The sequence below is a fragment of the Cyprinus carpio genome, chromosome B15, assembly GCF_018340385.1.
Source record: "Cyprinus carpio isolate SPL01 chromosome B15, ASM1834038v1, whole genome shotgun sequence".
Classification (NCBI taxonomy): domain Eukaryota; kingdom Metazoa; phylum Chordata; class Actinopteri; order Cypriniformes; family Cyprinidae; genus Cyprinus; species Cyprinus carpio.
Window position 1 is genome coordinate 12,867,244 of NC_056611.1, and position 288,358 is coordinate 13,155,601.

A 288,358-nucleotide genomic window follows, 5' to 3' on the forward strand; every position below is an offset into this window, starting at 1 on the left:
TTTAAAGCTTGATTAAACAAATGCTTAGTTCATAGCGAGGAGGACGTTTTAAGCTATGAAACTTGCAAGATGTTTTAATGATATAAAGATCTCTTATATGCGAAAAGATTAAGGCAAATTATGTTTCTCATGACATGACCCCTTTAAGCAGAGTGTCTTAATAGGCTACTTAATAGGTTACTTCCCAGACAGCAACATAGTGTTGGCCCAGATCAGGCCCACATCTGGCCCTCGTGAAATCCATGCAGGCCAGATGTGGGCCGGATCTGGGCCGAAACTGCTTGCTGTCTGGGTTAATATCTAACTAATATTAGGCCTATTGCAAAGAAAATACTACTGTTTTTCCATAGTGAAAATAGAATCTATCACTATTTGCACTTAGTGTAAATAGCATATGGCTAAGAAAATACTGTTTATTTCGTGTAAATAGAATCCATTACTGTTTGCACTTACAGTGCAATGGATTCTATTTACACTTAGTTAAAGTAACAGTACATTTAGTGCAAATAGCCGCTGCCAATATTAAGTCTATAAGCAATGCTGTCTACTTTGCATGCAAATGAGTATGGTGTTCTGGTATCGTCCATGTAGGTGAACAGAGTTAAGTGGCGCGCGCGTGAGCAGCTCTTTAATCCCACGCACCTGCTCCACATGCTTCATCCACTCCGTGTTTTCCATCAGTCTCAGCCGAGGCGCTATCCAGCAGTATGTGGACAAAACGATTTATCAGGGCACATTAACTGCAGAAAACAGTGTGGATGGCTCGAGATGCGGGATGCTCGTGGATCAGCGTGGATCAACGATGAGCGTCACATAGCAGCAGGACGTGAAATAGCGTTTATAACGAGCACTGCGCTTGCTGAGGATGAATCCGGCTGGAGATGATGCTGCGTCTGCGGAGTCTCGTAGCTGAAGTCGAGGGATCTCGCATACTTCTGCTCATCCAGGGCAAACACACACGTTAAGTCTGACTTCACTAAACATCTTCTGACATTATTTCTAGCAAAGGACAGCTGTGTTTGTTAGTGAAGACCTCTCGGATTTGACTGACAGATGTCTTATGATGAATGACTGCAGTTTAGGACCCTTTGCTGTGACTCTTTGAAGTAGTATGTAAATACATTTCCCATGAGGATTTTATTTATAAGAACATGTGAATACGGATGAAAGCGCACAGGAGGACTCTATGTTCAAGAGCAGGATGCATTTTACCAATCCAAAATGGTAAGTGGTCATTTTTTTTTAATAAACTAGGTTATATCAGCCAAATGACAAGCATCATAAAACGCAGTCTGGTTCAAGTTGTCAGTTACATTTGCTGTTGGTCAGTTGGTTATGTTAAGATTAATTGGTTAAGATGAATACAATATATGTCTGATTTTCAGAAGCCTGTTGTGTTTCAAAACCTATACTGAGCTGCCTACCTTGAAGATATTTCTGGGTGATACGAAAGGGTGCCTTACAAACACATAAATGGATTTTGCCAGATAAATATAGCAGAAATAGGCCTGATGTTAATTAAATGTGAAATTATGAATAGCTACAGGAACAAAAAGTTAAGTAGAGAATTATAAATAAAAAAAAACCCGTTATTTTAATGTAGGCTACGGTCAGTCGGTCATTGTCATCCTGAAATGGTTTATTTTGAGACAATGTAAAAAGCTTATTAGGTGCTACTTAGTAAATAAATACACGGGCAATGGAAAAGACTTTAGCTCAGTTATTTTGTTACTTGTAGCCTAGATTAAGATCCGCAAAGAAAATTAGCCCAAATATGTAGAAAACGAGTAATTTAGTAAGAATATTAAGGCTATTATATGCTAATAAAAAGGCTATTAAAATACGAATTTATATATCATTATTATGAATAAAGCCTATAAAGAGTAGTCATTCCGAAAATTCTTTATCTTAAAGTCTCTCTCATCGATCTTCTTGTGTCTTACCGGTTCGTGATTCTGTGTGAACCCCTGAGCATCTTTATCAAAAGTTTTGTTCACTGTAAAAGTAATACTCGAGTACTCCGAAGCCAATGTAACATAGTTATTAACCCTTACAAGTCGAAAGATAAAGCCTTGTTAATTATTTTATTTTGTACTTGTATGACCAGAGAGAGAGCGAGACGGCGGAGTGTTACAAGACACTCGAAAGTAGTCCCGGCATATATGATATGATATTTTGTGGTCTGTCTTACAGCGTTAATTTATATTTATTTCGTCGCTGAATGGTGCGATTGACCAATCAGAATGAAAATAATTAAATACCCTGTCGGGATAATAGCAAATTATATTATTTTGCGTTTCATTTACACATAAAAGCAAATCTTTTAACATCTTAGAAAGCATTTTTGTTAAAGTTGACCTTTTAAACTGGTAATAAAAATGGTATCCAGATGTTTGCAGTGTGAGTGTTTTGACATATAAAGCTGTCATACCTCATGGTAGACCTGGGTTTAAGTCCAGCCCAGGTCATGTTCTCTTCCTAGTCCCCTCCCCTGCTGACACACTGTCTTTATTACTGTGTCTATCGATAAAATAGACAGTTTATGGTTTCCATCTGTTCAGTGCACATCACACATTACATTTGCTTTATGTTTTTAAGATGCGATTCGCTGGATTCCGAACACCAAAATCTTTCATGGCCTTTGTGATGAGAAGATGGAAAATCTTACTGGTGCTGAATGTGTTTACGATGGCCGGCTTCATCACTTTTTGGGGCAAGTGCAATTTACGCACAACCAAAGCTGTTGGTCAACAGGCGGTGGCTGCTGATGTGAGAGGACAGACGCATCTGAATGGATCTGCTCAGGAGACCAGCATCACTCATGATGTGCTCTTAAAGAGACTGGGATCACTGGAAGATGTGGTGTACAGACAACTCAATGGTAACTTCTTTGTTATCATAAAAATACTGCATTATTCACAAAAATGCCCTTTTACAGAACATGTAGCAATGTGTCATTTGTGTCGAATAGGTTTGTCCAAGTCTCTTGGACTCATTGAAGGTTTTGGTGGCCGGGGTAGAGGAGGTCTACCAGCAACACTTACGCCAGAGGAAGAAAAGGAGGCCAAATACCTGAGGGAGAAATATGGCTACAATGCATTTCTGAGTGACAAAATCTCTCTGGATAGATCTATTCCAGATTATCGACCCAGCAAGTGAGTGTCACTGGCTTTTTTATTTTTACTTTGAAAAATAACTATACAAAAACATACAGTTTTTGCTCTTTGTGTAATATGGAATGAGTTAACTGATTAGCAAAGTTATGGCATAGTTTTGTATACTTTGTTATTTAATCACAAAAACCCACTGCAATAATTGATTAATTTTATTAATGCCTAGAACCATTTGCTTAAGAGTTTTTACTTTTACCAAGATTAAATAGGACAGGGAAGTGACATTTACTGTTTCTAAGTTCAATTAAGTGAGGTTCTGTATAAGCTTCATTTTTGAGACCCACAAGGCTCTGTAATTGTTACAGTGAAATTGTGCAAATAAGCAAAGCAAAAAGTGGCTTTCCTTTTGTTAGGAAGTGAAAGGTTTCACAGCCTTGTGTACCAAAGATTCAAAGTGTGGTTTGTTTCAAAGACAACAAGATCTTCTGTATCCATGTATGTGTTTTTATAGATGCAAAAAGGCCTTTTATTCCCGTGACCTGCCACAGATCTCCATCATTTTCATCTTTGTAAATGAGGCGTTGTCTGTCATCCTGCGTTCAGTCCATTCAGCTGTCAACCACACACCAGCTCATCTCCTAAAGGAAATCATCTTGGTGGATGACAACAGTGATGACGGTGAGAAACAAGACAATTCTGGCTCTAAATTACATGGTACTGTCATATTATTGGTTATTCTAATGGTTTTCTCAGGCGAACGATAAAATGATATGAAAAAAAGAAGTCCTCCTGGAAAGTTTGTATTTACCAGTTGGGAATTCATAAATGTGTGTTCAAAACATAAATGTCTGTCAGGTGTGTTCAAATCACTTTGGTTGGAGCAAGATGTTGATGCACAAAATTTAGCAAAAAATTATTATTATTCTTTTTTTTTTACTCTTTCTACAACGATGAATAATGAATGTGCATCAGGCGTGTTTTTATGTTATCTTCTAAAGGTGAAGCAAATAGTTATAAATTCTATTATAACTGTACAATACTATTGTGTTTTGTACATTCAGCTTAGCTAGTTAAATTGTAAGTGAAAAATAGTAATTTCATGCATTTCAACAAATTTCCTGTCACCTACAGATGTTGCATCAATTGCATCCGTCATGTTTTCTCACTGAAATGTCCCCAACTCCAAGAAAATCCTGAGTTTCCCACTCGTAATTATGACTTGGCTCATATGCATTACACTCATAAGTAAGATCTTTCTTAGAGAACTCGAATGTACCTTCTTTTCCCTTGTACCAATAAGAAACCTCTAAATACTCACCCAAAACCCCAAATAACCACATACCAAAACCACTCAGAACACCTCAGAAACCACAGAGCAAATAGAAAGTGCAAAAATCTAGTTTCATAAACCATTCTGACAGGGTTTAATCCATTGTGATGCATTTGAGCGTGAGTGTCAACACTGATAACCTGAAGTAGTTTGCCAAGCACTCTTTGCTCACGTTGCGCATGGCCATGCCTGTCTATTGTATCAAAGTGTGTGCTCAGGCCTTCCCAGAGAGACAGTTCAATTTTAATCACATTGTTGGCATGAGCCGGTGGCGGAGGGCCAACCGTCCATCAGCGCAGGGGGAAAAGCCTGCATTTGCTGAAATGAGGGGGCAGGCGAGCAGCACACCCATCTCTGTCCTCATAATGTCAGTGATTCACGGTTCGTCACTCGGAATGCAGATGACAGTGTTTAACATGGGGATCGGGAACACTTTCCAAGAACGTGTTTTCCAGGGGGATGGTGTGGATCCCCGTAGCACAGATCAAAGGCACGGAAGAGTTTTGGCATAGGAGACACGTTCCCTCTGGTCTGGTTTAAACACAGCGACGAGCACTCATGCACCATGAAACAAGATTTCTCCCTCTTTACCTTTTATGTGTGTGTGTGTGTGTGTGTGTTTATGCATGACAGTACAACTGAAAGGGCCACTGGAGGAGTATGTCAACAAGCGCTACCCGGGTCTTATCAAAATAGTGCGCAATCAGAAGAGAGAGGGCCTCATCCGTGCTCGCATCGAGGGTTGGAAAGTGGCCACTGGGGAGGTGACTGGCTTCTTTGATGCCCATGTTGAGTTCACGCCTGCATGGTGAGAATCTAGCACTTCCTACAATATGCTGCTGTTTTTTTAGATGGTCTCACTCAAACCTAGACTTCTCAGGCCTTGTTCACACCTGGTGTTAACATCCGTCTTGTGTGATCTATTCTAAACTGAGCTGCTCAGCCAAGACAGACATCTGTTTACAACCAGTAGTAACATATGTCTAAAATATGTCTCTTGTGACACTTTTGATTGGATTTCAAGTGGAGGGTCTCTAAATTTTCAGATTTCATGCATGATTAATGTCTATACCAGTGGTAACGTGTGTTTACAAAGGCAAAATAAGAAAGAGAAAGCATAGAAAATCAGTGTTTCTCTCAAATATACTAATTAATTTTATACAATACATATTGGAAAAGTATAAAACTTAAAAACTTAAAAAAAACCTACACTGCAAAAAGAGATTAAAATTAAAAATTACACATATTGTGCAGAATTTTGACACGTGGTGAGCGTGCTCAGTTTGTGTGTTAAGATGGATCACACATCTACTGTGTAATGTAATTTAACACACAATGTGTCATTTAAACACATTATGTGTATAACTCAAAATGATCAGAAACTGCTAATTAATGTGTTAATATGACAAAAATAATACTGAAACTGAAATAAAACAGACAGATGTAAAAAATTTTAGCAATTTAATTTGTCAAATGTTGTCAGGGTAGAGAACATGCACAGAGGCACAACAAAATGTTCTCAAAATGTTCATAAACTAAATTTAGAGGATTAAATGACACAGATGCCTTGTAATGCACTACAACTATAAGATACAATACAGTATACATTACAAAGTGTTACCAACATCAACTACACCTGGGATGATTGAAAATCATACGGTCAAGACTAGCAGAAATGTCAGATACAAGATAAAACTTTCCAAATCAGACAACAAATAAACATTTTAAGTTAGTCAGTGACAGTTAATTTTACAAATGTATAGTATGTTTGTAATGCACTAGCTATTAACCACAGTATTCATTGAAAAGTGTTGCCAACATCAATTACACTAAACAAGACCAGAGGATAACATTTCTCAAAAATAAGATCAACTTAATCTGATAAGAAAGTCAGATACTTTGATACATATAAATATAAACATTTTAGTTCAGACAAACATTCAGGCACATATTTTTAAATTGTTCTCAATGACAATCACTCTTATAATTATAACATTTTAAGTGTGTACTAATTGTGAAGTAATACTTCTTGTTACATCCACCATTTGTATTTGATGAAGAATACATTTGGGCCACAAAAGAGGCAACACAGTAAGTAGGCACGTCAAGTTTTAAAAGGAAGAGAATGTGGTGTTTCAATATCCCAGTCTTAGAAAGTGAAGACAGAACTAATCTGTGGTGGACAGAAGTTTCACACCTAGAATATGTTGTCCACAACACGTCAGGCCCTCATCCACTGTCAATCGTTGCAATGATGTACTGTCATGTTGCACTCTTCAAACTCTCAATGTAGATTGGCTGTGGTCTGGTCTTTGATGCGGTCTCAGAACTGCTGCAGAGGGATGCAATATGGCTCCAGGCTTAGATTTAAGGGAAAAAAAACAAACACATTTCAGGAGTTTAGAAAGCATCAAGACATCATTTAAAAGAATAACTGTCAATGTACAACATACCGGTACAAAGGGAGCATTGGGTAGCACTTTTCATCTGAAAATTAGTGAAAACAGATTAGAGATACAATAAATATTTAAGTGAAGGATTAAGAGCAGCCTAAGTAGGGTTGTTGTGATAACCACAATATTGCAATACCACAATACTGACAAGCCAGCTGCACAGGATGGCAAATAATTTTTTTAAGGCTAAGCCCTTCGCATTTTATACTAAATGCATGTGTTTTAAATGTTAGTTAATAAGAGTGAAGAGAGTGTTTTTTTTCTTTAAGACTTTGAACAGAACAGACTGGGCATATGTCTACGTAACTCCAGGTTCACAAGCTCTGTCTGTGATGCATATTTTTTTCAAGCCCATGTTAACGGATCAGAGCATTCACACTGCACGCGGAAAAAGATGCGAAAGATGTGAAAAGAAAAGATTAGAAGTAGAAAGGTGCGAAAATAATTAATATCTAGCACATGAGCATAGAGAGAGTTGTGAGTGCACAGGTTAAGTCAGGTTAAGTCATATATTAATGAATATTTGTTATAATAAATTATACACAAGAGATGTAAGTAAAGAGTTGACACATACACAGCATCTGCTTGGTTTTCCATCCCCTCTATAAGAGATGCAAAATCATTCCTTTCCATGGTAGCTTCAGCTTTCAATTTCTCAATCTTTATATATATATATATATATATATATATATATATATATATATATATATATATATATATATATATATATAAAAAAACAACAACCAAAAAAAAAAAAAACAATCTTTTTATTTATATTTTTATATATTTTTCATTGTCTCTTAAAATATTTTAAAGTTACATTTCACCCAAAAATGAAAATGATGATTTTGTCACTGTCCAAACCTGTATGAGTTTCTTTATTCTGCTAAGCATAAAATATATTTTTAAAGAATGTTGCTAATCAGACAGTTGACGGTAGCCTTTGACTTCCATAGTTGCAAAGAAAAAAAATACTATGGAAGTCAGTGGCTACTGTCTGATTAGCAACATTCTTTAGAATATCTTCTTTTGTGTTCAACAGAAGAAAAACTCATACAGGTTTGGAACAACATGAAGTGGAGTAAATGATAACAGAATTTTCATATATTTTTTTTTTATTTATATACTTACAATTCAGCCTTCTCCACCAAGTGACTGACACAAACTTTGACAAGCAGTCTACTGGACTTAAACATAAATGATCCTGTTTTCCTGTGTTCCTCAGGTAGCACTGCTGCTTTGCTTTGAAGTAGAGTGCATGGCCTCCCTGTTCATTTGGCACTGGAACATGCTACATACATGACATGATGGCCGTGAATTTGACCTTTTAAACGCTATTATGCACATAACAATCACATAAAGACAAAACAAAAAAAAGTGGATGGGGCCTCTCCAGCATTTCTGTCAACATCAGCAAATTCTTGAAAATAAGTTTCAGTGTTAGCGTTACTATTGAGGAGAAGAAACAACATTCACGGCGTGTCACCCGCATACACAAGCTCTGTGTGTGAACGCACCTGTTGCAGTTAGGCAAAGGCTCCACGTTAAATTGTTCACTTATAATCCTCTTTTAGGTGTTTATAAAATGATCTGGTGGACAACTTTTGTCATTTTTTCCTGTTTCATCGTCTCTCTGTTTTATGCGCTCTGCCTCGCTAACACTTTCCACTAACGTCATACTGCTCAGTGCATGTCACCACTTTCCAACTAATTAACAATGTATTTGGTAGTTAACTATTTCCATGACTGATTTTTGCAGCACTACGCATTTTTAAGAGTATCTTCTGTAACTTACATATAGAACTGAGTCCGACAGCATTGTGATTCCCCTCAAACCAGGCCAGCCAGAGTGAAAAGAGCGCGATCCGCCGCAGCTTAAAAACACAAGAGGCACGACGTGAATGGCCGACAAAAAATAGCCATTAATATTGTCATTTTAATAAATTGAGATGTATATATTCTATATTTATTTTATGAAAGATTTTTATTCATTTTAGAGCTTTTTGTGTGCTACCATATGAAATATATGTATTGTTTTTATTTCCATAAACACAAACAGCCCGCCCAGGAGACATTTATTGTGCCGATCTGTCCAAAGGATTTTTTTTTAAATTACACATTGTGTTAAAATCCTACACAACATATGTCAGAATGCTGTCAACACAACCATGTGTGTTGTTTTTTGACACATCTCTTTTTGCAGTGTAACCAGCCTAATATGGTTTACTTGTCTCAACTGGATTAAACTGGTTTTAGCTGGTTAAAGCTGGTCTCACATCCTACCAGGATGGTTTAGCTGAATTTCCTGCCTAGAAAAACTGGTGACCATCTGAAAGTGATTCAAACCCCTCTAAAAGAGTTTTGAGAACACCTAAGACTAGCATTGCAAGGAATGCTGTCACATGCGGTTTTGGCCCTGTTGACACCTGGTATATTAAGATACATTTTCAGTGATCTGGTCACAAGTGGTTAGCCAAGGTGCATTACTGTTTACACCTGTGTTGTTTGTAATTGTTCCTTATACCCTCATTCACTATTCCCTACATTAGTCCTCTAATATAGACCAGTTGAAGGAGTAAATGAAAACAAATGAGCAAATTCGTGCGCTAAGTGCACTGGAAGGGCTGCCACTTTTGCATAGTGTGCTTGCTGCTTAATAAACATTTGGACCTAAGCAAACTGGCAGCTCCAGTAGTAATGAAAATATTTATCTTGAACTCTTTCATGGAAACTAGCATGTATAAACCACATTGGACAAGCAGTTTGGAAAATGGATGAATGGATGATTCATTCGGCACAACCCTAACATTGCATTATGAGTATTCTGTAGCTGTTGAGTGTACATTGGTTATTATTGCGGTGCATTGTGGGATTGAATGTGTGAACTCGATAACATCCACTATGGTTTCAGACACCACTACAAATGCCTGCCCCCTTAAATAGTGCCTATTTAAGGGTATGAGGGCAATTTTAGACACAGCCCTGATCTTAACATGTGCTTTAAATGTGTCTTCTGTGACTACTTGAAGACTACATCGTGGTGTTCCTGGAGATCTGCCTAACTGCAGACTTCAGTTCCAGCTTTGCTCCGACACACCTGCCTGTATTTATCAAGTGCTCCTGAAGATCTTAACTGGCTGGTTCAGTTGTGTTGTGTTTGATCAGGTTTGGAGCTGAACTTTGAAGGATGGAAGATCTTCAGGAACAGGATTGGGCACCTCTGCTCTACATCATTTTCATGGATGCACCAAATGCGATACACAATTACAATTGAATTAAATGGAGCCATTATGCTGCTTACGAGTGAGTAGGAAACCAAGGGAATGGAAAGGGTACAAATGGTAATGCAATTGTGATCAATGTGTTTTGGCACAGCATAGCGAATGTGGAATAATTTTTTTTGGTGTGCTTTCTAAAAAGAATCCCAAGGCAAGTCTTCAAATGCATTTGTCCACATGAATGTCTACACTACGAAAGCAACCCTTTCATAGTGGACCTTGTTCACAGATGTATTTAGTGTTGTGTTCTCATGAGCAAACCAATCAGATATGAATACCATTTGTAAACAGAGTTTCAGTTCATGTTTCCTCTGTAGGTTCATCTAATTGGCTGATGTGAGGTGAGAAACCAGCCAACACATTCCCAAGCCAGGATTAGATTTAGCTCCACAGCAGAGTTGAAGAATTGTTATTAGCACTGTGCAATACAGCTTTGTTCATAATGATCTAACCTCTACATCCCCTTGTCAGGGCTGAACCAGTTCTGTCTAGAATCAAGGAAGACCACAAGAGGATCATACTGCCCTCCATAGATAACATTAAAGACGAGTCGTTTGAGCTGGAACGCTATGAGAACTCAGGCCATGGTTATAACTGGGAGCTCTGGTGTATGTATATCAGCCCTCCGAAACAGTGGTGGGATGAAGGAGACACTTCTGCACCTATCAGGTAGGAACCTACTGGACTTTCATCCATTCTGAACACAGTCCTGTGTTTCATATTTTTCATTTACTTTTGGAATAGTTCACCCAAAAATTAAAATTGTCATTAATTACTAACCTTCATGTCGTTCCAAACCCGTAAGACCTTTGTTCATCTTTCGGAACACAAATGAACATATTTTTGATGAAATCCAAGAGCTTTCTGACCCTGCAACGCAACTGACATGTTTAAGGCCCAGAAAGGTAGTAAGGACATTGTTAAAATAGATTATGAAGAAATTATTATAAGAAATATGTGACCCTGGACCACAAAACCAGTCTTAAGTCGCTGGGATATATTTTTAGCAATAGCCAAAAAAAACATTGTATGGGTCAAAATTATAGATTTTTCTTTTATGCCAAAAATCATTAGGATATTAAGTAATTAAGGATATTAGGATATTAAGTAATTAAGTAGTGTTCCATGAAGATATTTTGTAAATTTCCTACAGTAAATATATCAAAACGTAACTTTTGATAAGTAATATGCATTGTTAAGAACTTTATTTTCTCAATATTTAGATTTTTTTGCACCCTCAGATTCCAGATTTGCAAATAGTTGTATCTCGACCAAATATGCCCTATCCTAACCAATCATACATCAATGGAAAGCTTATTTATTCAGCTTTCAGATGATGTATAAATCTCAATTTTGAAAAATTGCCAATTAAGACTGGTTTTGTGGTCCAGGGTCACATATAAAAAACGATTAGACAAGTACAGCACACAAAGAGGGTGCAACCTCTTTATAGCAGGACTTGCTTGTCCAGCTGTGGAAATGTCACTTTATATATCTGCTCTGGTTGTCTTAAATCCTCTGAAACATACAAAAAGGTACAGAAGGAAAATTCACAGGAGTATTTTTAAGTGTTTCACTAACTAAACAGAAACTAAACAGAGTGCATTGAAAGGTTATGTGACTGTACAAAGTACATGAATATTTAATGATGTTGGCTTGTTTGGTTTGTGATTGGTTTTCTGTTGCTAAACAACTCACCATGATATTCTAGCACAGCATTGTGCACTGCCGTTAAGCACTGCACTATTTCATAACACATCGTTATGGAAAAAGTATGAAAGTAGCGGAATGCAAAGTGGTCTTAATATGGTGTAAACAGGGCTTATAAAATATAATATATTTTATTAGTTAAGATGCATTTTACACTGCCACTATTCTATATATATTAAATAATTTTCAATTATTTATACTTATTTTTTCAATATTGACATTCATTATTTCTTCATTAATTATTCATTATATTAGAGAAGAAACAGCATTGAAAATAAGTGTAAAATCTGTATTTTTAGGACGCCTGCAATGATAGGCTGCTCTTTTGTGGTAAACCGGGAATACTTTGGGGAGTTGGGCCTACTGGACGCAGGGATGGACGTGTATGGAGGCGAAAATATAGAGCTGGGAATCAGGGTTAGTATGCCACCCACATCCCTCTGCTAAAGTAGAGCATTAGCCTCCCTACGCTCAGTGCACAGAGCCTTCATTTGAAAAGAATTTTAGTTTTTTTTCTTCTAAAATTATGCCAGAACTGAAGTTTGATAGGTGTATGTGTATTTTTCAATCCCAGGTTTGGCTGTGTGGGGGAAGCATGGAAGTTCTGCCTTGTTCTAGAGTGGCCCATATTGCAAGAACAAAAAAGCCCTACCACAGTAACATCGCCTTTCACACTAGGCGCAATGCACTGAGGGTGGCAGAAGTATGGATGGACCAATACAAATCAAATGTCTATTTGGCATGGAACCTCCCAATGAAGGTAAGCTCCTGACATATTTGCAGGTTTATAATAAGAAAAAGTGTAATACTTCACTTTCTTTGTCCATACAGAACCATGGCATTGACTATGGAGACATATCCCAGAGATTAGCGCTCAGGAAAAGACTCCAGTGCAAAAACTTTGAGTGGTACCTCGACAATATCTATCCAGAGATGAGGAGATACAACAACACTCTCTTTTATGGAGAGGTGAGTACCACATTAGATGAATAAAGGTGCGGTTATCTTTGTTTGGAAAATTGGACGAAAGATTTCCCTACAAAGAGTTCACAATGGGTTACATTTTGTTACATGGGTTTGCCATGTTGACCAACAGAAAGCTGCTTGGTTAGAAAGGGACTCCTGTGTAAGCTGTGCTTTATACATCACTACAAACTGACAAGATAATGGACCTTTTTTGCCTACAAAATTTTTCTAATGTGACCGCACCTTAACACTTGGTCTCTGATTAACACACCCAAAATTATTTATTTACCCTCATGTCCTTTCAAACCTGTCTGACTTTTTTCCATGAAACAAAAAACTAATTTTGAAGAAGGTCCTCTGCGCACTTTTCCATATAATGAAAGTGAATAGGGACTAGGGGTGTCAAGCCCCCAAAAATGACAAAAATAACCATAAAAGTGTCACGCAAGTGGTCAGTATGACTCGTGTAATATTCTATGTCTTCTGAAACCAATAATATAATAGTGTGAGGAGTCAACCAAGTTTAAAATTATGATTTGGCTAAAATCATACCAATCATCTTACTGCAGCATTCAAGTTTTGTAGGCGTTTATTCAAAAGTATTGACGAGTCATGCAATGATTTCATATTAGTTACCATTGTGGCATTCTTCACAATGACTTATTTTGTAATTCACAGAAGAAACATCTACATTTATGCAATAAGCAGTCACTTTTATCCACTTTTATCCAAAGCAAAAACAATAGAGGAACAAAATCAATCTGTCAAGGAGCCAACAATATTCGTAATATACGAAGAAAGTGATGTAATGAGGGTGAATAAAAACGGTGACAGAATTTTCACTTTTGCGCGAACCATTACTTTAAGAAGGCACTGCATCGTTAATTATGTCTTAGTTTTACCAAAACAGATCTCATATTAAGAGAATAATCAACAAAAAGCAGGCCAAACTATCAGCTGCTTGCATCTTTTTAATGTGTTCTAGATACGCAATACCAATGTGACCCATCTGTGTGTGGACCAGGGCATAAAGGAAAACCACACAGCAACTCTGCACCCCTGCCATGGCTGGGGCCCTCAGGTAGAGCCCCAACTCCTCACAGCTATACATCTCCACAGACCTGACCTCCACTAAACCTCTACTCACTCTGCACACAGGAAATAGGTTACATCTAGAGAGAGTCTCTTCATGACATACTGTAGTTCTCCGCATTCTGTTTATCAGTGGCAACTAAGCAATGAAATGAAAAGATGGCGCGAAACAAGACAGAAATTCTATTTTATAGTTATAAAGTCAATCTGGAGACTGTAACTTCTAGATCTAGTCTCGACAAGTTTGCATATCTGCAGTGGAGCTTGACCCACCTAATAATTATAATAAATTAATAGTCATTATGGAACTGCCAAAAACTATCTGGCAAACATCATCAGCATAGGGTGCCAAAATGCCTCTAAATGACTCAGTGACCCAATTACCAAATCACTGAATGAAATAAATTCATATTATCCCCTCTGTGGTCTATTTTGTAGTTGGGTCGCTACACTAAGGAGGGTTATCTTTTTCTGGGTCCTCTGGGAAGCACTGGCGAAGATACGCGGTGTGTGGTGGACGATAAAATCAGCAGCTACCCACAGCTCCTGAATTGTGAGAAAGTCTCTAGCGTAAGCCAGAAAACGTGGCACTTTGCACAGGTGAATGGGTCATGTTTTATATAGAGCACTTTGTAAAAATTGTCCTTTTGCCTTTGATCACTAAAAGGAGTCTTTTTATTTTTGTTCCCTGAAAATGAAGCAATCATCAACCGAGCTACAGGACGCTGTCTTGAGATAGTGCAGGCTAATGTCTACTTCGGCTACGCTCTGATCCTGCGTTCCTGCACTGGTCAGAAGTGGAGCATCAAGAATTTGATGAAACAGGACTGAGGGCAGTGAGTCAGCAACCTTAGAAAGTTGGGAATCTCTATGGCCTTCATGGAACTTTAGAAATTGGATCCAGTTTTTAGGAACTCAAGGGGTGCTGATCATGTTTGCGTGTTTTGGGTTTTTGGTCTTACTACATTCCACATTACAAAAAATAAGACACTCGAAGCACCACTGCATACAGTAGGTTCCTCAGATTTCCACCTTCTGGAAAACCACTAGACATCCTGAGAACAGTTCTCTGAGAAACATTGGATTTCAGAAGTTCTTGCAAGAACTAAAGAAAATCAATCGTTCCTCCAGTAACTTTGCTGCAATGTAAGATTTTGAAGCACATAAACTGTTGAAGTTCCTTAGGTGTGCAGCATTTTCAAACCATAATTTCAACAGTGAGAGCAACCAAGTCTTGAGTGCAGAAACCAAAATGACAATTAAATGTTGTAGATGATCAACTGCTGCATTGCAAATACTCTGTACATCACTGTATGCATAATTTAAAGGATTACTTCACTTCCAGAATAAAAGATTCCTGATAATTTACTCACCCACTTTATGATCCAAGATGTTCATGTCTTTTGGAAAAAATTAATGTTTTTGAGTAAAAAAAATTCTCCATATAGTGGATTCCATTGGCCACCATCGAAGTCCACTATATGGAGGAAATCCTGGAATGTTTTCCTAAAAAAAACCTTAATCACAGTGGGTGAGTAAATTATCAGGAAATTTTTATTCTTGAAGTGAACTGGAAGTCTAATCTTAAATTATACACCTGCAGATTTACTTCACATCTAGGAGAACGTGTTTATGTGTTCATAACAGCTTTATTTAGACTTAATTTGTAGTAATGTTGAGTTGTGCTATCTGTATTTCTTCTTACATTCTCTTGTGTTAGGTTTTCACTGTCAGCGGCTATGGGTCCCATGTCTTCTGTTTAAATAAGCAGTCTGCTCTGGAAATATGTTATTTATTGCATTTTTTTTTTCTACAGTAGCCCCTCACGAGAATGACATTATGATACGTGCGCAGTTTAACAGTAACTATGGTAACTGAGCTCTATCTGCTGTTGAATGGATCCTGTAGTAGCCTAGTCATAATGTTACTTTGAACCACACTATAGCAACAAGGCCAGTATGTAGGCGATAGGAATATGGGAAAAATTATCGTCAGGGATTGTCGACCGAGTTACATAAGTACACGTTACATGAGTCATAAACTGTACATGTAACTACAGTTTCCTCAGATGTTGTTGCACCCATACCGTCTTCCATTTTGACTAGGACTGATTTGAATAAAATGGTGAACTGCTGCGTTGCAGTGCTCGGTGTCCTAAATCTGAAAAAGAATTTAAACGCCCTATATAAGAACCTCACTTGTTATTTTACCTGAGGAACTGTTGGCAGCAACAAAGCAGCGTATCTAAAGATCAAAGCAAGTAACGCTCCAAAAAAATTTATGGTTGTCATTTGGAGATTAGCGGCAAACACTACAATGTTCCTGTGACAGGAGGATGATGGGCTACCAAGAGGATGATCTGACGTGTCAAAAAGCACCAGCTGAGCTTTCTCACACAACAATCCTTCCTTCAGCAATGGTAAGGCTGTTCTAACTTAAAAGGACATCAACTGTGCATACTAATCGACCCTCTGAGCGCCTCCTACCACTGAGCCAAACCTCATGCTGTGATGCTTCAGGCTCTGTGTGACTGACATCTCCCAGTCATGTAAGCCACGCCACATGTTTGAGGGCTGTTAAATATTCAACCGCTGTTTATTATGCATTTACAACTCGAATTAGGGCAAGTATTCTTTTTCATCTTTCCATATTAAACAACTCTGGCAGCTGTATCGGCAGGTCTGCTGTATAGGCCTATCGGCTTATGGATTTTCTTTGTTGCAGAGGCTTTCTCATTTTATAGGAGGCTTGTTTCATTTTTATGGTAAGCTGTGAAGCAGTGAGTAATTGTAGCAGTTCATAGCTCTCGAATACACATAATGACTTTGTAGTTCATAGTACAAGAGTAAATAATTTAAATAGATGATACGCCCCCATAGTTCATCACCGTTGATATTGATCATCATGATTCATTACTGGCTCATTAACTTAGTGATTCACCCTCAGAGCTTAGAGGCATGGCTGATGTGTGACTGTGAATAAGTGTTGTATGGCTTCATATTTTGACTAAAACCCATTACTTAGCTACCATTTGTCTTTGTGCTCTGCATCTCAGTTCCAAAAGTGCTGGTTCAGTCTAACTGCACTGGGACTTTGTATTAAGGAAGGCACATTGGTGACATTTCATAGGCACAGGCAAAAAAAATTTGTCACATGGAGTCACTTTCAAATAAAGCAGATTTCTGTTGGTCAACACCACAATTTGGGTGACCAACACAAAACAAAATCTGCTAGGGGGACTTTTTGCCCTCATGCAAAACTCCCGAATACGTTAATACCAAGCAATGTCTGTCATGATCCCTGTCTGTGACGCTCGTCTGTTACAGTGCCACATTTACTGTTGTACTTGTTTATATTTACTTGTGCAAATCCAGTTATTCCGTATATATAGCCATTTTCTGGCATGGGAAATTATGAGGTATTTATGACTTTGTCTCATAATTTTTGAGAAAAGTCAGAATAGTCAGGTATAAACTTAGAATTCTGACTTGCAATTTTGAGTCTACATTGCACAATTCTGACTTTATTCCTCCACATTCTGAGTTTACATCTTGCAATTTTGGCAGTTTTCCACCAAAAAACTAAATAGAAATCTAACAATTCCAACCTTTTTATGCAATAGCGAGTTATTTCTAACAATCCCCTTTTTTCTCTCAAAAACTGTATATAAACTTAGAACTGTATGAAAAAATGTTGTTATTCAATTTTTTTTAAAAATGAGTCACTGAATTATTCCCTCACCCTTTCAAGTTGTTACAAAACACTACTCATTTAGGACCAAAACGCCGCTGCTCTGTGTTGATGGGGTTGATTCTGCTGTAGTCTTGTTTGGAACTATTTGGAAGTACAGAATAGACAACTGTAAAGTAACTGGCATTGATAGTGTCTAAAAGACTCAGAATGAACTTACCTGCATCCTTGTGACAGTGGAACAATGTCGATTTTGCTTGTGATTTTGCTACTGGGAAAATACTAAAGCAATTGTATGCTTTTTACCTTAAAATATCAGTTTAAAAATCATTCTGACTTCTAAGTCAAACATTTTGTTTTTCTTTCCCACATTTCCTTCCAAACGTCTGTTCTGGGAGTAATAATGAGCGAGTACGAAATCCGCGAACTGGGCGGATTGCTTTAAGGCAGCAACAAATGCACATGTACAGAGATCCGCTGTAATTATGACAGTGAATCCCACTCACTTAACTGTAGAGGGCTACAAAGTAGCAAAAATATACACAAACTACATACAGTTGCTTCAAGGCTGTCTGTTCAGTTCACGCACCCACAACAGAGAACAGTTTTTAAAGAATGATAAACAAGAGCAACAAATACGATATTAATCAATAATGGGCAGTGTGATGTGTCTTGAGGTAGGCCTATTTTTTTTTTTTCAGGAAACAGAAATGATGCCACAAATATTACAAAAATTCTTTATTGCATAAACTCTATGCATTTGTCCTGTACATATTTGAATATGTTTATTAAAATCATCTATGGGCAGCTTCCAAGAAGCTAGTGTCAACTACATAGCTAAATATTATGCATGCGAAGTGTACAGATATATCATTAAGTGAATAACTGTAAATATGTCTATTTACATTTTTTTTTTTTTTACAATTTAATGTAGCCAACTGTGCCACCACAACACCCGTGTTTGCCAAACCCTAAACTCTTCTTTTGAAATACAACCCACTTTAAAGGGTTAGTTCACCCAAAAATGTAAATTAGCCCTTGTTTTATTCACCCTCAAAGCATCCTATATGCATATGAATTTCTTCTTTCAGACGAATCCTGTCGGGATTATATAAAAATTTTTCCTTGCACTTCCAAGTGTTAGAATGGGAGTAGGGGAGTGTTTTTGTTCAACAGTCCAAAAAGTAGTCAAATAAAGTGCGCGCATCCATCATAAAAATCAGACTGGATTCATCCAGTTCGTCCAGAAGAAAGACAAATACACCCAGGATGCTTCGAGGGCGAGTAAAACATGGGCTAATTTTCATTTTTGGATCAACTAACCCTTTAAATGGCCTACAGAACCAATTTAATCTGGGATATTTTGTTCATGTCAAAGCAATTTTACAATATTGTCTTTAAGTAACGGCATAAACTGAAATAACTGACTGTGTATATTGGTATAACATTCCTTCATTCCTAAAATCACACCCAACCTTAATGTCTAATTTTTCTCATTCACCACACAATTGTGGAGGTCAAAATCATCTACACACATAGTATATATCATTTTATCAACCCATCCAGATCTTTAGTTGAATGCTACAAGCTAATGTTACATTCTAGATCAGACAAGGACAGTATGAGGACAAACACATTGAATGAAGTAATCACGTGCACCACCAGGTGTCGCTATTATACCAGAATGAACTATCCACTCGCTCCAACCACACATGGATCAACATTTGAGTGAGAAAAAGGGGTTGGACTAACATTCTACCTTTATAATTTCAGTGTATGCACCTTTATTTTCTAAAGTACACCTGTGCAGACAAATATGGCTTTAGTGAGGGGTCTTGGGGGAGAACGGAGAGCTGGCAGACGCGTATTGATTTCAGCTGCCCCCTCAGTAGCCCTGACACGATCTGTGCAGAATGTACTGTTTTAAACTATCATGCACGAACAGAAAACACACATGTAAAGCTCTATTTACAAAGTTCTGCTCATTCACATGCATTATAAAGTAGAAGCAGACCTCAGGAAACATGGTGGAGGACATATAGCCTACCAGTGCGTTTTCTACAGGTGTCCAGAGGAGACATTCATGAAACACAAAGAAGAAATGCATCAGGCACAGTTTCAGCCATTGCCCCTATGTGAAAGATACAATCATCTTCCAGTATCATTCTTTTCTGTTTTACAATCCCAATATTGAAGAATGGAAGCATACATCTGCTGAAACATCAACAATGCAGTGCTACGGTGGCTTTAATACAGACAGAGAATGAAATGCAATATGAACATGCACCGTACACATAACCATAAAGATGACTGTGGCTCATGATAAAGTGAAGGACATCTTCAATGCAGCTCAAAAAGGGAGGTAACAAAGTAACAAAGATTTTTCTTGCAGGTTGATGGGAGTAGAGCAGTGCAAAATAACCCAAGCTCATCCACTAACATGAATCTGAGAGCCATCATAAACCTTTCAGAAATGCTGAAATTGAACAGGTCTCAACAGGTATAACCCTTAAAAACACTGATAACTGGCCATTAAGTACCATTAAGACACATTAAGCGCTTTGAAGTACTGCAAAACCCAAGTAAAAACATCTTGTTCTTCACTCACTGGGCCCAGATGGAACCTGTAGACATTTTCAGATCTAATTTTGTCAGAAAAGATTTTAAATATGGTCAAAAGTGTTAAACTGACCTGAGACTATTACAGTCTTAATGGTGGCTGAAATCATAATCAAATAATCTAAAATCTTAGCAGTATATTGTCTTGTTTTAAGAGTGTTTAGATATTTCTGATGAAAAACAAGATAAATCTCAAGTAGATAGATCTTCTTTTAATCATTTTATCTGTATTTTTGTCATTTTCCGTTATCTAAAACTTAAAATAATTCAGAAGCAAAACTGCAATTTGTCATTTTAAAAGGTCATATAATTGTGTAAGAATTAAGTTTATAATATTTAATTAAATATATAATTACTGAATTCTTTAATTCCTAACATTTTATGTAATTTTGCTTGTTTGGAGAATGTTTTGATATTTCATTAGAAAATTAACAACAATATTGCATAAGAAAAATTACGACTAATTCGCCACAGGTTTCACTGTTTTGTTGTTGTTGTTGTTGTTGTTGTTTTTATGGGGTTTTTCAATTAATGAGTAAAATAAGGTCTGTGGTAACTGATAATTGATGAAACTTGGTGTTTTGTTGTACAACATGAACTGCACACACTGCAAACATTCTTTGTATGTAATTACTATGTAGTTTCTTTGTAGTTACAATGTAGTTACTTATTACAAACTTTTTTTTTTTTTAAAAGTAACTGCCTCAAAATCATGTTTTCATTATGGATGTGTATAATTTATGTTGTAGATCAAAATGTCCAAGTATCATCAATTTAAATTAACCACAGATCTTGTATTACTCATAAATTGAAAAAAAAAAAACATTATAAAACCCATAGAAAAATTTTGAGGGGAATCCATGGCGAATTAGTCTTCTGGGTTTTGATGTCACGACTGCTGGACTCTATATTGTAGATAATTTTACCCAAAGCAACCGAAAATGCATTCAAGATAGATTAATTTCCTGGGAATGAAACTGTTTCGCCATGCTATGCAAGTTTGAACAAAACAACTGTTGGAACAAACATGGAACTAGAACTCATGAATGACGCAGTTCTAATTTCGTGGAAATCTGCACAACTTTCCGTTGTGTTTCAACATTTTACGTGGGCGTGCTCATTACAAACCACTTCAGGAAAAGCATTAGACACAGGAAGATCGCACAATCGAATAGCAGAACACATTTGAAATGATGAAAACTATGAGTCAGGCTCATGGATTTTTGGAGCTGACGACTATGGATTTAATTATGGACTAAAACGAGCGCTCCTTCCCCGGCCTCCCACCATCCCCCGAGCCAGAAAAGCACTCTGGCAAGAGCAGACATAAATAGTCTCCGGAGTAGATGCTGTAACTCTCCAATTACTTTTGCCTTCCTACATCGACAGGAGGCCCGAACCCAGCAGAAGCTCATCAGCGAATCCCTGCTGAAATATCTGAAGCCACGGAGGAGACGGCGACGGTTTATGAACTCCTGCGTGTTATTGCATTAGGGAACAGAGGTGGCACGAAAAGCAGAAAGTCAGCCCTTTAAAGTCCCTGCCTGAGAGATGAGGCCCCGTGTAACATGCTGGCTTGGCTCGCCTCTACACTTCCTTTGTCGCTTGGTCCGCGTGGAAAAGTAATACAAATAATACAAATAAAAAAAAGAATAAAAAGCTCCTCTTTTCAGTAGTGAGGTGTTTGGTTTTGTTTCTTGAGTTTCGACAACTTCATCCACAGACATGCACATGCAGGCTCCGCCCCGCTCACAGTGGTGTCGCTACTCCATGCCGTTGCGTAGCATCTGATTGGCCGCGATGAGCATGACGCTGATGATGAAGGCCATGGCAAACGCACATATCAGGCTCTTGCGCACACACGTCTGCCGATTCTTCTTTTTGGGATGAACTGCAATGACACAAAAACAGCAATTTAGTCTGAGGAAAACAAGCCAGCGATTAGCATATATCGCATTAGTGTCTGAATGCGTAGGTGTCGATTTGCATTCTAGCCGACCGCCTTTCATCTGCCAATCTGACCCGTCTAAATAAAGCAGTGTTCTCACACAGCTGCGAGGTGGAGGTGTTTTGACCAGGGCTCGAGGTTCACCTGAGCACATGTGGCGGCTCGGCTCACGAGCGTCTGGGGTGACGAGAATAGAGCCAGTTATTAGGAGCTTCTGGGAACACACAGCGAGACAGATTGTGTGCCAGCCTCACCCCGTGATATCATTTTCCGCTCCAGTCTTTCTTCTGGCACAGAGCGCTAGTCAGCAAGTCCTGCCCCCTGCAGCCAATCCCTGGCCTGGTTACGGCAGAGAGGAAGCGTGATAATGAGCGAACGTAGCGACTCTTCTGCCTGAGTGTGTGTTGCTAAGGAGAACTTTCGTTTTTGCCCTACTCTCGCCTTTGCTAATGGCAGCAGATAAAAGTCAAGATAAAATGTCTCGCAGCGAGCTCAGCATGTTTTGAACTTCAAAAAGTCTCAACAGCAATGCAACCCTCTTGTGAAAAAAGTGTGTGTAATTGTATTGAAAGTGCACTTGTAGTTTACTTCAAAAGTATATTTGTTAAAAAAAACTGTTCTTGTAGATAATATAGAATATTATGAAATAAAAGGGCAATTAAGTGTACCTAAAGAGTGTACATTTTTATTTTTTATTTTATTTTTCTTGACACACTTAAATACTTTTAACATACATTTAATTCACATTTACATTTAGTTCATTTAGCAGATGCTTTTATCCAAAGCGACTTAAAAAAGAGGACAATAGAAGCAATCAAAACCAACAAAAGAGCAATAAAATGCCCAACACAGAACACGTAGCAAGATTATATATATATACTTAGTATACTTATAGTATATACTTAAGAACTTTTTAAAAAGTGCAATTTGTAGCAATGTAAATTAAATGTCCATTTTAAATCCTTCAAAAGTATATTTTTAATAAAAACTGTACTTGCAGATACTATTGAATATTATTAAATAAAAGGCCAATTAAGTGTACCTAAAGAGTGTACATTTTTATTTTCTATTCATTTTATTTCTTGGCACACTTAAGTACTTTTAACATACATTTTAAAACACTTTAGTACTTTTAAAAAGTGCAGTTTGTAGTAATGTAAATTAAATGTCCATTTTAAATCATTTTTTAAAATTATTAATTTAAAATTATTAAAAAGTACAATTATTTGATTATAACATATGATGATATTATTTTAACAGAAGTATATTGTTTGTTATTACATTTAAAGTTGATTGATTTTTAATGTACTAAACTGCAACTTCATCTTTACAAATGTAATTACAATGTAACTGTGCAAATAGATGACAAACTTTTAAAAGGAATTACAATAAAGTATATTTCAGTTTACAATAAATGCTTGTCAGTACATTTGTCATTACACTTTAACCATATTACAAAAACCATAAAAGTAATTATGAGATTACTTATAAAGATACTTAAGTCCTAATTAAGTGGGTCAAAAAGCTAATTACAAACTAATTACATTTAATATAAATTTAAACTAAGACACTTTCAATTTAAACTAATATATCTGTGTATTCTATGATTTTATTTAATTGCAATTATGGAATTTAGTGTTCGACAACATTACATTCAGTTCACACTTAATTTAAATCTTTTAAAGTGTATTAAGTACTTGTATGCTAAAGTATTTTTTCAAATTCAAAAACCCTCACTACAAGAAGTACACAAGCAAGACAGCATTTTATACTGCAGTAAAGCTGCAGTTTTTCCTTTTACTTTTTGCATTTTCTTTTCTGCTAGCATCACCAAATGAAATGCTAAATCCCCATCCCTATTCATCTCAATGGCAGTTGTTTGGCTAGTTTTAGTTTACGAGTTTTAGTTAGCTTTGCTTGTGTCTCTAGATTCATTAACATAGTCTCAGTGTGTGGTCTGTTGACGACACCTAAGCTTGGCCCAGGTGCCACCATGAATGATTCATAAAGACACAGAGGGCTCAACAGAAGGTGGATGAGAGTTGCTTTAGCGCTGTGGACATCTGTTACTGCTGGTAGGACAGAGACTAACGCCGTTGGCATAAGGGATGTGCTTGACCCCTGCAATGCTAACACTGTGCTAGCGTGGTCCATACATACTGAACATTCATGCACTGAAATCATTCACTAAGGGCACAAAGTAGCTTTCTAATGCGTATTGCTGCATGTGTACTGATTTAAAATTTAAATTGTGGTTGATATTATAAAGATTTATAGGGAATAATAATTGTATGGCAGAAACAATAGATTGCTAGTATTCTATTCTGAATTCAGTCATTGGCTTTTATTTATCATCTTGTAACAGGACTACTTAATAAGAACTTGTTTGCTGTTTTGCACTGTTTTCACTTATAAACAGTGCTTGGTCTGTGCATATCTCTCTCATGTTTCAGATGAAATTACTTTTTCACTGAAGAATATTTAAGCCAGAGGCAATGGTTTGAAGTTAAAAACGGCTTAATGCTGAATTTGTTTTTCACTTGACAAGACATTAAATGGTGGACTGGAGTGGTGTGGATTACTTGTGGATTATTGTGATGCTTTTATTAGATGTTTGGACTCTTATTCTAACGGCACCCATTCACCGCAGAGCATCCATTGGTGAGTAGTGATGTAATGCTAAATCTCTCCAAATCTGTTAAATTCAAGAAGCAAACAGAATATGTGACACTGGAACAAAAAACAGCCTTAAGTCGCACGGGTATATTTGTAAAAACAATAGCCAATAATGCATCGTATGGGTCAAAATTATACATTTTTATTTTATGCCAAAAATCATGAGGATACTAATTAAAGAATAAAGATCATGTTCCATGATGATATTTTGTACATTTCCTACAGTAAATATATAAAATCTTAATTTTTGATCAGTAATATGCATTGCTAAGTACTTCATTTGGACAACTTTAAGGCGATTTTCACTATATTTTGATTTTTTTGCACCCTCAGATTCCAGATATTCAAATAACTGCATCTCTGCCAAATATTGTCCTACCATAACAAACCAAACATCAATGGAAAGCTTATTTATACATCTATGCCTGTATTCGCAAAACATTTTATCTTACCACTAAGAGTTCTCCTAAATAGCAGTAAAAATTTTAGCTTTTTAAGATTTTTTTTTCTTAAAACCTATTTACAAAGCTGCTGAGACAAACTTTTACTAAGGAATAGACAGAAGTCTTAAGCTAATTGAAAGGGGCGGGGTTGACCATGTTGCTATGGATGATGTCAGCATGCTTACTAACTATGCAAGCAGTGATTGGCTGATAGTCTCTGTCAGAGATTTATTCATAGAAATATTGTAGAGTAGAGAAAATAAAAATGTTAATTGCCACATTCAAATAAAGATTTTAAAATGCAGGCTAAGTGTCGCTAATTAAACATGTAGGCTGTATATTCAGCTAATTGTCAGCCTTATATGCATTAGGGCTACCCTCGACTAAAGATTTTACTGGTCGACTAGAAGTCGTTCATTTTAAGCATTAATCGACTATTAGTCGCATTTTTATTAATAAACCATATAAATCATAATAATGAGCCTTTAATTGCTTACATAGCCTAATAAACGCTCAAGCGCATGCAAAAAAGGCTTGCCACAGCGGACCGGCAAATATAATAATTATGAATTTGTTAGGGAAAAACAGCAAGTACACTGCATTAACGTTTTAATTTATTGTAATGTTGTAATTTATTGTTACACTAGTGCTTCCTGTTTTCGGTTTAAGAGATGAAGTCTACGACAGTGACTCATCTCCGCAGCACCTGTATGCATGTTTCATATGGATTACATAATGTGAGAATATTTGTTTTCTGTTTTAATTGGTTCATTTAAAAGTTTCACTCTCTATAGTTATATTTTACATGTCTGTAATAAGGCAAGCATCCACAGAGTTTCGAAGTGACGCGCTCAAGTTCACAGAGACCGAGACGGCAGAAAGCCGTCATGTTTGCTTTAATTATTTTACAAAAGCGCAACATTCCGTTTCTATTCTGAGTGCACACGAATAAATGTCTTTACAGATACAAAAGATGCTTTACTCTTATCTGTATGACCAAAAATGATGAAGTATTTTAAGAGCAAATGATTGTAGCGGCGCCTCCATCTGTCCTGCAGTAACCCAAGCGTGCTACTGTTCAGCTTCCACACTCCGCACACATGCACACTTTTTTTCTAGGCTAACATTAGATTGAGCTGCCATGTAAAGTTGCTACTACATACATATTTCAGATGACAGGCCATATTTGAGGTCGATGAATGTTAGGTGAGCATATGGGTGCCCTGCCCAATGTACTATATTACCACATAGACCAGCCGTTAACGATTTGTCCGTCACGGACTGCGTGATTTCACCACTTCATGTGGATTTTTTTTTCTGCGACTAATCGACTAATAAAATTTTGGTAATATGCATATAAACAGCCTTTTAATTAGCAGAATAATCATGGCTGATAGTAAGACATGCAAACATAAAAGAAAATCAAACTGGATGCGAGAACAGCTATATATAAAGGATATAATCAAACATTTGGAGTTGGGTTAACCTCCAAACCAAACCAATTAGAAAATTTTTTTCTAAAATGTTTATATTCCGAGGTAGATTGCTGGCAACAGCCATTTTAGGATATTTCAGATTTGGTCTTAGTGATTTAGGAGTCCTCTTCACTACTCCTAACGTTTCACAGATTTAGGAGCTAATTTTATTGCTCAAACACTTTGTGAAATACTCTTATAGCAAAAATTTAGGAGTCCTAAATTTAGGACTGACACGCCCACTATTTATAAGATTTTCTCCTAAATCGGCAGGTTAGAAGCTACTTTTAGCCTTAAAATGTTTTGTGAATACGGGCCCTGACCCCTTATGACTGATTTTGTGGTCCAGGGTCACATATGTGTAAAAGCGCCCCCTACTGTATAAATACAGTTGTTAAAAGTACTATTAATTTATTAGGTTTAAAATCTTTTAAGTGGAAAAAAAAACTTCTATGGTACTCAACGTGTCAAATAGGCTGAATATAGTGTATTTGCATCATAATTTCAAGACTCAGTTTCATAAGATAGTTATGAGTTTGTTTCAGGAGATCTCATAATGTAGTGCAGCATATGCTACATTGAGCTGGTGACCCTGTAGATGGCGTGACAACACCCACTCGTGTATCTGGAGTTGAGCTGCCCACTCAAAAACCAAACTAGCATCTTTAATTCACTTTAATAACCAAATAAGCCTCTAAAAATCGCACCTGAGGTCAATAGACTGTGAATATCACATAGCCTAGTGTAAAAGAGCATTAACCCTCCTGTGTATTACAATGATGAATGTTGTGTTGAGATGAGCCTATAGAGGTGCAGTAACAGGAGTATTATCATGCATGAAACAACAACATCAACATCAGCTCATATTAGTTTGTTAAAACAAACAGACTGAAGAAGAGAAGCCTATGAACTCTAGAGAAGCACCTACACATCATTACAAACACTGCTTTTAAAGTTAGATGCCTACATTTGAGTTTGAAGGGTTGAGTTTGATCAGAATTACTTTTAGCTTTTAAACCAAAAGAGGAAAAACTGCTGAAATGAGTTACTTGTTTGCATGTTGTATCTCATGTGCTTTTCTATTTATTATACTTATTTTTCATGACATACAATTCTTATCTCTGTCATGTTTATTTGTTTACTCACGTTTGTCATAAATTATAAATATTGTAGAATACCTCACTTCATTTTAAATGCATTAAATTGCAAATTCATTATTACAAATGTAATTACAAATATATTTAAAATACATGAAATAACAGTTTCAATAAATATAATCCATAAATGCCTCTCATTACATTCAGTAGTGCACTTTAACCAATTAAGAAATTACATATAATGATTAAGTCCATATATTTCCACCAACAGTATTTCAGCGTTACAAAAATTTAATTCAGTTTCTGTTATGCATGATTAAGTTGGTTGTAAGTCATTTCAACTGAAATTATATTAAACCTACTTTAAAAAAAAATCAAGTTGAATTTCATATAAATCAAAAAACTGTTCAACTTATTTTGATGAGTTACAGGAATGTAAAAACATACGTTGCCATTGCTTACTTATAATATAATTTTTACAGTGTACTTATATTAGCCAAAAAAGCACTCCCTTATTGCATTTAATTAATTTTAAATTCTAATACATTTTAATTAAACTGCAATTAAGATGCAATTAAGTGTTCTGTAATAAGTTGGCTACTCTTTTTAAAAGTGTACTTTATTTTCACACGGGCCACCATCTGAATTTTTTACGAGAAAAAAACTCATGTCAAGTTGATTATCATAAATAATAACTAAAATCATAAATATTGTAGAAAACCTTGTTTGCTACTCCATTTATTTGAAATGATCTTTATATCATAATGCATTTTGTACTGACTTTCTTAAGGACTTAATGTATTAGAATTCATGTAGCGTGAATGGACAGTCAAGGTGATTATCTGCTAATTAATATTCATGAGCTTAGCCTTTCCTATACGGTGACATCACAACTAGCCCACTCTACGGGGCTATTTATACAACACCTTTTTAAACTAAAAATGGAAAACCGTTCACTTACACGAGAACTGCGTTTTGAATAGTGTTGATTCTGTATATGTACGTTTTCACAAACACCAAGGAAAAACTCCACTGACACACACACACAAACACACACAATGCAGCGATGTTTACACTCACCTCCCTCAAACTCTGTTTGACAGTTCCCCGAGTTCTCGTTCAAGCTCTCCTCCTCATTGATGATGATGTTCTCGATGTCCTTCATCGTCAGGTGGTCCCGGAAGGCATGAAAAAGGATGTGTTTCAGCTCCTCCAGTGTTATCCGCTGCATGTCAAACTACAAAGACAAATAACACAGGAGTATCTCGACCAAACTCAAACTCTTCAAAAAGCCCTTTATGTTTCTATCAAAGGATATTTCACCTCAATTTTTTACATTTAATGTTAATTATTTCAGCTTTATACCTTGCATTTGTTTGGCTTTCAAATCCCACATTAAAATGAATTTTGCAGTTAAGTGCTTAGATATGAAAACAGCACAGAAAAAAATCAATACAGTCTTTGTAATTGAGGAGAAAAAGTGCATTGATCAGTCTGAACACTTTCACATGGCATTTGATAAACGGACGTAACAATTAACTGCAAGAAATTCAAAGGACATCTGAGGAAAACTGTCATGGGGTCTGTAACTCATGATCAGTATAGAAAGTTGATTTTTATAACTCGTATCCAGAGGGCGTTTATGAGCTCCATCCCTTTAATTACCCAGGCAACATTAGCCCAGAGATCGATTTTTCAAGAGGATGTACATGAAACTGTGGCGCACTAGCTTAATGCCTTATTTGCAAAGCTGTCAGGTTAGAGAACAAACAGTCATTAGGAACCGCAATACAGTCGGCTACATATTAATACACCACTAAATCATTCAGCCTTCCCTTACAAAACAGTGCAGTAATGGTAATACTTTGGTAACTTTACTCATGTAATCATATACCATATATAGTCATCTAATTACCACAGCAGATGTCCAAAAACACATTATTATGATATTCCTAGTAAATGTTTTAAATAAGTAAAATGTATAGTTTAAATATAACTTCACTTTTCATTGAAACATTGATAAGCACAATGATAAAATACAGAATGGAAAGCTCTGACTTTGTGACAGGAAGCTCACAGTACACTTCTGTGGCTCTGGAGAAATACACTTGACAGGATGTGCTGCCATTGCAGCTCACGAGGAGAGACAGCAGGATATTGCAATAGCTGGCAAGCTAATAGATCTGACAAGCCATTAAGTATTACAGTCTCAGTATGCTCACCTCTACAGTAACTTGTCATTTTACTCCACTTTAGCAAGTCAGTAAGAATGAGAGCAAAACACTACTGCATGTATGATGCAGTAAACACTTCAGAACAGGCCTATGAATCATTTTATAGACTACTTATGTTTAAATAACTAGTGGAATGACAAAGTGCAGTAAATGGTAAAACTATTTGTGCTACAAATCAGTGTGTTTATGATTAAGATAACACATTAAAATAATATGATAACAAATACCAGTTTGCAATTATTAAGCTGCATAACAGACATGTTTTTGTACAGTTACAAAATGTTGTACATTTACATTAAGTCATTTAGCAGACACTTCCAGACGAGGACAATAGTAGAAATCAAACATGTAGGTTATATATTATGTAGTATGTAGAATAGAAAAATAATGGAGATCACTAGTGTTAGATGGTAAAATAAAATAAAGTATATATTATATTATAATATTTTATTATAAATAAATATATATTATAGGCTAGATAGCATATATCTAACAGTGCACTTCTGCAATATGCTGCATGATTTCTGAATACACATTCATGCCCAGAAACAAACAGTACAGGGTACAGTAAGTAATGTTTCATTTTTAAAACCAATAACAATGAACTTACAAAGTTTGGATTCCTGATCAAAAAATAGGGTAAATGATCTAATAGAAAGGGAAAGTCATCTAGGGACTCTCATGCAAACCAGCCCTTTAGCATCCAGACAGTAAAGTTTGGAAGCTTCCAGCCTTTCCAGAGAGAAAGAGTGGGCACTAGCTGCATTGATGTAACCTTCGGACAACCCACAGCCACAGAGACGGAGTCGCCCGAGGGCATCAGATCCATCTGTTTCCACTGGAGGCCACGAGAGTGGGCAGTAGAGCAGCTCATTAAGAGCCCTCGTGTTAGATAACAAATCCCATTTTCTTTTCTTTCAAACACTCTTTCTTTGCTGTAAGTATTTTTATATATATCAGTAATGGTGGCCGGAATGACCTTCAAGCTTGACTGTCTGTGCAGAAGACAGGGGTAATCTTTGTTGGGATGGGGTGTGTGTGTGTGTGTGTGTGTGACACCTGATGACTTAGAGGTCACCTAAGACCTTTGTTTTAAAGTAAGAAAAGACACATGCAGGTTAAGAGAACCATCCACATCTTGGCAATAGTATGAAAACCAGAGTTAGATAGAATAATAGATGGAATGGTTGAATGATACATGGATAGATAGAACAACAGATCGACAGAGAGATGGATGGATAAGGTGATGTTGTGTCCTGTGGTGGGACGGGTATTGGCCTGCATTGAGTTTTCCCTATATACCAGCGCAAGCGTATCGACAGCCTCTGTTCATCCCAAACATCAGGCCACTTAACAGCAATTAGTAACACATTAATGGAATCTCCCTGCTGCTGCGGGAAACTGACAGCTGCGGTCATTGATCCAGTGCTCTAGCACCACTACAACAACACATACTGCTGCCTCGCTATAAAGATGGACAAGATGAAGAGAATAGGAGTATCTGAACTGAGGAGAGAAAGGAAGTACATAGAGATAAAAGAGATGTGGATGAAAGAATCAGAATGTGTTTTAATGTTTGATACTGACATTAAAGTAAAAGTCATGCTCTTCAACTCTTTATCCAGCATGAAAATATATACAGAGTTTAGACAAAATAATGTGAACACTCATTATTATTGGTGTTAATATAATTTTTGTAGGCTACAGTGAAAAAACAAATTCCTTTTATGTTATCTATGCTCTCTAGATTGTATGGTATGCTCAAGTGGTATAAATAGAAACTGCCTATGTTAATCATTTTTATGATATATCGGTTGTTCTTGTTGCTTTTGTGCAATAGATGAATAACAATTTATACTTTTTTAGATATTTTATGTTTAGATATTTCTATTTTGCAGGAGTCCCGCAAATCATTTTATTCTCCCGTATCCTGCACACACACACGAGTCTCTATCCACCTGCACCCGCACTCGCCCATCAAGTGTTGTCCCGCGCCAAACTCTGTTGCATTGGGTCCCGAGGTAGTCTCGCAGGAGTGCAAGTCTCTACTCGGAAGATGCCTGTTATAATCGAGGCTCTGGACTCTGAGCATAACTTGTTATTGCACTTTGTTCATATAGTAGTACTTTTAAATAGAAGTGCGCAATACAATACTTTTAAATGAATTATTGTATTTATGTGCATAATGCGATTAATTGTGATATAAAAATTCTAATCGTTGCCCAGCACTAGTTTTTATAGACAACGTTAAACTGAAGCCGAAAAGATTAAATGTTGTATGAATCGATTCTTGTATTAAAGCCAAATGGTGATAAAACACCAACAATTCTTCTGTAATACTCTGTAGATCATACATTTGGACTCACTGTCCAGCACTGTGCCCTTGTCTGACAGCCGTTTCATTTCCACCCACTTCAGGGGAATGTCAGTAAAATAATATGACGCTCGCATTCTCAAGCCCAAGGGAGTTTTTGAGCACATAATAAAGAGCGGGATACTTTATGTCCAGCCTGTAACCTGGTTTTTATCCATCCCACTGAGACTGTCAACATTTCAGCTTTAGCACCACACACACTTGTCCATGAAAGTCACATGCCGGATGTCCTCTTTGAGACACAGTGACACAAGAAAAACTATGATTCATCATTCCTCAAATGAGTATCAGTGCATCTTCAGACTTTGTTTTGCATTTTCAACATTTTTGTCCTTGTAATGAAAGTCAGTGGGGTCCAAAACAACTTTGACTGTGGGAACAAAAAAAAAAAAACATTAAAAATAGATTCATTAATTGATTGATCAACAGAATCATTATCAGTAGAAAGTAATTCATACCATTCAGTAATTCATCGTAAACTTTTAATCCTTTCATTTTTTTCCTTTAAGTTAGCATTAAAAGACGCTTTTTTTTCAAAATGGCTCTTTTATTCAGTATATTCTATAAATGTCAGTACTTTAAGTGCATGAAAATAAACTGATGACTCTGCAAGATAGTTATCCATGAGGCATTGTACATGCATAATGTACCCAGGTATATTTATAGCAGAGAGCCACTTTAATCTGAGGGAACAAGTCTTGAAAGTAGCTATAGATACAAAAGGGTTATGATATGCCAAGAGAGATTAGATCATCCTTGTTGTTGAAACAACAGCTTGGCAAACAGTATAGATCTCTCAGCAGTCTGACCTTGTTAGAAGCGCGATCGCTTTGGTTATTTAGATTTCTATGAATCGAATCCCATTGATTATTAAAGCTAACAGACTTCATATGTTCAAAAGCATACAGTTTGTGCACCGGCAACACTTTGTGGACCGGTGGATGGGTTACTGGCCATGCCTCAGGCTGGTTGACAACAAATAATGTGACCCCATTGGATGTGTAAACTGTTCCGCCTACGGCAGCCATTAGTCAAGACCTCTCCCAGAATCCCTGCTTCAGCCTGAAGCTCCGGTTCTGCTGGAAATTGACTGGACAGATGGTTTGTGTCAATGGTGGAAAAGATGACAAAAACATCACATTTAAATTCTCCTGATGTATTAATCAAGGTTTTTAGGATATCCTCTAGTTCTCTAGAGTTCTCTCTTTTTACTGTCAGATATCTTAAGTCTTATGCTGCTGCCCATGAGTCCGTGCTGACCAGAATGCAAATGACCGTGACCTTTCTGTGGTATTATTGTCTGAAATGAGGAACAAAATGCAGGAGGCAGAAAATTTCTATAGCATACATACTAGCGGCTTCATAAAGGACCATAGACTGGAGTAACTGACTCATCATCTCCTCATTGAGTTTCTTTATGTCTGCTGTCAGTGGGACCATAATGAAGAGGAAAAGCTTTATGTCACAAAAGCAATACAAGCCAGTTATAAGGCATATCAAGGCTCTAAACCGCTGTTTCATTGTGCTGTGCAACTATTCAGAAGGTTATGAGCCGTAGAAGGCCTTTCAAAATGGAAACCTGCATAAAAGCAAAATCATAAATGAGATCTCTTTAACATCTCAATTGCTTCTCCTATAGAAATGAGATAAAGAGAAAGCAAATTGAGGATATTAAGTGTTCTGCTTTTCTAGCATTAAAAACGTGCTCAGATACACCAAAATACCTGGAATCAAAATATGAAATTTTTTTATCAAATATCTCCAAAACTGCTATCCACATTCATCTTATAGCATATTTATTATATTTGGTTCCCTAAAGATTTGTTCTATTAACTTATGTACTTCGGTTCAAAATGTGTGTATAATGTACTTTAAATACATGACAGTTTCTCCAGCATGCTAAAGATGACTGGTTATATTTATATTTCTGGTGTAACAAAATATATTTGTTAATAATTTCCCAAGCGTATTCTTGCCAAAAATGGTGATTGCATTAAAAATTCCATTATTTAATTATCTAACTCAATCATCCATTTTACTTTAATGTTATATAGAGTTTTAGCTTTAATTTCTAGCAACAATTTTTATTTATTTGTCTTATTAAATTATCTACTTTGCTAATATTGTTAGCTTTAATCATAAACAGAGGGTAAATATTGTCTAAAAGTTGTATTTTATTGTATTGGTCTACACTGGTATTTTTTAAAGCAAACATTTGAGATACATTTGATAATTAAAACAAAACAGAGCTTCATTACATTTTGTGAGCTATGAAACAGACAGAAATAATTATATATTTGCAATACATTCAAGTGAAAGCTTCTAAATAAATAAAAAATATAAAGTTTTCTTTAAAAATAAATAATTTGAAAACCTCACAATGAAAATTAAACTATATTATACTATTTTTCTGCAAAGTTGAAGGGGTCCCGGACAAGGGGATCATCATATAATGGATCCTTGTCCTTGTCGTCTTAAATAAACCAGACAGAGATGTCCACAAAGTGTCACAAACAAATACTGTAAGCAGATGAAAACAGTATGTAACTGTCACTTCTCTTGTTTTCCAACCAAATCATTTGGTGGAGAACTACAAACGGATTCAGGACTCAGAACGTCTTTCCAGCAGCAGAGAAGCATTTGTCAGAGCACCAACATCGTCCCATTTCATATCTGAAATTAAAATGAGCTCCACAGAAACGCCAGTGTCCCTTTGACACACTGCTTTAATATGCACACCCTCCTGCACGCAATAAAGAGCAAATAAATTGCACCAGTACAATACACAATTTATAGATAAACACTTGCCGGCTGTCCACCTCTTGTGTTCTGAACAGCATTTCAAAAAGAATGAACTATGTGATAAACAAAAGAAGGACCTGAATTAGGCTCGATTATTTCTTCTATGTTCTGACATGACATGAAAATTCATCAGCTGCACAACATTAAAATAATATTTCATCCACCAATTAAATTCTGATTTACTCCAAATCTGTGTGACTTTCTTTTTTCTTTTTTTATATTGTGAAATGTTATTGCAATTAAAAATATCTGTTTTCTATATGAACACATTTTAAAATGTAATTAATTCCTGTTATCAAAGCTGAATTTTCAGCATCATTACCCAAGTCTTCAGTGTCACATGATCCTTCAGAAATCTTTATAATATGCTGATTTGCCGCTAAAGAAACATTTATTTTTATTATGAATCTGAAAAACAGTTGTGCCGCTTAATTTTTTTCATGGAAACCATTTTTTTTAGGGATTCTTTGATGAATATATCTTAAACAGCAATATGTTTAAACAATGTTGTAACACTGAATCTTTTTAAGAAATTGTGTTTCTTCATTTCACAAATTCAGTCTGAATGATTAATTGGACTAATGTGGTTCTTGGGTACAACTTAACTCAGTGATTCACAACTGACAGCTCTCTAGAATGGAATATTTTCAGTGAATAATGAAAAAAGTTAAAAGATAAGAGACGAATTGCTTTTCATACTGGTTACATTTAGCTGAACATCTCCTTTTGTGTTCTATGAAAGAAATTCATACAGGTTTGGAACGACATGACAGAATAAATGATGACAGAATTTTCAGGTTTTTATGAATATCATGAACTCTGCAAATGAATATCACAAAAGCACTGGAACATTAATCATACAATAGCAAGTAAATCACCTAATCTGCTGAATGCCATTCCAATTTCACAGAAAAACACCTCAGTTCTCCTTACTCTGGCACACTATTCCCAGCGTTCAACATGCCCAGGCTTTGTCAAGCCTGCTGAGAATACTGAAATCTTCAAATGGGAACATTCTCCAACTTAAAGAGATAATCGTATCTAATAATAACCAATTAAAATTGTGGTTATTTCCGCCATGCGCTCTGTCCTGCTGGGGAAAGCTGTGTGTAGGTCTGTGCTTGAGCATACCTGATTATGTGTGTGTGTGTGTGTGTGTGTGTGTGTGTGTGTGTGTGTGTGTGTGTGTGTGTGTGTGTGTGTGTAATGAGTGCAGTGCTGTAATTTTCTTTGTGTGTGTGAGTGACAGCTGCCGCGCTGGGGTTGTGGAAACAGCCAGAGGTAGGAGAGGTTTGCTGATTGCAGAAGGAAAAGCTCTCAGCCCATTCTCAACACTTTCCTCCATTTCAGAGAGCGAAGGAATGAAAATGAAATTCTGAAGAGGTGACGTAGACGTATTTGAAATAAAAACAATGAGGAGAGCAAAAGAACACAGAAACAAAGAAAGAGAGAGATTGTGAAGAACGCCTCTACTGATGTTGAGCTTTTTTGGATATTCAATATCACATTTAGCATCAGACCGTAAGATTAATCAGACATTTCTGAGCGAAATTAATGCATTAGAGAAACAAAACTGCCAGGTACCATTATAGCAGCCCTGAAAGATGAACCTACTGTACTAATCCAAGAGAGCAGCATTTCTCATCATCTGTCATTATTTGCTTACCCTCATGATGTTCCAAAGCCATGTGACTTCTTTTCTTCTACATTTACATTTAGTCATTTAGCAGGCACTTTTATCCAAAGCGACTTACAAATGAGGACAATGGAAGCAATCAAAATCAACAAAAGTGCTATAACAAGTCTCAGATAGCTTAATGCAGTACACACAGCAAGGGTTTTTTAAATTATATAATGAATAAAAAGAAAAGAATAAAGCAAGCTAGTGTTAGAGGCCTTTTTTGCTTTTGTTAATTGTATAATAAATAAAAAGTAAAGAAATCGAATAGTTAGTAAATGAATAGCGTGTAAGTCTAAAAGGGGCAAGTTTTTTTTTTTGAATAGAATTAGAATAGAAAGTGCTAGAGAGGGTCAAATAAAGATGGAAGAGATGTGTTTTTAGTTGATTTGTTTTAGTTGATGTGTTTTTTGTCCATCAGTTAGTGTCTAGTCAAGTGAAAATCTGCATGTTTTAAAGAAACAAATATATCATTAAAGTGTTTAAATGGTCCATAATCCATAAGCCCATCCTCACATTGAAATCCACATTGTTTGTAACAGTTTTGGACTGTTTATGCTTGTAAATTGTGCTTGATCTCTGCATATTTCTCTCCCGATTCAGATGAGACCACGTTTTTCACTGGAGGAAGCAATAGTATGGATAGAGGACTTGTATTTTAACTGGAAGCAATGGGTTTGTTAAAATTGTCTTAATGATGGATTTGTTTTTTACAAACATGGAGTTTTTCCACTACAGAAGATGTTAATTGATGGACTGGATCAGATGTTTGGACTCTCATTCTGACGGCACCCATTCACTGCAGAAGATCCATTGGTGATAAAGTGATGTAATGCTAAATTTCTTCAAATCTTTTTCAATGAAGAAAAAAACTCATCTACATTTTGCAAGGTCTAAGGGTGAGTATACGTTCAGCAAATATTTTTATTTTTGGGTGAACTATTCCTTAAATGTCAAAAAATGTTGACAAACTTAATTTTAAGGTAAAACATGTAGCATGGACTGTTCCATATCGAAGATGCATGTTATGAGACTAAGTGGTTGTCAGTTTCCCAATAGAAAAGACACTTTATGATAAAGCCCATGCATCACACAGTCCTCAGTAAGGCACCACGAATTGATCCAAACAAAATTGTTACATAATCATTAATGACCTGCATTGACAAGTATCACATATTTCCTGGAATGTCAGTATAGTTTTTAGGCTGAGCCGAGGTGTTAGATAGTTGCCATGGAGGTTTTGATTCCAGGTCATTTCACTCCATCTAAACCCATTGAGAAACATCAAAAAGAAGAAAAGAATCATATTCACTCACTTTCTGTGCACTTTTTTCTATAATCAGCCATTCAGATGTTATGCAGACAATATCATTTGTCATACATTGCAGCCGTCGCATTACATCATCACATGAAGCGCAAAAAGACTATAGAAGCTTGCCAGTGACATTTTACATTCATATGTGGGACGTGCTTGACACAAGATTATTATAAGACCTTTCTTTTTGCAGGTAGGCAGCTCAGAAACACAATTACCCCCTTATGTCTGTTTAATTCCTAAAACACTATGAAATATGCAATATTGTAGAAGAAAAATATGTAAAACTGCTTCATGTTGACTTCAAATGTAACGTATACTAATATCACAGCCATTTACTGCACATTTCATATGCAAACATTTGGGCTCGGTAAGATTATTTAACGTTTTTGAAAGAAGTCAAGGACGCAAGAATGCATTTATTTGATTATATTGCAAATTCAAATAACTCTTTTCTATTTTAAAATATTATATATTTAAATTCAATATATATAATCTATATTTAACACTTAGTATTCAGTGACATTCATTTTTATACATGAAATTAATTTATATTTATATATATATATATTTCTATGTTAATCTCCTGCCAAATAAAAACATAACATGGCCCCAGGAATACAGAGGAAGAGGCAGCATATCAGTCTTTTGATGTAGGTACACAGTTGAGCTTTAATGTCTCAGCTAATGTTGTTCTTAAAGACTGTCACAACAAGAATATGATGTTGAGCATCATGAAGGTAAAAGACCTCCATCTGTGCACTGCCTCTGAATGCGCTGCCTTTGTTCCTAGCAAAACACTGGTGGAACCGACCTTTTAAGGGTTTGTTTAGTTAGCCAAAAGCAAATAGTACAAGAGGCAGTTATCTCTTAGTATTTTGTAGTGTATAATGCAGCACTCTGGTTATGGCAACCATTTTTCTTTTATTTGGTTAGGTTGGGTCAAACACAGGCTTTCTATAAGCTACACTTGACTGTTTTCAAAGTCAGCACTTGACAGCTAAGTATGGGTCGGATTAAGTGCTGAATCCAGCGGGCATACGGAAACACAAAGAAGCTTTCAACTCCATTTGAGTCACTGTACTGTTAAATCTCAAACTGATGATTTTGTATTGATAAAAACCAACTACAGACTTCATTACCTTCACCAGTTCACCTTTGCAATAACAATACATTTATAACAAGATATTTAAACTTTTATATGTCTTAATATATTATAAATATATATTATGAATATCACAATTTTGGAACTCAAAGATCAGTTAGTTTTCTAATCATAATTTCACAATTTAGTGAAAATAGTCATTTAAAATAATGCCATAATTTTAAATAAATTAAATAAATGTAAGGAAACTGCAGGGGGTTTGTGAGATGAAAAAAAGAATAATTAAATCATAAAAATGTAAAGCTGAAATATATTGTATTAATATAAAACAATTAAAATATATACGCCACTTAATAAAAAGATACTTGTTTACCTCTACGTCATGTGACTGACATCAGGTCACTGTAAACATGCAAACATTTTGTTAAATTATTGTCATATTAACTTTCAAGTAAATATTTTAGGTCCCAAAAACAGTTTGGGAATCACTGCTCTAATCAAAACAGGTTTTCCTCTGTCCTCAATATAGTGTCAGTCTTGTGTAAAGTCTCTTTAACCAACAAAAAACACTTCTTACTGATCTTCTGATATCATTACGGAGAGGAAATAGCAGAAAAAAAACATCAGTAGCTAATAGATTTGATGAATTCTGTCTAACTTTAAGTTAACCTCTTGTATCCTAATCCTAACAATGACTGTTCATTTTCATACCATTGTGTAAATAATCAAGTTTAAGTGGTTCAGCTAAGATCATATTTCTGAAAATTGGCTACTGAATACACCCTTTTAAATAAATACTTCACATTCACTATTACTTTGAAGTCACTTCAAACCAATTAATCACAATAGAGTTCTAATGAAAATCCATTGGTGAGCAAGTGATGCAATGCTGAATTTCTCCAAATCTGTTCCAATGAGGAAACAAACTCATGTATATCTTGGATGGCAAGAGGGTGAGTACATTTTCAGAAAATTTTCATTTTTGGGTGAACTTTTCCTTTAAGTGTCTAGATAACTTTAGGGAACACTGTAAATATTACATACCAACTTTTAAAGGTTGCCTGAGTGAGAAATGTGACACTATGATGGTGAAGACCTATCCTCCCAGATCACTCTTATGAGGCCCTTTTGAAAGCAGCATTTCAATACATCTTCTAATGTCACTTCACACCAGTGAGGCGAAGAAACAGGCTTTAGAGCCAATCATCATCTCAGCCTTGGTCAAGCCTGGAACGCTATTCATCAACATCCTTCAAGGACATCCATTCCCACTGAACCCAAACCATGGTAATATGACTGACAGGTTTATAAGATTCAGCACTGTCGGAGAATAAACCAAGCACACGTAAAACTGCACTCATGCTGCAGGACTCATTTGAGGTTACTGATATCTAACATTTCAGCATTTCATTACAGAAAAATCTTTTGTGATAATAGTTGCAATAAACAGTCACATTACAGTGAAGCAAGCGCATTTGGGCAATTAGTCACGGCTGCAAGTGTGAGAAAAGGTAAGTGTGTCATAAGTGTCAAGTTAAAATGGTGACAAGGACTGTAATCACCTGCCACCCGCTGCCTCTCCTTTCATATTTTATTCCACAGATTTTCATAATTTATTCCACCTACATGACAATCTCTATATGTATTAGATCCTGCACTGTGCAGTCTCGCCAAAAATAATGTTACATATTCGTTTTTTCTTAATGTTTTTTTAATATGTTAAGAAAAAACTTTTTTTTTCAGAACTTTTTTCAAGAGGCCACAAACTCTACATGCTTATAAATAAAAAAGGTTTTATAATTATACAGATGATAAAAGATAATTATATATATATATATATATTATATATATATATATATATATATATATATATATATATATATATATATATATATATATATATATATATATATAATTTTTTAGATTTCTTTGCATCATTACATTTCCGCCCTTAATTAAAAAAGGCCAATGCAAGGATCAGTCCATAGTGATACATTTTTAAATATGAAAATACTCAATAATATTTAATGAACTACTGATCCTGTCTGGTTTGCTTTTCAAAGCTGTTGCCATTTTAATGGAAAATCTAACACAGTATATTGAGCTAAATAAATCTCCTTAATATTTAATAGGAATCAACAAATTTGAATCAAATGCATACTCTACTTCCGACGAAAGAAAATGGCTCTATCATTTTTTCCCTTTCATTTACAAATCATGTCGTCTACTAAATAAAAGTGCCTGCAGTTACAGCTATAGATCATTTATTTTAATACTGCAGAAAAGATTAGGGTCCAGAAAGCCCCTTATTCATAAAAAAAAAGATTATTTACATTTTCTGATTATTATAACAATAAAACGTGGACGCATGACAGGGGTTTAGTGCATCAGAAAAATTGGTGGCGTTTCTCAGAAACACCCAAAGACTCTAAGCCAAGATCAGTTTCATCCTCTCTGAGGATTTCTGATCAATAAAGCATTTGAAGTGTTTTATGTATTAGCATAAAATCTTCCTGGCAGTTCCAGAGTCTACTGGAAATTAAATTAAATTAAATTAAATTAAATTAAATTAAATTAAATTAAATTAAATTAAATTAAATTAAATTAAATTAAATTAAATTAAAAATACTAAATACTGTATGTTATATTATTATTATTATTATTATTATAAAAATAATAATGATATAAATAGGGTTTTCAATCACTTAAAATCTGTACTAAAATCAAATTACGCAATATGCTATAAAGTCCCTAATTGAATATAATTCAGAAATTATTGCTCAGTAAAAATCACTGAATAAATAAAAAGTGGCTTTATATGTCAGCATATTGTCTTGTTATGTTTATATTTTATTCAGGATATCTCTATCCTTGGTTTACAGTCAAAAGCATTTTTGACAGCCCTAATATAAGCTTTAGCCTGAGCAAAATAGGACGGGGAGTGACAGATCATTTGCTAGAAACTCATTCGCTGGCGCAATAATATCAACACATGATCACATTTGAAGATTGCAGCTGGTGTGCTGCCAACAGGAATCAAACGCCTCAGTCTTTCAGACGGGACATTAGTTGTGACACACTGAGCAATTGTGTAGTTATGATTTGAAGTGGGCTTTGGGAACAGATTTTTTCACGCCTCTAAATTTCTCATAATTTCTCATTAAGTGCTCACAATGATCCTGTATTATCCTTCGGCATCTCTTCAACAAAATCCTTGTCTCATTAGCGAGACGCAGTGTGGTCTCCCGCTCCGGGGCATATTAACAAACCTGACACACGCTGGTAATTAAAAGCCAGACATAGGAATTAATTCACTAATCTGAGCTTGATTTGCACATTTCAGATTTTTGGACTTCAACTGTATGCCAGTTTAAGGGTGAGTCCTGTGTGTATCAGTTTCATCCTCTCAGATCTGTGAGGAATAAAGGATTTGAGCTCAGTCTTTCGTATCGATAGATGTCCTGGGCTTCTGAGGCTGAGTCTGCATTCATGCTTTCAAACCAAAGGTTTCGTATGCTGTTGCAAAGAGAGGTACAGAGAACAAGAAAAAAAAGTGCTTTTGGCTTTAAAGAGATAGTTCATCTGAAAATAAAAATTAATTCATCATTCACTGTCCCTTATGTTGTTCTAATGCTGTATGCTCTTCTTTTTTTTCAGAAATTGAAAGAAATGTATTAACAAGCTGTTGTAATGTTTGCCTAGAAAAAGCAGCCTATTTAAGTCAAATGTATGATGTTTTTTGTTCGCTTGGATCTATTAATGTCACTCCGACTCATCTGAAACACACACACAAAATATCATGTATGTAGCCTATCTTCTCCGAGATTAATATATCTGTTGTTTTTGTCACAACAAGAAGTTATCGTATTCACATCTGTCAACTATTAAAGTACGTCACTATTAATTATATGGTGGACCGCAAGCAGGACATTCCTTTAAATATCTCCTTTTGTGGTCAGAAAAAGAATGAAGAGTGTATGGCTATAGAACCAAACAAGGATAAATGATAATTGAATGATTCATTTTCATTTTTGGGAACTATCCCAACTTTAAGCAATGCATGTTTACCACCTTAAAAAGTGACGGTTCACCCAAAAATGTAACATAAATGTGATACATACTGTATGTATGACTCATACGCCCTCTAAAGACATATGATAGATTTGTGTGAGAAACTGACTGAAATTGAAATTATTATATTCACTGCTAATTGTCTCCTCCAGTGAGCTGTCAACAGCTTATCATTGGACCATTGAGTCAGTGAGCTGAACTTTACTCTTAAAAATAAAGATTTCTTATTCACTCTTAAGAAAAAAAGGTACAAAAGCTGTCACTGGGGCGATACCTTTTTTAAAAAGGTACACTTTTGTTCCTTTTAGGTACTAATATATAGGTACTAATATGTACCTTTAAGATGCCAGTACTGTATATACAGCCTTTAGTTACAAAAGTGAACCTTTTGAAAAGGTACCTGCTTTTGTACCTTTTTTCTGAGAGTGTTGGTAATGATGGTTCCATGAAGAAACTTTAACATCCACGGAACCCTTCCATTCCACAGAATGTTGAAGGAAAAAGTTCTAGATTATTAAATTGTGAAAAAACATGGTTCTTTTAAGATCTGTTTGCTGAAAGGTTCTTTGGGGAACCAGAAATGGTTCTTCTCTGGCATTATATGGAAGTTAAAAAAAATTTTAGAACCTTTTTTAGAGTTTTTTAGATTGTTTTCAGTTATGTTTTGATGTGATTTTTTGTTATTATTTATTCATTCTAAACTTTTTTCATTAATGTGCCAAAGTGAGGAAGGTGGATTTAATTTCAGTTTGTTCTTGATGCAGTGTTATCATATGACTTCAGAAGACTTTAATATAGCGCACACATCATATGAACTATTAATATACTTTTACAGTCTTTTTTTTCCTTAAAAGAGCTTGCCAGTGTAAGTCACCAATGCACTTTGCTTGTATGGAAAACAGAAGCTTGGAAATGATTGAGGGTGAGTAAATGATGAAAAAATATCAATTTTTGGATGAACTATTCCTGTCAAATGTAAAGTGCAACATTTGGATGGAAATTTTGGACATTTGGATGAACTGCAGCTTGTGGGCACTGTACTACAAAGCTGTTCAACTCTTACTCTCCAAATGCTTTTATTACTCTCTAAATCGTTTTATTTACACCCATTTGTTTATATAAATCTATGCTGATTTGCCTTTTTAGATGCCTTTAGCTGTAGCCTGAAAATGGCCATTAGTTGAGGAAATGTATAGTCACTGATACAAGTGAGTTTGCCTCCTAACCCTAAGGTTGTGGGTTCAAGTCTCGGGCCGGCAATACCACGACTGAGGTGCCCTTGAGCAAGGCACCGAACCCCCAACTGCTCCACGGCGCCGCAGCATAAATGGCTGCCCACTGCTCCGGGTGGTGTGTGTGTTCACTGCTGTGTGTGTGCACTTTGGATGGGTTAAATGCAGAGCACGAATTCTGAGTATGGGTCACCATACTTGGCTGTATGTCACATCACGTTGTCACGTCGTTATATGCCAGTGAACAGAAAGATTCTGCTTAGTGCAAACTTGTCAAACATCTTATTTAGATAATTATCAGATTATACTCAAAAGTATATACCATAAGTATGTTACCATTAAGTGGCAAAATATGAAATAAGTGCGTTCGCAAATCATCATGCTGGAACATGATCAGAACTTTTTCCATTTTAAATTTGCAATATTTAAACTGCATAATAATATCTAAAATTTTTGAATCTTAGAAATTTTACATTTTAAAGTATTATAATATTTTTACATTTTAAATCTGTAAAATTTAAATTGTATATATTATATATAAAATTATACAATATAAAGTATGACCCAGCTTTGACTGGAGAGCCACAGCATGAGAACGCTGAAGCGATGTAGCACTGAGAAAATAAACCTGACGCAGCAGCACGGCGGAAAATAAATACTTTAGAGCAGAGTCCTCTATGAAGTCTGGGGAATGATTCATAAAATATAATTAAAGCTCTGACAGCAGCAGAATGGTTCAAGATAACCTCTGTTGTCATGTTTTAGAGGAACGCCACAGGAAGGAAGCAGAGCACTTCTACAACAGTGGACCTCAACCTGTGGGTCACGACCCAGAAATAACCACAGATCTGTTCTGATAGGGTCAATAACAACGGGGGGAAAACTATTCTTAATGCAAATAACATGCAGCTAATCATATTATCATGCAAATCTAAGATGACTATTAGAGACACAAAGTCTCACCAAATAATATTACAATTTAATATAAGAGATTTCTGTTTGAATATATGGTAAAATATAATTTATTCCTGTGATACAAAGCTGAATTTCCAGCATCATTACTCCAGTCTTCAGTGTCACATGATCCTTCAGAAATCATTTAAATATGCTGATCTGATGCTCAAGAAACATTTTTATATATATATCCCTATATACACTTTCCATATATTTTAGTCACTGCTTGTCCAATGTCAAATATTACTCCCAAAGCTAAAAGCATTCGAGGAGCACTGCTGCAGGGAACTGTCCCGTCCTCTGCTGACATACACCAGGAATAGTGAAGGCACACAGGAAGTGACTCTCTACCAGCACTGGCTGGAACTGGATATATAACAGGAAAAACGTCCTTCACAATGGGAAGGTTGATTCATCCTACTTCACACGCAGATGATGGATGGGGCCGCCTCAATGATTCTTTCCCCTCACAGGAGGAAAGAGCCACTCTTGGGACTAGATTAATTTAGACAGATACTGTAACACCTCAAGATCAAACGCTCCATGTCTAAAAACAACAAAAGGACACATATCACTCAAATTAACAGTGAAAGGAATCGTCACACTGAGTGTATGCTAACAGTTTAAACGTGAATATGATTAAAAATCATTTACTGTATATGAAAGCAGCTAAAGACCTTTTAACTTAAGCGCAACTATTAAAAAATTATTCATTTTAATTCATTAAAATAAAACTAAAATAAAATATTAGAAAAACTTAAACCTAACAAATACAAAACTTAAATTTTTCTAAAAAAAATTGAAATGTTGCCTTGGCAACTAACTGGAAAAAAAAAACTGTCGCAATACAGTAAAAGTTCAAGTGTTAAAATTACAAAATAAATTAAAGCTAAATATAAATATTTTTAAAAATGAATGAATTGACAAAAGCACAAAAGTTATTTAAACAACCTAAAACTGAACATATAAAATTAAAGCTCATTCAAAATATGAATAAATACTATAATAGTACACAGCAAATTATACTAAAACAACACAACACCACTAATCTTGTAAGATATTTTAAGTAATATTTAACCACATATTCAAACTAATTTTGTGTTTACTTAAACACTTTTGGTATTTCATTAACTCAAAGTATATAAAGGCCTATAACAAATATATAAAGTCATATTTTGCACATTAATTTTTATCATTACAGCATGCAGTGTGAACACCTGTGAAAAAAAAAAACACATTTATTGCCATTCAAGCATTCAGCATATGCTCATATATATTTTTGGTCAAGAGGGGTTCTGAATACCCAATATAGTGATAATATCACATTGACAATAATGATGCATGTTTCTTGAGCATCAAATTGGCATATTAGAATGATTTCTGAAGGATCATGTGAAACTGAAGACTGAAGTAATGATGGTGTAAACTCAGCTTTGCATCACATGAATAAATTACATTTTAAAATCTATTCAAATATAAAACTGTTTTAATAGTATTCACAATATTATAATTTTTACTGTATTTTTAATCACATATATACATACGTAAGCATAAAAGACATTCATTGATTCTTTCAAAAACATTTCCATTTTTAAAAACTTTTAAAAAATCTTACTGACCACAAACAATAGTGTATGCAATAATTTTAAGCATACTGTAAATAAGCAGCATTTTTAAAAAGTAAAAATTTCACAGAACATAAAGACAAACAGAAGCTGTTACGGAGGTGTTTGTTGCTATGTATTGTTTTGGGATGACCTAACCAAAAGGTGCCTGTCAAGTTACTGACAAATTCTTTACGCAGACATTTATTTCCATTTTATAAGAAGTCAGGATTAAGGGAATGTCTATTACATATCTCCCTGATTGTGAGTGATCTGGCCTCTGTAAACACAGAGTTGTCAGCCAAGGTCACGAGCACCTGTCTCAGCCAAGTGGGGCTGGCATGGGCTCTGCTTCATCTTCTCCAATATCATCACACAGCACTCCATCACGATCCTGAGATTTCACTAATCCCACAGGGATCCCAGACCGCGGCCAAGCCAAACATTGCTTCACCCAGCTCAAATCAGCCAAATACCATTCTTACAAACCACAGTCTACACATGAATGTCGCTAATGTAACAATTTCCAGACAATGCACCTGCCGTTCGAGACCTCTCATTGATGTAATTGAGAAAAACAAGCATCACACTATAGCCCTGTGATGTCCATGATGCACAAAACACAGATGGAATTGTGGAATCCAGTCATAAAAATGGAATTTACTGTACAATGCAGAATGTCTTGGAATATGCCAAAGTTTGGATGGATACATTAAAAGTAGGTCATTACAAAAACTATATATATACTGTTCCGTTTCGTGTCTTTACAGATCAATGTATCATCATAAGCCGCAATTTGGTTTTATTTGTGTATGTTTTTTTGACTCTCAAAGCCGTGATTTCCATCCACTTCCATTATATGACTGACAGACTGCAACAGTTTGAGTTAAAAATCTTTGTTTGTGTTCTACTGAAGAAACAAAGTCACCTACATCTTGGATGCCCTGGGGGTAAGCAGATAAACATCAAATTTTCATTTTTGAGTGAACTATCCCTTTAAGGTCTTCACAGCAACTCGTCAGAATAAAATACTGGTTTAACTTGAAGAAACCATGACAGAAATATTACTTAATGCAATGATAGTACTGCTACTAAATTTTTTAAATTATTATTAAAGCATTATTTTAAAAGGAATATTTACCAGAAAAATTATTTACCAGAATTTATTCAGCAGAAAAATGTAAATACACAACACACCATTTCTGGAAAAAGAAAGAAAGCAAGAAATTAAATAATAATAAATTTGATTTTTTTTTTTATAAAATCAATTAATTAGAGATACTTTTGATTATTAATATTTAATGAAACCATTAAAAAGGAATCCAGAAAAAAAATGGAAAAGAGAATGTCAAAGAAAAAAAAATAGCTATTTAATATTATAGGTTTCTTGATTTCAGTTAATTAGAAACAATATAATTTAACTGTTAAAACAGAGTCTAGAAAAATGAAAAAAAAAAAAAAAACACGTATTCCAGAAAAATTTAAATGTAAAAAATGGAATTTGGAAAAAGATAACATGGATTTCATAGGGCCCTAATCATTATACCATTATACTATGGGGCCGTTGCTTGCTTGAATCTGATTGGCTGACGAATGTTCTGAGGTGTGCAATTATTTTCTGGGAAACGCACAGCGAACGTAGTTCCAGGCAGCTCTCTTGACTGCATTACAGTTCCATATCACTTCACATAGTAAAACTGTAATAATGGAAATTACAGGACTAACAAAAACAACAACATGACAGACGATTTCTCGAAAGTAAATACACATGACATTTCTCACTAGCGAGGTAATAACAGCACTGTTTAGAGACGCTGCTGCAGAACACTGTTGAGGGACGCACAGAGGTAGTCTAATTCACACAAGCTCTCTCTCTCTCTCTCTCTCTGTCGCTGTTGCTCTCTTTCTAATAACTTCATTAATAACTGCATTAGAATGCTATCAACAGCTCAAGCCTCAATTACCAGCTTTAAAATGACATTTTGGAACCAGCAAAAGAGACGCTGGATGAGATGCGGAAGAAATAATCCTACTCACAATAGCGATTTAAGTACAAAAACCGGACGAATCCCTTTAATTGTATCATCTGATCGATGTCTTGAGGTGTGTTAACCGTAGTGAAAGTGGAATAATTGACTCCGGGCCGTTGAATTATTAGAAAAACTCTGCTTTGCGTCATGGCTGCATCACCACCTCGGTCGTGCATTATTTTTCTAATAATTCAACGGCCCATCATCAATTATTCCTTACATAAATAGCAATTTAAAGACTGTTTGAAGTTCAGTCCTGCACAGCCACTGGTAAATTGTCCTCTATGGCATCTTACCTGCCAGAATATGCTGTCAATTGTGTTTCCAAGGAAACCTTCCCGCGTTTCTGAGGACAGGAGCTTCGGTCCGAGTATCGTCATGAACTCATCAAAGTCCACCTGTCCATCGCCTGAAAAAAAAAATTAACATCAGAATCCTGCTCACAAATCCCAAAAGCTATATTTAAAATTGAAGGCATAATTTTATTACTGAGGGCATTAAAGGTGAGGTGTGTCATTTCTGAGCTGCTAGAGGCAGCAATATTTTATAGGTGGTTGCTAGGGTGTTGTTGGTTTCTAAATTGCCTAAAATGTCCAGGTTTTGGCTTTGTTTTTCATATTTACAGTACATGCTTTACAGTCCTCAAACATTATATGTGCACGTATTTGTATTGCTTTGACCATTCTCTGGAGATCACACCTTCTTGCGTGCCACAATTGGTCGATTATGAACAAAACCTGCATGCTATTGGTCAAACTATTTTTTAGTCATTACACTCTTAAACACATTGTTTCCAGAAGGGGGGTTTTCACAGTGATTCCATAAAAGAACCATTTTGGGTTCCCAGAATAACCTTGTTGTAGTGAAAAGTTCTTAAAGGGTTACTCCACCGCAGAACCATGTTTTCTTACTGTGAAGAATATCTACAGAACCTTTTTTTCCAATATAATGAACCTTTAGTGGTTCCACGGATGTTTTAGGTTCTTCATGGAACCAATGACGCCAATAAAAAAACTTTTATTTTTAAGAGTGTAGCCAAAACAGAGATTTTAGGCAATTTAGAAATCCCGACCACGACATGTCTGGGGAAAAAAAATGCTCATCGTTTTTGTTCATAAGTATTGCTTTAGCAAGCATCAGTAATCATTATATACAAAAAATGAATGCCAAACACCTCTACTGCCAATCGTACAGAGGAGAAGACTCAATCATTAGTTTGAAATTAACATATAAGATTGCTGGAAACACCACAGGGCCACACTGGGATATGAAGTATTTTAACATTGAAACACTCACTTTACCTTTAAGAGAGTTAATATACTGTATGATAACACACCACAGCTAAATACACTAACACATCAGCTGTTATGAGCAATCAGTCTAATTTTTTATTTTTTTTTAAAAAACATGTTTTCAAAAGTGCTTGAATGAGTGTGACCTGTGCTTGCAGAACTACATATTGGCTTCCTGAAGATGACTCAATGTGACAAACTTTAGCAGAACTCTGAACACTGATGTAAATCATTGGATTACATCAGCTGGCCACATTCATCTGATGTCTGGCAGTTCAGCTCACTGCAGATGACTGTGGCAAGGGATCATATCTCTTGAATACAGTGATGAAGGTCAATTGAAGTCATTCTGATTTTTATCCCAATTTTTTTTTTTTTTTAAATGACAACCCATCACACTATGTACTTGACACTATGTACTATGAACTCCAGAAGCAGCCTTTTGTTAGGAATACTAAAGAAGGTCAAAACCTTAATAACAATAACGGAAAGTAAAATACTTTGCTATCGTGCAGCAGTTTAACAATTTAACACTGCTTGCAACTTCTCTCATTTCCCCATTTAATTCTTTTTGGCTGCTAATACTACTGAGATACTTAGTCACATTATTTAGTCCCATTATGTGATTTTTAGAGTCATTCTACCATACCAAAATATAATATAATATAATATATATATATATATATATATATATATGTGTGTGTGTGTGTGTTGTGTGTGTGTGTGTGTGTGTGTGTGTGTGTGTGTGTGTGTGTGTGTGTATTATCATACAACCTGTATGAGTGTCTTTCAGCTGTTGACCACAATAGAAGATATTTCAAAGAATGCTGGTACCTAAACAGATGCAGGTAGCCATTGACTTTAATAGTATTTTTCTCCACACTATGTAAGTCAATGCTGTCGTCAACTGTTATGATGACAGAATTTTCATTTTTGGGTGACCTATCTTTTTAAAATCATAATTATTAGTATTTGTTATGTTTACACCTTAAAGCTCAATTTTCACTTATGTTATGGAAAATAGTTTTTCCCCCTCAAATATTTGAGCACAAATAGTTTTACCCATTTGCTTTATGACAAAAATATATATATATATATATTTGGATTCATAACCAAGAGCTCATGTATTTTATTTTATTCAACATTCTCTCAAACAGCATATATCTGTCACTGATGTTCATGCACATGCTGTTTAATATTACAGATTCATGACTTTAGGTTCAGAGTAAAAGAGTCTAGCTCTCTGATGATCCATAAAATGTCCTCAGATGACTAGGCAAAGAGTCTGACTCACAAAAAAAAAAAAAAAACTTGATTAAAATGTGATGAAAATTTTTTATTAAAGCAGAATTTAGCTGTCATAAAAATTAATGTGGAGCCCCTAATCTAAAGTGAACAGCCTGAAATCAAACTAAATGTCCAGTTACTGTTTTAAGGCCATATGCTAATAAAGCAGGAAAATATTACTGCTTTATTAATTCATATCCACTTAAACTCCTCATACAAAAAAAAAAGAGAGAGTCTTCGCTACAGATTCACTAAATAAATATGTCAGGCCCAGAAGCCTGTAGATTAGTTCTGCTGGCTTAGAGGGATGAAACTGAAGCAGACTGCTTTGAGAATAAAAACTAAACTAAAATTAACATGGTGACATCCAGCATCCAGTGTCTGCAATCGACAATCTTTCATGTCCAGAAAGTTTAGTAGATGAATCTTTATGAATATGAGTTACAATCAGAGCATCACATATGGACACTCCTATCAAAACTCACTGATATTATCAGATCTTCAAACATAAAAAAAAAAAATTCACATTTGCAATTTTTATGTACACTATACATACACTACCGTTCAAAAATTGGGAAAAATTGTAAGAAAAAAGGCTCTCATTTATATACACTGCATTCCAAATGATTATGCAAGTGACATATCAATAGGATTTCAGTACAGTAAAGAGTCAGATTTTTGTTTGTGTTGTTTTTCACGTCTTTTTAGATAACTGGTATCAATCTCAGACAGGTTTGGTCAATAGTTTGCCAGGTCTTCTTACGTAAATGGAAACCCTACTTAAAGAGGTTGTTCCACATTATTAAGTAAGTCACAATTCTCATGAAATATTGTGTGGAATAAAGATCTTTCTGAAGATGAAAAGTATGAATCAATGCAATGTCTTGCAAAAGGCATCAAATCAAACAATATTTCGCGAAAAGCAAATAGAAATTATTGAACTGTCAAAAGATTTGTGAGTGACTTTTAGACTCAGAGCACAGAAGATCTTGGTCAGATAAAGATTTATTAAGGAAAGTTTCTGTCAAACAAATGAACTGTATTGTAATGGCTGCTGTAAAAAAAGCCACTGCTGGGCAGCAGACAGGTGTTTGAAGCTTCTGGAGTCTCAAGATCCTCTCTACACAGACTGACAGTTGTGTGTAAAGCTGCGTTTCAGTCACTGCTAACCAAACCTCACAAAGAGAAACCTGCACAGTGGCTTCTTCAGAAATCTTCAGAAAGATCTTTCTTCCTCACCATATTTCACGAGAACTGTGACATGCTTAATAATGTGGAAAAACCTCTTCAAGTAGGGTTTCCATTTACCTAAGAAGACCTCAAATTATTGACCAAACCTGTCTGAGATTGAGACCAGTTATCTAAAAAGATGTGAAAAACAACACAAACAGAAATCTGACTCTTTATTGTACCGAAATCATATTGATATGTCACCTGCATAATAATTTGGAATGCAGTGTATACATTTATAACCTTTAAAAATATTTATATTTCAAATAAACGCTGTTCTTTTGAACATTCAATTCATACTGAAATGGAAAATGTATCATGACTTCCACAAAAATATTAAGAGGCACAACTCTTTTCCACATTAATAATATAATGAAGGCAATTCTGTATCTTCAAATGATTTCTGAAGGATCATGTGACACTGAAGACTGAGGTAATGATGCTGAAAATTCAAATTTGCATCACATGAATGTATAAGATTTTAAAATATATTCAAATAGAAAATGACGATTTTAAATTGTAATAATGTTTCACAATATTACTTTTTTACTGTATTTTTGATCAAATAAATGCATAAAAGACTTCCAAAACTTCCAAATGGTAGTGTATACAGTATATACTTAATATAAATCATACTGAGAGTGAAAAGGAGTAATAAAAGGTCATCTGAGTCTATGTGTGTGAGTCATTGTGGGGACCAGCTAATAGATAGGATGATGGGAAATAGATGGAAAAACAGCCAAATAAACGTACATGCTAAACACAGTCATTGAGGTATAAAAATATCATTTTTGCAATAAAAAAAAACAATAGAAGTCAATGAAAATTTCCACCGATGACAACAAAGCAAATGTGTGTCGGTGAGTAGAGGAACTCACCATCCATGTCCAATCTCTGCATGATGATTGCCAGCTCCACTTCACTGGGCATGTACCCTAGTGAGCGCATGGCCATGCCAAGCTCCTGCTTGGAGATGAACCCATTGCCATCCCGATCCAGGACCCTGAACGCCTCCCGGATCTCTGCCAAGACAAACAAGTGTGCTACTCAACACCTCAGGTGGCTTTCTATAATAAGACATCTCACTGGTCGTCCTCCACTGAGCAATGATTGCAGTGATTTGCCACTTTCTCTGCACCTGCTATTACACCAGTGGCGACACACACTGCTGTGCTGTTTCTTTACTCAAAACGCTCGTCAGATTCTTACTTTACTGTTCATTTTACTGCTGAAAACAGCACTAAAAATCTGAATTTTTACCAGCCACACAAACACATCTTAAGGCCAGGCTTTTCCTGGCTTTTTCTTTTGATATCTGCTCTACAGAGGAGGACTCTGCCTCTGAAATGCATATATATCTCGAATCGTGGAGACGAGGAGTTGGCTCCATCAAATGCATATTTTATAAACGATTCTTCTGTGAGGAGAAAACTTGTGGCAGCAAAGGATTGGTGTTTTAAAATAGAGCTTGAGTGTCACATCTCTGAAGAACACTTCGGTTGCGCTGCATGCTCGAGCACACAGCAGTACATTGGGTAATTTTGCCTACGTATAACGGCATTTGAAGTCAAGCAACCTGGGAATTAATACACAGGAAACAAAAGCTTTGACGACACACTGCTCTATTCTCATCCATCTAAATCAAAACTTAAGACTGCACATTATCACAGCAACAAGTTATGCAGTTATGCCAGGGTCATAGCTTATTTAAAATGATCCTTTTGATGAGAAAAAGCTATTTGAAACAATCGCTAAATTAATAATTATTTTGCCTTTTCTTTTTTGATGCATCCTGGACTGTGTAACTGATAGGCTACTATACTATTTCTATTACAATAATTGTATTCTAAGTCATTGAACAATTCCATTATACATTAAATTAGGGTTCCTAACTTCCTAATTTTTTTTTAATTAATATTAAATATTTTTTCAGTGACACTTCTAGTTGTTTCCAGACTAGGGAAATTTTTTACATTTTATAGTGAATTTAGAGATTTCTGTTTGATTTCCATTTTCAAATTCTGTTGGGGTCATATATTCAGTTATTCATTTGAAAATAAAAAAATAAAAAATAAAAACATTTATAATACATATATATAAACACAACAACAGCAGCAGCAACAACACAACAACAACAACAACAACAACAAGAACAACAACAACAACAACAACAACAATAATAATAATAATAATAATAATAATAATAATAATAATAATAATAATAATAATAATAATAATAATAATAATAATAAAGGACCAACTGGTAATTTACAATCTCAAAAAAAAAAAAAAAGGTTTGTTAAGAAATAAATTAAATAAATAAAAAATAAAACAACCAACCAACTGGTGAACAATCATTTATCCTTATCCTGAACAGTATGAAATTTTTAAAAAAGAATTTCCATTATGTTTTCCATTATGACTATTGACATTACAATACGTTTTTGGACTGAGGAATTTGTGAACATGATTTTATAGAGATTTCTGGGTCAAATTTTTTGCATTACTAAATTTAAATAACTTTCTAGTTATCAGTCATCAAATCTTACTCCACAAAAGGGCTCATGAAAAGCTATATCTAGTGAGATATTGGAATGCTTTAGAGCAAAGCATGACTATAAAAATCAATACTGACAAAAGAAGCGCACATCACTTTACATGATTTTTAAAACTCTATTAATTTCCAAGACCTTTCCAGTTGTGAAAATCTTTGAAATTCCCTTATATTTACAGTCAAATAATGTCAAATAATTTGCAACTCAAACCAAATCAGGATCAATCAGGCAGATGAGGTACCTACATAACAATAAGCATTGTCAGGAGAACAATATCTCCAAAAATATTCATCAACCCTTACATGTTTTATACTTTCACAATTACAGCCACACAAATGGCTTTTATATCAATAGCTATGTACATTTACACTGACAGTTATGTTTCAGAGCCAATTAAGAACATCTGTCTTAGGAAAAGGAGGCTCATAATTGTTATTCCACACAGACACACACATGCAATAAGACTTTAGCAGCGCTGCAAAGTGTTTGCACAGTAAAGGCATTAGATTTGTTTTTGTATAGAGGCAAACTCATGAATATATGCATAAAGAGTCTCTTGCGGATGTAAAGACTGTTTAAACAAATCCTTCAAAAACACTCCGTCCTCTCAATTCTGGCTATTTGTCTGACAAGCACTGTTCATTTTAGAGATGAAAATGGCAGATGATGTAATAATCAATTTTCAGATCTAATACGTTAAGATACAATGAGATTATGGTAAGATAATAGAAATGTCTTTCTTTCTACAACTGTGCTCTTGATATGGCTAGAGACTTTTAGAAATCAAAGACAAATTATTATTCAGCAGTTTGCGAGCATAATGCTCCTCTTAAAAGGGATAGTCCACCCAAAAATGAAAATGTATTAATTTACTCACCCTCAGGCCCCTGTAATCCATAGCCTCAAGCAAACGGTCTGGAATGATGTTCGGTTCGCAAGCGAATCGTTCTTTTGAACCAGTTCACCAAATCTGACTAAACCGTCGGAAACAATTTGCATCTCAAGCAGCACAGATCTATAAGTTCCTCAATCAAAACTCACTTTGGGATGTGCCCGACAATCACTCCGACTGGAAAAATGAGCCAAAGTCCTTATGTATATGATCCTATGATGCCGGTTTTTGCCAACTCATTCAGTGCTTCAGTTATTCCACCAAAACTGAGTAAACGGCTCCGACTCGGACCGATGAGCCAGTGATTTGCGCAGGTGGGAACTAAGCACTTCAATAAAGGGGTAAAATGCGAGTTTTTATGGTTTCTCATTGTTTATGTAAAAAGGTGAGATGATGAAGAAAAGTTTATGCTTTGAACATGTAAAACATCCATGTTTCACATCATTATTAGGTGCAGTTTAATATCATTGCGTATACATTGTGAAATTGCATGATTATGTAAACAAACTGGCAAATCGCTTATTTGAAAATAATCAATCTTCCCTGTTGGCCTGAGGCTATATAAGACCTTGGAACACAAAACCAGACATAAGGGTCAATTTTTTTTAAAATTGAGATTTATACAAAGGACAATATTTGGCCTAGATACAACTATTTAAAAATCTGGAATCTGAGAGTGGAAAAAAAGCGAAATATTGAAAAAAATCGCCTTTGAAGTTGTCCTAAATGAAGTTCTTAGTAATGCATACTACTAATCAAAAATTTAGTTTTGATATATTTATGGTAGGCAGTTTATAAAATATCTTCATGGAACATGATCTTTACTTAAAGGAGTCATCAGATGCCCATTTTCAACAATTTGATATGATTCTTTAGGGTCTTAATGAAAAGTCTATAACATACTTTGGTTAAAATTTCTCAATGGTAGTGTAAAACAACACCCTTTTACCCTGTCAAAAACAGCTCTGTTTACAGCAAGCTGTTTTGTTGCATGTTACTTTAAATGTTAATGAACTCTGCTGACCCCGCCCCTTTCTTCAGAGCCACTCTCTGAGAGACTGTAAACTTTAGCCGCATTCATCGTGAAACTTGCTAACTAGCACATTATTAGGAAAGGCGACCACAAATGATTTGCATGAACAAAGACGCATTAAGTTAGATCGGGGCACATTCCCTTCAAAAACAAACATACTCCACTGCTATGTTCATTATTACATCCAACAACAAAACACCTCAATCGCTTAGAAGAGATTCTTGTCTACAACCACTCCAGAGTTGAAACAATGGCAGACTGTTGACAGCTTACTTAACAGGCCAGAGCTGTGATAAAACCAAAGATTGACACCACTGTCAATCAACAATCATGGGAGGGGCCTGTGCAGAACTACGTCATTCTGCCAAGATTCTGAGATTGGCTTGATATGAGAAAGGGGTTTGGATTTATCAAGATTTAAAAAAAAAAGCACTGGGTGGATTTTTATCATTATAAGGTGGTTGTGTACACACACTGCCAACACACATCAGTTCAAACAACATGTTAAATTTAATTTTGCATCCAATGACCCCTTTATTATCCTAATGATTTTTGGCATAAAAGAAAAATTGATAATTTTGACCCATACAATGTAGTGTTGGCTATTGCTACCAATATACCGGTACTACTTATGACTGGTTTTGTGGCCCAGGGTCACATACAGTATATTGCATGTAATTGTAAATAATGTTTGGAAATAACATGTAAATGTAAATAACATTCAGTTTCTTGCACAGACCAAACATTTTGCTTTGTAAGACCTCAATTTATCGTCAGGAGCCACGGGTATTAATTTTGTGTTGCCTTTACTATGAAAGTGATGGCAGCAGTTAACTTGCACTTTATGAATCACCAAGGACTGCAGTTTCAGCTAAAACATGTTGCTGTTCTACTGAAGGAAAAAAAGTCACCGTAATTGTTTGATGTAATGATGTTATGTATTAATTTTAAATTTCCATTTTGGTTGAACAATCCTTTTAACATCTGGGAAACCTAGAAAAAAAAACATCAGCAGGGCTCCAGCAGCTGCATTTCACACTTTGGACTGTTTCAGAGCAAAACCAACAAAGTCAATCACTTGTAGCATCTCTGTACATCTGCAGATGCCCCGCGGTGTTAATATGTCACTTAAGCATTCATTTTCAGGCCTCAAGGGTTCAGTGTATCTCTCTTCATGAGAAAGGCAGCGTTAATTGATTAGCGCTCTGCTTCACTCGCCCCGATTCATGATGAAGATTCATGATTGGGGGGGACATGTGTGGCTTTGATCATGATTTTTATACAATTTCTGACATTTGATTTATGATTTAATGCCTGATTTACATATGAATACCAAAAACACTTCAGGGTAACACTCTGTAATAGCCTTCATTAAAACGTTATTAATAAAAAATTATATAATTCTTAAGGGATCAGTAATTCATCCTCATTCAAAAATAATTATACATGAGTACATAAATCAAAGTTAGATGACTATTTATTATCCATTAAACACAGGTTATATAATATAATATATACCATTTTTTTTTCTTTTTTTGCATGTTTTGCCTTGCTCATAACTTGCTTCAAAAAAAATTTGTTAGTTACCCTCACATTGACTTTTTTAACTCTGCATATATTTGTTTAGTAAAATTACTGTTGCTTTGGGTTTGCAGAAATATTTGGTTTATATTAGTGCTAAGACAGGCATTATTTAGCGATTTTGACTTATAACTGTATACAATATGCTAACTTTCCTCAAAAAAAATTTATTAACATGTTTTCCCAAAACTTCAAAATTGAATCATGACATTTTTAAATCAGACATTTTTAAAAATTTACTGTCTGATTACTGTCACTACCGAAACATGGGATTTTTTGTTAAAAATAAAGTATATGAAATTATCAACTAAGATGTTATGATATTTTTTGGTTCAATGTACATTCAAACTAATGAATCCTTAACTTGAAAATCAGTATGATCAACTTTTTACCTTTTACAAAGACAAATAGAATACAAAATACAACAAATCTCATAAATTACACTTGAAATATTGTTAAAAAAAAACATTAATTGTCATGAATGTACCTCTGAATTTTTTTTTTTTTTTTTAAATGGTAAAAAAATATATTTACAATCTACTGTAGATGTAAGCAAAATCTTAATAGGTCAATATAACCCTTCTTATTAAATTATTTTTACTGTGTTTCGGTAGTGACAAATTTTGGGAGAGGACAAATATTCCAAAACTTCCTGAAAATACAATATGAGAATTAACTTCCCAATTACTAGAAATACATTGGATATTATACAATTTGCATACATACAAATTTGATGTAAAAAGACACATTTTTTTCAGGACATTTCCAACTCTGACTTTGGACCAATTCTGTAGAATGGCCCACATACAAAGCCTACAGAATTCTTTTTTTTTTTTTTTTTTTTTTTTAAATAACCACTTAAATTTCAGTCTGTTCCTTACAAAAATCTATCATATAACTTCAGGAGACTTGAAATGGTTGTGAATTTTTTTCTAAATGAAAACAATAATACATATACACAAAGAAAATGTATTAATTTTTGAGTGAACTATTCCTTTGATGAAAATTATTATAAAGTGTCACTCAACTCTGAATAACCAATTGGAATTTTAAGTCACACTCACAAAAAGTGGTAAAAAGTTTTACCTTAAAAAGTGCATAGAATTTGTGTTTATGTCTGTAAGTGCATTGCTCACCGTCTAGTTCCTCCACGGAGATGTTGGCGAGCTGTTCACTATTGCTGTGCTCAGACAGTGAGCGACTCAAATAGTTCCCCTTGTACAGCAATCCTGCCGTCACATGGTGGAACGGCATCTTCTCCCTGAGAGACAGAGAGAACAGAAGAACATACTCAACCAACCAGACCAAAAAACACGGCAATGGTTTACGCAAATCAAGATCCAAGATCCACATTAGACTATGACAGAGCACGCTTAAGTTGATTATATGAAAATGATCATTATTGTCTCATGGAATGTCTCCATGGAGGGTTCATCCGATATGACTTTGTTCAGCAGACATCAATGTACTTCCAATGTTCAGCTGCATTATTAAGTGAAGATCTTGTTGTAAAAGAATACAAAGGGTGTTTCTGTGCACATGAGGATTAAAGCTAATGAAATAAGTAGCCATAAAACGGCAAGCTATTAAAGCTGAAAGTGTACACTGGCCCTCTGAATTACCCTTGTGTTTATGAACATATGGGTGGAGTTTTATGAAAGCACAGTTATTGTTTACATGTGTTATTTAAGTGCCATTACAATCCTGCTGACACTTGCAGTTTTCACAATTAACAACTGTGTTTTCTCCTATATAAACTACTGGTCTAATAATATGGGTTTTATGATGGCTGATACCAATAACACGAATCTAGGGTGAAGGATGGACAACATATCCTTCAGAAATCATTTTAATATGCTGATTTACTGCTCAAGAATAATTTATTATTATTAACAATGATTAAAACAGTTGTGCTGCTTAATCCTTCTGTTTAATCTGTGAAAAATATATTGTAACAATATTTATAAAATATTTTGTATACAAAGTAAAGTTTTTGAAATTATTTCTCGTTCCTTTTTTTAGTTTTTTTTTTCTTACTGGCCCCAAACAATGTGTGATTTTTATAATATGACCTAAAAAAAATGGTAAAACTTTGTTTTAGTGTCCTTGTTACATTTTACTTGTACTTTCTACAGTGATAACAGTGAATTATGCATAATTTTAAGCAACTAACCGTAAACCAAATGCAAACCATTTAGTAAGTACATGCTGTTAATAAATATTACTCAGTATTTAATTGAATAATTGCACTGTAACAGGGACAACATAAAACAAAGTGCAACCAAAACATTTGAATAAAAATTAAATTAGTCAGTAATTAAAAATTATATATTCTTAAATAAAGATAGATTCGATTTTGTATCTGAAACTATGTATAATGACCATTTCTGTTCATCAGTCATATACAGGTCAATATGATAATGGCTGCATAATGGACAGTATATTGATCCTGTCACTAATATAAACTGAATAATTCTGCAAACTCAAAGCAGCAGTCATTTTAGTAAACAAATGTATGCAGAGTTCAAGAAGTCAACATAACAATAACCACAAATCAAACTGGAATTGCTCTTTATATGGAAATCTCTCATTTCTCAGACGTCATGGTTAGCATGAGCGGAAATTCTCTATTAATTATTCAGCACAGTTACAGCCATGGGAATCATTTTAATACAATGGCGTCAGATAGAGATGTGAGACAGAGTTTCTCTCAGTAATTGGGCTCCGTGTTGATTAGAATGAAGTGAGTGCCTTTCGAAAACGTGAGTTTTAAAAACGGGCTTGAGTGTCAAAAGCCCACTCAAAATGCACAGCACTCCACATCCTGCAGGCCGTTTCACAGATCAAGATGGGTTCTGTGCGTATCAAGTACTCCCACAAACAAACCCACTGAAGGCTTTACTGTAGTTCCTGGCTCAAGGCCCATGTGACAGCCGCCAACCATGCACTAGCCGTTATTAAAATACATTCAAAAACAAATATAAATCAAGCTTTCAACAATGTAAAATTGAAAGCACAACTGACCACAGCATTTTACTTACTTACAGAAGTTGAGTGTTTATAAAACTTCACAGTTCTGGTTGACCGATATGGGTTTTTCTATATCTGATGCTAATAATGATATCTAGAGAATAGGCTGGCTGATTTAATACTGATATACTTTAGAACTAATAGGTCTGTGGTCTTTTTTATTATTTATTTTATTTTACAGCATAACAATGACCCACTAACTTCATTATATATATATATATATATGTATGTATGTATGTCATGTATATATATATGTATATATATATATATATATATATATATATATATGTATATTATATATATATGTATATGTATATACTATATATGTATATACCATTAGATTAAATGAATTCATAAATTTTTGTCTTTTCTCTTATGTTCACCAAAACTGCCTTAAATCAAAATAGTAAATCAGTAATATTGCAAAATATTATTACAACCTAAAATAATAATTTTATATTTAATCATGTTAAAATGTATTTTATTCCTGTGACGCAAAGCTGAATTTTCAGCATCATTACTCCAGTCTCCAGTGTCACATGATCTTTGAGAAATCATTTGAATATGCTGATTTGATGCTCAAGAAAAATTACTTATTTTATTACTACATTTTGTTTCTAGAGTTTGTTGAAGAATAGAAAGTTTGAAAGAACAGCATTTATTTGAAAATAACAATCTTTTGTAAGAATGTAAAAATCTGTATTAATACTTTTGTTCAATTTAATGCATCATTGCTGAACAAAAGTATTAATTTCTTTACAAATAAAAATCCATCAAATCTTACTGACCCCAGATATATACTCAATAAAAGCTTTTGACTACTGTAATGACTGGAGTCTTCAACTCATGTGAACTGTTTTAAAAACATTTTCCAAAAATGCATCTGATTTATTTATCGGTAAAATACTTTTTAAATTAGTGAGTAGACCTTACAAATTTCTCTGTTGTCTGTCATGTTATGCGGATTTACTGAGATTTACTCACTTCAGCAGAGCTAAAAGCAGCCTTTCCTTCAGACTGTGACGCTGAACTGCTGGTGTCCTGTACAGGAACTTAAAGCTCTCATGGGGACAATGTGGTCACCCAGCAGGTTAAATACCACCAGACCGTCAGCAGAGAGCAAGAGAGAGAAAGAAAAGCCACTTGAAGCAGCAGTCAGCATGAAGGGGCAGGAGGTTCCAGATCACAGACTACGCTTTGGGACGTGAGCCCACAATCACAGTATGTGCTGGGCTACAGCCAGTTACCAAATCAGAGTAAAACACATACAGCTTGAGCTCGTGGTAGTAGTCTGCTGAAGGACATATCCCATGATGGATGGCACACCCTTGTAAAATATGGATGCTGCCTTGGGATGAATGTAGAAGACTGGGGTTTGCTTTAATGGGGCAGTTGATTGGGATATGCAAAGCCTTTAATGGCCTGAGAGTAGCTTAAAATCTCTCTGGTTCAAGTCCAGAATGTCTCTATCAAATGTGGAGATGTAAATGTCTTCATTTTTACTATCACTTGGGCTACAGCAGAAAGATTCCGTAATTAATAAAAAAAATTAGAATGTTCGAAAGAGTAGAATTGATTTTAAATAATAAACAATAAAAAAAGTTTTTTTTTTTTAAGTTGTAAAACTCTCTCCTGACACTTTTGATCAATTTAATTAGGAAAGAAAATCCCTTTAAACTGTAATATATAATAAAAACGGACGCAGATTCTTTTCTTCAGCTGAGTTCTCATTAATCTACCATAAAGCTTAATGTCCGAAATGATTAATAAAAGTGAAAGATTATAATTAGCCTTTGGTGGAATGTTTCACGCCAGTGAATTAATGTCTGTAATTATTTTCAATGTGAAAGCTCATTAATACCAAATATTTAGCTTTTTATTTCTCCATCTTTATAGGGTACTGTGTGAAGGACTATAAAGAACCATATGTCAACACTTTGCACATGTAGAGCTGAATTGGCCAAATAAATCATTGTCCCCGAAAGGGAAAAAGCACAGATGAACTGTTTATGTGGGCCATTTTAATTAAGGTAATTATCACACTGCCTAAAGGTTCATTAGCATTCAAATCAACTTCTTGTTTTCTAATGGTCCCACTTTGTTGATGGTTGATGTTTGCTGCTTTAAAACAGCTCATGAAATTACTCATAAATCTTGCTATACTACAATTAATTTTTATAACTGGCTAACATCACAATTATAAATACACATTTTAAAAGTTATAGAATCTTAGTGAGGAAAATTAACATTGTTGTCCAAAACAGTTTCCTTTCGACTACACAAGACATTCTAGGATGGCATGTACATTTTTTATTACTGTATATATCCAAACCCAGAATCCCTGGGGCTAAGCCTGAGTATGTCCAAGGGGAAATTATGACTTATTTACCTGCTATGCTTTCACATGATAAACTGCCAAGTGTAAATGACAACTGCATAAAGCCAAAGGGACTGCACTTGGCAAAAAAAGTATTGCATCAGTTTACATTTTAAGATACTCTGTAGTATCTTTTAATTAAAGCAATGTAGATGGGTAGTTTACCAATAACACAGACGTAAACATTTTGATTTTACGTTAGCATTCACATACATTTATACATATAAGAGTCTAGATTTTCATTTATATACCTATTTTATATTATATTATAAGTTTGGGGTCAGTTAAAAAAAAGAAAGAAGAAGAATTCATAATTTAATTCAGCAACACTTAAAAATCTATTTGTCATAGTTGTAAATATTACAAAGATTACTTAAATATATTGTACATAAAATACAAAAATCTTTGTAATTATGTGTGAAATTTACTATGGATTTCTGAGTAAAAACTGTTTCTGCACCATTTTTCTTCAGTGAAAGATGCATTAAATTGATCCAATGTGCCATTAAAGACATTTATAATGTTACAAAAGACTTCTGTTTCAAAAATCAATGCCGTTCTTTTGAACTTTCTATTCATCAAAGAATGCTGAAATAAAAAAAATATCACAGCTATACAAAATATTAGAACGGTTTTCAACATTAATAATAATAAAAATGTTTCTTAAGCAGCAAATCAGCATATTAGTATTATTTCTAAAGGATAATGTGACACTGAAGACTGGAGTAATGATGCTGAAAATTCAGCTTTGATCACAGAAATAAATTAGGTTTTAAAATATATAAAAATTTTAATAAATAAATTTACAGTTTTTACTACATTTTTGATCAAATAAATGCAGCCATGGTGAGCATAAGAGACTTTTCAAAAACAAAACAAAAAATACAGACAAATTTACGTCAGTTTAAATATATATTAAATTAATATTAACAAAAAAAATACTGGCCAGCCCAGTCGGCACATCTCTCACTTAAATAGTCCTGGATAAAAGTGCAAATGTTCAGTGTAGTCGCAAGGTCATAAAACCGGCATTTATAATGATCATACAGAATTAGATTGCAGTTCTTTTAGTTAAAGTAACAGTTAAATAGTTTTAGGTGCAGTACAGCATATCACATTATAGGACACTGTTTGACATTTAATGTCAACTATCCATTGCAAACAGAGTGCTCTGTTAGGGATAATGGAGTGTCTGGACATAAAGAGTGTAACTAAGAGGTGGGGGCAGAATTGATCACAACGTGTTCAACTGAGGGCAAAACTTTCCAATCCAGCACTCAGCCATATCTTCCTGTTCACAAGAGTCAAAAACATTAAATGAACAAGAAAATCTCTGCGTCCTTTAATCAAATCACAGGGCGCAGTGTTTCACAAAGACACTGCAAAAAAAAGTCCAGTGTCAAAATGTCATTCCACATCATGTCAGAATAATTCAATCTAAACCTCTTACAAAGGCAACCTCCGGTTCGAAGGACAGACTCGAGCTTAAATACATTCCAAGTTATTAAAATCAATACAAATCAAGCCAGTGATCACACACATACCAAAACAGAAATATCAAAAATGACATGTCTCCACTCTCATTAAAGCAAAAACGTGTTTAACATTAAAATCAGAGCACATACCACCAAAAAAAGCAGCTTTAAACACATTCCCTACATGCCAAAGTGTAAAAGCAGCAAGATCCCAGGACGGCAGCAGTGATCCCTGTTGCTTACCCATACGGATCATACTCTACAGGATGCTCAAGCACAACAGGCTCTGTCCCGGGACTGCTCAGGACGCACAGACCCTCTCCTTCAGACCCCTCCACCCGAGGGTCCGGATCCAAATCGGTGACCTCCATCTGACGGTGCACTCCAGGCTCAGAGCACAACAGAGCCACAGCCTGACTATGTCCCAGCGCTGGTCCTCTCCTCGAGCAGCATAGAGTGCCCAGAAACCCCTGGTTAAAATGTCAGTAGCCCGGAGCAGATAGTAAGTCATTAATGCGTTCATTCATCCCTTCAGCCGGTCAGCATCTCCCTCATGTCACACTCTGGTGTCATCGGTGGGCTCATAATAACCGTGGCTCGGTGACATAAGTAGTCCTGCCTCTGCAGCTCCGTTGAGAGCGCATACACACACACACACACACACACTGCTGACCAGCCCCCCGGACCACACCGCCACTCCTGCTCTCTCACACTGCACACACTCCTCCAGGTTCTCTAGTCATTAGCATCTCCATCACTTTTTTCCCTGAAGGGGGTGTTGGCTGGGCATCACCTGACTTGTCAAATGAGACTAAGGTGAATAATTTGCCTGGAAACTGGCATCTGCGTGCCAACAATGAATTATACATGTTGTTTGTGTTTTGCACAGCTTTTGAGAATAGACGTAACAATAAGTAATAATTTTAATAGCAGCAATAATAATTATTAATAATTTTAAATATTAAAATATAATAAATATAAAAAGATAAGGCATCCTTTAAATTACAGAGCTATAAGAAATAATAATATTAATAATAATAATTATTAATAATTTTAAATATTAAAATATAATAAATATAAAAAGATAAGGCATCCTTTAAATTACAGAGCTATAAGAAATAATAATATTAATAATAATTATTATTATCGCAGACACCCATAGTAAAAAAAACATAGCAACAACTGCAGCAGTAATAATAATAATTATTATTTAAAAATAAAATGAAATCCCTAAAAGTAAACAGCAAATTTATTAATAATAATAATAATTTGAAAAAAAGACACTTAAAAATTATTATTACTTCTAATAAACTAAACACTAAAATAATATTAATAATAATAATAGCCTTATACTAAAATAAATAAATAAATAAATAAATAAAAAGCCATCCTAAATTTCTGTCATTTATTATCAATAATAATATCAGCAGTAGCATCATGGTTTACAATGTTTTAATACATTAAAAAATGGATGTTTAAAATCAGTAAAAAAGATTAATAATTTAGCACTCCATGATGAAAGTCGAGATGTATACGACAGTAAATAAATCATAAAGCTTCCGTTTGACCGATCAGTCCGTATAAAACAACAGGTGCGAAAGTGTAGAGAATGTAGGCTGCAGTTTATGAAATCATGCTGCCCATCAAAGCCTTCATGTGACTCAAATTCAGTTTTTCATTTGATTTATAAACTCTCAAACACAAGCTCCTACCTTTAGTGGTGATGATGGGCGATCTCTGAAAGTGATCCCTCAGATCCCGATGTGCTGATGATCCGAGCTGATGTCGCTGCAGGATCCAGATTATCCCGCTGCTGAAATCTGGATCATGGATTGTCGCTGAATTGTGAGGAAATTCTCCAGATCTCATTCGCGATTATACACACTATTATTTTTAGCCATTTGGTGCGAATAGCAGTGCACAGTGGTCCTTATCCCGATTGTTATCCGAAAAATAAAACCGTCCGACTTCCAGGCGAAAGCAATAAAACCAGTTGTACTTTTCCTCCAACTCCAATCAGCTCTAACGAGCCCCTGGATTCTTCAGTAGCCTATTTCCATGATCTAAAGCGAATTCCAGCTCATAATTCCCGAGTTTAATTGATTCACATCGCAAAAAGCTGCTCATAGATTTCGACTGCCACACACACACGCGAGCCTCATAAAAACAATCAATAAACATCGCTGTCAAATCAGCAGTCCAGCTGCATATTGTTGTCCACGAGCTGTTGGTGGGCATTAACGGTCACAAAACAATAAATAGCAGGTTCCTTTGAGAAAGAAGCAGATAGATTCCTCACATTGCATGAATTAACTCATAACACACTGAGTGAGTGAGCGCTGCTGGAGTCATTAGTCAGCGGGTCCAGCCTTCAACTCTGTCATTCATCCGCAGGTGAGCGCAGGATCAGGTGCGGTCCTTAGAGAATATCACTTCATCATCAGAGATGCGACCTCACTGCTATTTTTACATACGAGGAAAAACACTTCTTCAATGACTTTCAAGCAGACAACAAAGCCCTATCAATCAATCAATCAATCAATCAATCAATCAATCAATCAAACAATCTATCTTTCTATCTATCTATCTATCTATCTATCTATCTTAACATCATCTGCCCACCCATTCATCCATCCTCTCCCCATCCAACCATCAGCTCAGCTCATCTATCCATCCACCCACCCACCCTTCCATCAGCTCAACCACAACCCATTCAACCATCCATCCATCACCCCATCCATCTATCAGTCTATTCATCCATCAGCCCATCTATCCTTCCATCACCCCATTCATTCACCCATCTATCATCACCCATCTATCCATCCATCACCCCATTCATTCACACATCTATCCATCACCCATACATACTTCCATCCACCCATTCATTCATCTATCACCCCATTCATTCACACATCTATCCATCACCCATACATACTTCCATCCACCCATTCATTCATCTATCGCCCCATTCATTCACCCATTTATCCATTACCCATCCACCCATTCATTCATCCATCAATCAGCCCGTTAAATCCATCCATCATCACCCCATTAATTCATCCATCCATCCATCCTTCTATCTGACCAACAGTCAACCTATCCATCACCCATCCATCCTTCCATCCACCCATCAATCAGCCCATTAAATCCATCCATCATCACCCCATTCATTCATCCATCCATCCATCCATCCGACCAACAGCCAACCTATCTCTCCATCAGTACATCCATCTACCAACCCACATGCCTCCACATCCATCTATCAATCAGCCCATCCATCCATCACCCCATTCATTCACCCATCATCACCCACTCACCATCCATCCTTTCATCCATCTATCCACCCATTCATTCATCAATCAGCCCATTCATCCATCCATCCATCTGAATATCTTTGTAAGTGATAATATTTGATAGACAGACAGTGACAAGAGAAAGACACTTTTATTGTTTGAAAATGAAAAGAAATAAGGCATAATTTGGCATAAATTATATACATGCACATACGCAGTAACCTGTACTAATCCTGCAAACATCATGTGACTAATTATTCTGCAAACACATGAAAATTATTTGATGACACTGCTGATTGGTAAATGACAACACAAGAACACACACAGTCTCAAGCCCTTCACTGGTGACATTCTGAGCTGTGACGTCATAGAGAGCTGGGGAAATATAAGGACATTTCATGCTTTTAAGCACCCTACAAAAATATTTCACTGGTAAAAAAAAAATCAACTCAAGTTTTTAATAATATAAGGGTTCAATTTGAATGGCCATTAATAAGGAAAGATAATTTTAGAACGGAGAGTATATAGTTAATACATCTACCAGCAGGGCCACTAAATATATTTGAATATTTAAGGTGGTTACAGTCCTGGTCTACTGTATATCTTAAAATGACCAAACTGCAGTGGTAAAATATTATAAGCTATCAACTATTCATATTTATATGAACTGAATGATGAGCAAACAAATATGAAATGTGCACCAGCCTCGTCACTCATTTTACAGCAATCAGGTCAGTACAGAGGCTTCAGGTTTTCAAGGTAAAGCATGCTATATGAATAAAATGTATTACTATTATTATTATTTTCTAATTTAACATGAAATTATATCAATTTCTGTGGCTAAAGCAATATTTCTTTTTCAAAGAGTAGTCAGCTGTGCCTGGACAGAACTGTAAAGGAGTGTGTGTGTGTGCAATTTCAGTAAGGAGCTAAGCAATCAGCACAATATGAACCTCCCTTCACAGCCCTGTGAAAACTGACAAAGGAGCGAGCCTACTCATTCATCAAGGCACACAGAGATCATGTTTACTAGTGTGGATCATGATTCTGAGTCACAGACATGATAAAATGAATGGTCAGCCTGCGATGCTTTATAAGGGTCATGCTTGAAAAACACTCTAATACGAAGTCAGATTTTTCACAAACCATAAAATTTGAATAGATATAAGTAACGTCTAGTTTACAAGTAAAGATTCACATTTTGCACATTTTTGTTACGATATAACCGAAATAGTGACAGATATTTCCTGTATTGTGAGTTTATATATTCAAAGGTATACATGAGACTGAATTATTGAAAATAACAAAAATGACTTGGATAAATCCATCGGCTTTTGAACAGAGGTAGATCTGAATGACAACTTGCAGTTGATTATAAGAAAAGGACAGGGTTTATGAGGACGAAATGATTGAAGAAGTCAGGCATACAGAGAGAAGTTTGTGATTTATTGACATCTTGATTAAAAATTATGGTTAAACAATTAAGGTAATTAAGAAAAAATTGCAAAAAAAAATAAACATGCGTGAATGAATCATTCACAATACGATCAATAACATGCATTTAGAAAATTTTCAAACAAATTCCATGTCAACTTTAAAAGTGTTCACAAGCGCTTATATAAATTAAAATAGTAAAAACAAAACGAAAGAAAAAATAGAACTAAAATAATAATGCAACACAAAGAGGAACAATAAAAGAAAATAAAACAAATAATAAGAAATAATAAAATGAAAACAAAAGAGAATCAAACAATAAGAATATATATATAAAACATGGCACATTCTCTTAAATTTTATATATTTTCTCGTGTTTATTTGTCCATTGTCTATTGTTAAAAAATAATATTTAAAAAAGTTCCTATTATTTAACCTTAAAACAACAACAACATATATTATAATTTAGTTAGTCTAATGGGTTTAAAGGGATAGTTCGTCCGAAAATGAAAATTTTGATTTTCTTTCTTCTGTTGAGCTCAAACAGTGGATGGTAGCCATTGACTTCCATATATGTTTTTACATTCTATGGATTTCAATGGCTACCGGCAACTGTTTGGTTCCAATCATTCTTCAAAATGTTTTCTTTTGTGCTCAACAGAAGAAAGAAACTCATACAGGTTTGGAACAACTTGGTGACGAGTAAATTATGATTTTTGGGTGAACTATCCCTTTAATACCTCACAAGCAAGCAAAGAGGTTCTTCAGGTTTTTTTTTTTTTTTTTTTTTAGCTGGAACCTTTATTTTGAAGCTCAAGAAACACCATATATGGTCATCTATAACAACTAACACAAATGGGCATGCAACAAAATTAATTAGCATAGAGAAATTTTCCTGTCCATTGATTGTTCAAAAGATTTCTAAACTCACAGTGGACATCGTGAGCATGTTATGACCCATCACATCGGACCACATAACTTACAAAACTCAATCTCACGCACACGGCACACTCGGTGATATAATGATGTGATAATTAAAATCCCCCTCATTTCTCGGCCTGAGTGTCCTCTAAATTCTTCCACCAGCTGACTCACAAACACAGGGGCTGAATCAGTGACACACATACACATCGTGGAGCATGCTGGGATTTTTCTCTAGCGTCAGTCACAGGAGAACAGGATAAACTGACCTCAAAGTTAAGCCCGAAAGGAACCTGACAACCAGCTGATATTGATGACACTTTAAAAACGCACTTTCTCCAAAGTGAAGCTTAAACTTTAGCGATATCATAATCTTAAACGGAGAGAACATTTTTAATACTAGATTGCCTGTCATATTACGCCACTGAATCGGGAAACTGCAACTAAAGGTAGAGTTTATTGGTGCTGAAAAATGACTTGGGTTATGAAATAAGGAAATTATAATGTTGTTCCTGTCAGGCCGGCGGCGAAGATTTACTGAAGCATTAGCTGCTCCAAACACACTTGCTTTTTACCTGTCTCTGGAAATGTAGTCACTGCAGAGTGATGAGAAGCTTTTTATCCGGTTTAATGCTCTTCTCAATTTTGCTTCACAAAGTGAGTTTGTGTCAGAGCGTGTGAAAGAAATGAAAAAGCGATTCATTCATTCTCATTAGCCTAAGTAGAGCAACCAGCTTTGCTCCAGCTAGCACCCAAACACAGACAAAAAAGTAGTGTGCTTATAACTTGTTTAACGCAGCAGTGACCAACCATTATTTTTCCCCCCAAAAAATCTGCATGTCAAAGGAACATGAAAGTGAAATTTTCTCATTATTTAATCAACTGATTTTGTTTCTTAGAACAAGTACCTTAGCTTATTTATTTGTATTGTGCTTTTCACAACATACATTGTTTCTAACAGAAATTCATGACGTTAATGTTTATAATATCTTAATATCTCCATGCCATAGTCGCAATTAGCAGATTAGGGCAATAATACAAATTAAGTAGTGCTGTCAAATGATTACTTGCATCCAAAATTAAAGTTTTTGTTTACAAATTATATGTGTGTGCTGTGTAGCCTATAATTAGGCTATGTATATATAAATACACATACATTGATGTATATATTTAAGTATATGTGTGTGCTGTGTAGCAAAATAGGTTATATTCCCCGGGGAACACATGATAGGTAAATATTGATAGCATGAATGCAATATCGCTTTGGATAAAAGCGTCTGCTAAATATATTTAATTGTAAATTTAAATATATACATGTAAATATTTTCTAAATATATGCTGTATGTGTGTGTATTTATTCAAGCAGTTGATTTTGCTAAATAGTAAATATCGCTTTACGTGAGTATACTGTATGCAAAAGAAGTTGGATATACTATATTTTTAAGTTTATATATAGATCTGTGCCATAATATAGCAAGGAACACGATAGGAGATATTTTGAAGCGTGTTCATGCTGCTGTTTCCATACAATGAAACTGAATGGGAACCATAAATCATACAGTTCTAGAAGTGACAACAGAATTGAGTAAATGATACAATTTTCATTTTTGAATGAACTATCCCTTTAAATGTATCAGTACCGACCCAGTTCCTTATACACAACCACCCAAAACTCATGACAGCACAGCTGAATCCAACACTTGAAACGATGCAAAGCTAATACCTTGCAAAATTAAAGGCAACCAGGTGGAACATGCGGTGTTTTCACAGGAAAATTGCATTATTATGAAGGATTTGAGGGACAAACATATTTGTGAGGGATGGAAGTCTGAAGTACGGATGGAATATGGTGTGTGTTGGGCTGAAGAGAAGATAAATGACACACAGGTGTCTCTGAGCTCTCCATTACACACTGGTTAATAGCTGGCGCTCGGCTCACTGAGGCTTTACTGGTCTCTTGCTGTGTGTGTCAACACGTGTTAAAGACACACTGCATCTTTGTTAAAACAAGGCCATCTTAACAGAATAACCCCAAAAACTGAGTTAGGGATGGGAGAAGCATCAAGGCCGATAATCACTGACATTGTTAGCAAAACCGATACCTTTTTGTTAAAAACAAAGGTTGTGATTTAAATATGTAAATGGGTAATTATTTGAATTTAACATTAATTCAACTACAAGATCATTAACAAAAATTCAGGCTATGGTGCAAGAAGTGGAGGATTTTATTCAGGACAGGCTGTGTGGGAGTCAGCTACACGGACAGAGACCCTGTGGCGCATGAGGACACATTTATGTGTGACACTGTGTCAGCTGGCATCAAGCTGTCTCTATCTGCCCTAAGAGCAGCTACATTTCCAAATGCTAGCGTACTCAGAGGTTCCTAAAGAAACGCTTTTGTTTTTATTTACTCACTTTTTCTGACTTGTTCTTCTGTGGAGTACAAAAGGAGAAACCCTGAAGTCTGGTCAATCTTTTAAGCTTCAAAAGGGCCACAAAAGCCCTATAAAAAGATAAATACACTCCACATGACCCTATAAATCTATATTCCAAGTGCTCTCAAATCATACAATAGATCTGTGTGAGTAACAGATCAAGTTTCTTACTGATAATCTCCGCCTCAAGTGAGCAGTTAACTCGAGAATCGCTGTGACCGTAGTGAGGTGAACTGCTCCTTTAAGGATTCCAAAGGGCTGTGAAAAGACGCCAATTTTCACACAAGGTCTGTAATCAACATCAAACTTCACAATCTCTGTCTCAGAGGAATTAAGCCATAAGTAACTTCAAACATTAAGCACTGCTTCAGTTAACCAGAGGTTAGCAGGTTCATTCTGGATATTATCATATTCATGTATTTAAGCTAAAGTACTGTACTTCAAAGAATGTAATTTAAAAAAATAAATGCATTGCCAAAGAACCATGTCTAAATATCCATGTCAAGTTAAAACAAACAAAAAGCTAAATAAACAGAACAAAACCCAAAACAAAAAATAAAAAAGAAGGAAACAAAATAGAACAGAACAAAACAAAAAACATAAAAGAAAACTACCAAACAAAACAATAAACTATAGTACCAAAATAGCTTTGATTTAGTTACAAGACTGCTCTTGTTTATGCTGTTTCATGACTAAGCGCTGTGAGCTGGCCTCGTGCCTGCAGGCCATTTTTACAGTGCACAGGCAGTGATGTTGTATATATCCTTAGTCATTCACATATATTATTAGCCCTCTTTCACCGGTCAGCATCCCTGTAATGGCAAGAAGACCAGAGGTTGCCATATAATTAAACTACTCTATGGGCCAGTAATGGATCCCAGACATCCATTCATGTATTCACTTGGCATTTTGTTTATGGGCATTAAGGTGGATTACAGTATGTGTCATATGTGGAATACATTGTGATTCACTTCGTGTGATAACTATATTAAGTTGATTTTTAATTAAAATGCCAATCTTTCAGCAAAGAAACATCCATATACCAGACAAAACTGAGTTCCTTGCAGCAGTGAAGTTAATTAACTCACATCAGTTAATAAGATAATTAGTAGAGATGATTCTCCTATCATTATTGATGTTGCTCTTACAGAAAGCAAACAATGAGAATTAAAGAGATAGTTCACTCTCATATGAAATTTTACCCCATGATTTACTCACCCCCAAGCCATCCTAAGTGTAACATGACTTTCTTCTTTCAGACGAATACAATCGGTCCTGACTCTTTCCAATCTTTAAGCAAGAGATTTTGAAGACCAAAAATGTGCATCCATCCATCATAAAGAGTATTCCATACAGCTCCAGGAGGTTAATAAAGGCCTTCTTTGGATGCACTTTTTTGGGGCTTCAAAATCTCGACCCCCATTGACTGCCATTATAAAGTCTGGCAGAGCCAGGACATTTAGAAAAAAATATATAACTCAGGTTGTATTCGTCTGAAAGAAGAAAGCCATATACACCTAAGATGGTTTGAAGGGGAGTAAATCATATGGTAATTTAAATTTTTGGGTGAGCTATCCCTTTAAAAGAAGCAGTTATGAAAATAATTTTTATATTCTGTAAGAAAGCAAACAGAAGCATATTCTGTTAGGGTCTCCACTTTGCGTCTCAGAGCAAATCTGTAGTAGGTGAGAGCTTTGAGAGCTGTTGCTGTCATCTTAAGCAACTTCCTTTTTGGCAGAGGACAGCTCAGTTTGGCTTCAGCTCCAGCAAAATCAGTCTGTTCGACAAGAAGCCCAGAGAGCTTTGTGCCTCTCAGCCACAAAACAGAGCTGCCACTGGCTCCTGACCACCTCTGTTGTTAAGGCAGTAGGTTAGTTTTGGCAATGGTGTGTAACCATGTTAAACATTGTTTTATTTTTTTTTTCAGAGTTTGTTCAGTGATTTTCCCGTAAGATAATTAAACATACTGTTGGAGAAAATATTATGATTCAGGAATGCACTAAATATTTAAAATACTGTCAAGACAGACAAATGAATGCATAGACTAAAGGACTTCACAACATCATAGTTGTGATATTATATAGTTATATGATGAGCCAATTAGACAATATTTCTTTCCCATATTCAAGGAAAAAGACAAAGGACAAGCACTGACTAAAACAAGTAAAAAGCCTTTAAAAAAAAAAAACACTGCTTGTTCTTTTATCTTTTAAATGTCTGACTATTATGGGACCAAAAAGGTCCAGATTCTTGAAGTGCAAGACATTTAGTGTGCGCGTCTGTGAGACAATCAAAGCCGTGGCACATCCTATGAAACATTTTTACTTGAAATAAGGTTCCAATGACAAGGCAAAAAGTTGATGAAAGGGCCACAAAGCCCTTGAGTTGTCAGTCAATCCACCTGTTATGACAACACATCAAAACACAATGTCAGCTTAAGGTCATTTTCTCTGCTCTTGCTAGTAAAAAGCCTACTGTCCATATATTTTTTTTACCCTTTTGCAAAGGATTCTTAAAAATGTTCAATGGACAGCAGGACTGGAGGCTTAAAACAGAAGCGGAGACAGAGGTAATGAGACTGGAGGCTCATGCTGTTCCAGTACAGCTTGTCTCTTATCCCTCGCTCTGTGAAACCCATTCGAGGTACTGAGGTTTAGGGTGGCATATATAGCAGAGAGAACTCATAACGGGGAAATACATTAGTAATGGTGGCTGAGACAGACACTGTGAGAAATTAAACATTAGTTTAGGCACATTAGAAATAACATGTACTTGAATAATTCCAAATTCCACCATATACAATTTGACCATCCGCAAAGACCCGCCCCCTACTTACTGTTGCTAGGTCCGTCAAGCCATGGCACTCTCACGCCACATTTCCTCATGCAGTTAAAAATACATTGTGGATCAAAGAGGAAACTGACAACGTGCCGACAGACAATACAGAGCAGTCTACTTCTGGCATGAAACTAATTTTTTTTTTTTTAAAGAAATTCAAATAATAAATATTGCTTTGTGGATCTTTAATGTGTCATGACTTGTGACAGATCACTGCAGCTCCTCAGTTCAAGCGGCACGTGAACCGATCGTCTTTTCATATTTACTTAAAGGGGTCATGAACTGAAAAAAAAAAAGAATTCCCTTGATCTTTTGGCATATAAGAGATCATTGCACTATAAAAACATCCCATAAGTTTCAGAACTCAAAACTTTCTCGTTAGTATAAAAACAGCCTATATTGAAGCCAGTCTGCCAAAACGACAGCTTGAGGAATGTACCACTCTATGATGTATAATAGTGTGGATAAGCACAGCTTCCGCAGAATATCAATGCCTGCTTCTACATAGCTGCCTGTTTAGCCCTGCCCACCAATTTGCGCATGTTGTATAAACGTGAGATGCTAATCTACTCTCCTGTCTGATTTGTTTTTGTCAGACAAAATGGCAAATTCAGTGTTATTGGTCAGATCACCTGTCAATCAATCTCCCTACGAAGGGTCAATTCCACAAAAATGTGTGTACTATATCCATACAGCACACAGTATACGGTACATGTATACTGAAAAGAATACACTCTTCTTTACACTATACCTAAAAAGCACTTCCAACATAGGACATTACCTGATGTACAGTAAGAAGGGGTGACAGTCAAGTCCTTCACTCGGTGAACCTGATTTGTGAAAAATTTACACATTTTCATGGCCTTACTACCTGTCAAAAAAGGAAAAAGCATCCAAATCAAACCATCTTTTTTATATGAAGTTGCAAAAGTCAACAGACAACTTCACAAAAATAACCCAATTAAATTCATAATAAAATGCCCTCATGGACTACAAAACGAGTGTATTTGGGTGCCTAATTCCCTTCGGGTGGCTAAATTGACTGAAATGCGTGAGAAAGACAGTGTGTCACATTAGCCTAGATCAGTGCGGCACCTTTTCACAGCGGTGTGAAATAGCTTTTCTGTCACTTGTTACAGACCATTAAACATCTCTCTGTTTCTGTTATGTTTAAACAACTAGGAGACAAGGCACTTTAAAGGCTGTAGTTTAAACATTCCGATAAATCCAGTGAACTTACAGCTGTAAGCGCTCTCAGTGGACACCAGCTTTTGCTAACTTGTCAGAATCCAGAGACAGGAGAAGTCAATGTGAACTGAAAGAATAGGATTGCAGCTATTGTTATCCATGCATTACATCAAAGTGTCATAAAAGTGTGGAGCTGAGAAAAAATACTTGCACATTTATATAATGGAGCACATTTATAAGTGCAAATTATGTAAGAATATCCCAATTTGACTTCAGATGAATGTAGCATTACCAGTTGACTCTTTACTTTGAACAGAGGGACAGAAAGCGGGGAACTCTGTCTGGTCTTAATATTACGCCTCTCATCCGTCACTCAAGACAGCTTCATTCAGTCACAGAGCTGTGAAACAGCTGTGACCTAGTTCACTCAGCATCAAGCACATTCCCATGTCTTACAATAACATTCAAACTTCTGTAGAACACCATAAAGACAGTTTTAATAAGACGGCGCCAAGAAAGCAGCTACAACAAAACTCAATTTCATTTGCAACGCACCTGCATGTGCATGAATAACAAATGCAGTTTGAAGATACCTTTTGGGGGTATTTACAATATCAGTGTAATCCAATAAAGGACACACATCAGGTTCATAACTGCATTACAACATTTTGCAAAACAAAAAAAAGGCAAAGAATGATGAAATAATACAAACAAAAACAAAAATCTGTAGTGACATTTGACTTGATGTAATCTGTCAACATTGTGTAGAAATACCCAAGACAAAAAAAAGAGACAATGCAAAAGGTAAGAACTGCAATTTCACATTTCAGTGTCTTGAGTGGTTGTTACAGAGATATTTATAGGGCAGTTCTGATTCTAAATAGCTTTCAGCTGCATCATGGGCCAATCCGTAAGAACTGCTCCATTCAAAGTCCCATCTGACTCAACTGCCCTCTAAACATCTAAAAGAACGCACAAATCACAGTTTGAGATGACATGTTATTAACTTAGCTAACTATAGTGATATTTTTCTTTTGCAGTTCTTTCCTCTTGTGCGCTCTAAATTTAGGCCCTTAGGTGGTATGAGTAAATGAAGCCTTAAATTCAAGTCACTTGTTCTTCCGGTCTGTCCACCTGATGGTTTTCTTACCAAAGCTATTAGATCCAGAGCTAAGAGTGAACAGGACATGGGAATTAAATTCTTTATTACTGTGATCCTAACTAAAAACAGCAGCTAACATTAATTAAAACAGCATGAGAAAAAGAGTTACCAAGTATCTGCAAGTATATGCTAACCAGAATTTCATCCCTAAGGCAAGTCTTGGAGAGCAAACTCAGCCTTGGCTAAAATGATAAAAAGAAATGTCTTAATCTATGGGTGCAGTGAATCAGGCCATCTATTCCATTCATTAAAAATACAAATTCCCCTACAGACTTAGAGTAAGAAAGCAAAAGTAACATCAGCACCCTGAGATATCTTTGGTCTTATTCTTTCTCTGGAAGCGTGTGTCCGAGGGGTCAAATCCCCTCTCTCGGGCCCCAAATATGGCCCAGATGGGGGTCTTGGCCATATAGTCCATCGCTGAGAAGATCTTGGTGCCCCCGCTCTCCTCGTATTCCTGAATGAGCTCCTGGAAGCGTTCGTAGTCAATCCACGTCCACCACTCCCCGTCAACTTTGAACTACAGACACACAGGAAAGAAAAGAGGTAAGAAAGATAGCAGGTGATAGAGCACTGTGTTAAATAACACAAAAAATGTACACACAGGTGAAGATTAGACTGAGCCTCCCTGCCTGACAGGTGTTCACTTTGACTAATGAGGTCTGATTGTGTTTTCCAAGCATGTACACTGCCAACTGGGCAAAGCTCTGGTACTAAACACCAAGGCAGGTGCAAATCAGAGGACGAGGCCAAAGGAAGTTGCTTTCAGAGAACAGAATTCATAGTCTTTAATGACACAGTCCCAAATGCCACCCTCAGTCCTTGAAGTCCTTTTTCAAGTTCATACTTGAAATGCCAGCACCTCAAGAGTGAAGCTGCAAACTAGACACTCTTCAGAATCAAAAGATATCAAACGAGACACCCTGCAATCTTCACAAAAAGTGTAGAAGGTTGCAAGGATCAAGAATGTCATTTTTGGTGCAGCCAGTGATGTGCTAAAAATATTGTATAACTCTCAAACTTGCACATCGAGTTGAGATGCAGAACCTGTGGTCTCCATCCAGACCTTTCGAGCAAACCTTGTTTTTCAATCAATCTTACCCAATCTTGACTCTCAAGCTTTGGTTCTATGTCAGGGTGTAGTCACAGCTTAGTTCCGCTTGTTTCCCCACCCTAAACATTGAATCAATTTCCATCAGCACTTTTAAACCATTCTCCGACACACAGGCGTAAAGAGTCCTAGTGGGGAGCTGCACTGATTATATTTCACACTGCACTGATGAGATGCTGTACTGTGATCCATGCTCAGCATGGTGATGCAATCAGCTATAGGTGCCAGGCTCCTGTTCCTCCCATCTCTCGACATGCTCTTTCTTTCCAAGACCTCCACGTTACCACAAAATCGATTCAGCTGTAGTATATTTTGCTCTGAGGACATTGCAGAGGTGCCTGATTGGGTTGCTGGAGACTAGGGTCCAGGGAAAAGCACTTCAAAGTGAAAGTCAAGTCTTGAAAATAAGAATAACTCTTTCACGGGAAACATGCTTTCAAGTCAAGACTTGAACAGAACTTGAAATAAGAAGTCTTTACTGCTGCAAGGTTGTTGTTTGGAGAGTTCCTGAAGAGCTTTGTCCAAGCTAACAAAGCTGTCAAGAGTGGATCAGACCACCGCAGGCTCTCTTGAAGACACCCACTGTCCAACTTGCTGAAAGCTGCCCGCTGCTTCAAAGACAATCTGGTCACGTGCACCACAATTGAGAAGCAAACATACCTTCCCACTACTGAAAATGCCAAGACCACCACTTCCTCTTAGTGCAGTGCCAGGAATGTTATCTTTGTCCTTGTGTCATATTACATCAGTTTAGCTGCTTACCTGAAGCTTCCTAGAGGCAGCCTCAAAAGCGCAAAATCTCTGCAGTCAGTCTGTAAGGCCTTAAGCAGTTTGCATCCTCTGGGGAGCCTTCTTCCTCAGCTGCATGTTTTCATTACTGAGTAATTTGCTGAGGTGAATCACTCCATAGCCTTCTCACAGATACTCAGCAGTCAGAAGATGAAAAATCCTATGGGTCCCAACTCATGTCTCCGGGAAGGTCAAGGATACATCCCAAACTGCTTTAAAGATCTCTTCCCCTCCTTGTCAATTTTACACACATGCAGTTTGGCTCAGCGTTTTCCTATAATACTCACATTAGGAAACAAGGTGTTTGGAAGTAACTAAAAATAGCATTGCTACTAGCGCAGCTGACACAGAAGAGCGTACGCTGCCTACGTACAGCTCAGATTCACCAAAATGGCACTATGCTGATGTGGAGTGACACAGAGGAGACAAATTGTTTAATAAAATTGTTATTTTTGTTTTATTCACATACAAAAAGTATTGTCGTCACTTCATAACGTTACGGTTGAATCACTGATGGCAGATGGAGTATTCTGACGATGCTTTTCATACTTTTCTGGACCTTGACAGTGTATTTAACTTGGCAGTCTATGAGACAGTCACAAGCCTCCCGGTTTTCATTCAAAATATCTTAAATTGTGTTACGAAGACGAATGAAGCTTTTACGGGTTTGGAACGACATGGGGGTAAGTGATTAATGACAAAATTTTCATTTTGGGGTGGAGTATCCCTTTAATCAATATCCTCATTTGTCTGTGCCAGATAAATATCACAAAGGGTAGCTGAACTATAAATTATGAACTTCCAACTTGGCAAGCTTTAGTTTCAAACTAACTTCCTTAAGTAGAGTCCAAAATTGACAGGAATACTCAACTTTATATGCCATGTAAGAGAGGGAAACTGGCAGCCCTTTTATTTTGGGAGTGCAAGACTATCCACTTCTGCTATGCCAACAGATGGCCATGCCATTGAGAAGAGTGCACTTTAAGGCTTCATTCCTTTGTAAAATTGCTTCTGCACAGCTAACTGGGAGCACTAAACATAGGAAGTCACTATGCAAATGTGGTTTTGGGACGCCACATCACCCAACAAAGATTGCAGCCCCTCTTTCATTCCCTAAACACTATAAACATCCCCCAAAATTAATGATGGTCTCGTCTGTACGGTGTGCTGCAGGGCTTCTACAGTCTTGTGTATTTACTGAGAGACTATTGGGACTTTAAAGTTTAAATGGGTAATCTTGTTTACGAATTAATGAATGTTCATAAGGCCAGCTAAGGCTTTTTAAAAAATGCAACATGCTTCAAGGCTACATCTTTTAGTGGTGCTTGCTAAGGCAAGCATCTCTATTACTATTGCTCATACTTGGGGCTGAAAGTAAACCTGAAGTATTAAATGTAGGTGCACAGTTTGTTATGAACATGAATAACTAAACTCTTCTGCTTGCTGAATAGAAATGCACTATTAGTCTTCTAAATGATCAGGATGGTAAAAGGGAAAAAATATCCCTAAGACTTACATTGAAAGAGGGACCAGATTTATATCTACTGACCAGAATATCACAGGACATTTTAGAAAATCAAGCTTCTTCTACTTATAAAACTCTTGATGGATTTAAATCCTCGTTTAACCCTGCTTTACATGCTTTAATTTCCTTCCTTCCTCTAGCTCAGAACATGGAGAGATAGGGAGGGCTTTATGGGGACGCAGTGCTCTAACTTTATGAGAATATAAGCTGTCAGCTCCACACAGTGAAGAGCTGTAAATTCATTCAGAGGGTCTTACCTTGTCAAGAACACCGCGGATAAAGGGTGAATGTTTGCAACCCTGAAATAAGAAAAAAATGAATGCGGCAGCTAAACAAAGTCAATGCTATGAAATACGGTCGGTGGCCTTCCAAGGTCCTATGTGAAAAATGGCTTCTTATTACAGGAACAATGGGCCTTTTTATCACCCTCGTGAGTCACGGCCGAGCTGAACAGAAACTGAGAATGAGTCCCTGTGCGGCTGGCGGAGATGTGGTGAGGAATGAATTTTCACATCAAATTCAGTGCCTTTTCATTTAGACATCTGTCACAGGCAATGCAAAGAGAGCTCTTTAACATGTATAAAGCAGGGAAAAACCTTGCAGAGGAAGGCAAAGCAGCTCGGTGCTTGTGTACTGGCTTCATCAGTGTGTCATTTGAATTTCAGAAGCAAGACGATATAACTGCTGAAGACTGCAAAGATGTCAGGATCATTTGGATAAAATGGGGGTATGCATTTGAAGTTTTCACATTACACCCTAAAGCATCTTCCTCAGTGAATCATGAGATGCAGCTCCACCCACAAGGATTGACATCATGTATGTAACCATATATAATTGGTTCATAATGGCATGAGGAGGCTAAAGGGCTATATAATCTTCGTCCAACAAACCACACGTTTGAGAAAGTCCTTCATTAATCTTTTGTTGCTGTTATTACTGTATTGGCACTCTATCTTCAAAGGTCTCGCATCCAGCCTCCTAAGCTGCCCACCAACAAACCTCTTCGCCTTGTTTTCAAACACTTGATGGTAAGGCAGTAGAGGACCGAGCACCTTCTCATGCCTGTGTGGGCTTGAGTGGAGGTTGCTCTGGGCACTCACAATGACTACGACTCTCCAATACTGCAGCTCATTTACAGCCGTTGTGTTTATAGCTCTGCATGATAAGACAAGAAATTAATGTAGGGGTTTTAAAGGATGCAAACCGGTGGACACATGCAGTTACAGTCCCTTATTGCATGTAAGAGTGCTCTCCATGCCTGAAGAGAAAAAAGGAAGCTGAATAAATTAATGGGATATTTAGAAATCAAGTGAGGAGGATGTTCAGCAAAAGGAAGTAAACAGCATGGAAATGGGAGGACAAGAGAGATCTGGGGCAGGATTAGACATTCGTTACTGCAAGCAAAAAAAAAAAGGTCAGGAGGGGTATCAAAAATGATCTACAATTTGAATTATTCCATAATAGTATTTCAAAGAACAATATTGAGTTAACTGGGTCAAATATAGTCTCGCGTAGCCAGACCTTCAGACTGAAGGTCTGGAATCTATGGCAGCTTTCATTGGCCAAGGCCCGCCCATGAGGCCGTTTGACCGACATGTCAAACAACCAATCACAGTTCGATTCATTCATCGTCACGTTTCGAGGCGTGGAAATGTCGCCACAATAACAGACCAGTGTGTAAAACTCGCGGACATATTTTAAAGATCCTATGCCGCGAACTTTAAATATTTCACATACTTTTGAAAATCCAGTGTTTAGTTGATCCTGATAAGTACTCGTTGTCACTGTTTTAAACACTAGGCTTTCTTCTTTCGTGAGGGGGTTTGGCGCCATGGTATCTTTGTTTCCAGGAGGAATGTTAAAGAACGCGACACACATGTCTCGTGGAAATCCTGTAGAATTCAACCAATCCGATGACGACTTCGACCCTCCTGAAGTGTTTCCACTTTTGTGTGCCATATGCATCAGACGTTTAGCCAACGGTCCATGGGCATGACATCTGAGGCTGAGACTAGGTCAAATATGGAGTGAAAGATGTTTTCATAGTCCAAAAAAAACAAATAAAAATACTGATAAAGAATGAAAAACATCTTAAAGCAGTAGTTCACCAGAAAATTAAAATTCTGTTATTTATTTACCCTCATGTAACACCAATGAAAGAAGATATTTTACCTTTTTATACCCTCATAAAAGAAGATATTTTAAACAACATTTTTTGTTATTGTATATTATGAAAACCAATGGGGTCCAAAACTTTCATACTCCAAAAAGGACAAAGGATTTTGTGATTCCTTGTATGAACGTCAAACCTTGCCTAACGGTCACACTTTATGACATCTGTTCACATGATGTGCAAAAATCAATAAGGTTTGATGTTCAAAATGTGTGTTTGTTTGTTGCTAGCTTCTTTAGGTATTTATATAGAGAAAACCATACTTGAGGTATTACATATTAAAACAGAACTAAAGGCTTGTTCACACCGGGATGAATATCATGCGCAATTATCGCCGAAGTTTAACGCCTCGTGACTAATCAAAGGGCGCCAATGTGAGTGTGATTTTTTTAAAATATGCCTCGGGCTCCTTTTTTTGGTTTGACACGCCGCATTAAAAACTGGCCGACCAATGAGATTGGCGCTTTTGTTCATGTGCCTGGAGCTGCTGAAGTTACAGTAAAACATGACTTGGTGGCGCTAAAGCACAAAATGGTCTTGCTGAGCACACTTGATAGGCAAGACCATTTTGGAAGACCAACAATGAAGAGGAAGTAAGTAGACCAAGAAGATGCATCGAGGCAAGACGAATGTAGAGCACAAAGGGCTTTATGAAAAATGCGATAGTGACTACAAAAATCTCGATAAGAGGGAGTTGTTATGGAGAGGAATTGCAGATCAAATAGGATTCGATGTATACTGGGGTATTTCTGTTTTTTCATTAAGTGGCATCTAATGTCTGGGAGTGAATTTGCACGTTTACTCGGCTCATCGCCAGCGAAAATCACTTCGGTATTAACACAAAAGACATGTCGAAAAACGTCGGTGATAAGCATGCGCGATAAACAGCCCGGTGTGTATGAGGCTTAAACGTATAAACTAAAAGACCTATTTTCCAAAAAAAATAAATAAATAAATAAAACTAAATTTGATTTGAATTGGTTTAAAACACTGTCAAGAGAATTAACAGAGTAAAAAAATGAGTGTCCTATCCTGCATCATGAGTACATGACTCATTGCCAACGATTATTAAAAGAAAACGTACCCATAAGTGATCTGTGTATGAATGTGCATTTCGATCTGTCCATCATACAAAGTGGTTGTGTCGCTTCAAAAGTCAAACTGTACTGATTAATGTTTATACTATTTTAGCCATTTTATCATTTAAAGATTTTGGACCCTATTAATTTTCATAATATGGACAAAAGCAGCTGAAACATTATTCAGATTATCATACAGTTTGGAATGACATGAGGGTGAGTAAATGATGACGCTCTGACAGTCTGATCAGGTTTAAGCTGGTCTCCCATTCAGGCTAAGCAGGTCTTCAGATAGCTTTTTCCCAGCCTGGCCACAGAACCCCTCTTAAGCCAGCAAACAACACCTCAAAGTCTGCTTTCATATGTTTTTAAAAAACAGGGAAAGCACAAAAGGCTTTATGTTTCTTAGTAAATGAAATACCCCATTGTGTGTTAGAATGGAAATATTCACCATAGAATCACATGCAGAAATTTATGGTACTTGATTTCAGAATACAAACAGCAAATCATAAAAGGATATTGAAGCACCATATAACGCTTGCACATAAATATGCTTTTTGTTTGTGAGAGAAGAGCGCTGGTAAGGGCTCACAGCCCACGCAAACCATTAGAGAAGCTGTCACAAGAAACAAATGCAAAACAAGAGTAGCTGTAAGAATGACTAGCGCTGTGTCAGGAGACATAAAATGCAGGAAGGAAGGTTTAACCCTTCACCTGAATAGCAGATTAATGCAAGTGCCCATATCAACACTTTTTCAATGACATTTACAGAAATGGCAGTGGTATCTTTATTTGTAACAGCTTTAAGTGGTTTAAGTCAGAAAAAGGAAATTACAGTATGAGCTCTGTTTCTACAAAACGCAGTGCAGGAGTAGAACAGCAGCTATGAACAGCATGTCTGTGCAGGGTTACCTTGTGGTGCGCAAGTAACAGACAGTTGGAGTGCTCGTGTTCGCAGGCAATTTCATAGTCTGGGAGCAGGTTGGCAAGCTGCTGCACGAAGTAGATGACCTCCTCGTGCCAGGGTACGTTGGCCATTGTCAGGCTACTGGCTGAGCTCTCGCCACAGTACGTCACTCCCTAGAGGACAGGCAAAGGGACAAGAGGGACAAAACTGTAAAATGGGACATTTAAATTGTCTAAGTCACAAACACAGCATGATAAAATCTCATCATAAAAGTATCAAAATAAAACAGACACAGTTCTTATTGGGATCGTCTTATTGGAAAGGTATATGTAAGCCCGACTCTGCCTCGGAATTAAAAAAATAATAATAATGTAATTGCGACTACCTCACAATTCTGACTTTTCACGCAATTGCGTGTTTACATCTCTTAATTCTTTTTTCCCCAAATTCATGATACAATCTCGCAATTCTGACTTTTTTGTCAGAACTGTATGATATAAACTGTTGTGAGTTATAAAGTTAGTATTGTGTGATATAAACTCGCCATTAAAAACTCTTTTTTTGACTCTTTTTTCAGAATTGCAAGTTTATATCTCGCAATTCTGACTTTATAATACACAAAAAAGTTAAGTTGTTATTGTGAGATATAAACTCGCAATTCTGAGAACACATCAGTCTTTTTCCCCCGTAGAATTGGACTTTATAATTCGCAATTACGAGTTTATATCTCAAAATTCTCACAAAACTCGCATTTGTGAGAAGAAAAATGTCTTTATCTCAATTGTGAGTTTATATCCTGCTATTCTGACATTTTAACTCACAATTGTGAGTTAATATCACACAATTGAGAAAGTCAGAATTGCAAGTTTATATCTCGCACTTCTGAGAAAAAAGTCACAATTGCGAGATGTAAACTCACAATTGCGATAAAAAACTTCCGAATTGTGATATAAAAACTCACAATTACCTTTTTTATTTTTATTCAGTGCCAAAAAACAGGCTTCCATGGATAGGCCACTTTCTTCTGTTGTAAAATATGAATACACATCCTGCCACCTCACAGTCCGTTAGTATCTTTAATTGTAGGAATTCACAATATATCAGTATGATAATAGCTTCTGAATAATAATTAGACATTTTTTCATATTGAATTTATTAAATATTCTTTTTATATTAATAAAGAAAATACATAATTTTTTTCTTGAAATACATAAAATAATAATAAAAAAACCTGTAATATCGGTTGATAACCGATATTGTGCACATATACATAGCTGCTTAATGATGCATGAAGACTGACTGTGTGATGCAGCTTATTAGAATGCAGTTATATGCCCCTAAAATTCCAGAGGGCACAGCAGGGTCACAGCATTGTTTCTTTACTGAATGAATCTATGTTTTTAAAATAATCAAGTGAGCGAATGATCCAATGAGCCACCTATGGCTCTGATGGCACTAATGTCCATTTAAAACCTAATAATCTCATAGCATACACAATTCTAATTGCAGTGTAAATGCATTCATGTCACCTATGAACAGTCTGTATACAGACTGGCCACATTGCAGACTAAAAAGTGTAATAAATTCTATATTGAATCAAAATACTTCTCTCTAAAGCAACTGTCTGGTAATTTCTATTCAATACCTTTCTCATCTAACACAATAATGACTTTAAATTATCTTTTGGGTGGTCATTTCTCAGCCCAAATTGATGTGTGATTAATTTGCGATGACTGTAATAAGTAAGGATTACAATGTGTTCAGACGAAACAGTATAGAATTTCAACATTACCCATTTATCGGTTATGGGCCATAACATTTCATAAAAGCAATAAAATCACTGTAACACTCCCTCAGGTAGCTTTCATTTAAAATATTCACAATCACACTTTTCAGATACAGCTTATATTGCCCTGACTATTTGAAAATTTTAGATTTAACTGTGCCTCGCTGTACAGAAAGGGAGACAAAAACACTCTGAATCATATCGGCGCACACAGCCCAAAGACACACCGGCGCGTGGAGGCCGATTTGGTTTTTCTATGGATGATGGAGACTGAGACAGCCAGATCATCTCATTCAACTCCTACACACATGCACACGACAGGACAGTGTTCACATCACACCTCATAGATGCTGCTGTGATCAGGACAAACGCGGCTATGAGGGCTGCATCCACCACATGCTGGAAATGCAAATTCAGTTTAAATTAATACAATTTCTGTCATCATGAATTCTGATGTCTGATTGGATACTCAAACAAACTGGTGTCAAGTCAGGTCACATACTCCGTTTGAACCTTCACACATCATGGAAAGTAGTCATTAATAATCCTTGGCAACCGAGTAAGTGACACATCACCGCTGGATGAAAACCGGCCTCATTTGTGGTGTGGCCAGCATTAGTTCATGGGTCTGCTTGTGTGTAGGAGTAGCTGTGCTGTTGAAAAGACATTACTCATCCTGTGATAGAGTGAAAACCCATTCGGTGAGGCTTTATCTTATTTCAGTCTTCATCACGCTGAGCTGTTAGCTCTCTATTACGCCGGACAATCGATAGATGAACATCTTCATGCCGTTGAGAGAATAAAAAAAATAAAAAAAAGAGATGTCATGTGAAAGAGATATCAGATACATCATAACCGTAAACAGCGCATCATTGGTTTAAATGGTTCAGAAACAAACACAACAAGGCCAAATTAATGGAGATTAAAAGCAAATTAATTCTAAATAATGTGAATACTGAGTGCAAGAACTCATTAAATAATCACACGAGGCATCATAAGGGAATGATTAATACAGAATTTCCTACAGATCTCTTTTACCTGAAGCCAATGGCTTACAATTATGAATAAATATGAATAACTGAAGATATTCATAATTAGAAATTGTTTAATAGTTTCTTAACTGATACAGATGATTGTGCAATTGTCTGATAATTAATATCCAAAACTGAATTTTAATTAGTTAAGTTTAATTTCTGTATTTTGACAATAATGTAATGATCATTATACTTATCAATAATAATAGTCATCATCATAATAATGGTAATAACTATAATATAATTGTTACTATTTTATTTCTTATTATTATTTTATATATATTTTTCTTATTAGTATTACTATTATTGTTATTATATATTGTTTTTATAGTATTATTTTGTAGTAATTATTTATATTTATATATATATATATATATATATATATATAATTGGATGTATATTATATACTGTAGTAAATAATACATATATTACAATATATATATATTATATTTTGTAGTATTGTATTACATATTAGTTCATTTGCAATCAAGATGGTCACACGTTTTTATATGTTTTGTCTAAATGTTAAGCCACACATTTCTCACTTTCTAAAAAAATATAAAAAGTTATTAAAATATTTAATAATTAATATATAATACATTAAATAAGTTACTTTATTACTTTGGTAATATTTTAAGTTAATGTAATAGTATAATTCAAATTAAATTGGTTGTTCTTCATGTGTTTTAATGCACTATAGTATTTTGGTATACAGGGATAAGCAGATAAGTATTATATTGCATCAAGGCTCTATTACCATCCCAACACATCACATTCCTCTTTGAGGACGGAAAGGACAGTGGAAATGAAAGGACAGGATTCTTGCCTTCCTCGTCTCAGTCTTGTGGGCCGTGGCTGATGTCCAGAGCTGATATTCCCAGTCTGGCACAGAATTAATGAGCCCAACTCTTATCTGGCTGCTCTGTAGCCATAGAGAATAATGATTACCTCCAGAAATGCCCTGATAAATCAATGGGGCAAAGAAAGTGGGGGCATTTCTCTGGCCCGTCTACGCCAACTAACAATGCTACAGATTTCCAGTCATAGACCAACAATCAGACTCTAATAAGCCAACCAAACATTTATACAAAGATAAAGGTGAATTGATAAAAGCGGTAAGAAAAATCATTTAATTGCATGTGGGATTAAAGCAAAAGAAGTGGTGCATGAATGATGCGCTAATAGCGTCATCCAAAAGTTAGGCAGTTTGATCTCAGTTGTGTCCTCAAACGTCTAACCTCTTAAATTACTAAGGTGGAGTTAATTTGGGAGCCCAGCGCAGGCTGTCCATCTTTGTGTCAGGACTAACACCTCTGAGAAGCTCTAATTGTGCAGGAATAATGATTTGATCGATAAGAGGACGATTCCTCAGCACTGGAGAGGAACGGTACTGACTTTACATTACACAAGCATGTCTCTACCTTTCATGGTTCCTAAGACTGAAAAAACAATTTGTAGCATTTTTATTTATTGCATGCACTATATATATATATATATATATATATATATATATACACACACATATACATACAGTGCCCTCCATAAGTATTGGAACAGTAAAGACAAAATTGTTATGTTTGCTGTGGAGTCAAGAAATCTGTAAATATGATTAAAAGATGAATATGAGACAAAACTACAGAATGTCACTTTTTATTATTGGGTGATTCAACACAAAGATGTTTTACCAGCTAAGAAGATCAGCACTTTTAGAGTTTCATCTCCCCATCTGATGTGAGCATAAGTGTTGTAACAGTTGCCTCACAGGCCTTTCTAAGTGATCACCTGTGTCAGATATTAACAGCAGGGAATGTGTCTTATCAGTTATATCCATTGCTTCTGCATTCTGAGTCTTGCAATGGATGATGACACACACAAACCAGGATGAAGACGAGGAAGCCAACTCTGAAAGAAAAGCAAGCAATTTGGATGCTAAAAGAAAAGAGGAAGTCAATTAGAACTATAGGATAAACAAAGGGCATGGAGAAATTAAGAGTTTGGAAACTACTGGCGACATCAGCAACCAACGACGACCTGATCGGCTGAGAAAACAACAGTAGTTGATGACAGACAAATCATAAAAGCTGTGAAAATGAACCCTAAAACACATGTCTGTAAAATCACCAACTACCTCCAGGAAGCTGGGTTGATGCTCTGACAATCTACAGTCCGCAGGAGAATTTTACACAGAATTACAGAAGACAGACAGCAAGATGCAAATCTCTGATCAGCACCAAAAATAGAAAGGCAAGATTCTTCACAAATGTGAGCCAGTAGAGTTTTGGAACTGAGTTGATGGACCGATGAGACAAATATTATCCTTTATCTAAGTGATTGGAAAGCAAAAGTGTGGAGAAAAAAGGGAACTGAGAATTATCCTAAGCATACAACCTCATCTGTAAAGCTTGGTGGAGGTGGTGTCATGGCATGGGCAAGCATGGATGTCTCTAGAACAGGACCTCTTCATTTTAATGATGACTTAATGTATGATGGCAGTAGCCGAATGAGTTTGGAAGGGTATAAAATCATCTTGGCTACCAATATTCAAGAAAATGCCACCAAACTCATTAGAAAGCACTTCATATTGGATCAGGACAATGACCCAAAACAGCCTGCCAGTTCAGTCAAAGGCTTTATCAGGGCAAAGAAATGTAAAGTGTTAGATTGCCCAAATCAATCTCCAGATTGAACATTAATTTCACCAGCTGAAGCAACAGTTGGAATTGGCTGCATAAAAGGCTGGAGAAAAGCATTTCTAAGCATAAGACAAAGAGTCTGGTGATGTCTATGGGTTGCAGACTCACTGCTCTGATTAAATATTAGCTTTTAATCTTTTACATCTGCCTTAAATTCAACTGTTCCAATACTTATGCTCACATCAAATAGTGGGATGAACTCTAAAAGTGCTGTCCTTTTTATTTGGTAAAACATGTATGTGTCGAAAGACCTAATAATAAAATGTGACATTCTGTAGTTTTGTCGCATATTCATCTTTTAATCATATTTGCAAATGTCTTGACTCCACAGCAGAGAAAGCAACTTTGTCTTTACTGTTCCAATACTTATGGAGGGCACTGTATATGTATGTATGTATATATGTATATATATATATATATATATATATATATATATATATATATATATATATATATATATATATATATAATGGGGATGCACAATATATTGGTGCCATTTCATTTTTTTTTTTTTTTTTTTCACTTCTATAACATTAATTAATTTATATTGGAAATTCACAGAGCCCTGTACATGAGATGAAATTTAGTATATATAACATGACCGTGACTTTAAGAATTCCAATGAAATTGTGGTAACGAATTAAGAATTTGCCACATACAAATTTGTTCCCTTGTTTTGATGTAATTAAAACATTTGTACAATGTGGCCACGATTTACGAAAATAAGGGAACAAATTAAGTTGTGCAAACAAATTCTTAATTTGCAAAAAAGAATGAACTAAAACAAGGTAACAAATTATTAAAATGAGGGAATAAATTAATAAAACAAGGCAAATTATGAATAAAACAATGGAACAAATTCTTATTAATATATTTTTGTCCATGTCATGTACAGGGCTATGCAAATATTTAATATTTATATATGTTTACATTTAGATTAACTTTACTGCAATCTAACAAACAGAAAGTTGATCTTCAAAAACACTAATAATTTTATATATTACTGTTTTAATATATTACTGTTAGATGCAATCTTTAGCAAATTTCTAAATGAATATATATATTTTTTTCATACTGTACACATTATAATATTGTGATACATAAATTTAGCACTTTTAGCATTTACAGTGGCTGATTTTAGTTTTTATTGTTTTATTTGTAATTTATTTATTTAGACAAAATATTTTAAAATGAATGTAAAAAAAAAAAGTCATTGTGTTTTTGGTCTTATTGTGCATGATTTAATGCACATAGACAAATAATAAAATGTAATAACTTTTTTTTATTTTTATAAAACACATGGAAATAGACAACAATGAAAAACATCTGTTGTCTAAAAGTAAATCTCTCACATGGAGTGTGCAGCAGGTCTAGCAGATCCTGCAGGAATAAAATAAAGACGCACACACAAAGGTGTTGGTAAATGTGAGGGGTAAGAGCAGCTGTTGGACGATGTAATTACTGTGGGGCCGAACAGCTGGAGGGGGCTGAACACCTTCATAACTCACAGAAACATATCAAACTTGCTCGGCTACCAACAAACTTAATTACCCTCCGCATACATCACCACTCTGTTTCACGTCCATAAAAGTGGCCAAACGCACACAAAACAATGCTGCCGCTGCTGGCGGTTTGATGACTGGGTCACTGGTGTCCTATAGAAGTAAATGAGATGTCAGGAAATTTGATGTCTGGCTACACATAAACCATGTCTCATTGCTAGGAAAAACTTGTTGTCTGGCTCTTGGCATGAATAAAGCATCATTGGTCTAATTAAAGGGCCACTTTTAAAAGTGTAGCTAGTAAAAAGTCTTGTCTTTATGGTGGTTGGATGAATCCTAATGTGTTAAATTCATGGGGCTCATGGGTTCGATTTCCAACAAATACACGAACAGATAAAAGGTCTATTATAAATATATTTTTTCAACTACAAAATATGTTGTACACACATACAACCATTCAAAAGTTTGTGGTCGGTAAGAATTTTTGATGTTTTATACTCTAAAAGGGTTACTCCACCGCAAAATGAAAATTTAGTCATTAATCACTTACCCCCATATCATTCCAAACCTTTAAAAGTTTCGTTCATCTTCGGAACACAATTTAAGATATTTTGGATGAAAATTGTGAGGCTTGAGACTGTCCCATAGACTGCCAAGTAAATAAGAGTGTCAAGGTCCAGGAAAGTATGAAAAGCATCATCAGAATAGTCCATCTGGCATCAGTGATTCAACCGTAACGTTATGAAGTACACGAAGAAAACAAAAATAACAATTTTATTCAGCAATTCCTAAAGTCGTTATTTTTGTTTTCTTCATGTACAAAAAGGTATTCTCGTCACTTCATAACGTTATGGTTTAATCACTGATGGCAGATGGACTATTCTGATGATGCTTTTCATACTTTTATGGACCTTGACACTGTTATTTATTTGGCAGTCTATGGGACAGTCTCAAGCCTACCGATTTTCATCCAAAATATCTTAAATTGTGTTTCGAAGATGAACGAAGCTTTTACGGGTTTGGATCAACATGAGGGTAAGTGATTAATGACAAAATTTTCATTTTGGGATGGAGTATCCCTCTAATAGTGTACACACCAAAAGCTAATCTAATTATATATACAAAGTGGATTACATACAAAGTCAATGCAAAGACGCAAATACACGCTAATTTGCAATTTGTTGGGGCGAGCGCGAATTGGGCAACGCGACTGCTGCAAACACGATATTCAGTACGCCTCGATTTTGTCTTCCACACAAGCTGAAAAATTTCAACTCGAGTGGAAAATTTGCATGATGCGTTGTCACGCAAGCCAATAAGCAAAGAGCTTTATTTTCAGAGTATCAGAAAATGGAGGAGATCATTACACTATGTTTTTATTCGCATGAGTGACGCAAAACACATCCCATGAGTAATCTAGAGCAATAACATTCGCTTCACTTTTGGTGCACACACAATGAGTCTCTGATACTCACCAAGGCTGCATTTATTTATATGAAAAATTATATGATCATTAAATCACTGCAGCTTGTTTTTACATTAATTTTACTCAAAATAAGTTTTTTTTTTTTTTTAATTCAACTTGCTTTTTTTAAGCTGGTTTAATGTAATTTATCTTGAAATGCCAAGATTATTATACTTAATTTTAGGCAGCAACTGAAATTAAGCTTTTAACTTGAAATAGGTGGACATTTTTTACATTGTACAGTAAAATGATATTATAAAATATTATTAGAATTATTACATTTTAGTTTTATTTCTTAATGTTATCAATCTTATAAACAATGGTGTGCTGCTTAATATTTTTGTGGAAATGTGATCATTTTGATCAAATGAATAAAAAGTTATTTAAAATAACATTTAGTTAAAAAACTTTTGTAACTTTAAATGTCAAACAATTTTGCTGAAACATCATGCCACACACATCACAAATTGGTCTGTAATTTAGAATCCATTACAGTTCCATTCTTAATGATTCTAGCTGTCAGCCAGCCAGACAATTTTAGAAAATAAAAAATAAATTTTAGCAGCCAAATGTTAAAGTTCGCAAAGCATAAAAATTCATGTACATGTAATATACAATACTGATCTTATAGGACAAACTAGTAAAACACTTTCAATGGCTTCAGATCAGTGGACCATCCTTATTGTTGTTTGCATTGGGCTGTAGACAATAGGCAAATGCTCTCAGACCTAGTATGTGAACAACCAGTTCTAGTTTGCATCAAACCACTCCACAGCCATGAAGCTCAAATGTCAAAAAACAACTGGAAGCAGAAATCTCATTTGACATTCGCCCCGTTAACCCAGAGCTGACGAACCATCAAAAGGTGAACACAGGCTCAGAGATTCAGACAGCCTGCCTCTGTTTGGGTAAACTCAGCAATATTTTCCTCACTATTTCACGGCCTTTATTTTATCCCACAGAAGAAGGCGTAAATCCTCGCCTTCTGCGGTCTATCAAAGTGGGCGATTTTTGTTGCTAGGTAACTGCATGTCATAGTTGAAGTTGGCTTAACTTTGGAGTGGCTCTGCTTTGAATGTGAATGCGCTGAGGCGGGTTCCCTATGGGGCAGGTGCTCGCAGGTCACATGACTGGCTGTTGACTTGTAATGAGATTACGAGCAATTCTGCGAATCTCAATGCAGCAGACCCCCCCCCCCCCCACACACACACATTCTGTTAGAAAAGAAGCTGCTAATGTGAAGATAAGAGTCCAGGAGGGAAGAAATACATAAAAGAATTAATGCAAATTGCAGTTGAATGGAGAAAAGGGGGAGAAACAAAGATGAATAAAATTGTAATTTAACAGACGTGAAAGATTGTTTTTCTACCTGGAGGAACAGGAAGAATGGCTTAGAGACTCTACAAAACAATACGTGTCCCTCATCCGAAAGGATTTCATGCCGTGGTGGTCTGTGATTCATCAGGTCACGAGTGAATCAGTTCAGATCAGTACAATTAAACCAGGACAGTGTAATTACACAGGTCAACAAACACCAGATGCATTAAGGCAAATAAAGCTGGTTGAGATGAGGAGAGATTTAATCAGTTTAGTCAATTGTATTAATCTTGAAGACAGGTTGATTAAGTAGATTTTATTTGCTGATTAAAAACTAGCATTACATTAAAAAGCCATTAAAGTCACTAGTTGATTATTTAAAAGCTACAGTCTTGGCATTTCATAGAGGACTGACTTGATCTCCATGGATCATTAGAGGAATGGAATGAAATGTAAACTGCATTCTGAACGTAATGACTTATGGCTCTTCATTTATTAAAATTAGAGAAAAAAGTTCAGCAGCAGACCTTTGTGACCATATATCTTGTATTGAACAGAGATTTAGAAGTGCTGCTCACTCGTATCTTGAAATAATGAATGGAGACTGAAGTTTAAAAGAAAATACACAAAAACATGTTTTATAAAAGTGGTCCTTACAAATTGTGCACTAAAAGAATTTGGTGGTGAAATGGTTCACTCAGAAATTGATAGTAAATTTCACAAATAAACCACAAATTAAATGTGAAAATTTGAAGAATCTCAGTTGCATACTCCAATAATTTTTGGTGTATATTCAAAGTCAGTTCTTTTTTGCTTGAATAGCAGACTGAAATTTAAGTGATAATAACAGAAAATATAACTGATTTGTTAAAAATAAATAGATTTTAAAGGGGTCATATGATGTGATTTAAAATTTTCCTTTCTCTTTGGAGTGTTACAAGCTCTTGGTGCATAAAGAAGATCTGTAAAGTTGCAAAGACTAAAGTCTCAAATCCAAAGAGATATTCTTTATAAAAGTTAAGAGTCAACCACACCCCCTAAAATGGCTCGTTCTAACAACCAACATGTCTACGTCATGATGTGTGAAGATTTGCATAACACCACCCAAATGTTCACACAAAGAAAGAAGGTGTAACTTTGATTCTCGCTGTAGTAGATGCGGTGTGCTTTATTGCGAAAGAAAAACTACTTTGTTTGGCCTTCCGAAAGAGGACACAACTAGAAATCAGTGGTTAAGCTGTATTTACAACACTTTTCCAGAACAGTTCAACCCAAATATTCAGATGTGTGCAGCGCATTTTATGGAGGACGAGGACTGTTTCCTGAGAGAGTAGACTACAATGCCAGTGTTTGTTTCTCTAAAGTGGGGCAATAACAACTTTGCAAGGACAGTCTGGCGCTTCTGACTCACAGCCTGTAAGTACATTTTCATATTTAAAGAATTTGCCACTGATAATTAAAACGCGAGTTTTGAGCAGTGTAGAGTAACTGTTAGAGCTTGTTCGTTGCTTATTTGATCACAAATGCAGACATGGTTTTATGTTTACGCAGCGTGATACGCAACGCAACGCAACGTGTAAAAAGACAGTATAAGTCATTATAATCAGTAATTATTTCCCCACTGGATGCAGCAAATGCCTCATTTATAATTGGTTTTTACTGGTTTTGTCTTGTCGTGCCGGGGCACACGGCATCGGTAAGGGCGTAACATTTCTGTTGCTCGCTTGAGGTATTCGGCCAATCACAATGCACTGGATAGCTGGCCAATCAGAGCACACCTCGCTTTTCAGAATGATGAGCTTTGTAAAAATCGACATGTTTCAGAAAGGCGGGGCATAGAGGAGAAACTATCTACATTATGTGAAGAATAATGTGATTTTTGAACCTTAAACCGCATAAACACATTGCATTACACCAAATACACAAAATAATGTTCTTTTTAACAATGTCATATGACCCCTTTAATATAAAAATACCTTTTTCTGAGTCAAATCTTTTTAAAGAATCAAATGGGTCTCATTTTTATTACACAAAGCGGTCATAAGGCAGAACACTTGAGATCTAACGCAAAAGTCAAATGGATCACTTTTCTGATGCTTTTGTAATTGTATGGAAAAGAGTGACCTGCACATTTTAAAAAAAAAATCTCCTTTTGTCGTCAAAAAGGTAAATAAATGACCATTTTAATTTTTAAGATGAACTATTAATTTACCTGGCATAAACTGTACTGCGTTTTAATATGTTTCTATATCTGTGTCTAAAAAAACTGTTCTAAATTCAGTGAAAATACACATTACGTAACCAATATTTCATAACCGAATGCAAAAAAATTGTGACCGATACTTGATACAGCGATTCCAAAGGGATATTTTTAAAGTTTAATATCAGTTAATAATTTACCATTCAAACAAAATTGTTGAAGCACAGGGCCTCAGTTACAACATTTCATTTAGTAGCTCCCGCTACAAGTTCATCTTATCTGAGCTCAAAATCAATCCTATCTTGAATCACTGGATCTCAGTAAATGCATTAGGACAGAGAACGGATTTAATGAGGTCATTATTGTTTTCCTGCAAAAAGGATTTGGTAGAAATTCTTGGCATTCCAGCAATAGCTTAATAAAGCTTCACCTGTTAAACCCAAAAGGGTTCAGAGACCCTCATTAGAGGCTCATTCCTGAATCAGGCGGGTGAGAGGCATACCTTGACCTCGATGAAATCTGGCTGTCCAAGGGCAATGAGATCTGCGTAGGCCTTCAGCTCATCCACATTCCAGGCCTTCACCAGGGTCAGTCTGTACACCGTACGCTGTTGCTAAAGGAGGAAACACAAGGAGGTGCTGTCAAATTACTGCTTAATTAAACCAACACACCCAGGCTTGAGGATATGAAATGGTATCTGAAACCCACTTCTATAATCTGATGTATTTCTCAGTGAAGCTGTACGATCAATGGAGAAAAAAAGATTACAAATCTATCACAAAGATCGCAAAGCCATTTTTGTCCCTTTGGGATAGCATTCACTAATTTTAAACTACTGAGATGAGGATTTGCTTGTAAAATTATATTGACAATAGGTGGGCAATATGTTTTTTTTTCCCCATGGCTGCATTATCTGCAAAAACACAGGGTGGACAATATAAAAATATCATTAGATAATAGCAAGAGAACATTTTTGACACATATTACACAACTTAAATTATTTGTAATTGTTTCCCTTTTTTAAGTAAATCTTTGCCCAAACATGCACTTAATTTCATAAGAACATATTATTAACAACAAATCACTGTAAAGTGACAAATTAAAGTGAAGAATTATTGATAGATATATATTACTATAATACCCCAAGTAATATTCAATATTCAAAACAATAGTCAAAACAATATTCAGCTGGGTTCCAACAAACATTGTGTGAATATGAAATAAACAATGAATAAACCCCAAAGAATGCTATTTAGACATTTGTAAATAATAATAATAATAATAATTATTATTATAATTATTAATAACTACCACAGTTTCTGTTAACAATAAAGGTAAATTTTGATATGTAATTTATTACTATTATTATTATTACAATATTTATGTACATTATTGGTATTATTATTACTACTACTACTGTTTCTGTTAAAAATAAAGTTAAATGTTTAATTTATTATTATTTTTATTATTATTATAAAATCAATGAAATATTGATATTTAAGTAACAATACATTATTATTATTATTATTATTATTATTATTATTATTACTACTACTATTATAAATAATAAATCATTATAAAATGTATTTATATATTATTGGCATTATTATTATTACTACTGCAATTATGTTGTATTTTTTGTACAATGACAATAAAGCATTATAATTCTAATTATTGTTAATAATAAAAGTTATTAAAATTATTATTATTAATTAAATTATATTAGAATGTTTTTTTTAATAAAAAAAAGTATGTGAATAATGATGCTCTTAAGATGTGTAAGTGAATAACTTTATACTGTAAGAGACAAAACAAACGAATCGTAATAGTTTGTATGAAAATTAATCACACAAATCTGCCAACATTTGCTGATGGTGACAGCCTAGCGACACTTGTAATGTACTGAAGGCATGACATAAACAGCACATCCCATGACTGACAAATAATTCAGAGCCTAAAGTGGGATGTTCCATTTCCAGCTATTGCATCAACGTAATATCTTGCTGACGGTGCTTAATATCATTGACAAGAGAGTCCGGTGAACATGGAGAAAAGGAGCCAGACTTTTTAATAAGAGAGCTTCTTCAAACTTCAGCCAGCAATACCCCAGGGTGTCTGCCCTGGGGTCCCGGAGTTGGGAGAGCACTCCGGCCCACATCATTACTCACAGACCCTCATGCGCCAATGCCCTGAGGAGAGGAAGCCCTCACAAAACACAGCGGGTGATAATGGACACTCATGCCTCCCATTCCTGTTATTGCACATTGTCAATCAAACACTCCGAGTGTCAGTATGACATTGCTCAGAATAATGTCTGTCCATATAGGCTGAATGTCTTTGTACGGTTGGTTGGTTTCTGTCAAAGTACAGATGTCAGCACAGTCGGCACTGTTCCTGATCCATGCTAACTAGCGGATTTGCAAGACAGGGAAGGACGAGGGGATTGAAGCCAATGAGAAAATCCAACAGCTGGAGAGGATCTGGCCTTCACAAGTGCGCTCATGTATGTGCCCGTGAACCAGAGAGGAGGAGATGGACGAGAGAGACGGATAATTGGAGTGGTGTGGCAGCAGGTGAGGGTATTTGGAGCAGCAGCCTGTTTTAAACCTGCCAAGAGAGCTTCATCTGCCCTACACCTGAGGCAGAATCAGGCAGCAGGTCAGCAGGGCTCTGTGAAAACAGACAGCCACATGCTGGACCAGAACAGCAGCATGCCAACATGCAAAGCTTTGTGTCAGCACTTCTTCACTGTACACTTTCACAATAAGGCAAGCCTCACTGTTATTATCTGCACTTCCGCATTTGTCACTTCTCACCAGAGCTCACTAAGCCTCATCCTTTGGAACCTACTGTAGAGTTGGCATGCCCATGTGCCCACTCAGATTTTTGATCCAAGTGGATTTTGAATGCATATTAAAAAAAATAAAAAAAATAGCTGATTTTTATTATTTATATTTCATACAATCGTACCAGCGTGATTAGAATGTGCAGTCTCCAGCTGCTGCGCTTTGGCTGGTGCTGAGTCAGAGACGCGTGTTTTTACAGCGCTGTGCATTATAACCAATCACACACGATTCTGTTGAGCTTATGAATGCAATGACCAATCAGAGGCATCCATTCATCGCTGTAATGCTGGTGTTTTGTTCACTCGCTCACTTAAGGAATTCCGTTCTCTACGATTCTCTCATCAGAAACAAAGCGCAGATGTGCATACAATGTACAGCAAGTAGGATATTCATTTCACAGTGTACACCACAGCTTCAGTGATTATCATGAGAGTTTTTGAGAGTGCTTAAAATGTTCTTTGCTTTCTTTCTATACAATGAAAGTGTTATAACAAGTAAATTACAATGTTATTTATTACATTCAAATTAAATACAAAGCCAGTCGTATTAAAAATATTTTATATCACACATGATATAGTTAACACGTTTGGGAATATTTTGAATAAAAAGGGAAAAAAATTAATAAAACATAAGCCTATATCAGTTATACTTCTATATGGCTGCTGTGTGTCATGACAAGCATAATGACCAAAATCTTAAATCACAATATAGTTATTTTTTGCTTTTAATAAGGTTTTTAAGATATTAAAAACCTCAAAGTTTTTGATACTATATAATTTTCATCATTCTTGCTACTACTGTTAATGTCACAGAAAAACTAGCATAAGCTTAAAAAAAAACACCTACAATAAAAAAACTACAATAAATGAGAAAAATAGGAAATGCTACATATATTGTATAACTTAATGAAAAACTCTGCAGAGTTTTCAGTGTGTAAAATAAATTTCTTATTATTAAATTTACAAAAGTGATTTAGTCAGGAGCAGATGATCACCGACCCCTACATGTGATTTTGTCTCAACATGTCATGATGTGACTGAATAATTCACTCATATTTGGACTACTAATCAAAGTGGCACACTATTTTAATATTCTGCATAAATTAAATTCACAACTTGGATGGAAACATCTAAAACCACTCAAAATACCTTAGCAACTACACAGAAACGCAGTGGCAACCATCCAAAACACTGTGGTATTTTCTTCCTTTTCTTCAAAAAAGTAATCTAGTTACACATTTGAAATTGCTGCACTTTATTAAACTAGGATCTATAAGAAAGAAAGTTCCTGTGACTTGGAAGCCAGAGCGGAGAAATTATTTTCAACCTTCTGAAGTCAGCAGGAGCAGGATGGAAATGCTAAGAAATGGCAGCACAAAGTTATAAAACACATTGCAACTTTTCTGTCTGACCTCTGTTCACCACTGTGCATGGTATTTTTAGCTTTGTAAAAGGTCTTAAAAGAGCAGGACTGTTTGCACAAACATCTCGCTCCTGAAAAAAAAAACTGTGTCAATCAAAACATAGGCCAGAATTGTCAAATGTTTCCACACAGATCACATTTGATAGGAAATTATTAGATATGCTGAAAAGGTAGCATATAATTGTAGCATGTCTTGTCATCTGTCATGTGCCATATTTGTACAATTTCCTTAAAAAACAAGAGTGCTGAGCAATGCATTTCAACATGAACAGCACTTATCGAGCCTGAGAGCTAGAGATCCCAAGGACACACTTAGTATGGAGCGATGGGTTCTGTCTGTGTGTACTTAACTAAACCCTACACAACTCAACCATGCAAGGGCACACAGAAACCTCAGTCTCCGATTTGTAGAAACTTGTAGAATACTTGAGATGAATTCCAATGGGTTTTCTTCGTTCTTAAACAGTTTTAAATATTTAAATGCAGAACTTGTTTGCATTTCAGTGTTGACACACCTGAACACAGTATACCATCTGAAGTCAGATTTTAGTTACTATTCTCAATTAAAATTGATCCAGAAACACTAACTTTATTTTATAAAAAAATATTTTATGACTTTTATGAGCCCAATCAAGCCGAGGCCTACCCAAACATCTCCTGCTGAATATAGAACAGGACTGAAACAAAAAGACTATTTTTGACGTTTGTTTCAAGTCAATATAAAATCAAACCTGACTCCATTTACTATTTTAATAAATATTCAATGTCTTACTGGGCACATTTTTGGTATGAAGAAAAAGTAAAATCTTCAGTCCAATATATTTACACTAATAAGCCTATAAATGACTCCTAGCATTCAGGGGTCCCATTCAGTATCATAACAGGTTGAATAGCTTCTGAATCCTTGGCACACACTGCTGTCTTACACCTCTATATGTGGGTTTCTGAGAGCTGAAAATATTCCCATGTGCAATAATTTCATCTCTTTACTTTATGGTACACAATCTCTAATAAGGTATTTTGACAGACTTGTACTAAAGCAATGGTTTATTCTTCCAACTTGGAGAAACATAAGGTCCTTTTTCATGAAAAAAATAAATAAAAAACCTGCGAAGATGCCACCTGCTATTACACACTATTCACAGTTTATTTATGTAGTGGAGAAAATGTCATCTGTGATCTACATAATGTGTCCAACAGACAATCACGCACAGTAAAAGGCACTCATATTTTGAAAAGAAAAACATTCTTGTTCTTGCTCAAAAACGTCATTACGATTCCCTGCTCTGCTGCATTGAGATGAAACAGGGTGTGAACTTCAAATATAAAGGAAAAACAAGAAAAGTGTCAGAGACCAGATGCAAAGACGTTCAATCCAGTGTCTCCCAAAGGAGTCTGCCTATATCTTAATTACCCAGTGTCAGAGCCCTTCAACTGAAGCACAACACACAGCATTTTTCTTTCCTACTCAAATTCTACTCTTACTTCTCTTTTTTAATTTTGTGTCTTCCTCATCAAGAATCCAATGGAATTTATAGATATGTCACAAGAGGACATTAGAACACAGATAAATTGGTGAAGATTATTAGTTGATTTTGAAATAAAAATCCTATCAACACCAAACAATATGGGGATACCGTTTGTTCTGTTGTACTGTTGTAATTCAGCAGCTTGTTCATAGACGTTTGATGTCTGTAGACTTGCACCGAACAACCTCTCATTTAAATTCAACACCCAGTGGTGTATAAATGGATTTCTGCCCATTTTATGAAAGTGTCTGAGGCGGGTTAAATGCAACTGGTTTTATGGCAAAGCTCCTTTTCAAGGTCATGAAGTCACACAGGAGAACATATATCTCAGGCAGTGCACTTTCAAGGTAACTGCTAATAAAAGTAAGAGATATTTAAAAGCTCATATATTAAGTTCCTAAAGCTAGTTTATCAAGAACAGGTTTGAGTTTTGTACAGTGAACAGTAATTACATTAAAAAAAAAACAGTTAAATGAATGTAAACACTAAGCAGTGTATAATACATACAGATTGCTGGCCACTATCTGAGAACCAATTAAGCAGAATCTGCACTAACAGCAAAATTAATGAGAAATTAAGGTTGTTGTTACAAGGGAAAAGGGAGAAAAATGGAATAGAACTGCTATGATGATGAATGTTGAGAATAAAACAGCCATTAATGGGTTTGTATTTATACTTGCGTCTTATTTATCTCTGACAAATAGAAGTCAGAAACAAATGCTTCGTAATTAAATCTTTCAGATGCGAGAGTGATGAATAAGCCACAGCACAATCAGTACAGAAAATGGTAGACAAATTGCACAAGGAATCAGTGTCAGTCTAGACAGGTGAAGCTCAAGAGATGGAGGCACAGCAGGTGAGCCAGACTTTCACCATCAGTATAAAGTCTGGTAACACTGCAGCTTATTCTGGTCGCAAATCGGCCACAGAAACAGGAATGGCCAGTTTGAATGGCATACGTTTATCTTCAAAATAAAACTTTGTTTCTTTCATTTGCAAGTCACTTTGGATAAAAGTGCCATCAGTGGCATCTGAAAACGACACTGCAGGTGATCTCAACTCATTAGAAAACAGAAGAGCACTTTTTATTCTTGTGTCTTTCTTTTTATGACTCATACGTGCACATATGTACAGACACACACACATAGAGTGAGCGGTCTGTTCAATGGCAAATGCAGGAAAGTCATTACACAAGTTTAGCACACAGGCGCAGTGAATCATCTCTGAATGATAGCACTTAAAATCATTAAGCAGTAATGCCAAGGCCCCCAGCGTAACAAACTGCTTTTGTCATCTCAGCATGCTGAACCCAGAGTAAGAGCTGTTGATGGACAGCACCTACGCATCTACTTCATCAAGCTAGCATTTTTAACAGAACTTCAGCTCAAAAACACATTGTTAGAGGACGACGCACGTTATTACGCCGATAAATCACAGGATTTGGGTTAAGATGAAATCAATCCTGGAGCTTTGCAGTCATGATGTTTGGAACTAACATAATCGATAGAGTGTTTTGTACAGGCCTGATATGAATTACAGGCAAAATAATGAGTGAAGAGAAGCTAAAAGAACAGCTTTCGCCAATTAAATAATTATATTTAGGTCCAGCAACAATTGAATTTTACACACAGTAACACACAACAGAATTATCAACCTTGAAAAACACTTAATAAATGTTGACTTTAGCGATTGTGTACCATGGTCTCTTCTGTCTTCATTTCATGGCCTGTGCAAAGACACAATTTTCATTAAAGTAAATTATCAGGAAATTATTATTCTGGAAGTGAACTAATCCTTTAAGAGCAATGGTGTTGATGTCCAAGTTCAAGCTGATTCATTAGGATCCACTATTTAAATATCACAAGCAACATACAGGGTTACTCAGGGTCTTGTACTCTTGATAATTACAGTTCTGTCTGGGTTTCTTGCTAAGCAAACCGTTGACAACAGTTGGTTCTAAAAAGGACTCCGCTTCTTTCAGAGTAATATTGCAAAAGCAGCCTTATACATCTAGAACAACAGTCTCGCCACTAAGACCAGAATTTCAGATTTTTCCCCATCTAAATGTGCTTTTCATGTTGTGTGACTGAAGTCAGCGAGATGGCAGTATTATATGCTCAAAACAAATCAACTCTTCTACCAGAGTCAAAATTCTTGTTTTATCTTAATTAAGGCACAGTGGACCTACCTTTTCACCAAGCGCTCTGAGACTGTCCAAGAAGCGCTGCCAGAAGTCTTTGAAGAGGGGACGGTCAATTTTCTTCAGACTGTCCTTGGTGCTGGCATCAACGCTGACGTAAAGTTGTGTAATGGGCACAAGACTCCTATAGACAGAGAAAAAGAGTTGGAGGGAGAATTAAATTAGCATTGTATAAAAAAAAGTCTTGCTTTTTAACATATTAACAAAACTAAAGAATACTGGAGTGCAGTTAAGCATCAGGATTTAAACCGTTTTGGCCAGCCAGAGCAAGAGGCTCTATTGTATTGTATTCTTTGTCGCTTTGCATGAGTAGAACACAAAGCAGCACGCAACTGAGTGATTGAGTTTTTGAGATGAAAACTGGAGTATCGCCTTGAGCAGGAAATGTGTACATTCAGACAATGACAACAACTGCCAGAGCTGCATTAACCAAATAAGACTCAATTGCTCAGTACAACTCTGGAACTGAGCTCTGCCTACAGTACCTATATCCGCCTATCATCATTTTAGTAAAGACATGGTTTTCCTAATTAGGGGATGTCAATGTATACAGTGCAATATTGCAATATTGCTGGCCACTATGCAGTAAAGCAAGGTATCTGAGTGATAAGTGATGGGCAGAATCTTCTTTGTGGTTTCCCCATGGGCAAGTTGGACAAGTCGATACTGCCACAAGCTGACATGCTGACCCAGTGTTTCCTTCAAACACTGGAGTCATCTTTAAAACATCTTGAAAAGAGTGGATTTACATTCATTCACAAAAATCTCAGCAGGCAGATGATAACCTCCTTGTGTTCTGATTCCTATCTATTTTTATACTCCTAGATCTCAGCAAGGCTTTTGACAGTCTGCCATAATATTTTTCAGATATTAGCATTTAGCATCACTAATCCTGCTCTCCTCTGGTTAATATCCAACATTATTGAAAGGCATTAATTTCTACTAAACCAAAACAAGTCCTGCTCCCACTGCTTATGGTGTCCACCAGGGCTCAGTTCTGGGTCCTTTCCTTTTTTAATTTACATAAATAATTTGATGGCATGTACTCAAATACCATTGGTATGCCAATGAAATGTAAATCTGTATCTGCTGACAGGTCTGGACAGGATTTCCTCTTCCAATATACTTGTATCCATGATGTTAAAAGGCTAACTTTCCAAAACTCAATCCCGACAAAACCAAAGTTGTTTTATCTTACTCCAATGTATTTAGACATTTTATTAAAGCCCTCATCCATTAGACTGATTTTTGACTTCATCCTCAGCTTTAAGTCACATATTAATCTTGTCAAATGTCTTTTCTCCACCTTCCTGCATCACAATATCTTGACTACTCTTTTCAACTTCTTTCCTGCTCTGCCAATTTATTAACAGTTCCCAGGTTCAGACTGCCCTCTTTGGATCCTTCACACCTTAAAACCTTATTAAAACTCATAAGTTTACTCTGGGTTCTTAAAATGCTTGTGCTTTTGTCTTCTGTAATCAGTTTGTCCTATTTTTGTGGTACTTTTTTACAGATTTTTTTTATTCTTACCTATTATCTTTTTGTCACATGATTTACAGTTGTTCACCATCATGCATTGTGAAGAAGCTATAAATTAGAGAAAAGTGCTAAGGCAACAAAAACTATTATGATGCAAAAATGCTGTAAATAATTTTGCAGAATTCTGCTCTAAAATCTAAGAGTGAATGTTTTAGAACAGCAGATGTTTTTTTGTTTGTTTGTTTTTTTATTACTTTGCTGAAAATGGACGAATAGAAGTGCTCTTTTGCCCTGCACATTCATTTCTGTCTACACTATGTTAAAATTACTGCACATAAATAAAACTAAAAAAGAAAATGCTATTTAAATAATATACTAAAAAAACAAGCTCTTTAAATATATAAGCCAATCAATAACAATGAAATAAGTCTCAGCATCACTGGTTATTTTGAGTTGTTAGTGTGAGGTTGTGCCAATGTACCATTTCATCTTTTCCTTTTGAAAAGAACGCAATAAAACATTAGCATACTGATATGAGTAAAGCAGCAGGTCCAGGATCTCATCATAACAGCATATAAGAAAGCAGGGAAGGCTCATTGCCGGGACCCTCAATGAATATAATTTTTTGCCTCTGTTGGTTTGCTTATCACGCAGAAAAGGCCTGCTTTAGCAGAGAAGCGTGACGAAGCTTGCAGCTACGAGATAAACAACAACGACTGGCAAGTGTTTCTCACTTCCTCAGCACACTGCCAACATGATATTCGAACAGTTGAGGTGACGTCCCCTCAACCTCAGATAACCTGCCTGATCTGTGAGAGGATCCGTTGTGCAGTAGTCTGGAGAATGAGGTGAGGATGTATTTTGCATTAAGCTGGGGAACAGAAAGAGAGATAGCTAAAAGCTTTTTGCCTGCTCCTGAAAACTCATGAATTTAGCACAATCTGGTGGAATTGAAGGAGCTGGGAGTCGAAGGAGCTGTGATTTGCAATTCAGAGCCTGATTATGGCTTATCAGTCCAGTTACAGCCGGAGTGGGACTTCAAAGACTGAGGGAAAACTTCAAACTGGAGGATGTTCAGCTGTTAGAACTACTGCAGATATACAGAGAACAAACGCATGCAAAAACAGTCTTTGTCTGTAGGCACCAGATCAGAATCACTGAATGATACATGACAAGATACATAACAAAAGTTTAATCATCATAGACATTGATGGGAATGAAAAACAAGTGTTTTTCAGTAGCCGATTCAGCATTTAGTCCCCAAGCCAGACAATTCCTTTACCTAAAGGTTTTAAATCCCACCTGATCTCCTCAGGGAACTGGGCGTTTGTGACGAGGAAGCTGGATATGTTCTGCTGGTGAAGAAGTCGAAGGAAGGAATTGATCTCAGGATACATGATAGGTTCGCCCACCAGAGAGAGAGCACAGTGCTTCACAGTGAGGCCCTCTTCAAAGCGCTCAGGACGCACTCCTGGAACACCTGTTATGTGAAAACACACAACAAATGGATAAAAAGTGGTCAGTGGTCATTTGGCCACTTGTTAAAGCTAAAGTGTGTAGTTTCTGTGCAACTAGGACCACAAGCAGAACTGCAAAGATAAGTTTTTCAATTATGTCATTGGCCATACAAGCAGATAATGCTGTGCGATTCCCAAATAACAACATAAATAGGGCCCTTTGAAATCCGTTTTATTTTCTCCCAAATTCCGTTTAGTTTTTTCCAAATTTGCTTTTCATATAATTTTTTTTTTTGTATTCCGTTTATTTATTTTATTTAAAAAAAAAAGAAATAATGGTTAAATTAATCTAAAAGCATGTCTAATTAATTTAAATTATGAAACTTACATAATTTACCATCAATGTATTAGATGTTTAAAAAAAAATATTTATTATTATTTTGTTTTTGTTTTTCCAGAAATACTATTTGCATTTGCTTGTGTGTTTACATTTTAGTAAATATATTTTGGAAAATTATTTTTCTGGTAAATAGTTCTTGAAAATAAATGTTGTATTAGTAGTAGCAGTAATACTATCCTTACATTCAGTAATATTATTTCTGTCACAGTTTCTTCAAGTTAAAACAAACTTTTAATTTAATTTTTATATTTTTATTTACACAGAGACACGCAGAACATGCAGGATTCATATTAAAAAAGATTTTTGCATCTTAATATTCACAGACACTAGTCCATATCGCGTTTTGATTTAAGCGTACTGACTTACTTAGATTTCTAGATTTATTTATCCAAAATTGCGTGACATTTCGCTTTATATAGTAATTTCCAGTTTTATGACCAGATTCTGCCATTCCATCCATGCTTTCTACATTGCAGAAATCATAGGGCCATACTTAACTTACCTCTTTACTACCATACTACAAAATTACCTAGCTAGTCACAACTGTTCCCAGAAACTGCAGTAACATCATTTGTTCGAACCACATCGGTTCAACTATATAGAATTATTGTTAATTACATCATGCAGATGGTGGAATAATAACTTCTTGGTTCAAGAACCAAATAATGTCAGATTATGTAAATTATAAACATGACATGTGAACAAGACACATGCCATTTTTGTTCTCCATTTTTTCTTTTTATTTTCTCTTTATCAATGGTAAAAAGCATATTCACACATGTACTCTGAAAAAAGTGTTTTTTTTTCTTGACAAATTAAAGGACATTAAATTTGTATACATATGAAATAACAGATACTGACTGTAAAACATTCTGTCTGCAAATGTTTTTCGGAACTATTTTTTTCAGGAAACACCAAATCGTTGAACTATATTGGTAACAAAAGAACTTAAGAATTATTTTGGGAAACAGCAATGTTTTTGAAGCACAATTATCACACAGTTTACTCTGAATTAAATCAACAAATCAACAAATATCTTTAAGCTGTCGCAACTAATTAAACTCAGAAAAACGTTTTAACTTGTTTTAATCAGCCCATTTAAAGTCTAAGACCAAAGAGACAACTTTGGAAAAATAGGGGACTGCAGGCAAACTTGAAATTGGTTTCCTGCAAGTTAGCAATCTTGGCTAGAAAAAAAGATGATTAACAAACTGTATTCTAATCAGACTGACAATAATAATAATAAAATGTATTTAATCTGTCAAAGAACTAACACTAGTGCAATTTCTAGTAGCCACACATTTTGCTCCCTCTGGAGTCTGGCTCCATTTTTGAGCTCTGTACCCTCTGCACAGCGTGCTTCCTGGCCTTTCATCCGCTCTGTGTTCACTTGTTTGTGCGTTTGTTTACTCAGCCCTGGGTCATCATGCCTTACTTCTGCTACATGGAGCAGTGATGTCACTGCTAAATGTCAACTGCGCCACCAAGCCAGAGAGGATGGTGAGACCAAGACGACGATGCGGAGGTGGTGCAATGCACACAAACTTGCACACACACACACACACACACACACACACACACACACACACACACACACACACACACACACACACATCTGGCACTAACTCAGACACTGGAACAAAATCTACAGAGGTCTTCATCAGTAGCCTCAATTTCTCTGGCTCAGATGCACCAAAAGTGCTAATCTTTGGACCAAAAGATATGTACTGCTTAAGAAAAGCATTCCCTGTCCATTTCTGGAAACTTAAAAAAAAAAAAAAGTTTGATAGGAACATTATTAGATTTTTGAAAAATAATTCCACCAGAACTTGAGTAATGTTCATTTTAGAAAATACTAATGTTTGCCATCTGTACTGAAAACAGATGATCAAAGACAGATGTCTTGAGTTTGGAACAGCAGAAACCTTAATTTGCGAATGATAAAATCGAATCAAACTGACTTTGGGACTATGCCACCCGACCTAATAACATTCCCAGCAGATATCATCAGAAAACTCCCTTTCTTAGCTGCAGATCTGTTTTGTAGCCATCTACGCTAGACATCTCTGATGAATTTTTCAGACTACTGCAGATGGAGAAAAAAAAATACAAAACATCAAAAAGTCTCCAAATCACCCCATATTCTGAAGTATGAAGGCAGTGCGGTAAAACAAAGTGATGTTAAGGGAGACACTTCAAACGCTAAGAAAAAGCACAAAAGGAGTCAGTTCCCATCTTAAGGTCCTTGAAAAGCCATCTGGTGTGCCCCCTCAATCCCAAGAAAGTCTGATCCAGATGTCCACCAAAGTACTTGACCTTTGGATCTGGCAGTGAAATCACAACCCATTATGAGTTGACGTCACCTGATTGTTGAGATGAGGAACTAGAGACAGGAATGTGTTACGTCCCAACGAGCACATTTTGGAGGGAAAAGGAAATTTGTTGGCATTAGATTGTTTTATGACACAATATTGGTATGTCATTGAAAAATTTGTCCTAAGAGTGCAGGACATAATTTTCTGCCATGTCTTACCTAAATCAAAGAATTTGCCATCAAAACAGAGATGTTGATCAAAGCAGCACGATTCATTTCACTATTTAATTTACTCATTTGTCAATGATTTGATTAAAGAGACAGTTCACCAAAAAATGAAACTTTTGTCATTAATTACTCACCCTCGTGTTGTTCTAAACCCATAAGAACTTTGTTCATCTTCAGAAAACAAATTAAATTTTTTTTTGCTGAATTCCGAGAGCTTTCTAACCCTCCATAGACAACCACAGACACATTTACATTTACACATGTCCGTAGACACATTTGTTGCACAAAAACAAGTATTCTCGTAGCTTTATAAAATTACGGTTAAATAACTGATGTCACATGGATTATTTTAACTATATCCTTACTACCTTTCTGGGCCTTGAACGTGTCAGTTGCGTTGTTGTCTATGCAGGGTCAGAAAGCTCTGATTTCATCAGAAATACCTTAATTGGTGTTCAAGGGTGAGTAATTAATGACAATTTTCATTTATGGACTATTCCTTTAATATCATGGGATTGAACCTAAAAGCTTTCAGTTAACAGCCCGGAACCCACCACACAACCACAAAACACAAACTTCATGAAAGAAAAAGAGTAAACTTTTGTGCAGTCTTATTTTTTTTACATCAGATTTCAGCATTAACCATCAACTGTTATATCACCCAGAAAGTTTGCAAAATGTTTTAAATTAATGATGAAGATGCACAAGGCAGTGCAATGGGAAATTTAACTTCAGTTATGGTAGCTGACAGTCAAAATAAATAAGCAGCGTTGTGGAAAAAAATAAAATGCTGCAATCACAGATATTCCTATTCATATGGAATTAGATCTTTCAGAGGATGCCAGAGTTGTAAGAAAAACAGTATATTATCAGTTCTTTCATATTTTTCAGGGGTTGTTTGAGAAAAAACACAGACACGTTTGATTCAGACAGGATCTTTGAAACACCAATTATCCAGAAAGGGAAAAAAGTCATCCAAATAGGGCTAAAGAAACATTTTCTTTACCAACCGTACTCTCTTCACCAACCAGAAAAAAAGGTATTAAATTTTTTGTTAAATAAAGTTAGTTAAAAACAAAACAAAAAAATTTTTATTTTGTGTCTTTTAGACATCTGTATGGTGTAATATGCATCTGTGTGGTGTAATGAGAACAATCTGCATAACTCTGTAGCACCTATGAGGCAAAACAACCAAATAACACTTTCAAATGATTCTTTACAAAAGAAGTCTCAGCAAGATGCCCTTTCCATCTGATCTCAGCCTGTCAAACTGATCCAGTAACAAACCTTATCCCCTTAATGCTGCTGAAAGCTGATGGATCCACTACTGATCTGATGCAGCAGATGGTGAAGAATGTGACAGGGTGCAAATGAATAAATTAGACCCAGTCGAACTGCACTTAGAGCCTGTCCTGTTACTACCTCCTGCAAACTGTAGTGACAGCTAAATATACTCCAGTATCTGTTGGACAATCTCTGAAAGCGGGAGGGTGTTCAGAGTGTAGAGACGTCAACATAGTGTTATGTCACACAATGTCTGAATAGCTTCCAACTGGATCTGTGCCTCTGAGGAAAAAGGATTTAAATATATTTGGCTATATTTATATCCCACCAGACAAACAAAACAAGTTATTTCTGTACAATTACAGTGCAAAGGCCTATTAACAGCATGTGTGAATATTCTGCTATAAGTGAAGTTTGTGGCACAACAAGATTTCCTAAGCATACTTTTATTTCACTTACACATCAAAATAAAAACAAACCCCTAAAATTCACAGCAGAAAAGATCAGCTGAAGGTACCGGGAGTCCGTACCTCTGAACTGGCGAATCATGTTCTTGTGGTTCTCCACAGCCTCTTGAATGATCTTCTCAGCCGGGTCCATTTTCCAGCGCCACTCGGTGCCCACCGGGTTGGTGTGGTGTCTGCACACAGAGAATGAGAGAGGACAGGTCCTGTCAGCATGTCACCATCACAGCATTACACACATTCCCCTGAGAACAACACCTGCACTGCCTGCAAATTAGTGTCCTGTGACCCTTTCAACAGCTCTTACATCACATGAAAGGGCATAAATGCCAGGAAATGTGGCCTTACTTCCGTCCCCTGCCACAAATAGCAACAGGAGCTGAGACAACGTTAAATGTGGCACAAAAATCCCTTAATTTGACCATGTGTAGAGCCAAATCCTATTATGAGGATGCACAAAACCACATTTTCAAAATCAATTAGTCAGTGGGTTGTCTGAACAACTAGCAGTTTTTTTTCCAGTCAGTTTTAGGGATAGTAAACCTAAAAATTTTAATTCTGTCATTAGTTACTCACTCTTTTGTTGCAAACCTTTATAAGTTTCTTCTGTCAAAAAAAATAAGATATTTTGAAGAATGTGTGTATCCAAACAGTTCATAGTAGTTTTTGGCATCAGGCAACTGTTTGTTTCCCATCATTCTAAAAAAATATTATTTTGTGTTCATCAGAAGAAAGAAACTCACAAAGGCTTGGAACAACTTGAGGGAGAGTAAATTGTAATTGATATTTTTAATTTTTATTTTTTTTATTTTTTTTTTAGTTAGGAATGAGTTTTTAGTTTTTTTTGGTTTTTGTGAATAATGGATAACTTTACAAATCAGGCCATCGTGATCCAATCCTATCCTGTGTGTATGCTTGCTAACCTGAATATTTTTATTTACAAAAGAATGAATGAATGAATGAATGAATGAAAGAAAATAATAATATTCTGGCCAATTTGACCCATTTTTAATGAAAAAAAAAACCTAAAAAGAAAAAAAAAACCTATTAAAAAATAACGAAAAATTAATAAACTACAAATAAATTAAGAATTTTTAAACAAACCATTGTGATCCATACATATTCAAAGCAAAGTATAAGTAAAAAATATTATTTGAAAAAAAAGAAAGAAAGAAAGAAATGCAAACATAATATTTTAAATATAAAATAAAAAAAGTAAAATAAGTGTGGATATGCTTGGAGAACCAAGACATCTCTGAGTAAAAATAAATATATAAAAAATAATAATAATAATATTAATAATAATTAATCAAAAAAACAAACAAACAAAAAACTATTTGAAAAAAAGTCTAAGAAATGAGAGTACACTTGGTGAAGCATGTACAAGTAAAAAAATATATATATATTAAAAATACTTAAACTTTTTTTTTTTTTATCTAAAATTAAAACAATTTTTAAAACTATGTGGGTATCCTTGGGGAATCAAAACAACCAAAACACCATAAAAACATTAACACTGATGACGTCATTAACAATAAAAAGGCTTCTGGGCTGAAGAGCCCATGTTGAGATGGGTTTAAGAGCTCTTCCTCTAATGCCTTTGCTCAGTTTCATGAGATACCACCTAAAATATCCAGCCCATCCATATGAAGAGGCCTCTTAGACTCATAATTTCGAGTGCCACTTTTAACCAAATTACTCCCCTTACACAGAGTTTAATATTTCCATCACATTCCGTGAAAGCGGAGGACTAAACGGCTTTCGCAATTCGAAACTTCTTCAGCACATTTATTTGCATTATGTCATTAACTGTGTGGCATTTGAGGATACGCGCAGCATGTGGCAATGAAACGGATGAAAAATTGGAGTCACAGCAGCACGACACAAAACACAATGCAATCCAATACACCGCTTATACACAAGGGCATAAAAATAGAGTTCACTGACAGACTCAAGACGATGATTTTTCTTCATTAAGCCCCATAATGCCACAAAATCAGCTGATTCAATGAGAAAATTGGATCTGAAATGACAGCTTTACTCAACAGCAGGATCAAAGCCCTCTCTGAGACGCCTTCAATCTGCTGCATTAATCTGACAGCGAAGCTCAAGCTACAAACACAGAAGTTGGATTTTGTGCACTGGAGGCTGTCCCAGCATGTCCTATCCCAGTGCTGTAGGGCAGGAGAAAGTGTCCTGTTAGTTTAAGGGTGGATGCATGTGTCATGCGCACAGTGACGTCCTTAAATCAAGTCCATCTCAGTCAGCGAGCAGCTTTCAGCTGTGCTGCAGCGTAAGGGTCACTCGTGGTGGAAATCATCCCAGATCCACTCTTCAGAGGAGGTGCACTGATGCTCTCTGACAGCTCTTTTTTCCCCTCCACATAAAACCTCACTGCCAGTGACAGAAATATTGAATGCTACCTTCTTTCCACAAGTGTCACTGTGAATCATCACTGCTGGATCTACCTTTGCACTTCCAGTTCATTCAGATGGACATCACAGCTGTTTGCTCAAAGCATATAGGATGATATTTTGAAGTACAGTACTGAAGCATTTTTATTTTTATGGATGAGTTATGCACCAAACATTTTTGGTGAAATAAAAGGGGTTTGTTCCAAAAATAGTCCAAAAATAGTCCCTGTTTTGTTGTAGCACATCATACTTTTCCATAAAATATGAGCATTTTGTAGCATTTTTTTGCTTCTGACAACTATTGGTAAGGTGAAGAAGTATAGTTTTATCACTTAACCGCCAGAAAAACTGCCACAAAGACATGATTCCTATCTTCCTCTGAGACAGGTTCCAGGTTATTTGTTTATTTCTCAGATAGCTTTCACATCTACAACTGATTCTGAGGACATTATTTTATACCTTAACCTGAATTATGACCAGCAATTGAAGAAAATGCAGGAAAAGTTTTTTTGTGTGTGAAAAAGCTGGACCAAAAAAACAGTCTTAAGTAGCATGGGTATATTTGTAGCAATAATTTGACGCAATAAGAAGCCAAAAATACATTGTATGGGTCAAAATGATCGATTTTTCTTTTATGCCAAAAATCATTAGGAAATTAAGTAAAGATTGTGAAGATTCCATGAAGATATTTTTAAATTTCCTGCCATAAATATATCAAAACTTAATATTTGATTAGTAATATGCATTGCTAAGGACTTCATTTGGACAACTTTATATGTGATTTTCTCGATATTTGGATTCTTTGCACCCTCAGATTCCAGATTTTCAAATAGTTGTATCTCGGTCAAATATTGTTCTATCTTAAATATATATCAATGTAAAACTTATTTATTCAGCTTTCAGATGATGACTGATTTTTCAGATATGACTGATTTTGTGGTCCAGGGTAACAAATGTTAGTTGACGAGCTTTTTTCTTATGACTAAAACGAGACAATGATGAGATGACAGTAAGGTCCATAAACGATAACTCTGACTATATCAACATACAATATCACTGACAATAAAAGACAAGACTAAAATGTATTTTATAAAATAAATACTATACCAAAAATATCTTTTTATTTTCGTCGAAAAAAAAACAAAACAAAATATTTGGACTACTTTATACGCCTGCGGTTGCCAGATATCAAGTTCAAATCCCCAAATCAGAGGTTCTTTTAATAGAAGACATTTTCAGCCTGGTGTTTTGGTTCATTTTTGCAATCTGAGTGCATTTTTCACACACTCGCTCTTCATTACAAAAGCACCAACGATGATCTGGAAACACAGACAAACCATTAAGCTGGAGTTTAGCGATCTCTATGTGAGAAGTTCGGTTTAAATGAAAGTGTAGTTCAGCCAATCTGTGTTCTGTTATGTCAATTGTTCTGTCAACTATTTTGTTTGCGATTTGCACTTACTCAACCGCTGTCATTTTAATAGTGAAGCATTATCGCACTTTGCAATTATTGGAATTACCATTAGGAATTTCACAGTTATAATATTTCTTGTTAGTTTTTCCCAGTTTTCATAATGTAGACAGAGAGAGTACATATCTAAGTGTTTGATATTAATTGAAATAATAAATAGCCTATAATAAATCAGTACAATAGATGAGAAAAAATAAACCATGAGTCCACATTCTATTGATTTGTGCTTATTGTGAAAGTGCAATACCTGAAGTGTAAATTTCTAAAATAACATCAATCATTACGACTATAATTTTGAGCAAAAAATATTTCTTTATCAGTTTAAACATTATACAGCATGACGAAATGGTGATAATGTTTTCATTGACTAAAACTAGACTCAAATACTCAGACACTGAAGCTGATGTATAGAAACTGAAAAGTTGTCATTATTATTCTGTGAAACATTGTACATGGAGTTGTTTTTTTTAACTCAGCATCATCAAATTAGGTATTATTAGGTCAAAATTAGATTTGCAAGTTAGGTTTTATTATTTATTAGGAGAACATCATGGAATAAATAATGTTTTTTAATGAATAAAAAAAAGACTTTCTCTACCTCCAGCAGAAAACACATTTGTTGGCACAGGCCAGGCTCGGCGTGGTCTCCATACAGCGGTGTGATTCAATCCCGTAGAAGGTGTGTTTATAGCAGCCTCCTCTCCCTCTCAGCATCGACTAACAAAAGAAAGGCAACATTTGTTTCATTTATACAAAAACAAACTGTTCCTGTCTGGAAACATTGAGCTGTTATAAAAATAAAAGAAACATGCTAAAGAGCCTTGACAACAAGATCAATTGGAGGAAATAACTTACCTTGGTCCAACGACACAGTTTTACCCCAGAGTGACTTCCTATTAGTTTGTACCCTACAGAGCACAAAGAAAAAAGCAATGAAGATTGAAACAAGGCATTTATATAGAGATTAGCAAGTTTTCAGAGTACTGATCGAGCAGCATAACCTCAAAAGACAAACAGAATCATACCCTGCCTCTAGGTACAGAAATCAATTCCAAAACATGCTTGCTGAATGCTAAAATCCTGGTTAAAATTTTAGCCAGCAGCCATATCACCCTGCAGCCCAAGACTGGTTGCCCACTGAAGCTAAGCAGGGCTGATCCTGGTCAGTACCTGGATGAGAGACCTCCTGAGAAAACTAGGTTGCTGCTGGAGGAGGTGTTAGTGAGGCCAGCAGGGGGTGTTCATCCTGTGGTCTGTGTGGGTCCTAATGCCCCAGTGTAGTGATGGGGACACTATACTGTAAAAAGCACCGTCCTTCGGATGAGACTTTAAACCGAAGTCCTGACTCTCTGTGGTCATTAAAAATCCCAGATTGTCCTTGGAAAAAGAGTAGGGGTGTAACCCCGGCAACCTGGCCAAAATAGGATATTTTGAAAGATTTTTTTTTTTTTGCATAATTTGTACTTTGTGAACATTAGAGCATTATTGCAATGCCAGTCCACTCAATACAGAGTGTAAACGGAGATGTACTTTACTCCAATGAAATAAAAGTGCCTAAATACAGCGCTTTTATAATGTACACCATGTACTGGCAGAGACAGGCCTCTATTTTCCATTTTACAGTCTGCTCCGGATCTAGCAGGAGAAATGAAGGAAATTTTCCTACAAAGCTCTTCAATACATCTAAGCAGACTAGAAGGCCAAATGTGCTCAAGTCTGCATTTCCTGTTAAGCACTTAAAAGTCTGCCCATTTTTAAGGTCCATAGCCTGGTTCTCCCATGACTGTGCTGCGTCCCCTTGGGGAATCCGACTCAGTTTAGACTTTAATCCACATGTAAGGGCCATCACTGGGGCAGCCATCACTCCTATAGCACTCATGATAAAACCACAGAATATAAAGACATACTCTGTACTCATGTAGCTCTGTTCTGAAAGAGCTGCTAGAGTTCACATCACAGCTAAACAAGACTTTCACACAAGAACTTGTTCCTGTGGTTCAGTGGTAGAGCATTGCATTAGCGGCACAAAAGGTTGTGGGTTCAATTCCCAGGGAAAAAAAAGTATAGCCTGAATGCACTGCAAGTCGCTCTGGATAAAAGCGTCTGCTAAATGCATAAATATAAATATAACCAGTTTTGTCCAGTTTATAAATCTCCATCCACAAAAAATAGTTTTTGTTTAAATGAAAGAAAGAAAACAATGGGCCATGGGGGTTAGTAAACATTCATTTTTGGTTAATTATTCCTCTCTTTTTCTCTTTAACACAGTTTCTCTGCTCATGCATGAAGGAGTGTAAGTGATAAGAAAAGCAGTAGGAGTGAAGCTCCATACTAATGATCCCAATCTAGAGTCTCTCTCCCATGTTCATTAGCTAAACTCCACATCAAAAACATGTTCTTGTCTTTTAGTTCTGCAAATAGCTTGCTGGGGCTGAGGAGGCAGGGGAGGTGTTCTCGTCTCTGTCTGAAGAACAGCATCTGTTTGGATAGAGCCGGGTTCAGAGAGCAGGTCTGGTTTGTGAAGGCTCAATATTTGGGCAGTTGAAAGCGGCGACAGAGGATTCCCTGAAGCGATTCATACTGAACGTTCACATCATGTGCATGGAAAGAAGAACTCAACATGTCAGTGTGCTTTAAAAACTGATACGACCAGGTGATAAAGCTAAAATGATTATACTTTGAGATTTTCACCCTTTTTATCATATTTTGAACTCTTTCTTGGTTAAATAAACATTACTTACACTATTAGAAAAAAAAGATTCTAGTTTATATTTTTACATTAACAATGTAATTGTCAATAATCTATTTATGGTGGAGTTGATGGCAATGTGGTTAGTTTTTTTGACTCCTAACCCTAAGGTTGTGGGTTCGAGTCTTGGGCCGGCAATACCACGATTGAGGTGCCCTTGAGCAAGGCACCGAACCCCCAGCTGCTCCCCGGGCGCTGCAGCATAAATGGCTGCCTACTGCTCCGGGTGTGTGTTCACTGCTGTGTGTGTGTGTGTGTTCACTGCTGTGTGTGTGCACTTTGGATGAATTAAATGCAGAGCACGAATTCTGAGTATGGGTCACCATACTTGGCTGTATGTCACATCAGTTTATCAAAGCCAAGTATGAATCTCATCAAATTAGTGTTTTAAGAATTTCACATTTATTACAAAATAATAATTCCTATATCTTCCTATTAAGGGCATGATAATGATCATTCAAACCGATTCTTGATGGAGTCATTGCCTCTCACGTTTTATATATGAATTTTAAACTGGTTAAAAACATGCATTTTTTACATTTGTAAATAATTTATTGAGATTAGACAAAGTGTTTAATTACAGAAGAAAGTAAAATGCTGAATTAAGTATTGTTAAAAAATAATCAAGGCATATGTGTCAAACTGTTTTTCCCTACTAAGGAAGAGTTATATTTAATTTTCACTTTAAGGGGTCATGAACTGAGAAACCAAAATTCCCTTCATCTTTTGACATATAAGAGGTCAACATGGTACTATAAAAACATCCCATAAGATCTCAGAACTCAAGACTTTCTCCACCACACTAAAGTGAGTAACTGTCTTCATTACGTGGTCACTTTTCGCTTGATATGTACTAATTTTAGGGCTGGGTGATACATATAAAAAAATTTTTTACGATATTTGATATATATCTCGATATGTTTGCATTTGCATTTAAATAATAATAATTAAAAAAAAGATTTTCTTTTGCCCCATTAAAAAAAACAAAACAACAAAAACAATTTAGATTGAACAGCTAACTTAAACAGTTAAAAAAAAATCTAGACCGAGTAATCGCTTACTGCTTTTTATTAAATGAACACATGTAGGCCTATATGTAACTGAAGAAGTGCAAAACAAGTAAAGAAAGTGCATTCTGTCAACTTCTTTAGTGCATGCAATTCACAATTTAAACTATGCAACCAGGGGAAATAATTAAAGTTTTTTAGCTAAGAACGCAAGTCTGTCAACTGTCTGCAGTTTTAAGAGAAGCTCTGTGACATGAAACTATGTTCCCACTGACACTAAAAACACTCTTAGACGGGGAGCTAGTTGCTGAAGCACACGATATTCACAATATTTTCTAAATTTACATCGTCGTCAAAATTATTCTGATATTATTGCTAATATTCAATATATCGGCCAGCCCTAACTGAGTTATTTATGCGTTTTTGACCTAAATCGCAACAGCGTTCATCTATGAGGATGTTGAATGTACGCTGTTAAACATACACAATTGTCAGCCAATCATAGCAGTGTGTGCCACGCCTATTCAAACAGAGCGGGGTCAAAAACAGGACAGAAAATAGCCTATTACTTCTAAATTCTGATGTTTTTTGATGTAAGATGAGTTCAGTCCATTCTATATGAGTTTCATCTATCAAGGTTAACCAGACATAAACAAGGGCACAGTGCAAGGAGAGTCTGCCAGTGACTGGATATGCAGCTTTTCCTCACAGTTTAGTTCTCTCAGGAGTCAGGACCGTAGGAAGCTGACGGGAACAAAAATTGCCATCACGCTGATGATGAACAGCACCAAAACAGAACTTCACAAGATCAATGACGCACTGCTATGGGATGACTTTAGTTTCGTTACTTCAGGTTTTCATTTCAAGCTGTTATTTATGGTATGAGGTAGGTGACCACTCTGACCAAACACATTTGCCCTCTTTTTCTGCCACTGTATTTCCTCTGATGTTATTTAAAAGAAATGACTTTTTTTAGAGGTCTTCAGCTCTTTTCTTCATTCATCTTTAAATCATTGCTAATAATGCTGGAGGGAATCATTTCAGTTTATCATTAAAAGAACAAAAATAACAGCGAGCAAGAGGAGGTTACCAGTCGGCCCCTCAGGAAATGAGTGTTTTATAATATCACTTCAGAATCTTCTCTAGACTGCAGGCGAGATCAGCTAAATTACACACATCTGTTTGTGCGTTCAGAGTTCACAACTCAACCTGCAAACAAACCACCGGGAAGACACTCCAGTTAGGGTGAATCTTATGAAGAAATGTTTTCAACTCCAAAATAAAATCAAAAATTGTTTTATTATTTAGAGGTTAAAACCATGCCAGCTCCCACTGCTATATTCATGGCGAGATAGAAAGAAAAAAAGAGATTTTTAAAACCGTTTTAAACAAAACGAAAACAGAAACAAAGTAATATTAAGAAATGAGTTAAATTTAAATGTTTTTTTTAATTTAAATTTTTTTTTTAAATAATAATATATATATATATATATATATATATATATATATATATATATATATATATATATATATATATACATACATATATATACACATACATATATATATATATATATATACACACACACACATACACTAAAATAGAATTACTTTAAGAAAAAAATTGAGAAAAAATAACTACAAAGAAATGCTGAATTAAATATGAAATTGACCAAATAAAAAATCTGAAATTGTATAGAACACACTCCAATTACCTTTGTTTTATTTACAACTCTGGAAAATATAATTTAATGTAATATGTAAATATACTAATATAAATATGATTCAAGGTCCGTCCTCTTCGCATCAGTATTTTAATCATCCTGAGTCCTGACAGGGTTTATTTTACAAGCAGATTATTCATTATTTATTTTCTTCTGGTAAGAAACGATAAGCCAATAATTATTTTTATGTTCTAGTGGATAACTGATAAATAGCCAATATTAAAATTATGCAATTTTTTCCAAATAAATTAAAAATAAAAGGCTAACTAAAAAAATAACGATAACTACAATACATGTTAAAACTGCTAAGGAATTTAGACGCCACAACACAATATGACAATTAGATATTCATTTTGTTATTTTAAAATATTAGATTTAACAGTGTTATTATATTATTGGTGTTTTTAAAGACTAAACTAAGTGAGCATTACATTTGCCACCATAAAAATGTAAAAATATAAGAAATGAGAATCTAATATTGACTGATACCAATCATTAAAAATAAATGTACTGACATAAAACCATCCCTAGTTGAAATTATCTGATGAGAGAGAAATTAAACTAGCAAAAGTTTGACCACAGAATGCTGAGACTGACCAATTAGAATTAAATATAAGCTATAATTAAATTTCATATTTGTTTCAAATGAGTTTTGGGTAAAATATAAATTTGACACGTTCTAGATCCTGATCCCAGGACAAACAGGAAAATATTTGCTCAACACACACCTCATACTGCGGAGATCTCTTGGTCTCTATTGATCGTGGGTTTGCTATATCAAGCATGTTAAACTAACAACATCCTAAAGGTGCTGCCCATTGCCTCAAGCACAGTGGACACTGGCTGGTAGTACACATAACCTCAGTGTAAATGTGAGAGTGGGCCAGCCTCAGTTGTGCAGGGTGTGTATGCGGCTGGAGGCAGGCTGTGCTAATAAAAGGTGTGGAGTGAGAAACTCAAGGGGACTCCGGCAGCAGGAGAGGAGTAATTGGGCTTTGCTGCATCATTAAGCTCTGTTAGGCGCAGTCACACCATCGGAGGCTCCATCAGAAACCAGACGACGAGGGGGAAATTTGTAGCACACAAAACAAGAAGAGTTGCAGCTCTGCAGCCGGTTTATTAATAATAAACATGAGATACCGTTTACGGCAAGGAAAAACTGTCAAAAGTGTGAGAAATAACCATAATTGTAAATAGGTTTTCTATAACGGAGGTGACACTCTGCCAGCACTGTGGACCTAATTACCATCTGGGCCTTGGTATCCGTTTTTTGAGAGATGAAAAACACTGAGACATATTCAATTAAAGCAGCCAGGAAAGCAGGAAACAACTGTCCATCATCAGGGAAATGGAACATAACGGTAATCAGTGAATGGCTTGTAGCTAGTGCGCTTATTTAAAGCTAGCTGTTGAACTTTGCAAAGCTATTTTAACTTTAAATACAAAGAGATGGGGTTTTATGAGGTTATACTTAAGATAAAGGATCAAAGGTTTTGGGTTGGTAAGATTTTTTTGAAAGAAGCCTATTTTGCTCAACAAAGGCAGCATTTATTTGATCAAAAATGCATTAATATTGAGGAATATTATTACAATTTGAAATTACTGTTTTTTATTTCAATTTATTTTAAAAAGTAATTTATTCTCAATAAAATCTCAATAAAACTTTCACACCGAGCTAAAAAGCTACAAACAAAAACTACCCACAACACCCTAACATTATAGAGGTGAGTACTGCACTGAGGTATTGCATGAAAACCACTCACATTTTCTTCAGAAAAATTAGTGAAGCAGACTGATTAAAAAAAAATGAACAGAAAATGAAAAACTATGTGTATGCATTTACGCAGATACCCATTGTACAGCATCTTTCATTTTTGTCACAGACATATTTCTTTGCGTGAGTGAATAACACAGGTGGGTTAAGGCCACGCTGTACCTTGTTTAGTCAGAGCATCTCTCAAGGCTGGAGTGATCATCTCTCTCCGCTCCTCCTCTGACTCGCTCTTCCTCACTCCATTCTGCTTTGACAGCTTCACCCTCTGGGAGTCCTCTTCATCTCCCTCCATCCTCTGCAGCACATACAATCACAAAGAAAAAAAAAAGACACAAAACCAGTCACATAAAAAGAAGAAAAAAAAAACCCAATTCATTCATACAACCTAGTCACAGTTACACAACCAGCCATTGTGCGTCAGAGGAACCAACAGAGGCTGAACCCTTTAACATATTATTCAAAAAGTACATAACTAAAGTGAGAAAATGAACTTTTTTTAATCAATTTACTTACTGATGTGCATAACTCAGAGGCAAATAATGATTTTACTGTCATTCGAAGTAGCCCAGGCGAGTTTTGTACAAAAGCTTGGAGTCGGTTGTTCAGCTAACAACACTGAAAATACATCTAACCAAAACATTTCCAGTTGGGAAAAACTTACACATGTAAAGCCTAATGAACAGACTCTACTTATATCCCTCACAGCTACTTTCTCATAGGAATCATTAAATATTATGCCTAACTTAACTAAAGTCTTGACATGGCACCACACATCTTTCCTCTATTAAAGATGCAATTTTTTTAGGAAATGAAAGAGGTTTACTATTTATCAGATATCACATTGCATATTTAAAAACGCCATAAAGCTTAATTTCATATTGAACTGTAATTAAGTAATTGATTTCATAAATCAAAGACTTGGAAACAGATGCTGCTTTGAAAATGATGGCACTAACGGGATGGTTTAAACAGAAATGACACTTACAGCCATATGGTTCTGAGGAAACACACTGATGAAGGTCTTGGACTACCATCACTGACCTCACTCAAGCACTCTTATGCGAACAGACTGCATTAAACTTAGGCTGCACAGGTTCCAGAATATACAATCTGCTGGAAATCAAGTCTGACTTATAGTTCCTGCTCCTTTTCCTTAAATGTTATTATTCCGTATTTCTTCCCAAGTACAGTACATACGGCGGCATTAGCAATTTTTTCCACACTGAAAGGTCAGAGACCATCTGGATTCAGACTCAGACACAGTGCTGTATTCAGTAGATGAAGGGAATTATCAGGTAAGCTGTATGTCATAGGTCACATTAGTAGATGCTCTATGCAGGATATTCAAAGGACATGTAAGAAATGTGCAGTATGTAAAACAAAAGAATGAATTACTAAAAAACATCATGTGACAAAGGTTATGTTCTTACTATACCCTAGATAAAATAACAGACTTCAAATGTAAAAAAATAAAAAAAATAAAAATAAAAATAAAACCAGAAGTCTCTTTTGCTTATTTAGGTTTAACAAAAAAACAAAACAAGATTACCCCCCCCCCAAATCCAAACAACAAAACAAAATCAAGAAAAACACAAAACCACAAACATAACAAAAACAACCCCCCCCCCAACCCCCCCCCCCCAAACAAAAAATAAAACTTAAAAAAACTAATCCAAACAACACAATCAAGAAAAACACAAAAAAAACCAGAACATGACAATCCCCCCCCACCCCCCCAAAAAAACCAAACAAAGAACAAGCAAAATCCAAATTCAAACAACACAATCCCCCCCCACACACACAACAAAAAGAAGAAAAGAAAACATCCTTTTCAGGCTGATCTAGCTAATCTGCATGCATGAAAACTGGAGTTTATTCAATCTTTCTATCAAAAAAAAAAAAAATGTAGGGCTTCTATTCCTTCAGCTATTTTCTATATTTATTTAATTTTTTTATATCTATTTTCCTACAAGTGGCATGTCTCTGCCCCATCTTACTGTCTCTGCTTTGTTTTGCATTCCAGGACAAAACTTTGAGGTCCCTCAACATCCGGGCTGAGAAATAGGTGTTGAAACAGTCGCTGTTTCAGTGTTTGTGTTTCTGTATCTTTGTTCATTTGTTCCAGAGTACACAATGTCCCTTGAGCAAAATCCAACAACAAGAGCGGGTGGAAGGCACCAAGTGGGGTTGGACTGGCAAGCGGACATTATGCCCTTTCACAGCGAGATCTGTTGTGGAACTGCCACGCACAACGTAGAGTTGACTAGGCTGCAATCTGTCACCCAAGATACATCTCGCCGTCTCTGCGCTTTCATCTCTACCGCAGCGCGTTGGCTCTCCGCACCCCTCCTCCTTCAGACTGACAGAACCAGAGCAGCTCTCTTCAGTTGGAAACGCTCCATTTCCCACAAACCACCCATGCAAGTGACAGCGGTGATGCAGGCAGTGGCCCTGCAGAGTTCAGGCTGAGCAGCTGACACATTGAGACTGACAGCTAGCCAAAATGACGACAAGCCTCTCCGGCTGCCGCCCATCCCACACGGGCCGTTGTGGCCGCGGGACAATGCCTGTCCATGAGCTGTTATCTCAATTTCCACCTTGCTAATGCTAAGCAGTAAAAGCACAGCCTCGATCCACACCTGCACTAAATATATGCATGACATTAAAGCATGTGCCATAAGGTGGTATGGGTTTGCATATTATAATTTTTTGTTTAATCCGCACAGACTCAGCGGACTATCAGGAGAATGTCTCACATAGGAGCTTAAAAGAAACAGTTCACCTAAAAATTCACAAACTGTCATTATCTACTCACTTTGTTCCAAAACTGAATGCAGCTACGCTCTGGAACACAAAAAGGAACACTTCTGGGGGAATCTCCAAATCTTTAACAGTAGCATGACCTTTGTGTGAAGATTCTTCAATAAATAAAAAAAAATAAATAAACACAATTGTTTTGTTTTAAAGAACAAAGAAAGTCGTACAGGTTTGAAATGACATGAGGGTGAAAGATGAATTTTCATTTTTCGTGGTAATCTCGTGAATGGTGGCAGGCGGTGACACAGAAGAAAAGAACTGTTAAATAAAGTAATTTTTGTTTTCTTTGCACACAAAAAGTAATCTCGTAGCTTCATAAAATTATGGTTGAACCGCTGATGTCACATGGACTATATTAAAGGGTTAGTTCACCCCAAAATGAAAATTCTGTCTTTAATTACTCACCCTCATGTCGTTCCAAATCCATAAGACCTTTGTTCATCTTTGGAACACAAATTAAGATATTGTGATGGAATCTGAGAGCTCTCTGACCCTCCCATAGACAGCAACGCAACTGTAATGTTCCCAGCCCCAGAAACGCAGTAAGGACATCGGTAAAACAGTCCATGTGACATCAGTGCCTCAACTTCAATTTTGCAAAGCTACGAGAATACTTTTTGTGTGCAAAGGGCGTTTCTGGACCTTCAACATGTCAGTTGCGTTGCTGTCTATGGAGGGTCAAAAAGCTCTTGGATTTCATCAAAAATATCTTAATTTGTGTTCCGAAGATGAAGGAAGGTCTTACGGGTTTGGAACGACATGAGGATGAGTAATTAATAATAAATTTTCATAAGGATGCTGAAAATCCAGCTTTGTGTCACAGGAATAAATTATTTTTTTTAAATACATTAATATAGAAAATGATTTATTAAGTTATTTTAACTTGTAATAATATTTCACAATATTAGTGTTTTTACTGTATTTTTGGTCAAATAAATGCAGCCTCGAAGAGCATAAGAAAATTCTTTCAAAAACAAACAAAAAAAAAAACATCCCATACTTTGGAATAGTTGTGTATATTACCAAAACATTAATTTGTGCCAATACTTATGAGTACACTAACATAATGATGGTCTTTGAGGGGGGTTTTAAGGGAGCAGTGTGCACATTTTACACCACCAGAAGCACCGTATGAAACTGCAAAAAAGAATTTTTGCCATTAGTAGAACAAACCTACTCCAAACTCACACCAATGGTTAAGACAATGTAACAAACATAGGGACACTCCAACAATGTAGAAACTGCCACAGAGCCACACATATATCAAAACAACCTATGAATGGCTTATGCATTGTATCTGCACATCAAGCTGAGATAGGACCAATTATTTTAAATTACACTCATTATCTTTAAGGTCAGAAACACATAGGGATAGGAATCATTATTGAGTTCAAAAATAAGAAATGCACATCTATTTATAAATCATAACTATAGCAGTGCAGATAATACAGTAATGCAAGGTCAGGTCTGCATCAGTAAAGCCAAGATACAATATGTCTCTGATGCCATCTGGAGCCAAAGCCGAGTAATTCTACATACACAAGACACAGATCTACACAAACTTGACACTCTGCATTTTACAACAGTTGTCATTATTCCAGTGTGATTAATAAATTATTATACACCACTAAGAATATGAATTATGCATGCTTCTAATAATGTCTATTTAATACATATAAATAAATAATGTGCTGAGAAATTCAGAATAAACTCTTTCAAAATGTATTCACTCAGCAAAATCGAACAGAGAAGAGCAACTGAAGATGTGAGTGGCTGAGATGTAACACGTCAATACAGAATCTAGAGATGGTGTGTTTTTCTCCTCTATGTTAAAGGTGAGATCTCCTCCTTGCTCCTGACCTTGGTGAATGTTCAGAGCCAAAAAGAACCAGTTTAGCTGGATCAACAAATGCAACAACAGCGTTTGCTGACATGTTTCTTACATGTTTTTCATTTCGGTTGGGTGTTGAAAATTGACTCGAACATACAGTAAAAGTCAGGCAGATGACACAATAAATTCAGTTAATAAATTAGAAAATAGTTCTACGTCTTATCACAGCTAATTGTGCAGAAACAAATATAAGTGGCACACTGTAGCATTTAAAAAAAATGATTGTCTGTTTGAGAATCACAACCAGCTGAAACCAAAACACTGGCTCAACCAATGGTACGAGTTTGGGGCGGGACTATCTGATTGGCTGACCAATGGCAGATGAGGTGAGTGTTCAAGCAACCTGTCTGGATATTCTTCGAATCTGTTTGGTGACCTTAATGACACAAATGACACACTTCATCTATAAATCATGGCTGCACATTCATAAAAGGCATGAAATTCATAACACATTTAATTTAATTTAAGTAAAATTATGGCGGATGCACATTTTATCCATCCTCATTTGACTGGATCTCAGATGTTTATCTATAATATTACTAGTTATAATTTTAGCCTGGCCACTCAGACATGGTTTTGTCAATAGGGGAGAGAAAAAAATATTACATTGATAAAATTCTTGGTTTTTAAGAAATATTAGTTTTTAAATAATGACGAATTTGGCCGATTTTGACTAAATGTTGTCTTTAAATGTAAATATTAGGGATACCAACCAATTAAAAGTAAAGAGTTTAATCAAATCAATTACACCACCCTTAATAATCAAATTAACTCAATATTTGCTGAGAAAAGCAAATAAATGTTTAAATTAAAATATTTAGATTAGCCACTCTCCAACATCTACATTCACATTCATCAGATGGGGCTGATGTTGGACCACTGTATCCCATCTTGTTGATTCACGCTTAGTGTTTTTAAATGAGTTTTCACATATAATACACTTTCACTTTTAACTAAACCCAGTTCAGTTAGAGTGAACCAAAAAGGGAACCAGCTACAAGTGACTTTTTATGGCATTCACAATGCAAGTGGACTTTAAAGGGGACAAAAGGATCCCAAATGAACCATATATTGTATGATGAAAGCTACAGTTCGTTTAATCATTTGGGGTGTTCACATATACATGATGTATGCGAGACCGCTTATAGTGCTCAGATGAACTAATCAAAAAGTTCAAAGGAGTTCATCTTTCTGAAACGTATCTCAAGATCCCTGCAATCCACTGTAGCCTCACTGCTTCTGATATATTCTGTGGAAGGCGTAGGACCAAGAAATGTTCGTCCAATAAAAACGCTGCCTGTCAACATATGTATTTGCATAACTCTGCGCACCCGGTTCACGCAGACAGGATACGTCATCAGTGCGATCAAATACGCTGTGCATACAGATCAAGAATGGCAGACAAACATCAATAACCTTACCTTCCTTCCTGGTATTGTAGTACTTTTACTAACTGTACTAAAAAAAAATTTCACCGGTGAATGACATATGATGTACTGAAGTCTCTGATCGTCTGATCTGTTCGCGTTCGTGAGTTCAGGGGCGTGGCTTTGGACGGTGATTTGTAGGGAGGGAGGGGTGTTCGCTTTCAGTGCTATCAGGTTACAGTTTCCAAGATCTCCTACTGCACTTTTAATGCATCAAACTGCCAACCCTTGTAAATAAATCAATAATGCTATTAAATCCATCATGTTTTTTCAAAATCCCATGTGCTCTCTCCTGTAATTATCTGCCAGCTGACACACATTCATAGCTTATGGGATATCACTTGATCTGCGTAGCGGGAACAACACAATCAACTGATTGCTTGAGCTGCAAACCACATTTCTAAAAACATCTTCTGAAGCTGTTTAAAGACACATCCAATCCTGAAGGCATCCATAAAGGGCCCTTACTGGATTAAAGGGGGCTGGGACTCTCTCTGGTGCGAATAGGATGTGAGAGAGCGCGTAAGCGTATGTATGGGGAGATTTGTCTGTGCTTCTGCCTCATGAATCACTCCTGCGCACAGGCCTGTAGAGTGGGCGTCAGTGATCACAGTTCACGGTTACGTAAGTCCTCCCAGCGCCTGCTGGAGATGCTGTCTGCTGTCGCAAACCATCTGCCACTCAGTCTCCTTCAATGGAGCCACTGCCGGTGTCTCTCCAGCACTCTGTCCCTTTAAAGGAATAGTTTGCCCAACTCTGTCACTATTTACTCACCCTCGTGTCGGTTCAAAACCATTCGCTGTCATTTCTTCTGTTTTAGTGAATCAGTAAGTGTAATTTCATTTTCATGATAAAGATCTAAAATTGAGAGATGACATAATGCTTGAATATGGTAAATTGGTAGTTATTTGAAGTCAAACGATAGCTTTGTGAAAGGAAAGGATCAGATTTAAAGGGATAACTTAACCAAAAATGAAAATTCTGTCATTATTTACTCACACTCATGTTATTTCAAACCTATAAGACTTGGGGTTTTGGAACAACATGAGGGTGAGTAAATGATGACAACTTTCCTTTTTGAGTGCTCTTTCCCTTTAAGTTGTTTTCTCTTATTATTTTTTCCTTTGCCAAAGCTTGTCAAGATTCAAAAATACTGTGTTGACACTAAAGGGATAGTTCACCCAAAACTTTTAATTCTGTCATCATTTACACACTCTCATGTCATTCCAAAGCCGCATGAGTTTCTTTCTTCTGCTAAGCACAGAAGATAAGATGATAATATGAAGAAAGTGTACAACCAAACAGCTTCCATAGTATTGCTTCGTACTATGGCCAAGTCAACGGTTATCTTCTTTTGTAGTCAGCAGGAGAAGGAAACTCATATGGGTTTGGAACAACACGAAGGTAAGTAAACAATGCCAGATTTGAACTTTTTGGGTGAATTATCGCTTTAATTGTTGTTGTATGGAAAAGAGCTGCCAAAAGATTCTTCAAAGTTTCCACTTTGTGTTCCACATAAAGAAAAAAAACCAGTATACAGGTTTAGAGTGTGAGGTAAATAACTATCCATTTAAATCCCCACTAAATGGGTTCTGAAAGAGCACAAACTGTAAGTTAACACAGTGGATCTGCATGGTTTTGTTTTCACCTTCGCTTTCTTCATACGATTCATCACGTTCCCAAGGTCCTCCACGTCGATGACGGAGCCATGAGACTTCTCTTCCTTAGAGGAGGAGGACTCTGCATCACTGCTGGACTCCATCAGCTCCTCCTGAAATCCAAACAGAGCTGTAAGCTTTGGGGGGCACATCTACATTATACCCAACCCATGTGGAGAAATGTTTTCCATTCATGTATCTGTTTTCATTTCTAAAGTATCTGACTAATTGACTAGTCTAACATACAGCCATTAGACTAAGATCTACTTGAAATTGCTTCATAATCTATGAATCAAAGAGACAAATTCCATACTGAATGCAGCTGCAATATTATATATACATGCAACAACAAAGCTTGCCATGTACTGGCAACTATACATCTGAAGTATATTCTATTCATTAGGATATTTAAAATGTAACATTAACACAAGAGTTATTTAAAGGTCTTAAAGCCTTTATAAAAATATAAAGTGTAACATAAATGTGCAATATGTAAATAATAATAATAATGTAACAGCAAGTTTTTCCTAGTGTCTACTAGCAGCATATCATTTAGCCTAACTGACTAGTCTCCTTTTTCCACAAAACAGGTGCTGGTTCCAAAGACAGGCCCCATGAGATACAGAGCACTTTCACTGTCGAAAAATATGGTTCTGGTAAAGATAAATGTAGTTTATGATGGCTTACTGTATATAGATGCTAAACGAAATTATTCAGGATGTAAATATATACTAGTCAACATTTGAAGTGGATCAAAGTTGTCCTTAAAACCAAAATGCGTTCTTGTCTTAGGACAGATTTTTGATCCACTTCAAATGTTGACTACTGTATATTGTTCTAATCTTTTATGACTACATCCATTTAAAATAAATTATTATTTTAGTTTGAGTAAAGAATATGAGAGGGACATCTACGAGAAGAAAATTTCCTCTGAAGTCAGTAATGTCACCCCTGCTGTTCAGATCCCATTTACATGAGTGCAGCACAGACTGCAGGGGAACAATCTGCTCTCGAGATGTGCAGAGCGAGAGCTGTTACCATGACTACATGTGTTCATGACATCAGAGAGGAGGGCTGGCTTGCCTCAGAGTTGTTCTTCTCAGCGTGCGACTGGCTGTCCTCTGGCTCCTCCTTATGTTTCTTCTTATTCTTGCAGCTGGCGCTCTTGCACTTGCCAGAGCAGGCTTTCTTCTCACCCTTGGCCAGGGCCTGCAGCCGGTTTAGGAACTTCGTTTTCCAGGCCTGGAAGTCGGCCTGCACGCTGCCGTGTCGGCTCTTCACAACGTTGCAGTCGCCTTCTCCTCTGGTCATGATCCGGGCAGCGCTCAGCATCCACAGCCACTTATCTATGTTCTTACTGACCTGGATACAGAAAATATATTTAGTGTAAGATTCAACACAATCCCATCAAAAATGGAGTGAAAAATGAAGGTGTGTCTCACAGTGTTGTAATGGCCGACATAAACGGAGTTCCCCAGCCCAAAGACGGCGTATCTCATTCCCTTCAGGTAGGTCTTCCCATATCGGAAGTCTGTGGAGGCTTCCTCAAGCCATTTACAGAACCATGCGGCGCTCTCAGTGGGCTGCCCGTCTGTGTATGTGGCCACCAGGAACACACAGATCATCTTGCTTGTGCACTAGAGAAGAAATTATATGTGAGCATTAAGAAATATTTAACACATGGTACTCATGGAAGCAGCTCTCTACTAAAAGAACTAAAGGTGTGAAAAGTCTGGATCTTTTTTCACTAAAATCAGAAAAAAAAAATTATAATTGTGATTTTGGGGTAAAATATGATCCAGACATTTACTGACTTTTTTTGTTATTCACCCAAACTGTTATTAATGTTTAAAACAGAGCAAACATCATGAATAAACCGTGCTATAACATGTATAAACAGGTTTCTTATTGTTAACTATAAACATAAAAATACTGTTACTTAAAATGAAAAAAATATATATAAATAAATTAAATTCAGAAGTCATTTAAGGAAACGAAAAAATTTAATTATGTTACTTTGCTCTTAATACTCTTGGGCCCGGTTTCACAGACAGGGCTTAGCCTAAACCAGGATTAAGCCATAGTTCAATTAGAAAATGTAAGTAATTTTTATAAACATGCCTTAGAAAAAAGCACAACTGGTACTGGTGTTCATCTTAAGACAAAAAGGCACTGACATGTTTTAAGATCAGTCAGTGCAAGTTTTTTCAGTTGAAACAGCTCAGATTTACATTTTAGTCTGGGACTAGCTTAAGCTTTGTCTGTGAAACTGGGGGTTGGAGTTTTAATATTTAAGCTCTGGTGAAATAAAAGGCTTGTAAATCATTTTACATCCTGCTCAGGTAGAAGTATTCTGCAGCCAGAGGATCTATACTCCCTGTAAATGTTACTGTGGTAATTGAAAGATATGAAGCTCATAGTAATTCCTGTGATATTCTTAAAGCTGAAAGTGAAATACTTATGCAAGCATGACATACCCGGACGTTTAAATCATCTGTTTCTACTTCCTCAACTACATGCTACTTTAACAAAAAAATGAAATTGATCAGCCTGTATGGGGCCAGAGAAGCACAAGCTACGCTCACCTCCTCAGCCAGTCTATCCTCCGGGTCGTACTCTTTCATATCTATAACCTCACACTGGATCCCCTGAGCACTGACGTCTCCAGCAAGCTCTTTTGCAAAACCCTAGGCAGAGTTAAAATAGCAGTTTACAAACACATCACAACACAACTGCATATAATTCTTTAAATTAGATAAATAATTATAACAATTACACAGGCAGTCAAAACTTAGAGCTACAATCTTTATGTTTAACATTTAGTTTAACATGTTTTTCAGGATTCTTAGATGAATAGAAAGTTATAAAGTATAAATCTTTTAACATTATAAATTGAATGCATCCTTACTGAATTAAAACAAATCTTACTCCAAACTTTTGAATGGCAGATTATTATGGTTTTCACAAAAATATTAAGCAGCATGGCTGTTTTCAACATTGATAATAATAAATGTCTCTTGAGCATCAAATAGTAACGATGCTGAAAATTCAGCTTTGTATCACAGGAATAAATTACTTCTAATAGTATACCGAAATAGATAAAAGTTATTTCAAATTGTAAAAATATTTCACAATATTACAAATTTACTGTATTTTTAATTAAATAAATGCAGAATTGGTGTGCACAAGAAATGTCTTTCTAAAAACTTCCAAACTTTTGACCATCAGTGTATACAAACCTTCCCAGTTCCTGTCTGTGATCCATAAAACACTTTGACCCCAGAAACATGAATTACTTTTTCTGCTTCAGGTGAACGTTTCTGATTTTTCACAGATTTATCAAGCAGAGGACTTACAGCGTCGACCATTTTTTTCTATAAAAGAAAAATACAATCTATTAAGCTGTGTTTATTAGCAACAAAATCTTTTAGTAGCAAAGAGGCTTTAAGAGTAAACACACTTTATTACCTTTTTGAAAAGCATGTTCACAGTAAAGCAGACTGCTATGAGAACAGCAGCAGTAGTGTACACATAGACCCTGTTCTGCCACACAGTCAGCAGGTAGCTCTCAGTGAACTCCCAAACATCATTCAAAGCACCTGTGAAAGAATGCACGGGAATATAGTTTGCACACTTATGTAAACAAACAATAAGCGGCATAGTTTTTGATGAGACAGACAAGCGATAAAGAACAATGTTTCAAAACTTAGTGAGCTGCCTATCTAGTCACTTTTTCTATTATAGCAGCGTTTAAAAACACTGAATCTGGAAAGGCGCCTGTGTTGTCTAACAATGCTGTCTAAGTAGGAAGCTCACTAGATTTTGAAACACAGCCTAACCGCAAAACTCCTGCGAGGCCAGTGCCGTGCAAAAATGAGTGCATGTGCATTTAAAGCACTGCTGTACTGTTGATCTATAATCTGATTAGCAGTTTAATTTAACTCATTTTCATGCTGCTTATCAGCCATGCGTTGCAATATAAACCCACCTGACATCTCAGCGCCGACGGTACAATACAGCAAACACGATACCACCGCTAAAAATAACATTTTCTGTGGTCTTTCAAAAAGACGGCACTGTTTATAAATCTATAGTTTTAGCCAGATAAACATCTAACTTCATATGTCGCATATAAATAACTGGCTAACTTTACAGCTACTTGTCGAAGGACGCCGCCATATTGTTATGAAAGGAATGCTGGGAAAATGAGGTCATCTTACGTGAGTCGTCACTGCTTGAATATCTAATTTATTGAAATCATTTAATAAACAATATTAAGCAATACTACATAAGTAACATTATTATTAAGGAATAATTAATTTGTTAATATATGTTACTCAATTTATTTCACATAAAACAAATAACACTTTTCATTTTTATAGTTTATTCACGTTTTTTTTTTTAATTCCACTTCTACAAACAAATTTATTACAGATTGTTCAGCATCCCACTTTATACTAACAAAATGCATTCTGCATGTTTTCTGAAAGATACTAAAAAAATTAAAGATGGATTGTTGTGCATGTTTTGTACAAATATGTCTGTTGACTTTGACATTTCTGCATGAAAGCTCTTTAAAATCACAGACTCTTGGTCTTTTGCTGGTTTTTGCGCTTGTGACGGACGACTGCAAGTGTAGTGAAAAAGTTTCCCACAAACAGAACAAGAAAGCAGAAGCCACACATGGACACCTGCAAAAAAAGAAAAAGAAAAAGAAAGGTTATTGCAACTTTAAGATCACTGTCTTAATTTATTCATAATGAGTGGATTTAAAGCAGCACTATGTAACTTTTGGCGTACCATAGTGATTCGGGATAAGACAAAGCTGGTTTGGAAGATGAATTCATGATGTACTCACTCATTATAAACATTTAGCAAATTTTGACCACAGAACAAGTTACATAGTGCTGCTTTACCTTATTATTTCATTATGATGAAATAATAAAACAACACTGACCTGCCATTCTTTACTTTCATGCATCTGTGCCTTTCTGAAGAGAGAAATACTGTTCCACAGCTGCCAGAACTGTGACACATTGACCAAGATATACAATAAATGATTACTTTCATAAGGCCATTCATATGCTGTTCCATTTTCAAAGCTTTATTCTTTATATGACAAATTATGCTTTGAATTTATATATTCTATAGGATAGACAAACACTTACGTGGCCCAGGAAGAGAAAGGGAAGAAGAAATGTCAGTCCCCGCCACATCCACGACTGAAAGCCCTCTGTGTAAACAAAAAGCTATTAGTTAAAAAGCTTTACACTGATATATACTGTAAACCCAGAAATCCTTACCAACAGTCAAATCCAAGTTGTGTCTTTCTCCCAGTGCTTTTAGCCTGTAGAGACACCCACTCTGATAGTAGTACTGAAGATACTGCACAAAGCCTGTGAGAGAAGGTGAAACGTTTGCCTTCAGACTCGCTCAGTACTGCAGTGTTGGTATTTTTCCCACAATAGATGTTTTACAAGGTGGTGTCTCAGTGAAGAGTTTGTCACTTACTTTGATACAAACAATAGGCCAGAAATTGGTTCCTGAAAGACTGGTATGTTTCACCATCTGGCCTACATTTACAACAGAAGTGTTGTTTGAGGGCAAACCAATAATAGCCGCAATTCACTGATTCAAAACAAATGTATTGTTTTAATGCTGATCAGGCTTATTTTAGTGTAAAGTCTTATTTTTATATTTTCTGTTTTTTATTTCAGTATTAGTTTTAGTTGTTTAGTGCGTCAAGATACTGTAAACTAAATTTAAAAAAAATTGGAAATGTTGCCTTGGCAACTGAAAGGTTTTACATTTTTATATGGTATTTTATTTCTGTAAAAGTTTATTTGATTTCAAGAAGCAAAAATGTTTTAAGGTTTTTTGTTTTAATAACTTATTCTAATAACTCATGCTGATTTAAAATCACCATAAAAATGTGCCTGTTTAAAATTTAACTCCTAAATAATTTACGTTAACAATATTCCAAAAAAAAACAACTGCAGTGTTATTTTAGTATTATTTTAATACTGTTATTTTATTAAATTGGGTAATTTTAGTTTAAGCTCATTATGTGCTTTTGTCAATTTTAAGTTTTTGTTTTTTAACATTCCTGTTTAGCTTTGATTTTCATTTTATAATTTAGTAATTATAATTTTATAATTTAGTTTTTCAACTTTTCAACTTATTCATATAATAAATTATTTTATTTTATAATTATTTATTTTAGTTTGTTGCTATTTTTATCTAATATTTATATTTTATTGTATTTCAACTTTACAAATATTAGAAATACTACATTTTATTAAAATATTATTTTAAAATAGTTTTAGGTGTGGTTATAGTTCAGTTAAGGAGAACAAAATTGATGTGCTGTCTTTCTAATATTTAATAAAGATGTAATAATTTTGCAATATCTGTTTTTTTCCACTGGTGTCACTTTGGTTGTATGGGCTTTTGGAAAGTATGGGAACGCCACTTTACTTTGATACACACCTTACAATTTACAATTCGGTTTCATTCAAAAGTACACCACACTAAAAAATAGCATGTGAATGACAATAAATTACAATTTAAGTAACTTGTCTGAAATAAATAGTTTGAAATGACTCACCAGGTTAGCATGACTCCAGACAGAAAGGTGGAAATGTAGTGGTGGAAAACCCACCAGCCTTTAATCCTAAAAAACAAAAAACTAAATCAAAGGTTGTACAGATGGCACAAGCCAAAAAGAGAAGGGCCTTGAGACAGCTTATTAAACCCATTACTGATCAAACATTTCTTGTGTGACAGCAGCAATGTCACATCTTCAAACATGAAAGTCTCTTAGATAGTTTCATCTGACAGTTTCTGACCTGGATCCATTGCTGATGAGGATGCTTTCACGAATCGTCAGTGTGCAGTAGTACCAAACCAACAGGAAGTTAAGAAGGGCATCCACAACTCTACAGACACACAACAAAGACAGGCATGAAATGTGATGTGAGGGAAAGTGTGTCAGACAGACCTGTGTGAACTCAGTCTTACCTGTTAGTGATGAAGAAGCGACAAGCGAAGGTCAGCAGGAAAAAAGTCACAGTCACATACAGCTTGAACCTTTCATACTCATCCTTGTATTCTTCTCTACAATAAAAAGTTTACAGGTATAAGATGACGTATTCAAGACTGTATTCTACAAAAGCTGAAAGAAATTAATGTATTTATTTATTTAACGTTTAAATGCGAATGAGTTAATATTCTATTTTGTTGTAAATTCTTTGTTTAGATAAATATAATTTAGTTTTTGAATTATACATTAGACACAAAACCTATTTGCCAAATGCAAATGGTGCAAGAAAACTCCAGATATATTCTCTGGAAACAAGCCTTAATGTCTTATGAAAAATAAATGTATTATGCATGCATAAAGTTAACTTAAAGTTACAAATCTATTGATATTCAGTATACCTGTAAGTACATTTGAAATATATTTAAAATATATATTTTTTTGGTGCTTACTTGGCCTCTTTGCTTGGAAGGTTGACATTCATACTTCCAAGGACAAGATTGAGATAAATCCTTGAAAAGATAAGCAAAAATAACAAATAATATGCATCTACAGCTTCTGATAACAAAGCTTAGAAGAAACAACCTTTCATTTGAACAATCTTTCAGTACCCATTTTTCTTAGGAAGAAATGCTTCCATTTGAAAGATTAGGCTCTGCATATTTTGGATGTGATCTTTGGCCTCCTTAACCTCATTCTTCTCCTCTTCTGTCAGTCCTTTATTAAACCTTTGATTGGGAACAGAAATTGCACAGTAACAGGCAACAATAAATTTCAATAAAGTTTCAGCACAACAAAAATGACAAAAAATAAACACTTTTTGTTTACTTAATCAAAGCCTTTAAATTCTCTTTTAAATTCTTTTTCTGTCGAGCAATGGAGGCAGCAAAGCTCTTTTGAAGTTTGGAGACTTCCTCTAGCTTCTGCAGGTAAAGCCGATGGGTCTCCTGGACGCAGAAATGCTTTATTTAGTGAAGGTCTATTGTTATATGGACATTCAGAACAAATTCAGAAATCCATTTACCTGAAGCTGCTGCAATTCTTTCTCCTGAAACTTGCATTCTTGAAGGGCTTTTGCAAGTGCTGTCGACATGTAGAACTTTATCAGGTACAGCTATTCTAACCAGGATCCTCTTTTTTAGATTACAAGGCAAATTCAGTAATAATAATAAAAAAAACTGTGATGGAAACACAGCAATGTCTAAAATGCTGATTTCTATGCTGTATTTAAAGAGAGCTTCAGTTTAGAAGCATTTCAGTTGAGAAACTTTGTCGTATATCTGATTTCGTTGTGATTGCAATATAGGCTTGAACTTTGTAGTGAACTTTGACAGACCAAATTGACTGACCTTTGACACACTTGCTTCAGTTGCTTGCAATTTATAGGAAGGGCTACATATTTAGAGCCACATAGTGAATTCTGATCTATGGAAGGAAAAAAAGGTTGAATTGTGTTGATTACAGACATTATATTGCATATCTAAATAGGTTATTACTTTAGAGAACAGAGTCAAGTCATTCATGCTGAAGTCTCATGCCTTGGTTGCATAATCCAATAATCCCTCATAAATTCCATTGATGTAAAAGAACACTTGAACGGCTGAAACAATGAGATCTTGAACTTTAGTCAAGAGATACTGTAACGCCTGTCACCTTACATCATACCAGCATTCAAGTGCAATACAGAGAATTTTGTTTTAACATCTTTAACGGAGTAGCATTTCCATTTCACTGTCATTTCAATTCATTTTGTGTCCCATTAACTTATTTCATTTTTAAAACATTAGACGTATAAGATACCTATTAGATATGTCACATAAAAAGATAAATTATATCACAAAAACTAACAATAGTTTGTAAACTTTTTTTATTTACTGACAATTTTGATGTTTTATATTTAATGCTAGAAAATTACAAAATCACACAAATAAGGGTATTTCATTTAGACATGAAAAGATTAAACAACATTCATTTAAAAAATTCACCCAATAACAATATATATTGTTATATAATATATATATATATATATATATATATATATATATATATATATATATATATATATATATATATATATATATATATATATTATATAACAATATATATATTGATGTTATGAGTGAGTTTCCTGTTGAATATAAAATAACTATTTTTGAAGATTGTTTGTGAGCAAACAGGAGACGGTAGCCATTGACTTTCATAGTATCAAGTCAATGGCTACCATTAAATGTTTGCTTACAAACAATCTTCAAAATATCTTCTTTTGAGTTCAGAATGAAGAACAACTTGAGTGTCAGCAGGCCTAAATAATGCCAGAATTTTCATTTTTGGGTGAACTATCCCTTTAATTTTCTTTCACTGACCCGTTGTTGTAAAGGAAAACAGTTTAAACTTTTTGTTTAAAGTGGAATGGATCTGACACGAAGGACTATTTGTCTATGAGCATCCTCTTGCGTTCACTCGCGTCATCAGACGCTTGTAGTGCACATGCGCGTTGCTGCGACTGTAGTATTATTATTTCTGACCTGAGCAATATGTAAACTGCGCAGGGGGGTGGCCTGTCAAGAAACATTGGGCTGCAAGCCCATGGGTGGGTTAACAGAGAAATGCATGACGGTACAAATAAAGAAGGATTTAATCTTACTGACACTACATGCGCTGCCTTAAAGCTTCACTCGGCTTTCTTCTGATCGCTGTTAACGCGCGGCGGCGGCAGCTGGCCAGCGGTGCTTGATGATACCGGCCTGTGCGTTGATTTCTGCAGAGACTGTCGCGTTTCATGTCACTTTTCAATTAATTGTAGTTATATAAGTGGCTTAAGAGGACTGACTTGCTTGTCCGACTGATAAAAGTAAAAATGTGCGCCGCAGTTTATGTTTTATCTACGGTTACCGGATACGTGCTCACCTCGGCGTTATTGCTCAAGTGTCCGTCTCTGCTGCATCGGCGAAAGAAAGAAGCCTTCCGGAGCAGACACATCTCACACCGCGGCGGTGAGTGACTGACTAACCCTGCTTATCACGTCTACAGCTGTCCGAGGCTTTTCATCGTTTACCCAATCACTATTTTTCCTTGTACTCTGTGGCCTAATGGATAGAGGGTCGTTCTTGTAACCCGAGGGTTGCAGGTTCGAGTCTCAAGTCCGGCAGGAATTGTCGGTGGGGGAGTGAATAACCAGCGCTCTTTCCACCTTCAATACCAGGTGAGACCCTTGAGCGAGGCACTGAAGCCCCGCTGCTCTGGGTGCACTTGGATGGGTTGAATGCAGGACACAAATTCCGAGTATGGGGCAACATACTTAGCCACGTCAATTCACTTTCACTTTCAATAAGAGCTGTGATGTAGCCTACAAAATGCTGACTAGGTAGGAAGTCATAACATTGCTACCTTATAGTCATGCACTTAGAACATTTTTGTCTTCTATGTAATGGAAAGCCTGTTTTTTATCTTTAAGTCATATTTCATAATACCTTCATGTTGGGCCAGTGTTGGTTCAGAGGGTTCATCATTGACTTTATTGACTACACACTGTAGTGTGGACTGTGAACCTTGGAATACTGCAGAAAATAAATGTAGTCTCAACATAAACACCACTTGAAGTAATTTAGTTGACTTACAAAAGCAAATACCAAGGACTGCTATTAATGTTTTTCCTTATCTCCAGGAGCTGGTGAGAACTTGGAGAACACAATGGCAGCCTTCAGGCAGTGAGTTTCTCAGTTGGCCAAGTGGCATTATGAGTTGATGACAAAATTGTGATTTTTACGAGGATCAGGACGGCGTTTCCAAAAAGCATCGTAAGCCTACATTGATCGTAGAACCACTGGTTTCAATGGGTCTACAATCTACTTAAGCTTACGATGCTTTTGGGAAACGCAACCCTGGATGAAAATCTTCATGTTCATGATTTAAGAACAGATGCTCCCTTAACCTTAACCCATCTGTTGTACATTTTCTTCTTCCTCAGTGCTGTTCAACTGGGCACTGACATGTTGGAGCTGGACTGTCATTTGACCAAGGATGAGCAGGTGGTGGTGTTGCACGATTCCAACCTGAAGCGGTCGACTGGAATTAATGCATACATTTCAGATGTGGCTTATGCTGTGAGTAGAGAAACTTCAAAACTCCTCTTTTCTCAATAGCAGTCTAAATGTTTCAAGGCTTGACTAATTTGTAGTAGGCCTTAAACTCAGCATGTAAATATATGCTGTATTCTGAAAGTGTTTGTGTGTGTTTGTCTTCTTAGGATCTTCCACCTTACCTTTGTAAGCTTGGTGTGTCTTTCAAACGAGGTGAGTGTTCAGTCCAGGTAATGTTCAACAAATCTGAAGTACAAAACTAAGACCACCTTAAAAATCTGGGATTGAAAATCTAAACTGAAAAAATGGCTTCGCTTAGAAATAGCTAGTAAATTTGATGAATAATTACAAAGAAATAACAAATTGAATTAATCATTAAATTTGAAGTAAAAAGACAAGTAAAAAGTATTTTCTTGTAAAATGTACTCCAATAATTTTTATTTAAAATTTGTTTAAATTAAATTGTATAGTGTATTTGAATACTGGAAACAAAGTTGTAGTATTCAAATAAATACAGTAAATAAATAAATAAGTTATATGTAAATGTCATAATGCAAAATGAATACAAAAAACTTTTTCGGATCCATTTCTTTGTCACAAATCGTTGATCATGTGATCCTTTGTACAGATGGCCCTTTAATTCCTTTTCTACTTTTCGGTTCATATTTTCACTCAAATTTCAGTTCATCTTTTTACTCAATTGAAATCCAAAACAGATGCACATGTGGTTTTGGTATTTCAGCCACTGTATAAACTCCTCAGATATGTTTTTTATACATTTAATGGTTTAAGACATGTATGTCCAACTATTACATTATTGCTGATGTGTTTCAGAGTGCTACTGTGAAGGAGGAGATGACAAACGCATCCCTCTGCTGAGAGACGTGTTTGAAGCTTTCCCAAAAACCCCTGTAAACATTGACATCAAGGTCAACAATGACACTCTCATCAAGAAGGTTTGTGGGCCCCTGCTGTCCCGCTCATATTTCATTTCCTCCAATCCTCTGTCTGTGCAGCTGCTTGACACCACTAAAATTAATCAGGTTGGTGAGATGAGTTCACCAGAAGCACAATAGAGTTTTACTTTATTCTGTCAGGTGTCCGAGCTGGTTGTCCAATACAACAGGGAGCATCTGACCGTCTGGGGAAACTCCAGAAACGAAATCGTTAAGAAATGTTACAAAGAGGTAATACACTGGTTATTAGTAAACAACATAACTGAACAATAAAGTATGCAAAATGTCAATATTTGACGTTTTTCTGTTTGTTTTGTAGAACCCACAAATCCCAATCTTGTTCAGTTTGCCCAGAGTGCTGCTGTTACTCGGTCTTTTCTACACAGGCCTCCTGCCCTTCGTCCCGCTTAAGGAACAATTCCTGGAGATTCCCATGCCTTCAATAATTTCCAAGTGAGCAACATATGCATTTTAGTCATGCATACACTATATTGCCAAAAGTATTGGGACACCCCTTCTAATGAACAGATTTGACTTCTTTATTTATTTCCATAAGTACAAATCTTAATGTTAAATCAATGATATTCAAGGGAATGGTGTGCTTCTAATTTTATAGCAACAGTTTGGACAGGACCCTTTTCTGTTCTAACATTACAATGCCTCTGTGGACAAGGCAAGGTTAAAAAAAAAAGATTGATTGAGTCAGTGTGGAAGAACTTGACTGGTCTGCAGAAACCCAGCTGAACACCTCTGGTGTGACTTTAAATGCAGACCTTGAGCCAAAAACTCATCACCAAACACCAATGACTTGTACATATGGGTACAGTCATTTTAGACAGTTCCAAAACTGTTGCAACAAAGATGGAAATACAATTTTTAAATACATGAATTATGTTTCCATCTCTGTTGCCACAGTTTTGGAAGTGCCTTTTTCTGTTCTAAAGAAGGGGGTGTCCCAATACTTTTGTCCATATAGTGTCATTGATGTTTGGTGGGTCTGCATTTAAAGTCACACCAGAGGTGTTCAGCTGGGATTAGGATTGGCTTTCTGCAGACCAATCAAATTCTTCCACACTGACTCAATCAATCATTTCTTTTTGAGCCTTGCCTTATCCACAGAGGCATTGTCATGTTAGAATAGAAAAGGGTCCTGTCCAAACGGTTGCTATAAAATTAGAAGCACACAATTCCCTAGAATATCATTATATGCTTTAACATTAAGCTTTGTACTCATGGATATTACTTAAGTAGTCAAATGTGTTAATTAGAAGGGTTAGTCCCAATACTTTTGGCAATATAATAATAATAATAAACTTTATTTTATATAGCGCCTTCAAAAATTAGTAGCATCTCAAAGCGCTTTACATAAAAAATATGAAATTAAAAGATACACATAACAGTGCAGGCAGTAAAAAACTAACCAAACAATAAAAAAAGCCAATATAATAACAAACGAAGTAATCACACGAATCACATAAAAGCTACCCTAAAAAGTAAGTTTTAAGGGATTTAAAAACACTAAGGGATTCTGCATTCCTTATCTCAGAGGGCAGGGAATTCCACAATTTAGGAGCCAAAGAAGAAAAAGCCAGATCACCCATAGTTTTTAGCCGTGTTGTTTGGACAGTTAAAAGACCAGCTTCAGAAGAGAGTAGAGCACATGTAGGAGTGTAGGGGGTTAAAGGCTCACACAAATATTGAGGGGCCAAATTATTCAAGGCCTTATAAGTGAGCATGAGAATTTTAAAATCAATACGAAAACTAACAGGAAGCCAGTGCAAATATAATGTACATGCTCCTATTGTTGTTCTTCTAGTATTTAAAAAATAAATCTTTAGATTTGGTCCTTCGTACATTCAGGCTCAGCAGACGAACTTTGTATGCTCACAAAACTAGTGCTTTGCTAGACATTTTTTGTTGGAAATCTGAGAAGTGATAAAGATTTGGTTTCTCGTAGACTCAAAGATCCTGAGCGTCAGACACGGAGTCAGCGTTTCATAATATGGCTGGCAGACACGTAAGTTTATGTGCTCTCTGACCTCAATAAACCTTTTACTTAAATATTTACTTAACACGGTTTATGTGTTTCTTTAGTGGAAAGTAGTTAACTGCCGCCTTTAGAGTTTTTGCACATTCTGGCCTTAGTGATGAAAGTAATTACAAGCATAAAGAAACGCTTAAGCTTAGCCATGTTATTCTAATACTTGCTAGAGTCGTAAATATGCTAGAATTACACTTATATGAATGTATTTTCAGGCTCCTCATGAGAAAAGAATTATTCAATCATCTGACGAGCAGAGGAATACAGGTGAGTGCTAATCTCCAAATGAGATTTAGGTCATACACCACTTGATCTTTATGCTTAAGCATTGCTTTGAGTGCTGTGATGTGCGTGAGCAGATGGCAGGAGCTTTAAATGGGATTTCGCTCTTGACTGGAATGTCATCATGGGACTTTTCCACTGGTCTTTGTTTTTTCCTTTTTTCAACCGCAGGTGTATGTCTGGGTGCTGAACGACGAGGAGGACTTTAAACGTGCCTTTGACCTTGGGGCTACAGGGATTATGACAGACTATCCCACCAAGCTAAAGGAGTTTATAGAGAAAAACAACTACACTCTTAAATAAGACTTGTCAGCCAAAGTACACAATGAATATCCTTTTCCACTGATATTTGGCTTCTAAATGGGCCTTTTAATTACCCAACATTCTTTGATGTTTATGTCTATAAGTGTAGAAGTGGCAGCTATCAGTTCTGCATTGATCTGAAATCAGCGTCAGAGCCATTTTAAACCAAACAGGTTGTCATAAAATACTTCTGTTGCTTTAAGTCCATAGCAATACATGTTATCCATAAAAGGCAGGAGGCTTTATAAGAGGCTAAGGTTATGATGAGTTATCAATCATGTTGGGATGGTGTCATGATCATCATGACATTTCTATGAGGTTTTTTCTACAGGCACTTTCATTGTATTTTTAGTACAATGTGAGGATGTAAATCCCACCAGTACTTGCTGTGCGTCAGTTTCTGCAATAACACTAAACTCACTAAAGAGTCAACTGTCTAAATTTCGAGACCGAAGCTACTGAAGTTTTTCCAGGGCACTAAAAATAAATACTAGTTTCAGGGGTGTACTATGGGATTGTTGATCAGAAGGCATTCAGTATTTTCATGTTTACTCTGTGGTTTGATTTGACATGTATATTTTGTTTTTGTGAATTTGTTTCTTTTGACAATAAGAGATTATGTCAATTTTGAGATAAGTTGTGGCTGAAAAGATGCCTCACTATTGCTTGAAGTGTTAAGTGTAGTTAAATATATGACCAGTCAGAAGTTTTAACACACCAACTCAATCTTCAATGTTACTATGTCAGCATTACTATGTATAATATTAAAGGAAGTATTGTAATTATGTACCATTAAAATTTAAAAACATTTCATACAAGAGAAAGCTTATATTTTGAGCTGCTTCAAAACTTGTTTCTGCTTTCATTTAATATCTAATCCAACTCATAATGATAATAATAATACAATAAATATTAGGTAAAATTTGTAACCAATTGCATGCATAGGGAAACTTAATATTTGTCTTTAAAATAATTTTCATGTATTCAAGCAATAACCTTTGGGTCAAAAGTTTTTGTTGTCATGAAAAACAATGTCAGTCGAGTGTGTCCAAGCTTTTGACTGGTTATGTATATTATACACTGATGAAATAAGTTGTGTTGGACTATAAAAAGGGTCACAAACAAATGTAGTGTATAGTGTTCATGTGCCATTTGAATGTACTTTTGCTAGGACAGGAAAAGGGTTTATCTTTAAAATGCTAGTGGTTTTGCTGTATTGAAAGGGAGACGGTAAACAGAAACATTTTTTCACTCTCTTAAGGAAAAACAGAATGCATTACAAACTGACATGACAGTAACTCACGCCTGAACAGAATTAATCTTAAGACTTTTAGATAATCGAGCATTTGTGGAATTCAAATTTTTCCCTCTTTTGTGACGTGTATACAAGTACAGTAGCTCTGTGCTGTGTTTAATTTTCTAGTTCATATTTTCTCCAAGCCACTTTCAATGGTTGTGTATGAATTCAGTGCACTGTTTTATTTGTAAATGATGGTACTGTAATTCAAAGGTTAGTTATTATAGAGAATATTTGGTATCAGAAGCACAGTTCTGCTTGGATTTGTGAATATACTGTCAATGAATATATTTTATAAACAAATTTAAACAGACTATGTCTTGCCTTAGTGTTATTATAGGCTGTCAAATTACATACTCCCATAAAACTCTTTTGGGCCTGTAAACTTTTACAGTATCTCTTAAAGCACACTTTCCAAACTGTCACTAGTTTAACATTTACACAAAGTTCAACACTGGATACAAATGTGTTACTTAAAAAACATACCTTAACTGGAAAAAACGCATTTTGACCAGAAGGGGGCGCTCTATGATAATAACTAAAACTTGCTTCAACTAACCAACCAAACAAACACGTATGAAATATTAGCACTGTTTGTGAAAGTATCATATCACTTTACACGTATATTACGGCATAACATCATATAAATAATGTATGGAACATGAAAACGTCTTCAAACGTACTTGTAACTGCTTGTTATAGATTATACTGTATGTCTTCCTGCTATTTCCTAATGAGTTTAGATTAGTAGTACTTCAAGGTGTTGTTTAAAAAGTTTCAAATTAAGAATATACTTACATGGTTGTATTTGGTAGGACTTTAAAACGATTTCGTCAAAGAATGAACACGATGAAGCAGGTTGTACCATCATTTCCCAAAGTGAAATATATACTAAACGAACAAATTAGATTTTGACGACAAGTTCTGCCTAAACTCAGTCAGCGCTGCAGGTAGATACCAGCCTTAATAATGATTGGTTGATTTTTTTCACGTTCTGTCCAATCAGCGTAGTGTTGCTATGCCTCTGCGCCTCAGTGATTGGTGGAAGCAGCTGTCATTCGCGTTGTAGGTGATGTACACAGTGTGATCGTGCCCCGACTAAACTTGGTTTACATGCACCACGTCCACACTCCACACTGACCGCGAGAGAAGCGCGAGACGAGGGAGTTTGTTGTGATAGGAATGCACAGTGAGAGTTTACAGTGAATCCTGATTTACTTTCACAGGAGAGGAGCACGTGTCACTGTCTCACCACCTCGATTTCTTCTTTTCAAAGGTAAATGCTTGACATTTTAACGAGTTGTTAAATATGAAAGTTTGGTATAGTCATCTGCTTTATGTAAATCATGCCACCTGATATTGACAGTGAGCTTTGTAAGAGCATCAGGTTATGATGACAGTTATGCATTCTAGTAGTGCTGGAGATGCTGGATAGTGCGATGTGCTGCAGGTCCGCAGTGATGCTGCTGCTGATGCTTGTTTATCTAACACCTCCACAGCATCAGCATCACTGCAGCAACAGTATCATCTCTGACGGTGATCTCCTTAATCGTTGTGTCTGCATGACATGTAAGTGCTATCAGTCATAAATGAAGACTTTTCTGCATTTAGGGCTCCATTAGTGTGCACTTTATGCAGTCTGCGTCATGTCTGAGTTCTCCTCGAGATAAACATTGCAGACCTACTTGCAATTTTATATATATTAAGAACTAAAACTAATATATATATATATATATATAATATATATATATATATATATATATATATATATATATATATATAAACAGAATATTCAGCATAAAAAGCATATTATTTAATAGACTATTTAACACATATTTACCATTCAGTAACATTCAATAGTTCAACATAAAATGTTATAGAATATTCAGCATAACTAAAATGGATAATTTAAATGAACTGAATAAAATTTAATGTATTTAGAACATTTTTAAATAAAAATTGCAATAGAATATTCAGCATGCACAGAATTGATTATTTAATGGAGCAGAATAACCAAAATATCTGGTATTTAGAGTTTTTAATCGAATGTTATCTAATGTTTAATAGTGTTCCTGTGCCTCAGTGGTAGAGCATTGTGTTAGCTGTACAAAAGGTCGTGGGTTCAATTCCCAGGGAATGCTTTTTGGATAAAAGCGTCTGCTAAATGCATAAAAATTTAATACTCAGAAGAAAAAAAAAACATTCAGTAGAATATTTAGTATAACTGACCCACATCACTATAACACTACAATTCATGACCACACATAACACAGATTTGGGACTTTTCATGGACTTTTTGACTTGTATTATATTGGCTGTGTTTCAAAATCTTGTAAGCTCTCTAACTAGACAGCAGTTTGAATTTATATTACTTTAAAGACAGTTATACTGCAGCATTGAGCAGTAGGTTGAGTTATCAACCTGTGAAGTGAAGTGATATTGTGATGTGATGATCACATTTCAACAAGTCTCACATTTTACTGCCTTTTTTAGTGTGAACTCGCTCTGGTATGTTGTATTAGGCTCAAAGATTCATATTAAATGTTGTTTATGGCTTTGTTGTCAGGGGTCAAATTTGAAAGCATGCTTGGGCCGCCATGAGAACACAGTTGCCAGTAGTGCAGTGTGGCTGAAATCCAGCCCCACATAGTGTCTGCTGTCAGTACATGAGGTTTAGTACAGTGCAGCACTCAACCAGAGAGTTATTACATAAACAATAATAAGAATTGATTACTGGTTTATATTCAACAAGCTCTCTCGTTCTTACACGATAGAATTTGGAGAGCTTAAATGCTGACAAGTCATTTCTGAAATGCTGTCAAATTCAATCCGGTCTGCAGAGATTACGTTTTTCAATAGTATCTCTTGCAGGGGGGTTGCAAAAATCATGTCCAAAATGCAGATTAGAAATCCTGTCTCAAAGTAATTACAGTTAATGCGTCACCAAAAAGACTGTTAAACAAGACACTAGGGGCTGGACAGCCAGGGAAGGATGGGACGCTGCACAAGGAGACACATTTCCCCCCTCTTTTCTGTTGCTGCTGTTATCCCCATCAGTGTTGCTTCGGTTACATAAGGAAGGTCCTTGTGTTGCACAGGCCTTGAAGTGATGAGTGCTACAGCCCCTCTGTCACAACAAATGCATCAGAGCACTTAGCAGGAGACATTAAGGGGCAAATTAACAAAATTAAAGGTACTGCTTACCAAAAAAAAATAAAAAAATAGAGACATGTCAGGGACTTACTGTATATGCAGTTTTTTTTTTCCATGGAATGTAGAAGTAAACATCCTCATACAGCAAAACAAAGAGTATGGCTTCAGAAGACTTGGAATATAGCGCACACGTCATTGGGATTAGTTTTATAGTGCTTTTATCATTTTTGGAGCATGGCAGACTACCAGTTTATCGTGTCTACAGGTATATCGCCAACTCCTTATTACAGACCTTTAACCAGATGCATAAACATAGCCATTATGTTAGGATTGCTGCTGCATCTAAATATGCGTACTATGTAGTATGCAAAAAGAGTGAAGTGAGTATGTCCAATCTTAAAAGTACCTGGATGACTTACTACTTCTGTCGAGATTCTGGAGTATCCAATTTACTATCGCATGAAGCCACAGGAGAGGAGTCGTGAATGGTAGCTGGTAGGTCATGTGACTGATAAAATGGCGGAAAATGTATATCTGGACTTCATTCATGGTGCTCATATTTATACTATATAGAACGTTTTTTTAATGGTTGTAAAGTAAGTTTTAAACCTAATGTAGTACCTGCTAGCTAGACAACATTTGATTTTGGACACAGCTTGTGATGCTATGAATCCCAGCATGATGAGACAAAATCAATAAAACCCATTACAAACGAGGCATTTGTTGCATCCAGTGGGGACATAACTACTGATTATAATGACTAATACAATCTTTTTTATGCATTGCGTATTGCTCTGCATAAACATAAAACCATGTCTGCATTTGTGATCGGAGAAAGGACAAACAACAAGCGCTACTCTACACTGCTCAAAACTCGCGTTTGAATCATCAGTGGCAAATTCTTTAAATATGAAAACGTACTTACAGGCTGTGAGTCAGAAGCGCCAGACTGTCCTTGCAAAGTAGGAACTGCCTCACTTTATAGAAACAGACACCTGTATTGTAGGCTACTCTCACAGGAAACAGTCCTCGTCCTCCGTAATATGCGCTGCATACATCTGAATATTTGGGTTGATATGTTCTGGAACAGTGTTGTAAAAACAACTTAACCACTGATTTCTAGTTGTGTCCTCTTTTGGAAGACCAAAGAAAGTATTTTTGCTTTTACAATGAAACACACAGCGTCTCCACGACATGGGAGCGGCAGCAACAGCAAGAATAAAAGTTATGCCTTCTTTCTTTGTGTGAACATTTGGGCGGTGTTATGCAAATCTTCCCACATTGTGACGTAGAGATGTGGGGGCGTGTTTAAACGAGGCGTTTTAGGAGGGCGTGGATGAGTCTTAACTTTTATAAAGAATATCTCTTTGGGTTTAAGACTTTAGTCTTTTCAACTTTACAGATCTTCTTTATGCACCAAGAGCTTGTAACACTCCAAAGAGAAAGGAAAAATTGAAATCATATGAAAATAGTAGAGGACTAACTTGTCTAAGCAGTTCTTACAAAAGGAAAGAGCTATGTAAAATTTATTTAAAATACAATGATGTGAGAATTAATAAATTATGACAAATTTATTTTCATTTATGGTTGAATTATTCCTTTAATGTTCTTTAGTAGTGTTTGTACAATGTTAATCATTGCAAACCTGAAAAAACACTCAGAACAGCTTAGAAAATCTGACTGAATCTTTTGTTTAAATGAGTTCATGCATAAATGAAATTGTCATAATTTGCTTGCCCTTATGTTGTTCGTTCTAAACCTGTATGACTTTCTTTATTCAGTGGAAGTGATTTAACTTCAAAATGTCAAATTTTATGTTCCATAGGAGAAATAAAGTACAAGTTTGGAATGACATGATGACAGCATTTCCATTTTGGTGTGAACAATCCCTAAAACACTTGATAAAATTACTATAAAGCATCTTGTAAGCTATGTTGCTTTCCATCCAGCTTGTGTCCAGCTTTGTGATCTGTGTCACAGTTTATGTATTGGTTCAGTGATCAGTATTTGAACTGGTTGTGCCTGAAGGTTCATCAACATTCATGGATTGGATCAGAGGTCATCTGATGTGTTTTTGTCTGCATGATGAAGCCATACCGAGACTCTCTCGCTTCACTTTTATCGATCTGCCTGTTATGGCAATGCAAAACCTGGATTCAATTTGCAGCTGCAGAATAAGGAGGAATACAAACACAAAATCTCAAGCAAAGACATGTATAGGTTGGAAAAATCATTGGAGGGCACTAAAAGGTGGATTTGTTCATTGTTTCCTTCAGCATGGAGTCTCAGAGGAGAGTTTACATCTTCCTGAAATACTGATAACCTGATTCCACTTCTATTATAATTTATTAATGTTTTCATACAAAACAGCTTACATTTCAGTTTAAATAATATTGAGATGGAACAATATTAACTTTGAACAAATAAAAGCCACTTAGTCTCTCCCAAAGCTTCTGTGAGAGAAATCCATTATCTCATCTATTATGCATTTATCAGCAGTGTCACAAAATGCATCATTTGGTTGACAGTAAACTGTAAGAAAACATCACAAGGTCTTTCAGCATTGTGTCCTGAGCAAACTCGCGGAGTCCTTAAATACCAGCACGGGTCAGGGTGTGGAACTGGGGCGAGAGCGGGTCACCAGAATGCAAGAGGGTTTATTTGTGGACGTGTCGCAGTATGAGTATGCGTTTGCCCCAGCCGACGGTTGTGTGTTTGTGTGGGAAAGCGCTTCGATCTATCAGTAGACTCTTTATTCTCCAACCCCACGCGCTTTGGCGGGGAAACAATGGACAGAACATAAGAGCCGCTTTTTGCTCCAGACTCTTAAGACGAGCTCACCCCTGCCTCAACAAAGCCTTCTGACTGAAAAAAAAAAAAAAAAAGCAAAACAACTGTTGCATGCAAACACACGTGATAACCGATGGACGATTCTTAAAGGTGAAGTGTGCAATATCTGCACCACTATTAAACAAAATGGAAAGAGGGTTTGATTGTGCAGAAATGACTACTATGATGTTACGGTGTTGTGGGTGGTTGCCAAGGCATTGACCATTTCTGGCCCAAGCTTAAAGAGCTTACACCAAAGTATCTAGTAGATATCTGTATTAAATATTATTCTATATTTATAGCACACCTTTCAACAAGTCACACGATTTAGCAGTACTACTATAATATTTATTAATGTTTTGAATAATTAGCTTTTATTTGTATATTTTTTAGTTATATATTCATTTAAATTTTTAGCATAAGTTTTAGTATTTTTATGATGTGCTGTTTTAAAAAAATTTTTTTTAAGCTTTAATGTTTCAGTTTTATTAATTTTAGTACTTCAGTATTCAGCATCACGTTAGTTCAGGCAGGCCACGTCAGTCAAGCTCGCATCATCCAACAGTCAGCTGTTCCTGACGCGTACCAATCCAGTCTTGACAACTATCACAAGCGGTCTATTTAAATTCCCATTCTTCAGCGTCTCTTCCATCGCATCGCTGGTTGCAACTAACTCCCTCCTCCAACCCCAACTCCACCTAACTGAACCTGTAATCTGATCTGACTTTTGTTCTTCCTTTACAGTCACTTCATTGGAAGCATTCTCTATCACGTTTTGTTTTACAGCTCATGTAATTGTGAATTGTAATTATGTATGCATATAACAGTTTATTCTGTTCCCCGGTGAGGGGGGGGGTTGTCTTGCTGCTCTCCCCGCTCTGTCCAAGCAATTTAATTTTTTTGAGGCGACATAAATTAAATTGAATAAAGGGTATAGCAAACAGAACTGGGAAAAAGGAGGATTGGGAAGTTTATTGCAAATTGTGAAAGACCAAGTAACTAAATTAATAGGAAAAATAAAAGGTTGTTTTATAAAGTAAAAATGAGTTAATATAAATATGATGGCAACAATTTGTGGAATATTCTTAATGAATTTTTTACTAAATCAGAGGAAATTGCTGATTACTTTAATTACTTTTTCATAAATAAAGTACATAAAATAAGAGATGTTAACTGATAATATTCCATCAAGTGAAAGTCAAATTGAAAAAATAATAAATGATAAGCCAGCCCTATGCTTTGAATTGAACAAGGTAAATGTACAACAATTGGAACAAAAATTATCAACTATAAATATAGATAAACCATCACCTTGTAAAATTAGCAGCCAGCTGTTTGGTGGCTGTTTGCCACATTTTTAATATTAGTATTAAAAAATGGATCTTTCCTTTAGCCTGGAAAGTAGCAAAGGTTACTCCTCTACAGAAAAATACAGCACTAAGTTTTATGGTGCTAATAGTCGACCAGTAAGTTTACTGCCAGTTCTTATTAAAGTGTTTGAAATGATAGTCTGTGAACAAATTAATTTCTTCTTTAAGGAGAATAATTTATTCTCTGATTTTCAGCATACATATCAAGAAGGACATTCAACAGGAACTGCATTAACACAGATGACAGATGATTCTTTAGTATAGATTGATGATAACAATTTAGTAGGAGTAGTATTGTTAGATTTTAGCTCCACTTTTGATGTATTGGATCATAAATTATTGTTGAAAAAATTTAAATGTTATAAATTTACTTATCAGACTGCACATTGGTTTAATAGTAATCTGACTAATAGGAGGCGGTGTGTATTTTATAATGGAAGTTATTCGGAAATGAAAGAATTGCAATTTGGTGTGCCTCAAGGAAGTTGTTTAGGACAATTGTTGTTTTCTGTTTTTACCAATGATCTTCCTTTGGTTTTAAAGTGTTAAAGGACAGTTATGTACGCAGATGATACAACATTATATCTACCAGCAACATCAATTGAAAAATAATCTGTTGATTTAGATGAAGAGTTACAATTAGTGGTAAAGTGGGTATGGAATAATAAGATGGTTTTAAATTTGACAAAAACCAAAAGTATTGTTTGGATCAAATTCAAAACGTAAACTCAGACCAAAATTAAATCTGTCTGTAAAGAGTGTGCCTATTGAACAGGTAGAGGAAATCAGACTTCTTGAAGTTATGCTAGACAGTAGATTGAAGTGGTCAAAACAGATAATAGTAGTAGTAATATAGTAATAATAGTTGTGGGAAGAGGTCTATCAGTTATTAAGAGATATGCACAATTTTTACCACAGTATTGCATCTCTCAAATTGTGCAAACAATGGTTCTTACTTATTTAGACTACTGTCCAATGGTGTGGTCGAGTACTACATCTAGTAAAGACTTAGAAAAAATACAGTTAGTCCAGAATAGATCTGCACGACTTACTGTGAACTGTAATAGAAGGGTTAATATTATGAGAATGCACAAAATTCTAGGTTGGCTACTTGTGAAAGATAGGAAAATTGTTTCTTTGTTTTGTTTTTATAAGAAATATTTCAGTGTCTAGAGTGCACTGTATTGTCAACTTTTGTGTAACAGTGCTAGTCATAATTTTAACACCAGGCATGCATCAAAAGGGTATTGTACAGAGGAATGAAAACATGGAATGATTCACCATCGGACATTACATGTTTTTTATAAGTGAAATGAGGTTTAAAAAATCGTTAAAGAAATATTTAATGGCACAGTTTATACAGTAAATTGTTGATTTTGATGTTTTGAATGAATCTTGGGTTTGTATGTTTTATTGTATTGGTTTTTATTGTTATGGATTAATGTAATTTAGTTTTTTTTTTACTTGTTAGACCCCAGGAAGAATCATAACTATATTTTAAACCAAAACATAAACAAACAAAAATGATGTGGTAATATATTTCATTCATTCATTTATTTTAATGAAATAGTACTAACATAACTCTTAAAATGTATCTTTAACTACATGTTGTCATATGAGCAATCACTCAGCAACTACACTGATTAAGTCTTATGAGCAAATTGGTGGTTGTAAGCTGCATGTGTTTGATTTATTTAAAAGAATCACTCATTTATTTAGCAATCATTTGGGCTACAATGGCTGCACTATGTTTATGTTTATATTTTAACTAAAAAGCTTCTTCTTTTAGGGCTGCAAAACGATTAATCATGATTAATGATTCAAAATAAAAGTTTATGTTTACATACTATATGTGTATATTTATTATGTATATATAAATACACATATGTATATATTTAAAAAAATATTTCTATTGTATGTATGTAAACACTTGTGTATAATTTATATTATATATACATGTATATAAATCTAACATATTTTTTCTTCCTATATATACAGGTGCTGGTCATATAATTAGAATATCATCAAAAAGTTGATTTATTTCACTAATTCCATTCAAAAAGTGAAACTTGTATATTATATTCATTCATTACACACAGACTGATATATTTCAAATGTTTATTTCCTTTAATTTTGATGATTATAACTGACAACTAAGGAAAATCCCAAATTCAGTATCTCAGAAAATTAGAATATTACTTAAGAGCTCAAGCAACGTGGATTGTGTGCCTCTCCTCTCTTCCTCCAGACTCTGGGACCCTGATTTCCAAAGGAAATGCTAAATTTACTTTCATCAGAGAACATAACTTTGGACCACTCAGAAGCAGTCCAGTCCTTTTTGTCTTTAGCCCAGGCGAGACGCTTCTGATGCTGTCTGTTGTTCAAGCGTGGCTTGACACAAGGAATGCAACAGCTGAAACCCATGTCTTGCATACGTCTGTGCGTAGTGGTTCTTGAAGCACTGACTCCAGGTGCAGTCCACTCTTTGTGAATCTCCCCCACATTTTTGAATGGGTTTTGTTTCACAATCCTCTCCAGGGTGCGGTTATCCCTATTGCTTGTACACTTTTTTTCTACCACATCTTTTCCTTCCTTTCACCTCTCTGTTATGTGCTTGGACACAGAGCTCTGTGAACAGCCAGCCTCTTTTGCAATGACCTTTTGTGTCTTGCCCTCCTTGTGCAAGGTGTCAATGGTCATCTTTTGGACAACTGTCAAGTCAGCAGTCTTCCCCATGATTGTGTAGTCTACAGAACTAGACTGAGAGAATATTTAAAGGTCTTTGCAGGTGTCTTAAGTTAATTAGCTGATTAGAGTGTGGCACGAGGTGTCTTCAATATTGAACCTTTTCACAATATTCTAATTTGGGATACTGAATTTGGGATTTTCCTTAGTTGTCAGTTATAATCATAAAAAATTAAAACAAATAAACATTTGAAATATATCAGTCTGTGTGTAATGAATGAATATAATATACAAATTTCACTTTTTGAATGGAATTAGTGAAATAAATCAACTTTTTGATGATATTCTAATTATATGACCAGCACCTGTATATGTGTGTGTGTATATATGTATACATAATAAATATACACAGTACACACACATAGTATGCAAACATAAACTTTTATTTTGAAACGATTAATCGCGATTAATCATTTTGCAGCCCTACTTCTTATAAGATGAATTCTTTCAGGAATTGTAAGATTCACACTGTAGATTCAGTAGTGTAATAGATTCTGAATAAGAACTGGTTCTTGATTCCTAATCTTACTAAAATACTACATTTGAGCAATAATAATGTAACCTTGTAGATAGTCCCGTCCCAAACTCACGGCACTGGTTGACTCAGAGGTCACTCACCCCAGGACATCCCTGTGTGTGTGCAGGTGTATACCTCCCACCCCGCCCCACCACGGCCCTCACCTGTGTGTTGCGGTGCTTCCCTTGTGAGCCGACTTGGGCCGGCAGCCCCTTCTTGCACCGCCCGCCGACCCGGCCCATGGTCACCATGACGCGCTCCAAAACTTTCCAGGCATACCTGCCCAGCTGCCACCGCACCTACAGCTGCATCCACTGCAGAGCACATCTCGCCAACCATGACGAACTCATCTCCAAGGTGATTAATGAGCCGAGAATTAACAACCTGACAACAGCTGCAGGAACTGGATGTGAACAAACATGTTTGTTAAGCATATGAAGCTCACAGATTAGAAGATCAACACATGCTGTTTAATATCACATCAGATAACAAAGCAGATACTGTAGTTTCAGATGAACATTTGGATGTGATATTATATGCAACTCTCTAAGGCATGTGTCTCTTTTTTTTTCTTTTAGTCGTTTCAAGGAAGTCAGGGCAGAGCGTATCTGTTCAACTCTGTGTAAGTTGTTTCTGTGTTTTTACATGGGTATTTGATTGTACAGTTATGGTATTTGAAGAAGTGGTGTGTTTATACACTACCTTTCAAAAGTTTTTTCATGTTTTTGAAAGAAGTATATTTTGTGCATTTATTTGGTTAAAAATACAGAGAAAACCGTAATATTTTGAAATATTATCATAATTTAAAATAACTGTTTTCTACTTTAATATAATTTAAAAAATGTAATTTAGTCATGTGATGGCAAAGCTGAATTTTTAGCATCATTACACCAGTCTTAAGTGCCACATGATCCTTCAGAAATCATTCTTATGTGCTGATTTGCTGCTTAAGCAACATTTATTATTATTACCAATGTTGAAAACAGATGTGCTGCTTAAATATTTTTGGAAACCTTGATACACATAATTTTTTTTGTGATTCTCTGATGAAAAGAAAATTCAAAAGAACATAATTTATTTAAAATACAAATCTTTTGTGACAATAGCTATGTTTCCATCCACCTATTTTTATGCAAACTGTAGGACACTGCATAAAAAAACCCTGCATGGAAATTCCAAAATGTATGTAAATTCTAAAAATGCCCATCAAAATTTTTAGTCTGATTTTTTTTATTTGTTAAGAAGAAATAGCAACAATGGAAACACATTTACCAAATAAATTCCTTGATGGACTTTAAAAAAAATTCACATGACTTCAAACAGATCATGTGACTGGATAACTAACCAGTGCACCGATCTCATCGCACCTCATCTCAAAAATTATTTTAATAATTTTTAAATGTCTGAGCCAAAGTCTGTCATCAAAATAATTTGGTATAATCAAAACTATCTCGCACAATTACGTTCATAAACATCAGGCATCCGAACACAAGATAACATGTTGTCTGCATGCAAGTAATTTATTATGTAGGCAAAAACAACCACAGGCTTGCAGCAACTTGAATTTTTGGGTGGAAACATAGCTAATGCTAAAATCTTGATCAATTTAATGCATCCATGGTAAATAAAAGTATTATTTTCTTTACCAATAAAAAAGAAGAAAATCTCATGTCTACTATGTTTCCATAAACCTAACTGTAGCTTCCTGTGCATGACTGTGTCTCACTGGTCTCGTCAGGGTGAACGTGGGATGTGGTCCTGCAGAGGAGAGGGTTCTGCTCACAGGCCTTCACGCAGTGGCAGACATCTACTGCGAAAACTGCAAAACCACACTGGGGTGGAAATATGTAAGAAAACACTCACAACACATAGAAAGTTAAAGGACATATACATAAAACTGACATCACATCATAACACAGGTCAAAGCAGGACACATTCCTTGCATGGCGTCCGTTTTTAATCAGCAGCTGTGCCGCATGCCAATTGGTTTTTTTCAGCACTGGTGGATTTCCGGTCGCCCTTGACATGGAGTCTTGACCGATGCAAACACCAGTAAGCACATAAACAAGTATACGTTCCCATAGTGGCCTGGTTATTTATAAGCACGTCAGATATTTATGTCAATGTGAATGCAGACTTTTGAGAGTAGCAGGGATGTTTGACCCAGTGCCCTCCTCCAGAAATCTGATGAGTGCTCCCTGCTGCCTGCATCCATCAGCTATAAAAAGAAAAGACAAACAGGATATTAAATGCATTAGTGAAACTTTTTTTGTCCTACCTATTTATTAAAAAATACATTAAAAAGCAATTCATGTCAGGGATAAAACTGTCCTGATACAATAATAAAGAAATAGATCCTCATTATAGGAATGAAATTCTTGACAAGAAAAAAAAGATAACACTTTAAAATAAGGTTCCATTTGTTACCATTGCATAACAGTTAACATAAACTTACAATAAAAAATACTTCTGAAGCATTTATAAGTTAATGTTGATTTCAACGTTTACTCATACATTATTAAAATAAAAAATCATATCTATTATTGTTATTTAATGGACCTGAGCTAACATGGACTAACAATGAACAGCTGTATTTTTCATAACTAATGTTAACAAAGATTAATAAATATCTTTACAAATGTATTGCCCACTGTAAATGTTAGTTATGCATTAAATATAGTTTAAAAAAATGGAACTTTAATGTAAAGTGTTACCAAATAAGATAAATAAAAATGGAAGTTATATCATAGGACACCTGCAGACATAATTGACCAAATTTGACCTTTTTATGATAGGGCAAGGCAAGTTCAGATTGTAAAAATGTCATTTGGTGCAACTCTCCATAAAACATAATATTTTAATTTAATAATTCATGATATTTGAAAAATAAATGATAACAAGTTTCATATCCAAGTTAGTCCTGCAGTCAATGTCGTTTCTCACTTTCCTCCTGCCCCCAGGAACATGCCTTTGAGAGCAGTCAGAAGTACAAGGAAGGCAAGTTCATTATCGAGCTCGCCCACATGATCAAGGACAACGGCTGGGACTGAGCGAGCGTCCTGGAGAGAGGTGTCGAGGGGTGGGTGGATGGTGTGTGTGTGGGTGAATGAATTTGTTTTGTTTTTAATTTCTTATATTAATCTTTTTTCTTCCATCTATTTCTTGCTGACGCCCCTCACCGGACCGGAATCTGGAGAGCAGGACACCCCGGGGGGCTTTGTGTGTCTGGAGGAGAGCGCGAGCATGTGTGTGTATGTGTGTGTGTGTCCGGCACGGCACATGGGAGCACACTGAGATACATGAATGCATACACAAGGTGTACAGACATACGTGTGTAAAAACAACAGCATACCGCATGTCACGCTCATCTCAGCCTGATGGTTTATACTACAAGTGGCTCTATTCATACACGCATATGACATAAGGCAGGGCTCAAGGGGCGCGTTGTGCTTGGCAGGATCAGGGTCACGAGTTCGCCGAGCTGATGGGGCTTTCTCCACTTCGAGTCCGTGAGAAACTACCAGGCTGACCTTTCTGAATTCAGCTGAGGTTTGCACCATCTGTGCCAGTGGGGAGGACTGGCATGGAGTAATCTCTGAATGGAGCTCTGACGGACCAACAAACAGGGCTTAAAGGAATAGTTCACACAGAAATGAAGATTCATTTCTTTGCAAGATGTAGAGTTTTTTTTTTTTCATCAGACAGATTTGGAGAAATTTAGCATTGCATCTCGTGCTCACCAACAGATCCTCTACAGTGAATGGGTGCCGTCAGAATGAGAGTCTAAACAGCTGATAAAAACATCACAAATAACTCCAGGCCATGAATTATTCTTTTGTGAAGTGAAAAGCTGTGTGTTTGTGAGAAACTAATTCGTCATTAAGACATTTTAACTTTAAAACATTGATTCTAGCTAAAATATGAGTCGCTATCCATAATAGTGCTTTCTCTATAGTGAAAAAGTTGTCTCATCTGAATCAGGAGAGATATATGCACAGATCAAGCCCTGTTTACGATTGAAACCAGTCCAAAATGTTTCTAGACAAATTTTGATGTGAGAGGACAACAGGGGATGGATTTTTTTTTAACTGGAAGAATTATTACGGATTATAGACTCATATTTTGGCCAGAAGCCACGGTTTAAAGTTCAAATGCCTTGATGGATTTCTTACAAACACACAGCTTTTCACTTCACAAGACATTAATTGATGGACTGGTGTGGTGTGGATTACTTGTGGATTATTGTGATGTTTTTGTATTGTTTTTGGTTTTTAATTGTGATGGATTGGATTCACTGCAGAAGATCCATTGGTGAGCAAGTGTTGTAATGCTAAATTTCTCCAAAATCTGTTGAAACAAATTCAAAAACATCTTGGCTGGTCTGAGGCTGAGTAAATTCAGCAAACTTTCATTTTTGAGTGGAGAATTCCTTTAAAGGAACAGAATTTCTGTTTGCCTCTTCAAGAAGAATCACTTTATGTATCCCCCAATTGTAAGTAGCTTTGGATAAAAGTGTCTGCAAAATGACTAAATGTAAATGTAAAGGAATGAGAATTCACAATGAGAACTATTTCTTTAAACCATCTAAGAAATGTAAAGTGAAGTTTACCGTCATGCTTTCAGCGTAAAATTACCATTTTACGATTCTGGATTAAACGTGGGCATAATTAAGTGAATGTAAACCTTTGTGTATAGCAGTTTACAGGTGTTGTATCTGGACATCTTTGTGTCTGTATTCCATGTTCCAACAGTTTGTGCTGTTCCCAGTCTCACGGTGTTCATTTGTACTGACTGCTCTTGCTTGTTAGTGGACTCTTTGGGGAATAAGGACATAAGATGAGACTGTACACTGCCTATCTGTTAGGTTCTTTACATTAAAAACATAATTCATCATAGTTCCTCTGTACCCAAGACAACTAAAAGACACTTCAGTGTCTCCAAATCTCACCAAAGACCCAACTGCAAATTAGTTGACTTAACAAAAATGGCTGTTTTTTGTTGTTGATGTTGCTGTTTTTTTTGCTTGGGTGCAGGGGATGGTAGCATGTGGGATTGTGTATAGTGGAAAAAAGCTTCTTGACATGTTTTACTGACACATAATTTAAATGACGTGGTAATAGATAGTATGTGCATAAACATTAATTCACCATAACTGATTTTCATCTGTGTCAGGGATTAAATTGTTGCATTTGTTATCTGAGCATTATCACGCTTTATGTCCGGACACCAAACTTTAATACTTTTGTATTCCAGTAAGTTCAACTGTAGTGTATTTTATAAATGGATGAGGAGAGGATAATGTTATTGGAACTCCCATCAACATTGATATAAAATGTCAATAAAACTGAAATATTAATTTGCCTGATGTTTTTATTTTTGAAGTTCTGATCTGAATCGAAAGATTCACGAACCCTCTCTGAAGATCCAATCTTTGAACTCCAATCTGAATCAAATGATTCGTGATTCACGCTTTTAAATCAAACTTCTTTCAGAATTTACATACTTTGTGATACTTTTCTTTTGAGGAATAAAGAGATATGTAGCCTGCCCAAGTTGCTCTTTTCCATATAATGAAAGTGGAACAGTGCTAAAATGTACAGTACACCAAAATTTTAAAGTTGTTTGTTTGTTTGTTTTTTTCTATTCACAGTAGCTTTCGAATAACCAAAAAACACTGACGAGGGAGGGATTTTTTTATTTTTTTTTTTTTATTTTGAAGTCGTTAAAGTTATAGACATTTGGAGGTTGATTTTTTGGTGAAATGTTTTTTTTTTTGGGATGAAGAAGTATATAAATGTTATATAGGTTTACATTTAAGTCCACTTTTTATTTATGTATTTATTTTATTTAATTAATCTTATATTTATTTATTGTCATTTATGGAGCTTGACATCCCAGGTTTCATTCATTTTTCTTGTATGGAAAAGAGCAGCTTGAACATTCTGCTAAACATCTCCTTTTATGTTCCACAGAAGAAAGACTATCTTAAGTTTTCTATTTTAAGTTGCTCTCATCATCTCAAGTTTGGAATGAGAGTAGGCATTTAATGAAATTTTGTGTGAAATATTACTTGAAAGACTTCCATGTTTTGTCTTTAAAGTTTAACACTTTAAATTCAGACTCAGCTTGATTTGCAGATACTCTTCAGTCCCACCGTCACACTGCAAATGAGGTAAAAATCCAGATGCGGGCTCACCCTAACAAACAAACTATTATTTCAATATGGACAAGCTTAAAATACAAGATGGTGGCTGCTCTCCACTCCTCTGTTGTTCCAGGGAGTGTGCCAGCCTTTCCATTTGCCCTACGTCTCCTCTTTACACAGACAGATGGCTCTGTGTTTGCCCTGGGGGCCGTGTCTCCTAGCAACTGGCTCTCTCTCGCTCCTCAAGTTGCGGAGGAGGCAGTGCAAATTTGTGTCTGTGAAGGGCTGGTGTCATTCAGTGTCTGGGCCCACGTTTATCTCACACAGCTCGCTGCCTGGGGTTGTTTAAGGTCTGTAAGGGGTTGGGTAGTGCTCTGTTGAGTGTGTGGGCGAATGATATCACCTTCACTTGATTACTCAGCTCTCCGGTGGTTGATGGATGAACATGTAGACAGGAAATACAAAGAAGAGCACATAGAGTGCGTATATACTCTGGTTTATAACTGTACCCTCTGTTCTGAGTCCTCCGATGACCTTTCGCTTGTTCAAGAGTAGCCTTAATGCCATACGTCTTGTCTAGCATGATGATTAAACAGAATAGGGAAGTTAGACCGTTGCAAATAATGTCAAGTGTTAGTCAGAGAGCTGCATGCAAGCCACAACATTTCTAGGTAATTGTAAAACACTAAAAGAAACAGTTCAGCCAGTTTTTTCATCATGTACTCAACCTCATGTCATTATGTAGCATATTCTTGAGTGGTAATTGTTTCTCAGGCATAAAACATGGTTCGGATGACGATTTTTTTTTCGGCAGATGATCAAATTAAGGGGTCGTTACACAGAACGTGAGGTCTGGATGTATTTCTTTTGAGTGCTGCATTTCTACTGAATTTTTTGATCCGATTAGTTTGGGATGCATTGAAATATTTGAATTTTTGTGGATAGACTGTATAGGCCATGTCTATGGTATTTGGGGCCATCCAACCAGGGGTGTTTCCCTAAAGCAAAACACACCCCATATGTGATGCATTCAAACCAAAACCTATAGATATGCATAGAAGCTACATTCAACTGCTCCAGACATGTCAACACCCTTCACCATCTTGGAACGGTCAACGTATCACCAGTCACAGTAAAACTCAATGAGTTTTTTAAGATGCCGTGACATTGCACAACCCCTGGTCTTAAAAACTGCAAATTCCCAAAGAAACGAGATAGCTTTTCACAGGTCAGAATGTGTTTGTTTGTGTTTTTATATGTATTAACTCAATATTACAGTTTTTTTAAAACTATAAACTAACTTAAAGGGGTCATATGATCTTGCTAATAAGAACATTATTTTGTGTATTTGGTGTAATGCAATGTGTTTATGCAGTTTAAGGTTCAAAGAACACATTATTTTCCACATACTGTACATTATTGTTTCTCCTCTATGCCCCACCTTTGTGAAACGCATTGTTTTTTACAAAGCTCATGGTTCTGAAAAGTGAGGTGTGCTCTGATTGCCCAGCTATCCAGTGCGTTGTGATTGGCTGAATATCTCAAGCGTGTGATGGAAATGTTACGCCCCTTGTCATACTGTGATGCTGTGTCCCGGTCAGAACACCGGAAAGACAAGACAAAAACAACAAAACCTATTACAAACAAGGTATTTGTTGCATCCAGTGTGGGGGTAATTATTGATTATTATGATTTATTATGTTGTTTTTTTGAGTTTTGTTTTGTATCGCGGATTTTAAACATAAAACCATGTCTGCATTTGTGATCGGAGAAACGACAAACAACAAGTGCTACTCTACACTGCTCAAAACTCATGTTTGAATCATCAGTGGCAAATCCTTTACATATGTAAACGTACTTAAGGCTGTGAGTCAGAACAGCCGGCATTGTAGGCTATTCTCTGAGGTTCAGCAAACATTGCTCCATAAAATGTGCTGCACACATCTGAATATTTGGTTTGAACTCTTCTGGAACAGTGCAGTAAATACAACTTAACCACTGATTTCTAGTTGTGTCCTCTTTTGGAAGGCCAAACAAAGTATTTTTGCTTTCACCACGAAACACACAGCGTCTCCATGACATGGCGGCAGCAACAATACTACAGCGAGAATCAAAGTTATACCTTCTTTCTTTGCGTGAACATTTGGGCGGTGTTATGCAAATATTCCCACACTGTGACGTAGACGTGGGGGCGTGTTTAAACGAGGCGTTTTAGGAGGGCGTGGACAAGTCTTAACTTTTATAAAGAATATCTCTTTGGGTTTGAGACTTAAGTCTTTACAACTTTAGGGATCTTAAATTTCACACACCAAGCTACTGTATAACAGAGGACCTGAAAAACCTGACTGAAATATGCACAAGTGAACTACTAATGTAATTTCAATGCTGAATGTTTTGTTTGTTTTTACTGATGTTCATTGCATGGAAAAGAGCAACTCAGACATTCTGTTAAATATCTCATTTTGTGTTTGACAGAAGAGAAAGTCACAGGTAAGGAACAACATTAGATGAATAAATGAAGTGAATAAATGCAGGAATATAAGCAGCACACAGAAGCAGATGTGTTGTATCCAGCTCTAGGATGAAGTGTCTTGGGAAGTAATGACTCAGCGGAAAAGAACATCAAGAGCTCATGTTCCTGAAACACCAGACTGCAGTAAGGAATGATGGCACTCCGAACAGATCGGGTTCTGTTTATTGGCTGGTGAAAGTGTAGTCCTCAGACAGAACTGTCTTTTTTTGGCCAGTGACCTCACATCTTGCATCTGCCTCTTCATCCAGCAGCAGCACTTTTATGTAACGTTTACTCTAAACATAAGACTGTGGGCAAAATTAAAGCAAACCCTTAAAGGGATAGTTCTCCCAAAAATATGAATACCTTTCTTCAGTGGAACACCAGTGCCTGTCAAACAAGATTTCCAGTGAATACCAACTTAAATTTCAGCGTGTTTCTCTGAAAAGCTATCATATTAAGAAGGAATAACATGAATCATATGGATCACAGTTATTATTATGCCTTATGATGACCTTTTTAGAGTTTGTCAGCCCCAATCCCCATCCACTTTTATTATATGGAACTGAGCAGCATGAACATTTTTCAAAACTTCTCGTTTTGCCTTTTTTTGTGTTGATCAGTATGATGTCGCCTAAATAATTACAAAATTGGCTTTTGGGGTTAACTATCCCTTTAAAAATGCCAAAGCTTGGCATAGTTTGATATTTTTATGTTAGGTTGACTGTTTTGAGTGTCCACCCGTCCCCACCCTTCCTATTCAACAGAGACGACATTCACAAGCATCTTTCCATAAACAATCCTTTCTCCTCGGTTCAGTGTTCAGCCTTCGTGGTTAAGGCAAGGCTCGCTGTAACCTGACGGAGTGTGAGCTGCAGAGGCTAAAAATAGCAGAGCTGATCAGTGAGTCAAAACTCTGCAGCAGACTGACTCACACAGACTGGTGCATTGACACAGTGAACAGAGAACAAGCATGTATTGCAGTTATACTAATGCATTGTGATCTGATTGTGGTCATTCAGCAGGATTTTATCTTGAATTTAAGAGATACGATAGTCTTATGTTTCATTTCAATAACATAGATTAGTGAATCTCAAATTACACTTAAAGTAAAATCTGGGTCCTGGAGCAAAACCAGTGTCCACTACACCATATAGGCTACTTCAGTGAAGTCTGTTGTAAACAAGCTCACTGGGAGGCATAGAATTAAACAGGGCCAAACTATATTTTCCTTGTGGATTAGGGATTGTGGTAATCTCTGCATTTGTTTAAGATTATACAGACTGATTTATTCCTGTGGTCTACATTGAGAGTGTATGTGTAGTGCACTGTGATATTATAGAGTCAGAACCTTTTATATCTCACATTCAAACATTTATATACAGATTATTAAACACAATTCAAGTATTTACACAAAACTCAGTTTGTTCCACAATAGATGTAATCATTATCTATTATATGTCTGTCAGATAGATAGATAGATAGAAAGATTGTTTCACCACCGGAGCAGATCGAGGTATTCTGTTGTTGGATGTTTTCCATGTTTTAAGTGATGTTTTTTTGGTTTTTTTTTTATATTTGGATTTTTACTTGGTCTTTTTGAATAATGTAAGTATGTAAAGTTACAAATACTAATGTCTCAAATCCAAAGAGATATTCTTTGTAAAATTAAGGGTCAACCACGCCCTACTAAAACGGCTCGTTCTAACATGCTAACATGACGTCTACGTCACAATTTGGGAATATTTACATAACACCGCCTAAATGTTCACACAAAGAAAGGTGTAATTTTTATTCTCGCTGTTGCTGCCGCCGCCATGTCGTGGAGACGCTGTGTGTTTCATTGTAAAAGCAAAAATACTTTCTTTGGTCTTCCGAAAGAGGACACAACTAGAAATCAGTGATTAAGTTGTATTTACAACACTGTTCCAGAACAGTTCAACCCAGATATTTAGATGTGTGCAATGCATTTTACGGAGGATGAGGACTGTTTCCTGGAAGAGTAGCCTACAATTCCAGTGTCTGTTTCTATAAAGTGAGGCAGTTCCAACTTTGCAAGGACAGTCTGGGGCTTCTGACTCACAGCCTGTAAGTACGTTTACATATTTAAAGAATTTGCCACCGATGATTCAAATGCGAGTTTTGAGCAGTGTAGAGAGTAGCGTTTGTTGTTTCTCCGATCACAAATGCAGACATGGTTTTGTTTATGCAGCGCAATACTCAACACATAAAAAAATATATCATTATAATCAGTAATTATGTCCCCACTGGATGCAACAAATGCCTCATTTGTAATGGGTTTTATTGGTTTTGTCATATTGCGCTGGTGTCCTGCATAACATTTCTGTCACACGCTTGAGGCATTCGGCCAATCACAACGCACTGGATAGCTGGCCAATCAGAGCACACCTCGCTTTTCAGAACCATGAGCTTTGTAAAAATCGTCACGTTTCAGAAAGGCAGGGCATAGAGGAGAAACAATAATGTACAGTATGTGTAAAATAATGTTTTTTGAACCTTAAACCATATAAACACATGGCATTACACCAAATACACCAGATAATGTTTTTTGAGCAACGTTATGACCCCTTTAAAGGTGCTGTATGTAGGATTGACACCGAGTGGTTGAACTAGGTATTGCAGTCCAAATTCAAAATATTGCAGAGGGGTTTTTCACCCGGCCCCACCTCCTCAGACCTGATGCACATGCAGGTTACCAGATTGATGACACCAACAAGAACGAGTGCACTTGACAATGAATTAAATAAAATGCACGGTACATTCCAGCCCTGAACGCACAAATTCAAAGGAGAACAACTGACTGTAGCATTGTTTTTCAGATAAACAAGTATGTTAACTTAGCATGTTTCTTAAATATCTGCAAACATATTATGGTGTTTTTATGCTTTAGTAGAGTCAAAAACTTACAGCACCTTTAATGAACATAGCAGTCGTCATTTACTCCCGACATCTGAGCCGCTGAACACGCAGTGGATTATGTTTGTTTCTGAAGGGAATTTAAATGTGTCTATGTTCGCGCGAATCATCCATGATCTAGCCTCATCTACAGAAGAAGTGAGTATAGTGTTTTGTAATGAATCTTTGCAAATCGCCTTTCCTAATAATGTGCTAATTAGCAAGTTTCTTGATGAATGCGGCTAAAGTAAACAGTCTCTCTGACAGCAGTTCGGAAGAGAGGGGCGGGGTCAGCAGAGCTCATTAACATTTAATGGAAAATGCTTAAAAAAAAAAAAAAAAAAAAAAAAAAAAGGCTTGATCAAAAAAGAAAGCTGTTTTTGACAGGGTAAAAAAGGTGTTTTTTACACTACCATTGAGAAATTTTAACCAAACTATGTAACAGACTTTTCATTAAGACCCTAAAGAATTATATCAACTTATGCCAAACTTGGGCATCCTATGACCCCTTTAAGAAAGTATAACTGTCGAGGATTTATTATAATACATAATAATGCACTACCAATACTGTCCAATAGATGGGATGATTTCCTCACAATGTCTCAAGTAAGACATGTTCCTGGATCAATATCTTTTGTTGATCCTGGATCAACATTACTGTCCAAAAATAAAGACTTAACCCAATCCCTACCCCTAAACCTAACCCTACCATAATTTATTCCTAAAATCAGTGGGAAATGATAGCAGATTAATAAGGGCGTAGAAGCACCTAACCCTGATCATAAGCCTAAAGCTGAAATTTCCTAAAAAGTTATCCCTCAATTCTGATTGGTTGCTTGGAATGTTGTTCCAGGAACATGTTGGGTCATCAGTATATGCACAATAAATGTTTTATTAAAGAAACATTAAAGAAACAGTTGTATTTATTTCAAATGATTATCAAAAGGCAGTGATTATTTAGGAAAGATTGCATATGTTAGTAATTTTGTAGACAGCAGCTTGAATAAACCATGCAAGACAAAAATCTACAGTCTGTAGCTGTCTGACAGACCATTAGGACAGCAAATTACTGCAGCCATTATACTTTGTTGGGATGCAGGAGCATAAAATTCATTTTACTTTTAAGAGCATCTGCCAAATGTCTTGAATGCAAAAGGCCATTATGTTTGCATGCTATACAGCCTACTGTAAGCATGAACAGGAAATGATTTATCAAAAAAAAAAAAAGAACAGGTGTCTATAGCACTGACATTATTATAGGAGAGACCAGGCCTAGTTCTCACAATTTTTCCTCCAATAATTATTTAGTGTAACAACACGTCACACATTATGACATGACATATGCATGCAAACACAACTGTTAAATAAAGATTAACTAGTTACATGTTGAGACAGTGTTCTAAGATGCCTCATTATGATCAGTTTTTGGGATTTGAATTACACGTTTGAAATCTTTGTCAGTTAAGATAATAGGAATTGTTTCAGATTGTTTGAGCTATCAATCATATCAGGTTGATATACATGCTATATGTGTTTTTCAGTGTGCTGATACATAATTATTCTTATTTGAGCACACAGCCACTAAGGAAAGCAGAATCATTAGGAGACATGCAGTCTATCATGGATGACTGTTTTTTTTTTTAATTCAATTTATATTGATCTGTCCTCCCACCTCCATCACTATGCTCGTTTGACTTTTCATATTTAAATTAATTAATAATTAAAATCCTGTACATAAATTGGCGATTTAACACCTAATTGTATTAAATCATATAAATCTTTATATATGTGTGTGTATGTATGTGTCACTCGTTACTAGAAACGGAGTGATACATGATACAAACAGAGAAGCGTTTGGAGGAGCTCTGTTATCACTCTAATATTGCACTCTTATCAGCCAATCAGATTCAAGGACCAGAAAGAACTGTTGTATTAACAAAGCCACTAGAAGGTATAGTATAAATATACCTATAAATATTATAGGTAGATTATTCACAAGTATAAGACATTCAAAACAGACACCAATCCTCCCAGGAGTGAACATCCCAGCAAATTCACCCCAAGATCAGACCGTGTAACACTCCGAGAAATGGCAGACAACCCAAGAACTCCACAGGCCTCAATTAACATGTTAAATAAATAAATTCATGACAATACAGTTAGAAAAATATGGGACAAGTATGGCATGTTTGGAAGACTTGCCAGAAGAAAGCTTCTTCTATCTAAAAAAAAGCATGGCAGCATGGTTTGGGTTTGCAAAGTTGCACCTGAACAAACCATAAGTCTTCTAGAACAATGACCTTTGAACAGATGAGACCAAAGTGGAGATGTTTGGCCATAATGCACAGCAGTACGTCTTGTGAAAACCTAACAAGCATATCAGCACAAACACCTCATACCAAAAGTCACACATGCTGGTGGAGGGCTGATGATTTTGGGCTTGTTTTGTAGACACAGGACCTGGACACCTCACAGTCATTCAGTCGACCATGAACTCCTCTGTATACCAAAGTATTCTAGAGTCAAATGTGTGGACATCTGTCCAACAGCTAAAGCTTGGCCAAGATTGGGTGATGCAACAGGACAATGATCCCAAGCACACCAGCAAATCTACAAAAAAAAACGTCTGAAAAGAAAAGAATCAAGGTTCTGCAATAGTCCAGTCAAAGTCCAGACCTCATCCTGACTGAAATCATGTGTTGAGAGCGGTGTAGAAACAAATGTTTACAATAACTTTAAATAAACTGAAGCAACGTTGTAAAGAAGAGTGGGCCAAAATTATTCCAGAACGATGTGAGAGAATGACAAAGTCAAACACAAAATGATTACTTCAAGCTATTGCTGCTAAAAGTGGATCTACAGAAAACTGAATCATAGGGTGTCTAACTTCGTCACACATGGCTTTTCCATCTTGGCTTTATTTTTGTTAATCAAATAATGACACAGTGTGATATGTCATCTGAGGCTTTATTTCCAAATTTTTAGACTTCTGTTTGGACCAGATAATTTTTTTGTTATCTCCTGATACAGAAAACCATGGAATTCAATAGGGTGTCCTAACTTTTTCACATGACTGTATGCATGTATGTGTATATACAGTATATATATATAGCACAGAAATACTTCACCTTAAAGACTGGAAGAGTTAAATGAACATGAATTCATGAAATGGATGTCACAAATTAATATCTTATACAATCTTTTATTAGACATTAACAAAAGCCATGGACATGAACTAGAAGCATCTGGGTCTTTTGCAACGTCTTGACAGCTTCAGAGTATCATATGTATCCATTCCCTTTTAAAGAACACAAACAGTGATTCAGTGGATTAGATTGAACACTATATTTAAAACGTAATTTAACGCTAGTTATGATCAGGACTGTGGCTTAACTGTACCTACCAGTCTGCATAAGGCAGTAGCAGGCCGCTTGCGGGAGCAGTTCGTGACACTCAAACGTATTCTCTGGAAGGCTGCAGTCAGTTTATCTATGGAGGATGATGATTGGCCAGTATAAGTACCTGCTGGGGTCTGACCGTGCCCATGGGTCTGCCCAAAAGCAGGTGCCTTCCCAAAAGCTGGGGTCCAAACGTGAGCAGGGGTCTGTCCAAAAGCTGGGACCTGACTGGAAGCAGGGGTCTTCCAGGAGTTTGGGGTTCGATGATGAACAGGGGTCTGTCCGAAAGCTGGGGTTTGACACTGGTATTTTAAATATGAAAGTGTTGCTGCTCCAAATTTTTGAGTCCCATTACTGAAACTCATGTTCTGGAAGGATGCGATCAGTTCATCAATGAAGGATGATGGGTTAGTATACCCACAGTGCATAGTTAACCCACCATTCTGACCAAAAGCAGCAATTAGGCCAAAGAAAACCTCCCCTGAGCGCTGACTGAAGTCTGGTAGTCGTCTAAAATGTACACACTGCATTGCACACTAGATGCAGCTCTAATTATTACACTGGGCGATTTTTAAATACGCTAGCTACTTTAAGTCAATAGTTGCTCGTAGTAGGCTACTCAACTCTCTTGTCCTCTCCTTTCTCCTAATCGACACTTTGTAGCACAAACCGTCCTTTTTACTTTAATCTGCATAAGCGAAGATTCTATTTTAGAACGGTGTATTTACTGCTCTCGTGGCTTCATGTTAAGACGTCATAGTAACGCCACTGACGTGATTCCCACACATTCTATTGAATGACTTAGAAATCGTCTTTTTATGAGTAAACCTACCTTTAAAGAATTTGTAAATGAAGTTTCCTTGTAGGCTACATACGTATAACGCAAACGTCCTTAGCTCGTGGAGGGTTATTTAAAGTCGGGTGTTTTCGCCGCTTAATAATAATTTACACGCTTTACAACTTAACAAAATTAACTGACTGAGTTTAGTCACTCCGACTAAGCAAGATTGCTTTGTACATCTTGAATATTAATTATAATGCAATATAGTGACTTGTGTTGTAACATTCATTGTGTTGATATCAATTTCAGCAAATAATCCTAGATAGCCTATGGTTTCATGTTAAATATTTATTTCAGTTTGGTTGGGGTACGCAGTAGACATCACATCAACAATTTCTAAATATTGTTATCCTGGACAAAAAAAAAAAACATTACCATAAACATTATACAAATAGCGTCCGAAGTAAATGCTGCAAACGAGGTCATGAGGTCAAGGTTTAGGCTGTCAGTCAATGGTTAGACATCTTAATATTTTATAGACTATAATTAGGGACATTTTAGGTTTTAAACTTCACAATATACTACGCACAACTAAAAATTTGTGTACTCTCTCTAGTTGAGAGATGTACCACATAAGAGGTTAAACAACTTCTTTGGACTTGATCTGGTGTGTCACTGGTAAGATTTTCTTCCTCTGTTTATGCATTCACCTGAACATGCTGATATATTCTCCAAATGTATTGGAATGGACCAAAATAATGTAATAGTCTAAGTCATATGTTATATATGTGATTTATTCTAACTTTAGTTAGCCTTTTAAATAACTGATAAAATATCTGGCTCATTTCTGTTGAAAAATGAGGGCAATGTACAAAAGTGTAATTGAAAAAAAAAGAAAATTACTAATATGTACCATTTAGGGTTAAGTAAGGAACAAAGATGTACTTTTTAAAAAATGCCTACATATAACCTAATGTACATGTGTTTTTATGTAGCTAGAAATAGAACTACATTTGTATCTATTATTTTTTTTATATATATTAACGTGCTGTGTTTTTAGCTGCTTCTCTGTTTATTCCCATATGAGAGAGGAAACAGTAAATCCGGTGCCAAAGAAAGTGTTATAATGTATCTTCTGACTAGACAAACACAAGATGAGCTTCTCTGACCTGCATGAACTCATGCTGTAATATTTAGTGACACCTGCTGGGATAATCTTGAGCATGTCAACAGATTCAGTCATTGTTTTTATTGCTCAAACAAATCATTTAACATAAGTGAATAACTCACCGTTTGCTTCATCTGAATAATTGCACAAGCTTGTGTTGAGATTTTTCCCTCTGGCCTCCAAAAACCTCAACAATGCAGACTGTAATATCAATTATGTCACATAATCAATTATGTCAATCAAGACAAAACAGTGATTATATCAATGAGTGAAATATTTATTTAAAAACTGAAAAATGAAACAAACTCACACACATAGTTTTAGTATATATCATACAAAGATATTCTCCAAAATGTTACGGAGCGGTCTTAAGTTTTTTTAACAAAAGTGAGAGGCAGTTTAGAGGCTGGCTGAGCTGGTAAGACTAGACAACCGAATCTAAACGGTGAAATAAACCATTATTACCGGAGGTGATGATGACACTCCAGTAAACGGAAATTAAATACCCAGTGTCGCAACTTAACATAACGGCCAAAGCAGTGCAATGAGTGAAACAATATGAGGGTATTAAGACATAACAACATAAGGGATATACAGTATATATCATATCTCAGTCACACAGCATCCACCCAAACACACACACACACACACACACGTAATATTAGTATTAAAGAACACACACGCACGCACTCATGGTTTCGCCAACGCGTGTTCATATGGAGTCTACAGGACCCTTGAACTCAGTCACTTTCTCTTTTGTAGTTACTGACTGGTAGTTTGTGGAGAAGTTGAGGTAACCCTGGTTTGTAGATGACTACAAGACTGCAAGTCCCTGTGAGCCCTGGTGAGAGCTGTGCTGCTGGCAGACAGTGGTGGTCTACAAGGCTATGTGGTCTACATTGCTTTGACAGAAGTGGACAGACCTCTTGAACCCAATGCATTTACCTTAACATTCTTTATGCATCTCCATTTTGTGTGAATCTCATGAAAGCAGTCAGGAAATGTCAAAAATCTCTAAAAATGAATTCTATTTTGCGTAAAGAAAATTAAGCCCCTTTTATATAAATTCATGTGAATTACTATAAAACTATAGAATTTAAATTGTGAAGTACACTTGTAAGTAGCTATATATCATGCTAATATTTGTACTGTATGAGAAATATATACAATTCTAAAAGAGACTTAATTTTTTTTTTAAAGCAAAATATTTTTACAATGAATTTTGACCCATTTTACAGAGCTTCTAAAAAGAGATGGTGATGGAAAAAAGATGGGATTTTTTTTTTTTAACAATATATTTGCGTTCTCTCTCAAAACTTCTGCGTTCCCTAAGAAAGTGTTTACTTGCAAAACATTAGCATTTTTCTCAAGAAACTCTGCATTTGCTCAGAATTTTTTTTGCGTTCACTCAATATATTTCCATTCAATAGCAAAACCTGTGTTCCCCAAGAAACTTTGTGTTCTCTTGCAAAACGTTTCGTTTCGTAGAGAAACATTGCGCTTCCTGGCAAAACGTTTGCGTTTTTATCGAGAAACTTCTGCGTTCCTTCAATATATTAGCTATCAACTGCAAAACATGCATTCCTCAAGAAACTTTGTGTTCGCTTGCAAAACTTCTTGCAAAATTTTTGCATTTCCTAGAGACACTTTTGTATTTGTGTTGTAATGGAAATAATATAAGGTAGAAGGAGAAACTATATTTCTGTGCTTTTTTGAGAGAAAACAAAAGATTTGCAAGCAGAGGCGGTTTCCCAGGAGAATTCAACCCTTTTACAAGAGAACAGTGAAATGTAATTTTTGTCCAATCTCATATTTTTTCCATCAGCGTGTCCCCTTAGGGGCTCCGTACCATTTTTTTCCTTTCAGATATCCAGTTTAAAAAGGGAAGCTCAAAAATCCAACCGAAACACACCAGAGTTGAACACAGGGATGGCTACATCTGTTCTCACACCACACTCTTCTGATTCCATCATCTCAGTTCTCAACACCAAACTACAATTTTAAAACACTGTCCTAATGCTACTCAGATCACGATTTTAAAGGTCTCTGTGAGGGAATGTGACCCTTTTTCCCTTTTGGAAGGCACGGACGTCTCTCCTCGCCTCAGTGTGAAGGGCTGCGTGTATGTGGAGCTGGAAGAAGACGACAGGAATGAACAGATACTGTCGTATTAACAGTGTGTAAACCGTACAGGACCGTTTGAGGGACCATTACTGATACAATATGGTGCCATATCTATCTGTGCTGAAGAAACTATGACCTAAATAGAGCTATAAAACAAAAACGATGAGCCCTAGCTCGACGTGAGGTCTCACAAAAACAGTCACTTCATATTCAGTCATGGACTTGAAACTGGTGAAACGCATCAGGACAATATCATACGTTAGATGAGCTATTTCGCAGTTTGTCCCTATATAAGTCAACATGGTGGAACAGTAAAAAGCCAGTGGATTATATCTATTAAGGGTTTTCCTATAAAATTAATGCCTTGGGAACATAATCAAATCATAAAAAATACTAAATACAGAAAAAGTGAGTCTTGGTTGAGTTTGCTAGTGTTTTCAGGTGTTAGTCCACAGTAGGTCATCATCTATTACTGTTTTTAGTCCAGTGACCATTGCTAGGGGACTAGGGAAGGACGGACCCAGACGAGGGCGATCCTATGCAACTTTAAGGAATGCGTTTAAGAGGTGGAAGTCGCACACTGCTGCTGTTTGTGAAAGTTGAGTCTGGAAGAATCACAGCACAATGTCAATTCCTTCAAAATGGGGTGACTCACCCTTGTGCAATGCATCATGGGATGTTTCACGGGGAGACAGGATTGTTCTACATGGGGAAGATTCTCTGTTCCGTATAAGGAGGAAGAGGACATGAAGTACTCAGACAGTTCAGCGAGTCTGCACTTTTCTCTTTGTCCACTAGGTGGTGTGCCATCCACTTCCTTCCTTCTTCTCCCTCCCCTTTCGTCACGCAATATCATCACACTCCTCACGTCTCCACGGGCAGGGGAGGGAGCAGGTTCGAAAAAAGCACCTTTTATTTGGCTTTAATGTACAATAAAGAAATCAAAGAGTTAAAAAGTACAATAAAAAGGGAGAAGGGAATAATTGTGTGTATATAAAGACGTCAAGTGCCCCGTCTCTAGGGCTGCTGCACAGAGCGCGACAAGTCTCAACCCGTTCCTGCAGACAACACAAAAAGAAAGAGAGCGAATTACGTACAAGCAAACTCGACGACACACCCTTTGCACCACTTATTATCTTGAAAAATCTCAATCCACTCTGAGATGATTTTTGAGGAGGAAGCCGTTTTGGCTGATGGCCAGACTGTATTGTGTTGTTGACAGACAGATGTTTGAGGTTTTACTAGGGGTCTTACCCTCTTCCTCTCCTCCCCAGCCCTCTGCGACGCCAGCGAGCTGGTAATGCTTCTTCCTCAGTTCACCCAGTCGCTCCCGCTCTTTCTGCAGCCGGGTCTCCAGCTCCAGCACCAGCACCTGAGACATGTGAAATGGTCAGATTTGTTCATATACTTGCATAAATACATGAGAAACAGTTTAACACACTCTCACCTGTGCGTCCATCTCTTGCCTCTTGATCTGAGTGAGTGTCGTTGCGGAAAAGTCCATTGTTTCTGAAATTAAGAGAGAATTCAGCATTACTTATCAAAACTGAAATTGCACGGCTTTTAGTTCATGTCTAAACAGCTTTCAGACTATTGAGATAAATAATAATAACTATAAAATTCTTCTAAAAAAAAAAGAAAATATTTTTCAGTTTTCAGAAACAAATTAATATTTTACCAGGCTATGACATTTTAAATGACCATAAAAAAAATAAAAATAATAATAGTGATAATAGTTTTATTGCACTTTATTAAGTTTATTGTAAAAATACAAATAAAGTAATTAAGTGTGATAATACTACATTTTAAAATAAAAATCAGTATTAAAATACAATTAATTTATAGTATATGTAAAAAAAAAAAATACTATGCTAACTTACGTTTTCATTGTTTTTTATTTTTTACTTTTTATTTTTATATGACTTTTCAACATTTTCAAAGCTAAAATCAGCAAGCTTACACACATACACATATGTGTATATATATATATATATATATGTATATGTATATGTATATGTATATATATATATATATATATATATATATATATATATATATATATATATATATATGTATATGTATATATATATATATATATATATATATATATATATATATATTTAATAATATATATATATATATATATATATATATATATAAATTTTTTCAATGATTCTCCACTCTCCATCAATGAATCAAAAGTGTCTGTTTTTACTAGCTGCTGCTAAAGCATCCACAATATCTGCTGCTGGTCTGGATATAAAAGGAAACACTCCAGAGAAGAGCGTCAGCACAAGAGCTTGTGTGGAGGACAGCCTGACTGTGTAGACTTGCTCATTCCTGTATCTCTGGAGGGCACCATAAACCAGTTTTCATAACTACAGTTGAAATGGGGCAATGAGACTGTGGAGGTCAATGAGAAATAAAATGAGGCTGCTGCTGTCACTGTTACTACTTTCTTCTGGATCTTATTTAATGAATAATGGAGGAATTAAATTATGGGGGAAATGTTGCAAGCCTAATTCGAACCTGAATTTCCCAAATAAGCAGCGCAACTAAATGTGTCTGAGAATGTTGATTCAGGAGGATGTGCTGTACATGTCTAACAAAACCTCACCTGTGTCCTCGATCTGAGACTTGGCGGACTTGGTTGATGCCACGACACCCGCTGTGGCCTGGGTGACCCCTTTGGAGGCCTGCCGGAGACGGGAAAGGTTTGGACTGTCCTTGTCTGCTTTTACCTAAAGAGATAAAATAGATTACTGTCATTATACTGCTTTAAAGTTCATTCAGGTGCACATGTGGCTGGCAATTTGTTGTTGTACCTTAGATGCTGCAACCAGCTGAGCCGTGCTGGCGGCGATCTCATGTGAACACACCATCAGCTCCTCAAACTTGCCCTTTCCTTGCACCACCTGATCAGCTGCATCACTGCAGGAAGGGAAAAAAAACCACTTTACTAGTACAATGGTGATAGTTCATAGATCAATTAGTGTAGGATTCAAACCATAGCGGGCCCAATGATTTATGCAATGTGGAAAACACAGACTCCAGAATTGCAAAATCCAGTCATTAAAATTGAATTTATAGTATAATGTGAAATGTCACAGAATTGGACAACTTTTGGATAAATAAATCAAAAGTAGAGTTTTACACGATCAATTTCAAATTGCGATATTGACTAATGTTCTTTGGTTATTAAATCGCAAAAAGAAATATAAATGTTCAGTGCGTCTAAGAGTGAACGAGTGGCTCCATTTTTATTTCTACTGTAAAATGTACTAAATAATAATACTAACAATAATACAATTTATTAAAACTAACGAATCACAAAAAAGGTTTTTATTTATTTTTATTTATACAGTAAACAGCAAAAAATAAAAAGGCAATGTTTTATTGTATACCAGTTTTTGTATTTTCAGTTGATTACAAGTTTTATGGATTAATTTGCCACAGTTTTTGATGAGAAATTTGCGTAAAACATCTTAAAACATATATAAAAAGTACAGCAGAATTTCTAAATAAAAAAAAAGGGGCATGTCATAAAAATAAAAACTGATTTAATAGGGGCCTGTAATTATTAACATTTTAATAAATGTGATAAATTGTTCAAGTTTTGAGAATTAAATTTATTGCACATGCTTTTAATGATTCAAATGTAATTAAACTATTAAACTGAACAACAATGAATCTGAAAAAAAAAAAAAACTGAATTTACAAAAAAATTTATAGGGTCCAAAAAACCTACAAGCTTTCTGTTACCTACTGAGATTTTTAATCACCATGTCACAGTGTCCTCCAAAAAAAATTTTCTCACTGTCTAACATACTCACACCAACATGGTGGCACCCCAGCCCACAGCCTTGGAGGCGGAAATGAGACCTTCTGTCCATCGAGAATTCTTGGCGTAGAACTCCTTCATAGATGCGGCCCCCTGTGAACACAGCAGCACCTTCATTAACACCTGTTTCTGTCATTTTAAGCTTGAGGTTTCCTAAAAGTGTTAGATGGGTTGACTCACCCTGCCGCTCTCCACGATGTCCCTCTGCAGGTCTTTGGAGGACAGCACCAGCACTTTGATGGCCTGCATGAGATCTGTGCAGGATGCCAAGATCCTGCAGGGGGCGACAAAGAGCAACATTGAAACACTCACAGGACTGTTTCGAATGCACCAGGGTGGGTCTGCTAATGCGTCTGTGTGAATGTTAACGTGCAGCGCTATCCAAGTGAAATAAGCTCAGCATGGAGACATTCTGATCACTGAATACCCAAATCCACTGAGGAACATCACCCAAATTAAATCTGTAAAAACTGCTTTTGTAACTGTAACAGTAATCGTAAAAACATTATTTTTATGAATAACACATGACTCGGTCCGCCTGACCTTTCATTGACTTCCATTTTGATTCCAGTGTCAACCGCCCTGGACTTATTGAGCATTTCCTGTTTGAGAGCAAAGTGGAAAACGTTAGAGGAGTAGATTTTGGAGCACTTCATATTTTATTAAGCATCTGTCTGTAGGACAGGGAAAGCAGGGAGTCGTCTGATTACCTCAATCCTGGCGGCGGCTGACTCCACAGCTGCCGATGTGGCTGCCATCTCCTGCTCCACCAGATCTCCCAGCTCCCCTTGCTGCAGTTCTAGACCCCGAGGACGCAACTTCTGCTCAGAGAAAACAAAACAGCATACTATATCTATTTCTTTTTCATATTTATATAATATGCATACTCACGGAATACCTGGATGATACTGAATGCTAAAATGTGAGGCATATAACCAAAGCACACTCTGTGGACTACAGTATCCCACAATGCAATCTGCTTGATCATTCATCTGCAGCATGGCCAATGATTATCTGATATTAAAATCTCTTTCTAGACTCTTAATTAATTGGAGTGCCAAATATTAAGACATATTAGCCTTAACCTTATAATCCAACGTGAAAAAAAAATCTGAATATCAATTAGAAGTTTTTAAAACACTTCTTGACTCGTTTGATCGGATTGTTTCCATTAACTGAAATAATTGAAATAAAAATAAATAAATATGTAATATTAGATGAAAAACTGAATGAAAATTAGAAAAGTCGCACTGGTGAATAATTGAAATAAGTTAAAGTACTATAATTGTTAATAAAACTAAATAGAAAAAAATAAATAGAAATATTTAAAAAACAACAGAGAATGACAAAAGCACATACAATTACTAAAACTTAAATTAAAAAGAAAACTGAAAATATAAAAATAAAGGGCCTGATTTACTAAATGGCAAATTAGCGTTAGAGCGCAATTCCATAAAAGTGCCGATGGGAGGGGAAAATTTCCGTGTGATTTACTGACAAGGTGCACATTAAAGAAAACAGACGCAACATCTCATTTTCATAATGACCAGCACAATCCACCAAGAGCAGCGCAAATTACCACCTGCTTTTAAGACATGCTTTTTTGGCTGTTAAATAATGCCACAAATACCAGTGAATTGACGAGTGCAAATCTTAGTAATAAACTGCGTTGAATGATTTATTTAAATACTCTCCTCATAAATTTTCAGATCGGAAGGGAAACTCACTCAAATGCATGTCTAAGTGCTAATTTCCCACTGCATGTCTTTAGTAAATCCTGACAGTAGTTTTTTATAGGGTTTGCGCAGGCACAAACTGAGAGTAAATCTAGCCCAAAGCTGGTAAGACTTTGACTGTGTCCTTTGTCAGATGTTACATGTACTTACTTTAGTAATAACAAATTATGCATAATTACATGCAACTATCCATAAAACAATCCCTCATCCTAACCATATAGTAAATACATGTAGTTAATTACAACTAAAATACTAAACACTGGCTAATACACAGTACATCACATTTATTTAATCGACTGTTACTATAATAAAACGAGGACTATCTCTCAGTGGCTCGCTCACCTCGCCCAAGGCCATCACGGTATCCAGTGCCGCCCTCAGCCGGCTGCAGTCTGCCGTCCCCATAGACTCCTGCTCCTTGAGCTGGCAGAGTAACGCCAGGGCCTCCGCGCCACACGCCTTCACGTTGTCTGCCAATGCTGCCCACAGACAGACAAAGGCAAAGACAGAAAGCAGAGAGCAGTCAGACGAGCCATCTGTCACCTGCAGACACTCCACATACGCTCGGACAGACACACTTTCCTGTGACGTGATCGCTCGTGCACGTGGGAACCGCACATTAGCCGTTTTGAGTTATGTCATGCTCCTTTAAAGCAGCACTACCGAAACCACCAGACCTCCGCTGACGGAGTTATTAACAGAACCGCAGTGACACTAATGAAATTCATGATGTATGGAGACCAAGTCAAACAGAAAGTCTTGGATGTCTCTCTATATGTGGATACAGCAGTGCTGTGAAATATTTAGCAGTTTAATAATAGAAATGACATTTATGCTGCTTGAATTAAACGGATAGTTATGGTTCTGGATGCTGATTGGTTGATACAGTGTATACGTGTTAATGAATGTGTCTTTAAGGAAGTATTTCTGTAGAGGTGCATCAGCTGTGCTTATATGATAACATAACAGCTCTTTTGAATACGTTTCTGGAGATTGACGTCTCATGCTCACCGTCAGCTTGCTCCACTGGCACCATGTGGGAGGTGGCGCTGCCCTGCACGATGACATCGCCCACCAGGTGAGCGAACTGAGTCACTGCCCGCACCAGTCCAGACACATCTATCACACACATACAGGAAAATCACTGAGAAACTGTTTCAACATGATCATATGAGCGCCTCTCATCTCAACAAAAGTGATGAAATTAAGTCTGAATGCATTTATGGTGAAACATTTTTTACAAGGTATATTATTAGTTGAATTTTATTTTTGAGCTTGTGCATTTCCAGTGCAGAACAGTGATGGAGTAATACAAGTTTTCAGTAAAGTAGCTCAGCTGCCTTTAAAATTGTGCGGATTTTTTAGTACTGGGATGATTTTTCCAACCGTTAGCGTTGTAACATGACAAATCACTACACCATGGATGTGTCAGGATTTATTGTACTAGCAGATGAGCCAAAACAACAGCCTGACAGAATATTGTCCCTGTGTCTCAAGTACAGTCGTTTCAAATATGATTCAGATATTTGTTTAAATGTTTCAGTTTGTTCAGAAAGTTCATTTCAAGAAAAAAGTAGACTCCAAAATGAGTTAATCAATCAATTCTGTTCATGTTTTTTTTGTTTTTTTTGTTGTTTATTTGAGAAAAATTATAATTGAATTTATTATTTATATAAAAAAAAAAATAATACTTTTTATTATACTACTGCTTAAAACTTTGGATTTAAAACTAAAGTTTCTATTCAGCAAGGATGCATTAAATTAATCAATAGAAGCAGTAAAGAATAATGTTGTTACAAACAAATGCTGTCATTTTAAAATTTATATTCTACAAAATATCCTGAAAAAAAAAAAAAGTGTCATTCATCCACTTGAATTTGATACTAAAATATTAAACAGCACAATAGTTTTCAATATTGATAACAAGAATAAATGCTGTAGTAATGATGCTGAAAATTCAGCTTTGCCATCAGAAGAACAAAACACTTATATCACAATAACCCTAATATTACTGTATTATACTTTATCAAATAAATTCAGCCTTGGTGAAAATGACTTCTTTTAAGCTTTAAAAATCATAACTTAAATCTTACAATTACAATCTTACATTACCGTTCTTTAACTACTTTAAATGATGTGGAACTTGTAAAGCTATCTTGTAACTTCCGCAACACTGCTGGAGTGAATGGTACATTGATGAATGCTGGTTAAGTAGGGAAATGAGTGTGTGTATGTGTGTGTGTGCATATAATTCACCTGTGTTATCTGATACAAAGCCGTCTCTGGCCGACTGCAGTCTCTCCACGCGGTCCAGAGCCACCTGGCACCTGGACACCAGGTAATCTACACACACAAGAAGGTCTTTTAATATTTATTACGCTCTCGTAGGGTTATTCCTGCTGTGTGGTATATTCAGAGGGAAGGTTTAAGGTAATTTGAGCTGGTCACTGACCGGCTGAACTGGTGCAGCTGATGTGTGCGGGGTCTTCTAGCTGATTCAAGCTGTCCTGTACAATCTTCCCTCCCTCCTCTAGTGCTGCCCGCAAAGCCGCCCAGCGCAAAGAGACCAGCTCGCTCTCCAGAGCCTGCTCACGACTCTCCTACAGACAGAAAGACAATGAAAACAGGCATTTTAGACTCCATGTTTACAGCATTTGTCATCTTGTATAATGAATCTGAACTCATACAAAACCACTAAATTCAATAGTAAACAGAATATTTCACCTTCTCATTGAGTTGGTTTTGCAGGGTCTCAGCAGCTTTCACTCCACTCTCCCTCTCATTAGTCAGACTGCTTTGCACACGCTCTAACTCCACCCCCAAACTGGCTAGCCCCGCCTCCTTCTGAGATACAGTCTCCATAAGCAGCGCCTTCTCAGCCTCTAGAGCAGACAGCTGAGTACTGAGCTGCTCGTTTGACTTTACGAAGAGAGTGAATAGGTACGTCAATTACAAGATTTAACGTGACATCATGACAAACAGTGATGTTATTGTTTATTGTTCACTTAAACTACTAAAAATCATTGTTCATAGATTGAAAAAGCCTAAATCAAATATAACAAAATTACTAAAATTAAAATGACAACTGAAAATATACAAATAAAAGCTATATAAATAAATACTAATAATAAATAAATAATACTAAAATAGAAAGAGAAAATTAGGGTTAAAAACACGAGATACTGAAAATTTAAGAGATATAGTGGTTATTTTACTTTCATTCCTATCTTTATTTCAATGCTATACATGCAATCTTTCATATTGTCTTTTCTTATTTCCACAATTTAAACATTTCTTTTTCTATTTTTAAAAGCATGGTTAAATGGAATTAAGAATTCTGTTTCAATTGTTTTTATTTTATTTTATATATTTGGTTATTTTTCATAGAAATCATATAAAACACTTGAAAACTAATTAAGGAAGTAGTATGGAATGACATGAGAGAAAGAAACTGATGACAAATTTTTATCTTTGGGTAAACTATCCCTTTAAATGGGATATTTGATGTAAATGGGATATTTGTTGTCTGACAAACACTATCTAGCTGTGCAAGTTATGTGCCAAATTGTAACATTTTGGGGTATATTCAAATACCAACAAATTGCAGTGTTGACAGTTTTGTAGGCCAACCCAGAATTAGCATCTCAATTTGGTTTCCTCAACAAAACCCCAATTCTGAAGCCTAGATGCAATCTCCTGAAGTAAAAAGTTAAATGCAGGATATAAACAAACTACACCACAGTCGCAAGACTTCACCGTCACTCGTCATTAAACATTAATTTTGTTTGGAATGATTATATTTAATGTCTCTGACAATCTTTGCAGTCCCATTTAGCCACTTTATAGCAAAATTTTTTTCAAGACAAGTAAAAGCTTTGAAAAACCACAAGGGCATGTATTGGTGTATTGTATGCCATAGAGTAAAACATCAAAATATCTCGAGCTTATGTAAACCACAGACCTTATTTCAAGCATTTAACCAAAAACCCATTTGACTTCGGGACGACAGAACTGCAAGTGCTAAAATGCAACTTTGTTTCTGGGTTTTGACCTACAAAAACATCCCTGCACCCCACTGCAAGCTGATACAGTCATGCTATAGATGTAAACTGTGTCAGTGTTTTGAGCACAGTTGTCTTGAGTTGAGTCAGCTGCTGGAGGTGCTGCAGCAGGTGACAGAAGGAAGTGGGATGAAGGGGTGACATCAACTCCCACATAACTCGGGTAATTCAGCACCCAACACAGCAACACAGAATCACCACATCCACCTGCTCTGGACTAACTGCAGAGACAGTGATACATAGATCCTGTGGCTGGGCTGAGAGCTGAGCAGGGATGTATGGAAGAGCGAAGATTCGTCTTCAATAGGTTGATGAACTGAGAAATGAAAATTTCCTTCATCTTTTGAACGTTAGAGTTTACTGTACTACATAAACATTGTGTGTAAGTTTCATAACTTAAAACTCTCATGTTAGTCCAAAAACAACCATTGTTGAAGCCAAGCTGCTAAAACGGCGGTTCGTTTCATATTTCATCTCAATATGATGTCATAGTGTGACAAAAGATCAACGCCTACTTTTACATTAGTCTCTTTAGCCCTGCCCACCAACTCATGCGCATAGGAGTAGGCGAGTAAATATGAAAGAGACACAAACTCAGGATCACACAAGCAAGAAAATTATAGAGATTAATCCAAAGATTATGTACAGCTAGCTGGCATTGCTCAAAGAATCTGGGAATGTCCCAACTCACAAGTGTGAGTAGCAATGCTTTTGCCATGTGTCACTCACTTTTGCTTTGTCTGTTACAGATCGTTTGATATGTAAAGAGTATTTATACATTTTTAACCACAATGACACAAATTGTTTTCAAAGAACATCACAGCGATGTCCATTTATTATTTTAATAAGCAAAATTGTTAGCCAATTATAGTTGTGAGCGTTTGTTTTTTAATTGTAGTTGTGAGCGTTGTCGTTTTATTATTTTAATAAGTAAAATTTTTGGGTTTTTTTGAGAAAATAGCCTATTAATATAAAATTATCCACCTTACTCTTCCTGTAAAAATGGGCAAAACCGCAAATTGGTGTCTTACCATATTATTTTAATGTATTATCTTAATTATGAACACACTGGTTTGTAGTGCAAACAGTTTAACCCTTTACTGCACATTGTTATTCTTCTCTACAGTGGCTATTGAACCAGAAGTCTCGCCCACAGGCTTATTTCCGCGTTGAAAAAGAAGGTGGATAGTGTTTTTTGATGTACAGTTCTTGCTAACATTATAGGTGGACCTTTATAAGAGAACATTATAAATTAAAAAGAATGTAGTTCATGGCCTTTTATAAAGTATTAAGACAAGGACTGGAGATGGTTTCGTGACAGAGGTGAAGAGGAAGAGAATGATGGGTAGAAGGTGAGGTCCCCACCTGTTGGGAGGAGGTGACGGTACTCTTCAGGGTCTCTAGCTCAGATCTGCTGGACATGAGCTCGGCTTGTAGAGCTTGAAGCTGCTCTAACTGAACCTTCTCCTGCTCGTGCACATACATGAGGATAGGGATGTGTAAGACAAGCAAACTATGGATACAGCAGGCAGAGGGAGTGTGTGTGTGTGTGTGTGGCGAACCTGCTGACTGGCAGTATCCTGAGCAGCTTTCAATCTGTCCTGCATCTCTTTTTTCACATTCTCCACCTCATCCTGGGCGGCACGGGCCACCGTCATCTGACGCGTCACCTCAGCATTCTGTGAAACACATGGACATGTACAGTTTAGCACAGATCCCAGACTCTTGGCTGACCCAGTTCTGGACATGGCACAAGGACATAGCACCCACTGTGAAGTGTCTCAGTGGTGGGATCAGAGCGTGCTGCTGAATGGGAGCGAGTGTGATCAGAGGAACACAGTGCCAAGTTTCATCTGTGCAAGAAATGGAGTAGAGTCTGCAGGGAAAAAAGTCTGGTGAAGGAGCTAAACCACCTGCAGGTTTACTGACAGGCCTGACACTGGAGCTCAAGTCAGCAGTATGTAGTGTGCACACTGAGTCTGTGCAGTATGCAAATTCACAATCTACTATCTACACAGGAACACAGAATACCAACTGCATTTGCCAAAACATGCATGCTGAGTGAGATATTGTATCCCACAACCCAATGTGCTTGACCTTTCATTTCCAGTGTGAAGGAAAAGTGAAATAAATTAAATTATATAATTTTTATTTGGCAATGATGCATTAAATTGATGAAAAGCAACAGTAAAGACATTTATATAATGTTACAAAAAAACGATTTCAAGTAAATGCTGTTCTTTTGAATTTTCTGCTAATTAATTAAAGAATATGTATAGTATATAATAACCTATTTCTGCAAAAATATTAAGTAGATGATGTTTGAGAAGAAATTCTGCATATTAGAATGATTTCTGAAGCATCATGTGACTTTGAATAAACTACATCTAATAGATTACAAAATAGAAAACGGTTATTTTAAATTGTAATAATATTTCACAATATTACCATTTTATTCTGTAATTATGATCAAATAAATACAGCATTTGTGAGCATGAGAGACTTGTTTCAAACTCTTATTGACCCCAGTTTGAACAGTAGAGTCATTCCGTGTCAGATCAACCAAATTTCAGAAAGTTCCCTGGCTCAAATTTTGGATTTTGCTATTGTTTTTTTTTTTTCAGAAGAAAGATAAACATGTAAAGTGATGAAAGCAAAAATATAAATGTCATGGATGTATATTTACAGAGTAATCCACTATTTTGTAGAGGGGCGTCAAAATGTCAGATTCTGTCTGAGATTCAGAGCCAAATTACAGGAGGGCAAAAATAACTTCAGAAAGACGTCAGCATCATAATGTTACTTTCACTCAGAGACTGGTAGGTCTATTAGTAAAACCTGTTGACTTTAGCAATGTTTATTGCATTATGTGCCAAATTGGTAACCATTAAAAATATGGGGAACCAGCACATGTTTTTCTCCAACTTTTTCATGCCTATAACTCAAGAAGTATAAAAGATAACACAATATGATTTCAGATTCTAGTTCTTAATAAACGTTTCTTTTTGAATCTTCTTTTTCAAGGCCCTGTATCATTCAGTCCCAGAGATATGGGATTTTCATACATTTTCATACTTGTATTTAAAGGGGAATGTCTAAAGAATAAGTAATGCTGAAACTAGAAATGTATCAAAACATTTGTGTAGGACATACCTGTTTGAGTGTCATAAATATTATTTTTCCCCAGATTTACATGCCTGTAACTCAAGAAGTATTACATTTATCTTAATATGATTTTAGATTCTGGATCCTAAGAAACTTTTCTTTTGGAATCTTCATTTAAAAGGTCCTGTATGGTTTAATCCTAGAGATATTGAGATCACAGTGAAGCTCCATGACCAAACTCTTGTATCCTACCCATTTTCAATGGTCAAAAACCAAATGTAGTTTTGTGTTTATCTGGTCATCACTGTTAACACAGTCAAATGTGCAAATAATAACAGTAACCCAGGGTTTAAGAATGTACAGTGTGACACATCAGATTATGAATGACCAGGATTAATTGTTAACTCTTAATTCCAATATCTATGGAACTGAACCATATGGCCTTAAAAATGAAGATGCCTAAAGGAAAAGACCTAATATCTAAAAGGGCATTAAGATATCTTTAATGCTTCTTGAGTTGCAGGCATGCAATCTTTGGTTGTGATCATTTGCCCAATAAAAATATGCATATATTCACATAAAGGCAGTGTGTGAACTAAATGTAGTCATCAATTCACCTTCCTCAGCAGGTCAGCGTGGCTCTGGACCAGCTCTGTGTATTTCTCCTTTAACTTGGTGTAGCGTTGCTCATTAGCTTGTGCTTTTCCTACAAAAAAAACACAAATACACAACCAAAATATCAAAAACACAAACTTTGACATGCCTCAGACCTTCCTCTCTGTGTCACAGAACAGTTAGCACCGCTAAGAGCCTCAACACAGGCCTGCAAGCTGGTGAATTGGACTGTGGATTATAAGGTTTATTAGTGTTTGATTGGAGACTGCAGTCAACTAGAGTCCCTTCTGGCTGTGCTCCTCAGCTCCAGAGAGTAAACAGACTGTTTAATGAATATGCACTGCTGTCCTGCTTCTGTACTGACCCTGTACAGCCCTTTAAAGGGATGATTCACCCTAAAATTAAAATTCTGTCATCGTTTACTCATCCTAGTCATATCTTGAAGAATGTTGGTAACCAAAGGTAGCCATTGACGTCCACAGTATAGGAAAAAAAATACTATGGAAGTCAATGCCACCAGTAATTGTTTGATTACCAACATTTTTTTAAAATATCATCTTTTGTGTTCAGCAGATAATAGAAACTTATAAAGGTTTCAAAAAACTTGAGGGAATGTAAATTATGACAGAATTAATATTTTTTGAGTGAACTATCCCTTTAAAATCCTGTAACACTCTTTTTAGAATATAATGATTGCCGATGTTTCCAAAAAAGCAACAGTTTGAGGTGAACCGCTGGGAGTAAATAAACCAAAAAGGAAGGAAGGCCTGTTTTTATATTTACGAAAGAGGAACGGAGCAATGGTTTGTCTTGAAGGCCTAATTTACAGCTCAGTCCGAGTTCTCTAAATATTAACTCTTTCCCCGCCACTGACGAGTTTTTACGGCTTTCCGTGTTTTCACTGTTATACACTCGAGGGCGCTATTACACATCTTCTGAACGAGTACAAAACCTCAGAACAAAAAAACACAAGTGAACAGGACGGAAATCTAGCGATCTCATTTATCAGATGCATATGACAAATAATGCGATCATCAGCAATAGATAGCATATAAATGAAAACTGCATAATGTTATGGAGTAAAATGATGACCCAGGAAGTGGTATATGGCTGTGCAAGCTTTGGAAGTGTTGATGGAAGCCATTTACTGGATTTATGCTTTGATAATTGTACTGAATATTATCCAAATGTAGTTTTTGATAAAAATTTGATTTTCTCACCTTTTTGCTCAAAATTATACATTTTTATGAAACCTACCTATATTCAAGTGTTGATAAAAAATAATGCTATAAGCTAGAATAAAACAAACTTTTAAATTTGTGTATTGCATATTCAAATATTTATACAGCAAAATATACTATAGGCCATCAAATTTTAGTGAAAATCAAAATCGCTGGTGGTGGCTGGCAACTTTCTTCAAAAATGCTGGTGGGGAAAGAGTTAAAGGGGTCAATTCCCTTGACCTTTTGACATATAAGAGGTCACTGTACTATAAAACCATCCTGTAAGTTTCAGAACTCAAAACTTTCTTGTTAGTCTAAAAACAGCTTATATTGAAGCCAATCTCCCAAAATGACATGTTGTGGAATGTACGACTCTATGATGTAGCAGTGTAGCTAAACACCACCTCCGCAGAAGATGATCACTTCCTGTTTAGCCCCGCCCACCAAAAATGCAGTTCCTTCCTTCTGATCCTAACATTGGAAAGTGTGGATGATCTTTATTTTTAAAGAAGATCCAGACTTTGTCAGTAAGAACTCGGCCCTTTCTTCACTTCATTTTACCACGGATTCATTTACAAACAAGACACATTTCGACACAGGATTTTCAGAGAGATTGAAACAAAGACGATGCTGTGTCAACTCTATTGGATCCAACAGTAATGCTGCAACACACAAGTGTGAGTAACTGTTTTTTTTTCATTATCACTATTGTTTTGTCTGTTAAACAGAACGTTTGATATGTACTGAGCATTTATGCGTTTTTAACCTACATCACACCAGCACCCATCTATGAATGATGTACGCTGGCAAACATACAGAACTGTTAGCCAATAATAGCAGTGGACCTCAGAGAACATAACAGAGAACCATAACAGGGTCAAGAAAATTCAATATAATATTTGAAATAAAAAAAGAAATTCAGTTTACTGTATTGCAAATTGTTCCAACAACACACTCTTACTCTCGATTTCGCTCAGGCTGCGCTGCTCTTTCTCGGTGTCCTCTTTGACCCTGCGCAAGTCGTCTAGCTCCGCCCTCAGGAACTCGCTCTCACCCAATGCCTGCTGCTTCAGGTGAGTCTGCTCCGCAAGCTCCGCCTCCAGCTCGTTCACACGCCCCCGCAGTGCTTGACAAAGACGGCCACTCTGAGAAAGACCAAAAGAACGATTATTGTCTCTTTAATTTTCACTTCTCTTCCACTGTACACCACCCTTCAAAAGTAAAATGTCTTCTGCTCATCAAGCCTGCATTTATTTGATCAAAAACATAGTAATCACAGCAATATTGTGAAATGTTTACAATCTAAAATAACTGTTTTCTATTGTAATTTATTTTTAAATTACATTTATTCCTGTGATGCAAAGCTGAATTTTCAGCATTATAACTCCAGTCTTCAGAGTCACATGATCCTTCAGAAATCAATCTAATATGCAGAATACATTTCTGATTATTATCAAATGTTATTCTCAATTTTTGTAGAAACCATGACACTTTCTTAAAACATTTTTTAAAGAATTCCTTTGTAACATTACAGATGTATTTACAATTACTTTTGATCAATTTAATGCATCCTTACTGAATAAAAATATGAATTTCTTAAAAAAAAAAAAAAACACACACACACACACACATTACTGACTCCAAACTTTTAAGTGTTAGCTTATCATCTCCCACTCTTTACCTCCAATCTGAAGGACTCCAGCTCCTCCTTCAGGGCCTGTAGCTCCGCTTTGAGCTGCTCAATCAAACGGTCTCTGAGATGAGAGATACATGATCATGAGTCCTATGTTATAATTTGTTCTAAGAGCTTCCTATAACGTATTAATTATATTCTCCAACAGTATTTCCAAGACTTACTTCTCATCTCTACGCATGCCGTTCTGACTGTTGAAGTTGAACGGGTCTGTAGCAGCTGAGGTGCCAAAGAGGTCATCGAATTTGCTGTCCACAGCGCTCTAATAAAGAAAACAAATCTGTGTCTTTAGAAACTCAAGTTAAAAGGAAATTATACAGAGAGCTGTGGATAGTGAGACTGTGTGTGTTACCGGTAAAGGTGGGATGTCCGTGTCCACCAGGTCTTCTGTCTCTACTACATGTTCGCTCTCAGGGGACGAAGACTCCACTGGAATCACCACCACTGGACTGATGTGTTCGGAGAGGGCTGACGCCCGCAGGAAGTTTGGTGGATTCTGAAGAGAAATGAAGAGAGATATGAAGAAAGGAATCTACTGGAATGTGTTTACAAACCACTTTTCCCAAAACACTTCCTTTCTGGTGGAGAAAACAGACAACCCCACCCTAGTCTCATGCCACTGGTTGAGCTGAAGTCACTATGTTGTGATCATGAAGCTCAAACAAATGATAAAAAAAATAGCTCACTTTGCCTGTAAATTTTAATTTCAAATGTCATGCAAATTGAAGGAATACATGTTGTTTTATAGGGCAGCCTGTAGTATCTTCATGGAGTCCAGCAGAAAATCCTAAGGCTAGAAAACTAAGCAGGCAGATATGTAAATGAGTTACATAATTTCTTTCCACTAGCTGTATTTTTGGACTCAGGTCAGGCAGGAATCTGTTTGGTATGCAGGAGTCTCACCTCAGGAAGTTGTGGGATCTGAATCAGTCTCTTGAAATACTGCAGGTTACTGGAGCGATAGAACAGACTCTTCAGCCTGGAGAGAGAGAAACGGAGCGAAAGGAAAAGATTGAGAGAGTGAGAAATGATAAAAGAATAAAATAGTGGCAGTCTGTGTGACTCATGGCAGCTGGATAGTGACTGACAGACTCACTTCTTAAACTGCTCCTGGAAGCGATCCCTGTGGCCCTGCAGAGTATCTGCTGGCAGACCTGGAAGACAAGGGTGCACAAGACTGAGAGCGCACACTATTTTACATTCTATTTTGATTACATTTTGTTATAATAGCCAAAGGAACAACACCAAATACAGAACAAATACAACTTCCCTACTACAATATACACAGTGTGAACAGCACAATCCACATTGAACCCGATCTTTTCAATTCCAACTTGGGCCACTTCCATCTGTGGGCCTAAATCAGATTCAGGTCAGATGTTTTGCAACGTGACCGCAGTCTAAACAGCCAATAGAAATTTATACGTCTTTTAAGTCATTCTAGATCGACGTTTGTCATAATTCCGTGCTGACGGGAGTCACTCCAAAGATTTTACATAACTGTATTTCTTTGATCACTCAGTGAATAATTTTATGGTGAATTACAGAGACAGTGCTATACAAGCTAAAATTACTAGATTTTACAGTAACTATTTAAAAACTTTGCTTTCTTTCTCCTCATCTTCATCCTTCTTATCGCCTGCTCACAAATTCGCAGGCTTTTGCGGCACATTAGTTTATAAATGAATGTGTAAACAATCCAGTGACCTGTTTACTTTCATATGACAATGCATTTCTTGCCATCTTGTTATTGTTCTTTGCCGTATGCAGGTCAGTTCAGCACCGTCATTCATTCACACTGAAATCTGAATTGAGTACTAATACTTGTAGTGTGAACACAGCCTTAGTGGCCCAAATCAGAATCATTTGTGCTGTTCACATTGTTGAGATCTGAGTCACATATAAGCAAAAAAGCAGATTTGGTCCACTTCTGTCTGCAGTCTGAACATAGCCTTTGTGTGTGAAGAGAGAGATGTGATTTATGGACTCACAGGAGTGGAGTTTGAAGAGTAGTTTGACGGTGTAGTCGTACAAATGACTGGAGTCCAGAATGACCTGGATAAGTGGGGCCAGACGACACTGACCAGCTGCTGTCACCGACACAGAGCGAGACATATCCAACGAGCTGAACACTGTGAAGAATACAGCAGAAGACACTCCCATCATTCCACAGATAAATATGTGCATACACATAATTGATAATAATTTATATTAACTATTTATAATAATAATTTTAAATGATCATAAAATTATTTGTGTAAATATGTTATAATATGCATATATCAATTTACAATAATCTTATTCTTGGACATTTTGTCGCTTTTATATATATATATATATATATATATATAGATATATGGACATATATATATATATATCTATATATATATATATATATATATATATATATATATATACACACACACACACACACATATACTAGGGGGTGTAATGATACACATATTCATATTGAACCGTTCAGTACAAGGCTTTCGGTTAGGAACTTGCGACACAAACACAAAAGAAACCGCTAGATTAAAATCAGCACAGCCAGCGAAGGAACAAACGCAAACGGTTTTGAACGAGCACACCTTTTTTTTAACAACCACAAAGTTTCGTTGTCTATATATATATATATATATATATATATATATATATATATAAACATATGTTTGAAATACTCAATTGAAAGCCTCAATTCTCAATTGGCAAGTTGTATTCCTTTATTGTATGAATCCCTTTTTCACACTATTCCCTTCAACATGCTGTTTTTCTCAATCTATCCCTCTCTCATTGCCCACTTCCTCATTCACATTCACCCCCACACTCCCTCCCTCCCTCCGTCCGTCCGTCTCTCTGGTGATCAGTGATACAGGCTCCTGTGAGACCCCGTCTTCTCGGCACACAGAGAGGTGTGGTTTCCTGTGCCAGGGAGCTGCGTTTCAGCCAACAACACTCGCATTAACTTCTCCCTAATGCTTCCAGCAAAGGCACACTGAGATCAGTCAGTGTTCCAGCTAGATTTCACTGCCTGTTTCAACAGAAACATCTATCCCGATAGAGATGTCACCTGTTTTTTTACTCTAAAATGGACATTAGCTATTCTTTACTGTGAGAATTTTTTTCAGGCATACTATTCAAGTAGATTAAAGCTGTATTTGTCTGCCTACAATCTACTTAGAAAACAGCATAACCAAAATAACCGCCAAAGACTCTTCTGGTGCTCAAACACCTGCACTTCACTTTAAACTTACCGCCTAAGAAAAGGTTCAGCTCACAATCCAAGTAATCAAACATCTCCACCGTCAACTGGAAGCTGCATGTTTTGAGAGGAGAGGAAACATGATTAAGTCCCATCCCACGAACCCACAGAGCAAGTATAGAACTTTATTTAATAAAACAGACTGAAAAGAAACACAAAGCTTGTGAGAAACAAAGCAATACTCACAAATTATTGACGTCGTTCTCACCCGCCTCATCAAGCTGTCTGTTTGACATCTGAAGGTTGCCTGGGAAACGGGGATTCTGGGAAAGCAAGTGGGGTAAATGTTATATTTGTGAGAGTCTGACAGCACAGCCTTTTAAAATACTCATGAAATGGCTTGACAAATGCTAATTTCTGTCCTGTATTGACACATTTCATATTGACGCATGAAAGCAGGGCCAAAACACATGAAAAAGCTTGTCTGGGTTTAATAAAAAGAAAAATCTAGACAACAGCCATATTGCAAGACATACTGCCAAACCATGGTTATCTACAAAAAAAATATATTAAAAAAATAAAAAATATTTTATTTTTATTTTTAATAATACTGCATATATAAATAGATAAAAAATTAAATATATTACACTAAAAATCCATGTATTCTTTTTTTAATGTGTGTGTGTGTATATATTATTTTAATATATTTGTATTTACATTTTTATTGTATATATTTGTTATTATATGTATATTTGTTCCGTGCTTTTTTGTTTTTGGTAATTTTTGTTATTTTTAGGACTAACATTTAGTTGTCATGTGGTCACAGAATAACTAAATGAAGACTGGAAATAAAGATCTGAGGAGGAGAGTTAGAAGGTGGGTGTTCTGCTGAAACCTCCTTCAAGATCTCAATCACTCACTTTGATGTGAAACTCCATTTTGGTGATGAGCAGTTTGAGGTAGATGCTGCACAACTTGCCGTAGCCTTCACTCAGATGACCCTGAGAAGAGAGAGAGCAGTGTGAGGGCAAGAAAAACACTGAACACTTCAAAAGGAAATGATGCCGTTTCCCTTCCGAAACAGCTAATGAGTCCTCTTCTTATTCTCAGCTTATCAGCTTACTTTACAATCCAAAGTATGAGTCACTGTGGGCAGATTAAAGTCATGTTTGGTGTTTGTTAGCATGTTTGGTGTACACACATAATAGGACCAGCTGCAAGTCAAGTTAATGAGCTCATTCTTTCACTTCCTGTTCCCTTCAACATTTACTGTGACATCATAACAGGAAGGGGACAGAGCTGCTCGCAGAAAATGTTTCTCCTGAGTCTAATCCTGCAGCACGTTATTGACAAATGCTCAGAGGGAGGCAACTAAAGGTCTTTCCAGTAGACAAAAGTTGCAATTCAGCATGTTCCATCTGACCCTTCCTGTTGGCTAATGATACACAGCTGATCGTAAACTGCATTAGAAACACTTGCATTGCTGATAATGATGCTAAAGTCAAGATGAAACAGCATTTACAAGCCACTGCATCAGGGCTGCTCATTTAATGGAAAGAAATCTGAAATTGCAATATGGTTTAGTGCTATTATCAAATTGCAAAGGCTGCGATTTAATTAAAAATATATATAGACCGTGTTTTAGAGTGAAATGCAGCACTGTGGGTTTTTTGTTGTTGTTTTTTGTTTTTATAACTATATAAATTTTGGAAAGTTTCCAGCCTCTGCTGCCTTCATATATGAGGACACAAACACATAAACATAATCTCTAGAACTGCTCCGAGAATCACTTCATGAGCATTTTACTGTTTCTCTGACAAAAAAAAAAAGAAAAAAAAGATTGTCATATCATATACAAACAGAAACTTCAAGGTCTTCGCAGCAACCTATCAAAATAAAAGATTGGTTTAACTTGAAGAAACTGTGGCAGAAAAGTGTAAATAAAGAAAATAAGCAATTATTTTTATGAAAATTAATTAGAGCTGATTTTGATTAAATTTAATGAACTCATTAAAATGTAATCCCAAAAAATTGAGAAAAAAATAAAACATTTCATAGGGCCTTAAAATTTTTTGTTAAACTTAATAAAATGATGTTAAATTGTGTAAGTTTCATTATTTCAATTAATTAGAAATGCTTTTTGATTAAGATTTTTTAACCATTAAAATGGAGTCTAGAAAAATTCAAATGGAAAAAAAAAACAGAATTTAGAAAAAAATTAATTGGATTTCATAGGGCCCTAGACATTTTACAATAATAATAATATTTCTTATTTTGCTTCATTTTTTATTTAGTAACAACAATTATTATTATCATTATCATCATACTGATACATAATCTCAAAATATTTAATAGTAGATGACAACTGTGCTGAACAACATAATATAAAAATTCTAGATAAAAGACCAAAAAGAATAGAAACATCCAACGTCACACTTCATAAGAGAGCTTCATATCAAGATATCAAGGATGTTTGACTAGTACACTCATAACAAGCAAAGCTATGTAAGCGCTCCTCCAGAGTGACAAACACACGCTCACATCATCGTTTGCTAAATACAGATCATCTCTGCGCTGAGGTTAGTGTGTCTGACTCATACACAGAATGCCAAGCTATTCAGCTGTCAATCAGCAGAAACGAAATGACTTGCTCACTGACACACTGACAGTTTCCACAATGAGATGAAAACTCAAGGGAACTCGACAGGGCCTCATTCAAAAGGACAGAGTTGTATTGAGCGAGCCTCCAATTTAGTTGGAAATCATTAAACCCTGCAGCCACAACTTGTATTCACACGCTTACCCACATCCTGCTCATGTCATTCAGGTCGGCCTTGTGCCGCATGGAGTCCTTAATGACCTGAGTTGACAGAGAAGAGGAGGAAGAGTTGAGTCAGCATTCTAAAAACTTTCTAAAAAGAATTAAAAATTCTAAAAAGATACCTATTCTTGCAAAATGTACCTCAAAATATATTAAATTAAATTAAAAAAGCTCATTTAAATTATTTTAATCAAATTTAAATAAAATTTAGATATCAACAGAGAAGGGTGTTTTATAGCCAATATGTGAGAGAGTATAAGCATAGCACACACAGACTGAATAATTTCTATTGATAATTTTCAGTATGGAATGGAATATGAAAATGTATTTTGGACTGAACAATCTGCATATGCAGCACTGTCTTGATTTTGCCAAAAGGTATCATAGATGGCCGCATAATGTTGCTGCCTAACTTTCTGAACAGATTTTGTGTCATGAATGTGCCTATGATGCCGTAACATCCTGTCTAAGCAGACAGCTGATTATGTTTTTGGAACAGGGCTTGCGAGAGTTTATTCAATATGGATCACACACACATCATGTGTCACTGATGCATGCAACGTTTACTATGTTTTAAGTGTGTGAGAAAAATAAATGAATTAAATGGAGAGCCAGATATCAACTAACCAAGAGATTGAGAGAAAGTGAGAGTTAGACGTGTGAGAGATAATACGGTTGTATGTACTCACGTTTGGATGGCCGTCCCTCAGCAGCTTGTGGAAGACGTGACAAAATTTCCAGCAGAGCACTGCATTGCTGGAAAGGGGGAGGCGGTTGACAGCAAGCCAGAATGTGTGAGCCCCCTTCTCATGATGCGTGCCCAATATGCACGGTGAAGATGCCAGTCAAGGACAAAACTGAGGGGTGTGGGATTTAAATTCTGCTTCTCTGAGATTTCCGCATCTGTCCAGACACTCTAGATACCTGATCCTAACCAAACTGCATCATATAAATGAATAAGTACTGGAGCAAAGAAACACTTATGTGCAGCTACATGCAGTTACACATACACTATATGGACAAAAGTATTGAGACACCCCCATCTAATTAACAGGTTTGACTATTTTAGTAATTTCCATGAGTACAAATATTAATGTTAAAGCATATAATGATATTCTAGGGAATTGTGCGCTTCTAATTTTATAGCAAGAGTTTGAACAGGACCCTTTTCTATTCTAACATGACAATGCCTCTGTGGACAAGGCAAGGCTCAAAAAGAAATGATTGATTGAGTCAGTGTGGAAGAACTTGACTGGTCTGCAGAAACCCAGCTGAACACCTCTGAGGTGACTTTAAATGCAGACCTTGAGCCAAAAACTCATGGAAATAACTAAAGTAGTCAAACCTGTTCATTAGAAGGGGATGTCCAAATACTTTTGTCCATACAGTGTATATTTATCTAAATCTAATATATAAACCAGACAGCCAATACATGATACAATTATTTGCATATATTATGATACAATTAAATTTAAACAATAATACAAGCACAGTTATGGGCTGATGCTGCTAAAATTTATAAAATAAAATACCCTCAGATCAGATTCTTCAAAATACAATCAAGTAAACAAAAAAAAGCAAATTTAAAAGCTCTTCAAGTTTAAAGGGGTCATATGATGTTGCTAAAAAGAACATTATTTTGTGTATTTGGTGTAATGCAATGTGTTTATGTGGTTTAAGTTCCAAAAAACACATTATTTTCCACATACTGTACATTTTTGTTGCTCCTCTATGCCCCGCCTTTCTATAACGCGTTGATTTTTACAAAGCTCATCATTCTGAAAAGCGAGGTGTACGCTGATTGGCCAGCTATCCAGTGCGTTGTGATTTGCTGAATTCCTCAAGCGTGTGACAGTTGCGTATCGCGCCATGTAAACATAAAACCATGTCTGCTTTTGTGATCGGAGAAATGACAAACAACAAGCGCTACTCTACACTGCTCAAAACTCACGTTTGAATCATCAGTGGCAAATTCTTTAAAGGCACAATATGTAAGTTTTTTATATTAATATATTATATCCCAAAACCACTAGAACATTGTTATATATTTTGCTGTCTTGTGTACTTACATTATCCCAAATGTTTTGAAGAATGTTTAAATCCAGAGAAATAAGCAATTTTAAGTGTAACGCTAGTGTAACAGACTTTGTCCATAGTGTGTTGCCTCCCAATGATGTCATACACCCTCGATTTTTCCGGTTTTATTTAGTTGAAAACATGGAAACCCCAAAGACACTTTAATATGTTATGCATATTATTTATATAGAAAGGTGATGAATGCACAGAGTAGCATTATAACAGAATTTTCAATACACTCAAATGTATCTAGTATAAAACAGCACTGTTTTACCCCACATACGCATTACCGGAAGAAGTGGAAGCGGTCGACTGTGGCATAATAAAAGCTCTGCTGCTATCGAGCCGTATGTATAGTGCTTGTCCTTCATTAGCAATCACTTCAGCAGCCTCGTTTCACTTCCACAAAACTTACATATTGTGCCTTTAAATATGAAAACGTACTTACAGACTGTGAACAGCCGGCATTGTAGGCTACTCTCAGGAAATAGTCTTCTGTAAAATGTGCTGCACACATCTGAATATTTGGGTTGAACTGTTCTGGAACAGTATTGAAATACAACTTAACCACTGATCTAGTGGTGTCCTCTTTTGCAAGACCAAACAAAGTAGTTTCGCTTTCACCACGAAACACACAGCGTCTCCACGACATGGCGCAGGCAACAATGCTACAGCGAGAATCAAAGTTATGCCTTCTTTCTTTGTGTGAACATTTGGGCGGCGTTATGCAAATCTTCCCACACAGTTATGTAGACATGTGGGGGCGTGTTTACATGAGCCGTTTTAGGAGGGCGTGGACGAGTCTAAACTTTTATAAAGAATATCTCTTTGGGTTTTAGACTTAAGTCTTTGCACCTTTAGGGATCTTATCTATTCATGCACAGCTTATAACACTCCAAAGAGAAAGGAAAATTTGAAATTGCATCATATGACCCCTTTATAATATTGGCAGGTGAATGGGTCTGTAAATAATCTAAAATAATATTCTAAAATAACTGAATAAAATAATATAAAATAAATATAAATATATTTTCTTTCCCAAAAGTAGGGCACTCAATCACCAGAATATAATGAAACTATGGTTCCCTATCGAAAGATAACTCCCGTTGCATCATCATTCTAATATGCTGATTTGCTGAAGCCTGATTGGTTAACGTTTGTGAGATGGTTTCGTCGATGAAGGAGAAGATTCTGTTGTTACTCCGAGCCAACTTATATAGCAGTCAGCTCCGCCCCTTCTGGTGGGCTTTTGCGCCATTGGTTTGTGCAGCTACACAAAGGTTAACCAATCAGGCTTCAGTAATAGAGTAAACAGGAGTTACGCAAGTAACCGGAACATTATTTGGTTATTTAGTGATGCCATTGTCAACCAGTAGATTTGAATTTTGTCTATTTTAAGGTTACTGGGTGCGGCCGTATGCTTATTCATCATAAAATAAGCATCATAATTCTAATTGAACCCTCATATTCCTTCATAGTTATCTTTCAGGGCAACACAAATAAAAGGATATTCCTGGCATGCTTCTCTTTGACAGCAATCTCCTGTGTGTTGATGGCTTTGTTGATGCTCACTGCCTGTAAAAGAGGAAGAGAGGAAGTTCAAATTAATTTCTGGGGCCTTTCCTTCAGCAATGTTAAAGATAAAAAACCAGCTCATGGCAGAAGAGTCTTCCTGTGTGCTGAGGCAAACAGTGAGTTTTAGTGTTTCACTAGAGCCTTATTGAGCAACTTTAACCACCGCTGCGCAACTGCCACTGAATACTAATGAAATTGAGCTCAAGCAGTGTTTGACAGCCAGCATGACCTAAAACACTATTACCGCTTGGGCTACATCCTTCTAATAGTTTATGATTCATCGCTCAACTATATACATACTGACAACGTCGAGAGCTCTGATGCAAAACAATCTTGTGAGAGATATCGAAAAAGCATTAGCCATATGTTTTCTTTCCTGTTCAGTTCACAGATGCCAAATTGCCATCAGTTCTAGGTACCTTCACAACGTAAACAGTGTTTCTGTTTAAACAAGCATCATATTTTCAGCATGGTCAGCTGAACGTAATGAACCCTTATCGGCCCATCAGATAATGCACATGGTTGCATGAGCCTGGCAGGTGTGGCAGGGCAGTCGAGTCTCTGTCATGCTTCCTCTAAAATAGCTGAAACTCCTTTTATTCAGAGAAACAAACACTTTAGCTCTAAAACAACAGTTATAAAAAAAAAAAATTAAAAATCGCTAGGCAATACTAGTGCATTTCTGATGCAAAAGCTGCTCAAAAAGATGTTTTTGGCCAAATTTTACTCACACTGCATCTACTGTATGTGTTACAGAGCAGACCCATGATTACATGCTCATGTGATGTTGCTGTGCTATATGGTCATGAAAACTATCATTTGCATGCATTTTTTAGCACTGCGGTTTAAAAACAAGTCATTTTAAGAGTTTTTGCATCACAGGAATAAATGACATTTTAAATATACTGAAATAAAAAGAAACAGTCATTTTAAATCATAATAATATTTCACAATATTGCTATTTTTACTATTAAAACACTGTAAAATATTACTGAATTTGGAATGGTAGTTTAAACTTTGAAAATACTTTGCTCTGGACCAAAAATAAATCTGAAAATTTTTGTTGAAGAGGCTGGCAGAAATTCTGATGAGTATGCTGAGAGAATGCTGTTGTAGTGTGTAGTTCTGTCTTCATCCCTGTGCTGGCTTCTGCTGCCAGACACACTGTTAAAGGTGACAAGGCATGGCTTTGTGTAGACAAGATGGATCTGTTGGATGAACATCTCATTAAGTCACAGCTGTGATCTCAAACACAACAAAGATGAAGAAAGGACAGCAGATTGGAAAAATCAATTCAGGTTTCATATAGACCAACCCAACAGAATGTTTTCAGGCAATGCTCTAATGCTAAAAACAATACATTGACTAAGAAGTGGGTTTCTTCCATCCCTTCTCCAACAACCAATAATGCATTCAGAGCTGATAAGCATATGACTAGAACCGTCCGTGAGCCATAAAGTCTATAAAAAGTTAATCAGTAGAAATGATGTCAGTAAATTTCCAGTATAAGGAAATGAAGACCTTTAAAAATCAGGCAAAGACTAAGGCAATTTGAAAGAAAGGAATATATCGCAAAACTGCAATTGAATGCGTTTTTTCCCATTTACATGTTATCTGGCATATGTAAAAGTCACATGATCATTCTTTAATGTAATATAACGTGGTCGCGGCCACTCTAGTCAATGCTTGTTTATACCAACATTCTCCACGCTGCTTCATTGAAGATACATGCATATGTCTCCTTTGATTAAAAATAATGGCTACAATATATGTCGGTGAATCTACAAACATCCGTTGCCGTGACTTATTGTGAGAGGGAAAAAATTACGTTTTAGTCATATAACATCAGTTCTAAAGTGACTGAGACCCCCCGACAGCAGGTTGTCCAGATGAACACCAATAGCAGCTATTAAGGATGCACCGAAATAAAAATTCTGGGCCGAAAGCAAAACTTCTGGATGCACTTGGCCGAAAACCGAAATAATGCTTTGTAATAATTATTTATTATTTTATTAAAGAATATAAAGTACTTTTGTAAGACTTTTTAATTTAACTTAATTTTAAAGACATTGACTTTAAAGCAAATAAATGATGTCTGCTAGATAACTAAATGTAAAAATAAAATAACCACACTTTTATTGAAAGTAACAATTAAATTGGACAGAAAATATATTAATATTAAATAATGTAGCCTATTATTTTTATTCAGGTCTGTGCAACAGAATCAGATAACTGTTTTTTTTTTGGACTAATTATCCAAATATAGTCCTACAAAACTATTATTATCAGAGCAGATCAGTGAATGAGAGGGTATCATCATTTTACCAGCGTTGCCCAGTACAGCTCTACTGCAGCATGTTACAGCACTAATGCAAACAGGAACTAGTGTACTACATACACATTTCCAGTCCAGTCATGAGCGGTACACGAGCTGAATGCACATTCATAGAGCAGAATATTGAGCAGCGCTTCACAGCGTGCAGTGATGATGTCTAGAGTTTACACTGAACACTGCCGGATGGTGCAGCATGGTATATATTTTCGGACATTTTTTTCTTTCAGCTGAAAACGCCATTTTCTGCAGCCGAAAATTGTATGCATCCCTAGCAGCCATAGCAAGACAAGTTGGTCATTCCAAACTGTGATTTCTAGAATACTGCTTTTTTACAAAGTCACTAACTTATGCAATTCCCCCAGAAATGTTGGTCACCCACCAAAAACAAATGCATGAGAGGACAGGATAATGCAGAGAATCTCAATGGGGAATCGCTTCAACACTGCAGCTGGAATTGCTCTCCAGTTTAGCACTGAACAGGGTAAGGATCTGTCTTGGCATACAGCGTCTCATTGTTTAAGAGAATTTGGACTGAAAACCCACTCTGCACAGTGACCAACCCTCTCATCAGCAGAAAGAATCAAAAGGCTAAGTTCACATTTCCTGAGAAGCATGTTGTATGGAGAGAGGAGAACTGGTCCAAGGTTCACTTGATGAGAACTAAATGAGAGCAAGCTTAATTTATTTGGGTCCGATGAGAAACATTATGTTCATCATCAAACTGAGGAAAGACTGAACCCAAAGTGTGTAAAGACTGGTGGAGGAGCAAGTGTCATGATTTAGGGAAAGTCTTATACAGCTACATGGCAGAGTGAATGCAAATGCCTATCAGAACCTCCTGCAGCAACATGCAGTTTCTTCCCTGCAAGCATCTCTCAAACAGTCTGCAATTTTCATTACACTGCAAAACAGGTAAAGCAGTTCCTTGAATCTGAAAACATTGGCGGCCCAGAGTCCTGTTCTAAACCCAGTTGAAAATCTCTGGAAAGCCTTTAGTGGCAAAGTTATGGCTAAGAAACCCACTACAGTTACCGAACTGTGGAAGAGTGGAAGATGATCACACCAGAGCAGTGTGAGGGACTAGTGATATCCTGCAGCAGCAGAGGCGCTGGAGTCATTCAAAGCAAGGGCCTCTACACTTCCTACTAATTTCTGACTGCTGTAACCACTAGAAGTTGTAGTTGTAATATTTCTTCGTGCTACAATTATTGCTCTTCTCTAATTTTGATCACTGTGTTTTCCACAAAATAAAGGTTTCTACTAGCATGGTACAGCCACAACTAGAATTCCTGTTTTGAACGATGAAGACTACATTATTTCTGACAAAAAAATCAAGTGTTCATAGATTGTTGTCTAATTTTGATTTCCACTAATAGATAGTTTTTATTGTGTGAGCAAAACATAGCACAATATTTTTTTTTTCATTTTTTTTTAATGTTCATCTTGAAATAGGCCTATATTACTAAAAAATAAAAGTTATTCTTAGTGACGTGAAAAAAGTGATGTGACATACAGCCAAGTATGGTGACCCATACTCAGAATTTGTGCTCTGCATTTAACCCATCCAAAGTGCACACACAGCAGTGAACACACACACACAGCAGTGAACACACACCCGGAGCAGTGGGCAGCCATTTATGCTGAGGCGCCCGGGGAGCAGTTGGGGGTTCGGTGCCTTGCTCAAGGACACCTCAGTCGTGGTATTGCCGGCCTGAGACTCGAACCCACAACCTTAGGGTTAGGAGTCAACCTCTCTAACCATAAGGCCACTACTTCCCCTTAGATTTACAATAACAGAACTGCAGTGTCATCCTGCACAAAAAATGATGCTTTATTAGTTTTTCCCTTGATACCAGAGTGAGTAACTAAATTTACTGGTTTTGCATTTCAAAGAAGCTCTCCAAACAGCCTGTTATGCCACAAGTAGTTTATTCAATTCCTCGCCTACAGCAATATCAACCCATTAGACACTTAATTACTGTGGCACTTTTTCTATATGGAGCTGACGCAAACTTGTTAAGCAAAGCTTATGTGACTGAGTGATGAACTGCAAACATCTGCGTTGCAAAGCGTTCTGACAGTCATGCTGTATAGAACTGCCAAATGCACAATATCAATCAAATCAATGGGATCTTCGACAGGAGTAATGCACTGCAGGGATATTAAGGCCAGCTGTCCTCATGTGACCCATCTGCCGGGAGAGGAGACTGTAAGGAAATAGCTCTCCTCATGCTGAGGTTTATACTTTAACCCACGATGCTCCACAATTACACAGGCAGGGATGCTATTAGAAATAATTAGTGGACAACTAGTTACAACTGAACTCTATTATTTGGGGGTGGGTGATTTTATGCTTGAATATGGAAGAATAGAAAATAGGAGTGTCCAAAATAAAGAAAAGAAAAAACTTTTTCAAATCTAGATTTTCTAAATTTTCAATGATAAACTTCTCCTTGAGTGTACATTTGAATTATTATTTTAAAAAATGTTTTTAAATATACACTACATTTCAAAAGTTTGGAGTCAAAACATTTTTTTAAACAAGTTCAATTTTTTTTATTGATGCAAGAATGCATACAAATTTATCAAAAGTGACAGTAAAGACATTTACAATGTAACAAAAGATATGCATTTCAAATAAATGTTTTATTCATCAGAAAAATCCTAAAATGTATTAAGATTTCCACAAAAATAATAATTAGCACAACTGATTTCAACACTGATAAGCAAATCAGCATATGCTGAAAATTCAGCTTTGCATCACAGGAATACATCAAAATATATTTAAATAAAAAAAAAAACTATTTTGAATTGTAATAACATTAATATTAATAATAATGTTTCGGTTTTCACAGATTTTTTTTTTTATCAAACCTTCTTTAAAATGTCTTATTGACCTCAAACTTTTAAATGATATTGTATTTTTTCAAGGTAAAAAGTATGTTTTTTGAGTATCATGAATTATTAAATCATAAATTTTCCACCACATGACATTTTACAACCTAAACTAACCTTGCTTTATCAAATTATGTTTTTTGTTTTTTAAAGGAAAGTATTAATTTGGTCAACAGGGATCTTGATTAAAAGTAATTTTCTGTTTTGTTTTAATTTGGCAGACAAACGTTACCCCGAGAACTAGCTAAATTAATTTGAATTCAGAAATTTCCATTAAAAATGGAATAAAACTGAACAATACATAAATGAATTAATCTGGGGAAAAAAAAAGCAGACCCATGCAGTCAAATCCTGACGCTCGGGGTGAGCCGATCAACTGTGGTCACATCCATATGGTATCTTGTCTCAGAGGTAGTTTCACTGGGGTCTTCTGATGTCTCTTTTAGATCTTCCTATCTTAGATCACCCTGTCCTTCCCCATATCTGACTGACTGAAGAATGCGGGTCCTCCTGGCACTGTGGCCAACCCAAACAACTTCACAGCTTCCCATTTTGGGTAATCTCACTACTTTGAGGGGGTTCAGAGCACAATCACTTGCAGAAGCATTGCTGATAGAGAGCAATGAATGAGGCATTGGTCTGTGGCTTCTCTTCAGCATTTTCTGAGGTGTAGGTGTAAAACAACTAAAAATACCTCTTGACTTCCTGAGGTGTTCACAAGACTAAGTTTGAACCTGAAAACACCAAAACTCTCTCACACCCTACAAGAACATGCACAGACTTCTCCTTTCTTGTGGTGTTGATGAGTGGGGGGACTGACACTCACACTTGTGTCACTTGAGTTTTTTTAGCAAACACAGTCTTCTGCAAACCACTCCACTTATCTTAAAGGTCACAGCAGTGAAAGGCGTCAGTGTACTGGGTTACGAAACTACTTTTTCCTCATGAAAAGACAATTTTTACATGTTACCCGTATATGACTCAAACTTCCTCTTTCAGGGAACATTCAGTCAACGCCTAGTTAGGGCTCTGGAGTGGAAAAAAAAAAAAAATACATTCACACTAAACAATCATGCCATGACATCACTAAGGGAGTGATGTCATTAAAAAGCAATACATGGCCAGTAAAATTGATTTACAGGTCTATTTTTATTATATTTATGAAGGTATTTTTTTCTATATATGTTTTTCTCATCAAATGCAAATGTATCTTTCATTATTGCACTTTATACTTACAGGGCTGCTGAATGCTTGAATCTGATTGGTGTGCAATTATTTTCAGGGAAACACACAGGCAGGTCTTGACAACATTTTATGTCCATATTACTTTGCCAAATGATTTTAGTTATTTCAAAGGTCCTTACTGCTTACAACAACAAAAGAATCAAAACCCACAATGAGACTGACCAAGCAAATAAATATAATAAACAATATGATAAAAATGACAAATTATTGTGTTCCCCACAAAATTACATTTCAACTTAAAAATAAAACAATGCAGAAATATTAAAGCAAGAAATGAAGAGATGCATTAATGACGTTTTCTTCCAATTTTACGCCCCTCCTGTGAAACAGCATGGTGGCTCAAATCAAAGGTCATCAACATCACAGGCCAGCCTTGGCCTACGGGCCTGATTTGGACATGTCTGCACTAAACCTTTAACTGCATATCCCTATAATAAAAATGTATGAGCTAACATTTTAAATATCTAGGGCATTTTTCAAAATTCTGTTGCATATTTGCCCCAAGCCCTGGTTAAATTCTGACGCTTTTGCATGACTTTTCAGTTTCAGCAGTGTGCTGTAGTGTGGCATGCTTTACTCAATCTAACTCAAGTGGTTTTAAAGAAATAGTTCATGCAAAAATGTACATTTGCTGAAAATGTTTTCACACTCAGGCCATTAATAAGTTTGTTTCTAGACAATATTATGGATTGAGGACTCATATTTGAGCTGAAATCAATGGTTTGAAGTTGGATTTGTTTGTTTGATGGATTTGTTTCTTACAAATGCGCAGCTCCTCACTTTACAAGATGTTAGTGGTGTGGATTATTTGATGATTATTGTGATGTTTTTATCAGCCGTTTAGACTCTCATTCTGACGGCACCCATTCACTGCAGAGGATCCATTGATGAGCAAGTGACATAATGCTAAATTTCTCCAAATCTGTTCTGATGAAAAAAACAAACTCATCTACATCTTGGATGTCCTGATGGTTAAATATATTTTCAACAATTTCATTTGTGGGTGATCTATTGCTTTAAAAGAATATAAGTATTAAGTATTGTTTCTATGCACGTTCTTGTCATAATAATAAAATGTTCACTTCTAATTCATCTGTCGAACAATAGAGAATTATAATAGCAATGCTGTGGTCATAGGTTCAATTCTATAGGGAATGCATGAACTGGTAAAATGTAAGTAGCTTTGGATAAAATCATCTGCAAAATGCATAAAAAATAAAAAGTAAATAAAACAAAATAAAAAGTTTGATGGTGATTAAAAATGATTAAACTCAAATACATAGTAACCATTTACAGCACTGAAAATATACAGTTTTTCCTATAAGTTTTGAACCTAAAATCTGGTTAAATCCTGTTCTTGTGTTCTTATTTGTCCCAGACGAAACACATCTGAGGTGAAGAAGTGGAGCAGGTTTATGAAAAGGCCTCACAGGTCTTTTGGTTAAAGAAAAGGAACTGAAGTTCTGTAACAATAATAACAGTGTAATTGAAAGAAACCTTGAGTTTTATGAGCTTACTAACAACAGGTTTCTGAGGCCACATCAAAAGCTCTCAATCAAACCCAGAAGACACAGATCAAAATCAAGCATTGCTCTTGCTTCAGTGCAAATTACATCAATCACTGTCTTTCCATAAAGCTTGATTTAGCCTCGTGGTCTGCTCATTCATATCTCCAGTGGGGATCCCAGGACCCCACTCAAGTAAAGACATGTTTTCATACCACTGTCAAGCAGAGCATGACATGAGGGATTTGAGAACAAGCAGATATCATACAATGTTGATAGTGGACTGGGAGTCAAAGCAGAGAGAAGGACGCAGTGATTCAAGTCAAAACAGTGAATCATGTGTCCAAAAATGGTACAGACACTGTCTCAGATCTCACAAGACCCTAAAGGGTCCAACACTAAGACCACACTATAAGTTCTGTGACCCTCAAACCTCAGTTTGTATTGGCTGCACACTTAAAGCGACAGTTCACTCTTTTTTTTTTTAAATAAATTAAAATGTTATCCTATAATGCTATCCAAATCCTATATGACTTACTTTCTTCTGAAAAATACAAAAAGTTATGTAAGGAATGATATTACAGTCTCAGAGTCTCAGTCACCATTCACGTTCATTGAGTATTTTTCATACCATGAAAGTAAACGGTGACTCTTTTGTACTGCAACTAAAGAAAGAGTCATACAGGCTTATGAGGGTGAATAAATAACAAACTATCCATTTAAGTTGATAAAAACAGTTCGTGCGTTCCTGTTCTTTAAACATGCATACATTAGAGGTCTATTTAAACGCAATTTCCCTACAAAAAGGCTTATATTAGCACACTGGCTGTGACTTCCTAAAATCCGGGAGTGTTGTGGGAAAAGCCTACTTGATGAGCCCAAACAATGGCTAAAATGTGCATTGAAATATTTCGCGAGATCGCTGCAACTCGTTCAGACGTAGCGGTCCGCTGAGTAAACGCTCGCGACGGTCTAAATCTGATGTAAATACAACAACACACAAGACTGTTACTTAATATCACACAATCCTCGATACAAAACAACCCCGCGAACAGGCAAGCGCCAATCCCTCCCCGCCCCCCAAACCGTGCATATGCACTAACACCCGCTAAACATCAACATTTCGTCGATCACATACCATTTTATTCGAGTCCATAGTTCAGACGGGGTTATGCAAGCGAAGCTGAACCGGTTCCCTGCTCGGGAATCAAAAGCAGACTGCGAATCCGCGGAGGGAGCAGGAACGGTCCGTTAACTCAACATGTGTCCGGTTCAGTATCGAATAGTCCCTCTCTCCTTCTCTTTCCCGTTCCGTTCTCTTATTTCCCCCTCGTCCTTCTCGCGCGCCGAAGAGCAGATTGGCAGATAGACTGGAACGCTCTAGAAGAGCCACTGCCCGAGGAACGCGAGTCATAAACGTTTAATAGAAGCGCTTGAGACGCCGGACTAAATATTATGTGAAAGGTACGGACCACAAAATACAGACTAGAGGAGGAGTTCTTCATGCAATGATGTCATTTGGCAAAGCTTTTGACTTAAAAGGACAAAAAAAAGAGAACGAGAGCAGAATTCTGTCAAATGTTACGTCACTAAAAAAGAAACAGACGTGGAAATGCTTGTGTTGCAAAGTTGATGCAACGTCTTGCACATAAAGAGACAAAAATAGCAGGAATGCTTCTAAAGAAAATCAAACTGCACCAAAACTCAACTGCAATGGCACAAGACCCGCGAGACACACTGCAGAGCAAAATGCGTTATTATGGCACGTACTGATTTAGAGATGCATTGTCGAGAACTGTTAGACCAATAAAGGAATCGCTATATATATGTAGGTTAACCATCAATATACAGAATATGAGACGTGATTGATGACATTCCAGTGAAATACTCTTGCTTTCGCTTGATCACGTGTGTAGTGTTGGTGAATGGCGCCCTCATCTGGTTGGTTTTTTGATGCTGAGGTAAAGCAGCATGAGAAGGAGCAGCACCATACATTATTAATCCAACAGGTGCTCCTGTGTCACAGGAGATCCAAAGACGGGCTTTTCATTAAGAATAGTAAGGACAGAAATCATTAGGTATTTATAAGGCAATTAGTCAATACATAAAACTTCCCCTCTATTAGTAATATTTTATAAATGACAGGAACTAGAAATGTTCAGTCTGAATTACATGCAATGCAGTTTTGTTTCTTTTTAAGAGCATATCACAGGATCTAATGTTCACATGGCTCTTTTATATAAAACTGAGCTGAAATTAAATTTAATGTGTTTACAAATGTAGATGTAATACAAAAAAAACATCAGAATACAAATAAATGTATCCACTATAATACACTACCATTAAAAAAATTGAGGTCAGTAAGATTTTTTTAAAGCAATTAATACTTTCATATTCAAGGATGTATTAAATTGATCAAAAGTGATAGTAAAGACATTAAATAAATGCTGTTCTTTCTACCGTATTAAGCTGTGCAACTGTTTTCAACATTGGTAATAATACGAAATTTTTTTTGAGCATTAAATCAACATGTATGATTGATTTCTGGAGGATCATGTGACACAGAAGACTGGAGTAAAGATGTTTAAAAATTCAGCTTTGATTCACAGAAGTAAATAAAATTTTTAAATATATTAAAATAGATAACAGTTATTTGAAATAGTAATAATATTTCACAATATTACCATTTTTCCTGTAATTTCAATTGAATAACTGCAGCCTTAGTGAGCAAAAGAGACTTCTTTCAAAAAAGTGAAAAAAAAAAAAAATAATTAATCTCACCAACCCCAAAATTTTGAACTGTAGTGTATATCTGTATTATTTGCTAAAATATGTCAGTTATATTCTCAGATGTGCAGTTCTTTTACATAAATCTCAACTGTTTAGACAGACGTCCAAAAAAGGGCACAAGATCAGTTGATCTGGACATGATACCAGTCAATGTTTACATAAACTATGCCACCCAAATCACTCATAGAGGAAAAATGTGGCAGCGGGAAGGGGAGGGGTGTTCTCCAAACAAAGCGTGCTCTTTAAAGGGCAGTCACTTCCTGGTACCGTGTGGTAGGCCCATCGGGAGAGTGTACACTGCAGTGCTTCATTGGTCAAGCATATTCCACCCAGAGAGACGCTACAGCAGTGTAGAGTGACTGCCCACACACTGTCTATGACTGTCCAGCTCACACTGACCACAAGCCTGGAAAACTGCAGGCTTACACTCCCCAGTTAATGACCAACAAGTTTACTGGCCACTTTAGATAATGAACAAAAATTTAACGTTACAGCGGATCCGAGCACGATCTATCAACCATCACTGTATAACTGTGACCTTTGCTACAACCCACAGGATTCCCACATCTTTTGACCGAGGAATTTTTCATGACTTCTCAAAGACTAGTTATGGAATTATTTTAGAGCTAAAAGTGGCTATTAAATTGCATTATAGAAATGTCAGTATCTTAATAATTTGACTAAACAAAAATACAGAACATACAGGTTTTACAGGAAAAAAAAAAAAACAATAAGGGGCTGTTCACACAGAACTTGTCTATGCGTCTTAAAAAACGTGAGACGCAGCACTCAAGAATGGTTTTAAAAAAGCGCAGTGCAAAATGTCCCCTTTATAAAAGTTGCTATGTCAACTTGCTACTGTAAACAAAACCTTACAACACTTGCCCTGCCTCTGGTGTCTTCGGACGGGTCACTGCATGTAAAAGTTTAAATACTTTCAACTTGACACAGCATCTTAAAAATGCGGCACTCATGTGCGAGACGTTGCAAAAGATGTGAGACATGAGCGCAATGGTCATACACATCCGTCCAGTGAGTGTACATAGAAAAACAACAGAAAAGTAGCTTACTGGAATGGAAAAATGCATTCTGTGTGAACATCCCCTAAGAACACACACACACACACACACGCATGCATTCAAACCAGTGTTTTACCCAATTGTCAGAAAAGTTCTTAATTTAAAATACAATAATAATATATTATAATACAGATATTAGAAACATTAAAGGAGACACTTTATTTGCATTTAAAGTGCCCCTATTATGGGTAATGAAAGGTTCATATTTTGGTTTTGGGTGACAAGCATGCAAGGTCAAAAACACTTTCATTATAATATGCATCTATTTTTACCTTACTTGCTCAATGATTCCCAAACGATTCGCTCGACAATTAATTTTTCCAAACCCTTCCTTTGCATGACACTATAATCTGCGGTGATTGGTTTGATTGGTCTCATTTCCATTTCTATTTGCCTGTAATGCCTGATAATGCAGAGTTTGTGAGCTCAGTGCTGCTTTGTGTAAAGTGTTACCGGGGAAACCGCTATTTTTACTGCTCCAAAAGCTGCACCTAGTGGCAAAGAATGAATTTGCATTTTCATTCAAACCAACACGAAAAGACCAACTAGTGGGCGGCAACATAAAACAGCTTGGGATTTGTTTTAAAAACAATTTTTTCTTTTGAGAGACAATAAATTTATACATGGTGCACTTTCAGATTTAAAACTTTGCAGGATGTTTTCATTCACTTAGAGCTGTATGTTTTCACACTGCATGAAAGGTAATTTTCAAAAATCCACAATGGGGCGGCACTTTAATATGCTTTATATGTATATAAGTTCACTTTTGTAAATTTAATTTAAGGCAGTCATCAACATGGGATGTCTCATCTTATATACTAACAATGGGGGGGGGGTATTTCTTACAGTTTAGCTGGTTCAGTAGTTGACAAATATGGCACTACTTTTTTGTAACAATATTTATTGTCTTTTATATTACTTTTTACTTTTCTTATTTACTTTTTCATATAATTCATCAATTTAATTTGAATAACTACCATGCTGACTAATTTTCTCATTATACAGTAAAAATGGGCCTGAATACATTAAAATATATATTTTCCTTTATACTAAGGGAGTTCTTCATAAAGGGGTCCTATTTGATCATCACAGTAATAAATTTAAAGAAGGCTAAAAAAAAAAAAGTACATACAATTTGTCACAAACCTACAATAATAACATCTAATATGACCACATTCCCTGCAGTAAAGCATTAATGGTCTGTTTGATAGCAGTATGACCCGAACACTGTTTCTGGCACAGGCAACTGGCGGCCCGCCAAACTGCATAGGATTTTTAATCCACAGCGAGCGAATGGAGGCCACAGGCCAGGGCCTGCATGTTCTGCTGTCTCAGGGCTTTTCATACATGCCCTCCTGCAGTCAATGACCCTAACAAACACTCCTCACCCTCTGAACCACAGGAGCTACAGTAAATGTGCACATATCAGATGGAAAGAGTCTAAAAAGTTACTTTTAACAAGCAGAGAAACAGTAAAATACTTAATTTAGAAAAAAGAAAAAGACTAAAAGATGGTAGGATATTGAAAATACTGTAGCTAGAGAAAGTGAAACACTGAAAGTAGAGATTGGCTGCTAAGAGGGAGGCGAGATTACGACTGTCTGGCTCTGTGAGGGCGAGTCCTGGAAAAACAGAGATTAGGCTCCTCCCGAGAATTCCTCCATGAGCACGGTACCAGCACAGGAAGAAACACAAGCACAAGAGATGCAGGGTCATAAACTTAACTGCTTTAAAGTAGGATAGTTTGATATAACAAGAGGAGGAAGAGCAGACACGGGACGAACAGAGACAGAATGACATAAATTAGCATTAAAGAAATACTTCACTCAAAAAAATTAAAACCTTCAAGATGTAGATGAGTTTGTTGCTTCATCGTAACAGATTTTAGCAATTCAGCATTACATCACTGGCTCAGCAATGGATTCTCTGCAGTGAATGGGTGCCGTCAGGATGAGATCAAGGCATTTTCAAATTCAAACCATTGCTTTCAGCTAAAACACAGGTTGTCTATCCATAAAAAAAATCATGTCTGCATCAGGAGATAAATATGCAGAGATAAAGCACGGTTTACAAGTGACAATAGTCCAAAACTGTTTTGGCAGATAGTTTTGTCCAAAACAAATAAATCGGTGGATTTTTATGTGAGAGGACAACAGGGGATAGACTTTTTCATTGGAAGATGTGTTATTATGGATAATTGTCTCATTTTTGGCCAAAAGTGCCTATATATATATAAGTTTATTACAAACTTGAAATTTTTTGCTTCACAAGACGTTATTTGATGGACTGGAGTTGTGTGGATTACTGTGATGGTTTTATCAGCTGTTTGGACTCTCATTCTGACGGCACCCATTCACTGAATAGGATCCATTGGTGAGCAAAGTGATGTGATGCTACATTTCTATTTTCATCTGTTCTGTTGAAGAATCAAATTCATCTGCATTTTGGAGAACCTAAGGATAAATACATTTTCAGTAAATTTTCATTTTTGGGTAAACTAATCCTTTAAAGTGATGAAAAATATACTGAATATGCTCATTTGACTTCATTGACGTGAAACAGATCAACAATCTTTTAAAAATGTAAAACAGGATTTGTGAATTGTTTGGATTAGAGCTGCATTAATTAGCTATATATATATATATATATAGTATATCATCGCACTTTATGACGGTCAACTAAAGTGTCGCACAAAGTGACCATCTTGAACTTCGCCTGATACAAAATGTTCTGTGGGATGTTTATGATGTTCATACTGATTTGCAGATTACTTATTTTGGCAACACCCTTTTAACATGTTATTTCATCCGTGTGGATTCTGAGGCTGGCCGGATGTCCCTCTGCTAGACTACGACCACAACAAAGGTTCCCCGCTTAGATTTCCTCCATATAAAACTCAAGTTAAGTAGACGCTAGTCTTCTAACACCCAGCCACAAGGCAAACCATGCTCATGTCATTACAGCGCACCACACTAACATCCTCTCATTTAAAACAGGCTGAACTCACACCACAGAAGGCCTATTAATCTAAACATAGCGTTCCAAGGGCAGAAAAGAGACGGGATATTATGGGATCAGACTTCCTCCAGGCAAACTAGCTGATAAGGACTGCTCACAATAGCATTTCCTACTGAGACCTGATCAGTTTGTGCGGTTTGAAGTGTTATTTTTGATGTGAATGATCACATTAGGCTTTACAGTTTAACTTTAGCACTCAGGGTTTTTGGTTCATTTAAAAATCAAACTGATTAAATCTATTTTAAAAACAGGGAAACTCACATTTGAGTTTGACCCAGTGATGGGTCCTAAAGGAGTTCAAGAGCGCATGCGTCACATGAGTCTCACTAATCCATGTCACTGTCCTAGTTGTAAACAGGACTGAATATTGCACGCTTCAGTCAAACACGATGCTGCAGACTGCTGACATTGATATCAAACCAGAAATTAAGCAAATTTTAGTTGCCGCCACAATGTCTACCTCGAGAAATCTCGGCAAGAACGAGGTCATGCTGTTTTCAAACACTCTGAAACCCACCAGTAGGGCAGTCGGCTGCAGCTTCATTCATGTGACCTACTTTTTCTGATGGCTGTGTCTGGATGGGGAGGGGGAAGACCCCCAGAGAAGTGAGAAGAGTGCATGAACAATGAGAAAGCATTTCTCTATACTTCACATCACACTTTCAGGCTCAAGCACCCAGATACTGACTGCATAATTCAATGCATGTGCACTTTAAAAAGGTCATGATAAACAAGATATTGAAGACATGGGGAAATCCACTATAGGCTTATGGCAAGAACCAGAATGCATGACCATTAAACTCAATGGTTTTATTGCTGCATCTCTAAACCACTAAAAGCTTTTGCATCTGCTCGATACATGGCCATCAGTTTAGAAACACAAGACTAAATCACTATTGACTATACCTTTTGCTATATCCTTTTATAATGCATATTAATGTCATATTATTGCAAATGTGTGCGTGTAATTGAATATTTAATGGCATTTTGGACACCATTATCTATATAAATCTGTATTGAGAGAGTACCAGGTAGAACTTTGGTCCCGTCCCGATTCAATGACACTAGAATGTGGACTGATAAAATGAAGGTGTGATATGGTCAAAGGTTTGTTGAACTCGAAGCTGAATTTAACAGGCCATCAATTATAGTTTTGTAAACATGACAGCTTTTTTATGATGCAAATAAAAATCCATTTTATGGTTTGGAAAAAACACACATTAGTAGGCTGCTTCAAGAACCAAACGAAGGGCAGATTGTGAGCAAATCTGCAAAATTTGTGCACCCTAAAGGCCTTTCCACACTGAGCGCGACATGAAAAAGAGAGGCGAATCGCAGACGAACGGTGCTTTCACACCGAGCACGAAATGACTGTTCGCCTTCTGTTAATTCACGCCTGCACGCTAGGTTGCACCAACCAACAATGCATTTTTCCTCAGATATGCATCTTGTATATCGTCCGCTGCTCAATATACAGCATTAAATTAAGATAAATAAAGTTTGGTTCTACAACAGAAACACAAAAATCTTTAATGCTTACAAGAATATCCCATAATATAATCAGAGGTACAATTAGTTGAATTATGATAATTAATTGATAATTAATTTTATATATTTAATTTGGGGAAGTCGTGGCCTAGTGGTTAAAGAGTTTGACTAACCCTAAGGTTGTGGGTTCGAGTCTCAGACTGGCAATACCACGACTGAGGTGCCCTTGAGCAAGACACCGAACCCCCAATTGCTCCCCGGGCGCCGCAGAATAAATGGCTGGCCACTGCTCCGGGTGTTTGTTCATGGTGTGTGTGTGTTCACTGCTGTGTGTGTGCACTTTGGATGGGTTAAATGCAGAGCACCAATTCTGAGTATGGGTCACCATACTTGGCTGTGTCACATCACTTAATTTTTAATGTATTTGTTTAAAAGTCACTTTAAACCATCATCGAGTGCTTGTAATAACTTCCGATTGTTATCTATAGTTGATTTTGATTATAATAGGCAGATTCTTTGTATGTCATCAACATCCTTTGTTGTTATAAAAATACCAGGGGCTGCATACAAAACACACAGAGAAAATATATCGTTATTATCATATGTCTGTTTGCTTTTGTATGTCATGTGTAGAAAAATGTTTCACTCGATTTTTTTAAACGGTCAAAAAGTTCTCTATGTTCAGACACCAACATCTCGACATCCATATTCTTTGTATGTTGGTTGAAAGCATAGACTGTATAAAAACATGGACGTAGTGTCCGTGACATCACCCATAGACTCCTGAAGAGCGGTTTTGAAGCTCAAAGTGTGCAGAGCGGGCCGTCGCCATCTTGGCAGCGCGTCACCGCGTGACTCTCCCGGATAATCGAAAATAGGCAAAAAGGCGGGAGCTGGTTGCTGAAGCCACGCCCACCTAGCGCAACGGCATTCTGAATAGCGCCAATCCACCTGTCACTCAAGTGGCCACGCCCTTAATTATGCAGAACTTTAAGGCTTAATATAATTTAAACGGATGAGTTATAAAAAAATTCAACCCCCTCACAGTTGTCATGAAGGTCAAAATTAGCTATATAGACAAAAATAATTTTTTGAACCAGGCTGTAAACATGTTTTTTTCTGCTGTAAAGTTGGTCATTTTAACATGGGGAGTCTATGGGACTGACTCCCTTTTGCAGCCAGCCTCAAGCAGCCTGTTTTTGAGTTGGGGTTTTTGTCATGGGTGCTGTAAATTTGGGAGTTTTAGCGTGGGGTTTCTGTTAATTTGAGTGTCCTCTACTTCTGTGTTTTTACGTTCGTGCTCAATACAGTCTTCTGAGCTTTTAGCGCCACCACGTCGACCTTTTGGGTAATAGCAGTTGCTCTGGCTACGTGATATAATGCTCAAATCTTATTGGATGGCACGTGTATTTGCTTTGCGAAACTGAAAAGATTTGTCGGACTGGTTCGGAAAAAAACTTTTTAATTTTCGGTGCAATGTTTGTGGACTATGTGCAAGCTTCCATAGGAATCTGTTGTTTTATTCCAGCGTGTCATCGCGTCCGATATTCGCTTCGCTTTTTCATGCTTAGTGTGGAAAGGCCTTAACAAGTAAGCACTATAGGGTCAGCTCTGATTTTTAAACTTCCAATAGCTTCACAACTTAACATATCATATCAGAAAACATTTTTTTTTATAAAGTGTGTGTTAGCTAGATTTACTAATACATTAAATTAAAAAATAAATAATAATGCTCTTTAACTGCCTACTTCATTCCATAGTTTGTTTGAATGCAAGAGGTTTTTTTTAAAAAGATATGGCAAGCTGTTTAACATGCATTTCTTTAATAGATAATTTTGTGTTGCTAATATTTTGTCTAAAAAACAAATAAATCTAACAGTACACTAGTGACTAGTACCTTTTTCAGTTTTGCTAGTATTAGATATTATTACACTGAAAAAATGTAGGATTTACTTTGAAACTTTCTTTACTCAGAAACTGCTAGTAAATTTCACAAATATTTACAAAGAAACAGCAAGTAACACATATTCTTAAACATTAAATGTTGAAGCAGAACAATTAGAATTTCAATTTTCCTATAAAAGTTTTCTGGAAAATTTGTTTTGTTTACAACTTCACAATTTTTTTTTTCAACACTTATTCCAAAATTGACAAGTAGTCACAATTCGAAAATTGACAAGTGGTCAAATATTAGTAGACACTAGTTCATTTTCCTTCAATTAACTGATTCCTTCAGTTCCTAGTAGGCTACTACTTGATTAGACACCTAAGAGTAGGCTATATTTCAATATATTTGATCATTTAGGCTATTAGTGAATGTGTTTAAAAATAGCTTACTTGTAAGATTTTAATTGATCTAGTACTAACTACTAAAAATGCAATAGAGATGTTAGTTAACTGTAAAATGTGAACTACTCCATTAGCAGCAAAGGAATGAGTAGTATCTTATGATTACTGTAATAGGCTACTATCAGAACAAGAACTAGCGACATAAAAACATAGCCTACTAGTTAGTTTTAAGCAATAAATGTAAAAAATGGCTTGCCATACAATGAGCTCGTTGGCGATACATTACATGAAAAAACTTGCCCTGTGGTGTTTACAGCTCCTTACCTGACTACGCTCGAAGTTTTCCTTTTCAACTTCCAAACTGTTGGCACCGCCGGTGCGACGGCTGAGCACTTTGGGAATCGGGTTGGGGACTTGCTGCATGGAGCTCTTGACGCGGTCCATTCTGGAAATAAAATCCAAACTGCGCGAGACTTCTTAAATCAACATAAATAAAGTGTAGTTAAAATAGACTGACTTTAGCGATGCAACAAATCCCAGCCCTCGCCGTTATCACAAAAGGTCATTTTCTACGTCCACCGCCCATGAATATCATTCCAGCGCTCTCCGCTGTGTGCTCGCGAGCGTGCAAAACACGCGTCTCTGCTCAGATCTGTAAGCGATTCACAGCAGCGCCAGCTCGCGCGATATACTATACAAATCAACTCAACCCAGAGCAGCGACGGTCACAGGCTCCTCCCAGGGCTTACACACACTGCTGGAGGAACAGCAGTAGCTCCTGCCCTTCAAAACAGTTATTCTGATTCACACGCATTTCTCAAGATAGTGAATATCTCTCAGGGACGATTTTTATTTATTATTTAGCATTAAATAGCAGGTTTTGAGCAAACTGTAACAATGCTAAAATACATAATGTAATGCAACAAAAAAGTCAATAAAAAATGAGCAAGAAAGTAAAAATTAAGAACAAACTAAATATAGTGACAAAAAGTTACACATAATAAAATAAAAAAGTAGAGAACATTTAAAAAGTAGCCTGTCACGCTTTGTTAAATTATTTTCTTTTCTATTCTATTCTTCTTTTTGTGCGGATGTAAAAGTTTGGTTCAACTTAACACAGTGTTGTTTATGTACATGTCAGTTTTTAGAGAAATGAAACAGAGCAAGGGGCCTTGTGTTAACCTCAATAATAATAATAAAACCCTTCACATTTGACCTTCTCCCAAGCGAGGCCCATATCTATCTTTAACGTGCTTTGTTCCGTTTTGAAGTTAAAGGGATAGTTCACCCAAAAATGAAAATGTTATCACCATTAACTCATCCTCAGATTGTTCCAAACCTGTATGAGTTTCCAAATCTGTTGAATACGAAAGATGTTGGTAACCAAACGGTAGCTATGGACTTCCATAGTATTTTTTCCCAATACTATGGAAGTCATGTCTATACCGGCAACTTACCAACATATCTTCTTTTGTGTTCAACAGAAGAAAGAAATACGTTCAACATAAAGAATAAGTAGTACATACTTTCAATTCATAATTCAACTTAATGGTGAGTAAATGGTGACAAAATGTTTATTTTTGGGTGAACTATCCCTTTAAGCAGATTCTATGACCTTGTAGATGCATTTATGTTATCGTTTGTGACATATAACCATAGGCAGGTGCTAAACTTTGTACATTACTTCTCTCTTGACTGTTTGACTTATATGATCTCACTTGTATTTTCTTTGCCGCACCAATTAATAATTTACATTAAGTCATTTTGCAATAATCACATTATTCCTTTATCAACAAACATCACTGTCAGTTTATTGTCTGCTGATTCCACTTGCATAACTATATTAGATAGCAGGGGCACTTGTAACTGTGTGCTATCTCTAAATGGGCAGAAGCCAGATTCAATTTCCCAGCGAAGCAGATTCTGTCAGATGGCCGAGTCAGAGATTTGTTTCAGTGATTCGGTAGAATGACAGCAGTGTGAAGTCATTCTGGTCTTTGTCCTGAGTGATCATTATCTTTGCTGCTTGTCAGCACAAGATGCCAACCACAGTCAACACCACTATATATAATGTCAGCAGAGGACATTTGAATTTCAAGACACCAAAACATCTAAATGTGATTGCTTTACTGTATATCTATACACTGTCTTAGATAGTACTAATGTCTTAAAATGCTTAAGAATTGCTGTACTCACCCTCAGACTATCCAAGATGTATGAGTTTGTTTCTTCATCAGAACAGATTTGGAGAAATGTAGGATTAAGTCACTTGCTCACCAATGGATTCTCTGCAGTGAATGGTTGCAGTCAGAATGAGAGTCCAAACAGATGATAAAAACATCACAATAATCCCTAAAACATCTTTCCTTTCTTTCAGTCAGTGCCATTTTTCCAACATCTATAACAGCATATCATGTTTTCTCTTATGTTGTATTATAAAATAGATTGATTCCCCCCTTAAATTTACCATCCATTATAAATAATATAATTTGATGACATGATTTGGATGAATGAGGTCTAATTCCATACGGTTCAGTATTTCTAGTAATTTTTAACTTTACAAATCACTATGATTATGAGACATGGGGTTGGTCAGCACAGGGTTAATTACTGGTTTACTGGATGCTGTTACCAAAATAAAACATCTGAATGTTTGCCCTCTTGTTATTTTCCAACCTGCAAAGGATCTAAAAATAATCATAGCCTATTTATCCAAATATATATATATGAATACAAAATCTGATTGGTTGGTGACTTAATCATAAATGCAGGAATTTTTTTTTTTTTTTTTTTTTTAGTCTGTTTTTAAAGCACCTAAGCTTTCATCTGCACCTGTTTGTTCCACCAGAGAAAGTTCTTCAAAGAATAAAAACTGTGGCAACCAACCTCAGTCCAGCAGAAAGCATGCCTAAAGAAAAGCTTCTAAAGAAAAGTTGTCGTTTCTTTTAATTTAGCGACATCTAGTGGTTCTACAACGCTACAACACTTGCATGATACGCCTATTTAAATATCTAATATCTAAGTGTACAAAACGATATAGGCCTTCTTGATCACAATACGTAAGACCATAATAAATCTTATCAAAAAGATCTAATTCAGGATTTAAAAAAAATATGTATATCTTATTTAACAATAATCCGGTTGTAATCTTTAATAGTTAACTCGTTGCACAAATACATTTAAATATGAAATACACCACAGCTGCATGTGTGTGTTTGTTATTGAAACAGAAATCACCGCGTTCACCTCAGCAGTGTTACGTTGTGCGAATCATTCTTTTGAGTCGATTCCTTTTAATGATTCGATTCACAAAACTTTCCGAACGGTTCGTTCATGAATCACACGGAACCGTGTTTCTGACTCAACTATAAAAAACTAAAAAAGTGTTACATATTGAACGGAAAATCGTCTCTTGGGGAGATGTCCTATACTAGATAATTAAGGAGAAAAATTAGTAGCCGAATAGCTGAGTTAAACATAAATAAATATAGATATTACCATATGAGATTTATTGTCTGACAGATGATATACTGGAACAGACGTGGTTTTAATAAATAGGCTAACGTCATTTTAAACCAAACGATGAAAATGAATTTAGTGTTGTTTAATGTAGGCTAAATGTAAATCAAGTTAAGTGACGATCCAATAATTAATTAAAAACATTCAAGTTTCCTGTATAGGTGATTTATATTATTCAGGTTTGTTTTTAACGTTACCCATAAATCATGTGTTTAATGACAGTGAGATGTTGAAGCGTACGTCCACTGTGATGATGAGGATGAGGATGATGTCATGATTACAAAATCCTTAGTGACGATGAACTCCTGATACGTGGAGGGCAAACGATCACACTTACTTGCCCTACTTCACCTGAACTGACTCTGTGTGAACTTTCACCTACATTACTCAGTTATGAAGTCAGCAAAACGGGAAGTTGCTGCATTAATGTGTCAGATGCTAGTTTCCTAAACCCAAATCTGCACAAGTCACAAGTTTCAGGCCTGAAACGGCTACACAGGCGCAACTGTGAATGTTTCCAGCTTTACAGAAGTACCAGAAAACTGTGTCTGAACGACCTTTGTAAACACTGTTTATGTCATACAGTGAAATCCCCGACCTTTGCACTACATCAGTCGTCGTGACGTCACCTACAGTCTATCACGAGAGATCCTTATAAGATCCGCAGCAGTCGCTCAGTCCTCACTACAGTCACTGAGAGTCAGGTCGGGGATTTGGGTTGCAACCTCAGACGGCACAACAGGTAAAGATCTATTTCTTTATTCTTATGCTGATATTTAAACCTCTTTAATTTTTTAAGGTTATTTACTGCATTAAATAGGCTACTACACTGAAAAGAATGATACTACATTTTTTTAAGGTAAGTGGTTGCAAACAATTTTATTTTAGCTACATTTAATAAAAAAAAAAAATATATATATATATATATATGTTGAAAGTTAGTCAACTAAATTTGTTTATTTAAATTTAGCTAAAATAAATTGATTGCAACCACTTAGGCTACCGTAAAAAAATATAGTAAATTCAATTAATAATTTTTTTTCAGTGTATCTTTAGTAAAGCTTATAGTAGAAGAAAGAAAGGAATCTCAATTTCCTATAACAGTTTGACTGATCTTTTGCAGATTTTTTCTGTTTACTATAGTGACATGGCTTCTATGGACATTGTGAATAACCAGGTGTGCTGTTTTAATCCTCATTTATACAATTTATCCCATTTAAATTTTAATACTAATTATTAATTCTATGAATATATATATATATATATATATATATATATATATATATGTGTGTGTGTGTGTGTGTGTGTGTGTGTATATATATATATATATATATATATATATATATATATATATATATGTTTGTTGGTTTGAATGTTAGTTAATCTGTTCATTCCTTTCTGTTCCTTCCTAGAATGTGGTTGAACGCATAGTTCACCTTCCCTTGGTTATATCCACCTATGACTTGGTGTCTAATGTGTACTGCAACACCAAGAACAACCATCCGTACTTGAAGTCTGTGTGTGAGGTGGCTGAAAATGGTGTGAAATCCATAACCTCAGCTGCTTTTCACAGTGCTTTACCAATCATTGGCAAGCTAGAGCCTCAGAGTAAGCTTAAAGGTTGTTTGCAGGTTACGATCAGGGCTGATTTTAGTGTGAATATGTATTTACTAAAAGTCTCTGTCTCTCTGTAGTCTCTATGGCAAATGACTTGGCATGCAAAGGACTGGATAAGATTGAGAAGACTTTGCCGATCCTACACAAGCCATCTGATCAGGTATTACGTAATATTTGTCTAAATGTTAAAGTCGGCATGAAACGGAAGTTGCAATCATCTTTTCTTCCCTACTGTGATGTATATCCAAGTGGCACTTGATTTTGTTAATCAGGAATTGTCTGGATCATTTTCACTGGTTTTTGCTGAGATCTCAAGTGAGTGGTTGTCGAAAATCTGCTATAAAGCAGCTGTAGCAAGACAATAGTGTCATTATTCAGCTCCAGTCAGTTCAGTTCGGTTCAGTAACAGTGTAAAGTTCATTTATTATGAAACGGGTTCAATTCAGCGATTAGCAGCTCAACTGAAGACCGTAGTGTTGTTATTCAGCTCGAGTACTTTCAGTGTTGATTTAGCTCAGAAACAGTGTTGATGTTGCAATATACATGAATTATGAACAAATTCGACTCGGCTATAAAAGCAGCTCTACAGAAGACAACAGTGTCGTTGTTCAGCTCAATTCAGCTCAAGTTTTGTTTTCATCTGATAGAGTCAGTGCTGTCAAGTCCATGATAGTACTGAAAATTAAGTGTCTTTTGACCCTAACTAATCAAGCCAATAGGCAAGAAACACGAACTCTATCAGGTGACAGAAATCGATGAAAAAAAACCTTGGAGAAACCAGGCTCAATGAATGAACGCAGTGTGGTGTTGATCAGGATAACGTCACAACAGCATTAGCTTTTTTCCATTTTCCTATGGGATTTTCAATTCATGAGTTGATAGACATGGTCACCACTCTCCAGTAGTGCTGTCAAATGATTAATCGTGATTAATCGCATCCAGAATAAAAGTTTCGTTTACATAATATATGTGTGTATACTGTGTATATTTATTATTTATATACAAAATACAAACACATGCATGTATATATTTAAAAAATATATATATTATGCTTATATATTAAATATATTTATATATAAGAATATAAATGTATATACATGTAAATATTTTCAAAATATATACTGTATGTGTGTGTATTTATATATACGTAATAAATATACACAGTGCCCAACTATACATATTATGCAAACAAAAACTTTTATTTTGGATGCGATTAATCGCGATTAATCGTTTGACAGCAGTACTCTCTAAGCACTGCTCTAATGGTGTTCTTTTCTTTCAGATCGTCGCCAGTGCTAAAGAGGCAGTGACAGGAGCCAAGGAAGCCGTCAGCGGTACCATGAACGGTGCCAAGGAGTCTGTTTCCTCCACCCTCAGTGAAGTGACGGACAGGACACGTGGAGCAGTGCAGGACGGCATGGAGAAGACCAAGACGGTGGTGAGCGGTGGAGTCCAAACGGTGATGGAGAGCAGTGTGGTCAAACTGATGAGCAGCAGCGTGGACACAGCACTGAGCACATCTGAGACTCTCCTGGAGCAGTACTTACCTGAAACAGAGGAGGAAAGAGGTGAGGATACGGGATGGACCGGGTTTACTGGCACTAGGATATTTTACTGATATTTAGATTGTGACTTAAAGTTGCTCAGCTGAAAGATTTTCTTTCCTATTATGCCATATATCTGAGGGAACCGGCTCCTCAAATGAGAAAAAATGTTCATTAAATGCATTAATATCTATGTATATATATTGAGACTCTTACGTAAGCACTGTGAGAACTGCATATCTTGTGATATGCTTCTTCAAATAGTCCTTGGAATTATTACATTTTCCTGGAAAATAAATATGAATTCTATTCATGAGTGGAACTTTAGTCTTAGGCACATCTCAAAGAGATCCTTCACTTGCAATCTGACATTAATTTTTGTCTCAAGAGCCTCACTAATCTTTATAAAATTCTCAAATCTAACAGTTGCTTCTTTGTTCTGCTTCTATGCTTAATCTCTCTCAGAAAGTGAAGTGAAGAACTCTGGAGGACTGGAAAATAACAGCGATCTGCTCAGTTACTATGTACGGCTGGGGTCTCTCTCCAGCAAAGTCCGGGACAGGGCTTATCAGAGGGCCGTCGATAAAGTTCGTAATGCCATACAACGCAGCCAAGAGTCCATATCTCAGCTAAACCACACCATGGATCTAGTAAGTTGATTTGAGATTCATTCAGAGATCTATAATAACTGTCAAAATACTGTCTTCTAATATGATGTTGTTGTTTTTTTTGTTTTGTTTTTTATTAGATTGAATATACCCGCAACAATTTTGATGTGTCTAACCAGAAGCTACATGAGAAACTGAGTTCACTGATGGGTTGGAAGACTGTCTCTCAGAGTCAAGAAGAGAGTGAGACGGTCACAGACAACGAAGCTGAGGTATCTTGTGACTGGAAATTAGGGCTGCATGATTTCTGCAACATTTTGTGTTTTTTGCAGTATATATTGTGATATTAAAAATTCTGGAATTTTCACCAGATTTATTTTATTTGTTTTTTATAATTAAAAAAAATGATGGAAAATTACTTGTTATACTTGTTAAACTCTCTTTTCCAAATGTTTTTTCAATCAGCAAATTGAATCGCGCACATTGACCATTGCCCACAACCTAAGCCAGCAGCTTCAGAGCACATGTCTGGTCTTGGTGTCCAGCTTCAAAGGACTCCCTCAGCACATCCAGGTCCAGGCCGTCTCCGTCAGCCACTCCGCCATGGAGATCTACAGCAGCTTCAGTAAGGCTGCCGCTATAGGAGATCTGTCCAACAGCGTCCTCACCACCAGTCGATCCCAGCTGAGCAGAATAAGAGATTCGATGGATAACGTCATGGACTACCTGCTCAACAATACACCTCTCAATTGGCTGGTAGGTCCATTTTACCCACCTGCGGAACACGGCGCTGCAAACAGCCCTGAATGTACCAAAACAATGGACCCTTCGAGTCACTGAATGAAGACTGATGAAATTTCAGAATATTAACCATTTGTTTCTATCTCACAAATACATGTACCCTCACACATTCCTGCCAGTACAATCCTTCTCTACTTTGAAAGCAGTGATACTTTCTGTGTTAACAATTATAATAATATACAGAGTTTTACTGAATAATATTTCTGAAATATCTTAACTTTACTATTCTAAACCTGCATATGCCTAATCTTTTAGGTATAAATAGTGCTTTTTACACAGTTTAATTTGTTTTGTTTTTTTGTACATTTCTAATAAAATAATACATTTACAATATTATTCTTGTTGTGTGTGTTGTTTTGAGGAGGGAAAGTTCACTTTGATAATATTTTTATTTAAAGGGGTCGTCGTATGCCAATTTTCCACAAGTTGATCTGATTCTTTAGGGTCTTAATGGAAAGTCTAGAACATAGTTTGGTTAAAATTTCTCAATGGTAGTGTAAAACAACATTTTTTTTCCCTGTCAAAAACAGCTCTGTTTACAGCAAGCTGTTTTGTTGCATGTTCCTTTAAATGTTAATGAACTCTGCTGACCCCGCCCCTCTCTTCCAAGATGGTAAACTTTAGCATTCATGAAACTTGCTAACTAGCACATTATTAGGAAAGGCGATTTGTTTAGATTCATTAAAAAACTTTATACTCCCTTCTGCTGGCGAAGCTGGATCACGAATAATTTGCGCGAATATATATGCATTTAGGTAGATTGGGGGGGGGGGTTGTATCAAATTTCTACTAATCTAAATGTATTTTTTTTTTATAAATCTATATCAGGATTGCTGAAATGTTCAAATATAAAAAAAAATCGAACAGTTCAAAAAAACAACTATATTTTGCTATTTGTTTATTTTGTTATATATTAACTCTACAATTTAAAATCAATGTACATAAATTAACCCCTACAAAAGTCACACACACAGGTTTCAGGTATTCACACATGTGAGCTTTCATAGATGCAAAGACAGAGAACAGACTTATAAAATACAGTATCTAAAACAACACTTTTCACAACTGTTTTCACACAATGTAGGCTAAAATTGTTAAGTTAAAAGTTAAATGAAAAATAAAGTTAAAATCAGGACAATCTCAATTCATTTGAAGCATTACATTAAGTGTGAGGAAAAGAGTAATGAGGCTTAAAGGTGGCATACTCATTGTAGCTTTACCTGAAATGAAAAAAGTGGGAAAAAATAACAATAAAGACCAAAACTGCAAGAAACAGTAATTTTTTCCTTCACAGTCAAGATATGTTTTTTAATACATTCTTATTAGCTTGTCAAGTAACGATTACACGATTTGTCTTCAGCTTACCTAATGCAGACTGTATTTGCAGAGTTTCTGTTTCTTTTGGTAACACAGGTTCTACAATTGAGAAAAAGACTGAGATGAACAAAGTCTTACAACTGGCCACTCTGTACAAAAATCAGGAAAAACTTAAATCTCTGGGCCTTTTCGATCAGAAATGACAGAAACTTTTTGAAATTTTGAAATTTTTTGCTTCATCAGAATGGGATGACTTTTGTCGCATTAGCTATGTGAACACAATAAAATCATGGACATGTTTCAGATATATTAAAGAAGCAACAGCAACAAAACAACAACAAAAAAGACACACTTATTTACTCCCACCAGATGGCATTAATATGCCTTCAAAAATTCCATTTTAAATATTTTAACATGAAACACTGCTTTGATTGAAAAATAATAAAAAATTATTAGAAAAAGGAAACTGTACTATTTTCGATGGGGGAAATTGGGAAATGATCATAATTAGGCCTATTGCATAAATATTAAATAGTACCATAAAATTCTCTCAGATTTCAAAAGAAAAAATATTATTGAACAAAAACATATTACATTGATTTTACTGAATCTTAAAAAAAAAAGTTATATTTCAACCCCTACATGAAGAGGGCTAGAGGCTTAAACTGGCTTAAAACCAGCTTTTTTGGGCTTGCTCAACTTAAAGAAAAGTTTTTGCATCAACTTAAAAAATTTTAATTTGTTCTGTGCTTTCATCAAACACAAAATAAGAGGTTCAACTTGAAAATAAACTCAAAATTAATGTTTTTTTCTTTTCTTTTAATATATATATCAGCAGTGATATTACATAATAGTGATGTAGAACTTTTTAGTTTGTATAACTTGGGTATCAGTTTGTTGAGCAAACTGAAAATATTATAGGCTATAAAATGACATCCATTCACCAAAGAAAGTTCTTTATGTACTGAAATGGAAGAAACCTCACGGAAAACATTAATCACTGTAATGGTGACATGACATAAAATTTTACAACAAAAAAGACTCAAAAGCACTACATAGAGATAATTAATATTTTATGTAATGTCAACATTTTTGAAAATAGAGTTTGTATAACAAAACAAAAGTTGGATTTTTGACGGTACATAACAGTACAGTTACCTACCCGTAACAGTGACCTTCACTGTGCTGAGAGCCAAACCCTCTGAGTCAAGAACTTTGTATGTTCCGGCGCTGCGGGCCGCAACATTACTGAGAATCAACTTCTTGTCTCTCTTTTCCAGATAACCTTTCTTTTTTATGACTGCATCTTTTTCCCACAGTACTGTCCAGTCTGTTTCATTATTGTTTTGAAAAATCACTTGCTCAGCTTGATGCGTGTGCAGATCCAGGATCAGTTCTGCCCCAGTCTGCACAGATTTGATGTCCTTGTGATCTACCATGGGAAGAGGAACAAAGAATCAATTTAGAGTTAGTCATTATAGTTGAATGTATTATAGTTAGTCATTAACTAAAAGAGAGTTATTAGTAAACTAAAACCAAAATAGTAAAAATGCATTTTTGTTACGTAAAATAAAATATTTTACATTTTATTCACTATTTATTTTATATCAGCAAGTTGCAAAGGCAATATTTCTCATTTAGTTTAACATATTATAATAAAATAGCTAAAAAAAAATAAAATGAGTAAACTGAAAGAAAAATGATATAAACATTTAGAAATAATAAAAATGACAAAATTACACAACAACATTATTAAAACTAAAATAACCAGACTAAAATGAAAATGAAAAAAAAAGTTTACAAATAAAAATGAATTATAATAAAAAAAATTAAATCAGTGCATGTTAAAGCAATATAAATTAATCTAAATCAGCATTTGTGGCATAATATTGATTACTACAAATAATATTAATAATTCCAACTTCTTTGCTTTCTTTGAAAGAAGCTATACATGAGGTCATGTACCAAATGTTGGAGGATTTAAAAGCATAAATGTGAAGATTATAATTTTATAAAAGAACTTATATGAATTCTTCAGCTAAAGCATGTGTGTTGTGTGAGCTGTAAAGATTTTACTAAATATTTTAGACGTTAAGTCAGTTTCTAAGTGAAAAGTGTTTTTACACCATTTTTTCAGTGTATTGCAACACAAGAGATGTCGATTGAGCTTAACTTGTACCAAACACAGATTATTTATTCAAAACTGCTTTAAGTGAGACGTGTTCTAGTGATAAAATGCCCTCACCGATTACTGCAAGGTAGACGCTCTGAATGAAAATACGTTTCTTGATACTTGATTCACCAACCACCAAGTAACTCTCATAAATGCCTGCATCACTGAATCTGACATCCTGCAAGAACAGAGAGCAGTTTCCCCTCACAAGCAGTTCCTCTGGGACATCCACCCGGTCTCTATAAGCCTCCCCTTGAAACTGCTCCTGTCCCATTCGCTCAAACACCGAACCGCTTATGGTCTGCCACTGAATGTGAGGCTTGCGATCAGACTCCAGGTGTGATGCCACAGAGCACGGCAGGACAGCTGGCAGACCGACCCTTGATGAGGCATGGACAACCACTGAGAGGGGAGAGGAGCCTATAGAGACAAGTTTGATAAAATACGCATTATTTGACATTAAATTTAAGCGCAAAATGCTAATAAATGATAAAGCTGGCATATTTTTGTCATTGTCATTGTCTACTTGCCAACACAAATAAGAAGCCACAGCATCAGAAAGGCTGAAATCCTGAGAAGAAATAAATTACAGTTAGGACTACTGAGACCGGAGCGAGGAGAATATTTATTATTTTCAGTCTCCGTACAACAGCATTGTGTTCTACTAAGTATTGTTCCATATGGCAAGCCAATTTAGCTTTTATTATAGACTAATTGCATTTTTCCTAGTAACAATTAACCGTTTCACTGGTAAATTTCAAATATTCTAGCTGTCATACTAGAGTGAGTTTGTTTAGGTTTCCATGGCAACGAGTCAGGCTTGTCATGTGACACCCCGCAGTCACAATAACACTGTATGACAGATGGATCGTTTTTATCCCGTTTTTCCTTTTTTATTCAAAATATTCACAAACTTGCTTACCATATCATCAACTATCTGATATTCTGATTCACAAATGAGTGTTTTGTCATTTAAAAACCTTTCTAAATGATCTTGATCGTGATCTATAACGTGAAATGGGTGCTGCCATGTTTGTTCGCGCTGCTGTTCAGAGAGTCGTGTCAGTCAGATTTACAGCACGTAAATGTTTTATTTTCTTGTAAGAGCTCTGTAATTGAATTAGCTCTGCTGTTGCATTTTTAGTAAAAATTTAACTGAACACTAATTTATATTAGTGTGCTCTCTAATTCAGTTGTTACTAAATTAAATTGTAATGTTCTCTAATTCATAGGGTTGTGCGTGCAATTGAAGAGCATGCACTATGAACAGGGGGTGCGTGCAATTGAAGAGCATGTTCTATTAACAGTTTTTTTTTTAAACAATGATATTTAAGACAAATTATGAATTAAATGTGTCCTTTTATTATTGCTTGGACAAAATGCTGTACATTTCTTTGTGAAATTATAATATAACTACAATAATATATCCTGTAGTGTTTCGTTGAGGAATGAATCATTCACACAGTTTCATTTGTAAATGAAAACACAACATGCTCATTTATCATCATACACGGGCATAAATACAATCATAAAGTCAAAATTTTATTGGCATAATTGTCAAAATATATGGTAGCAAATAATAGCAAAGGCTAATTATACAGAACGTTAACTAGGTAAAGCGATACACAAATTGAAAGGGGAAGTATATAACCTAAATATAAAAACGTTAATAATAATACTAATAATACTAAAAATAATACTAATAATACTAATAATAATAATAAATGAAATGTTAAAATACTAAAAATTTGTTTTTTATATATAGTCCCGGGTTGCTGTGTTCACTCAGGTTTGTTTACGCATTAAACCCATGGCCATGAGAAAAATATATCTTTCCCTCAACATAAGAAGTCATGGCCAGGAGAAATGGATGTTGTTCCCTCAACAAAGCATCTGGAGGCCACCACAAAACTAAGTGAACCGAAGACGTCCCCTCCCGGTCACCGTATAACGCTGCTGGGTGTATTTAAAGCTAAATCGGCTTGCCATACAGTCCGTCTGTGTTTGAACGCGCCTTGCGCCTTCAGTTTCATTTTCCTGGAACTGCAGCAGCTGCGATGACACGGTGAACCGAAACTTAAACTCAATAGACCTCAGTCTAGACCAGGGACAGGCAATGTAGGTCCTGGAGTGCCGATGTCCTGCAGAGTTTAGCTCCAACCCTGAAAAAAAACCCTCACTTGTTTGTAGCCGTAGTAATCCTGAAGACCTTGATTCAGGTGTGTTTGATTAGTGTTACAGCTAAACTCTGCAGGACAGCGGCACTTCGGGACAGACGTAGCCTGCTCCTGGTCTAGAACCAAACCAACAAGACCTGAATATATTTGATAACAGTCCGTTAGGATGGATATTTAGAAAACAAGACGCAAATTAATTGTTGTTTACATGATTATAGCCGATATCTATTATCCTCACCGTTTACTGATAAACCTTTGATTCCTAAAAGAATGCAACATAAATTTCCTCAGAATATCACCTCACCTTCTACCGTGTTGCTATTAAAGAGGTTTCTTACCAGTTATCTCTGTCCATCTTACATTTGTGTCGGCTCCTGTTCCTGCAAGAGATGCTGAATGAGTGTAAACAGCTCAGCAGCGAATATATAACCGATCTCTCTCCATTCCCCAAAAACGAAACTTGACGTTTAAGGTCAGTCGAAAGCGTTCGGTATGTTATACAAATAAGGCTAGACTAGAGATTTAGTCAGTCAAAATAACAATTTTGAGATTATATCTCATCTAATTTCGTGTCTCTGGAAATAGTGTTGTGACGTTTTATTAAACTTTTGTGTTAGTTAATGAAAAGTTTTGATTTTAGATTTGTGGAGTGTGTAGTTTTTTATTAAAAATGAAGATAAAGAGTAAGAATTGTTACAGAATAGCCTACCTATTTTTACTAGTGTTATTTACTTAGCCTATTGTAATTATGGCTTTATCAAGTATCTACTATTTAAGATTATTATTATTATTATTATCATTATTATTATTATTATTATTATTATTATTATTATTATTATTATTACATTGGAGAAAGCCAACTTGCATGCATTTGTGCCCATATTCGGTCGTTTGCTCATGTTTCAAAGTAAATGATTTAATTGAATCACATCGCTGTTCAAAAAAGGGAAGCAAATTTACTTTTTTTTAACAAGTCTAAACTAAATAATAAATAAAAAATAAAAGTCCATACTAAAGTAAAGTAAAGTCCCCAAATAGCATTGATTTGTGAATTTGTGTTTATATTCATAAAAGCTAAATCATGGAATCAACTAAATGAACCGAGACTTATGAAAATTACAATGCAGCTATATTAAAAAAAAAAAAACAACAACAACAAAACAACAAAACAAAAACAAAACTTTATTATTACGAAATCCATTAGGTTTTGAACCAGTTCTCTGTCTGAAAGAAAGAACCGATTCGCCGAAATTTAGTAACGTTAGTTCCCGTACAGAAATCTCGCGATATATCAGATTACACACCACCACATTACAGTGTGCAGAGACAGGTAAGATGGCGGCGCAGGAGACTCAAGCAGCACAGCAGTCGTCCGTGAGCAACGGAGAGGTAAGAATAGCCGAAATGATAAAGTGTAGCCGTCAATCGGACGTGTCAACGAACAGCTTTAATGTAGTCCACACGTTCACGAAAGTAAATTCTTGTTTCGTGTCAGTTTTAAAGAAGAAACCCAGATTGCCGGTCAACAGCTTTAATGTAGTCCTGAGATTTTCGGTGACGCTGGGCGGAGCTTACATGAATATCATGAGTTTCCTGTTTCGCGTTAAAGCGTCTCTGAAAATATTAGTACGTTGTCACTGAAACATAAACGATTTTCAAAAAGGTATGTTTTAGCGTAGAATGACATTATGCTTAGTGTATTGTTGTTGTTTTATTACTATTGTTAATATGCAAAATAATTTAAAGATTGTGATTGTCGTAATGATTTACCTGAGGTAGGCTATGCTCCAAATGAGCCTACAACAATTAAGCATTTTTTTTATAATATTACGAGTCCTTAAAATGTGTCGTTTAATAACTGTTCCAAAATGTATCGTGTTGTGCCATAATAAAATGTATGATGATTATTCTGTGTCATTCCTAATCGTTTGCTCAATCATTCAAAAAAATGTTTTTAATAACAAAGCAAAAGATGAATTTTTTTTTAATGCACACATGAACTGGAATATAAACATTCTTAATCTCTGTATTTATTTATTTATTTTGTCTAAAAAATATATACATTTAGTAGATAAAATGCACTATATATGCACTATATAGTTAAACAAAAATGTACAAATGTCTTTATACACTTTATTATTGTATTTAATCATATACACATTGTGGTGCACTTGAAAATCATTTTGACCAAATGTGTATTGGTCAAGTTTTGAAATCCACAACCTTGCAGTACTTTAACAATTTTTTTGCTTATTTTCTACAAACTTATAACAATTAAAATGTTTTGTAGTTTAATAGAAAGTGGCTAAATCAAAACATACAGTAATTTGTATATTTTCATTTCAAAGATAAAAGTAGATTGCTTTTGCTGAATAAAGCCTTCAACTGATTCGGTGTTAAAAGTTTTATTAACCGATGTGGTGAAGGCATTACATAAATGATATTTACTACACACCTGTATAAAAATAAAATACATGGTCAGGTTTAAAAAAAAAAAAAAAAACCCGTGTGAAAGCTACAGAGGATTGTAACAACTTGTATATGTGTTCAGGGATAGGCCTACTGATCAACATAAGCAAGCACAATGTTATATGATTTCTGTTGTAAGTAAATTATTAAATACATTATTAAAGTAAATTCCTATATGAACAAGAAATGGCAAACAGAAATTTATGCACCATGAACAAACTCAATGAAATCAGTCTAAATGTTGGGAGAAAGAAACATGCTTCCAAATCAATGGGATCATATTGTTTATACCACTGCAGAATAAGCCATTCAAGAATGACCCACATGTTTTTAATATTAGTGGAATATCCACCAACATGATCTTTTTTACAAAACCCTTTATCCATGAAACATGTTTTATTAGGTTGTGCTTGGTTTGATTACCTTTGATTATCTTGATTCCAAAAGTGTGGATTTCAGGAACAAAATGTAGTAAAACTTTAAAACTGGTTAAATAATACATCATTTGTATCAAATAGTAGGCTATACAAGTTTTTTATTTTGCATATGATTTGTTTAACTATTACACTGATAAAGTACACATCCACCATCCCCTGCATCAGATAAAAAAAGCAAAAAGTTAATTCTGAGAACGTTTACGCATGTCTTCATGTATGGTGTGCAATAGTGGCCTCATATATAACTTGACAAAAATATAAGTCTCCCCCATTAGAAGAGCTTCTGTAAGCTATAGGAAAAAAATAACAGGTAGAAGTATCAAACTCTGCTGATTTGTAACAGATATATTAATTGCAAACAAAACAGCTTCTCCACATGAACTGTAGGCTGTCATGCACTTCCATGTGACACCTTTTTAAGGAGAAAAAAAAAAGTTAAATAGTTGTTACTACATAAGAGTCTTTATATCGTTCTTCATTTCTCCCTTACAGTCTTACAATACAGTGAGCAAGTTTGTGTCACCATATGCTACACAACTTCAAATTACATACTTTTAATAGCAAAACAGAGGAATATGAGAAAATATTTAACAGCTACTGGCCCATTTACTTGTAGCGTATTCTAACGATAGGCTGCTTCTGGCAAATCAGTGGCTGTTATTGTTGAGTAAACATTTAAAACAGCAAACAATAACATTTTGTGCACAAACGAACAATTATATTCAACATTTGCTTATCTTCGTTAGAAGCTGAAACGTAATTAACCTACCTTGTTGAACAGTTTTTGTGATCCGGTGAAAACGTACTAATTTATCAGAGTCGCTTTAACGCGAAACAGAAACCCATGAATATTCATGCTAAGCTCCGCCCAGCGTCACCGAAAATCTCAGACACCGAATATTTTCAGAACAGTTTTAAAGAAGAAACCCAGATTTAATTCAGCGTGCAGTGGTCAGAAATGCTGCCTGAGTCACGGAGGGTCTGTCCGATTGTGTGGCTCATTTTTACCGGCACATCTCATTTTTACAAAACGGCACAAAGCTTAATTTATTCAATTTATCTATCACACAGACTGTATTTCAAAGCTTAGCATACCGCTGTTTTCCTTGACAGCATTTTTTGGGCATCGTCATCATGTTTGAACCCGTCTTTGATGCCCTTAAACGCTGTCTAGGTAGACAGCTGACTAGGCTTTGAGAAACACCCTATATTACAGACGTCTGTTCAGATATTCATCTACGTAGTGTTATGAGCTGATGTCTGAGATGATCAGTGTTAGCATGCTGGCTAACTACAGTAGCTGCCTAGCTCTTCTGTTAGCTTCACATGTCAAAACAGTTTAAAGATGGCAGTATTGTGCAATCCTATTAATCCGCCAGTTAGACCTTATCGTGACAAAATAGCACGCGTCTTTTTGTAGACAGAGGAACTGTAGTGGTGGTGAGAAGTTTTGTAATGATTAGGCTATTGCACGTTGTGTGCAGTCAGCTACTTTTGTATTGGTTTAAGTCAGAAGTCCTGCTGTTAGAGATCTGATTTCATGCATAGATTTATTGCAGCTATGCTCCTGCTGTTATTTTCTAGTGAACATGAAGACTTTGGTTAATTATTTCTGGTGGAGTTAGACCTAAACCCTCAGGATAGGAGATCAAGAGTGAGAACTTGCTATTGGCCTGCTGGTGGTTTAAGTAACTTTGATAGCAAGGCTAGCTTCAGGTATTTGGATGAATAACCCTGTAGTTACTGATTACACAGGTTATAAAGGTCATATAGGTGGTATCAATCATAAACATTACTCAGGTTTACTAACCTTTTTCCAAAACAGTGTGGGCTGCCAAATGTAAACAAGCGGATAATGGTTTCCAAGCATTTCTTTTGAAATCTCAAGCTTGTTAATTTTATAGGAAACACAGAAAACTGGTCTGATGGCCTTTGTATGTCATTTTGTGTCTTACCCCCCACCACCCCCACCCCTCCATTTAAAATGTTTTTGCACCAATGTCTGGTTCACTGATTGTAATCAATCTCTAGGTGGGGTCTCTGTTAGTAGTGAAGGGGTGTAATTACTTCTGTTGACAAAAATTACCATGACAAGAGGATCAGAATCTCCACCTTTTCTGACCATCATCTGTGATTGGGGTGACCTCAACCATGTCATCAGAAAGCTACAATGGACTTTTATTTGGGTGCAATACAATAGAGGTCTCAGGACAGAGCCCTGGGGTACCTCATTTTCAGAATGAGGATTGGAATTGACTGGCTGCCCACTTTTACTGCTTGAGGTTTGAACAGTGAATGTACTCTAGAAATATAGTACTCTACACAAGTGTGTAAACACAGAAATTGATAGCATCGAAAGGTCGATTTCACATGTTGTTGCATACGTACCACAATTTATAAGTTTGTTGATATGTTACTGTATTCTATCTTTTTTTGGCCTAATGTTTTGATCCCATCCCCTGTCTGATCTTGGTGACAGGCCTTTTTGGATTTTGTTATCTCAGAGCTGTTATCTCTAATCTTTAGACATCTGGGGTCTCATTTATAAACGTTGCGTGTGCACAAAATGGGCATAGAAAATGCATACACAATTTACCATGCACATATTGGGATTTATAAAAAATAAACTTGGTGTAAATATGTACGCAACGTATGGACATTCTAGACCATGCGTACGCACTCTTTTTCCTGGAGTGAGAAAAGTAATGAAGAAAACAATGATTTTAAAATCTGTTTTCATTTTAAATATTCCACTCTCATTAATGGAAATAATCACTGAAATTACATAGTCATTACGTAAAAGTTAAAAATTATATGAATTTAGGCATGTTTAGTGGATGCGCTTGATCACTTTTCCTGTGGTATGCTGTTTTAATGACAGCGAGGAGTGCTATAGGTGCACAATAATTCATCTTCAAACTAAACTGCATATCTCATGTTATGAGAAAATATTTTTGTGAGTTTTCTTTTACAAAATAGGCTACTTTGTCAGTGAAACGCTGAGTCAGACAATTCAGTTTACACTGCAATATACGCTAAAAATAGCTAAAAGATGTTCACCTTATCAGCAAAACTGGATAAATTAAATTTGATTTGAATTAAAACAATTGAAATAATATTTGGCCGGTGGAAAAGAATGAGATCAACTCTATTCTAAAGTATTTATCTGAGAACTATTGAAAACAGTTTTGTTTTTATGGATTTTTGATATATTTATGCTAAAACATAACAAGAATACTGGATGATTTTTAGCAATAAAAACTGTGTATGGCGAAAATGGCATTTATACTCCATATCTCTTATTTCCTTGATGTCTTATACCTTTAACGGTGTAAAATATGGTGTCATGTGGATGGGAATATGCATAGAAATGTTGTGCATAGTAAAACTAGGCGTTGTAAGCTCCATATATGGTGATTTCGGGGAGTGGTCGGGCTGGAGATGCACGTACGCACATCTTCCCCTGACTGAGATTTATAAAGGGAATTTTGCTCAGGTTCTGGCGTACGCATGGTCTTATAAATCTGAAAACTTTTGTGCGTACGCAAAATCTAGCTTTTGTGCATGCGTACACTTTTATGATGAAATCTACGGAAAGTTTTATAAATGAGACCCCTGGACTGTAACCAGTGTAATTTTAGGTAATTTTTATGTATTGTGATTCATTTTATTTGACATATATAAGTTGTTTGTGGTTTTTATAATTCCTTGCTCAAAAAGATGTTTATTATTTACCCTGTTCAGTAGTGTGTCAAATCTAAATCATTTTCTCAGGCAAACTGCTTTTAGCTGATCACCAATTAAAAGAACAGGAACTAGCTAAAACAGTTGCAAAGCTAGATGAAAGCTCCAGTAGTCACTTTATGAGCTTATAAATAAATTTGTAAATCATATTATCTTTGTTTCTAGGTTGTAGTTGAAACTGGTCATGTTTTGGTTTTTGTTAGACTGAGTCAATGGCAGACTTCTAACAGACATTCTCATCTGCCTCTCTTCTCAGACCTGAACTGATGTCTGTCTGTCTGTCAGAGTAATTATTAGGATTTTATTTTGGTAAAAAGCAACAATTTGGATGTATAGTGCAGTTGGGGGTTTTGGGATCTGTTTTTGTAAATATGACATTTAGCAATAAAATATCTGTGTTTTGTGTTTTGTCAGTACGGGTTTTTAGTTGGCAGCCTTCCAAGACCTGTCAGACTGGGTTATCAAAAATAAATGCAATCATGTAAAGTTATAGTTGTAATACTTTGCTTTCTTTTTTTTTCTGCTTAGTTAATTATAATTGAAAATCCAAAAAAGGTTCAGAGCTCTGAAATTGATCTGTTTCATCTTTATATCACAGTGAATACTAGATCTTTATACTGTATATAGTAATTTTGTTCATCACAAATGCTCTGTGCAGGTGAGCAGTAATGGGGCAGCTGCCTCAGGTGAGGTAGTTCAGACAGGTGCGACTGCACTGGACCCCCAACAACAGCAGCAGCAACAGCAGCCCAATGCCTGGCAGGTGATTAAAGGTGTCCTCTTCAGGTGAGTCCTTAATGTTGTGCACTTAAATGATTGTTGAACTCTATAATTGTTTTTTTTTCCTTGTCTCCATATGTACTTTAAGAACCTCCTGCACTTCAGTCTTTATTTGACAGAGGTGGTTTGTTTTTGACCATTGTAAAACTCATTTGGTATAGTTTTTGAGCTAGTTTTGCTGTTTTTCAGTGCATTTGAAAAGTTGATTTGGTCATACTTATTAATGACGTCTCCGGGGTCTCTGTAGTATCAAAATAGGTTTGAGAATTGTCAGTTTGGCTGGAATTGTCTACTGAAGTTTTGATATTGTAACAACCCCAGTATGAGCCCTAAGGATCTGTATAACTACCATCCCATGAGAGGAAAGCAACTCAACTCCTGAGCTGTTCTGGGTGCTCTAATTGATGTCAGGGGGTTTTGTGTTAACTTATGTTAACATTTCATACTTATGCAATATATAAAACTTATTATTACCTTCTCCGGTAATATTTCTGTAAATTCACTTTACTCCTATTTAAGGTGGGCTGCTAGAGGCTGTTATTTTTTACAAAAAGAAACAAACTGACTTTTTTAATCTGTCTCGTACCATAGATGATAGTGTAAGGCAGCAGTATTGCATCATGACTTTTGGGATTACAGGTGCATCTCAATAAATTAGAATGTCGTGGAAAAGTTCATTTATTTCAGTAATTCAAATTCAAAAAATCAAATTGTGAAACTCCTGTATGAAATAAGTAGTTTAAGTCTTTGGTTCTTTTAATTGTAATGATTTTGGCTCACATTTATCAAAAACCCACCAATTCACTCAATCTCAATCTCAACAAATTAGAATATGGTGACATGCAAATCAGCTAATCAACTCAAAACACCTGCAAAGTTTTCCTGAGCCTTCAAAATGGTCTCTCAGTTTGGTTCACTAGGCTACACAATCATGGGGAAGACTGCTGATCTGACAGTTGTCCAGAAGACAATCATTAACACCCTTCACAAGCAGGGTAAGCCACAAACATTCATTGCCAAAGAAGCTGACTGTTCACAGAGTGCTATATCCAAGCATGGTAACAGAAAGTTGAGTTAACATGCTTGGAGAAGAAGAACTGGACTGTTGCCCAGTGGTCCAAAGTCGTCTTTTCAGATGAGAGCAAGTTTTGTATTTCATTTGGAAACCAAGGTCCTAGAGTCTGGAGGGAGGGTGGAGAAGCTCATAGACCAAGTTGCTTGAAGCCCAGTGTTAAGTTTCCACAGTCTGTGATGATTTGGGGTGCAATGTCATCTGCTGGTGTTGGTCCATTGTGTTTTTTTAAAGTCACTGCACCCGTTTACCAGGAAATTTTGGAGCACTTCATGCTTCCTTCTGCTGACCAGCTTTTTGAAGATGCTGATTTCATTTTCCAGCAGGATTTGGCACCTGCCCACACTGCAAAAAAAAAGCACCAAAAGTTGGTTAAATGACCGTGGTGTTGGTGTGCTTGACTGGCCAGCAAACTCACCAGACCTGAACCCCATAGAGAATCTATGGGGTATTGTCAAGAGGAAAATGAGAAACAAGAGACCAAAACAATGCAGATGAGCTGAAGGCCACTGTCAAAGAAATCTGGGCTTCCATACCACCTCAGCAGTGCCTCAAACTGATCACCTCCATGCCACGCTGAATTGAGGCAGTAATTAAAGCAAAAGGAGCCCCTGCCAAGTATTGAGTACATGTACAGTAAATGAACATACTTTCCAGAAGGCCAACAATTCACTGAAAATGTTTTTTTAATTGTCTTCTAAAGTATTCTAATTTGTTGTGAATTGGTGGGTTTTTGTTAAATGTGACCCAAAATCATCACAATTAAAAGAACCAAAGACTTAAAGGCATACTCCGCCCCAAAATGAAAATTTTGTCATTAATCACTTACCCACATGTCGTTCCAAACCCCATCCTTGTGGAGCGGCTGATTCAGAAGAGCATATGGACCTTGACACTGTTATTTACTTGGCAGTCTATGAGACCGTCACAGGCCTCCCGGTTTTCATCCAAAATATCTTAAATTGTGTTCAGAATACGAACAGCGCTTTTACGGGTTTGGAACGACATGGGGGTAAGTGATTAATGACAAAATTTTCATTTTGGGGCGGAGTATTCCTTTAAACTACTTCAGTCTGTGTGCAGTGAATTTATTTAATACACAAGTTTCAGTTGAATTACTGAAATAAATTCATTCTAATTTATTGAGATGCACCTGTATGTTTTCTGAATATCAAAGGGCCGAAGTCTAACGTGAGTCTGCTCTTGTGTTTGTGTATTACCCAGGATTTTTATCATCTGGGCTATAAGTAGCTGGTTCCGCAGAGGTCCTTCAACTCCAGATCCCAGCACTCCTGCTGGAGCTCCACGACTGCCCAGCCGAAACCTCTTCCCCAAGGACACTCTTATGGTATTCATAATCAAAAATATAATCCTTTTACATGTATAACTACATGGACATAACCAAATTCTCTGTAAGATCTGGCTTGTAGCTGCTTTGATAATTCTGTTACCGGTCTCTTCACAGGATTTATATGTTTATATCTCTGAGAATGAGATATTTACAGATTTTAACAATACAGAAGCACTGTTCTGGTACCAGCAAGATCTGGTTTATGGAGATTGGACCACAGGGGAGTCGGGAGATGGCTGCTATGAGCATTACCAAGAGCTGGACCTCTCTGAGGTTGGACTCAGAACACTTTCTATAAATGAGACATGCATGGTTTTGTAAGAAGTAACATTGATTTTGTAATGTACTTGTTTAGCGGCACTGTCAAAATCCAAGAATACAATTTTTTTTTTTTGGCATGATTTGCTGATAGTCTGCTTCTGTTTGCTTGTACAGAGTGTGAAGCAGAACGGCTCTACATACATCCACATTTACTTCACCAAGAGTGGCTTCCACCCAGACCCCAAACGCAAGGGCCAGTACCGCAGGCTGTCCACGGTCCATTCCACTCGAAGTGAGTGTGTCCAGTTTTTGGTTGTATCACTTGTTCTCTCATTCACCTCTGTGACACTCATGTTTTTGCTGCATAGACATTTGATTGTGTCAGCAGGCCTAAAATAACACACTATCAGTGCATGGGTGAACCATCTTTAAAGCCTAGAGCCGTTTTCACATGCTTCCTCTTCAACAGTGCTCAACAAGTATAAGAGGAGGAAGTTCCTCAAGACCAAGAACCTGTTGACGGGAGAAACCGAAGCTGATCCAGAAATGATCAAGGTAAGTTGTTCCTCATTGAAATAAGTTAATCGGTATTGGTCTTGGTTTGTCCGCTATCATCTTCCCCATGGCATTCATACCTGTGCATTCTGGGATTTCCTTTTTAATCAATGACATGTGCTTTGTGAAGTTTCTAAAGTTTTGTTATGTTTGTACATTCCCAGCGGGCTGAGAGTCATGGGCCTGTGGAGATCATATCCCATTGGCATCCCAACCTCACTATCAACATGGTAGACGATCACACAGCTTGGGTGAAAGGCTCTGTCCCCCCACCTCTTGACCAGCGTAGGTTTTTTTTTTTGGTGCTAAACTTCTCATATTTTGAAACAACTTAAGCCTTAGATGAATCTAGAATCAACTCTGGTTAACCTGAGCACTTTTGTTCCTCTCAGATGTAAAGTTTGATGCAGTGAGTGGAGACTACTATCCCATTGTTTATTTCAATGACTACTGGAACCTGCAGAAGGACTATTACCCCATAAACGATACCCTGCAGAATCTGCCCCTCCGCCTTACCTACTGCCCCCTCTCCTTGTGGCGCTGGCAGTTATATGCCGCCCAGAGTGCCCGCTCCCCCTGGAACTTCCTGGCAGATGACACTTACGAGCAGTCTGATGAGGACCAGGATTCTGTTAAGGTTTGTACTGCACTCAAGAAAATATTTTTATTGGTTTAGAGATCCAAGTGAGAGATGGGATTTCTTTACCATTAAAATGTTTGAGAGCAGATGAGGGTCAATAAAAGTTTATAGCTGTATGTATATAGAAATTGGAGTGTAGAAAATGTGAATATGGTTTTAATATTTGTTTTTCGTACTTATAAATGTAAAATATAGTAGATAAATATCACTATATGGATAATTGGTTTTAATCAATACTCCGTTATTTTTTGAATTTTGTGAGTACAGATAAGTGACACCATTTGCTGGGTATCAAAAACTAGTACCCTACAATGCCATTGCATCATGATTATACTGTAGCTTATTTATGTAAAGTATTGTTTGCATAATAACTTTTTTTTATAGCCATTCATTCTTAAGTTAGCAAAGCAATATTTAAAATAGTCCAAAATAAAAATGTATTTTAGGTAATTTAACGTAGTGCATATTGTCTTTTCATTGTCAAATAGATTTTGCCGTTGTGGTAAAATGCAGAAATAAAATTTGTTTTGGTTATTGGAACACTTAAAATACAACTTGGCAAGCAGATAATCTTCTGAGCCTAAATCATGATAATTAGTGATGTAATGTTACGATTACAAGCAATGTAACTACTTTGAAAGACACCATTAAAATATCTTGTGTTAAAAAATAAAAATAAAACTTGCTTATTGTCTCAACAGGTGGCTCTACTTGAGACCAACCCCTACCTCCTGGGACTGACCATCGTTGTTTCCATCGTCCACAGCATTTTTGAGTTCTTGGCCTTCAAGAATGGTAAATAATACTAGGGATGTGCTGATACTGAGCTCCTGTACTCGTACTCGTTAAAATGCCCTGATACCAAACAGCATGTGATAAGTGTCATATTCAGACAAAGGAACACCGGCAACAGAACAAAAGACAGCAGAATGGAGTTATTATCATAGATTGAGGATGTCTACGATGTATATGCATGCAATTAATATAATGTTAAACATTCAGTATTAACGCCTGTGTAGCTGATGTGCGTGAGCTGATAAGCGAAGCACGCTGAGTGGATTGAGCGCGCAGCGGCGCACATGCTCGAGCTTGTTGAGTTAATATCCCCCTTCTCACTGACATCACAGGAAACTTTGTAGTTCGGTCAGATTTGTCATAAGTAAGTAAAACAATGTACAAGTTATATTACTCACTTTTGTTGCGTGATCTTTGATGTTTGCTCACTTGGCACACACATAATTTGGATTAAAACTAAATTGTAAATATAAAACAACATTTATAGGGGCATTCACTATAAACAACATTTATTTTCAACCTTGAAAATACATGAGTTCATGGTGAAAGTGAAACTATCAGTCAGTGTAAATGCACTAGACTGTACTGTACTTGTCCCTATCATTCTGCGCCAATTCAAATATGTGCGCGTTGTGCATGTTTTGCTTGCTTCATGAGTGTTTTTGTATGATGTGAATATAAATCGCAGCACGTTTCAGATGAAAAAACGCTACTTATATTTCTGAAAGATTTATAAAAAGTGGTTCCCTGCATTATTACAGCAAAACGCATGATTACAGTACTGAGCTGCTGCAGTGGAGCAGCTCTAATGCTATTAAATTAAAGATGATGTACCATAGATCAAAAAATTAACAGTGAAAGTAACTAAAACTTGTAAAATACATTTTAATGGGCATAAATAAGTGTGAAAATAACTGAAGGATATATCTCTTTGATAAATGAAGTTAACCAACTAACATATTATTTTGGTTTTGTACCCAAAATGTACAAATACAATGAAAATACCTGTATCGGTACTCAGTATAGGAAAGTACCAAAAATAAAAGTATTGGTATTGGCCGAGTTCTGGAAAAAGTGGTATCGGAGCATCCCTAATAAATACTGATGTATGTGTGTGGTAATTGATTGAGACTTGTGGGTTCTGGTGTGTGAGCTGCGTGGCGTCTCTCATTTCACTTTCTCTGCAGATATCCAGTTCTGGAACAGCCGTCAGTCTCTGGAGGGGCTGTCTGTGCGCTCCATCATATTCGGGGTGTTTCAGTCTCTGGTAGTGCTGCTCTATATCCTGGACAATGAGACCAATTTTGTGGTCCAGGTCAGCGTATTCATCGGCCTGCTCATCGACTTCTGGAAGATTACCAAAGTCATGGACGTCAGGGTGAGATGATGCCACTGCCAGGCACTTTGGATGACTTTAGTTGTATGGCTAGGCTTGAATTCTTGGATCTCGATGTTGATTCTGGTTTTCTTTTTCTAGCTGGACAGAGAGAACAGGATTGCTGGAATTTTCCCACGATTGATATTCAAAGACAAGTCCACATATGTGGACTCTTCAACAAAAATCTATGACGACGTAAGAGACCTTTTAAAAAGCGGTTGATCAAATGTATTCAAACTTTATGAGAAATGTCTGTTTTGTTTTTTCCCCAGATGGCTTTTAAGTATCTGTCCTGGCTGTTGTACCCTCTCTTTGGGTGCTATGCAGTTTATAGCTTATTATATGTGGAACACAAAGGCTGGTACTCTTGGGTGCTCAGTATGCTTTATGGGTTCTTGTTAACCTTCGGTAAGTGTAACTTCATGTTTGTAATGGCTTTATACTGATAAGCATAAAAATGCTCAGAGTCTGTGGCAAATTAAAATCAGTGACTAGATGGTTGAGGAAAAACTCACAAAGGGGAATTTCACTTTTTCACCTTCAAGGCCTAAAGGATTTTCTACAGTTCTGTAAATAGAATAAAGAGAGAGCGCTGTCCACAAGGACACACTGTCACGTGTGAAATCCAGTCATTAGCCTGAGGGCCGAGAATGCATGTTGACACACATTCATATTTAATGGATTTTAAAGTGAAAGTAACAAGAAAACTTTGTTTTAAGACAAAAATGCTGCAGGGAAAACAACTTTTTTTTTTTCAGTTTTCTTTACTTAAAAGTATTACGTTTATCCTCATTAAACCCACAGAAACCTTGTTTTATCCAAAGTGACTTGCTTTGCATTCAAGATATAAATTTTTATCAGGTCACTTTTCCCTGGGAATCAACCCCATGACTTTGGCGTCACTAATGCCATGCTTGACTGTTATAGCAGCTATAGGATCTTTAGTGTGAAATTAGGTTTGGTGATGCTATTAGTGCTGAAATCAGATATTTCAGCTTTAAAAAATGACAAAATGTCTGTCATTCAAAAATATTTTGTAAAATCACTGTCTACCACTCATTCAGATGATTTATGGATCCTTCACAATGGTTAACTAAAAAACTAATGCTTTAATAAGCATACTGATAACATGCCTTTCCAGAGCTTTTAGGCCATTTGGATGGTAAAAAAAAAAAACGTTGTGCATGTACATTTATTTGAACACATCCGTTAAAGCAACAAACATTTTAGCTTCCCACCAGGAGCATTGGAGGTTTCTGTTAAAAATTAAAAGTGGTCTAGTTACTAGTTGTTCAGGTGTCCCACTGATTTTAAATTGTTGTTTCACACATCCTTATTACTTATTATCATTAGTTCTTATGACATGTCATACTGTTAAAAAAAAATCCTTCCATTTGCCATGTTTTGAATTATAACTGCTTTGTTTTTCCTAAAGGGTTCATCACCATGACACCGCAGCTCTTCATCAACTACAAGATGAAGTCAGTAGCCCATCTTCCCTGGAGGATGCTCACTTACAAGGCCCTGAATACCTTTATAGATGACTTGTTTGCCTTCGTCATCAAGATGCCAATGATGTACAGAATAGGTTGTCTCAGAGATGGTACGTGCTTAAACTATGAATTTCTCAATATGATTGCTTCAGTGTAGTTTCATGTTAGTAATATCTGGTATTAAATGAATGTACCACCATTTCTCCATAGATGTGGTCTTCTTCATCTATCTGTATCAGCGCTGGATTTACAGAGTGGATCCCAACCGTGTGAATGAGTTCGGGACCAGCGGAGTGGAGCGAAGCAAGGACAGCCCAGCCCAGCCAGCAGCTGACGACACAACCGCTGCCATCACAGATAAATCAGAGGGGGAGAAGAAGAATGATTAACCTCTTTTAACCCCCTCCCTTGCCCTCTAGTCTTGTGAAGGTGTAAGAAGGCATCTTCAAGGCTGAGTTTATGTTTAATTGTCAGGGAAGGGAACTGGATTAATGGTATTACGTAAAAGACTGCAAAAAAAACAAAAAGTTCAGTTCAGCGTTCCTCCTTTGTGTGGGATCCACAGGGGAAAATATATATATATATTTAATGTAGACTTCCTAAAATCATTCTTTTTCTATCTCCCATATTTTTGCAGTCAAAGTGAAGTAAAATGTGATGTACTGTATTGTATATTTTTGGGTTGGTAACACTAATAATTTGAAGGGTTAGGTGGTCCGTGATTAAATCCTATTGGCTGAAGTGAATAGGGCGATTGCAGTACATATCATTTTGTTTTTTGAAGTACAAGAGGCTCAGCACAGCCTCGCCGCTCTCCTGATTCTGTGTACTTATTTTCTGTTCATTCCATGTGTGAAGGGGTACCAGGAAGCAGTGGTGTAGTGTAGGATGGAGGTGGCCAAGAAAGAAAAAAAAAAACAGCCAATTCTGTTCAAACGCTACCCGTGTGCGAGACAGACTTTTCACGTTTTTAAAACAAGAATTGATGTTGCAAACTTGAACAAAAAATAAAGAAATAACAGCCTTGTAGGTATTAATATATAATTATATTAATAATATTAATAACTATGATTTTTTTTGAAGCCTCTGAATTTTCTTTTGTATGTTCTAAAACTGTACAGCATCTCAGCTTGTAAAACTTAATCATGCTGATGTCAGCTCGTCTAGCAATAGCTGAATTGCCAGTCCTCTCACTGAGAACTAGTTTCATTACATTCAACTCCAGCTGGACCACCACGTGTCACATCTGGTTCGGCTTGACAAGTCAACAGTCCAAGAATGCGTGAGATATAATGCCTGGTTTGTCCTTTTTTATTTTTTTGGTGCCGTACTTCTGAATTGATTGGGCTTTTCTTTTTTTTTTGTTACGTTCCAAAATTTGATCACTCATGTTTCTAGTAAAGCATAAGTTTATAGTTTAAATTGAACGTTGTTTTATTTATGTCTCAAGAGTTGTGCATTTGCATATTTGGTTTTTTAAAGGTGTGACATTAGGCTTGTAAAACACATGTATCAAAGGAAAATGGTAAATTCTGCTAAGTTTGTAAACCGAAACCACTTAATGAATCGGGGGATAAATTAAACATTTGATTACACCTTATGAAGTGCATACTTGCTCTGGTTTAGCACAAATCTCTATGCCTTAAAAATGTTTAGAGGTTTCCCACGAAAACACATTTATGAACATAACTACTTTTTTTATATTTAAATAGTAATAAATATGAAATCATATTAAAATAGTGATCGGAGAATAGCTTGAACAGGTTGGTTTTGGTATAAACTAAATATAAACTAGCAGATTTACATTTAAGCAACATCTTGAGCAAAAACAAAGCTTACTTTTTGCCTATTTGTGTTTTGTTTTTATAATTGAGAAATAAAAACATGGGCCATAAATGAAAAGATACTGGTTTCTAGATAACGTTTAGACTTTTGGGGGCCTAAAATGTATACAAGATAACTTTTCCCTACAACCATTTCTGTAATGCTTTGCCAGAATTGTGGAAGATACACATTGAGTCACCAATCTAAATTTATCTTCACTATCATGTGTTCTGCCTTTTCACCTACTGTATGAAATAACCGCAAAATGGTCAAGGGAGCTGCAGAAAGCAAATTATTTTTTTTATAGAGCTGTGATCATCATATATGATCGCCACTATAAGGCGACCCGCTCCATGTAAAATTAGTCATACGTAATTGTCAAACATTTTGCTGTTCCTGTCCTATGTGGGTAAAACGTGCTTAATTACGAACAAAGTAACTTCAACAGCGTTTATTTACTAATTGAATATAAAAGTAAAATTAATTTTATTGAACTTCTAAACTTTTATTTGTAGGCCAAATCAATGCTCACCTCACATTAATTAGTAAATATCAACCAACAGGCTACATTTATTCAGAAATATTACAAATCACACAAAAGGCCGGCTTTAAACAGAAGTAAACATTTAATTAAAGATCTTTTGATATTTAAAATAATTTTGCTTAACAATAAAAAGGTTACAAAATTAAACTTACAAAACATTACAATAAAAAACATTTCAAGATGAAGATATTTTTTTTGAGTCTGGAGGGTCCGTGTGGTGCAAATTCACAATAAAATGTTTAGTTCATTAAGGAGCTGATCTGCGGTGGGTCGGATGCTGGGGTCGCCGTCCCAGCACAGACTGATCAGTTTTTGACACTTCTGTCCAAGAGAAGACTGGATAAAAACATCCCTGGTGATGGAAGGGCGCAGGTTATACGCCACGACGGCGTACAGAATATACTGTCTGTCCCCCTCGTACGGCGGCTCTCGGGTGAGGAGCTGCCACATCGTGATGCCAAACGAATACACGTCTGCGCGCGGAGAAACCTCCTCTCCCTTCAGCAGCTCGGGCGCGCGGTGCGTGAACGTGCCACCGATTTCACTCAGGTGCGTCACGGTGTCGCTTTTACTGGATAGTTTGAAAGAGCACCCAAAATCTGCCAGCTTACAAACACCCTGTTCTGACACCAAAACATTGGCAGGTTTTACATCCAAGTGGACTATGCCGTGCGCGTGCAAATGCTGGAGCGCACGCGCGATGTCAACTGAATATCTCAAGCACTTGTCCATAGGCAACGGGTCCGCGAGTCCGTAGATGACCTGCTGTAGGTTTAGGGCGCCGGCGAACTCCATAACAATCGTCCCGATGTTGTCTTTGGTGCTGAGGTGCGCAGGTGTGCACGTGGTGGCTGCGATCACGCGCACGATGCTTTGATGGTGCAGGTGCGCCGCATTGAGTTCCGCCCAGAAACTTTGCCTCGATGCCAGTTTGTTTTTCACACATCTCACTTTCTTCACAGCAACAGTCTGGTCAAAGTATGTGCCTTTGAACACCGTGCCGAATCCACCGCTGCCGATGGGCTCCAGAGCCTGCAACTCTCGCCAGTGAATCACAGAGGACCACAGTCTGTGCGCGATCTTACCGTGGAACGCGTTTGTGGGCACACGCAGCGTATATCCACTCGCGGTTTTGGATATCGGGCTGCTGCACGCGCCAAACTCCAGGCCAAAATCCTTCGGCAGCAGTCGGGTGATGGGGATTGGTGACGGCATAGTGCATGGTAACCGTGAACCCGAGTGCTGTTCGCTAAATTCGGGGCTCTGCTTCGCGTGGGAGCATTCACGTGATCATTTTATGCACGTCTGTCATATGACCTTCACGCGCCGAGCGAAAATGTCAAGTGATTTAATTTATTTATATATATATATATATATATATATATATATATATATATATATATATATATATATATATATATATATATATATATAATCTATGAAAGTATGTGGGTACTTGGTGTGTAGGCGATATTTGCATAGGCCTACCTTTAAAATGAAAAATTTAGATTTATTAGATTTCTGAAGTTATATAAATCACCTGCGTTATCTGCGCCTCAGAGTTTCTGTCTTAATTACTGTGCTGCTTTAACAAATGCTGACTCGATGATGAAAACAACAGGCTCAGTGTGCCCTCATTACATCAGTCGGTGTTAATCTGCAATATTTACACTAGAGGTCATGTGACTATCAACTCTTTCACTGTCAGAGCTACTACTTGGAAGTTATTAGTATTTAATACATTATAAAATATATATATAACATGTACCTCTCTCTCTCTCTCTCTCTCTCTCTCTCTCTCTCTCTCTCTCTCTCTCTCTCTATATATATATATATATATATATATATATATATATATATATATATATATATATACAAATTATTATTTATTTTTACTTGACGTATCGGTTATGTTAGAATTGGTGCGCTTGTTAGTTGTTGTCATGGTGATGAATCTTGGGGCTTCCCCAGATGTGACGTAAGGGGATTTCCACCCACCAGATCTTGTAGTTTACCAAGAGAAAAAGTGAAAGAAACTACGCTCCGAAGGTGTTTGTCATGTCACAATCGTTAGTGGAGGAGCCACAGATACAGCGGTCTCTCACTTGCTCTCGAGATCTCTTTCCCAAAAAGCTTCCGTTAACTTCAGGCTTCAAAAAAAAAAAAAAAAAAACGCAAAAACAGGCGAAGCACCCGGAAATGACTCCATAACGCGGGACTGATGAGATCTGATCGCGGTTTCGGAGGATTACGATTCAACACAATATCGACCCACAAGAGTGAAGAAACCAACGAGACTCATTTATATTCTACTTCGCGCCTGCAATGAGAACCATGAGCGCTGGGAGCGGCGCAGCGGGAGGTCAGTTCAGTGTCCTACAGCTTCACTTCGGCCTTGTGTCCCTCTGATTCAGCATGTTTTAGGAATATTAATTTGCTCTACTTCACGCCTAAGCTGTGCATTATGTGCGCGTTATGCACTCAACTCGAACGGCGGCTATCGCCATATCAGGTTTTATTACGTTTTATGACAAGAAAGTTCAGGGCATCATCGAAACTAAGTTGTTTTCTAAGAGAAGTGGGTGTTTCCAGAGTTACAGGCCTGTATTGAAACAACAACACAGGCCCGCGAATGTCTTTCCTGTTTTACTGTCGCAAAAATAATGTTTATAATCTGTCGAGAAGTATGTTTATCATCTGATATGTTTTAGGACTCATTTTAAGCCAGTTGTTTATTAGCTGATTATAAAATCAAGCGGCTGCAGACACAGTTATCAAACGACGACGGATAATTTTATATGTTATATAAATAAATAAAAAAAAGTTGCTTTCAGTTTCGGTTTCCGAAAATGCTCAGGTTTAACTGGTTTTCTCGTCTTTTTTTCCCCATCATGCTTCCCTGTGCAGACCTAGATCTAGGTGAGTGACCATGTGACGTCATTGTGAGGTGACCTTGGTTTGTTCATTAATCTATTGCGTGTTTTGTGGTGTTACAGAAATAGTTCATTATTTACTCGCCTTTGTTTCGTTCCAACTCAATGACTTTCCATGAAACACAAAAGGAGCTGTTATGCAGCCCCAGTCACCATGTTTCTCCACGCAGATGAAAGTACACGAGTGTGTCATTCTGCCTAACATCTGCTTTTGTGTCACATGGAGAGAAAAAAAAAAAGTATTTTTAAGTGATCTCTTTAACTAGAGCTCATATTTATAATCATCAAACCTGTGCCTCAGATATTATAGAAGAGTACCTTACGGAGAAAACAGTCAAAGAGCGGCTCCCTGGACCTCCTCCTCCACCTGTGGACCAGGACAGCCAGCCAGCTGATCCGCCGTCCAGAAGCAGGAGAAGCACTGCACCGGTGTTGGTCTCTAGAGGAGCAGCTCCACATGTGAGTCTTTCTGCTGTTACACCAAAATGAACCAAAAGAGCAGTCATTAGAGCTGGCATTACTATTAATATTGTACATAGTTTTCTGAAACCCTTCTAAGGATAATTCACCCAAAGATGAAGATCCTGTCATCATTTACTCACCATCATGTTGTTCCAAACCGGTATGAATTACTTTCGTCTGCGGAACATGAAAAGAGTATATTTTGAAGAATGCTGAAGATCATCGACTTCCAAAATATCTTCTTTTGTCTTCTAGAAAGTCATACTAGGTTTGGAATGACATGATTGCAGAATTTTCATTTTTGGGTGAACTGTCCCTTTAACACTAACAACTGTATTTGGTGCGTAACTCATCCTGTTTCGTTTGTGCTATGGCCCTGGATGATGCGTCAAACTCTGTAGTGTATTCGCTCTCTATATAAAATGTTTTGTGTTTTTTTTTTTTAGTAGATATCGAAACTTGTTATTCATGACAGCAGGCTTTTTTACTCTTCGACGGGTGATTGTAATTCGATGCCTACTTTCAGTTAGCGTTCTCTCCACTCATGCTCCTCTCCCCCATACAAAAGACACTCAGTCTCATACCCTCCTCTCTGCTTCTCACTTTCTCATTGGCTGGTTTTTCGTCCAGCTCTGTGAGCTTCCTGTTTCTTCACCATGCTGCTTCTGGCTCTTCTCAGCGGCTCTTTGTGTAAGCGATCTGAGTCTGTTCTCAGGCATGTCCAGATTTGGTGTTTGTCTTTTGTCTCCTAAAAAATGCTTTTATTGCTCTGTTATTGTTAAGTATCTGCACATGTAAAACAAACTGTTATTTTCTCTCACTCTCTTTTATCACACACTCTTTTTCACACACTTACTTTCTCTTTCTCTCTTGCTGTTTTTTTTTTTTGGTGGTTGCTTCGAGTGAGTTGAAGGTGAATTGTTTGTCTTTCCGTTAATGATTTCAAAAATTGGTCAAATCAGATAAGGAACATGTGAATCCAGTGTAGTAATAATACAAGCTAATGTGGTTTTCTGAATGCTTTGTGTTGCTGATTCATTGCTTTGAAAATAAATTATTCAGTGATTGGCAAGCCATTTCTTTTTTTAACTTGAACATGTAAACCCTTTTGACAAAGCTTTGTCTGTTTGTTTAAATATTTAGTCTCTTCCTCTGTTCACTTGTTTCTTCATTTATTTTTTTTCTGGAAAGCCAGCTGTTGAAGCCACACCAGGGGCTATAATTATAATGATACATTTTTAATATTCATTCTAATTCAATGAGAGCAGGGAAATTCACACTACAACAATAATGATCAAGAGAAATAACATTATGTGGAAACACTTTCAAAACTATTTTTTTCCAGCTGATAAACAATAAAAACTTTGAAGCCAATCAGAATTCACCCGACTACATTATTTAAGGTGGGAGACAACACAATTGTGCATTGATTTGGACACTATTATTCTAACCATCCTTATAGCTACTTTTCTTGGTGTGAACAATCTGTTAAAAACTGTTTAGTAAAGTAGAGACTATAAATACCGTGTTAAAAGCCATTCAGAAACCTTTGCAACTGTATAGCAAGGAACTTTTCTACAGAGAAGCACCATTAATTTTCTTCATATTTTAAAATTTAGCTTGCATCTCTCTTTTCTCAGAATCCATACAGCTTTGACCAGACCCCAACGGCGCACACTGATGGTATGGCGCCGATGCATTCCATGCGAAGCCACAAAGTGGCATCTCAGCGACGTGGACAGTCGTCCTTAGCACCCCAGAGTCTTCATCCTCCGCAGACTGGAACAGAACATCTGGAGCGCTTCCTGGAAAAGCCAGAGCTGGTGGTGGTGGAGCAGCCGAAGGAGCGCGGCATGCGATTTCGCTATGAGTGCGAGGGACGATCCGCGGGCAGCATCCTCGGAGCCTCCAGCACTGACTCCAGCAAGACCCTGCCTGCCATTGAAGTGAGTCACAGGAAGAAGGTTTGGGATGGATGCTAATAAATGAGTCGACAACTGTATTTTTAGAAGTTAAATAGCCCTGTAAATCCTCTTTTTAAAATGAAACATCTGTTGAAACAAACGAAAAATCATTTTTTTCTTGTTGAGTATTGTGCTTGATTCATCAGGCTGTTACAGTTCATTTAGTATTTTCTAGGAGAACATAGAGCTCATACTCGAGGAGGACAAAACAGTTCCAAACTGAGCAAAAATATGCAGTTTGGTGCAGCTGCTGATATTTATCGGGGTTAAACATTAAATGCAATGCACAATGATGATTGAGAGATGAACATAAATGCTTGTTTGATACCCACATTTTAACAGGATTTTTCTAAAAAATGATAATGGATAATCAAGTAAAGCTCATTTTTCTTCATCTTGAAATATTACTAACAATATAAAATGTACTAACATTATTCTTACTTCAACTGGACATTTTTAGAATTTTTATACTAAAAAGTGTTTTATTTGTTAAAAAGCAATCAGTTTGCTTTTCCTTAAAGTTTTGATCTTGCGGATGATTGAGAGACCATAGAAGTTAGTGTATAAAACAGCTGGCCATATAGGGTTAAAAATGATATCATCAATTAGACCTTGTAAAACTCATTTCATTTCCGTTGTTAGTTTTCCATTTACATGAATTCGAAATTGATTTGCACTCCTTATTTGATTCAGTGGGTGTGTCTGGAATGCACCGACTATCCCATAGCATTGGGGCTTCCCCGTAATGGTTTGTGGTTTATTGTATATGAAATCAAGTTAAACTTGTAATTGCAGTTAAAAATGAAAGTTCCCTTGAGGTGGAGTGCGACGCGTGGGCTCTGACGGAGGGAATTACCTTTAAACCACACAAACAAACATATTCACTAGTCAGTTTTTCCATTGTGAAATGTCCATAAATGGGTATTTTCAACACAATAGGCTGGGCCAATAATGCAACCACAAAGACCCAGTTGGCATGAAAGCGAAAGTAAAACTCTTTTATCTTTTCACCTGTTTTAGATCCAAGGTCCCATTGAAAACATTAAGAAAGTGATGGTCACCGTGTCTCTTGTGACAAAGGACATCCCATACCGCCCACACCCACACTGCTTGGTCGGGAAAGACTGTGCAGATGGCATCTGCGTCATCCACATCAATCCCCACAGCGCTCGGCGACACAGGTATCTTTCTACTAAACTTCTTTCTAATATTTTGAGTGACAGCATGGTCAGCAGAATGTGATCTGAGTGTAAAAATGTTATTTCCTGCCTGACTATGTTGGTGTTTTCCAGCTTTGCAAATCTTGGCATCCAGTGTGTGCGGAGGAAGGAACTTGATGCCTCACTGCAGAAGAGGAGAAACAAGAATATTGATCCGTTTAACAGTGAGTTGTTGAATATTGCAGACTGATTGGCTCTGTTTTGAAACTTAGTGAGCAACCTCCATAATATCCTAATAATACTCTTCCGCTGTAGTAGAGCATGTGCATCTGTTGAATGTTTTTGTCTTGTTCTCCACCAGCGGGCCACTCTAAGAGCATTGAGGACATGGACATGAACGTGGTGAGACTGTGTTTCCAGTGTGAGCTGGAACGAAAGGATGGAGACCGAATCCCCCTCGCCCCTGTGGTTTCCAACCCCGTCTATGACAAGAGTAAGAGCAAGATGCATGTTGGGCCAGAAACATACTCCACTCAAGCTTGCGAACTCTCTGTAGTTTCCTGGTAGATGATGTTTGGATTGTTTCTGTTTTTCTGATTAGAGGCGACCACAACGGCAGAGCTGAAAATCAATCGGCTTAATATTGTCAGAGGCCCCTGCACAGGAAAGACTGAAATTTACATGCTCTGTGACAAAGTGCAGAAAGGTAAGTGGACTTTAAATACGTCATATTAAATTCCTCGATGCAGTTGTTCTAAAAGGAGTCATTTGTATATCTGGAAACTTCCGTAGATGACATTGAGATAATCTTCAGCAAGGACGACTGGGAGGCCAAGGCGGAGTTTGCTCAGACTGATGTCCACCGGCAAATCGCCATCGTCTTCAAGTCCCCACCCTTCAGGGAGCAGAATATAACCGAGGAGGAGGAGGTCAGTGTGTGTCTTCGCCGCATGTCTGACCGGATGGACAGCGAGCCAGTCAAGTTCACTTACGTCCCAGACAATGCAGGTGAGTTATCAGACGCCATAAAGACAAGATGAATAGATAACATACGGTGACAGTTGTGAGGGAATATCTGGGGTGTATTTCACCCCTAAATCAACAGCTAAAAAATTTAGTAAAATGTATAAATATCCTTCCATTCAAAAATTTAGTGGCAGAGTTTCGAAAGAAGTCTCTTATGCCCACCAAGGCTGCATTTATTTGATCAAAAATACAGTAAAACAGTAATATTGTGAAATAACTCTAAAAATAACTAAATGTTATTTTCAGCATCATTACTATAGTCTTCAGTATCACATGATCCTTTAGAAATCATATTAGATACAATATTCTTATTTGCTGCTCACAAAACATTTTTATTTTTTATGTTGAAAACAGTTATTATTAGTGTGGAAACTGTGATAATTCCAAGAAGTTGAAAATAATAAAATTTATTTGAAATTGAAATTGAAAAGTTTTGACTCTTAATCATAATTTTTTGATCTATTTAGTGCATCCTTCCTGAATTACAGTATGCATTTCTTTGTAAATAAATAAGTTTAGAATGCTATTATGTAATTTTTTTTTTTTTGAGTAAAAGGTGTAATGGTCCTAATAATGTCAGTTATGGTTTTTCAGGTTTCTTGTGTTTAAAAGTAATCGCATACAAAAGCAGACCGATAGAACGGTTAACTGAAGCAAAGACGCCTAGATATCCCAGAAATTAATCAGCTCTTCTCTTACTAGTTTCTAAAATATTGCAAAAAGAGGGTTTGTCACTGTGTTGGTTTTTCATTATTAATAGCAGCATTATAGTAGTTTAAACTGAAAGTATGCATGAGGAAACTGCAATACTTTATAAGAGGTCTTCTTTTGTCAGTACACAAATGATTCTGTTATAGTCAGTGCTTTTTTTAGTCAGCGCCATTACATGCTCCTGTCACCCTGTGACACGGAAGGAAGGTTAATCTGATTTGCTCTTTTGATCTGCAGATCCTTACGGAGTCAACCGCAAGAGGAAAATGAAATCTGACGTGAAGATCAGCGAGCCATGCAGCGTTCCTCAAAGTAAGCATGTTTCTAAAATAAACAGAAACCTTAATATCACTCTCTCAAACTTTATTGACTGCATGAGTGTTTTATTTCCCTCCTCTCGCAGATCAAGACATTGCAAATGAACTCAGCATGTCACAGCATTTTGACAACCAATTCTACGCCCCTCTCGACTGCAACGTTCCCAATGCTTCCATGGCAGTCCCTGTTATGGACGGAGGTGTCCACATGCCATCCCAGGTCATGGAGGAAATTCCCTATAATGAAGACCTTAAACAAGAGGACGGTTGTGTTAGCCTGGACCCAGAAACTTTGGACACCGTCCTCAAAGGCATTTCCCAATGCCTTGCCAGCTACAGACCAGACCAATCCCAGCAAGGTTCAGACCAGTTTCTTACTCAGTTATTTTTCCATGGCGATCTCAACTTTGGTTTAGATGGCACAGATATGAAATTGAACACCAGTCAACCTATGATGAATATGTCGTCTATAAACGACGCACACTTCAGTCAGATGGTAAATGAGAATCAGGCCTACCCACCAGATCTGGAGAACATCGAAGGTCTCATGTTTTCCCCTGTGAAGAGCGAGAACGACTTGGACCACTGAATGCCACTGTGGACTCTTATGTCTTGACTATTGGGACTTTGGACATACAGTCACTATTGACTATCAAATCATTTTTGGACTAGGAAAAGACCCAGACTAAGTCAAAATTGTTATTGACTGCTAAACCTGTTCAGCTGGCACTATCTGACTTCCTGTTTGTAGTATGAACATACTAATGAAGTAAATCATCTGCTCAGCCACTGGTCTTGTAAATGGACTAGACACCATGGTAGCCAACGAAAGGTGGGAGAAGCATGTAGCCATTATGTTTTCTGGTAAAAAGGGAGCAACAGATGCTGCTTGTGATGTGCCAGTTATGTCTGTCATTCGCTAATTTATTGTGTGGATTTCTGAGCAGAACCTATTAGTATGCTGTAGATTGTCCCAGACCCAAATTCACGTTGTAGTGTAACGTGATATTTGTTTTGAACATTTCGGAACAGTCCATCCACAGAGGAATTTCAGTTAACAGCATTAAGGGGACAAAATTAGACGTTTAAACATAATTCTGAAGTAGCAGCTGGATTAATTCATGTAATTCATACCAATCTGACACCATGATCAAGCCAGGTGTGACACGACAACATAAAACATAAGTCATTTCTGTCATCTAATTGGCAACAATAAAATTTTGCATTGAATCCTCTGCCCATTTGTGGCCGTTTGTAACTCCTGATCAAAAACAGTGCTCGAAAATTGTGATATTGGGTTAACTAGTTAGCACTATGCTATGCTATTAGGGGCTGTTCACACAGAACGTTTTTCCACTTCACTGCGCCGCTTTTCCATTGTTTTTCTATGTAAACATGCACAAGATGGATGTTTGACCGTTGCACTTAAGCATATTGTGCATGACAAAATGTTCTAAAAGCATGGCGCTCAAGGTAAAAGTTCAGCTTCTTATCTTCTCTAGAACTTGTTTTTTTTTCCATTCCACTGCCTGTGTCTCATTTTTTTTAAACACAAAGAAATCTTCTGTGTGAATGGCTTCTTAGCTTGCTAACCAAAGTCTAAATTAAAGCCCAAAGAAAAGGAAATGTTTCATTTGACCTTTTTTGGCTTTTGTAATATGTTTTATGTAATTTATATACATTAATTACCACATTTTAATGTGTCAGAGGGGATTTTGGATTTGAAGCCCCGTGCACAAAGAAATTGAATTGGTCTAAGATTCTAAAATTGGTCTTAAGTTGTGTATTTTACATCAGATATGTTCTGATTGGCTGTATTGCACAGGATTTGATTTTTCAATGAGAATAGTCAGGTTACTTATCCACGGAAACATGTCATGCCTGGTTATGTCATGATGTGAGTTTGCATAGGAAAGTGAAATGAATGTAGTCAATGAGTCAGTGGCAAAAAGATTTTAGTGATTTTGTCTGTCACTTCAATGTGAAGGAAGCTGGATTCACAAGCATAACCATCGGAAAGCATTTTGTTCATTTATACACATTTAGTGTCTGTAATACTGCTGTGATTTTTATTGTCCTGTGTAAAAATCCTTTATGCTATCAAATAATGTCACATTCTGCTTCTTATAGTGTGTTGTTGCTGTCAATATTAAAAACGTGTGTTCTGGCAAATGACTCCGTTTTGCTGTCCCTTAGTGTACTTGCTTTATTAGTCACCGGCATAATCATAATTTCTTCCTGTCTCGAGAGTAGGCGGCACTAAGGCCAAAGTCCAACCAAATCCACCTCATCGCATTAACATTAAGAGATCTGCCTCTAACTGTTTAGAAGCAGATCTCTTTGAAAGTGGTGAGCACCTTGCTTCTTTCTGGGACTTTTTCAAACTCCCTGAAAACTGCAGTTGTTAAGCCTCTTCTGAAAACGAACAATCTTGATAACACCATATTGAGCAACTATAGACCAATATTAAATCATCATTTTATAGGAAAGATTATTGAAAAGGTAGTTTTTATTCAGCTGAACAACTACTTAAACTCAAATGGATAGCTGGACCATTTTCAATCTGGTTTCCGAACGCATCACAGCACAGAGACAGTGCTCATTAAGATAATAAATTATGTTTGCTTTAATTCTGATTTGGGCAAAATATCAGTGCTGGTATGGCTAGATCTCAGTGCTGCGTTTGACACTGTCGATTATAACATGCTTCTACAGAGACTGGAAATTTTTTCTGGTGATTTTTTTTTGATTATTTTACTTCTATTTATGTAAAGCACTTTGAATTACCATTGTGTATGAAATGTGCTATATACTTAAACTTGCCTTGCCTTACATTTATTTGCATCCAAATAATCAGTTCGTAATCGGATTGAAAAGCCTTCATGTAAATGCCTTAATCGACATGAGTTTAAGCCGGAAATAAATTTCCATCAGTCTGAAAGGAATTCAAACCTTCCAAACCTTTCATTTCATGCCACCACACGTTCTTATATTTAAAAGCTACAAGGGAATCGGGAAAAAAGAAGTCTATTCACTTCCTCATTCACTACAGCTATTGTTGTGCTTTGTTGCAGTTCTCTGATACTATATATAAGAGTTCAGAGCAATAGCTACACATATTCAACATCACAATCTGAGAAAATCGACTCACACAGTCATTCATCAAACTTTAAGAGATGATGCATAAATTGATGCTTTGATTTTAATTCAAGAATTCATTATGACCTAACAGTGACTTTAAATCAAAAGATGTTTTTGTGTGTTTATGTGTTGTAACTCTCTTGAGAAGTGATTTCACACCTTGACTCACATGACTCAAGATGACCTTTAACAACTATTAACGTAAACAACAAAATTTGTGCTTGCCTGCTCTCTCTCTCTCTCTCTGTTGCAACTTCTGACTAACCAGTTTTAACATCGACAAGCTCTACGGAAACTATTTCGTAAAGCCTATAAAGTCCAGTATTGGGCAATGGGAGTGTATAAAACACATGGCGCCAAAAGGAAGGTTTTCAGACAACATACATTTATAATAATTGGTGTAAATATTTTGTAATGTAAAATTTATAATTTAAATAATTTTTGACAGAAATATCAAGCGCTGTTTTCAGAGTAGCTACTGCTCACCAAAGCAATTAGAGTTTTTTTTTTTCTGATGAAAATGTGATACTTTTATACAACAGCTTTTAAAAACTTTAAGTTAATGAGTAACTTGCATTTTAGTATGGAAGCCTGTTTCCGCCACTGAATAAAAAATTAAGATAATTGCAACTTTTTATCTCGCAATTCTGAATTTTTTGCTCAGAATTACGCGCAATTGTGAGTTTAAAAGTCATAATTGTGATATAAACTCGCAATTCTGATAAATAAAGTCTGAATTGAATGAAAATAAACTCACAATTCTGACTTTTTTTTCTCAGAATTAGGTGATATAAACTCGCAATTGTGAGTTAAAAAGTCATTATTGTGAGATATAAACTCGTTATTCTGAGAAATAAAGTCAGAACTGCGAATAAACTCACAATTATGTCTTTTTTCTCAGAATTACACGACAGATAAACAGTTACTTGTCGCCCCCTACTGGCGTAAATATGAATATGTAGCTTTGATAAAGTGTCACTGAAAAATTCTCACCAATAATAAACAGACTTCCATGAATGTGCAAACACAGACAAGTGGATTGATACAAACAAATTCAGTGACAAGAACTTGCTGTACAATACACTCTATACGATTTACTAAACAAAACGTGATTTGAAATGTAAATGTCAACTTATAAAATCTTTATTCTTTGCTGCATCCAGCAAACAATTTTTGGTTCCCAGAACCTTCTGCGAAAGTTCTGATGGTTATAAATAAATAAACCTATAAATAAACATTAAATAAATTGTTTACACCTAAAGAATAATAAAAAGAGAACCTTAAAAGAACATTACTAGAATTTTAGGATTTGGTTTTCAAAAAGATAACCAATGAGAAACATTATTAGTAGAACATTACAGTTTCCAAATAGCCAGAAAATTTAATATTTCTATCAGCTCGGCAAATACATCTCTGATTCAATTTATTTTTAAGTAAAAATAATATATATACAGAATATCAGCAAGCTGTTGGTGATTTTAATACAAAATAAATACAATATTGTTTATTCTTCAGACTGTATGACAGATATGGAGGATGTCATTTTTTCTCCACAATCTGAGGCTCTGAGAGCTTCTTAATGGCGAGCTCCTCCACAAGGTTCTTCGCCAAACTCTTGTGAAGAGGCTCTGGATCCTGAGACAGAAAAGGAGTATTATTTATCTGATGATAGCGACTTGACATGCTGTGACTGTCCTTTATACTCCTGTTTATTTCATTACCTTCTTTTCCAGGAGCCTCTGTTTCTCCACTGCTTCCTCTAGACTCAAACCCACCCATTCAGCCTCCTCCTCTGGGATCTCAAACTGCTGCTTGTAAGAAACGAGAGCAAGGCAAGTGAAGAAAACACACAGGATGATCATCAATACCATATGGCTGCAAATACACATCAAGATAATCAACTCATCTCACCTTGTAGCAGTTGTAGATTTTCTCCCTGCGAGACGGATCATGAGGGTGCAGATCTGTGTCTTTCCGTGCCAGACGTAAAAGCATCGCACGTTTTAGATCCATTCCAAACTTGGAGTTCAAATCTTGCTTCGGTGTCTGATTTAAAAGAAATACAAGATATCGACCACATTCTGCTGTAAGATTTTCTAGTATAAATGATTAAAAAAATGGATTCTTATGTAAATTGTTAAAGTACACTGAACCGAATGACCCTTTACACAAAAATGGTTTCACAAACAATTTACATATATTCTTAGTTTAGAAAAAGACATATTTTACACAATAATGTAGTATGATAATAAATATACAATAAGATATACAATTGTATATATTATATATTTCTAAATAAACATTATTATATGAAACTATTTAAATTAATCCAAAATAATAAAACATATTAAATGCCATACTGTATATATGTGAGAACTTGCAATAACTGAAATCATTTTATACAATATACATATATATATATATATATATATATATATATATATATATATATATATATATATAAAAACAATTTCATAAGACTACCATAATTTTGTAAATTGCAATGCCACAAACGTGTACTTAATTGTTTATTATATATATTATATTTTAATTATATCCAATAATAAATGAAACAATTTTATACAATCTAATCTATAAACACATATTATGTAAAATTATTGTAATCTATATAAAATAAAAAAACACACTAAATGCCACAGACTTCTGAAAACTCAATTTTTTAAAAATATAATAATCAATACACAATAACATTTTATACAATATTTTTATATTAAATTACTGTGTAAAAATTATTATATAAAATTATTTTAATTTTTGTAAAATGCTAAAACATACTAAACGCTACTGATTTTGAGGACTTCATCATTTATTAAGATAAGAATAAATATACAATAATAGATATTATTAATAGGTATAAATATTACTATACAAATATCTATTATGTAAAATTCTTAACATTTCTGTAAAATGATAAAGCATTAAATACAGATTTTTTAGGCCTTCATTTTTTTTTTTATATAATAATAAAAAAACATTTCAAACATGAAATATTACTATATAAATATACATTATTATACAAATGTATTAGGATTTTTGTAAAATTATGAATATATACAGACTTTTGATTACTCCTCACCTTAAGAATGTAGAAGTCGAGGCCAAAAGCAGCATCGATAAGCTCCAGCGTGCGAGCTGTGACCGTTACAGTGAACTTTTGGTCGAGGATCTCACTGTACAGCTCTCTGTTAAACAGCTGCGGCTTCCAGGTTTTGCGCAGTCTTGAAGAAAGCTGGTGTGACAAATACATATTACAGGATAAGTCTACTTCAAGAAACATTCTCTTTTATCCACTAGTCACATAAAAGAACCCAAATCAATGTTCAGAATTACTGTAGTTCTCTCTTCAGTCTTACCTTGTCATCTTTAGCATATCTAAAGCCAGATATCCAGCCTTCTCCCCCCCAGAGTCCGCTCTGTGACTCTGGCGGGTGATAGACGGGGACAGGCACATCCTGCACGCGCTCTCTGTGTCCCGCTGTAGGACGGAGTCTGTATTTGACACCCAGAGGCCTCCAGTGCACAGGTGAAGGAGGGGTGTTGTCCTGCAGAGAGCGCAGGTAGTGCTGGGGTACACGGGCGTAGATGCCCTTCTGCAGCTTCAGGGCTTCCCAGATTTTTGGTGGATACTTGTGTAGAGGCATTTTAATGGACAAAACCTAAGAAAGAAGGGTATAGAGTACACAAACATATAATAATAATAATAATATTCTACATAGTAATATAGAATAGGGTGCAAGTTCAGAGGTTAATAGTAATATAGAATAGTAATATATACAAATAATATACATACATACACTATATACACACATAAAACTGTAAATCAGCTGATAAGCTACAGCCAAAAATTCAAATAAACGCTTTATAATATAAAAATGCAAAGCTACGAATAAGAAAAAGGCTTGTATACAGATCAGCATTCTTACCGAGGAATGACGCGAACAGAGGACGTTTAATTTAATTTTACATTATCAGCACACGCTGTCAAGCTAACCAAGGGCACCTCACGTCACTTCCTGTGACAGACGCCAGTGTTTACTGCGCTGATTGGTTGTTTGCACGGCTGACCTTCCGGTGGTTTAACAGTAGTGGTCTAGCTGGGGTCTAAAATAATTCAGATTTCCACCCTTATTTGTTAAAAGTTCACTTGTGTCAACATCTCTCTTCAGCGGATAATTTGTCATGCGCCCGAAAGGTGGAATTGAACCACTCTGCCGCTAAGCAGCTACAGGTTTGAAGCCTGCACCCCGGACCACCGAGGTTCATCCGGGCATTTGACAGAGATGAGACCGCGTCAATATATAGGTCTCTTTTGCGCTATGTGTTACATCTATGGTGAGTGTTATTTATGAACCTGTTTTTTTTAACAGCATATCATGATTACTTTATGATATATTGTTGCCTCCCATAGTAAGAAGTTGAAGGAAATACGAAATTTGCAGAAATTCTACAACAAAGCCAGCTCTGCACCACATGCAAATTAATTACTTGCTATTGGTCCAAACGTAGGGCGGAGATTTACATACTTCCCTTGCTTTGTTAATCATTCATTCTTTGCTGTGACTTATATCAGAATCAGGCATGCTTGCTTTTTTCATTGTATATTGCTATTTTCTAATGTAAGAAAGGATGAAATTATAGCATTTTAGCATTAACAGATGTTTTACAGATGTTTATCTTAAAGGGGTCATGTGATGCGATTTCAATTTTTCCTTTCTCTGTGGAGTGTTACAAGCTCTTGGTGAATAAAGAAGATCTGTAGAGTTGCAAAGACTAAAGTCTCAAACACAAAGAGATATTCTTATAAGAGTCAACCACGCCCTCCTAAAACTGCTTGTTCTAACACGCCCCCACATGTCTATGTCAGGATGTGGGAAAATTTGCATAACACGGCCCAAATGTTCCGGCAAAGAAAGGAGGCATAACTTTGATTCTCGCTGTAGTATTGTTGCTGCCACGCCGCCGTTGTGGAGATGCTGTGTGTTTCATTGTTAAAGCGAAACTACTTTGTTTGGCCTTCTGAAAGAGGACGACATCCGCTCTGTCATGCCTAGATCTGATCTGAGCTGGTCGCTGAGGAAATACAGACTGCAGCTCAATCAGCCCACTGGCCTTTCCTCAGTACCAACTTTGCAAGGACATTCTGGTGCTTCTGACTCACAGACTGTAAGTACGTTTTTTATATATAAAGAATTTGCCACTGATGATTCATTGTTGTTTGTCGTTTCTCCAGACATGGTTTTATGTTTACATGGCAGGATACGCAATGCAACGCATAAAAACACAGTATAAGTCATTATAATCAGTAATTATGTCCCTACTGAATGAAACAAACACCTCGTTTATAAGGGGTTTTATTGTTTTTGTCTTGTTCTGCCCAGGACACAGGGCATCACAGTGTGTTAAGGGGCATAACATTTCCGTCACATGCTTTAGGTATTCGGCCAATCACAGCGCACTGGATAGCTGGCCAATCAGAGCACACCTCACTTTTCAGAACGATGAGCCTTGTAAAAATCAACTCGTTTCAGAAAGGCGGGGCATAGAGGAGCAACAATAATGTACATTATATGGAAAATAATGTGTTTTTTGAACCTTAAAGGGATACTCCACTGCAAAATGAAAATTTTGTCATTAATCACTTACCCCATGTCATTCCAAACCCGTAAAAGCTTCATTCGTCTTCGGAACACAATTTAAGATATTTTGGATGAAAACTGGGAGGCTTGAGTCTGTTCCATAGACTGCCAAATAAATAACAAAAATGGCGCTTCGCTGATGTGGAGAGACACAGAGGAGAGGAATTGTTGAATAAAGTCATTATTTTTGTTTTCTTCATGTACAAAAAGTATTCTCGTCGCTTCATAATGTTACGGTTGAATCACTGATGGCAGATGGAGTATTCTGACTATGCTTTTCATACTTTCCTGGACCTTGACACTGTTATTTACTTGGCAGTCTATGGGACAGTCACAGGCCTCCCGGTTTTCATCCAAAATATCTTAAATTGTTTTCCGAAGATGAACAGAGCTTTTACGGGTTTGGAATGACATGGGGGTAAGTGATTAATGACAAAATTTTCATTTTGGGATGGAGTAACCTTTTAGACATGGTGGTAAGTTTTTATTACACCAAATACACCAAATAATGTTCTTTTTAGCAACGTCATATGACCCCTTTAATTCATTTACTTCAGTTTAAAACAATGAACTCATTTCAGTCTTGTTGTTGTTTCTTAACATACTATATCTTCTTATTTTATGTTTTTAATACATAAAATATTTCTTTATTTGTTTATGACCTAATCAGACTCACTAAGCAACTAAAACTTATAATTAGTGATGTCAAAAATAAATGTTTTTGATTACATAATATATATGTACTGTGTATATTTATTATGTATATATAAATAAACACACATGCATGTATATGTATATAAGAAAAATATGTAATGTTTGTATATTAAATATATTTATATATTAAATAATTTAAATGAATATAAATATAAAAAAATGAATGTAAATGTTTTCAAAATATATGCTGTATGTGTGTGTGTGTGTGCTATATATATATATATATATATATATATATACTGTATATATAATAAATATACACAGTACACACACATATATTATGTAAACAAAAACTTTTATTTTGAAAGCGATTAATCGTTTGACAGCACTAATTATATTTCAGATTGTTAAATAAACCTTTCATTTAATTGCACAGGTTTATGGAATTTCCTCTTATTTGTTCAGTGTGTTTGTTGTGCAAACACGAGATCATTAAAAACGCACATCAACATTATTCAAATAGTTTTTATTTCGCCAGTAAATAAATTATGCAACATAAAAAAAAAAAAAAAAAAATCCAGTACATGAAAGTGGTTTAGACTCACACTGCAAGAATAGCATCTGTTCCTGATCTTCACTGTACAATGGCAGACGTCCACCTCATACTTATTAATTCTCAAATATTCTTGAAGCTTTTAAAGCTCCAGGCAGGAAATCATGAAAACAGGCAATCATAGTCAGAGCATTATGCACCTTCTCAGAAACCTACATTTGACTTATGTTTGACTTCTTGTAACATCAGTGTGTCACACTACAGGGAACTTGTGTGTTCAGCTTTTTACTGAAACATTTACCAGAAAGTGTATGTGCGGAATAATTGCAGAACTGTCCTCATGTGTCATTCAAATTAATACTGCTAACAGTCCAGTTCACTATGAAACTATCACCAGAACACATCTGTGTATGTAAATATGAAGTGATATATTCTTTTGAGAATAAACCTAAACCCTTACATTTTAGTCAGCGTTTAGATTATTTGTAATGAACAAAACTCTTCGACTGTGACAATTACGGAAGACACTGTACAAGACAAAAGAGCGATAAATAAGACACAAACACCACTCCTGGTATGTGATATAGTGGAGTGGCAAAAAGGACAGTAAGTGCACATTATTAGTTCAGTATTAGAATGATGAAAATACTGTTGTGCCACTCAAGAAATCAAATGATCACCCCCATCTCACACATGGGACTATTTCAGTGCAATATAATCAGTTTAATAGAGAGTGTTTATATGTGTATGCAACTTTATTAGAGAAAATTCCATCAACAGATTTCAAAATGTTTTGTTCTCACTTATTGCATTTGCCACTGAATGATGTGCACACAGACTTTATTACTGGAACATACCATGTGCATCAGAGAAAATGTATAAATTTGCAAACAAAAAAAGTATAATTCATAATCACATGTAGCATTCCCTCGTAAGTTCATTCAGACCATTTTTATTCAGTTTCATCATCTTCCACTACAATGAACTGAACATTATGATGCTTTTGGGACTGCATTTCATTTGATGTCATTCAAATGGCTTTAGAATAACAAGCACACAACAAACTCCAACAGTGATTGATAAATATGAAAACCATAGTGCTTGTCCTATTAAAATTATATGTATTCACCTAGAGAAATTGAAAGAGGAAAACATACAGTCAGCAGAAACATCGATTTTAAATTCCAAAAATGAAAATGCATAAACATAACAGGATATGACAGCACCCTGTTGTAAAAGGCTCCTAAGCATAAACACGCGCACACGCACACACACACACACTCGACCTCTCAAACAAGCTTAAGTTATCAATAAATAAAGTGGACAATCAAATAACACAATGTTCTCAAACACTGTACATCTGGATCTTATAAAGAATGGCTTTTCAGTACAATCGAAGGGAACCTTTTCACTATTTCTGTGACCATGTGAAATCAAACACTGGGGATAAAAAAATTAATGACTGTGTTGCATTAAAAACAGAAAAACAAAGAGAATTGACAGAAAATGCCATAGTGAAGATGGACAGTTGACCTGCAGCAATGTTACAGAAACATCAGCGAGGATTTAATTGGGACGTCATCATGTTCCCCTCATTATGTTGAGTGTTTTGGGATTGGATATGAATGTACAATCAAATCTAGATGTCATCAGCCAGTAAATATGATATTATTATTGTTCTTTTTTGAGGACACACTGGCAGGCTGATATATGGTTAACACATTGGTGTTTGATTCAACCGTCACTCCAAACCCACAGAAAAACTACATCTTAGACTGACTAGACACTATCACTATATGAAATCTGCTTGAAAAATAAGATTTAATACTTTTTTTTCTGCTCGTATTTAAATGCTAACAGTTCATTTGATTATAATAAACAGCTAATCAGTAATTGCACAAGCTTTTGTTCATAGATACTCAGTCATAATAGGGTAATAATGAGTCAAAAAAAAAAAAAAGCCCAGATTTCCTGTTTTCCACTAAATGTGGCTACGAGGGTGACCTCGGAAATAGAGCGCTTAGTTTTGGCAATGTGTGATTAACAAGAACCGCGAGGCGCTAATTAAAGTTAGCACAGCCTACTTTTAAAATAACTGCCCTACTTTACCTGAGGTTGGAGCAGTGCTTGCTTTACTCGGACTCCTGTAACTGTGCTTTACCGATTGTTTACGCTCAGCCGTGACAATAAATGGGACTTGTGGCTAAAATTCAAAAGGTGTGATGAGTAGGCTACATGTTACAGGACCTTAGTGGGGCCACCTTATCACAAGCTAATCAGTCGGCATCTGTCGCTATTTGAGACCGATAACGGAAAAGTGTAGCAAACACAAAAAAGAAACTGCAACTACGTTACACTGACCTTCTGACTTGGTGTGTAACGATAATGCATGTACACCGAAAAAACAAACAAAGATCGCAAACTGAGAGATTTTCTCCACAAACCTTGACCCTTCGTGACATCTGAATGCCAGGATCTCTTTTCCTAGCATTTGAAAGAGTAACGTGTTGCCTAAACTGCTATCAGCCAGTCAAATCTTTCATTTGCGATATTTTGACGAAGAAAGAAAGTCAAAACAAAACCCGAAGTCGTGAAAAAACAACCCAAATAAAGCCATGCTGACATGTTGTGGAGGAGAGTGTGAAAAGTGCTAATGCTAGTCCTCCATCGCGGCCCGCGCTCCTCAGTGACTCCGGTGTCGTCATGCAAGGCCAGGTGACGTTGGGACGGCTCTCGTCCCGGGCGGTGCGATGAGGATGGGACACGGCGAGGTCTAGACGGAGGATGTGGGAGGGGAAAAACACTCATAACACGGCACACACAAACAAGTCCTGGGATGAATGTGACATTCCCACTGACCGCATGCTGCTGGAGATGTACACATACACAAGGCAAACTGCCCACCATGCATACTGACTACCAATGGCAAAAATAGAATCCTTTGTCTTTTTTCCTATTTTTTTTTTTTATCTCCTATCCTCATCCCATGTGTCTTCACTGTAAGGTAAGGCAGGGATTTATTTTTTTTAAATACATTTTTTATCTGATGTGTGACTGTCTTGTCGTTAAAACAAGCTCATTGACTACGCCCCGAGAGACCAGCAGTCTAAGCAGTATATTCGAGACATCACCATCCCTCCCCCGCTGCTGATCCTCGACAGGTACGCCGTCCTCCAGAACGGTCACGGATCATCTCCGGAGTCGTTTCATCGTTACGCCATGTAGATGAAGGTGTTAAGGTCTGTCTCGTCTCTCTTGATGTACTTGTGTTCAATGAGCCACTCGATCTGTTCCTTGATCATTTTCTTCTGAGGGAGGAACATGTTCTTCAGGATCTCCACCAGCTCGGTCTGCAGCTGAGCGTTTGTGATCTTCTTACGCATCTTCATTATCTGAATGATGGCCTCCTGAAATGTTGCAGTCAAAGAAACAAACACATTAAGATCACTGTAAAAAAAACAAAACAAACACAAGTATTTTATTGTAAAATTACTTATTAAAGTACTTTATACACCCAGAAAGGTAATAAGGACATTGTTAAAATAGTCATCAGTGGTTAAACTGTAATTTTTGAAGCTACGAGAATACTTCTTGCACACAAAGGAAACAAAAATAACGACTTTATTTAACAATTCTTCGCTTCTGTGTCAGTTTTCGCTGCACGAGAGTACCACAATGCAATTTTTTGCACCAATTAGTTTGTCCACAAGGTGGCAACACTGGCCTGAACCATTGTTTCATAGTTGGGAAAAAAAATGAAGGAAATGGAACAATAACAACCAATGACTGGAACAGACGCATATGTAGTGTGATGGAGTTACACGCAACTCTAGTTTAAACTTGTACAACTACATTTTTATCGGCATAACTTCTGTAGAGAATTAGCACAGATGATGGACAAGGAAACTTTACTGGAGTAAACTTTGAAAGGCTTCACATTAAACTGAAGTATACTTTGGGTTTTAGAGACTAGTGTTCATTAACAAAGAGGACTAGTAATGCTTTATGATAGCGATGTAAAAATTAACCATGAGCCGGTTGAAAATCGATTCAAATATGTGACGATTCAAATCGGTTGAGATGCTGAACAAATTGCGATTTATTTAGGGGTAGGAGTTTATATGAATGCATTCTGAGGGGAACTTAAAGTTTAGATGCTATTTTTTATTTTCATCTTGCCTCTGCGCCACCTGCTGGCAGAGAGTGAATCTGCGTCTCATTCAGCTCATCTGCTGTTTATGTTTCATGCATTTTTTATGTACAGTTTCACAAAAGTGAAGTCAAACCATTCTATTTTTGCTTTAAAATTTCGAAATTATACAGTCTAATTTAGATTAAAATCTGCTCATGTTGTATGTATGCAGCATTTTTGTTTGGCTCATGATTAAAATGCAGTGGTTGCCTCTCATTTTAAATGGAAAGAGCACAGACAAATCCTTATTTTGTTTATATGAAGAGATTTCTTTTATTTGTTTTATTTGGTTTGGGGCTTGTTTTTAAATTTCTATTTAGTTTTGTTATTTACATTTACATTATATTTAAATTTTGTTATTTAGCAGACGCTTTTATCCAAAGCAACTTACAAATGAGGACAATAGAGGCAATCAAAACCAACAAAAGAGCAATAATATGTAAGCGCTGTATTGAAAAATTATTATGGTGTTATATTTCAATTTCACAAACGTGCAGCATTTTGTCCAAGCAATAAAAAAGGACACATTTAATTTATAATTTGTCTTAAATCTCATTTTGTAAAAAATAAAAAATTGTGAAATCAAAATCGTGAATTGAATCGAATCGTGAGTTGAGTGAATCGTTACATCCCTACTTTTCGATGTTTTGTACCTGTGTTCTTAATATTCTAAGCTGGACGATGCCTTCGTTCTCCTCTTCTCTCATTCGCTCCGTCGTCAGCTGCAATCGGCCAATTAGGTTTATTTTCCCCCTCTTTTGAACCTTGGCGTTTTTTCTGAGGAGAAACAAAAATATTATTATTATATTCCAATTAAAGAGACCATTTCTAAAGAGCCAGCAGGACAGGACATGTTCTTACATCAAGGAGAATTCCTGGTTAACGAAAAACAATGTACTGTCTGTGAAGTCTTTGGGAGAGCTCACTTGAGGTTCATATGACAGCACTTGGCGTTTGAGCTTTGGGAAGGCAACGAGTGACTGTAAAAAAAAAAAAAAAAGAGAGGGAAAAGGTTAAGTAGATGATGGTACAAGATCTATAAATAAAGATATTTTAACTGATCATAATCAGTCCATTTTAGATATTTGAAAACACTAATCATATGACAAACCTGTAAAATGTAATAAAAAAGTGAATATCCATTTTTCATACAACATACATTATAATGTTGTGAGATCTAAATTTTAGTTCTTATTGTTTCACATTTTTATCTATTTACATTAAACAGTACACAGTTTTTTTATATTGATCATTTATCAGGAATCGACCATAACATAAAAAAATGATCGGCTCATCAGTATCTGCCAGAATTTTAATATTGATGCATCTATAGTTCATGTTAAACCAGTGGGCTCCCACAAACTTCCTAGGGGCTCACATGATGACTTAAAGTATTTAAATGAATAAATTATTGTAAGTGCTATTAATATTAAAAATATAAATAAAATGCAAGAAATCAAGATAACTACTGTTTTTACTAAGAAGGCACAGTTCTTGGAACTTCTGGAATCACAAAATGAACTGTGGTGAATTAGTTTCATATATCAATGCTTCCAATTTCTGTTTAAAGTTTAAAAACAAGCAGCTTCATCATAAGTACAGCAGAAATATGGTCAGTATCTAATGGAATAAAATGTGACATATGGGCCTTCAGTTTTGACACTCCAGTCATTTTCTCACCCAGAGAGTTCGTCTCAGTTCAGCATCAGGCAGCTCAGTGGCAAGTTTCAGATTCTCAAAGCTGATCTTCTCTCGTGGTCTTTGGTTCCAGGCAAAAAGTACAGCCAGCTGAAAGGTCGTGACCTCCAGGTCGTACTGCCCTACTTCATTCTTAAAAGTGATCTATCAGAGAGCACACAGACTGATTAGCTACAAGTAACAATTTACTACAAATCACTACTAATCTCTAAACTTAGTGCATAAATAAACCCACAATGCCATTGGACATGAGGTGGTGCCAGTGGAGTTTGCGGCCGCTGTGGTTCTTCTTGTAGAAGTCCTCCACCTCTGGAATGAGGTCTTCCAGCTCGGTGGGCAGAGACACAAAGACTTTCTCTGAGCTGCGTGACCACGCTCCAGCATTCAAGATCTTTATGTTCACAGAGTCCGCTGGGTAACAGAAGGGGAGTGAATAATGCTGAATAATAATATTTCTTTCAATCTCAGTTAAAAGGTAGTGTAATGCATATATAGAGAGAAAAAAGGGCTTGTATGTCACCTGGTAAAGCCAGCTTGTTGTGTTTGTGCATTTCCTTGAAAACCTGGTTAAGATCTTCAGACACTTTGATGTCCTGGAACATTCTAGCTAACTTGTTCACATAGTCAGCAGGCATCCCAACTTCCTGAAACATGCCAAACAATGAGCCATTAGAGTATAAAACACTCAAATACTAACTTCATTCACTCTTATTTGTCTTTATTCTTACCCTGAGCCACTCAACCATGTTCTCCTCGATCTCACTGTCTGCTGAGATGTCCAGGATCAGACGTCTGGTCAGATGGGCTTTGTGGTACCTCATGAACACATCCTTATTCTGGACATATTTTAGCACTAGTAGCTACAGGAAAAAAATAGCATTTACATTTTAAAACACTTTTGAGGACACTAACAAAATCATTGAGTAAACAACATGTGACTTTTACAACAGCCCCTCACCACTTCCTTCAGTTTGAGCTCGATCTCCTCTGAGGTCAGCTTTTTACTGAGTGGCGTTTTTCTTAGCAGCATGTCACAATAGTTTGCGAGCAGCTCCGGACACTTTGACTCTGGTTGTGTTTTTAGGCCCACTCTGCATTTAGAAACATCAAACACGACTGATACAAGTTCATACAATACTGAAACACGGATCACTAAAGCTCACTTGCAGCTTTTTTATATTTAATACTAAAACCATAAAATATTTTTTGTGACTTGAAATAAAATAGGAAGGCAGCCGTTACTCACCCTTTCTGTTTCATTGGCAGCTCCAACTTAAATATTGTGGCATCATTCACAACTGCTTTGTATGCCTGTGGGAAAATGTTAAACTTCATTAAAAAGGTATGTGAGATATAATTTTTCAGTAGAATCAACAGCATTTCAAATGGAGTTTTTGTTATATAACCTTCCATTGTATTCCTGTGTCATCACAGATCTCTGGTAACCATCTGCGGTGTGATCTAGTCGTGCAGGCTACTTACTGACACCAGAATGAATATAGATAGGGCGGCATGCTCACTTTGTCTCTGGCTGTAAGGAACCGAGGATCATCATGGAACGCTTCCTTCACTAATTTACTAAATCGATTGAAGAGAGTCAGGAGCTGCTCCACGTACTTCTCAGAGTCCTGAGAAGAATCAAACACAAATGTCAACACCTGGTCGACACTGTGGTTGTCTAATATTTGAGGATCTACAAAGGTCAAGGTTCAAACCTTGACAGGGTTTTGGAATAAATCAAGTAAAACTATCATTACTACAATTCATTAAATATTCATCTTATCAACATTAACCATTTATCCTTTATTTATACTGAGAAAAACAAAAGCCAGCTAATGCTCTAAAATTCATAAAGCTCACAAAGAATATTATAATTCTTCAAATGTTTTGCTCACAGTTGTGATGGTCTCTGCAGTGGCCACCATGTCTGCCAGTCCAGCACTGATGATGTGCTCCTCCAGGTCTTTCAGCATGGGTTCAATCCCATTGGGCACTTTATCCATGAGAGAGAACATGAGGTGCAGCTCTGTGGAAGAAGATTTCAGAGGTTTAAAACTAAAAGCCTGTGTTTGCAAAGTCCGACTTCAACAGAGTACGGTTCGAAAAGCTTGAGGTCATTAAGTTTATGTGATGGAAGAAATTCATGCATTAATTAAGCAACAGTATATGACATTAATCAAAATTACAGAGACATTTATAATGTTACACAAGATTTTTATAAATGCTGTTCAAGTGAAAGCATCATAGTAGCCACATAAATATTAAACAGCACACATTTTCAAATGACTCTTGAGCAGCAAATCAGCATATTAGAATGATTTCTGAAGGATCATGTGACACTGAAGACTGGGGTAGTGGATCCCGAAAAATTAGCTTTGCCATCACAGGAATAAATGACTTTTAAAACTGTATTCTAATACAAACATTTACTTTAATCTGTAATAATATCACAATATTGGTGTTTTACTGTATTTTAATCAAATAAATGCAGCCTTGTTAAGTGTAAGAGATTTCTTTAATAAAAAAAAAACTAAAGACCCCCAAATCTGGAACAACAGTGTATATAAAACCTAAAATGGTCATTTTAAATATAGGTAATAAAACATTGCTAAGTAGGCTCATACTCACTGTCAGTCTCATTTCGTTTGATCATGCCAGGGCATTCAGCCAAGATAGTTTCTTTAAATGACGTTACCAGTGCATTCACACAACATTCCATAAGCTGAGGAAAAAAACACAATCCACAATTTCAGTTTCACATACATACCTGGTTATATTATTTTATTTAAATTAAATATTGAACAACTTAAAACTAATAATACTTTTAAAAAATTTTACATGTAAAAAATACTAAAATATTTGAATGGCTGACGCCCAATTTGGTGCAAAATTGTTCAATTCGATCTTTGTCACTACCTCAGTTCTACAAATGATATATTATTATTATTTAAAGTCCAATCATATACTCACAGCTTGTACAGAGTTACATTCACGTCTTGTCTCTAAATATCGTAGTGCACGTTTTTCCTCTTCTCTTAATTTAGAGTCTGCCTGTAAACAGAGACATGCGAATACATGACTGCAAACACAAATGCAGAGTGTTAGGAGTCGTCAAAACGCTCCTCTCGGCTATGCAATCTGATTTAATCTGATTGACTGAAGATCTTAAATCTGATGTCTGGCAGGCCGTACATATTTCATGTAGTTTTGTACTCCATTCTGCTGCAGGTAGGACGGCGCCTGGGTCCTGTAGAACCTCTCTGTGGAGTCTAGGTAGCTTTTCTCAAAGTTATCCCTATAGATCTGCAGTTTATCATCAGGATTGGAGCACAGGTTCACTGAGAAAGAGATTGTAAGAGACTTTTCAGTTTTCAAGATTAAAAAGATCAATCCAATGCAAAACCTGGAGTGGAGCTCACCATACGACTCTCTGACCCCGATGACCAGCTGCGAGTCGAACGCTTCTCCCAGCCGTTCGGCATGGACCAACTTCATTGCACTATCCTGCAATCTATTCTTGATGTTGGAGAATATAGATTCATTCCAAGTGTCCAGCATCAGCTGTGTGAACATAAAAAGCAGAACAAACCAATGAATCCGATCTAGGAAATCAACCTAAAAATCCCGCTCTTATCGCGCTCACCTTTCTAACAATGCTGTCCTCCACATTGGACTTCTTGTTGCTGCCCTGTTTGCCCATCAGGGTGATCTCCAGCTGGCAGAACGGCTTGGGCAGAATGTCACACTGGGTGAAGAACTTCCTCCACTCCACGATGTAAGCCTTGAGGAGCGCCGTGTCATCTTGGTGACTGAGCACTCGCTAAACACCAACGATCGAGAATGAGACATGATTCTGCTGAAGAACACCAACAGGTGGCTTAATCCTGAACCTCTCTTACCGCTTGAGCTTGTTTGATAAAATCTAAGATGTCCTCCTTGAGGGCCTGGTGGATCTTTGCGGGTCCTTTGTCATCCCATAGACAAACTGCATGAACATCTCTGTGAGAACGGAAGAGGAGAGGAAGACAGATTGAACATTCAGACTGTAGTTAATGTGCAGGATATAAAAAGATCTGGATTTATTGGGTCCTTACGAGAAAAGATCAAACCACTGCTGCTTAGTTACAGACTCCTGGCGAAGCAACTTAAGGACGATGGGGCGCATAAGATCCCACTTGTCCTCAAACTGGAGGGAACCCTTGTTCTACACAAAAGGACATGGAAGAGGATACAGATAGTTAGAGAATGCATTCACAAAAAACAATGAACCAGACATTATGGAAGACCTCTGTGTCTAAACATGTCCCGAAAATCAGAAGCCTTATTGAATATGATTCACAAAGCATTTAAAATAAGGTTTCTTTATGTCTAATGTGTTTAAGAAACTTTTATGTCCTGGGGGTTGATTTATTATTATTATTATTAAATCTATTAAAACGGAACCAAATATTTTAATAATTCCTTGTACTTTTTGTATTACTTTTAATTATTTCTTTTTTTTCCCCTTTCCTTTTCAAATGCCTTTTATTATTTATTATTATTATTATTTATTTTTTTCAAATATACTTGTTTCCCTAGGAAAAAGTGAAGAGCTTGAAATGAAATATGAGATGGGAAAAAACAAAGTAAAAAGCAAGGTCATCAACGTCTCTTGTGAACAGAATATTTTTGTGCATGATTTCCAATTACTCAAAAAGTGTAAAACTACTATTTAGTGGTATTTATTCAAGATAAGTCTATGACAGATGATTAATTTCAACAAGAAAAATAAGTTTTTTTAATTTCATTTGTTTAAAATGTCATGTCCACCACAGACAGATAGCATGTAACAGCAAATTATCAAAAGATAGAAAGGTTTTAATCAAACTGATAGTTTATGACCCAATATTTATCATTTTGGACATCACTGGCGGTTTTGAACATATCTATGATGCCCAAAATGTTGTCTAGGTAGGCAGCTTACTAGGTTTTAAGCCAAAGCCACTGTATTTAACTGTATAAAATCAAACATCATCTATACAAATGGAATGTGTCTACTCTTTAATTCTTACTCCCTGGATGATTTCTCCACATATTTCAAGTACTTATAATATCTGACACTTGTGACATGACATGGCATCTTTTCTTGGCTTAGTTACTCTTCGTAATAACGGCACACATTCACATTTTATATCATTAGCTCAGCCATTACCCTCTCAGTGTCACTAAATCATTGACCAAGCTAGCCACACGCGTGCTAACTGTCATCAGGAACACGTACCTTTAGGATATATATTTATAAACAACATACTACCGAAGGTACACCCGTTGCAGTGAATCATGACTTCAGATCGTCTGCGTGCAGTCCAGTATTTGTGTGATTATTGGCTTTATTAATCTCAGCTAGCTCACAGCCTGCTAGCTAAACACAGGCTGCCAGACTCTCTTATAAACTCACTGCACGTGCACGTAAGAGTCCGAGCGAGCCGCTAAATCACAATGGTACAACATAGTCATTTGAAGATTATAGGCGTCTAAAAGGGTTTTTTGACTGTTTATGGAGAATTTGGAGGCAAAGAGCTTAAGTGTCTCTTACCTTTAACAAATTAGACATCGCCATGTTTCCTTAACTTATCCCCTCGTCCGATCTCGCGAGATTTGGTTCGGTATTAGAACTGGCGATGGGATCTCCGACACATATTCAATCTTATTTTGTAAGTGAGTATTCTTTTTGTTTTAAATATGCTTTCTTTGGATTGTTTAAATATTTAAAAGAGAATATAGGGAAATATTACATCATTACTTTGTTAAGATGTAGCCTAGTAGTATTATGTTTTTTATCCTGGCAGTTTGTATATAGCCTATATATTTTTATCTTTCTTTTATTTTGTCTTTGTTTATACTTGTTTGATTTATGTACTGTGTAATAACAATAAAAAAGAGATCGCCGATTCATTTTTGCAAATGGACTCTCTCAAACAGTTCGTTTTAAAGGACTGTTTTTTTTGTTTTTTTTTAAATTGAATCTAGAAAAATAATATTTACATAGAAATTACATAAAGAGGATTTATACAATAGTCACTTTATAGCATCAAAAAATAGCATAAAAATTAAAAGAAAAAAACGTAATAACGTAAAATAAATTAATAAAAGGTTTCAAGTAGACTGTATCGTAGTTCAAAGAACATAAAAATCGATTCAGTTCTTCTTTTACGTCATGCAAATACGATCCAGATCATAAAATCATATTTAATTAGAGCCTAATTCAAAACATGGCAGATTTTTGCATTCATTTTTCCCCGTTATTAAATGTTACATGACCGAAAAAGACGGCTCTCCTCTCAGTTAAATGAGTCAAGTGAATGAATCAAATGGATAAGCAGACTTGTCCAGAAGAGTCGATTCTGTGGACTCGAGAAACTTCCCTGACATTTCATTTCGATTCATGAATCGTTCAGGGTTGCGTGTCACAATATATTTAATACTAAAATGCAAATGTATTATAGATAGCAACAATATTGTGTACCAATAATTAAAGCTTAGACAATTTAATTTAGTATCAGATATGGTAATATCACCCAAGAGGTCATTAATTATTGATAAAAAATGAAAACAAATCACATTATTTAGTACAATATCTAAAACTTTTTAAATGTTGTAACACTGTGCAATCATTTGTGTCTAAAATAATTATGTATTTTTTAGCTAAGGAAAATGATGAATATATCTCTTCTGGTGTCACTCTTGTCCTGTGTATTAAAGGATCAAGTTCACGCTGATATAATACTAAATTCTGCACTTTAATAAACAGTGGTTTACCAGGATTTCAGAATGATTTTAACAATGTGATGATTAGAAAATAATTTTTGGGGTCAAAAAGAACTAAAAATACAGATCCGAGTATAGAATCGTTTGAAACTGCAAAGGGTCTACTTTTATTTGTGTATAATCACAATAACAACAAAACAATGCTTTTTGTAAAGTAAAGAAAACAAACAGGGTGCACTTTCTGCCGTCTCGGTCTCCGGGAACTTTCTTCACAGGCACATGAATAAAAACAACCTGAATCTCTGTGAATATGTGTGCCTCACATACACAATACATATATGTATAGATGGATTTGTGTGTCTAATTTTTGATAAACCAAATTCAAATTGAAGTATAGTATTCTTTGATTGTATAATCAGTTTGAAAGTAAATATTCTCTGATTATACAATCAGTATGAAAGTAAGGAGAGGTGTGGTTTCGCCTCACACTGAGCGCTCTGTTCACATGTTAATGATCTGAGGTCAGCCAGGTAAATGTGTGGATGCCTCCGAAAAATGGCATCAAAACATCAAGCTTCATAGAATGTGGCCTACTTTCTTTTTCTGCATGTGATGGTGCGCTACACTGGCGAAGAAGACACACTCTGGACAGCGAGGACTCTTCTCAGGAGTGACTCAGATGACAAAAGTTTGCATTTTGAAGAGCCACTAACATAATTCTTGACAGTAGCCTTTATTTCTTAACTTCATGAGTTTAAATGCTGCTTGGCGATATGTAAAAAGCTACATAATTTTAGTTGGATTTTTCCAAACAGGCCATTGTCAGACAAAAATCTTCCGGTATTCAGAGTGTAAAATATTGGTTGAAACATGAAAAAGCTCTATACACAAGGCGTGTATATAAACTATGCTATATATAAACATAAATATGATAATAAACTATGATATCCCTTACGAAAATTAAGGTTGGTTTTACTATAGTAAAATTGTGGTAACTAGCTATGGTTTTTTGCAGGTTACCATTTCTATAACGGCAGCTTTACTACAAATACCATGGTATTTATTTAGTAAAACCATAGTAATAATAATTTTCATAAGGGATATTAATGTTTAGATTATATTTCTGTACATTTATATAGCTGAATCATACGGTGGCCGAGAAGTGCAAAACAAATCACAATCCTGAAAACAAATTACAAACACAAATGCAAATCTAAAAAAACAAAATACCGATTCAGAAAACACAATAACAATTCCAAAAACAATATAACAAGTCAGAAAACGCAATGATAAATTCAAGTAGCCTAGGTCTCTGAGGACCAAAAAGGGGGCGTTTCTCAAATGTTCAATGTCATTTTCATCTTATCTAAATTATAATGCCTGAAATGTGGTGAGGCTACATAAGGGCCAGGGTGACAATAAAAACAAGACTATAACTTTTATCTTACAAACAATATATTTTTTGACACAAACTCAAGCAATATATGGTAATATGTGGCCCTGGACCACAAAACCAATCTTAAGTGTCAATTTTTCAAAATTGAGATTTATACATCATATGAAAGCTGAACAAATTATCTTTCCATTGATGTATGGTTTGTTAGGATCGGACAACATTTGGCCGAGATACAACTATTTGAAAATCTGGAATCTGAGGGTGCAAAAAAATTTAATATTGAGAAAATCGCCTTTAAACTTGTCCAAATGAATTCTTAGCAATGCATATTACTAATCAAAAATTAAGCTTTGATATATTTATGGCAGGAAATTTACTAAATATCTTTATGGAACATGATCTTTACCTAATATCCTAATGATTTTTGGCATAAAAGAAAAATTGATAATTTTGACCCATACAATGTTTTTTTGGCTATAGCGAAAAATATACTCCAGCGACTTAAGACTTTTTTTGTGGTCCAGGGTCACATAAATTGTCCCTCCTGGGCTGTGGAGACTGTGGAGTTTGGAGACTGTGCTTGGTCCACTTTACGGCGGCGACGGAAAAAGCCACACTGAAAATAAGATCACAGAGTCAGCATAGAACCTTACAACTCTCACAATTTCCTCAGTATGCACAGGATTAAGCATAAAACACTCAAATGACCAACTATAGTCACTAAAATTTGCAGTACACAATTGCAGGTTCCTGCAAGGAATGCAATATCCAATGCAATGTGCTTGACTTGACCTTCCTTGTAAACATCATTATCAGTGAGAGTGTGTAGACAGGGAGGAAGTGTTTGTTTTACCTTAATGAGAATGATAATGATGATGAAAAGGAGCAGAAACCCGCCTATGGATCCTCCAATGATGGGACCTTTAGATGTCGTCACACGCAGCTTCGTA

The 288,358-nt window shown here is 36.2% G+C and overlaps 15 protein-coding genes, 1 long non-coding RNA gene and 1 other non-coding gene across 29 annotated transcripts in view; 6 read left to right on the forward strand and 11 right to left on the reverse strand.

Moving 5' to 3' along the window:
- Nucleotides 1–623: 623 nt before the first annotated feature.
- LOC109103132 (polypeptide N-acetylgalactosaminyltransferase 17) lies at nt 624–16,075 on the forward strand. Its single transcript, XM_042739284.1, has 12 exons — nt 624–1,224; nt 2,599–2,881; nt 2,972–3,155; nt 3,625–3,791; nt 5,077–5,251; nt 10,646–10,843; nt 12,184–12,301; nt 12,459–12,644; nt 12,716–12,853; nt 13,836–13,931; nt 14,381–14,542; nt 14,636–16,075. The coding sequence occupies exons 1-12, from the start codon at nt 1,222–1,224 to the stop codon at nt 14,771–14,773; spliced, it is 1,848 nt and encodes a 615-aa protein (XP_042595218.1). The 5' UTR covers nt 624–1,221; the 3' UTR covers nt 14,774–16,075.
- LOC122139796 lies at nt 5,724–7,558 on the reverse strand. Its single transcript, XR_006156549.1, has 3 exons — nt 7,471–7,558; nt 6,897–6,930; nt 5,724–6,803 (listed from the first exon to the last, which is right to left on the reverse strand). It is a non-coding gene; the product is annotated as an uncharacterized LOC122139796 (long non-coding RNA).
- Nucleotides 16,076–18,355: 2,280 nt separating the features above from the next.
- LOC109103133 (calcium-binding protein 8) lies at nt 18,356–68,493 on the reverse strand. 2 transcript variants are annotated; one of them, XM_042739286.1, is made up of 6 exons: nt 67,754–68,493; nt 60,296–60,420; nt 53,977–54,120; nt 49,586–49,698; nt 28,971–29,127; nt 18,356–22,142 (listed from the first exon to the last, which is right to left on the reverse strand). In XM_042739286.1, the coding sequence occupies exons 2-6, from the start codon at nt 60,411–60,413 to the stop codon at nt 22,015–22,017; spliced, it is 660 nt and encodes a 219-aa protein (XP_042595220.1). In that variant the 5' UTR covers nt 60,414–60,420; nt 67,754–68,493; the 3' UTR covers nt 18,356–22,014. The 2 variants fall into 2 exon arrangements, with proteins under 2 accessions (XP_042595220.1, XP_042595219.1); XM_042739285.1 differs by lacking the exon at nt 67,754–68,493 and adding an exon at nt 66,285–66,766.
- A 10,127-nt stretch (nt 68,494–78,620) lies between these two features.
- On the reverse strand, nt 78,621–137,663 carry tyw1 (tRNA-yW synthesizing protein 1 homolog (S. cerevisiae)). The gene is made up of 16 exons (XM_042739287.1): nt 137,440–137,663; nt 136,920–137,050; nt 136,691–136,825; nt 136,037–136,138; nt 134,894–135,088; nt 134,535–134,813; nt 133,442–133,564; nt 125,821–125,953; nt 119,260–119,312; nt 119,003–119,121; nt 114,586–114,695; nt 109,675–109,852; nt 106,879–107,014; nt 99,396–99,506; nt 86,902–87,069; nt 78,621–79,832 (listed from the first exon to the last, which is right to left on the reverse strand). Exons 1-16 carry the CDS (start codon nt 137,498–137,500, stop codon nt 79,611–79,613), a joined length of 2,256 nt encoding a protein of 751 aa, XP_042595221.1. The 5' UTR covers nt 137,501–137,663; the 3' UTR covers nt 78,621–79,610.
- Nucleotides 137,664–137,815: 152 nt separating this feature from the next.
- tmem120ab (transmembrane protein 120Ab) lies at nt 137,816–143,523 on the reverse strand. Of its 2 annotated transcripts, XM_042739289.1 has the most exons (14): nt 143,398–143,523; nt 141,840–141,915; nt 141,515–141,623; nt 141,319–141,437; nt 141,102–141,218; nt 140,943–141,002; nt 140,472–140,567; nt 140,300–140,389; nt 140,059–140,124; nt 138,963–139,024; nt 138,755–138,847; nt 138,620–138,684; nt 138,409–138,477; nt 137,816–138,142 (listed from the first exon to the last, which is right to left on the reverse strand). In XM_042739289.1, exons 3-14 carry the CDS (start codon nt 141,581–141,583, stop codon nt 138,032–138,034), a joined length of 1,017 nt encoding a protein of 338 aa, XP_042595223.1. In that variant the 5' UTR covers nt 141,584–141,623; nt 141,840–141,915; nt 143,398–143,523; the 3' UTR covers nt 137,816–138,031. The 2 variants fall into 2 exon arrangements, with proteins under 2 accessions (XP_042595223.1, XP_042595222.1); XM_042739288.1 differs by lacking the exons at nt 141,840–141,915; nt 143,398–143,523 and having other exon boundaries at nt 141,515–141,808.
- Nucleotides 142,996–149,761, forward strand: gdpd1 (glycerophosphodiester phosphodiesterase domain containing 1). 2 transcript variants are annotated; one of them, XM_042739291.1, is made up of 10 exons: nt 142,996–143,483; nt 144,155–144,197; nt 144,458–144,593; nt 144,737–144,782; nt 145,404–145,525; nt 145,667–145,756; nt 145,845–145,978; nt 147,483–147,542; nt 147,782–147,833; nt 148,020–149,761. In XM_042739291.1, the coding sequence occupies exons 1-10, from the start codon at nt 143,348–143,350 to the stop codon at nt 148,149–148,151; spliced, it is 951 nt and encodes a 316-aa protein (XP_042595225.1). In that variant the 5' UTR covers nt 142,996–143,347; the 3' UTR covers nt 148,152–149,761. The 2 variants fall into 2 exon arrangements, with proteins under 2 accessions (XP_042595225.1, XP_042595226.1); XM_042739292.1 differs by lacking the exon at nt 142,996–143,483 and adding an exon at nt 143,716–143,854.
- Nucleotides 149,762–150,527: 766 nt separating this feature from the next.
- ypel2b (yippee-like 2b) lies at nt 150,528–163,131 on the forward strand. The gene is made up of 5 exons (XM_019116475.2): nt 150,528–150,724; nt 160,190–160,419; nt 160,641–160,684; nt 161,801–161,909; nt 163,023–163,131. The coding sequence occupies exons 2-5, from the start codon at nt 160,303–160,305 to the stop codon at nt 163,110–163,112; spliced, it is 360 nt and encodes a 119-aa protein (XP_018972020.1). The 5' UTR covers nt 150,528–150,724; nt 160,190–160,302; the 3' UTR covers nt 163,113–163,131.
- A 14,107-nt stretch (nt 163,132–177,238) lies between these two features.
- hip1 (huntingtin interacting protein 1) lies at nt 177,239–224,609 on the reverse strand. 2 transcript variants are annotated; one of them, XM_042739293.1, is made up of 32 exons: nt 224,216–224,609; nt 224,023–224,143; nt 204,991–205,054; nt 202,093–202,235; nt 201,386–201,442; nt 199,503–199,583; nt 198,829–198,905; nt 198,635–198,696; nt 197,372–197,512; nt 196,477–196,534; nt 196,284–196,359; nt 195,733–195,876; nt 195,545–195,642; nt 195,369–195,441; nt 194,649–194,832; nt 192,467–192,555; nt 190,307–190,423; nt 190,110–190,211; nt 187,408–187,602; nt 187,136–187,283; nt 186,940–187,026; nt 185,695–185,802; nt 185,026–185,162; nt 183,658–183,768; nt 183,491–183,549; nt 183,128–183,221; nt 182,940–183,040; nt 181,932–182,037; nt 181,724–181,847; nt 180,554–180,615; nt 180,361–180,478; nt 177,239–180,164 (listed from the first exon to the last, which is right to left on the reverse strand). In XM_042739293.1, exons 2-32 carry the CDS (start codon nt 224,140–224,142, stop codon nt 180,154–180,156), a joined length of 3,147 nt encoding a protein of 1,048 aa, XP_042595227.1. In that variant the 5' UTR covers nt 224,143; nt 224,216–224,609; the 3' UTR covers nt 177,239–180,153. The 2 variants fall into 2 exon arrangements, with proteins under 2 accessions (XP_042595227.1, XP_042595228.1); XM_042739294.1 differs by lacking the exons at nt 224,023–224,143; nt 224,216–224,609 and adding an exon at nt 214,173–214,547.
- Nucleotides 224,610–227,820: 3,211 nt separating this feature from the next.
- plin2 (perilipin 2) lies at nt 227,821–232,120 on the forward strand. Of its 2 annotated transcripts, none has more exons than XM_042739301.1 (8): nt 227,821–227,959; nt 228,341–228,394; nt 228,630–228,825; nt 228,912–228,994; nt 230,117–230,402; nt 230,844–231,028; nt 231,127–231,258; nt 231,452–232,120. In XM_042739301.1, the coding sequence occupies exons 2-8, from the start codon at nt 228,365–228,367 to the stop codon at nt 231,824–231,826; spliced, it is 1,287 nt and encodes a 428-aa protein (XP_042595235.1). In that variant the 5' UTR covers nt 227,821–227,959; nt 228,341–228,364; the 3' UTR covers nt 231,827–232,120. The 2 variants fall into 2 exon arrangements, with proteins under 2 accessions (XP_042595235.1, XP_042595236.1); XM_042739302.1 differs by having other exon boundaries at nt 227,898–227,959; nt 228,361–228,394.
- lgals17 (galectin 17) lies at nt 230,009–237,924 on the reverse strand. Of its 2 annotated transcripts, XR_006156550.1 has the most exons (7): nt 237,793–237,924; nt 235,808–235,848; nt 235,350–235,697; nt 234,267–234,536; nt 233,153–233,203; nt 231,406–231,670; nt 230,009–230,381 (listed from the first exon to the last, which is right to left on the reverse strand). XR_006156550.1 is itself a non-coding variant. In XM_042739304.1 (6 exons), the coding sequence occupies exons 1-6, from the start codon at nt 237,807–237,809 to the stop codon at nt 232,928–232,930; spliced, it is 807 nt and encodes a 268-aa protein (XP_042595238.1). In that variant the 5' UTR covers nt 237,810–237,922; the 3' UTR covers nt 232,669–232,927. The 2 variants fall into 2 exon arrangements, 1 of the variants encoding a protein (XP_042595238.1); XM_042739304.1 differs by lacking the exons at nt 230,009–230,381; nt 231,406–231,670 and adding an exon at nt 232,669–233,007 and having other exon boundaries at nt 237,793–237,922.
- Nucleotides 237,925–238,687: 763 nt separating this feature from the next.
- clptm1 (CLPTM1 regulator of GABA type A receptor forward trafficking) lies at nt 238,688–254,029 on the forward strand. Its single transcript, XM_042739295.1, has 14 exons — nt 238,688–238,843; nt 244,763–244,890; nt 247,181–247,304; nt 247,422–247,580; nt 247,743–247,860; nt 248,038–248,123; nt 248,288–248,408; nt 248,516–248,760; nt 249,465–249,558; nt 250,746–250,936; nt 251,036–251,131; nt 251,209–251,344; nt 252,372–252,539; nt 252,640–254,029. Exons 1-14 carry the CDS (start codon nt 238,790–238,792, stop codon nt 252,816–252,818), a joined length of 1,899 nt encoding a protein of 632 aa, XP_042595229.1. The 5' UTR covers nt 238,688–238,789; the 3' UTR covers nt 252,819–254,029.
- Nucleotides 254,030–254,742: 713 nt separating this feature from the next.
- On the reverse strand, nt 254,743–256,012 carry mos (v-mos Moloney murine sarcoma viral oncogene homolog). The gene has a single exon (XM_042739303.1). The coding sequence runs from the start codon at nt 256,010–256,012 to the stop codon at nt 255,023–255,025; it is 990 nt and encodes a 329-aa protein (XP_042595237.1). The 3' UTR covers nt 254,743–255,022.
- Nucleotides 255,898–265,545, forward strand: LOC109080218 (transcription factor RelB-like). 4 transcript variants are annotated; one of them, XM_042739299.1, is made up of 11 exons: nt 255,898–256,020; nt 257,705–257,716; nt 258,032–258,189; nt 259,833–260,138; nt 261,177–261,337; nt 261,449–261,540; nt 261,678–261,809; nt 261,918–262,022; nt 262,109–262,324; nt 263,291–263,365; nt 263,457–265,545. In XM_042739299.1, exons 1-11 carry the CDS (start codon nt 255,993–255,995, stop codon nt 263,957–263,959), a joined length of 1,788 nt encoding a protein of 595 aa, XP_042595233.1. In that variant the 5' UTR covers nt 255,898–255,992; the 3' UTR covers nt 263,960–265,545. The 4 variants fall into 4 exon arrangements, with proteins under 4 accessions (XP_042595233.1, XP_042595234.1, XP_042595231.1 ...); XM_042739300.1 differs by lacking the exon at nt 255,898–256,020 and adding an exon at nt 256,746–257,159 and having other exon boundaries at nt 257,705–257,744; XM_042739297.1 differs by lacking the exon at nt 255,898–256,020 and adding an exon at nt 256,746–257,159.
- Nucleotides 265,546–267,632: 2,087 nt separating this feature from the next.
- On the reverse strand, nt 267,633–270,608 carry LOC109083882 (39S ribosomal protein L28, mitochondrial). Of its 3 annotated transcripts, none has more exons than XM_042739306.1 (6): nt 270,456–270,608; nt 269,886–270,188; nt 269,609–269,761; nt 268,423–268,557; nt 268,233–268,322; nt 267,633–268,146 (listed from the first exon to the last, which is right to left on the reverse strand). In XM_042739306.1, exons 2-6 carry the CDS (start codon nt 270,171–270,173, stop codon nt 268,051–268,053), a joined length of 762 nt encoding a protein of 253 aa, XP_042595240.1. In that variant the 5' UTR covers nt 270,174–270,188; nt 270,456–270,608; the 3' UTR covers nt 267,633–268,050. The 3 variants fall into 3 exon arrangements, with proteins under 3 accessions (XP_042595240.1, XP_042595239.1, XP_018954163.1); XM_042739305.1 differs by lacking the exon at nt 270,456–270,608 and adding an exon at nt 270,327–270,430; XM_019098618.2 differs by lacking the exon at nt 270,456–270,608 and adding an exon at nt 270,327–270,348 and having other exon boundaries at nt 268,233–268,319.
- Nucleotides 270,609–270,714: 106 nt separating this feature from the next.
- On the reverse strand, nt 270,715–270,801 carry trnastop-uca. Its single transcript has one exon. It is a non-coding gene; the product is annotated as a tRNA-Sec (tRNA).
- Nucleotides 270,802–274,292: 3,491 nt separating this feature from the next.
- On the reverse strand, nt 274,293–284,959 carry LOC109083880 (cullin-5). 2 transcript variants are annotated; one of them, XM_042739307.1, is made up of 19 exons: nt 284,841–284,959; nt 283,360–283,469; nt 283,165–283,264; nt 282,909–283,085; nt 282,685–282,826; nt 282,458–282,603; nt 282,236–282,316; nt 281,894–281,987; nt 281,161–281,291; nt 280,786–280,893; nt 280,512–280,576; nt 280,224–280,356; nt 279,994–280,125; nt 279,786–279,909; nt 279,501–279,676; nt 279,248–279,409; nt 278,429–278,547; nt 278,221–278,344; nt 274,293–276,782 (listed from the first exon to the last, which is right to left on the reverse strand). In XM_042739307.1, the coding sequence occupies exons 1-19, from the start codon at nt 284,862–284,864 to the stop codon at nt 276,588–276,590; spliced, it is 2,343 nt and encodes a 780-aa protein (XP_042595241.1). In that variant the 5' UTR covers nt 284,865–284,959; the 3' UTR covers nt 274,293–276,587. The 2 variants fall into 2 exon arrangements, with proteins under 2 accessions (XP_042595241.1, XP_042595243.1); XM_042739309.1 differs by lacking the exon at nt 284,841–284,959 and adding an exon at nt 284,559–284,816.
- A 2,858-nt stretch (nt 284,960–287,817) lies between these two features.
- LOC109083886 (integrin alpha-E-like) overlaps nt 287,818–288,358 on the reverse strand; it is a 37,473-nt gene continuing 36,932 nt past the window's right edge. The window contains exons 34-35 of the mRNA XM_042740048.1: nt 288,262–288,358; nt 287,818–288,024 (exon numbers count right to left, since the gene is read on the reverse strand). The exon at nt 288,262–288,358 is cut by the window's right edge and continues 14 nt beyond it. Coding sequence (XP_042595982.1) covers nt 287,935–288,024; nt 288,262–288,358 — 187 coding nt within the window. The 3' untranslated portion in view covers nt 287,818–287,934. The remainder of the gene's footprint in view (nt 288,025–288,261) is intronic.

Coding starts and splice junctions, on each gene's coding strand:
- LOC109083882 (XM_042739305.1), bottom strand. Junction 269,762..269,885: donor GATATGCTAAAGATGACAAG/GTAAGACTGAAG, acceptor TTGTCACACCAG/CTTTCTTCAAGACTGCGCAA. Junction 268,323..268,422: donor AAATCTACAACTGCTACAAG/GTGAGATGAGTT, acceptor GTTTCTTACAAG/CAGCAGTTTGAGATCCCAGA.
- lgals17 (XM_042739304.1), bottom strand. Junction 235,698..235,807: donor GTGGCTTCTTATTTGTGTTG/GCAAGTAGACAA, acceptor TTGTCTCTATAG/GCTCCTCTCCCCTCTCAGTG. Junction 233,008..233,152: donor GCAAATACAGTCTGCATTAG/GTAAGCTGAAGA, acceptor TTTTCATTTCAG/GTAAAGCTACAATGAGTATG.
- LOC109083880 (XM_042739307.1), bottom strand. CDS start 284,864: ATGGCGATGTCTAATTTGTTAAAG. Junction 281,988..282,235: donor AATGTAACTCTGTACAAGCT/GTGAGTATATGA, acceptor TTTTTTCCTCAG/CTTATGGAATGTTGTGTGAA. Junction 276,783..278,220: donor TTAGAATATTAAGAACACAG/GTACAAAACATC, acceptor GCAACATTTCAG/GAGGCCATCATTCAGATAAT.
- mos (XM_042739303.1), bottom strand. CDS start 256,012: ATGCCGTCACCAATCCCCATCACCCGACTGCTGCCGAAGGATTTTGGC.
- LOC109103133 (XM_042739285.1), bottom strand. CDS start 66,412: ATGGAGGTCACCGATTTGGATCCGGACCCTCGGGTGGAGGGGTCTGAA. Junction 60,421..66,284: donor GTAGAGTATGATCCGTATGG/GTAAGCAACAGG, acceptor TCTGTCTCTCAG/GGAGAAGATGCCGTTCCACC. Junction 54,121..60,295: donor CTCCGTGGAGGAACTAGACG/GTGAGCAATGCA, acceptor TTGTCTTGGCAG/AGATCCGGGAGGCGTTCAGG.
- tyw1 (XM_042739287.1), bottom strand. CDS start 137,500: ATGTTATTTTTAGCGGTGGTATCGTGTTTGCTGTATTGTACCGTCGGC. Junction 136,826..136,919: donor TGAACATGCTTTTCAAAAAG/GTAATAAAGTGT, acceptor TTTCTTTTATAG/AAAAAAATGGTCGACGCTGT. Junction 114,696..119,002: donor AAATGTGTTTTCTGCTGGAG/GTAGAGAAAGTC, acceptor CTCTGTGTGCAG/ACACCACACCAACCCGGTGG.
- hip1 (XM_042739293.1), bottom strand. CDS start 224,142: ATGGACCGCGTCAAGAGCTCCATGCAGCAAGTCCCCAACCCGATTCCC. Junction 205,055..224,022: donor AAAACTTCGAGCGTAGTCAG/GTAAGGAGCTGT, acceptor CCTCTTTTACAG/GCAGTGAGCATCAACAAAGC. Junction 190,212..190,306: donor AGGATACTGCCAGTCAGCAG/GTTCGCCACACA, acceptor GTGCACGAGCAG/GAGAAGGTTCAGTTAGAGCA.
- plin2 (XM_042739301.1), top strand. CDS start 228,365: ATGGCTTCTATGGACATTGTGAATAACCAG. Junction 228,395..228,629: donor TGGACATTGTGAATAACCAG/GTGTGCTGTTTT, acceptor GTTCCTTCCTAG/AATGTGGTTGAACGCATAGT. Junction 231,029..231,126: donor TAAACCACACCATGGATCTA/GTAAGTTGATTT, acceptor GTTTTTTATTAG/ATTGAATATACCCGCAACAA.
- LOC109103132 (XM_042739284.1), top strand. Junction 3,156..3,624: donor CCAGATTATCGACCCAGCAA/GTGAGTGTCACT, acceptor GTGTTTTTATAG/ATGCAAAAAGGCCTTTTATT. Junction 5,252..10,645: donor GTTGAGTTCACGCCTGCATG/GTGAGAATCTAG, acceptor TCCCCTTGTCAG/GGCTGAACCAGTTCTGTCTA.
- gdpd1 (XM_042739291.1), top strand. CDS start 143,348: ATGTGCGCCGCAGTTTATGTTTTATCTACGGTTACCGGATACGTGCTC. Junction 144,198..144,457: donor ACAATGGCAGCCTTCAGGCA/GTGAGTTTCTCA, acceptor CTTCTTCCTCAG/TGCTGTTCAACTGGGCACTG. Junction 147,834..148,019: donor TGACGAGCAGAGGAATACAG/GTGAGTGCTAAT, acceptor TTTCAACCGCAG/GTGTATGTCTGGGTGCTGAA.
- LOC109080218 (XM_042739296.1), top strand. CDS start 258,661: ATGACAGCAGGCTTTTTTACTCTTCGACGGGTGATTGTAATTCGATGC. Junction 262,023..262,108: donor CTGTGACAAAGTGCAGAAAG/GTAAGTGGACTT, acceptor AAACTTCCGTAG/ATGACATTGAGATAATCTTC. Junction 262,325..263,290: donor TTACGTCCCAGACAATGCAG/GTGAGTTATCAG, acceptor TTTGATCTGCAG/ATCCTTACGGAGTCAACCGC.
- tmem120ab (XM_042739289.1), bottom strand. CDS start 141,583: ATGTCGACAGCACTTGCAAAAGCCCTTCAAGAATGCAAGTTTCAGGAG. Junction 140,568..140,942: donor CTTCCAAGCAAAGAGGCCAA/GTAAGCACCAAA, acceptor TTTTTATTGTAG/AGAAGAATACAAGGATGAGT. Junction 138,848..138,962: donor GGCCTATTGTTTGTATCAAA/GTAAGTGACAAA, acceptor CTTCTCTCACAG/GCTTTGTGCAGTATCTTCAG.
- clptm1 (XM_042739295.1), top strand. CDS start 238,790: ATGGCGGCGCAGGAGACTCAAGCAGCACAGCAGTCGTCCGTGAGCAAC. Junction 248,409..248,515: donor CCCCCCACCTCTTGACCAGC/GTAGGTTTTTTT, acceptor TGTTCCTCTCAG/ATGTAAAGTTTGATGCAGTG. Junction 250,937..251,035: donor CCAAAGTCATGGACGTCAGG/GTGAGATGATGC, acceptor TTCTTTTTCTAG/CTGGACAGAGAGAACAGGAT.
- ypel2b (XM_019116475.2), top strand. CDS start 160,303: ATGGTCACCATGACGCGCTCCAAAACTTTCCAGGCATACCTGCCCAGC. Junction 160,685..161,800: donor GCGTATCTGTTCAACTCTGT/GTAAGTTGTTTC, acceptor TGGTCTCGTCAG/GGTGAACGTGGGATGTGGTC. Junction 161,910..163,022: donor CCACACTGGGGTGGAAATAT/GTAAGAAAACAC, acceptor TCCTGCCCCCAG/GAACATGCCTTTGAGAGCAG.